We start from the raw sequence: 286,059 nt of genomic DNA, 5'->3' as shown, positions 1-286,059 counted from the left end.
AGAAAAGTCCTTCGTAGTCGCGTTCCCCTCACCCGTAGCTTGAGACCAATGCAGAGCACAGGACATCAGAATACCAATGACTATGATAAACTTGCCAGTGTACTTGATGAATTCCAGATGAAATTGGGTTCGAAGTTTACAGAGGTAAAGACATGGAGAAGAGCCTGTGAGGAGGGCTGTATCTGCCTGCGGTTGTTAATACACATGTGAATCCGTGTATAGGTACAGCAGATCCAATACTTTTAGGACATGTTTGTGCGTGAGAGCAGTGGGGGAAAGTGTGCCCTAAGGTTTCAAAGCAAACCATTAAAAACTTAGCATTATGCTGTTTTGTCTTAGTTTGTCTCAATAGCATGTGGTTTTAAAGACCAAGTACACAACTGAGGCTGCAGAGAGTTGAATTAGTAGAGAGTAATAAAGAAATTTGCAATAGGGTCCAGAGTAGCAACATCTGGCAGCAAATTATGCCAGAATAGTTGTCATTCTTCACACCTTCATGTGCCCATTGTGTGAGCAGAGACACCAAGAATCACCAGTACCAGAAACCAATTTTCTTTCTCCCACCACTGTCCTACCTGCTGAGACAGAACAATAGAAAAGCAGACTAGGGGACTAGGGACTATTGTTGTTGCCAATAGTAACTGTTGTAATTATTTATAACTGTTCTTTCCCCTCAACTCTGTGACAACCCCCCCCCCCCCCCATATGTCTTACCAGAATATTTGCACAGGGATGGTCTTCATTGTGCAAAAAAAAATTTTTTAAGATTTATTTATTTGAAAGGCAGAGATACAGACAGGGAGAGAATGAGAGACAGAGAAGAAGAGAGGTCTTCTATATTCTCCCCAAATGCCCACAACAGCCAGGACTGAGCCTGCCCCAAGCCAAGAGCCAGACTCCTCCGGGTCTCCCACGTGGGTGCAGGGGCCCAAGGACTTGGGCCATCCTCTGCTGTTTTCCCAGGCACATTTTTAGGGAGCTGGATATGGAGTGGAGCAGCCAGGGCTTGAACTAGCACCCACATGGATGCCAGCACCGCAGGCTGGGGCCACTGAGCCACAGCAAGGGCCTCACTATTCGATCTCCTTTAATGTTCCTGAAAACCAGGCTCCCAAGTCCAGATCACTGGGTTGCTAGAATAGTCTCTCTCAATCCTGTATCCTCTTATGTAAAACTACAATACATGTTTGACTTTGGTTTTTCTATACTTGTAATCAGTCTATTTGCTACATTTCCTCTGCTAGATCTCCTATCCCATGGTGTTCTTCAAGGAAGCCATACAGCATATTGTGAGAGCTAGCAGTGTCCTTCGACACTCAGGGAGCCACATGTTACTGGTAAGAATTTAAGTTCTCAAATGCCTTTAAGTTTGCAAATTCAAATTAAGGAACATCAATGCAATATACTTAATCTACAGATATTTTATTTATCCACACCTTATAAAAATAATAATGGAGTCATAGGACAGTATCTTCATTCTCTCTGCAGTTTGCATAAGAAGTTTGTTGTGGGGAGCAATCCGGACTGGACTGAGTTACTGGAATTAAGACTTATTCTATGCATCTGCTCTCCCACAATATGGCGCCGGGAGAGGAGTAAACAGCTTCCGCACAGCTGCCTCCAGTTCAACTAATAAACTGTAGGACTTGCTCCTGATTGGAGGAGAGCAGCGTACTCGGCGTGTGGGCAGCCGAGTTAGGATTGGCGGAGGAGGACTATAAAGGAGGAGAGAGACGGCATGCACCAGGAACATCTATGGGGAACATCTAAGGGAACCCGTGCAGCCCCCGAGAGAACCGGCCGGCGGTGTGCCGCTCCCCTGCGGAAGTGGGGAATGTGGCCGGGGGAACTGCCCTTCCACGGAGGTGGAAGGGATAGTAGCCAACCCGGGAAGAACCAGCAGCAAACCCGGGGAGGGCCGAGCAGACGAAAGAACAGCGCAGGGTCCTGTGTCGTTCCTCCACGAAGAGGGGGAGCGACATAATGGTGCCGTGACTCGGATATGAAGCCTAGGCAGGGTTCTGTGTCGTTCCCCCACGAAGACGGGGAGCGACAGTTTGTCAGTGCATAAAAATATTATTTGTTTTTGCAAGAATTTGGTGTGAAAAAAATTGGTAGATCTGGCAGCCTCTTTAATGTATCTTCAGAATTAATAGAGGATCTGTGCAAGCAGATCCTGACTTCAGACATAGTTTACTTCCTTTAGTACTGACCTAGAAATGTAAACCTTTGCACTAAGTTTTACTTCCCATGAGAACAAGTGGGAGTTAAGTTCTTGGAAAATTCCCAAACACTCTGAGTACAGAAAAGCTTCTGGAAAGCTAAATAAAATCTCACATATTTAGCCAATTACATAGGCATTATTTTTTTTGACTCTTTAAGTTTTTATGCCTACTTTTTAGTTATTTGTTATACTTTAATTATTTACAACTGCTTAGTTATCTAACATGTCTTTTTTTTCCAAAAAGAACATTTTTATATCCAGAATAGATAGAGTTTCATTCTTTTAATATTGTGGTTCACTCCCCAAATATCCACAGCAAGTGGGACTGGGCCAGGCCAAAGCTGGGAGCTAGAAACACATTCCAGGTCTCCCACATGGGTGGCAGGGACCCAACTACTTGAGCCATCACCTACTGTTTTCCAGGTGCACATTAGCAGGAAACTGGAATCAGGAATGGAGCCTTGGCTCCAACTCAGGCACTCCAGCAGGGGGCGTGGGCATCCTAACTGGCACTTTAACCACTAGGGTACATGCCCCTCCCTAGAGTTTCATTTAAATACTCCTTTATCTAAACAGACATATGTAACAAGACTAATTAGCAGTTAGAAAATATAATCAAGAAAAATGCACAGCAAATTTTCAACCACCAAAACCACTCCTTTGCTAACTTTCCCCATCTCATAAACAGCATCAACATACATCTACTGCTCTAACCAGAAACCTCAGAGTCACTAAATTTTGTGACTTCTCCATCATTCCTCACCTACTCTCCATCAGTAGGTCCTAGCCGTGCAACTTCCAGACTGCATCTCCACAGCCACCACTCTGTTAAGACCACCCTCATCTCCACATGGACTGCTCAGTAGTCTTCCCTCCCTCTGTGTAAAATAGCGAGTCCCTTCTCTCCCCTCAGTCCCCGTCACTCTGTCCCCTCGTTCGACTTCATTTTTCTTGCTTGTTCTCAGCAGTATCTGGCCCCACATATGTGCTTCCTTATTGTCTGTTGCCACAGTTAATAAAAAAGGTCACAGTTCAGTTGATATAGACAATCATAGCAACCATAGAGAAAAGACAATTACAAAGAGAAACATTTCTAGGGTTCAGTGTTACAGTGCAGCGGGATAAGCCACCTTGTCAGAATGTCTGGGATCAGGTCATGCCTCTGTTTCCAATCTAGCTTCCTACTGATGCACACTCTTGGAGGCAGCAAATGATGGCTCAAGTGCCTGAGTCCCTAATGCCCAAACTGCAGACCCAACCCCAGCTCTGTGGGCATTTAACGGGTAGATCAGTAGTTGGACAATTTGTCTCTTTCAGATGAATAGAAATGTACAAAAGTACAGCTATAAATCCTAAAGGCAGAGAGAGAGAGAGAGAGAGAGAGAGAGAGAAACATCAGCAGCTAACACACAGATGATGCCAGTTTCTTGGCATTTTTGCCAACATGCAAAAAACTGCTTCTCATTCTTCTCTGCCCACATTCCCTGAGTCCTGATTGGGCAAAAAGGTAGAACTTCTGGCAGCTAACAGTCTCTGAATCAGTTTACTGAGACTGTGCACTAACAACTACCCTGCTCAATATCTATGAAATCTACTCTCTTTATAGTTACAAAAATTTTAAAAAGACAGTTTTGGGCTCTGTTTGTCCAGATAATAGATGTTTAACTATTGTATACTCAAAGTGAGTCAGAGAAAAGGATACAAATCATAAAAACGTCTTAAGAAAATCCGTAACTTTCTGATATCACAGGGGCCAAAATCCCCCCTGAAAATACTAACAGCCCCTCTTTTCAGAACATTATCCCACGATAAAAAATGAAGAGTGCACTCAAGCCTGCACGGCTGCACCTCAAGAAGCAGGTTACGGGAATTCCTGCGCTGTCTATTGTCGCTCTCTGATGCTCTCCTAAACTCTGCTTCTCTGTCTAACTGCAGAGCACATCGTCATCTCTGATCTGTGTTCCCCAGTCTGTGAGAGCCTCCGCTTTGCAAATAAAGCTTTCCTTTTCAGTCTTTCAGTCTGATTCAGATTACTTTGGTCGATACCACTTATCTGAGGTTCTTAGAATAGTCACATTCATAAAGACAGAAAGTAGTTTGGTGGTTACCAGGGCATGGTGGGAAGCAGAAACGCAGAGTTATTTTTTTAATCAGCCTAGAATTTCCATTTGGGATGAAGAAAAAGTTCTTGAGATGGATAGGAGTGATGGTTACACAACAATGTGTACTTAATGTCCCTGAACTGTACTCTTTAAAATGGCACATTTTCTGTTATGCATATTCTACCATAATTTTTAAAGGAGACTGGAAAATAATCTATCAAACGTATGCTATACAAAAGAAAACTGTCATAACAATATAAAAAATAAAGTTTGATCCTTACACCTATACGCTTGACCTGATCTATACATATATAACCTTTTACGTAATAATTTACTTTTCAAATCACCTAAGACATCAGTCAAATTGACCACATCATAGGTAACAGAAGATAACCAATTTCACAGAATCAATAGTAAGCAGGCATTTCCTTATAGAATGCAAATAAAGTATCATGCATTTAAACTGTAAATGCAGCTTTGTTGGTTCTTAGAAGTACATTTAGAACACTAACTGTATTTCATATTTTAAGGATGACAAACAAATGCTATGGTTTGGATGTCAGATGTTGACTGTCTCCCAGAAGCCCATTGTTAAAGATTTGGTCCCCAAAGTCTTAGGTTAATGGTACAAAGAGTGTAAACAATCCAATTATGGTACCGGTGACAACAGGCAGAAGCCCCCAGGATTAAATCATGATGGCTTTGTAGACATAGAGGGACACCATTTCCTCGTCACACAATTCTCTACAGCACCTTGGGACCATGCCAGCAAGAAAACCAACTCCAGAGGCCCAACTGGTGGGGCCCACCTGACCACAGACTGTGAATCTCCGAAACAACTTGCCAGAGCAAACCTCATCTCTTCACAGCGACTCCTCCCAGTATCTCCTTATAGGAGTGATGAGTTGACACAATAAACAAACTACTCATCAAGAAGCTGGAAAAGGAGTATGCTCTGAGGGAGAGAAATTAGTACAATAGAAAACCTACCACAACAAAAGTCAGTATCAATAAAACCAAAAGTCAATAAAGGAAACAGTACTTCGCTCTCCCTGCCCTGCCCCACCCCACACAGCAAAGTAAAAAGACATTAGGCCAAAAGAGCTTCACAAGTCAGCATCATCAAATGTGCAATTAACAGTAAATCCTCACGGAAGTTACTGAATTCATTGCATTTCCCCCAAGATGGAATTCCATTTATTCACCGAGACAGGAGGCGGTGAGGCCTTGTTTATCCCTCTCCTCCAGCCTCTTAATAATCCTTCCCTTCAATTCTCCAAAATAGAACAGGAAACAAATTTGTGAATTCATTTCTTTCTTTCTTTCTTTCTTTCTTTCTTTCTTTCTTTCTTTCTTTCTTTCTTTCTTTCTCTCTCTCTCTCTCTCTCTCTCTCTCTCTCTCTCTTTCTTTCTTTGACATGCAGAGTGGACAGTAAGAGAGACAGAGAGAAAGGTCTTCCTTTGCTGGTGGTTCACCCTCCAATGGCCGCCGCGGCCGGTGTGCTGCGGCCAGCGCAGCGCGCTGATCCGAAGCCAGGAGCCAGGTGCTTCTCCTGGTCTCCCATGGGGTGCAGGGCCCAAGCACTTGGGCCATCCTCCACTGCACTCCCGGGCCACAGCAGAGAGCTGGCCTGGAAGAGGGGCAACCGGGACAGAATCCGGCGCCCTGACCGGGACTAGAACCCGGTGTGCTGGCGCCGCAAGGCAGAGGATTAGCCTATTGAGCCACGGTGCCAGCCTCATTTCTTGAAACTAAAATAGCAATGCTTCACACACGAGACTTGAAAAAACCACAAAACGGTAGACAATAAAACTCAAGTACATAAATGCCAAAACTAAATGTGTATGTTGTTTTTGCATGTGTGTGATGTGTATAGATTTACCTACACACATAGAGATATATACATGTATGCACACACAAAAGTATAATGTCTGTTAAGGTTATTAATGCAATTCAATACAGAATATTTTCTTTAAAAAGTTAAGTATCAACACAGAATCGTATATAGCCACCTATAGATACATTTGTGTTATGGGCTTGTTAGGGGAGAAATTGCAGGGTTCTTGTCTTCACGCAAGAAAGAATTCAGGTGTGAGACCGAGTAGTGGGAGGTAAAATAGCAAGGTTTATTAGGGATGGGACATCCGTAAGGATGGATGGGCACCTCTCCAGACAGAGCCTGAGAGACTGGGGGCGGGGGGTGGAAGTTACGTGGTTGAGTGGAGAGAGTACACCTGGCCAGACCAGGCCGGCGGCTCAGCAGAGAGGCAGAGGGCTGAGTGCAGTCTGGTTGAGGCCAGGGGTTTTTAAGGAGATGGGTCTTTGTCTTCACACATCTCCTCCTGAAACAGGATTTTATGGCTGTACTGGGCTGCATCTGGGAGATTGTGGAAGATTTGTCAGGCAGAAGGGCCGGGGATCTCCACCTGGCAGGTTATCAGGTAGAAAGGGGTAGGGAAGAATGTGAATACCGGGCTGCCCCTGAAACATTGTCATCAGATGCATATGCTGGACATAGATGTCTTCTCTTTAGACCTTTATGTCACACATACACATGAGCTCATAACTGACTTCCTACCTAACAGGCTTACCTATGTGTATGCATATAGTACACAACAAATGGTAGCAAAGTTTCTCAAAGAGCTCATTTCCTATTCATGATGGGGACACAGTTCAGCAATCTAGGGATAGCAAAGAGCTCCAGAGCACATAAGAAAACCTGCAGAGAGGTTTGCTGAAGGCGGCGGCGTCTGAGTTGCCCGGATGTAGTTGGTGGGATAGTGGTGGCGGCTCGGCTTTGGCCCCTGGCCAGGCAGGCAGGCAGGGGTGTTCTCATGTCGCCATGTCTCTTTCTGTGTTTCAGCTGTCATGACCAGAGGCAGGGCTCACAGCCTTAACAGGAGGTGAAAGTCCTAAACTCAGTACAAGAAAGAAGGACCATTGACTTCAGCTGGTGTACATGATGAAGATGATATTGCTGGCTTTCACAGTGCTCAAAAAGAGCAAACAGATTGTTATATATTAATGTTAGCCATCGCAAAGCACACTGGACACCAGGGAAGGGGAAAGGGTTTATTGGGGAACACCCTACAGACTGGAGCGAAGGGGCCGCGAAGGAAAAAGACCGTGTGTCTGGGATGGGGGTCTACTATAGTTTTCCAGGGGGTGGGCAGTGAGGTGGGAATAAGCCAATCCCATTAGGTTGGAGGTGGAGCTAGGCGCAGGTTAATTTGGGCCATGTGGCTACTTGGCTTTCAGTAATGGCGGCTGGTACTGGGGCATAGAATGTCAGTAATGGCGGCGGGTACCGGGGCATAGAATGTAGATTGTGCCACAGATAAGAGACTGCGCCTGCACCAGTTGACTAACACAGATAAATGCAGAATAAATTATGTTCATGGCTTGCACAAAAAGCATCCAGATGATATGATGTCTCCCATTGAATCTGATTATGAAGATGTATCTTGGGATTCTCAGAAAAGCTTCTCACCATCACCAAGTGAAAAAGTTATTACTATCATTCCATGTGCTGCAAGAGAACAAACAAATAAAAACTCATTAACTGATATTTCTGGAGTCCATAAAGAAAATACAAGTGGAGAAGAACATGAAGCTATAAAATCTGCTTTGGAACCTGAGCTGCAAAAAGCAGAAGCCCAACACCAAGGAGCTGTGCAGGCTGTTGCAAAGTTAACACAGCACCTGGAGGACTGCGACTAAAGTTTGAACACCAGAATGCTGTGTTCCAAAATACGATCCAAAGACAAGCCAAAAAAATCGAAGATCTTCAGAAAAACGTGATAACTTCAACTTCCTGATACAAAGACCATATTGAACTCTGCCTCATTGTAATTGGATCATCATGGTACATCAAGAGTGCTGCTTTTATGCTAATCACTCCAGCATCATCAAGGACAAGATCAAGACCCTCCAAGAAGACCTTAAAGCTCTAGTTACCTGTGGTCTGGCCTTGGGGCATGGCTTCCTTATCTCCTCCCCATTGTGGACCCTTGGTCTCCATTGTCCTTGTAAATTTGCCTAAGATTGCATCGCTGTGGTCCAGTTAATGGTGGTCTTTAAGAACAGGGTTATGTCGCTCTTTAAGCGACAGATTGGGAACTCTATACATCTGCCCATGGCCACTGCCAAGATGTAGAGGTATAATACATCATACCCTGAGTTGCTGAGGTGGTAGCCAATGACGGGTAAGATCCCCTGGGGAAGGCCCTAACAGCTGGAGTAGTAGTCAAAGATCCCCAGAGGGGGACAACCTAAGACAGACATGCTCCCTAAAGGGCTGATCCCAGTCAGAGGGGACAACCTAAGACAGGCACACTCTCCGCTCAGTTCCTCTTTTTCTCTCTTTAATATAAAACAAAAAAGGGGGAATCTATGGGGAAATTAGGCACAGGAGGCAATTCAAAGATGGTGCCCAAAAGAAGTAAGGTGGGTGGTACCCAAAGTCATTTACCACCAAAGCTGATTGGCCAAGCAGCATCAGGGGAGGTGACAACAACTGATGACAAGTGTTCAGACATATGGCTGGTCCTGTAAAAAGTCGCCCCATAAAATGACCTTTTAAGTAATTGGTTGGTCCTTATGCCCTGCCCCAGTAATCCTGTGGTCTTGTGCTTTAAAAGGCTTTGCTATACATGCAATAAATGAGTTTTTGCTTAAAAAAAAAGAAAAAGAAAACCTGCACAGAAGGGACGCTGGCCAGCAGAGGCAGGGGACGGCTGGTCCAGCCCTCCAGGTCCTGGCCAAGGCCGGCCGGCAGCAGGGGTGTGGAGGAGGGATGCCGCTCTCACCCGCAGCTCGGCGGCCCGCCAGCCGCCCAGGCCGCTCCTCGAAGCGGCTAAGGTCCGGCCTGTTCACGCCTTAGGGCGCCCAGTGAGGGCAAGGTACAGGGATGGCCCTGGGTCAGCCCCGCCACCTCCTGGCCGGTAACGGTCAGCGCCTCCTGGCCGGTAACGGTCGCCCAAGCCAGGCTCGCGCCCGCCGCCTCACGCTCTGGCGGCGCAGAGGGGCGTGGGTGGGCGGAATCCCCAAGACCCGCGTGTGCGTGCGCGCGCTGTGAACGCCCCGAGCGCTCTGGTCCCAAGCCCTGGCGGCCCCAGAGGGGCAGGGGTGGGTGGAGTCCCCAAGGCCTGCGCTCACGGTGAACGCTGCGGGCCGGGGCTGGGCAAGGCCGATCAGATACCTTGGCAAGGTATAGGACTCCCCAGTGGGACCAGCCACCATCTGTGTGTCCAGCCGGGTGTGGCCCAAGCGCGAGGGAAGCCAGTGATGGGGGAGACGGGCGACTCTGGGACCTGGGGTGGAGGGACTTACATTTAAGGTTTTTGCAACCTGTAGCCATAAACTATCATTCTAAAACCCTCGGTTTTAGCAAAGGGATTATATAGATGCAACAAAAGCGGTCTAGAAGCATAGGATTCTAAGATGAAATAAATACACAGGCAAGGTGCTCCCAAAAGTTCGTGGAGAACGGCATTCCACAATGCACAGGCTCCTTGAACTTCTTCAGATTCTTTTCTTTCTAAATGTTTCACAAACACGTAGTAAGTGCCTGTCCCACATTTCACTCCACCCAACAGTTTCTCCAGCCCTTATGGTGTGCCAGGCACCAAGGTGGGCAACACAACCCTAGAGTCCCTTTCTTCCCACCTCTGGGTGGCTGCAGCCGCTGCCCAGCTTTCTCCGCCTATTTCTGGTAAGAGTGCAGAGTGCTGCAGGGGACGGCAGCTGCTGGAACCTAGAATCAGAAACACCGCACCGTGTGGGCAGTGGGGTTGGTGAGGACGTAATGGACTCATCGCCTCTATATCCAACTAATGTTAATGAACTCTGCTAGTGGAGAATCTAAATGCAAAACAGAGACTACCCTTCCTCACTAACCAGGCCTTTCTTCGTGTAATAAAGTGCAAGTAACATTTCACAGCTCTTTTTTTTTTTTTTTTTTTAATTTTTGACAGGCAGAGTGGACAGTGAGAGAGAGAGAGACAGAGAGAAAGGTCTTCCTTTTCTGTTGGTTCACCCTCCAATGGCCGCCGCGGCCGGCGCATCGCGCTGATCTGAAGGCAGGAGCCAGGTGCTTCTCCTGGTCTCCCATGTGGGTACAGGGCCCAAGCACTTGGGCTATCCTCCACTGCACTCCCAGGCCATACCAGAGAGCTGGCCTGGAAGAGGGGCAACCGGGACAGAATCCGGCGCCCCGACCGGGACTAGAACCCGGTGTGCCGGCGCCGCAAGGCAGAGGATTAGCCTAGTGAGCCGCGGCGCCGGCCTCCATTTCTCAGCTCTTATATTCATTCCTATCAGATTTTATTTGCTAGAAATGAAAGCACCTTTAAACAGTGAAGCACTGCTGGTCAGTGACACTGATCTATTTAAGTCCAGCAAGAATACTTTCCACGATACCAGACTGCTCAAAACACATTGGCTAAAACCTGAGGAATAAAATATTGTATCTTTTAAAAATTTTTTAATTTATTTGACAGGTAGAGTTATAGACAGTGTGAGAGAGACAGAGAGAAAGGTCTTCCTTCCATTGGTTCACCTCCCAAATGACTGCTACAGCTGGAACTGCGCCGACCCAAAGCCAGGAGCCAGGTGCTTCTTCCTGGTCTCCCACGCGGGTGCAGGTCCCAAGCTCTTGGGTCATCCTCCACTGCCCTCCTGGGCCACAGCAGAGAGCTGGACTGGAAGAGGAGCAGCTGGGACTAGAACCAGCGTCCATATGGGATGCCAGCGCCACAGGCAGAGGATTAACCAAGTGAGCCACGGCACCAGCCCCTGTATCATTTTTAAAAATCCACTGTTATACAATAAATTAAAGCATATTTTATAAATTATATTATGGTTTATATATTTCAATTGCATTGACTTTTCATCTTATTTCATAAAATGTGTAATATTTTCTGTTATTAATAAATTTTTTTCTAGGTGCTAAACCAAATAGATTATTTCACTTGCTTTTCTCTGTCATTAGAAGCATATGGAGGGGCAGTAACTGCCCACAGCAGGTTAAGCCACTGCTTGGGATACTCACACCCGCCCATCAGGTACTCTGCCACCCAGCCAACTTCCTGCTATTGCAGCCTGGTGGCAGCAGGTGATGGCTCAAATGCTTGGATCCCTGCTGCCTATGTGGGGCTTCCAGATGGAGTTCCCGGCCCCTGGCTTCAGCCTGACCCAGCTGGCGGCTAAGGGCATCTGGGGAGTGACCCAGCACATGGAGGATCCCTCTCTCCCTCCCCTCTGCCACTATCATTCTCTTCAAGGAGATGAAAATAAACATTGTTTAAAAAGCATATGCCTATTTTGACCATGATGAATATGACATTTAATGGAGTTATTTCTGAGGTACTCACTGTGATTCTTATTTTAAAGCGAAGGCCAATGACCTTGTTCAACGCATACTTCCAGACACACTTACCAAAGAATGCCAAGCCTTTAGTCGTGCTTCTTTCTTCATATATAATTTATATTTCAGCTACATGCTTTCTTGCCTTATTTAAGTATGAGAAATGGTTTATAGGCTTATCCACATTTGTGTAACTTATAAAAACTAATAAATTATGTCCATATTATTTAATCTCAACTTGGTTTTAGTAATTTTCCAAAAACACATTTATAACTTCTTTCCCAGTATTTCTCTAATTTTTTTTTGCATTGTTCTTAATGAACTTATTTGAAGAATGAAGTCAGATTTTATTAATCAAGTCAGTCTAATTTGACTGCTCATCAGACAGCAAATATTTCCAAAACCTCAAATGAACTAAATTCACAGAGTCATGGTTTTCACAAATTTGGCACTTGGGAAATGGTAGCTGCTGTTGTTTATACTTTGAAGAAGTGGTAGGAGGATGCCCAACTTCGGGTTCGTGGTTTAATCAAATGGCATGCAAATAATCCCTAATACCCTTCTCTCAACTTCCCAGTAAAACATTTGGAATGATACATAAAATGGCGAACACCAGCTGCCACTCTGGAAACCCCAGAGTCTACCGGAATCTTCTACCAATAGTAGGATGGGGCCGGCGCCGCGGCTCACTAGGCTAATCCTCTGCTTTGCGGCGCTGGCACACCGGGTTCTAGTCCTGGTCGGGGCAACGGATTCTGTCCCGGTTGCCCCTCTTCCAGGCCAGCTCTCTGCTGTGGCCCGGGAGTACAGTGGAGGATGGCCCAAGTGCTTGGGCCCTGCACCCCATGGGAGACCAGGAGAAGCACCTGGCTCCTGCCATCGGATCAGCGCGGTGCGCCGGCCGCGGTGGCCATTGGAGGGTGAACCAACGGCAAAGGAAGACCTTTCTCTCTGTCTCTCTCTCTCATTGTCCACTCTGCCTGTCAAAAAAAAAAAAAAAAAAAAAAATAGTAGGATGGATGACAACAGGTACAGAAACACATTCCTGAGTTCTGTGTCCCTCGCAGTTTCCAACAGAGGAAACGTGATGCCGCACAGAAGACAGGGAAAGCCTGCTCTCTACCCCGGCCTCCGCCAGAGAGCCACATCCATCGTGGCTGCGCCTTTGGTGCCTCGCAGCAGCTTCCGGCTTCAGGCCGACCGCAGACCTCGTTCTTTGCCTCTACTTACCCACTCAGAGACTGCAACTCCTGTGGGCACAGAACCAGCAGTGTCCAGCACGGCAGAGGAGAATGGCCATGCCTCACATCTGGGAAGCAGCAGGGCGGGCCAAGTGAAGCCACGGGATCTTTGGTTTCATCTGCACAAAGCACAGACAGCACCGTCTCATAATCAGGACAGTTAACTCTCTGGGTGGTGAAGAGCCCATTAGATACAGGCTAATAAAGGCAACAGAGGGCTGCTTACGTCAACCCTAGTGCTGATTCTACACATGACAGAGAGAATCTCCTGGCTCCCAAGTTAATCCCGAGGAGACCTAAAGCCCCGTTGGGGCTGGCGCCATGGCTCAACAGGCTAATCCTCCGCCTTGCGGCGCCGGCACACCGGGTTCTAGTCCCGGTCGGGGCGCCGGATTCTGTCCCGGTTGCCCCTCTTCCAGGCCAGCTCTCTGCTGTGGCCCGGGAGTGCAGTGGAGGATGGCCCAAGTGCTTGGGCCCTGCACCCCATGGGAGACCAGGAAAAGCACCTGGCTCCTGGCTTTGGCTCAGCGCGATGCGCTGGCCTCAGTGTGCCGGCCGCGGCGGCCATTGGAGGGTGAACCAACGGCAAAAGGAAGACCTTTCTCTCTGTCTCTCTCTCTCACTGTCCACTCTGCCTGTCAAAAAAGCAAAAAACAAACAAACAAAAAAACCTGTTGGATAGCTGTCTTTTCATTCAAAGATTGTTAGACAAGAAAGAGAAGGGAGAAAAACAACAGTAACAGCAACGTGTCATCTTTAGCGATGGAACATTTACTGTGTGCCAGGCTCACAGGCACACTTACATTTTAAGTTCTTTGTCAGTTAATACAAGGGCTGTCAGCGCTGAAGGCACATTTCACTCCATGCAGCTCTGTGATTACAATGGGATGCCTTTTAGCCCCGGACTCAGTGTTGTGCTTTGTGCAGTAGAGGGCGCTAGAGGAACACTGCTGGAGGACAGGCTCTCCCACCTCTCTGGCAGGCCTTGGGAGTCAGACTGATCAGAAGGACTTAGAGCCTGCCCCGGTCTTTGGCTCCCAACAGGGTCCCCTCTGACCATGAAACCTTGACCTGGTAATAACCTTTCTGCAGCCTTCTTGACGTTGAACCGTAGACCTGCACAGCCTGTACACCCTGAAGGTCTCCTATGCCTGCAGACGCCCACACTCCCACTGCACACCTGCCCCCTGGCTGCTGATTGCTGGCCTGCAATCCAGGCCGTGGCTACTGCTTGCCCAGCAGCTTGTGCCCAGCTAAACCAGTGAAACACTCTGCTCCTCAGTGCACTGAACCCCATCTTCGCCATCCAGGTCTCAGCCCCTTCCAAGCTGCCCTACCTGCCTCCCTCAGCCCCAGGGTACGCGATGGAGCTTCCCGGCATCTTACAGTCACTCTCTTTCATCACCGGTGATAAACATTCACACCCCAGTTTAAACTCCCCAGTGTAGCCACCATGTACTTTCTCCTGCTTAGACTCAAGCTGCTGTAAGTACTTCACGTGTATTATTAACCCACTTAGCTCCCTCCCCAGCCCTGCAAGGTGAGCAGTTCCATTGACTTCATTTTTCAGATGAAGAATATGTGTGAGGTTTAGGTAACTCACACAATCTAGGCTCCATTTTCATTTTTTTAAAAATCTAATATCCTGAAGAAAATCATATTCCTCATATTCCAAACAAATAATTTTGTAGGACATGCAGAAAACATTATAAATAATTTGATTCTTCCAAAGAATTAGGATAATATAGGCTTTCTGTAATAGGAACAAAGCGTCATCAGAGAGAATAGACTAAGACGCAGGCAGAATTTTAAAAGAAGCTAGCAAAACAGAAGTGACGAGGAACCAAGCATGTCATGGAAGTATTTGAATCTGCAGTAGGAGCAAAAACAAAAAATTATTACTGCAGAAAACTGAGTAGGTGACTTGGCAGTCGAACCACAGCAGCTCTCCAAGGATGCCGGGGGAAAGAGGTGAAGATAATGAAAGCGTGGTGCAAGGACAGAGCCCAGACGTGGAGGGAAATCTAGAAAACACAGCTCCTCCTAGAGAAGGGACTATAGGAAGGGGTCGAGAGGACTCAGCAGAGAGTCCATTGATGGGAAGTCACGATCACACGGCGCTCCTGGGGGATGTGTAGAGTTCAGCATATGGTCTCCACCAGACTCCCATGCAGCTTTCCCTGTGCTGTGGCGCTGCCCCTATTCTGTCCTGAATTTGGCTTGCAGTGCCAGTCTTGCACCAAGAGGACTGTGTTTCAGATCCGGTCCTTCCACTTGCTATCTCTGACTTTAGTAAGTCGACTGCTGGCTGCAGTTTTATATCCACCGTGTACTTCCTATTTATGTAAAATATCTTATCTACCTCCAAAGATTGTTGAGTGACACAAACATATGTGTCCACACGAATCTCAATATTTAAGGACAAAAAGTCTACCTCTTTTCTTTGTGTCTCTTGTAGTACCTAGCAATTGTAGGCACTGTGTAAGTATTTATCAAGCATGTTGAGTTTAAAACAAAACCCAGCATGCTAACCTAGATCTATCCAATTATCACAAAAGGAACAATGGATTCCATATAGACTGGTAAGTACAGATGAATAGAGTTGATTGTGTATGTGAGCAAACACAATATTCATTTATTACTGCTACTTGTTTTCAGTGTTTAAAAGTGACAATGAATATTGAGTCATTTTTGTGTTGACAGTACATTTAAAAAATTTTCCTGATTCTGTGTTGCAACTGAAACATTTTACTTCAACATACTATAATTTACTACTAAACTGTGATGCAGGATGGTGACTTTTCACAAGGAAGAAACCGATTCATAATGACGGAAGAAAATGACAGCACTTAGCAGAACCATACAGAGCAGCGCTTTCTTAGCATACGTGACGACTACCGTAGTCAACAGGAATATGCAATCATTTGGATCCACAAGAATGTCAAGCTTAATCAAGAACCTATCCATCTGGGGAGAAGCCTGATGATCTCTCTCTGCTTGCTATGAAAATAACAGGTTTGAGCCATATTAAAAAAAAATCAATGTTACCCAAATAAAGAGTTTTCTCAGACTCTTGTCTGGGAACATGCTGCCGATGTTCGTAATAGAAGCCAAACCCAGAGCATTCACAGAAGTCCAGAATGTTCCCCACAGTTGCATTAGTCCCCAACTATGCAGAGATATCCTCTCTTTGAATTCACTGGACTGATTCTACCCTGTTATCGAAACTTGGAGACACACATGTGCCGTTCCTTTGGGGACTGCATTGGATTTTCCACTGACATCAAGGGTAGTTCCCAGATTAACCTGGAGACCTGGAGATTCAGTCTGGAGAAAGCCTTTTGTGCACGAAACCCTGGGCGCCATCCCGAGGCTTGCCTCTCACAGTTTACAAGAGGGCCGAGCTTTGCAGATCCAGTCTTGTGACATCTGCGTTGTTTTATCATTGGCTCAGTGTTTAAGAATCTTCCATACTCAGATCCATCTCTCTTAGTCTCTGTTTCCCTACAATCTATTTACACAGCTTCTCCCAGGCTTGCCTGGGATCAGCTTCGCAGCCTCCCTCCCCTCAGTGATGATCTCAGGAACAGCTCTGGGCCACAATGTAATCTCGACCAACCAATTCCAAAGCAACTCCAACAGTTACAAGAGGAGGTCACTAGGTCCATCGATACCTCAGCTGATGCCATCTGAGGTCTCCAAAGCCGTATCACAGCACTAACAGGTGTGGTGCTATGGAACAGACAGGCCCTAACAGTGTTGTTATGATGTTCACCAATCAGGCCAGGTAAAACCACACCCAAAGGAAATTAAATTGGCAAATAAAAGAGCTGTCTGTACCTCAATGTTTATTGCAGCTCAATTCACAATAGCTAAGACCTGGAATCAACCCAAATGCCCATCAACAGAAGACTGGATAAAGAAATTATGGGACATGTACTCTGTAGAATACTATATAGCAGTAAAAAACAATGAAATCTGGTCATTTGAAACAAAATGGAGGAATCTGGAAAACATCATGCTGAGTGAAATAAGCCAGTCCCAAAGGGACAAATATCATATGTTCTCCCTGATCAGTGGCAACTAACCGAGCACCAAAAAGGAAACCTGTTGAAGTGAGATGGACACTGTGGGAAACAGTGACTTGATCGGCCCTTGTCCTGACTGTTGATGAACAACTTAATACTTATCCATTTTAGTATTTTATTTTTGTTCTACTTAGTACTATTGGTTGAACTCTTTAATTAACACTCAAATATTCTTAGGTGTTTAAATTTAACTGAAAAGTGATCCCTGTTAAATATAAGAGTGGGAATAAGAGAGGGAAGAGATGTACAATTTGGGACAGGCTCAAGCTGACTTGCCCCAAATGGTAGAGTTAGAAACATGCCAGGGGATTCCAATTCAATCCCATCAAGGTGGCATGTACCAATGCCAGCTCACTAGTCAAAGTGATCAGTTTCAGTTCACAATTGATCATACTGATAGGTCTAAGAGTCAAAGGGATCACATAAACAAGACTAGTGTCTGCTAATACTAACTGAAAGAATTAAAAAGGAGAGAACGAGCCAACAAGGGAAATGGGATACACAGCAGACTCATAGAATGGCAGATGTCCTAAACAGCACTCTGGCCTCAGAATCATCCCTTAAGGCATTTGGATCTGGCTGAAGAGCCCATGAGAGTATTTTAAGCACGGAAAACCAAGACTCTCTGGCAAAAACAACAACAACAACAACAAATAACAAACAAACAAAACAAAACAAACCAAAAAAAAAAAAAAACCAAAACAAAAACCACCAACCTAAATGAAAGATCTCTACGAGTGAGATCCCAGTGGAAAGAATGGGCCATCAGAGAAAGAGGTACCTTTCTCTGAAGGGAGGAGAGAACTTCCACTTTGACTATGACCTTGTCCAAATAAGATCAGAGTTGGCAAACTCAAAAGGCTTCCATAGCCTTGGCAACCCATGACAAGAGCCTAGGGTGATTACTGATGCCATAAACAAGAGTGTCAATTGTTAACAGGAGTCACTGTGCACTTACTTCCCATGTAGGATCTCTGTCCTTAATGTGTTGTACAATGTGAATTAATGCTATAACTAGTACTCAAACAGAACTTTACACTTTGTGTTTCTGTGTGGGTGCAAACTATTGAAATCTTTACTTAGTATATACTAAATTGATCTTCTGTATATAAAGATAATTGAAAATGAATCTTGATGTGAATGGAATGAGAGAGTAAGCAGGAGATGGGAGGGTTGCGGGTGGGAGGGATGTTATGGGGGGAAAAGTCACTGTAATCCAAAAGCTGTACTTTGGAAATTTATATTTATTAAATAAAAGTTTTTTTTTTAAAAAAACCACATCCATCAGTCTTCACTAGGGTCTAGAGGACTCCCCACCTCGTTTCCTCTCCTCTATGAAATCCTCTCATCACTTGGTTAATGCCACTACTAGGACCATTGGCTGCTATTCTCGCCCTGGCTTTCATACTATCTTGTCTGTTTAAGTGTTTGCAGGAGGTGATAATGGAATGAGCCAAAGCCTTCATCAACCAGTGGGTCAACCAAATGCTGCAACAGGGATATACTCAGCTCCCACCCAGGAGATCACACACCCCAAGACAGTACCTTAGTAGATAGTGTATTCAAATTCAGAGGAAGAGAAAGCATAGAGCCCTTCTCACAGACTTGTTATGCCAACCTTGCCTTTCAGAACCACTGATGTAGGTGGGTTCTATCTCTGATCTATAACCAGTTTACCATCCCACTAGAAAAAGGTAGGCAACAGACAGGCGTTTGGCACAGCAGTTAACATGCACTCAGAGTGCCTGGATTTGAGCCCCAACTCTGCTTCCAGTTCCCACTTCCTGTCTGTGTGCACCCCGGGAGAAAGCAGGTAGTGGCTCAAGTATTTGGGCCCTTGCCACTCACATGGGAGACCAAGATTGGTTTCCTGACTCTTGCCTTTAGCCATGCCCAGCCACACCTCCTGGGCTCCTGGCTTAGGTCTGGCCCAGCCCAGGTTGTTGTAGGCATCTAGGAATGAATTCCAGATGAATGCTACTTTTTCCCCCCTCTCTCTCCTTCCCTTTCTCAGTCTCTCTATACCTTTCAAGTAAAACAAAAATAAAAATTTTTTAAAAAGTAGGCAGGGTTCTAGGTGACTGGAGTTTATGAAAGAGCCTATAGAAGTCTATTGATTTATTTATTTAGAGGAAAGGTTTATTGTTGGGTGGGAGAAGCCCAACAGGCCAGGGGAGAGGGCAAGAGATTGAGAGCAGGTGTACAAGAAGCAGATCCTGTCATACCTTGGCTGAGGGGCAGGAAAATAGGAGCAGTGAATCCCATTAGGGTAGGGGTAGAGCTGATGCGTGTGGTTGGGCCATCTGGTCACCTGGCTCCCAGCAAAGGTGGTGGGGGCTAGAGCCTAGGATGGTGTCTAGGATGTATATCATGCTACAGACAAGACCTTGTAACACCCCCCCCCCTTTTTTTTTAATATAAAGCAAGTGTTGTATGGATTACATCAATCCCAAAAGTCCAGGAGGGGTGGGGGGATGATGATCTGTCTTTAGAGCTACTTCCTGCTGACATGGGGCGATGTCTCAAGCCCTGGTCTCCTGGGTGGGAGCCCAGTGTTGACCACCTGGTTGAGGTCTTTGGTTCATTCCGTTATTAACTCCTGTAAACACTTAGACAAGATCATAAATAAGGCAGGGGGAGTAGACTTTGGACAAGAGCTGGTTCTGAGATAATGTTGGGATTTTTGGGCAAGAGGGGGAGGTACAGCAAGACAGTGAGAGCTGGAGCAGCAAATGTAGAAGAAAGGGGATTGGCTTTTTAGTGAGAGCTTTAGAAGTTAAGAGAACTTGAGCCAGAGAAGGTGTAGAGCTGAGCTAGGAGAAAGCTTACACACAGGAGATTTTCTTCCACTTTCCTGATCTTGAATAGTGTCAGGGTCAAACGTGGACTGGTTGTCGAGGTAGGAGACGACCAAGTGGGGGGGTTGGGTGGAACACAGGAGGGAGGAGTTCCCATGGCAACCCATTGAGTCAGACTGGTGGATATCAGGCATCCCCAAGATCACAGCCATCCGACAGGGAGGGTACGGGAACAGAGAGTGGGGGTTGTCACCCACGCATCCATTGGCGCCCGAGGCCTAGAGCTGTGGAAAGGTTTGGAGCCCGTGAAAGGCAGAAGGCCTGTGGGAGGTTGTGGTGCTTGGTACCAGGACTTTGAGACACAGCAGAGCTGAACCACAACCTTGGTAGAGGTTGCCATGAGAGAATTCCTTGTTCCCCGTCTTACCTCAGGAATTTGAGAGGTCAGTGTGTGGATGGAGACCACAGAGCGTTCGGTGGTGTGGAAGGAGGTCCAGGGGTATGTTTTGTGACTGGTGGAAATCCAGGACCCCAGAGCAACTCAGATCCCCGAGGGGAGAGCCTGGATCCGAGTCACGGCACCCACACAAGGCCATCACGAAACACACCAAACACTGGAGTTAGAGGAAAGGTTTACTGTCAGATGGGAGAGAGCGAGAGCAAGAGAGAGCGAGCGAGCGAGAGTGAGCGAGAAGTGGTCCATTCCTAATCAGAGATAACTTCCTCTCCGCCTGAGTCATCTATGCTGCTTAATTTTCTGTTCTTTAAACAAGTGTTGTCAATTTGCATTACCAAATTGCTTAAAATATAGCTAACTCTCCTGCTTTCAGCAACTTCTCCAGTCCCCGACTGTAATGTACTTTCCCTTTCTCACTTTCCCCATCGCTGTAACAGGCGTGGGTTCTCAAAGAGCATCCCTGATTTCACTCTGAGTACTGCACTCGTTTCTCAGATTCCAATCCTCCCTGGAAGCTAAGTGGTTGTGAATAAGAGTGTGAGTGTCTGAGCGGCAACAAATGTGACTGAATATAACCACTCGCTGTGAGTCTGTCTAGAGAATGAACCTGGCAGCAGTTTTTAGAAGCCTATAAACTTGGAGATGCAGTCAGAAGTCTTGGACTGGGGCTGGCTGGCATTGTGGCACAGTAGGTTAAGCCACTGCATGGGACACCAGGTGGCAGTATCAGAGTGCAGGCTCGAGTCCTGGCTACTCTGTTTCTAATCCAGCTTCCTGCTAATGCACCTGGGAAAGTAGTGGCTGATGACTACAGTACCTGAGTTCCAGCAGTTGCCTTTTTCTGACCATGAACTTGGACGTGCCCAGCCTTAGTGTTGCTGTCCTTTTGAATCTTCCCAGTGATTATTGTTTCTTCTCGACTGGCCCATTCTTGCTGCTTGCTCTTACCCTCCTAACCACAGCTGTCTGCATCAAGGGTCAGTGCTTGACCCAAACTGACCAACCATATTCTCCACCTACCCTCTGCTGAATCTGGAACTGGGATAGAGAGATAGCCCATCTCTGGGGGGTTGGGGCTTTCCCCCAATGTGACCAGAAATGAAAGGGAACTGTCTACAGATGAAGGAGCATAAGACAAGAGAGAAGCAGGGACAGGGATGGAGACTTCTGATGTCTCTCCACTCCTTGCTTTCCAGTTCCCTTCCCGAGTCCCTAGTGTTGCCTTATAGTTTGTGGGTTTCACTTATTGAGAAGTACCTCACAGTTGCCCTTCATTCTAGTCTCGATCTTGGGCCGACCTTCCCCTGACCTGGCATTCCCATCTGGGTGTGACAGCCACTATAAAATGGGCCTCGGAGAGCAGTAACATTTTAGACACAGATCAATTTTTATCACATAAAGTAATTGCTCTGGAGGGGCAGGAGTGTCTAAAGAGAAACCGCTTTCAGGTGTGGATACTTAATGGGATTAAGAACCGTGCAGCAGGGCGAGATAGGAGGAGGAAGGTTATTGAGAAGCAGAAATGAAGGGGACAGGGGAGCACACACACTCAGCACATGCACGTAAAAACTGTTTGTAAAGGAGGGAGCGCCCTCTTCACCTCAAGTGATCAGAAAGTAAGCCAACTATTTGATCTGGGATTCAGACAGTCATCTGTTCCACCTCCTGTGGCTGAATTTCCCAGCCGCCTTCCCCTTCGCATGCCCCAGGGTGGCATGAAATGTCATTCTTGAAAAGCAGATCGCTGGGCTTTCAGTGCAGAATCCGAGAGTGACTGAGCAATTCTGTGACTCCAGGCAGATCCATTGCCTCGTCGCGCTCCTCTCAGTCAGCTCCCTGTATTACGCGTGTGTATAGCCTGTATTAGGAAGGCACATGCAAAGTGTTCTGAAGTGCAAGAGACTTGTCCGTTTCAACCTTCTATCCTCTGGGTGGCACTGGGAGGATGTTTTATACTTAACATAATCATGTGAGCCAAGTTTTTGACAAATGCATGATTTTTCTGGCCAATATAAGAGGAGCCCACCCTTCTTTTAAGCTGAGAAGTGACATGTATCACTAGGTGCCTTGGTTCACATAGGCTGCAGTAACAGAATCCCTTAGGCTGAGTAATTTATGAACAATGGCAATTTATTACTCACGGTTCTGGAGGTTTGGAGTCCAAGATCAAGGCACCAGCAGAGTCAGCATGTGACGAGGGCTTACTCTCTGCTTCAGATTGCTTCCGATGGCTCCTTTGGTTGCATCCTCATGGGTGGAAGGGCTAGACAAACTCCTGGGACCCTTTTTATTAAGGGCACTAAACCCATTTGTAAGGGCTCTGCCCTCACACTCACATCCTGTTATGTGAGGCCCTATCTTCACAATACTATTGTGTTGGCAGTCAGCTTTCAATATTTTCAGTATTAATTTTAGGGGAATACAAACATTTGGACAATAGCACCAGCACTCCTACCTGATGAATCAGTGTCCTTCCCACACCGTTTTTTCTTAGGTAGAGCTGCATACTTCCAGGAGCTGAAGGCACTGTCTGTGGAAGAAACAGAGACCATGAAGTTTAGAAATGTGGCATGGCAGGCCAAATAATATACATGTCCAAATTCCTATCCATAGATGAATGTCATATTACATGGTAAGGGGGAATTAAGGTAGAAAGTGGAGGCCGGCGCCGCAGCTCAATAGGCTAATCCTCCGCCTGCGGCGCCAGCACCCTGGGTTCTAGTCCCGGTTGCTCCTCTTCCAGTCCAGCTCTCTTCTGTGGCCCAGGAGTGCAGTGGAGGATGGCCCAAGTCCTTGGGCCCTGCACCCGCATGGGAGACCAGGAGAAGCACCTGGCTCCTGGCTTCGGATCAGCGCGGTGCGCCGGCCGCAGCGGCCATTGAGGGGATGAACCAATGGAAAAGGAAGACCTTTCTCTCTGTCTCTCTCTCACTGTCCACTCTGCCTGTCAAAAAAAAAAAAAAGTAAAAAAAAAGGTAGAAAGTGGAATTATATTTGCTAATAAGCTGACCTAAATTTTGGTTATCCTGAACTGAGAAGGACCTGTATAATTACTGGAGTCCTTAAATGTGGAACAGGAAGGTAGAGAAGTAGGTGGCCAGGTAGAAAACTTGACTGCACACTGCTGGTCTCGAAGACAGAAGGGGCAATGAACCAGAGGACAAGGACAGCCTGTGACAGCAGGAGATGCTACAGGAATGCAGCCCCGTGAGCCCCTCAATTGTGGTCCAGGAAGATTCATCTTGGAATTCTCATCCCCAGAACTGTAAGATAAGGTAGAAGGTGGGGTTCCAGAGAGCAGAACACGGGGCTTTCCAACAAGAGCTCAATTTCTGGCATGAGCTTCCAGGTGGAAGCCGAGACCAGAGAAGGAAGAGCTGTCCTATGGGAGTAGGAATTACAGAGAAGATTCAGGAACTACTGGACACGACCCCCAAAGCAGGGAGAGATGGAGGAAGAAAAGCTCTGACATCTCTCTCCTCCTTCCCTTCAACCTTTGACAACGCCAAACCTCTCCAGAAAGTTGCAAGACTAAGGGACCTAGGAAAATTATTCCCTGGCACAGGGGACAGAGGGAATCTGAGACAGATACTTCGATGCCCAGCACACCTGCCAATGTCTCCTACCTAGGACTAAGTGACACCTTTCCTGGCTGTGGTAAAGGGAGACGTCCCTTTCCTGCTGAGCATATATCAACATCAGTCTACTCACAGGCTCACTTCTCCATATCAAGGCCTTTGAGCCCAAACACAGATAAAATCCAGTTGGGACTATCACAAAATGCAGGTTTTAAATATTGTCACAGATGGCCGGCGCCGCGGCTCACTAGGCTAATCCTTCGCCTAGCGGCGCCGGCACACCGGGTTCTAGTCCCGGTTGGGGCGCCGGATTCTGTCCCGGTTGCCCCTCTTCCAGGCCAGCTCTCTGCTGTGGCCAGGGAGTGCAGTGGAGGATGGCCCAGGTGCTTGGGCCCTGCACCCCATGGGAGACCAGGAAAAGCACCTGGCTCCTGGCTCCTGCCATTGGATCAGCGCGGTGCGCTGGCCGCGGTGCGCCGGCCGCAGTGCGCCGGCTAAGGCGGCCATTGGAGGGTGAACCAACGGCAAAGGAAGACCTTTCTCTCTCTCTCACTGTCCACTCTGCCTGTCAAAAAAAAATATTGTCACAGATGTTGGGGGCCCTGCCCCCACATTCCCCCAGTGGTCGTTGGCAGTTTCTGGGCACATGGACAGCTTCCAGGCTCAAGGACCCACACTTCTCTGCTCCAGCTTTCTGCTAGGAACTTTCCCAAGGATTGGCATCCCACGTCCTCAGGCCAGTCCTCCGTGAGCCTGGGATGGCTGCTGGCGGGTGGACACTTTCCGATCCTCTGCCAGGGAGCTCCTGAGGGCAGCCGCTGCACTCCTTAGGGGGAGCAGCTGAGGTTGTATGTGATGCATCTGTTTTCGGCTCTTCTCCCTCCCTCACTCACTTTCCCCCTCCCTCAGTTGCATCGAAGTTCTTGAAGTCCTAGGGTTTTAGGGGGAACTCAAGTTACAGATAAAGATATAAAATCAAACAAAATCTTGCAAAATATTTGCCATCCCCTTTACTAAGGAAAGATGTCGTTCTTTCCCGTTGTGCTCAGCTGCCTCTGCTACTTCCTGGCGCTGTCGTTAGTGGAAGGGGTAGTAAGAAAGGGGGATATGGGAAGACAGTTATACCTCAAAATGTCTTAGAGCAACAGGACACTTGCTGGGTGCAAGTGAGTCAAACTGTTACCGGAGAAATTGCAGGGTTCTTGTCTTCGCGCAAGAAAGAATTCAGGTGTGAGACAGAGAGTAGAGGGAGGTAAAATAGCAAGGTTTATTAGGGAAGGGACATCCGTAAGGATGGATGGGCATCTCTCCAGACAGAGCCTGAGAAACTGGGGGTGGTGGTGGAGGTTACATGGTTGAGTGGAGAGAGTACACCTGGCCAGACCAGGCGGGCGGCTCAGCAGAGAGGCAGAGGGCTGAGCGCACAGTCCGGTTGAGGCCGTGTGTGTGTGTGTGTGTGTGTGTGTGTGTGTGTGTTAAGGAGATGGGTCTTGCTTCCCCACCTCTGCTCCTCTTGGAATAAAGGGCTTTTTGGATGTAAATAGAAAAACTTCTATCTGAGTTTTCCCCTGAAGGTAGCAGTCAGGAGGAAGCCTAGCTGGCCATCCTGGGTTCAGAGGAAGGGCAAGCAGGACCCGCTAGAGAATGGGGATCGGAGCAGGGTGTTTGAAATGCAGATACTGGGCCGCACCTGGGAGATTGTGGAAGATTTGTCAGGCAGAAGGGGCGGGGACCTCCACCTGGCAGGTTATCGGGTAGAAGGGGGCAGGGCAGGATGCGAATACCGGGCTGCCCCTGAAACATTGTCAGGATGACTTTGAGATGCAGATACATATGCTGGACATAGATGTCTTTTCTTTAGGCCTTTATGTCACACACACATAAGCTCATAACTGACTTCCTACCTAACAAAATTGGTGGGAAAAGGACTGCCGTATTGTGTCAGGAGTTCTTGGATTTGGAGCTATGATTTCTGTATTACTGTTACAAACCCTTCCTGGGGTGCAGTTTCTGTCTAACTTACAACACTGTTAAATACGCCATTGTTTTCCTGATCCTTGCTTGTATCTACAGCACCTGGGAAGCTTTCTGGAACACACGTTGCTGGGCCCGGATGTGGAGTTACAGTCAGTCAGCATGTGTGCTTCTGTGTGTCTGTGCATGTGTGTGTGTGTGCATGTGTGTGCACATGTGTGTGTGTGCATGCAGACCCTTCAGGTAGTGGTCCTGATGCACAGCTCAGAGTGGGACTGCACAAATGTTTGATACAATTCTCCCACCCCTGGGCGCTTAACTGAGAGGGAGACTACAGAAGAGCAGAAAGACAGGAAGTGTGGGAGTAGGGCTGTGGAATGCACAGCAAGGCTCCGTATCGCAGATGCTTTCGTGACAGAGTCCCAAAGCCTGGATCAGGACCGCTGAGATGTCTCTCAGATGAGTCCCCCTCTGTTACAGCGTGTAATTTCAATGGTAAGGGCAGAAGCCACTGTGATGATAAAGTGGTACCCTTGAATATCTTCTATGTAAATGTAACCTTTAGGTGAGGAAAGAGGAGAGACAATATAATTAGCGAAGCAAATGTAGATAATCAGCACCTCATCGAGTAGTACTGGCCTGTAATTACAAGGCGGAGGTTCTCTTAACTTGATATTGCTGCAGAGAGATAAGAAAAACACGTGCACCTCAATCTGTAAGATTAAAATGGGGTTCTCTTGAGTCTGTGTTCAACACAACATTAGATGGCAGATACCAGGCCAACCAAAAAAATCTGGTGAAACTGTATTTGGAAAACAGATGCTAAAGAAAAATTGCTTCTCACTTGGCATCTATTTCATGAAATCGTTAAAAATGAGATTTTACTACCCAGCATCACACTTTGAAGAAGGTATTAGACTTTCTAATGCCATAAAATGCTTGCAGTTAAATCTGTCAGCCTACTCAACTTCCACTGGTTCCTCCACCCTCAGCAGTGTCTGTGCAAAATGCCACGGAGGGAGTAGTGTGGTTCTAGGAACCTTGCATCTTCTCCTTTGTGTAATGCCCTTAATGAACACAGATGCTAAGATTCTCAATAAAATACTGGCAAATCAGAGGCTGGCATTGTGGTACAGTGGGTAAAGCCACTGCCTGTAGCACAGGCATCCCATATGGGCTTCAGTTTGAGTCCTGGCTGCTCGACTTCCAATCTAGCTCCCTGCTAATACACTTGGGATAGCAACAGAGGATGGCCCAAGTTCTTGGGGTCCTTGATCTATGTGGGAGATGTAGAAGAAGCTCCTGGCTCCTGACTTCAGCCTGGTCCAGCCCTGGTCAACGAGGCCATTTGGAGAGTGAACCAGCAGACAGAAAGCCTCTCTAACTCAGCCTTAAAAATAAATAAATTTAAATAAAAATAAATAAATAAAAATAAATAAATTTAACCCGAAACCACTTCATAAAGATCATGTATCATGATCAAGTAGGGTTTAAAAGGTGGTTCAACATTCACAAATCAATAAGCATCATAAATCTCATCAGTGGAATGCAAAACAAAGCATATGCTTATCTCAATAGATGCAGAGAGAATCTGATAAGGTTCAACACCACTTCATGATAAAAATAAAAAACCCTCCACAAATCAAGTACAGAAGAAACATTCCTCAAAGTTATAAAGCCTAAATATCACAAACCAATAGCCAAGATCATACTGAATGGGGAAAATCTGAAAGCATTTCCTTTCACATCTGGAACAAGACAAGGATGTCCACTTTCACCACTCTTACTCGATATAGTACTGGAGGTTTTAGCAAGGACAATTAGGGAAGAGAAGGAAATAAAGGGCATCAAAATTGGAAAAGAGGAAGTCGAATTATCCCTGTTTGCAGATGACATGATGTTGTACATGGAAGAATCTAAACATTTCACCAGAAAGCAGTTAGAACTGATAAACCAATTCAGTAAAGTTGGGGGTTATAAAATAAACATACCCCCCAAAATAAGCTTTTTTTGTATGCTAATGATAAACTCACAAAAAGAAAAATCAAGGAATCCTATTCACAATAGTCACCAAAAAAAAAAAAAAAAAATTCAAACATTCAGTATAAATTTAGCCAAAGAAGTGAAAGATCTCTACAATGAAAATCAAACATTGATGAAAGAAATTATCAATGACACAGAAAAATGGAAAGATATTCCTTGCCCACAGATCAGAAGAATTAGTATCATTAAAATGTCTATATTACCTAAAGCTATTTACAGATTCAGCACAATCCCTATCAAAACATCAATGTTGGCTGGCACCATGGCTCAATAGGCTAATCCTCCGCCTGCAGCGCCAGCACCCTGGGTTCTAGTCCCAGTTGGGGCGCCGGATTCTGTCCCCGTTGCTCCTCTTCCAGTCCAGCTCTCTGCTGTGGCCCAGGAGGCAGTGGAGGATGGCCCAAGTGCTTGGGCTCTGCACCTGCATGGGAGACCAGGAGAAGCACCTGGCTCCTGGCTTCGGCCACAGCGGCCATTGGGGGGTGAACCAACGGTAAAGGAAGACCTTTCTCTCTCTCTCTCTGTCAAAAGACAGAGACAGACTTTTTTTTGACTCTGTCAAAAAAATAATAAGTAAAAACAAAACAAAACAAAACAAAAATCAATGGCAACCTTTATAGAATTAGAAAAAGCAATTCTAAAATTCATATGAAATCACAAAAGACCCCAAATAGCCAAAGCAGTCCTGAGTAAGAGAAACAAACTGAAGACATCACAATACCTGACTTCAAAGCATACTACAAAGCTATAGTAACTAAAACACCGTGGTACTGGCATGAAAACTGATACATAGATCAATGGAACAGCATAGACAGCCCAGAAATTAATCCATAGTACATATAGCCAACTGATGTTCTGACAAAAATTGCTCAGACCATACAGTGGAGTAAGGATATCTCTTCAACAAATGGTGCTAGGTAAGCTGGGTTTATATATGTAGAAGAATGAAATTAGATCCATACCTCTCACCACATATAAAAATAAACTCAAAAAATTTAATACCTGGGGCCAGTGCTGTGGCACGGTGGGCTAAGCCTCTGCCACCTCTGCCTGTGGCACAGGCATCCTATGTGGGTGCCAATTTGTAACCCTCCAGCTCCTCTTCTGATCCGGCTCTCTGCTATGGCCTGGGAAAGCAGTAGAAGATGGCGCAAGCACTTGGGCCCCTGCACCCACGTGGGAGATCTGGAAGAAACTCCTGGCTTTGGAGCGGCACAGTTCTGGCTGCTGCATTCATTTGGGGAGTGAACCAGCAGACAGAAGCTCTTTCTGCCTCTGGCTCTCTGCAACCCTGCCTTGCAAATAAGTAAATCTTTTAAAAATGTTGCTTTGGTTGTGACTTTGCCTTTTCTTTTCATGAATCTCACTCAGGGTGCTTCTGGTTATGGAAGGAGTTTGGAGTTAAAGGTGCAGAGGGAACAAAGAAAATAGACTAACTCTTCTTGTGTCTGGACTTGTGAACTCTGAGAAACCATCCATTTTCTTGTGGATAAACCAGCACAGGAGTGTAGGGAAACAGAAGTAGACACAGACACCCAGAACCCAGAGACGGACGGAACAGAACCGGCGTGGCCGGGGTGGTGGTGCAGGTTTTCTGGGGTCCGGTTCCCTTCCTTCCAGAGCCGGCTGCAGTCCTCCCTAAGAACAGCCCTTTTGCTGAGGCAGCTCAAGTTGATTTATGCAGCCTGCCGCCAACCCGCACTAATCCCTGCCGTTTGTGTTCCTCACAGGGGAAGATCTGGGGCAGCGGGCAGCACTTGCTTCTGCGTGCCCCACAGCATTAACTGTCGTCTCCAGGACTTGGCTCTTTCACTTTGTTTTCTTCCTTTTCTCATTTTTGATATATGAATTCTTTTTAATCTGCTTCTTTATTCTCTAACACCTATCGTGGTATCTTTTTTTTTACAATTTATTTATTTGAAAGGTAGAGTTGAGAGAGAGAGAGAGAGAGAGAGAGAGAGAGAAAGGGAAAGAGAAAGGGAGAGACAGAGAAAAAAGAAAGAGAAAAAGAGAAAGGTATTTCATATGCTGGTTCACTCCCCAAATGGCTGCATCAGCTGGAGCTGAGTTGATCTGAAGCCAGCAGTCTGGAGCTGCTTCTGGGTCTTCCCAGAAGGGACCCCAGGACCTGGGCCATCGTTCACTGCTTTCCCAGGTGTATTAGCAGGGAGCTAGATTGGAAGTGGAGCATCCAGGACTTAAACTGGCGCCCATATGGGATGCCAGTACTGCAGGCGGTGGCTTTACCCGCTATACAGCAGTGCCGGCCCCATCATGGTATCTTATAGAAAACAAATGATCCCCAAATCCTGAGTGAATAAAAAGACATATATACTACAACCTTATAGGAAATACGTATATAGTTCAACTAATTCATTGATATATACACATTTTACAGTTTTGACACATAAATGTACTTATTTATAGGGTATAGTGTGATCACACACACACACACACACACACATCTGATGATCAGGTCAGAGTAATTGGCAGATCCAGCATATCAAACACTTATCATTTCTTTGTGGTGGTAACATTCAAATCCTCATTACTAGTTATTCTAAAATACATTAATTATCAACCATAGTCATTCCATTGTGCAATCAATCCTCACTCCACGTGAATCTCCCTCATATAATTTGCTTTTACTAAGTCTGCTTATATTGAGCCCCTTTGAACACATACCAGGATAATTAGGAAATACAGTATGTGTTCCCCTTCTAGCCCAAGGTTCTGTGATGTTTGTTAGCAGAAGAACTGTTCACCAGCCACATGAGATGGCGCTCTAATGTTATTTTTTAAAACAGACTTACTGACATACAATTTACATAGCTTATACTCAAGTCAATTGCTGTGTAACCATCACCACAACCAATTTTAGGGGTTTTTCATTATGTCATAAAGAAACCCCACATTCTTGGTTTTTGGGTTTTTTTTCCATTCTTTAGCAGTCACTGTAGAATTGTCCACTCTGGGCATTCCGCATCAATGGACTCATACAATGGATGGCCCTTTGTAACTGATCACCATGCACGGTATTTTCCAGGTTCATCCATGTGGTAGCGTGTATCAGTACTTCATTCCTTCTCATGCCCGGAGTATATACCATCGTATGGCTATACCATTTTGTTCATATGCTGGATATTTGGGTTGCTCCTGGTGATTATGAATACTGCTGAACATCGATGTACAAGTCAAACCATGCATACAAGTATTCAGCTCTCTTGAGTAGATATCTAGGAGTGCAATTGCTGGTCACAGGGTAACTAACTCGATTCTTCCTCTTGTGAGGAACTGCCAAACTCTTTTCCAAAGAGTCTCATCATTTTATATTCCCATCAGTAGTATAGGAAGGCTGTAATTGCTTCAACATTTGCTACCATCTCTTTTTTTATTACAGCTGTCTGGACAAGCTTCAAGTGCCATCTCATTGTGGTTTTGATGGCATATTCCCTGGCCATCAGGGAGTGCATGTCTTTTGAGTGATAGGCTGTAGAAGGAGATAAGTTTTTAAACAAATAATTAACCATCTCTTGGTTGTGGGGATGTTTCTTTCAGAACATCTCTTCTTCAGTCGAGTAGCTTTCACACTTCCCATCTTATTTAAAAATTACAACAGTCATCATTTTTGTCCGGGTGTTTCACGTGTGTATGCCCTTCAGAGGACATACACATTTATAATCCCGCAGTGCCCTACTGAAGTAACTCTTTAGGTAGCTCAGGTATTTTATAAATGCAAAATGAATATAGTAGCAATAGTCCAGGAAAAAGCTGTATTATTCCACTGTTCTCACGAGAATAGCAAGCAACGGTTCTGAGTTCTCAGATTTTGTGATTAGATCTTTGCTTGATTGTTCTAAAAACCACCGAAACTGGTTGGACGGATTGCTACAGAGCTCCCAAAACTAAGCCTGCTCACCAGATGCGCAGCGACCCAATTACTGACACTGGGGTGGGGAAAGGAAGGAGGAAGGAAGCAGGTATTTATTGCAAGGTACAGAGAAAGGAACCCGGCAGTTACTGCTAAATTTAGGCGCCCTGAGTGGTTAGGGGTCAAGGTTCTGACAGACTGAAGTTGCCACTGAGTTGTGCACACTCAGCTCCCATCCAAGTTCTTGGTTGGTCTGCAGTGCTCACGGCCCTCCTTTGAGTGGTGGCCGACATTGTGTTCTCGAGAGAATTTTTACAGTGGCATAGTGGACTCCAGTCTAGGGGCTGTGTGCAGGTGGTGGTTACTTTTTGTTCAGGGTCTTGGGTTTCTGTGAAGAAACCCCTCCAGACAAGATTGAACATCAAGATGTTAACCTATAGGCAAAATGAATGACCTCCCTAGTCTGGTGGCTAGGGACCTTGTAGGGCTGATTGTACCACTCCTTCAATTCAGTGAGTAAATTTTAGTGAGGGTAGGGCCAAGGAAATTTTGAGCTAAGGGAGGCAGCTGGGAGACCATGAGAGACTGTGACCTGATGGCATCCAGCACCTGCCCAGGAGCCTGGTTTGTCTCCTCTGTTTTTTGTTACTCCTCAGTCCTGAAGGAGTGGCGACGACAGCTGTTCTGGCTACCTCCTACTAGTAAAGGATGAAGTAGGGTTCTGAAGGATTGGAGGAGAGGAAGATGAAACTCCCCCCACCCCCCAGAAAATTCTTAGTCCCCAGCTTAACTGAAGAGATTTTCTGCATCATTTTAGTTTGGTCCATCTAGTCTTCACTAACGTTATCTTGCAGGTACATCATAATTCCATAGCGACAATAAAAGAAACAACATACTAATATTACCACACTTGTTATTCAAACTGGAAAAATAAGTAGTTTCCTGCCACTAAGGACTTCCAGGCTGAAGCCAGGAGTAGAGCCATTGATTGAGACTTAATATGAGGTCAGACATAGCATCAATATGGGTACATAGCACTGTTATTTAAGGCACACTGAGTATACTTTTTCAGTACTCTCCTCTGCAGAATCACCCCCTCCAGCCTTATCTCTGGAACAAAGATGGATGGCAAGTGATTGTACTAGTGGAGAGCAGATCTGGTCCACGAAGCAGGTTTGGGAAAATGAGTTCAGTCTTCGGGACTGAGATCTGAGTGGTGGTAGGGCTTGTTTCCAAAGTTTTCTGGAAAGTCACTACTGCATATCCGACCTTTTGATTCTTCTGGTCCATGAAGCTGTTTCCATCTGTGAAGAGTTCTGGATCTGGAGGCTTGTAGGAGACATGAGTCAGGGACAGGGACACACCGCACAACAGGAAGTCATGTAAAGGTTTGTCCGGGTCTGGAGGCAAGGTGGCTGGGTTTTAAAATGATATGGTTTTTAGAGTAACATTTCATTTATCAAATAATATAGCTTGGTATCTCTTCATATGGCTGGATGTGAGCCACTAATTTCCTTTTTTTTTAAAAAAAATTATTTATTTATTTATTTGAAAATCAGAGTTACAGAGAGAGAGAGAGGTCTTCCATCCGATGGTTCACTCCTCAATTGGCTGCATCGGCTTGAGCTGTGCTAATCCAAAGTCAGGAGCTTCTTCTGGTCCCCCACACAGGTGCAGAGGCCCAAAGACTTGGGCCATCTTCTACTACTTTCCAAGGACATAGCAGAGAGCTGGATTGGAAGTGGAGCAGCTGGGTCTTGAACCGGTGCCCATATGGTATGCTGGCGATTCAGGCCTGCATGTTAACCCACTGTGCCTCAGCATTGGCCCCTAATTTCCCTTTTATTCCATAAGTGGCAGCACACAATGAGCCTTATGCACCTTGTAGGTTGCCTGAGAGTGAGCTACTCTGGCTCCTGCACTCTGTCACAGGTGACTGTCATTCTTAGACATAGTGGCCAGCCTTGGGTGACAAGTCCAGATTTTTGAAAAGCATGCCATTGGTCATTTCATTTTTTCTCAAATTTTGACTCAGTACTTCCTCTCCTAATTAGTCGCTGCTCATGTACAGACATCAAAGATATTCCTTAGCACCTCAGTGTTGGTACTGTTTTTAGATTCTAGCATTAGGTGTGAGACTTCCAAGCATCCCATCTACTTAGCACTTCTTTTTTGAAATGGGGTCCTTTCTCTAGAGGTTGTAGTCTGGAAGGGTCTTTTGTGACTGCTACTATCAGGAATAATCTGTAAGAACCCTTCCTTCATAAGCTCTCAGCTTTATCTAGTTTTGTTTAGATCTAACATCAGTGACATCACCTTGGTTTTTACTCCCTCCTAACATTCAATGTATTTTCTGAAAACACTGTAGATCATTCTGGAGTGAGGTTCTGTTTGTCCCTTGTTGCCAAGATGGGCCTGTCTTGGTTGCTGTTCTTGAAGAACCTTAAAAATCAAACCAAGATGGAGTGACCTAAGCCAATACCATTAAAAACAAGAAGTTACTTTGCCCCAAATAAAATTAAAGTTTAAAAATTATAGCCCTAAACTTTTTCCCCCAAAGCTAAAATTAGGTGTAACTATAAAAATAAGGGACCCTATGCTTAGCTGGCTGCGACACTTGTGCCTGGCTGTGCTAAGACCTAACCCAGTTTGTATGCCTCCTAATACTCAAATAATGGTGTGGGAAGTGGAACGCAGCTCTCCCACCAGGGGAACAAAGGGAGCGAGACGTCGTCCCCCTCAGGGTGAACAAGATGGCGCTGGCAGGGAAAGGAACTACTAAAGAAGTAAACAACAAAATGGCGACGAGGGGCATGTCTCCCATGTGATCCTGTAGCTGATTGGATAGAAGACGCATGCCCTTCACATGATCAGCTCGCAGATTGGACTGCTGTGTGCATGGATTCTATAGTGCTTTTGATTGGTCGCTGCGGGTATATAAACCGTGTAGCTTTGTGCTGAGGGCGCTCTCTGGACTCCCGAGTTCAGGAGGCCTGTCTGTGTAGACGCTGAATAAATCCTCTTGCTTTTGCATCAGCTGGTCTGGACTCTGAGTCTTTGGGGTGTGCCTCTCGATGTGTTAGCATCCTCACTCTGAGAGTCTAACATTCTGACCTGGTTCCAAACCACGAGGGATGTGATTGCCAGCCAGGAGTTAGTGTCAAAAACCCTCTTGGCCATATTTGAGGGAGGTTTTAGAAGGAGTGGTTCTTAGGCTAACTTTACCTGGAGCCCATTGTTAAACTTGACTTTATCTCTTCTGTAGGCGTGTGTCATCTACTCAGTGTGGCAAGCCAGCATTATTTTGGTAGGAGTTGCACCTCCCTGGACTGCTGATGGGCAATAGGCACAAAGTTCAAAATGCAAAACAAAACCCACAGGAATGGAACAAATCAAGTTTGCATCTTAAAAAGCAATGACCAGAGTTAGAATCAAAAAGAAAGTATATTATAGTTTAGTAGTTGACTGTTTGCATTAAGTATAGTAAGAAAAGTTGATTTACCAAATAGAAATGTCAGATTTGGAAAACTCTCAAAGTTAAGAAACCTATCCAAGGCAGACTGAATTTGTTTCAGACTGTAGAATCTAAACTTTTGATGTTTCAAAAAGAAGGAACAGAGTGTTAAGTAGAATGAACAACTGTATTTACTCACTGCAAGGCTGGGAACCCTTGAAGCAAGGCATTCTGTGCATAGTTCTTAGCTACGCCAATGTTTCCAACTGTATTCTAGTATTAGGACAATAGATGCTTACTGAACTCATGGAAACAGTCATACAGTCATGAAAACCACAAGACTAACAATTTTTTGAATTTTGGAGGAATTAAATGGGGGAAAGTTAAACACTTCCACCTTTGTTCATCTCATTACTTTTACCCAATTTTTAACAACTACACTTAGATTGCTTAAGAAACTATGACATTAGATAACTATGGCTACCATTTCTTGTCTTGTCAAAGAAAAATCCTAAAGGCTACATTATCGTACTTAATACACAGGACACAATGACTACTGTACTGCAAGCTCATCTGCATTATTTATTCTTAAGTCAAACTTACACTTTTATTATTTTAAATATCTAACAAACATAATTAACTTTTTCTGGCTAGCAAATCACCCAGCACAAATGTATGTTAACAATTCTGAAAATATTTTAACCCTTTTTTGAATAAACTTAAAGCAATTTACTAAGGACTTACTTTAACTTTTGTGAGCCAACATGTGTTTGGATTAATACAATTTTTTCTGAACTATTATTCTAGGGTACTCCATTTTCTCTGTATAGGCTCACTTTGATAATAATAGCATAAAAACTTGCAAATATGGAACTCATATCCATGTTTTTTCCCATAAATCAACTCTGGCTGGAAAACAGTGACATAACACAGAGATGTATTAAGTAGCCACTTCCCATTCAACCACAGAGAGAGCACTGTGACCGGGCAGTATTGCAGTATAACGCCATCCTTGCTCTTTTATAGGCTTATAACGAAAAGTGCTTAATTTTGTAAAACACACCCTGGAGAGATTTAAGAATAGAGCGCTGATGACCCATTGCTATTTATAGCTGCACCTGTCAAAGGACCTAGTTACAGGACAAATTTGGCAATTACAAAGCAGTGCCTCAAGGCAGTGATTTCTCTGACTCCAAAGAGGTTTAGACCATGTCTAGTCACAGCTGATCCAATTAGCCCATTGCTAGCAGCCTGGGATTGTCACGCCCAAGCTTGCTACTGGTCACTGACGTCTCCCCCATTCCGAGTTGAATTTAAGCCTAGTTTGTTCCACCCCTAACGTGCCTTAGGCCAACAATGCCTGTTCTATAGTCAGTGACTCCAGGCAGTCCCTGAGACTAACAAATATTCAAACAGCTGCAGGTGAGTTCCCAAGGATGGGAGAGCCGTGGGCCAGTGTACCACAGGTGAGGAGCCCACTTAAGACCGTAGTCTCCTTGTGATCACCAATTTATTATAGAATACCCCAAAACTGGCTGGAGACATGACTGTAGAACCCCCAAAACTGAGTCTGCTCACCCAGTGCACAACAAGCCAATTACTCCCCCGGGGGAGGTGGAAGAGACTAGGTATTAGTGCAAAGCAGGAGCAAGGAGCCAGGCAGCTATTGTTTAAGTCCAGAGCTCCCTGAGGGTTAGGGGTAAAGGTTCTTCTAGATTGAAGCTGGGGCTGCGAGGTGCGTATTCTGCTCATGTCCAAGTTCCTGGTTCATCTGCAGGCCTTGAGGCCCATCTCTAATTGGTCAACAACATTGGATTCTTTAGGGAATCTTGATGGCAAAGTGGGTTCCAGCAAGCCTAGGGGCTACATCCAGGGGTAGTTACCTTTTGCTCGGAGGTTTGGGGTTCCCGTAAAGAAACCCATCAGCATAAAACCAAACCTAAAGTTGTTATTTATGGGGAAGTGAATGACCGGAGCCCAGGCATTAGGGACTTTGTAGGACCAGTTGCACCACTTTCTCAGTTCAGAGGGTTAATATTAGTGAGAGCAGGGCAAAGGAAATTCTAAGTCAAGAGAGGCTGGAAGGTCAGACTTGTGCCCATGAAAGCACACACTGCATTATGAACAGCAAAACTCAAATAACTTGCTCCCCAACTTCCCAAGCCACAAGAACAGAAATCAAAGGTTGTAGCTCACGACAAAGCTTCTGGGTTATAAGGGAATGGGAGAAGTAGTTGGATTGAGACTGAATAGACAAGTGGCCAGTGGCCAGGACATAACATTAGAATCCTGATCTACCACCTGCAGCAACCAGCCCAGGGAATCAGCCTGTTATCCACATAACCAGCCCAGGATGCCAGCCCACTGTCTGCAAGGCAGGCTTGTTGGAATAGCCTGCAGACTCAAAGGAACAGCCCAGAAAGCTAAACAGTTACCCCTTCATTGGCCCTCAAAGGTCAGCACTTGGAGAAGTGACAGCTTCCTAATCTTTCTCTCCACCTCTAACTTGGGACCAACCAGAAAGGGTCAAATACACACCCCTGAGTAATCACATAGGATGCCCCCTGTTCTGCCCACACCTTCCCCATGCTAACAGCGTCCAGGCAGAGCCCACGTGCATTCTTTTTCCACAGTTAAGTGTCTCCACTCCCCTGCCTGCCTTTGAGTCTCGGCCAAGATGCACATGACGGCAGCTGACTCCCTTGCTATAGTAAGCTCTGAGCACAGATCTTTTGCCTGTTCTCGTTTGGTCTTCATTTCCACACTGGCTATTTGGACTCAATATTGTAGCCCAATTTAGAATCCACTTAGCTCTTCTCTGGACCCAATCCAAAGAAACAGTATTCTTCTGACAGTGAGTTATACTGAGCCGGTTCTGTGGTGTGGAAAGAGCCCCCACCTAGGAGATGGTGGGTGTGGTTCCAGCCTGCTGCTGAGCACGGGGACTCAGTCTGTGCTCCTCCCCCTCACTGGGGACCTCAGTTTCCCAGCAGAGGGCTGGGGGTGCACTATGTCTCCAAAATAGCTTCTGTTTCTTAACCCCAGGGTATTAGAAGAGATATCTAACAGTCTGTGACTGCCTCCCCCAGCCTTGTAAGCTCATTCCTATCTTTTATGGACTGGGTGTTTGTGCCCTCCCCAAATTCCTATGTTGCAATTCTACCCCCCTCCACTCCACTGTGGTAGCATCAGGACGTGGGCCCCTTAGGGAATGATCAGAGCATTGGGGTTGCTGTGGTTCTTTCATGCTGCTGGGTGTGTGACCCACAAACAGTAAGTTCTCTCTCATGGCTCTGGGGGCGGGAAATCCAAGGTCAAGGTCAAGGCACCAGCAGGCTGCGTGTCTGTCGAGGGCCCTCCTCTTGGTTCAGAGGTGGTGACCGCTCACACCGGGTTCTCACACGGTGGATGTTCTTTTCAAAGGCCTCGCAGAGAGTCTGAGCCAACAGGACCACGTCCTCCTGCAATAGCCTGTTGTCACACAGACTGAAAGCAGATGTTCTCCTCGGGATGGAAACAACGGCGCCCAGGCTCGAGCACTTGACCGTCATCACCAACCACACAAAAGGGTGGAAATCTCCAGGTCCACCGCCACATCCTGCCTCTTGCTCATCCGGGGACACCTCATGATTCGGAGCCCTTAGGGGAAGCCAGCATGATGTGGCCCTGACCGGAAGCGTGCCTGCTGAGGAGGTGTGTAGCTTCTGTTTAAAACCTGCCTCGCAGGCTGCCATGTCCTCACTCCTAGGTACGCTATGTGCGAGCCTCCAGCTGGGAGCCACCTGTGCTACGTTCCCACCCTGATGTGGTCGGGGAAGCTGCAGACAGCTGGCTGCCCACAAGCAGGTGGATGAGGGTCTCTCCAACCCGACTGGAGAGGCAGGGCAGGGCCCACCTCTGCGGCACAGTGTCCAGGCTGGGTCTGTTGCGCTACCTGCCACAACAAAGCATTGCCTCTGAGGAAGGCCCATCCCCACCAGTCCTTAGGCCCCACAGGGAGTGCCTGAAGGCCTCTCAAAGACTATGGTCATAGTTTGTCCAGTGTTCACGCAAAAAACCCAGCCCAACAAGTTCAGAGAGAGTCAGGACTGGTCCCAGCCTCTGAGACCTCCAGGGCCAGAACCCCCAGCCTTGGCTCCCCATTATCCCTCCCTCCCCGGCTGTTATCTGGAGCCACCCCCAGCGATTGTTGGGGAGTTTCTGAAACCCACCTGCGTTACACCAGCATTCACTGGCCTCACACCAGGTGGGATCATTTGGGGAGTGACCAAGATGGGTTGCCTGACCAAAATTTAGTCCTGAACTGTCTCTTGGGCCATCTGTGCACTTCAGCAGGAATTGTTAGGTCAGTTTAGCCAGAATCCCCCTTACTCCCCACATTTCCTATCAGTCATGTTCTGTCCACGGACACCTACTCTGTTCCTTTGTTGCAAATTCCCTCTTGGCCAGGCTGTATTTGGAGCTGTGCCAGATCTGTCTCCTAGTACAAACTCTCATTTCAGGGATCCCTATATCTCTCATGGTAGGGTCCTGAACAAAATCTTCCTTACTGTACATCAACAAATATCACCCAATCGGTTCCTCCTTAGCAGGTAGAAAATATCAGTGCTTGTCTCACCCCCAGAGCTTCTGATTTCATTGGTGCAACCTGGGCATCAGGATGTTTCAAAGTTTCCCAACCAAGTCCAATGTGTAGCTGAGTTCAAGTGCAGCTGACACAGCTGGTACGGTCGGTCTCTTAGTGAAGAGGAGAAGCAAGTGACGGCAAGCGGGGCTCTAGTGAAGGTCTCCCTCTGGCAGAGCTCCCACCAAGTGCAGTATTCTTCCTGGGGGTTTTCCTCCCCACAGCTGTGAAGTTGAGCTCAGATGAAGGCAGCGTGGAGCTCTCCCAGAAGCCTACCACTGCCGCTCTCCCGGCGTTTCACGTTGATGAACCGGAGGCCACATCACAGCCTTCCCCTGCTCCAGCTAAGAAAGTACTAACAATACTAATTATCCCCATAACTGTTTCTGTAAGATAAAATGATGCTCTCCGGAGAGCATGTCAGCTTAGTCAAAATGCCAGCAGCAGAGACAACACTGTGAAGGCGCAATACCCAGGGACAGCCAGGAGATTTATTTCCATAGCACTTGCAAAATCTGCAATGATTCCCAAGAATCATACACACTTAATTATTTGAAGTTAAATCTTGCTAGTGGCACCAATTACTTTTCAGGGAGGAAAAAAACGTAGTAGCGAGCATGTACGAAAAAGAAATGTGTGATAATTCAGTAGCTTAAAGGGCTTTCTATCAGAACAGAGTGCGCTTTAAAGGAAGGGCTAGTGCAAGTTTAAATTCTGGACTCATTCCTCCAACAACTCAGAAGAAGCTGCTGACATTTGGCTCAGCAGTTAAGACACTGCCTGCATCCCTTATTGGAGTGTCTGGAATTGAGTCCTCCTCCACTTCCCATTCCAGCTTCCTGCTAATGTATACCTCGGAGGCAGTGGGTGATGGCTCAAATATTTCAGTACCTGCCATCCAAGTGGGACACCTGAATTGAGCTCCAAGCTTCTGGCCTCTACCTGGGCCAGGCTCACATGTTGTGGGCTTTGGGGGCATGAAGCCTGCAGATAGAAGACCTCTTTCCATTTACCTCTATCTCTGTCTCCCTGTCCTCCAAATAAAATGCAACTAGATTACAAAATTTTAAACTTGGGAAAAAGAATGCATTCAGAAGGTACTTATTTTGTTGCACTCAAGGTACATGCCACTGTATTTCCCTCAGAAGGTGCATATGGATGTACTCCCCCCCCCCCCATATGCATAGCAATGAAAAAGAGGAGTTGGGCACGATTTCAATCTGTGTCATTGAAAGAACATAGAGCTTGGGCGTTCTGAGGCACTGGATTTCAATTCAGACTTTGTCACTGGTTAATGCCAGCAACTCAAAACTATTGTGACTCATTTCTTCTTCAAGGCTCTAGAACTACCAAAGCACCTTCTGTTCTCCAAAGCCGTTTATCAGGACTTCAGTTGCATTCCAAAGAGAGGGGCAGTGGCCAGGCACCCGGAATCGGACCAGAGCCTACTGCAAGGACAGCACCTGCACAGATGGGTCAGAAAGTGCCCAAGGGTCACCCTGCACTGCAGGAGGGGCTCAAGTCTTGCTACTCTAATACGCAATACACAGCCAGACGAGCTTCTGAACTGTGCCTGTGTGAGCCTACAGGTTACAGAATACCCCAAAACTGATTGTAGGAGTTATAGAACCCCCCAAACTGGGTCCACTCACCCAACACATGGTAAGCCAATCACTGAACCCAGGGTGCTGGTAGAAAGTAAGTGTTCATTTCAAAGTTCACAGCAAAGAGCCACGTAGCAATTTGCTTAATTCCCAGGCTGCCTGAGGGGTTCGGGGTCAACGTTCTTTTTTCTTTTTCTTTTCTTTTTTTTTTTTTTTTTGACAGGCAGAGTGGACAGTGAGAGACAGAGAGACAGGTCTTCCTTTGCCATTGGTTCACCCTCCAATGGCCGCCACGGCCGGCGCACTGCGCTGATCCAAAGCCAGGAGCCAGGTACTTCTCCTGGTCTTCCATGGGGTGCAGGGCCCAAGGACTTGGGCCATCCTCCACTGCACTCCCTGGCCATAGCAGAGAGCTGGCCTGGAAGAGGGGCAACCGGGACTAGAACCCTGTGTGCTGGCACCGCAAGGCGGAGGATTAGCCTAGTGAGCCGCGTTGCTGGCCGGTCAACGTTCTTACAGATTGATGTTCAACCCACGTCCAAGTTCCTGGTTGGGCTGCAGTGCTCGCCGCCCTTTGATTGGTTGCCAATACCACATTCTTGAAGGAATTTCGATGATGAGAAAGCGGGATCCAGTCAGTCTAGGGGCTACACACAGGTGGCAGTTTTTTCTTGGGCATGGGGTTTTCCTTAAGATAGAACATCAAGATCTTTTATCTATAGGAGAGACAAATGACCTCATGGCTCTGGAGTTCAGAGGCCTTGCAGGGCTGGTTGCATCACTCTGCCAATTCAGTGAGTTAATTTTAGTAAAAGTTGATTGGCAGTTATAAAAGCAGAGCATGGAAACTTAGAGGGAGGGAGACCAGGAGACGGTGGGAGGCTAGGACCCAAGGGTATCTCACCTCTGCAGCCAAGGCGCTGTGCAGGGGCTCAGTTTTAACCTGACAACAAGTACTTCCCCTCTCGCATGTTGCCTTTCTCCTTGCTTAGGGAGCCACCTCTTTGGAAATGCTTCCCCATGGTCTTCTTATTTGCTACAAATAAGTTACTTTATGTGACAATTCCTTCTGTTGGGTTTCTTGATTAAACTCGCCAGGAAGCAAGTCCACAATTTTGGGTGGATAACAACTTTACTACAATTTAATTGTGGTCTTGAACAATTCATTCAAACTCTAAATCTCCATTTCATGTACAATAAAAATACTCCCAGCTGTCTCACAGCATCACCCATGGCTGAGGGCAAGTGACAAGGGAAATCAAGGAGAGAAGTATCTGCCAACTAGGCCATGCTTGGCTCCCTTCCCTTCAATTCATTCAACTGAAAGCCAAAACTACCTATTTATCCACCTCCCACCTCATAGTGTTAGACCCTCTGAGTGAGGATGCTAACACATCAAGAGGCACACCCCAAAGACTCAGAGTCCAGACCGGCTGATGCAAAAGCAAGAGGATTTATTCAGCGTCTACGCAGACGGGCCTCCTGAACTCGGGAGTTCAGAGAGCGCCCTCAGCACAGAGCCACACAGTTTATATACCCGCAGCGACCAATCCGTGAGCTGATCATGTGAAAGGCATGCGCCTTCTGTCCATTCAGTGAGCTGATCATGTGAAAGGCATGCGTCCTCTATCCAATCAGTGAGCTGATCATGTGAAAGGCATGCGTCTTCTATCCAATCAGCTACGGGATCACATGGGAGGCATGCCCCTCGTCCCCATTTTGTTGTTTACTTCTTTAGTAGTTCCTTTCCCTGCCAGTGCCATCTTGTTCACCCTGAGGGGGACGACGTCTCGCTCCCTTTGTTCCCCTGGAGGGAGAGCAGCGTCCCGCTTCCCACACCGTTATCTGAGTATTAGGAGGCATACAAAATGGGTTAGGTCTTAGCACAACCAGGCACAAGTGTCGCAGCTAGCTAAGCATAGGGTCCCTTATTTTTATAGCTGCACCTAATTTTAGCTCTGGGGAAAAAGTTTAGGGCTATAATTTTTAAACTTTAATTTTATTTGGGGCAAAGGTGACTTCTTGTTTTTAATAGCGTTAGCTTAAGTCACTCCATCTTGGTTTGATTTTAAGGTTCTTCAATAGTGCTGCTCCAATCAACATCACTCTACTTTTCCATTATCTTCATTAGCATAACTTTACTACTGCAGGACACTCTTGAGCAGATAACTTTATTGCTCCTTATAGCAACTTTCCAAAAGATTCAACAATTGTTTCATAGGACACATCCACATATAGCTTATGTCTTAGGACTCCCTTGCCTCAAAATTGCTTTGCTATTTCTACCAATTCTAAACTATGAGAGACCAGATAGGCAAATGGACAATGGCCAGAGCACATACAAAGACAGAACTGTGACCCACAACCTTCAGAAACCAGTTGAGGAAACCAACCCCATAATCAGCTTAGGAAGCCAACTTACCATCTGCAAGCTAGATTTAAAACAAATCAGTCTCCTATCTCCAGCAAACAGTATAGGAAGCCAACCAATACTAAGTCACAGCTGGCCCCAGGTGACCAGGACTTGATCAGTTACTGCTGACTTGGGGCTGCCACCTGAGATGCCAGCATCCTATATGGGTGCCAGTTGCAGTCCCAGCTGCTCTACTTGCAATCCAGCTCTCTTCTAACACACCTGGGAAAGCAACAAAGCATGGCCCAAATACCTAGGTCCCTGCACCCACATGGAAGACCCAGAAGAAGCTCCTGGCTTCTGCCTGGCCCAACAAGAGCCATTGCAGCTGTTTGGGGAGTGAAACAACAGAGGCAAGTGCTCTCTCTCTTTTTCTAACTCTGCCTTGCAAATAAATAAATATTCAAATAAATCTCAATTAAACACTTTCCCAATTTTTGTCCTTGCTTTCAATTTTGGATCAATTAAAGCCAAATGTGCACACCTAACCAATTACATAGGATACACCACGTCTAATCAGCCTGATACAGGAAAACTGGGCAGGGAGTTAGGGAGGCGAGTTGGAGTTTTTGCCACCCCTGCATTGTAACCTTATGCCATCACCTGTCAGCCTAATATGCCCATCTTCCCAGGATGCACCTGTGTCTCACCCAGGACCAGAAGGAGGAGACACCATGGTGACCACAGGGAAGTTACATTCCATGTGGAGGTGTCATAGAAATCCCAGAATGCTTCACTCATGCTAAGACCTCACCACATTTATTCAATGAGGGCACTGCCCCTACCTCATGAAAGATTTAAAAGGGGGAGGTCCTCTTTTGCCCTTGATCATAATTGGAGACCCTGCTCTGCACCCCCTCCCCCATAGGTAATGCTCTGGCTCACTCATAATGGGCAGCCTGCACGCACACATGAATGCATGTTCACTCCTCACTTTTCCCAATAAACGCTGTTCTCACTTGTGTACTGTATCACCTCTCACTTTGAATTCTCATCACTGTGACCGGCAAAAACTTCGAATAAAGATTAAGATACCAGGGCCAGCATTGTGGCACAGTAGGTTAAGCCACCATCGAAACACTGGCATCTCATGTAAGTTCCAGTTCAAGTCCTGGTTGCTCCACTTCCGTTCCAGCTCCTTGTTAATGCATGTGGGAAAACATCAGACGATGTTCCAAGTTCTTGGGCCCCTGCCACCCACAAGGGAGACTTGGATGGAGTTCCAGGCTCCTGGCTTCATACTGGCACAACCCCTGCCATTATGGCCATTTGGGGAGTGAACCAGTGGATGCAAGCTCTCTCCCTGTTTGTAACTGCCTTCCAAATAAATTAATCTTTAAAAAGAAGGGAGGGAGGGAGGACTAAGCTACCCAGGCCTGTGTCAAGCCTGCCTATGACCTCTCCCTGCCAACAGCCTGCAGTCAGGGCACACATGAATTCCCTTTCCCCACTCCCCTGCCTCCCTTCGAGTCTGTGCCAAACACAAATGATGGTGACCGATTTCCTTGCTGTGGCTTTTGCCTGTTCTCGTTGGCTTGGTTCTCCGTTTATTTCTGTAACTGTTAGATCCTGATTCTTAGCTCACCCTGAGGTCAGTGAGCATCCTCGTGCCTCGGTGGAGTTGGGGCTTCGTGGGCACATTTTACTGGAATCAGGGTTACAAGCCAAGTGTTGCAAGTTAAAGGGCGACTGGATCACAGAGAACTCTGGAGAGATTTATTTCCCTGAAGGCATCTCCCTGGAGACGTGCTTTTCTTCCAAAGGAGACTGAAACCCAGACAAGGAGACCTTCCCAGGTAGGAGACTGTGCAGGCTCGTCCTGCCTTTCGCCCTGAGATACTTACACCCCTAAGGGACCTTCCCTTCTCTCCCCAGGAGGATTTACTTGCAGCCAGGATTGAGCTTTCCTCCCCGTCTCAGAAGGGCAGTGGGGCTGATGGGCAGGCGTCCTGACTTCAGGGTGCGCCAGGCCCCGCCATCTGGGCCTAACCACATTGCCCCAGAAGAGGGAAGGACTTGGGGAATGGGGAAACTAGGGCAAGTATTGCAGTAATAAGAAATCACCTTGGGGCTGGTGCTGTGGCACAGCAGGCTGAAGCCCCGGCCTGCAGTGTGGGCATCTCATATGGGCGCCGGTTTGAGACCCAGCTGCTCCTCTTCCCATCCAGCTCTCTGCTATGGCCTGGAAAAGCAGCAGAGATGGCCCAAGTGCTTGGGCCCCTGCACCCATGTGGGAGACCTGGAAGAAGCTCCTGGCTCCTAACCAGCTCAGGTCTGGCCATTGCTGTAATTTGGGGAGTGAACCTGCAGATGGAAGACCTCTCTCTAACTCTGCTTTTCAAATAAATAAAATAAATAAAAAGAAAGAAAGAAAGAAATCACCTGCCTTGATACCCAGTGTGGGAGATCAGAAACAACATACCCTGATATGAAATCATTGAGTTGAAGGCAGTTAACAAGCAGGTAGAGGAAAGCTCTCTGCTCTAGGACTTGGAAGTGTATCTGCTAAGATAGAAGGGATTCCGCCCTGCCTTCCACCAGAAAGAACAGACAGCAACCACAGAAGGCAGCTTCGGGCCCTGAGCAACCTACGGGTGCTACCAAGCTCACTATGGCTAGCCTTGATCTGCCATTCATTTGCCTTTCCCAGGTTGCTACCCCTAGAGACTCAAAGCCCTTGCCCACTGTCTTCTTACTTCTTTCAAAATTTACTGGTTGTTGCTGTCGTTGATGTGTTTGTTGAATATGCAACCGCAAATTCAAAACTGCCTTTTTAGTGCCACCAATACCCTGGGTGTCTCCCATGTATACATGAAGTATACATGTTAATAACCTTCTGCTTATTTTTCTCTATCACTGTCTCTTGTAACAGGAGTTTGCTCCTACTAATGAAACCGAGCCCCTGTACAACACCTTGGATGCAAATTTTAGACACCATCCTAGCCTCCCATAGTCTCCCAGTCTGCCTCCCTTAGCTTAAACATTCATTGCCCTGCTTTTATGATTGAAAATCAATCTCCTACTAAAATTAGCTCATTGAATTGAGTGGTGCAACTGACTTTACAGAGTCTCTGAACCCCAGATTTATGAGGTCACGTGTCTCCCCTATAGATAACGTCTTAGTGTTCTGTCTCATCTTGAGGGGTTTCTTTTCTAGGAATCTCAGGCTCCAAGCAAAAACTAGTAAGTTCCTACACACAGCCCCTACACTGAATGGATCCCACTTTGCTAGAATCAAAATTCTCTAAAGAAAATTATTTCACCAACCCATCACAGGGAGGCCATGGGCACTGTACACCAACCAGGAGCTTGGACTTGAGCTGAACGTGAACCCCTTGGCCCCAACCTCAGAGCATAAGAGCCTCTCCCCCTAATTCCTGGAGGAGCCCGGGCAATCAGGCAGTAGCTGCCTGGCTCCTTGCTCTGTGCTTTCAACAGAAACCTATTTTCTTCCACCACCCAGTGTCAGTAATTGGCTCACAAGCAGATCCAGATTTGAGAGTTCAATGACACTTCCTTCAGTGAGCTTTGAAAGTGTTCTGTAAAGTTCAGAACCTACAAGAGTTATTCCTGTAAATCAGAAACCTCATGTTTCTGTGCGGTATAATAGACACAAATAATCACATCAGCCTCCCCTCTTCTTTTCTTGAAAGATTTATTTATTTGAAGGTCAGAGTTACACAGAGATGAGGAGAGACAGAAAGAGAGAGAGAGAGAGAGAGATATTGATTGATTGATTGAGAGAGGTCTTCCATCTGCTGATTCACTCCCCAGATGACTGGGAGTGAATGGCCGGAACTGTGCTGATCTGAAGCCAGGGGCTTCTTCCTGGTCTCCCACGTGGGTGCAGGGGCCCAAGGACCTGGGCCATTTTCCGCTGCTTTCCCAGGCCATAGCAGTGAGCTAGATCAGAAGTGGAGCAGCTGGGACTCGAACTGGCACCCATATGGAATGTGGGACTGCAGGCAGCGGCTTTACCCGCTACACCACAACGCCGGCCCCATGCGCCCCTCTTTTCATGTGGAAAGCCTTGCATTACACCAAACCTCAAATTCTCAGTAATTTCCAGTCTTCCCCTCTCCCTGCAATACCCTAGCCAAGCTCTATCAAGATATTACGGCCGGCGCCGCAGCTCAATAGGCTAATCCTCCACCTAGTGGCGCCGGCACACAGGGTTCTAGTCCCGGTCAGGGCGCTGGATTCTGTCCCGGTTGCCCCTCTTCCAGGCCAGCTCTCTGCTGTGGACCGGGAGTGCAGTGGAGGATGGCCCAAGTACTTGGGCCCTGCACCCCATGGGAGACCAGGAGAAGCACCTTGCTCCTGCCATTGGATCAGCGCAGTGCGCCGGCCGCAGCGCGCCAGCCATGGCGGCCATTGGAGGGTGAACCAACGGCAAAAGGAAGACCTGTCTCTCTGTCTCTCTCTCTCACTGTCCATTCTGCCTGTCAAAAAAAAAAAAAAAAAAAAAAAGATATTGCCCTTTGCTGCAATAAGCAGTAAGTCCAGCTTTGCTTCTCCATGGATAGCATTGGTAATAGCTGGGAGCCAGAAGTTGATGCGATCAGTAAGCACATTTTGAACCTTCAGTTCAAAGAAACCAATATATCCAAATGACTTATTTTGGGGTAACAGTTTCTGAAATCCTCCATCTTTGTTTAATAAGCAGTTGAAACATAATTGTTAGGAACAAGTAAATTAAGTGAATATAAATGGATTAGCAGTTTATAAATGTATTTTTCAAAGTTTGAAAAATTTTTCTCAGGGCCAGCTTGAGGTGCACTGGGTTAAGCCTCTGCTTGAAATGCCAGCATTCCATATCAGAGTGCTCATTTCAAGTCCTTGCTGCTCCATGTCCAGTCCAGCTCCCTGTTAATACACCTGAGAAGGCAGTGAAAGATGGTCCAAGTGACTGGGCCCCTGAACCAAAATAAACTTATCCTTTTGTACAATTTTAAGTGATCTTTTGATGTCCTTCATATGCAACTAAAATGACAAATAATAATAAGAAATATTAAATAATAATAAGAAAATAAACTCTGTATGAGATGGAAGAGCAGCCTGTTTTGTGAAGGAACTTATAAAGCATATATTTTGGTGATGGAAAAAAAGAGTAACTTTGTCCTAAAGTAGATTGACTATTGCACAACGATAGAGGAATAACACAGGACAAACTTGTTGGGTGGAACAAAGCAATTGAAAGTCAGGGTGGGTATTGGGACTCCATGAGTTAAACCACCACTTGGGACATCCACATCCCATATCAGAGTGCCTGGGATCAAGTCCCATCTCCACTTCTAATCCAGCTTCCTGCTAATGTGCACCCTGAGGGGCAGCTGGTGATGGCTCAAGTACTTGAGTCCCTGCCACCCATGTGGGAGACCCAGATGGAGTCCCTGGCTCCTGACTTCAGCCTGGCCCAGGCCCCACAGCTGTGGTCATTGGAGAGTGAACCAGTAGAAGATCTCTATGTCGATCTCTCCCTTTCTCCTTTCCCCTTGCTCTGCTTTCTAAATAAAGTAAAACAACTTTTTAAAGAAGTAATTCAAGGGTTGTGACAAGAATTTCATGTATGGTTAAATGGGTTAAAATAAAACCAACTTATTAGAAAAGCTTCTTTTTAACGTGCTCATTACTGAAAGTATGTGGATCCAAACTAGGATTTGGCCTTCTTCAAAACCAGAGAAGCTTCTTGGCATAGTGGCTAAGATACTGCTTGGGATGCCCATATCCTATGCGAGAGTGCTTGGCTGGAACCCTGGTTCCTCTACTTCTAATCCAGCCTCCCACTGCTGTGCACGCTGAGAGGCAACAGAGTATGACTCAAGTACCTGGATCCTTGCCACCCACGTGACACACACAGATTGAGTTCCTGGCTCGTGGCTTTGACCTGGCCCAGCCCAGGCTAATGTGGGCATTTGAGGAGTGAATTAGCAGATGAAAGATCTGTGTGTGTCTCAGCCTTTCAAATAAAATGAAAGTATTTTTTTTTTTAATAAAATAAACCAGAATAGAGTTTCCTTGTTGAATGTTGATAAGAGACTATGAAAGGTTTCACAGTGTTGCACAAGATAATGTCTTGTGCCTTATGTTGTCTTCTATTAAGTCTTTGGATTATTTAAGAAAGCTGAATCCTCCTCATTTTAAAAGAGTTAATTTTTCACAACTATGTAACTTTTGACAGGCAGAGTGGACAGTGAGAGAGAGAGAGAGACAGAGAGAAAGGTCTTCCTTTGCCCTTGGTTCACCCTCCAATGGCCGCCGTGGCTGGTGTGCTGCGGCCGGCACACCACGTTGATCCGATGGCCGGAGCCAGGTACTTATCCTGGTCTCCCATGGGGTGCAGGGCCCAAGCACTTGGGCCATCCTCCACTGCCTTCCTGGGCCACAGCAGAGAGCTGGCTTGGAAGAGGGACAACCGGGACAGAATCCGGCGCCCCGACCGGGACTAGAACCTGGTGTGCTGGCACCGCAAGGTGGAAGATTAGCCTATTGAGCTGTGGCGCCGGCCTCTGTATTTGCTTTTAATTGTGCTTCGTAATGATTGATGATCCTGTTTAATCAAGTGTTTTTAAACTTTTCATTTTTGACAAGCTTTCAAAATCAAATGCTAAATTAAGTCTTTTTGATGAAATAATTTGGGACATTATAAAAGGTCCCTGAAATGTCTGAAGGAATCTGTCAAAGAGACAAATATTAAACTAATTAGACTTTTTGATATATTAAACCAGTCAAATAAATTATGCTGAACCTTGAGAAATATTTGTATATGAATCTATCTGCATATGATATTAATATATGCTCTAGAAGCTGTATTAAATTCCTAGAAATCTGATGTCAGTGATAATTTTCATTAGGTTAAAATGTCGTAGGCACAGAAATAATATTTCTTGTTAATTGCTAGTTATAATGAACTTTCTTAGCCATGGCCATTTCAAGACTGGTCCACAAATAGTTCACTGCTCTGTACTGATATTTTTCTGAAAGCTTTTGCAAGAGACTGTAATGCTAAAGTATTCATCTTCAAGGAAATTAATGGTAAGGTCTCTGACAAGTACAGGTTTCTGACAACTTTATTTCATATCATTGGACTGGATAAGATGTACCAAAATCTTGCAAAGCTCTCATGAATGAAGGTGAAATAAAAACCTTCTGTAACAAACAGAAATTGAAAGAATTTGTCACTACTACTTCAGCCTTATGAAAGATACTTAAGGATGTGCTACACACAGAAACACAGAAAGATGGCCATCATTAAAAGGTGAAGGCAGAAAATCCCCCAGTAAAAGTACAAAAGAAATGCAAAGTGAAAAATGGGAATATTTATGGAAAACTGGCAGGGCCAAGTCATTAGTTATCAATAGTCACCTTGAATGTAAATAGCCTCAACTCTCCAGTTAAAAGACCCAAACGGGCTGAATGGATTAAATAAGAAGACCCATCTATTTGCTGCCTACAAGAAACACATCTTACCAACAAAGATACATACAGACTGAAAGTGAAAGGATAGAAAAAGATATTCTATACTAATGGAAAGCAAAAAAGGGCAGGCCTTGCTATCCTTATATCAGACGAAACAGACTTCAATATATGAACTGTTAAAAAAGATGAAGAAGGGCACTATGCAATGATTAAGTGATCAATTCAACAGGAAGATGTGATTAATAAATGCATATTCACACAATTACAGGGCACCTGGATATTTAGAAGAAATGTTAATGGTTCTAAAGGGAGACATAGACTCTAATACAATAGTGTCAGAGGACTTCAACACCCCACTTTCAGCAATGGCTAGATTAACCAGACAAAAGGTAATCAAGTAAAAAACAGTTAATTGACACTATAGACCATATGAACCTAACAGATATCTACAGAACTTTTCATCCCACAGTTACAGAATATACATTGTTCTCATCAATGCATGGAACTTTATCTAGGACAGACCATAGGCTAGGCCATAAAGCAAGTCTTAGCAAATTCAAAAAAGTTGAAATCATACCATGCATCTTCTCTGACCATAATGGATTGAAACTGGAAATCAACAACTCAAGAATCTCTAGATCATATGCAAACACATGGAGACAGAACAATATGTTCCTGAATGAACAGCAGGTCATAGAAGAAGTCAAAAGAGAAATAAAAACATTTCTGGAAACCAATGAAGGTAAAATTATATCATATCCAAACTTATGGGATACAGCAAAAGCAGTGTTAAAAGAGAAGTTTATAGTAATCTTCATGCCCACATGAAGAAATTGGAAAGGTACCAAATAAATTAACTATCAATACATCTCAAGGACCTAGAAAAACAACAAACCAAACCCAAAATTAGGAGGAAAGAATTAAAATTAGAGAATAAACAAAATTGAAAAATACAAAAGATCAGTGAAATGAAGAGTTGTTTTTTTGTTTTTGTTTTTGTTTGTTTTCGTTTTGCTTTGTTTTTTAAAAAAAGGGCCGGCCCCAAGGCTCACTTGGCTAATCCTCTGCCTGCAGCGCTGGTACCCCGGGTTCTAGTCCCAGTTGGGGGGCTGGATTCTGTCCTGGTTGCTCTTCTTCCAGTCTAGCTCTCTGCTGTGGCCTGGGAAGGCAGTGGAGGATGGCCCAAGTGCTTGGGCCCTGCACCCGCATGGGAGACCAGGAAGAAGCACCTGGCTCCTGGCTTCAGATCGGCACAGCGTGCCAGCCGTAGCGGCCATTTTGGGGGTGAACCAACAGAAGAAAGACCTTTCTCTGTCTCTTTCTCACTGTCTAACTCTGCTTGTCAAAAAATAAACAAAAGCAGTACACCACTGGCCCAACTAACCAAAGAGGGAGAAGACCCAAATCAATAAAATCAGAGATGAAAAAAGAAATGTAACCACAGACACCACAGGGGAAAAAAAATCATCAGGAATTACTACAAGGAGCTATCTGCCAACCAACTGGGAAAAATTAGAAAAAATGGATAAATTCCTAGACACATACAATCTACCAAAATTGAGTCATGAATACATAGAAAACCTATAACCAAGATGGAGATCGAATCAGTAATCAAGATCTTCCCAACAATGAAAAGCCCAGGACCAAATGGCTTCACTGCTGAATTCTACCAGACATTTAAAGAATTAATTCCAGTTCTTCTAAATTATTCAAAGTAATTGAAAGGGAGGGAATCTGCCCAAACTCCTTCTATGAAGCCTGCATTACCTTAATTCCTAAGCCAGAAAAAGATATGACAGACAAAGGAACTACAGACCATGATGACCATATATATCCCTGATGAACATAGATTCAAAAATCCTCAACAAAATATTTGCTAATCGAATCTATGAACACATCAGAAAGATCATTTACCTGGACCTAGTGGGATTTATCCCTGATATGCAGGGCTGGTTCAACATTTGAAAATCAGTGTGATACATCACATTAACAAAAATGAGAATAAAAACCAGATGATTACCTCAATAGATGCTGAGAAAGCATTCAATAAAATACAACATCCTTTCATGATGAAAACCTTCAACAAATTGGTTATAGAAGGAACATTCCTCAACACAATCAAGGCAATTTATGACAATCCTACTGCCAGCATCCTATTGAATGGGGAACAGCTGAAAGCATTCCCCATAAGATCCAGAACCAGGCAAGGATGCCCAGTCTCACCATTGCTATTTAAATTAGTCCTGGAAGTTTTAACCAGAACAATTAGGCAAGAAAAAGAAATCAAAAGGTACAAATTGGAAAGGAGGAAATCAAACTATCTCTATTTGCAGATGACATGATTTTATATTTAGGGGATCCAAAAGACTCCACTGAGAGACTACTGGAACTCATAGAACAGTTTGATAAGTGGCAGGATGCAAAATTCAACACAGGAAAATCAATAGCCTTTGTATACACAGCAATGTCCTGCTGAGACAAAACTTTTAAGCTCAGTCCCATTCACAATAGCTCCAAAAACAAATACCCTGGGAAAAATTTAGCCAAGGGTGTCAAAGATCTCTATGATGAAAATTACAAAGACACTAAAGAAATAGAAGGCATTTAAAAATGGAAAAAATCTTCCATGTTCATGATCAAAAGAATCAACATCATCAAAATGTCCATACTACCAAAATCAATTTAAAGATTCAATGTGCTCGCCATCAAAATACCAATGGCATTCTTCTCAGATCTAGAAAAAAATGACTCTAAAATTCATATGGAAACACAAGAGACCCTGAATAGCTAAAGCAATCTTAATACAACAAAAATAAAACTGGAGACATCACAATATCTGATTTCAAGACATACTACATGACAGCTATAATCCAAACAACCTGGTACTGGCATAAAAACAGACTTGGAGATCAATAGAACATAACAGAAACTCCAGAAATCAATCCACACATCTACAACCTACTTAGCTTTGAGCTAAAAATCAATCCCCAGAGCAAGGACAGTCTCTTTAACAAACAGTGCTGGGCCGGCGCTGTGGCTCACTAGGCTAATCCTCCGCCTTGCAGTGCCGGCACACCGGGTTCTAGTCCCGGTCGGGGCGCCAGATTCTGTCCCGGTTGCCCCTCTTCCAGGCCAGCTCTCTGCTGTGGCCAGGGAGTGCAGTGGAGGATGGCCCAAGTGCTTGGGCCCTGCACCCCATGGGAGACCAGGATAAGTACCTGGCTCCTGCCATTGGATCAGCGTGGTGTGCCAGCCGCAGCACGCTGGCTGCAGCAGCCATTGGAGGGTGAACCAAGGGCAAAGGAAGACCTTTCTCTCTGTCTCTCTCTCTCACTGTCCACTCTGCCTGTCAAAAACAACAACAACAACAACAAAAACAAAAAACAAAACAAATAGTGCTGGAGAAACTGGATCTCCACATGCAGAAGCATGAAATTAGACCCACACTTTACACAAAAATCCACTCAAAAATGGATCAAAGACCTAAATCTACAACCTGCTACCATGAAATTATTAGAGAACATTTTGGAAACACTGCAAGACACTTCATAGGTAAAGACTTCTTGGAAAGCCGGCGCCGTGGCTCAATAGGCTAATCCTCCACCTTGCGGCGCCGGCACACCGGGTTCTAGTCCCGGTTGGGGCGCCGGATTCTGTCCCGGTTGCCCCTCTTCCAGGCCAGCTCTCTGCTATGGCCAGGGAGTGCAGTGGAGGATGGCCCAGGTGCTTGGGCCCTGCACCCCATGGGAGACCAGGAAAAGCACCTGTCTCCTGGCTCCTGCCAGGATCAGCGCGGTGCGCTGGCTGCAGCGGCGGCCATTGGAGGGTGAACCAACGGCAAAGGAAGACCTTTCTCTCTGTCTCTCTCTCTCACTGTCCACTCTGCCTGTCAAAAAAAAAAAAAAAAAAAAAAAAAAGACTTCTTGGAAAAGAAGCACAGGTAATCAAAGCTAAATTGACAAATGGGATTACATCAAGCTGAAAAGCTTCTGCACTGCAAACTAAGCACTCAGCAAAGTCAAGACACAACCGACAGAATGGGAGAAAATATTTGCAAACTACTCAACTCATAAAAGGTTGACATCCAGAGTCTATAAAGAGCTGAAGAAATTCAACAAAAACAAAACAATCCAGTTAAGAAATGAGCAAAGGACTTGAATGGGCATTTTTCAAGAGAGGAAATTCAAATGGCCAAGAGAATCCTGAAAAAATATTCAGGATCACCAGCCATCAGGGGAATGCAAATCAGAACCACTGTGAGGTGTTGCCTAACTTCATTTAGCATGTCTCTCAGAAATCAACAAACAACAAATACTAGCAAGGATGTAGGGGAAATGGTACCCTAATCCACTGTTGGTGGGAATGTAAACTGGTCTAGCCACTATGGAAGGCACTATGGAGATAAATCTGAATACAGACCTACCGTATGATCCAGCCACCCCACTCTTGGGAATTTATGCAAACGGAAAGAAATCAGCATTTGGAAGAGTTTTCTGTGCCCTTACGTTCCTTGCAGCACAATTCACAGTAGCTAAGATATGAAATAAACCCAGACGTCCATCAGCTATTAACTGGATCAAGTAATTATGGTGTACATACACTATGGAGTACTACTCACCTGTAAAGAAAAAATGAAAGCATGTCTTCTGCAACAAGATGGACACAATTGGAAACCATCATAGTTAGACCATGAGCAAGTAGACAGTATTCATCATAACCCAGAATGATAGCAGCTATGAATGAGACAAGTCCTACTTTCAGGAAATTCAGTCTAGAAAGAAGCATGTAAATAATCACAACACAAATCCACACAGTGGCTGCTTGGGCCACTGTGTCCTGTATCCGAGTGCTGAGGGTCAGTCCCGGCTCCACTTCCGATTCCAGTTTCCTGCTAATGTGCACCCTGGGGAGCCATGACACCATCTGTGTAGGAGGCCTGGATGGAGCTTCAGAAGGACCTTGGCATTGGCCTCATCTATTCCCAGCTGTTGTGGGCATTTGGGGAATGAACCAGCAGATGGAAGATCCCTATCCATCTATCTGCCTCTGTGCCTTTCAAATAAACAAATGGTTGAGAAATAAAACAGGGGAGCCATTCATCAGGGACTTGATGACCCTCACAGGAAGAGGAATTGGAGCCAGAAGTTGAAAAGTGACTGTAACAAATACACACCCCTGGCCGTGTGCCAGGTTTTGCTCTAAGTGCTCTCCAACTAGCAGCTCACTTTGTGTTAATCACACTGCTGTGATATTAAAGAAAATGAGTTTGTGATCACAGTTTTAGATGAGAAAACGGATGCTCTGAGAGTTTAAGGAACTCACCAAGGTGATTACGGCTAGTGAGAGATCTGGTGAGGGAGAGAACCCGAGCAGTCAGTGCTCAGACGTGGATGTGGGTCCTGCACGGCTAAGCTTCTCTAAGGAGCCCAGGCAGAGGAAGAAGGACCTTCCTGGCAGCAGGGCCAGCGCTGGGGCACGGCTGCCGGGAGGTGTGGAGACGGCCACCCCCATCAGTGCACTCAGCTCCAACCTCCACGCGGAGAAGGCTGCTGGAGCACCTGGAACGGCAGCCGAGCAGCGAGCCACCGGAATGGGGGCCGTTAGTAAAATCCTGGTGCTGCAGCAGGATGCTCTGGCTCCTCAAAACAGCATTCCAACCAAAAACTGTGCTATCACAAAACAACGTAAACAAAGCTACACATCAGGACCTTTTGGGTCATGGCCCTGTCTCCAAAACCACACCTCGCAAACCGGAGGCACAGCCCATCATTCCTCTGCGAACAGGAGAGGAGGGAACAGTCTGGAACAGAGGCTGCGGTGGGAGGAATTCCCCTGCGGGTGCTCCGTCCTCTCCACCTTTTGTGTGTCTTGACAAGGAAAGGACGGGCAGGGCTAGCTGAGGACAGCAACTCTTCACACGCGCGCAACTCTTCCACATCCATCCGGATGACCGCAACAGGGCCCCCTGCCTTCAGTTTGTACTCCCTTTGTAGAGCCAAATCGTCCCAGAATCCCCATCAGGAAACCTGCGGGATCATCCCTTTGCCTGCCTTAGACCACAGCGCTGTTTCTCCGTGCGCCTTCCTCTGTACCTCCCACTCGTCTGCCGAGCCTGAGCGAGTGCACCCTGCGCTTCAACCCCTGCACTGCACCACTGACTGCAACCTGCCTTTGCTCATGGCTTCCCCCTGTGAGGCTTCTCTCGAACTCCAGGTACATAGAGCAGAGTGGCAGGCACCTACTCGCCACTCCGCCTGCACCAGCAGTCCTCAGCCCAGAGCCCCGAGAGGGATCTTGCAGGAGATACGAGCTGGTCGTGGCTGAGGCCTGGGCAGGATTTGAATCCCTGGAGGGCTGGTACTCTGGTATTCACCCACAGCCCCTTCCCCAGAGCCTGGTACCAAGTGTGACTTCAACCACGAGTCATGCATTTGTTGAGTGAATAGACAAGCAGCATTCCCCACCACTCTGAGCAGGTGCTGCGTGATGCCAGCTTACAGCTGAGGATCTGAGGCGAGGGGAGGGGAGGGGAGGGGTCTGTGCAAGGCTACGGGGCGTGACCTCAGCAGAACTCCCGTGCTTCAAAGGGCCCTGGGGAAGGACAGCAAGGACGTAGAGCTGTGTGCCCATCACGTTGAAAGCATACATCCCCTGTTTTGTGGCCACGTTTGGGGAGGGATCTGTGCTGTCCTGGGTCCTCTATAACCTGTCTCGAGCTTCGAACACGAGCTTAAAACACGCACTTCCTTCAAACTTTCCTCAGCCTCTTGTTTTTAATGCATTATGAGCCAGCACTTATTTACAGCCCATCAAGAGCTGCCTTTCTGGGGCACAAAAGGAATTACTTGCCCAAGTGACAACCTTTGTTAAGGCGCAGAACAAATGCCCACAGCCGGGTCCTTTCTAAACAGCTGAGTGCTAGGGTTCTGCCGTCTTGTTTGACCCTGCTTGTTCAAGTTCTCTTTAGGATTATTTTCCTAATTCACTGCCTTCTGTTTGTGCTCCCTTTGTAGAGCCCAATCTTGCCGGAATCCCCATCAGGAAACCTGCAGAAACCAACCTAGAAGCAGATGGACTTGTCCACATGCTGGCTTCTTCCTGCCACAGAGGGGGAATTTTTTTTTAACTTTTATTTAATGAATATAAATTTCCAAAGTACGACTTATGGATTACAATGGCTTCCCCCCCATAACTTCCTTCCCACCCACAACCCTCCCACCTCCCACTCCCTCTCCCCTTCCATTCACATCAAGATCCATTTTCAATTATCGTAACATACAGAAGATCAGCCTAGCATACATTAAGTAAGGATTTCAACAGTTTGCTCCCACACAGAAACATAAAGTGAAAAATAGATGATTTTTTTAAATGATGATGAAATCAGATCAGACCTATTGTCATGTTTAATCCCAGTGAGAGTCAAGTTGGGAATTGATAATTTTTTTTTTTTTTTTACAGAAGATCAGTTTAGTATGTATTAAGTAAAGATTTCAACAGTCTGCACCCCCATAGAAACACAAGGTGAAATATATTGTTTGAGTACTCGTTATAGCATTAAATCCCAATGTACAGCACATTAAGGACAGAGATCCTACATGAGGAGTAAGTGCACAGTGATTCCTGTTGTTGACTTTACCAATTGACACTCCTGTCTATGGCATCAGTAATCTCCCTATGCTCCAGTCATGAGTTTCCAAGGCTATGGAAGCCCTCTGAGTTCTCCGACTCTTATCTTGTTTAGACAAGGTCATAGTCAAAGTGGAGGTTCTCTCCTCCCTTCAGAGGAAGGTACCTCCTTCTCAGAGGGGGAATTTTAAAGAAAGGACTGATCTCTCCCAACAGGGCAGCGGTACCTGGAGCCTAAGGCTGTCTCCTCTGAGTCCACATCACTGAGGTATGCCATCCAGTCGCTGTGCCAGCCAGAAAGAGGGGCACCTTGCTACTTTTTCAGCTTGTGGCAAGGAAACATGGGCGTATTTAGGCCACAAGAAAGTAACTACAAAGGGGGCCGGTGCTGTGATACAGTGAGTTAAAGCCTCTGTCTGCTGTGCTGGCATCCCATATGGGCACTGGTTCGAGACCCGGCTGCTCCACTTCCAATCCAGCTCTCTGCTCTGGCCTGGGAAAGCAGAAGATGGCCCAAGTCCTTGGGCCCCTACACCCACATGGGAGACCCCAAAGAAGCTCCTGGCTTTGGATCAGCACAGCTCTGGCCATCTCAGCCACTTGGAGAGTGAACTAGCAGATGGAAGACCTCTCTGTCTCTACCTCTCTGTAACTCTTTCAAATAAAATAAGTATTTTAAAAAACAAAACTACAAAGAAAACGTAGTGGCTTAGGTAATAATTTGTCTCCATGTTTATATTTAATATTAATACTTATAAATGTATGAGGGGACTTCAAAAACTCCATAGGCAAGTGGAATGCAAAGACAATGCTCATTTTCAATGCACTTCAATGACTCACTTGGATGAGAGGCAGACAGATGAGACAGAGCTGCCCATTGCTGGTTCATCCCCCAAATGCTTGAAGCGGCCAGGCCAGGACCAAAACCGGAAGACGGACGCTCACTCCAGGCTTCTACAGGGGTGGCAGGAACCCAGTTACTCAAGCTTTCAGCACTGCCTCCGGGTGAAGCTGGAGTTGGGAGCCGGAGGCAGAGCAGCAAACCCAGGTGCTCGGATGGGGGACGCAGGCATCGCAACTGCAAGGCTGAACACCCACTCCCAAGCACAATTTTTAAAAGGAGCACTAAATGAGTATGTACAAGAGCCAGGCTAAGAAATGCAGTAGATTTACAACTTTACTACACTTAGCATTTCAGGGGTGGTAGTTAAGAAAAAGGACTTTCAAATAAAATCTAGAGAATTGTGCCGTGTACACATAAAAATGTCCATAACCAACATGTGCCTACTATATATTGCTTGCTGACTACAAACCAGAAGTTAGCAAGTGTGGTGCTCATTTCTTCTTTCCTATGATCACAGTGAAGATTTTGAATCCAACCCTTTGTCCAGAGATTGGCTTGTGGGGCAGGCGTTTGCCCTGGGGTTTAAAATGTGGGCTGGGCCGGCCATAGTGGCCCTTTGGGGAGTGAACCAACGGAAGGAAGACCTTTCTCTCTGTGTCTCTCTGTAACTTTACCTGTCAAATAAAAAAAAATGTGGGCTGGGACACCTGCGTCCCATATTGGGGTGCCTGGATTAGAGTCCCAGCTCCTCCCACAATTCCAGCTTCCTGCTAATGGGAACCTGGAGGGAGGGCAGGCAGAGGGGGTGGCAGGGACAGCTTAAGCAATGTGTTCCTGCCACCTGTGTGGGTTCCCCGTTTCAGGCTGGCCCAGCCCCTGCCATTGTAGGTGTTTGGGGAGTGAACCAGTACATGGAAATGTGTGTGCTGTCAAGTAAATTCATAAACATTTTTTAAAATAAGCAAATGAAGATTAGCCTGTAAATGCACTGTAGGAATTCCTCAGATGCCTTTTGGCTGCTTTAGAAAAAGAATCAGTTAGGGGTTCACAGGCATGGTTGACTCTAGCACCTTAAGTTCCTGTGTCAGTGAACTGGAGTCCAGGGAAAACAGTAAAATGAAACCCAGCGTACCCGACCAGAAACAGCCAATGAATCTCTAACTAGGGACTTTCTACTTTAACCAATCAAATAGACTTTCTTTTTCCTGCTTCCATAAACACTTAACACAGTTTTCCTCCCTCCCCACCCCCCACTCCCCACAGGGGAGCACTTGCTGGCTGGTGCCACCCAACTGGGGAATGACTGTCTGCTCAAACTCTTTACAATTCTAATGTACCGAACTTTGTCTTTAACATCCCCTATGATGCGGGGAATTTTCAATTCTATTCAGGGATGTCTGACGGTGATGCCATCCTCAGCCATGAGATTTTAAGCGAGTCACTGAGCCTCTTCCTGGCTCAGATCTCCTTGTTGTGAGAGGAGACATCTGTGCATCTAAGCCAAGAGACAAGGACGGACGCAGTCATCTGTGGGCAGGAAAAGGGTCGCAGATCCGACATGGGACTCAGCAGTGGCGCCCATGGTTGCAGTAGAGAAAAGGCAGAGGGCACGTGTCCCTCCTCCCACACCTGGGCATCTGACCTTGCCTGCCTCCCCAGGGGAGGAGAGGGGCATGTTGGGGAAAGAAGAGCCAGGAAACGAGAGAAGGGAGGGACTGGGGGAGGAGAGGCAGGAGAATGAATGGGTGGATGAAGGATGCAGCAGGCGAGCGAGCGGAGGCAGTGGTTCATACACAGTCCCCACGCCTGTGACACGTGCACCCAGGCAGCAGCCATTGCCGGCAGACTGCCTCAATCCACTGGCTTTCCAAGTGTTCCAGCCACGTGCCCGGAGCAGATGGAGCGATCCTGCCTCACCTCACAGCCCCATGGCCCTTTGATGCTGGAGGAAATGGCCCAAATGGAAGAGGCCCAGCCAGGGTGTCCAGCGCTGCACCTGTTTCACATGCCGATTTTCTTGCAGGCTTTGCAGTAGTGGGTGTAACTCCAGAAAGGGGGTTTTTGAGTCATAGAATTTTAGACAGAAGGGAACCGAAAACTTACTTGTACGTGCCCTTGCACTTTACGGATAAAGGAAAGAAGCACCATAGTTTATGGCAGCATACTTAGAATAACGTGTAAAGAATCTGAAGACTTCATAAGCATGGACATTCCACAACAATGACACACCTCGGAGAAAACGTCCCATGGAAGGGGACTTACTGATGTGTGCTGTTTCGCAGCCACCTCTACACTGAATCTCCACAACTGGACTGTGACGCACCAAGGACAGAGTATAATGAGCTAATTAGTTTTACATCAAAGGCACATTCATGCTCAGTGCACCTGCCAACAAGCATGGAACACTCCAGTCATACAACACACACACATGTAATGAGCATACACATGTAATGAGGACACACATGAGTGATCATACACGTCAGACACACATGTGTGCATGTATTATGTGCACGTACATGCATGTGCACACTCCTGTATGTACTGTACACATGTGCACAGACAAAAACATACACAAGTACATCAGGCCTATAGTACACAAATCCTTGTTTGTACATGTGTACACATATACAGGACACATACATATAACTAGGCATACACACACACATTCACACATTCTCCAAGTCCAGTTTTCTGGGCCATGACAAGGCCATGAGTGATTTCAGTGGACACATTGATTGTTATCGAAAATCTGTACCAATAGCTCTTTGAGGGGAAAAATTCACATATTCTTCTCAACCAAGAACTAAAAAAATTATAGCGGGCTCTAAAGAAAAGTCAGTTTTGTGACAAAAATCACCCAAAATACTGCTCTTTCCCGTATTACAGTATCTCTGGGGGATATATTCACATTTTTAGGTCGGAACAGCAGGTGCTTATTCTGAAGGAGAGAGAAATACTTGCTTCTCCCGTGGAGGAGAGAGCCAAAAGAAAAATAATAAAAACAAAAACGAGGGGTGGGTGATTGGCACAGCAGGTAACTCGCCACTTCCTTCAAACAAGCTCCCTAGAGAATCAGGAATGAAATATTTACTGCTGGGAGCTGTGAGGGTCTATGCACCCCAAACTGCTGTGTTATATCGTAGTCTCCAGGAACCATGCTGTGGCATGGTGGTTAAAGCTGCACCTGCATCCCATATGGGCACTGGTTCGAGTCCTGGCTGCTCCACTTTAGACCCCACTCCCTGCTGTGGCCTGGGAAAGCAGAAGATGGCCCAAGTCCTGGGGTCTCCGTACGCATGTGGGAGACCCAGAAGCAACTCCAGGCTCCTGGCTTCGGATCTGTCCAGCTCCAGCCGTTGCAGTCATTTGAGGAGTAAATCAGGGGATGGAAGACTTCTCCCTCTGTCTCTCCATAGCTCTGCCTCTCAGATCTTTCAAAAAAACTTATCTCCAATTCCATAAGAAGAAGATGTGGAGCTGCTTTGAGCCGATGAAGCTGTAGGGGCAACAGAGTCCCAAGCGCGCCTGCTCGCCCCTTCTGCCCCATGAAGGCCCACGCAGAGCACGCCCAGCAGACACCATCCACTGGGGCTTTCACCGAGCCTTCCCAGCCTCCCGAACTGTGGGAAGTCAACACATAGTGCTTATAAATTACCCCGTCTACAGCATTTGCCAATAGCAGCCCACGTCAGGAAGCTTTTGTCTTGTTTCTTTTAAGAGTGTTACAGTTTTAGGTTATGGGCCCGTTATGAGCTCATCTTGGGGTGTGGTTTTCCTAGCACTATTTGTTGGGAAGATTTTTTTTTCTCCATGGAGTGGTCTTGGCCCCTTCATAAGAAATCATTTGACCATATATGCCAGGGTCTATTTCTGGTCCCTCTAGTCCATGGGTCTCTGTGTTCTATCTCAATACCAGTGCCATACTGCTTTGATTCTTGTCACTTTGTAGTAAACTTTGAAGTCAGGAAGTCTCAGTTCTCCAGCTTTGTCCCCTGCCTATTGAAAGTTGTTTCACCTCTTGAACTACTACCATCTCTATTAATGCAGGCTGGTAGCATTTTTGGCCAGACATTTCTCTTAAGAACTTTTTTGTTTAGCTATCTATTTGCTTCCTGTGCTTATCAGCCTACCCAAAGTTCTTTTCTGCACTTATCCCTCTCCCCCTCTCCCCATGAATTAAGTCTTTCCAACTTTAGCCGTTGCAATAGCTAACAATGCTGAGTGTGCTGAGAACAGAGCAATTCAAACTCCCATACGCCACTGGTGGGAAATGCAAAATGTACAGTCATTACACAGATAGCTTGGCTGTTGTTTGTAAGGCCAAATGTATACTTATCATACAACCCAGGCATCTCACTTCTAATCTTTACTCAAGGGAAATAAAAGCTTAAATTTACGCCAAAAACTGGCATGTTTCCAATAGCTTTATTTGTGACAGCCCCAAACCAGAAAGAATCCCCACGTCCTTCAATGGGGGAATGAGCGAACTGCGGCACGTCTGTCCAGTACAATACACCCAGAAATAAGATGAACAAAATGACTGGGACCTGCCGCCACACAGATGAATCCCAAAGGCATTCTAGCCGGGGAACAGAGCCAGGCTCTAAAGCTGCACACTGTGTGGTTCTATTTATAGGAAATCCAGGACGAGGCTAAACTATAGACACAGAAATCAGCAGTTCTATTGGCTGGGGCTGAGGTAACTCGAGGGATTTTTTAGGATGGTAGAGTGATTATCCATCTTGAGTTTGGTCGTAGCTACATGCTTATCTCCGTTTGTTAGGACACAGACCGTACACACAACACAGGCTTCTCTGAAGAAAGCTCTACCTTCAAACAGATGGGCTCACCTTGTCTCAGTATCCCTTTCTTTTAGGATCTAATAGAGCCAGTAATAATCAACTCATCCTGCGAGCATTCTGTCTTGAAAGCTCCTCAAAGCCCCAACCAAGTTCACGATCCACATTTTTGTTTTGCCAAACGCACAGCACAACATCAATGGCCACGTCACAAAGCTCCAGAGACCAAAGCCCCAGATAGCCTACGTTTCAGTGTGTAGCAGCACACTGTACAGGATCTATTTCTGTAATAGTCAGCCTCTTGCTATGGCAACTGCAGCCCTCAGGTTTCAATGGATTGCAACAAAAAACATTGCTCTCTCCCTCACGTAACCCAAGGGCTGGAGGTTGGCTGTGCCTCTGCTGGGCTTGGCCGAGCTGAGCTGGGTATGGCTGGGTTAGGCAGGGCTTGGTTGACTCCATGCATTTTCTCATCCTGTCTCTTGGCTAAAAGAGTAGCTACTATCTGGGGCTTAGTGTTCTCACAACAGAGCAAAGAAAGAAGGGCCAAACCACACAAGTATGTTGAAATAGTCTGCTCAGATGTGGCCCAAATTCCACTGGCTAAAGCAAGTCACACAGTTAAGTCCAAAGTCAATGCAAAAGGAAGAACACTCTGCCTGTATCGTAGCTTAGCAAGAGCTGAGGCAATAAGTCAACGTAAGAAAATAACGCAACCAGAGTCATACAACGAACCACCATATAGTAATAGAGACAGAGGGAGACTGAGTCCTCAATGTGTCTTAAAAGGATAGAACAATTTGGTTGACAAGCTGGATGTAACTTGTCCTGATGTCACTTCCCTAGGTCCCCAAAGACCTTCACAGATACTCAGTTATCTGTGATGTTGCTCCCCCTCTTCGTGGAGGAACGACACAGGACCCTGCGCTGTTCTTTTGTCTGCTCGGCCCTCCCCGGGTTTGCTGCTGGTTCTTCCCGGGTTGGCTACCGACCCTTCCACCTCCGTGGAAGGGCGGTTCCCCCTGCCACTTTCCCCACTTCCGCGGGGGAGCAGCACACCACCGGCCGGCTCTCTCGGGGGCTGCACAGGTGTTCCTCTTAGATGTTCCTGGTGCATGTTGTCTCTCTCCTCCTTTATAGTCCTCTTCCACCAATCCCAACTCTGCTACCCACACGCCGAGTACGCTGCTCTCCTCCAGTCAGGAGCAGGTCCTGCTGTTTATTGGTTGAACTGGAGGCAGCTGCGTAGAAGCTGTTTCCTCCTCTCCCAGCGCCATATTGTGGGAGAGCAGATGCATAGAATAAGTCTTAATTCCAGTAACTTAGTCTAGTCTGAGTTGCTCCCAGTTGCTCCCCACACTGTGATGCAGCCCATGCAAGGGAAATCCTACTGAACCAGAAAAGCCCAGTCTCCAGCTCTGTCATTTTTATTTCGGGGGGGGGGGGGCTTGAGGTTCATATCACTGGTTAAGAAGAACTTACGCAAATGAAGCACTTTAGGGTCCTCTTGGCTCTTGAGATAAACTCAGCGTCTGCCAGGCCACGTCTGCCTTCAGAGGTCAGCAGAGCCCGGCCAGGCATCCTCGAACCACACATCTGGTTTTCTGAAAGTCCATCTTTCCGGATGTGCTTTGCCTGTCAAGGTCTCCTGCTGTGTATAATGTATAATAAGATCAACTCAAGGAAAATCAAGATCTGTGTGAGCTGAACTAAAAGGGGAAAGTCATCAGCTGGATCTGCAAAGGTGACTAAGATTCTAAATGGCAAGAACAAAAAACTAAAAGTCTGGATCAAAGGGGACTGTTTGAGAGACACTGCCAATAAACCACCTACCCGACAAGTGATGTGGCCGGAGACGTCATGTCCAAGCTAAGGCTGACTTGCTGACACGGGAATGAGGGCACCTGTTCATGTGAGGATGACATCATAGTTGTCAATCAATCGGGACCTGCTCAATTCATCCACCTGTGCCTAGGTGTTCTTGAAGATGAGCAAATTGTACATTGAAAAGCAAACAGGCACCCGTTATAAATGAGCCACGTGCAGTGTCCTAAGAGCAAACATGATTTATTTGGCAAGTGGACTTGTGACCTCCTTAAAGGGAGAGGTCGGAGTGGGCATTTAGCTTGGTGCTTTAGCCTCTCAGATCCCACACCGGAGGATCCATGCTCAATGCCAGCCCTGGCTCCCGACTCTAGCTCCCTGCTAATGTGCAGCCTGGCAGGCGGCAGGTGATGGCTCAAGCAGCTGGGTCCTTGCCACCCACGTGCAGACCTGGGTTGAACTCCTGACTCCCAGCTTCAGCCTTGGCCTGAGCACTTGGGATGTAACCCAGTGGCTGGGAATGTGCTCCCCCCACCCCCATGAGTATTTGTTAAAAAGGGCCTAAGTGGCATTTCTGTCACCTGCAGTCTCTTTGCCCACCCAGTTCTGCAGCCCGGGGCCCTGGCCGGACCGGCAGGTGGCTCCCATGCTCCCGGCACGCTAACCAGTCACTGACTTTCTACGTCCCCTCCTCTAACAGACACTCTACCTCAGCTACGGAGCTCAGCCACCGCATTGCCTTTGTCCCTGCTGTTTTTGTTTCTGTCCCAATTGACTACTGAAGAAAGTAATGCCCTGCTGGCACTGGAGGAGCCGTGAATTCAGCTCCCATATCCTCTGTGCTGCGGCAGATCAGAGGAGGTTTTTTTTTGTTTGTTTGTTTGTTTTTTTTTTTTTTGACAGGCAGAGTGGACAGTGAGAGAGAGAAAGACAGAGAGAAAGGTCTTCCTTTGCCGTTGGTTCATCCAGAGGAGGGTTTTTAAGTGTTCTGCCATGCGGGGTAGGAGGAGGACTACTTTCTGGTCCGCGTGTGGCCTGAAGACCCTCCCCGTGACCAACACCCCCTTCCTCCCATGTCAGAATCATGATCCAGCAAAATGTGTTTGAACGCAGACAAAACCTAGATTTGAATCTGCCTCCCCTCCATTAGCAGTGTGGTTCTGTGCGTGTTAGTAACATAGCTGACACTCCCGTTCATGGTCCGTTCATGCACGTGGAAGGTCAGGTCTCTCTTGGAGCCACACGGATCAGATGGGGTCCTGCAGCAAAGCCTGGAGCACCTACCTTCCCAAAGGCCATGGCAGCTTTCCCCTTCCCTTGGGGCAGAGGAGCCCACCTCCCAGCCTGCCAGCCCCTCGATGGCTCGCATTCGAATCTCTCTACTCGTGCAACAGACTTACCCGGTACCCACCGGTTGAACTAAGCATTTCAGTAAGAACCAAACAAATGACTTCATTCTCAATTCGAGAGTACTGCCAACTCCCGGCTTGACCCATCTCCCCCCCTACTCAGACCCCAGCAAACTGGTCATGACCATGGCAAATGATCACAGCTTGAGAGAGAGGCCAGCACCAGGACCGGGGTTGATCTCACTGCCTGCGTCTACCACACACTCCCACTACACACTCACAAAGCGACAGCTCTTTCACAAGCCCCTAGGAATCAAGCCTGTATCTCCGTTCACAGTCACTCATTTATTGTCTCCTGGTCACGAGGCATGGTGTGGACACTGCCCTACCCCTCGTCCAACTCAGAACAACCACAGTCTTTGTCTCCCAAGAACTCTTCCGGGGCTCCAGCTCCTGCGTTTGTCAACAGCAATTATGCAAGTGCACCTGCTACTGCTTCAGTGCATAGGCTGGGCCTGCAGAGGTGAGCAGACAGACCGCAGGACAGAGGAAAAGAGAGGATGGGGTGCTCTGGTTTGCTTCTTCCGGAGCTCGTGTTGAAATGCAATGGCATTGGAGGGTGAACCAACGGCAAAAGGAAGACCTTTCTGTCTCTCTCTCTCACTATCCACTTTACCTGTCCAAAAAAAAAAAAAAAAAAAAAAAAAAAAAGCAATGGCATCGTCACCATGCTGGAAGGTGGGGCCTTTAAGAGGTAATGGGTCATGAAGAAGGCTTTTCCTAAAAGATTTATGTATTTATTTAAAAGGCAGTGTTATGGAGGGAGAGGTAGAAAGAGCCATCTTCCATCCGCTGGTTCACTCGCCAAATAGCTACAACAGTGGGGGCTGGGCTGAAGCCAGGAGTTTCATCCGGGTCTGCCATGTGGGTGCAGGGGCCCAAAGACTTGGGCCATCTTCTGCTGGTTTCCAGGCATGTTTGCAGGAAGCTGGATTGGAAGTGGAGTAGCCAGGGCTTGAACCAGTGCCCACAAGGGATGCCAGCACTGCGGGTAGCAGCGTAACACACTGCACCACGGTGCTGGCCCACGAAGAGGGTTGAACGTCTACTTCCTGACAGTGGCTGCTGCAGGCCAGTGGGCCGTCCGCTGCATCTTGTCCTGCTGTGTCTGCCTGTGCCCCTTACACTTGGTCATGAACTGAGGCAGCACGAGGCCTGGCTCTCGCACTGCCCAAACCCCAGAACCGTGAGCCAGGTGGGCCTCTATTCTCTGTACGCGACCCAGCTGCAGACATTTTGCTACGGCCAAAGAACACCGACTACCGTGATGGAGGCAGAGGACGGTCTCAGCTCGGGGCCTTCCTTGCCCGTCCTATTTCATCTTCAAACTCGGGCTGATCTAGGAACCAAAACTCAGCTTCTGTTGACAGCCCACCACAGTCCCTGGGCAATCAGAAGCAAAGCTTTCTCCTGAGCTCGGGTGACAAATTCAGAGGGGGAAACACTTAGAAACACACGCCCTCCCCTCCCCAAAGATCCAAATGAGAACGCGTACTTGTCAGAAGTGATCTTGACATTGTTCCTGCATGACTCAACAGCTGAGGAACAGGAAGCAAACGGCACCCAAACGCCTTTCAGGCCCATGGGTGTGGAGTCAAGAAGCTGTCGTGCAAAACACCTCCGTTCTATACTTAAACGTCTGAGAACACAGCTGCCACCTCTGTGCAACTCTTGGTGGCATTGGGTAGACTGACAACAGAAGAGATTGGTACTAGGTGTCCTGCTGACGTCATGGGAGTAACGATACCACCCAGCGGTTGCCGAAATCTATTTTTAATGTAAATCTCATAATAGACATAAAAAATGACAGATTTGTTAATGTGTTATGGGGAGGGAGGTTCAAGTTAGATATTAAGGTAAGCCCGGAAGCCTCTCTACTCAAACAGTCGTCCTGACGTCACTCACGGCTGCTCCCCAAACCCTGTCCCCCATTGCCCACCCTCGCCTTCCTCAGCCTCCTCCCCCTCGGCTCGAGGGCAGCTCTCCTCCTACCTGTTCCTCTGAGGACTTGGCAGTTGCCACCCCTGCCCTTGAACAAGCTGAGAGATGGTGAAGAAAGCAGGCCTGGAATGAGACACGCTTGGATTTGAACCCCAGCCCCAGCACTGCTGAGTGCTCCGGAAGACCGTCTCTGGTCTCAAGCTTCTCGCGTGTGGCATTCCGAGCGGGGCGGGCCTTTGGCAGAGTAGTTCACACGCTGCTTGGGACACCCATGTTCCCCATCAGAGATTCCGGGTGAGGCCCCAGCTCCACTTCCAGTTCCAGCTTCCGTTAGTGGGCACCCTGGGAGGCAGCGGGTGAGGGCTCAAGTCCGTGGGTCCCTGCCACCCACGTGGGCGACCTGAATTGAGCTCCAGGCTCCTGGCTTCAGCCCTGCTGAGATCTGGCTGTTGTGGGAAATTTGGGGAGTGAACCAACAGGTGGAAAAGTCACTCTGCCTGTCTCTGTCTCTCTCTCTCCCTCTCAAAAAACAATTTAAAACAGTGTGAGTAACCCTGAGAAATAACTATCTGTGACTCTCAGTGTCGGCTTCTATATGATCAGGAGCATGAGAGCACTACCATGATGGAAATTCCTCCCGCACCCACCCCCTTTCTATAGCCTCAGGAGACCCCATTTTATTCTGTGTAAATGTCCCCTATCCTGACCGGCACCACAGCTCACTAGGCTAATCCTCCGCCTTGCGGCGCCGGCACACCGGGTTCTAGTCCCGGTCGGGGCACCGGATTCTGTCCCGGTTGCCCCTCTTCCAGGCCAGCTCTCTGCTGTGGCCAGGGAGTGCAGTGGAGGATGGCCCAAGTCCTTGGGCCCTGCACCCCATGGGAGACCAGGAGAAGCACCTGGCTCCTGCCTTCAGATCAGTGCAGCGCGCCAGCCATGGCGGCCATTGGAGGGTGAACCAACAGCAAAGGAAGACCTTTCTCTCTGTCTCTCTCTCTCACTGTCCACTCTACCTGTCAAAAAAAAAAAAAAAAAAAAAAAAAGTCCCCTATCCTGAGAGCTTCTGCAACACAGCCAGCATCCCTGGCCTTCTTGCTGCTCTAACATCTGTGTGCCTTGTTTGCCAAATGATGGCAACACCACTGACTGGGGCCTAGAAAACACCCAATATGCATGTACTGAGGGCAGCTCTCCTGTCGTCACAGGTTTCTACCCTCAAGATCACAACAGGGTCTAGTATGGCTGCCAGAGTGCCAGCCATTGCATCCACACTTGCTGCAGCAGAAGAGAGGTAAAAACATGTACTTCTCAGCTCATCAATTCTTTTTCACGAGTCTTCCCTGAAGTCTCACAAAACCCTTCCACTCACAACTCTATTGTCCATTTAGATAGGCAGGCACATATCCGAGGCTGAGAAAGACAGGTTTTAACAGGGCACAGTGCTGCCCCACGCAAGACCAGGAATCTGTGTAGAACGAGAGAGGACGTACACTAGGTAGACGACCTGTGGTCTCGGCCACAGAAGTGGAGCCCTCGCAGGCGGTCTGTATGACACCTGACCATGGGCTCTGGCTCCGGGCCCTTGGCACAGTGAGTGTCAGAGTTCTGTGTCTGCTGACTTTTCCGGAGACCTTTACCCAATTTGTACCAGTCCTGCTCTGTGAAACCATGCTTATGACACCTTGTTACCTTGTTCTTCAAGAACTTTTTTTTTTTTTTTTTTTTTCTGGCTGGTTGGACAGTAGCCCTTTCAAAGTCTTAAGAAAGCCATTCTGGGGCTGGCGCTATGGCCTGAATCATCAGCATCCCATATGGGTGCCGGTTCGAGACCCGGATGCTCCTCTTCCAATCCAGATCTCTGCTTTGGCCTGGGAAAGCAGTAGAAGATGGCCCAAGTCCTTGGGCCCCTGCACCCACGTGGGAGACCCAGAAGAAGCTCCTGGCTTTGGATTGGTGCAGCTCCGGCCATTGCAGCCAGTTGGGGAGTGAACCAGTGGATGGAAGACCTGTCTCTCTCTCTGCCTCTCCTCTCTCTCTGTGTAACTCTGGCTTTCAAATAAATAAACAAATATTTAAAAAAAAAGTGTAAAAAAAGTTAAGTTGGTTTATTTATAAAAAATTTTTAAAAAAAAGCCATTCTGTGATAATGGTGCCTCGCCTTCTTCAAGCCAGAGTTCTCCAGGTCTTTAAAGCATCCTCTGTAAGATCCTAAGCTGGTCTCCTTGTTCTCACCGGAATGCACACCAGGCTGTCACGGAGGTGGAGTTAGCTTTCGTCAACTCATTATACTCATACTATTGGCTCAGATGGAGCGGGGGGCTACTTATCTTTCAGGTATTTTGCACAAAAAAATCCCTTAAGATAAATTCTCCTATTTTATGCTTTATAATATTTTTAACCTAATGAATTTTTTTAAAGATTTGAAAGAGTTAAAGAAACATATCTTCCATTTGATGTTCATTCCCCAGATGGCCACAAGCCAAGCAGAAGCCAGGAGCTTCATCCAGGTCTCCCACATGGGTAGCAGGGGCCCAAGCACTCGGGCCATCCTCTGCAGGTTTCCTCAGGCCACTCGTAGGGAGCTGGATCCAAAGTGGAGCAGCTGGGACCAGAACCGGTGCCCACAGGGGATGTCGGCATCAGCTTGGAGGCCCCAGTGCCAGCCCCAGTAAATCTGCATTTGACCTTGTGTTTTGTCTTTAACACAGAGGCCCACCACTTCTGTTTGTTGGGATCTTCTCCAATCCAACTCGCCTTCCAGCATATTCGCGAGCCACTCCCCCCCCCCCCCCCCCCTTCACAGCCCTGCAGGGCTCAGCGGCCGGCCTGCCTGCCAAACCCTCCTACACCGCTTCCCAGAGTGGCAGTTTGCAACTAAACCCCAGACTTCAGAAACCACCCCTCTGGTTAGGAGGAGCCTGTGGCTGTGCCAGTGCATTCCCCACAGGCACGCACCAGAGCCTGGGGCAATCTCGCAGCACAGAATCAGTCGGCGAAGGAAGGGACTTTATCAGAAATGGAGGACGAAGAGTCGCCAGCAGACCCGAGGGGCAGGTTTCCCTCTCTCGCGCCACCCTTGGGAAGCACAGCTGACCTCATGGTGCGGCCGTGAGTCCCAGGAGAGGGACCTGGCCCCCAGCGTGCTCCCTTCCTTCGGGTAAGCTGGAGGGCAACCGTATCAGGTACGTGGCGATCTGGACGTGGGCACTGCGAGTTCTCAGAGCTTTCTGGGAAGGCAAGACGCCGCTGCTGGGGTCCTCGGGGCCCCGCACGATGTTGGGGTCCCGCATTCGCAAGGGAGGACACCACACGCACCCCCTCATTGAGAAGGGGACACCCAAACCGCACGTGACTTCTTGTTCAGACAACACAGAGCAAGTACCCAGATCGTTTTTGCTCAGTTCTGCCGCTTCTCTCACACCCTTTCAAGATTCTTGCACCTCCTCGTTTTTCCGTTACCATTGCACCTAGGAATATCAACATCCAACCTGAATTACCCACCTGTGCCGGGCAAGCAGGCAGCCCTCCCCTCACGGCAAGCAGCACAATCCCACGGGCGCACGCTGCTCCTGCCTCCCGTTACAAAGCCAGCAAGGAGCCAGCTGGAGGGGCTGCTCCCGCGGCCCCCGGCTCTCACCAACGGGCCAGCTGGGTCTGAACAAGCCACGCCCACTTCAGAAACCCCTTCCCCACCGGCCCGGAAGGCCTAGTTGCACACTTAAGATGTGTGCCTCCCGAAATTGCCTTCCAGTTAGGATCTAGAAGTTCCTGTGTCGTTAAACTGGCTGACCTTGCACTTGTGGTTTGTTAATCCTTCGGGGCCCCATGAAACTGCCTCGGGACCACCTTGCTAACTTAGGGCAGAAAAGTAGCGGCAGACAGAGGGTCGTGACACGAGTCCCATCGAGGCGGAGCGCCCTCTGGTTTCTTTAGGTTTTTGCCCATGACACGCCTCCCCAGAACGAAAGCTCTTTGGATCGGATCGAGACTGAGCATTGTTCGGCTTCCACACCGTTTAACTCTCTGTCCTGTCCAGTAATCGGAGCCGTATTTATTAACTGTCCTAGGTTAGTGCCACACAGCTGGCAGGTAGCATCTCCGTTCTACAACCGCCATTGCATCCGATCCACACAGCTCTTCAAGATAACCCACGGCAAACCCACTCTACCGACACTTAGCCAAGTGCGGTGACCTTCCCGGAAGTACTCAAACAGGAAGTCAGTGGGCTGGCTTCCGCTTCCACGATCCTGAAAACCCTCCTCCTGTTCCATGAACCATCTTATTACAAGGCAGGCCTGCAAGAAGTCATCAAGTCTACCTCATCTTCCTATACGCAGGCAGGAGTCCGTGTCACACTCCCTGGGACCTGAAGACACATGTCATTGTCATAGGGTCAGGCCAATACAGTCCTTCCCAGAAGAGCCAAGCCCTCAACTGAGAGCAGAGCTGCCGGCGATGGGCTGAACTCATCTGCCAGCAGTTTATCAGAGACGCTGCACCAGCTCCCTCTAACTGCCTCCACAGCCCCACTCCATCCCTCCCACAAAACCTTGGAGCCCATCACAGCCTCTGTAAGTAAAAACAGCTCCTCTGACCGCACTCAGGTCATATGAATTCCATTCAGTCTAATGGCAAATGTCTGGCTTCCCGTCTGGTTCAACATTTCTCTCCTCCAGCGTGGGCTTCCTTCAGGAGTTAGAATTCTCTTCTCCTCAGCTGGAGGCAACCAAATTTAAAAGGAGAAAAAGGCTTTTTGGATCACAGTTTTGGAGGTTCAAGTCCAAGGTCAGGTGGCGGCACTGGCTCGGCGTCTGCTGCGGGCAGAGGATGGCAGAGGTGGAGCTCAGGCAGGGGAAGGGCCATCTGGTGAGCCAGGAAGCAGAGAGAGGCGGGGGTTGGAACCAACGCAGCTTTGGGAACCAAGCCTCTCTCAAGAGCCACCTTCCCAGAACACGTCCCTAGTGAACTCATCCCCTAAACCCCACTACGGGACCAAGTTTCCACCCTCTTAGTACCACCAGCTTTGGGTCTTGGTCCCGCATGAGCTCAGGAAACCAATTGCAGCCAGAGCAGCCCCCCCCTCCCCCCAGGCCTTTCCAGGGTGGTTGAGGAGCTGGATTGGGAGACAAGGGCCGAGCAAAAGCCGCCCGGGTCTGGCCGGGCCCTTTGACGGGTCTCTGAGAGCCTTGCTCCCCCCACTTACTGTGAACAAGCGTCTTGTTCTCCACCCACCCAGTATCTGCTTCCAGCAAGCTGTCCCCACAACAAACCTCCCTCCCGCAGGGCCTCACCCTGGCAGGGAGCAGTCTCGGCCCAGTCCGTTTGGGCGGACACCTGGCCGGCCCCTCGAACCCAAGAGTTCCCAGGTCCCAGTCAAGCTCCTCCGGGGAGCTTCTCTGGGGCTCCAGGTAAGGAGAAGCCCCCCCCCGCTCAGCCTCACGGGTAGGGCAGGGGCAGTGCGCGCCAGTACCTGCTGCTGGCTGACACGCTGAGGGCCTCAGCTCTGTCGCAAGTGCTGCATTTGTGCCATTGCACCTGTTGCTCTTGGTCTCTGGCGCTTCTAGAAAAGCTCTCAGACCACAGGAAAGGTTGTGTGGGACATCCTGCTCCATGAGTGTCACAGAAAAGGACCTTAGTCACAACAAGCAACACAGAGAGAGAGGAGAGAGAGAGAGAAAGCGATGTGTTGAAACCCAGCCCCTAGACAGCGCCTTTGATGAAGATACGGGATATGAGCAGGCCCTGGTCGCTCCATCTCCCTAATTAGCTAATTTCTTCAGAAGCCAACCTCCAACCAAGTTAATTATTCCCTAATTTAAGGGAGTTGGGGGGGGGGCAGCTGGCCCCAGGAGGTCCTGCCTGCTCTTGAGGGTTTCTCCAGGAACCCCAGCCCCTCTGCACCTGCCCAACTGGAGCCCACTTTTCCCTCATCGAAATTCCCAAAAGAATACCTTGGTGCTGGCCAATCAAAGGTGGGCCACGGGCACTGTGACGGGGGTGGGGCACTGCTCCAGAGGGGAACATGCGCCTTTGACCCCAGCTTCAATTTCAGTCTGTAGAAACCTCCAGCCCTGCCCCTCAAGGACTCTGGGAGTTGGGTGACCTCTGCCTGACGCCCTGCTCTAAACTTTGCAAATGAAAACCTGCTTTCTCTCAGCACGCGGTGTCCGTGATGAGCTTGCTGTGCACCTGCGGAGTGGACCAGGCTTGGAGGGTTTACAGCAGCCTGAAGGGAGAGAAGGCTTCGGTGGAAACACCCCTCACCTGCGAGTTTCTCCGTGCCAGGCTGCATCAGCCAATCCTACGTCAAGCTTTGGAGAGGAACTGCCCGCACTGCGCATGCTCCTGCATTTTACAGGCGGGGAGAAGGGCCTTGATACCTCCCTCAAGAACACACGGTGAATTCTGAGTCCAAACCCACACAGTTATCCCCTACCTGCGCAGCCTCCAAGGAAGCTGGAGGGAGGATGACAGCTCCATGAGTACCACTCGGAAGAGAGCGTCCCCGCACCTCGCAGCCCAGAGAGGAGGGCCCGGGGCCATGGTGCTATTGAGAATACAGCTGGGAACCCATGCTGCTTGCACAGCGGGGGTCAGCAACAGAGCTATTTGGTGTCTCAGGGAAGTACTGCATCAGAAGTCCACTTTTCAGCCCCCGTTCCACATCCCTACGAATGATGTCATTTGCCAACCTGAGCTGTTCCCCATGGACACTCTATGGTCATCAAATGGTGGCTTTTGGCACTGACAGTGCCAAACTCACTTCATTCGCAACACACAGCTTTGGTGCGAGACACACCTCCAACCTAAAGTGTTCATCCAAGTCTTCAGCAATCCGTGTTAGTCATTTAGCTTCAGGATCTGACTCAGAGCCCCAGTCTTGAGTTGGTTTTGCTGACTCATCCCGCCCTCAGCATTCATTACACCTGTCCCACTTCTCCTAAGGACCCAGAATGCAGGAAAGGGAGGGAGGGGGGATTCGGAGCCTTGCAATTGTCCTTTACTACCACTAGATGGAGCCCTTACGATGGTAAAGTGAAATGCTCACTGGGTTGCCTAAGAGAAATCGGGAAATAGATAAATGGGTAGTTTTGTTGGTCAGGTAAGGCAGCAGGCACGAAAGATCTGAATAGATGAGAGGCAAGTTCGCAAGAAGCTGAGCTGGCCTCTATTTGGTTTGTGTTCTGTGATCTCCTGAGTAGAACCGGAGCATATTAGGGCTGTGCTGTGCCCCGTCACCTTCCTCTCGAAGAAACCAAGGCTCAAGGGTGTGAGATGATTCGCCAGTGGGTAGAAACCAAATTATGTATGTTACTTTGAAATGATTTTATTCCATTCATGATACTTATAGTTTATTTATTGAGACAACAGGTCTATTGTATATGGCAACTATAGTTAATAACAATGTTTTGAACACTTGAAAATTCTTAAGACCACAGATTTTAAATGTTCTCACCAGGAAAAAAAATAAGTATATGAGGTAACTGATATCTTAATTAGCTTGATTTAACATTCCATAATATATGCAGATATCAAAACATCACATTGTACACAATAAACATACAATTACTTGTCAATTAAAAGTAATAAATGAAATGAAAGTGCTTTTTTTATAAAAAAGCTTTATTTATTTATTTGAAAGGTAGAAAGTTACAGAAAGGCAAAGGCAGAGAGAGAGGGAGAGAGAGAAGTCTTGCTTTCAGTTCCCAAATGGCCACAATGGCCAGAGCTGGGCCGATCCAAAGCCAGGACCTTCTTCCAGGTCTCCCACGTGGGTGCAGGGGCCCAAGGACTTGGGACATCTTCTACTGCTTTCCCAGGCCATAGCAGAGAGCTGGATGGGAAATGGAACATCCGGGGCTTGAACTGGTTCCCATATGGGATGCTGGCACCAAAGGCAGCGGCTTTACCCACTGCACCACAGTGCCGGCCCTGAAAGCACTTTTTATTTAAAAAGACTATATAGGGGGCTGGCACTGTGGCGTAACAGGTAAAGCCCCAGCCTGCAGCGCCGGCATCCCATATGGGCACTGGTTCAAATCCCAGCTGCTCCTCTTCTGATCCAGCTCTCTGCTATGGCCTGGGACAGCAACGGAAGATGGCCCAAGTCCTTGGGCCCCTGCACCGACATGGGAGACCCAGAAGAAGCTCTTAGCTCCTGGCTTTCGATCCGTGTAGCTCCGACTGTTGCGGCCAACTGGGGAGTGAACCCGTGGATGAAATACCTCTCTCTCTCTCTGCCTCTCCTTCTCTCTCTGTGTAATGCTGACTTTCAAATAAATAAATAAATCTTTTTTTTTTAAAAAAAGGACTATATAGGTCACTGTAGGCCAGAATGCAAATTTGCTGATTCGCTGGAACCTCCCACCTCCCTACAAAGGGTATCGGTAGAATCGCCGGCAACCATCTTTGAGCACCTCCAGTGTATTAAGGAGCACCTTAAGCGATGCTTTCCATCCCTGAACTCACAGAGCCCTCAGAGAAAGACTGTATTATCGTCATTCCCATATTTTGGTGAGAAAACAGGCTCGGCGGTGTGGTTGACAGGATCAGTGACACAGGAGCAATGCAAGGATTCAAGCCCAGATCTGACGGAGCCCAAGGTGCGCTGCCTGGCCACCCTGGGCAGCAATCAGAACTACTCCAGGGGTTCTGGGCTCCAAGAGGGATGGGGGCGAGGGATTCTGCTCTCTGGCACCCACTGAATTTAGGGCGGTCCAGGGCTGCACCCTTTGCCAATAAGACAGCAGAAGGCAGCAAGAGAAACCGTTCGCTGCAAACCCCACCAAGCTTCTTGAACTGTCTGGACTCAGTTGTTTGTCAAGAATATGGGTGGGATGGAGCAGGTGATGAGCCCTTCCATCACTATGTGTGCATCGAATGCAGCGCCCTCTGGGGGCAGGGATGAGTGAACGCAGGGCTCCCAGTCCAGACAGGCAGGACTGCGAGAGGGTGAGCTAAGCAGACGCAGGAGGAGCACAGGAGCCGAGGATCGCAGCAGGGAAGGACTGAGCTACTGGCCACCGCCATCGCCCTCACTGTTTCCTCTCCACGATTTCTCTCCGGTTCCCAGATGACGTCCAAAGGGCACCTCTGTTGATTAATAATAATAATCATGAAACAACGCATAGCGTGGTGGCCTGAGTCTCAACAGGCAGGCTGAGCAGGTGCCTGCCTCACCAGCAGAGGGCGCTGTGCCTGAGCTGGCATCTGCAGATGTCACCTGAGATTATGCCCATTAGAAAATACTGGACTTCAAGGCTCCTGTCAATCACTTGCTTTGGGGTGTTTAAACTAGGAGTGCTTTACAGAAATCAGCTGGCCTGTTTGCAGGGGGCACAGCCCCCCCTCAGTGACAGCTGCTGTCACTGACCAGCATCCGTCCGTATCAAGCACTCTGCATGAGGGATTTCTTCTAAGCCACTCAGCCACCCTGGGCACAGAAGCTAGGGCTGTGGACCATTCACGAGGAACCCAGTGCAAACCGGGGCTGGAGGAGTGCTGCTGGTGCAGAGCTTCCCTTTGGGCCAGCAGCCCTTGCTGGGCAGTCAGTGGACAGATGCTGCAGCCAACCCCAAGGAGTGGCATCAGGGGGCTGAGCTCCAAGAGGCGCTCCTGTCTCTCCTTCCAACAGTCCCCTTGGGACTCTGCGTCGTGGAGTTCAGCCTTGCTACCCAGCAGCCTCGGGGCCAGGGCCTCCACACTGACACTGCCCTCACACAGCACAGGCTCGGCCCATTGGCCAGCTTCCCAGCACTCTCTTCCCCAAGCGCGGGGGTGGACGCCGGGATGCCGGATGAAATGGGCCTGGGCCCCCACCCTGGAGCCCGCCGGATGGTGGACAGGGGTACCAAATCCATGGATTCAACGTGGCTCACCAAACGGAAGGCCACAAACATCCGGGCTCTGTTGCACTCCATTCAAGTTCACACAGTGCCTGCACCTGAGTATCTCTCCGTCCATGCTCCCCGAGCAATGAATGCCAAAACCGGGGAGCACGCACATCCCGCAGAAAACCTGCTTCTCTACCTTGAACGTGCTCTCAGGGTAGGGGGTGTCGTCTCCACTGGGAAAGCCCGCCACCCTGGTGGCCTGATCACTCTTTTCTTTTCTTTCTTTCTTTCTTTTTTTTTTTTTTTTGACAGGCAGAGTGGATAGTGAGAGACAGAGAGAAAGGTCTTCTTTTTGCTGTTGGTTCACCCTCCAGTGGCCGCCGTGGCCGGCACATCGCGCTGATTTGAAGCCAGGAGCCAGGTGCTTCTCCTGGTCTCCCATGGGGTGCAGGGCCCAAGCACTTGGGCCATCCTCCACTGCCCTCCCGGGCCACAGCAGAGAGCTGGCCTGGAAGAGGGGCAACCGGGACAGAATCCGGCGCCCGGACCGGGACTAGAACCCGGTGTGCTGGCGCAGCAAGGCGGAGGATTAGCCTAGTGAGCTGCGGCGCCGGCCGATCATTGTTTTCAATTCACCTAAGGGACCCAAAGGCAAACTAGAGATTCCATGTGTGATTCTGAGCTTCAGTGACCTGCTTGGCAAAGGCCTTTACCACCTGGGCCTCACCTCAGCCTAGTAGCACAAAAACCTCTCTGTTGACTTAGGATGGTTCGACTCCCCCTGTCTCAGGTTTATAATGATGCAAAAACAATATGCATTCAATACAAACCACCCTCAGAAAGTTGCATTTTGATACTTCTCTGGGCTAGTGATGTTAGTATGATCCTCCCTGGACAGTGGGAGTGATGCTCCCCCACCGTCCTCCACTCCCCACCACCCCACGCACACCTGCCAGCTCCCAGTTACCCATGCCACCACACAGGGAAGCAACTGGCACTCTCCAGAGGACCGAGTTGCTAAGCTGTGGAGTCTGGAAGGGTGGTTGTACTATATTCGTTTTTGACCAACAATATTTTCTACTCAAAATGGGTTTATTGGGCCACAACCCCATCCTAAGTCAAGGGCATCTGCGCCCCACGTTTTCTTTATCCATGCACCTGTTGCCGCGCACTCCAGTATACTCCGTCTCTTGGTCATTGTGAGGAAGGCTGCAGTGGACTTGAACGTGCGGCTGTCTCTGTGATACACGCATTTCCCGTCCCTTGCGTATATACCCAGCAGGGGGGCTGCCGAGTCACTAGTCCTAGTCTTAGGTTTCCAGGCAATGCCAGTTTCCATAAAGGCTGTACTGACTTCCTGGTTCTCTTCTTTCTGAGATCGCATTCGCAAGACCGTCAAGCAGGTTCTGCCAAAAGCTTGCAGGGCCAAGATCTCAGCAGAGGGGAAAGACTGCGTGTGACGGTTCTTTCTAACTAGCGTGGCTATGGAGCGGCCCGGCCCTCCGTAGGAACCACTCTTCAGAACGGAAGCATGAGGCTAAGCACTTACCACCTCTATGAAACCCAACAGGAATTCCATTTTGACAGAGAAACACTCCATCTAACCCATCATTGAGCATGCTGTGGGGGTTTTCATAACACTCAGTCCGGATGTAAAGGAAGAACCTACGCATGTTGCAAAGTGGCAGCCACTTTGGAGCATGGATGAGCCTGCGCCAGTGCTTCCTGCAGGGAACACTGGCTGCCAAGGCCCCCAGCTGCTCACCTTGCACCCTGCATGGAGATGGGGCCCTTCGACCTTGTCCAGGGGCGCCTCCAAGGACAAAAGCTGATTGCAATGCATGCTGAAAGACACCAAGGACTGCTACGGGTAGATCAGGGCTCCCGTCTTTAAAAACCTTGGTGCCTACCTGGGGATCCACAGAAGAAGTTGGGTTTCATAAAAACAAATGATGTCTGTCAAACAATGACATGTCTAACAGCAACGCTATAGATGAAACCCTGGGACTTCAGAACACAGAGCTGCCTTATATCACACTGGCATGGCGCGGCGCGGCGCGGCGCGGCCTCAGCCTGGAGATGGAGCCGCAGACAGCCCCTGGCCTGACCAGTTATCACTTCCCTTATCCTGACACTTAGTCACAAAAGCTGATTCTCTGATCCCTGGAGTCTGATTCTCCCTGACAGCTCTGGCACTGCTTAGTTTGTGACCAAGGCCAATTTCCAAGGAGAAGAGCCAAGCTCCACCTGCTAATTTATTTACTGGCTTCATTAGTGCCACCAGCAATCTCAACAGAGCTGCCCTGAACTGCAGCGTCACCTAGGGCAGAGGCTAGCTGAGCCCCCACATTGCTGCCCTCCCCTAAGGGGATCCTGGACAGTAGATGATGAAGACACGGCCTTTGAGCCGAGGGGCACGCAGTCTTTCCAGAAATTCAGCTTAATGCAGTGAGCACAATGGAAGTGGCCAGGCAAGAGAGCCAAGGAGCAGGGAGGCAGCGGAGAAGGCTTGCTGGATTCTGGAAGGAGCCGGCCAGGGAATGAGCCTAGAGGAGGTAACGGGGCCAAGGGAGAAAGCTGCTGGGAGGGGCATCATGAGAAGAGGGAACACGTGAACAAAGCCAGGCAATGAGAAACTTTGGGGCAGGGCAGTGGGGTGCCGGGGCTGCCTCTCTGCCAGAGCTGATTGCTACATAAGCAGGAATCTGTAGTTGTGAAACCTCTAACACTGTGAAATTGGCCATAGAGTATCCATATCACAGGAACTGGCAAATGCCATAAAGTAAGGACTTCTTTGTTGAGAGTAAGTTGACCAGCACAACACTGGACTCTGTATGCAAGCAACCAAAAGTCGTTTGTGAATTGCAGAAGCTGGGGGCTGGCATGGCAACACTGGCATCCCGTAAGAGCACTGGTTCGAGTCCCAGCTGCTCCACTTCCCATCCAGCTCCCTGCTAATGCCCCTGCTGATGTGTCAGAGAGCAGAAGGAATGCCTGGCTCCTGGATTTGGCCTGGTTCAGCCCCCGCCATTGCAGTCATTTGGGAGTGAACCAGTGAAAATTAGAACAGTGGAAGTAACCAAAGTTCATGCTAGGGACACTGGCTTCTCTTGCAGACTCTACAGAGGCCACTGGCCTTCAGGAATTTAGATGACCATGAATTTGAGCACTGCCAGACCTTCTGGCCTTCAGTTCTGCATTCTTCCAATCTCTTCCTGTCCCTGTGTCTCCTGCATTTCTCTGTCTCTCCTTTGTTCTTGAAAGTATAATGTAATAGCTTAAATTCTGAGAAAGACATTTCTCCTTCTCTGTGCCAGTCCCCAGATGTCCTGGAGAAGCATTGTAATTGGCTCACTTTGGCCAGGTGCTCAATTCTGGACCAACCAACTGCAGCAGGGCGGGGGTGATCCAGGGAAGGGACTGCAATTGGTCCCCATATGGTCAAGTGCCCATCCCAGAACCATCAACTGTGGCCAGAGGTTCCATGAACACCACAGCTCGCAGGTAGCCACGTGGCTCTGTGGGGGAAGCACTTCTTAAATGGAAGGAGGTTCTGGTCAGAAAGGCAATTCCAAGATGCGAGAGGCGACAGAAGGCGAGCCTGCGAGGTGGGGGATGTTGGTGTCCTGGATTGGCCAGTGGCTGGCTGACGGTACAGGGCAGGGGCCCCTGTGGACGGGGGTGTGGCCCGCTGTCCATTTTGAACAGATTGCCATGGCCCTTTGAGTGGAGGGTGAGAGTGGCCAGGCGGCACAGAGAACCAGTGGAAGGTGATTCCTCTCATCTGGGTGAGGCGTCTGATCTTGGGCGTACAGAGCTGTGTTGTGCTTCCTCTGTGCGTTCTGTGGGCTCCATCGTATTACTATTCACTCCTTTCTTCCCAGGCTCCTTTGTAAGTGCTCCCTACACCAGTGGTCACTGCTCTACACCCGGGGGTCATAGGCAAACTCATTCTGCTCTGCACTTTATGTCCAAGAAGATGCAAGGATATCCCACAGTAAGGCCTCCCAATCCCCCACTGTCGCTGCCTCCCTCGACAAGGTGAGATCTGTAAAAGGTCTTTCCTTGGGAACTTTTCCCCCTCAGCGTGGCTTAGTCCCTGATCTTATTTGCATAAGGAAGAAGCTTCCTGCAGTGTTAAGACTCTCAAATAAGAAGCAGAATAAATTGAAATGGACAGGACTGTAAAAGCAGGAGGGAGGCCAGGGAGTGGCCACACTGACCACATGGCTCAGAACTGAAGGATGAGCCTGAGTGGACAGCAGGCTCCAGAGGAGAGCCCAGGGACAGGGGAGAGAAGAGGCGGGGGGAAGGGCGGGCCAGAACTGCACCAACAGCACTTCCGGTGGTTTGCCTCTACTGCTTCGTTGGATGAAGACTGATTCAGCTAGAGTCCCAAATGTCCACAGGTTCTAATTTGCTAAGTGAAGGTTCCTGTTGAAAAGTGCATCCATGGGGCCGATGCTGTGGCACAGCGGGTTAATGCCCTGGCCTGAAGCGCCAGCATCCTATATGGATGCCAGTTCGAGACCCGGCTGCTCCACTTCTGATCCAGCTCTCTGCTATAGCCTGGGAAAGCAGTAGAAGATGGCCCAAGTCCTTGGGCCCCTGCACCCACGTGGGAGACCCGGAAGAAGCTCCTGGCTCCTGGCTTTATATTGGCGCGGTTCCAGCCAGTGCGGACAATTGGCGAGTGAACCATTGGATGGAAGACACCTCTCTCTCTCTTTCTCTCTCTCTCTCTCTCTCTTCCTTTCCTTCTCTGAGCAACTCTGACTTTCAAATAAATAAATTTTTATTTTAAAAAAGTGCATCCAGTGATTTTTAAAATTTTTAATTATAGTATAGATACAGAAAAGGACACCGACGTGAACAGCCCAGTGGGTTGTTATGTGCTAAATACAGCTGTGTAAAAAGCACCGAACTCCAGAATTCAAAAATTCCCCTGCATGCAGGAAGCCCCTCTTGTGCTCCTCTGTGTCACCATGAGCCCACAAGGAAAAGCACAACCCTCGCTTCTAACCAGGGACGCCCGGTCGGCCTGTTTTGCTGCTCCGTGTCTGTAAGCAGGCCCAGGTGCTGTCTCCTCTGGGCCCAGCTCCGGCGGCTCATTTGCTACTCCTCCACTCGGCAGCAAGGGTAGTGAGCCATTCATCCTCACTGGAGCGGTGAGTTCCGGAATTCTCGTGCTCTTCTGTTGACGGGCATTTGGGTAGCTTCCAGGTTGGGGTTGCTATGAGTAGCATGGCTATACGTAACCGATTAGCTACTTACAGGAAAATGGAGTCTAACTTCCTTATTCCCTACACTGGTAATGTATTGGGCATCAAGGAGAGATCAAGATTTTTCCCCAGGTCTGAATTCAGCCAAGCTACTCCTGCTTACAGAGAACTGTGAGGGCTGCTGTTGGAACGCTGGGCCCAGGCCCCCAGGCCTCACGGAACTGGGTGCAGATCACAGAAAGGCCAGTGCAACGTTTATGGCTCAGGACAGCCCCGCACCCGAGCCGTTCCAACCTCCAAGACGGCGCGCTGGGAACTTCAGCACAGAGCCATCCCACACGCCCCCCACCCACCTTCTCAGGGTCCATGTGGCACTCTGCACCTCCCCCAACAAACGGCTTAGGAATGGACTCTGCCGCTGCTGACACAGAGTGAGGCCTGGCTTCAGACCCCCGCCCTCTGTCCAGGCAGACTCACCCCTACTGTCTCTCTACCCCTCCCCCAACATGTCCCATCTAAAATAAAGTCTTCCCTACCATAACTAGCCGCCTCCTCTTCTCCGAACCCTGAAATCCTAACACCTAACAGATATGGAAAAAGAGACAGAGACAGAAGGAAAGAGAAAAAGCAATGACCATATAATTGGAATAGAGTTTTGCTTCAGGCCAATGGAACTCGGAGTGAAGACACAAGCCATGGGCCCTTTCATCTACTTGAGACCGTGAGTCCTCCCTCCCACGCCCAGCCTGGCACAGTCATCAGCGCACAAGGTGATGTTTCATTTCAGCCATCGTTAAGGTGCGGCGGCCACACTCCCCTCAGCATCTGCCCATTGGCATTTTTGTTAGAAAACAAATCTGAAACTGAATTATTCATTTTGCTGGCCGCGAGAGCGCAGTGTTTTAAATCGCTCTTCTTCCACCCCGTTTATCCTTTCCATCTTCATATGCATTCGTCTCCGAGATTGGAGCTGAGCCTATTGGACACAGGAAACAAAACAGAGGCTCTGTGACCAAGGCAGGGCACGGCGGGCCCCAGAGGGTGTGGTGCGGAACGCGTGGAGTTGTCCACTGTACGAAGTTTCTACCGTATTAGGGTTGACGTTTAGAAAATGACTCTCCGAAAGTAAACTGACAGAGTCCTGATGCCTTTTATTTTACCTTGGGAGTTTAATGAAAGATGCAGTAGCCAAAGCTGCACTCCCAGCTCACGACAACCTAATAACCCTACTCCCTGTTGCTGCAGTGGGGACACAGGGGGACGACTGCCCGGCCAGCAGTGGGCATTATGATGATCCTTAACTGAAACACACCAGGCGGGAGCATTTAGAGTTCGCAGCAAATACTCAGCCTGGCAATGGGCTCTGTCTCCACGAATACTGCATTTGAGAGGAGCCTTCTGCCAACGAGCCTAAGCAAGTTTGCTAAGTCGTGGATCAGTCCTTTGTTTTGAAAGGGGGGCGTTTGATCTGGACAGCTTTGGGTTGCAGAGAAACTTCAGCCCAGGAAAGGGCACTGGACGGACAGCCCGGAGCCCTCGGCGCCAGTCCCGTCTCTGCCCCATTCCCAGCCGTGTGGCTCTGCGCAGCTTACAGCCTCTCTGGGCCCCCAGTTCTTCACAGAGGAGTCTTATGTAAACAAGACAATCCACGTGGAAACGCTCCCCGCAAGGTAGAGCAAGACAGTTACTAAGAGTTCGCACTGCAGCTCTGCTCCCTGCATATGAGATAAGCTTATGACAAGACGCTTCCCTCGGGGAAACGAGGCTCACAGAAATCACGCAGCAGCTAATAATATCAGTGTTTGTCCTCCTTCTACTCTGCCTGTGCCTCTGGACCCACGTGGGATGGGCCACGTGCACGTGCTGGTGGATCCTCTGCACACCGTAGGCCGTGCTGGCTTTGTCCCTGCTGTGGCCAGGGTTTCACTGCTCCCTAAGTGGGGTGTGCAAGTGGGGGTGTTGGCTGGGGTGGGGTCAGGAGGAGGGTGAGAGACCTGGGCTTCCACAGGAGAGAAAGGTAAGTCAAGTTCACGGCTTTCCTCCCAGCAGGCCGATCGATGTGCCGCTGAGGGTGCGCCTTGCCTGCCCTGCCAAGGCTGCCTCTGTGGTGGCATTCAGAGGACGCTAGCAAGGCCTCTCAGCTCTCAAAGATCCTGCAGTCACTCAGCCCCGAAGCTCCATCCTGAGACATTTTTGGTCACATGGAACTCAGGTTGGGGGAGGACCTGTAACATTTAGATGAGACAGGGAGGGAGCTAGCAAATGACTTTCTCACTACATGGATGGCCTTGCCTGGGGCTGGGGACAGGGTCCAGTAAACAGAGATAGCAGAAAGGGTGTAGCCTCGTGGGAAGCCAGTCTGGCCTGAGTTCTAGGGACAGATGCTATGGTCTCTGTCCTCCAGAGGTTCCGTCCAGCGGAGACCAGAAGCTTAAGCAGGCCAAAATACAAGGTAGGAGCTGTGAGGACGCGCAAACTTGGAGGTCACAAGCCCAGCGTGTCACTGCATGGGGGGACAACAGATCTGGCTGGCGGCAGAGGAACGTGGAGGACCCAGGCTTCCTAGCTCGGATCGCTCCATTCACCCAGCCTCTTCCCACCTTGCCTCTGCACTCCCTAGAGGGGCTGCCACTGACTTAGCGCCGTGAATGTTCCAGACAGGGCGAAGCGTCTCTGTGACTATTCTGGGCTTTAAGTTTTTGAGATTTATTTGAAAGGCAAACATATTTGAAAGGCAGAGAGAGAGACAGAGAGACAGACAGACAGAGACCTCCCTTCTGGTTCACTCCCCAAAGGCCCACAACAGCTAGGGCTGGGCCAGGTCAAAGCCAGGAGCCCAGGACTCCATCGGACTCTCCCAGATGAGTGGTAGAGACCCAAGTCCTTAAGCCATCACCTGCCCTGGTATGCATCAGCCGGAAGCTAGAAACAGGAGCACAGCTGGGACTCAAACCCAGGCACTGATATGGGTTGTGGGCATCCCAATGGCGTCACCAAAGCCCACCCTGAATACTCTGCTTTTACTTCTCCAAATAAAGCTCATGGGTAACGAGTTATTAGTTGTCATTTCACAAAGGAGCAAAATGAGTGTAGCCAAGATCAAATCTGTTCTTCTTCCTTTCTTCCATGGCTGCAGGCCCCAGGCCACGCAGGACATTTCCTCGTGTCTCTTGAAAGTGGAGAGAGCCACTTCCAAGTTGTCTGCTGCGGAGTGGCAGTGATGGGCACCACTTCCCGGGCAGAGTTTCTAAGAGACTGGGGCTGCTTCCTCCACCTGCTGCTTTCTCATCCGCTGACTAAATGCAGGTGCTGTCCCTGGGGAAGAGTAGAGACTGAGGGAGAAGAAACCATTTGTGCGAGTCATTGCGTGGAAGAGAGCCTCTGGCCGACCTGAACACCTGCCTAGGCTGTTAAGCGAGACGGAAGTTCGTGTGGTGTTTCAGTCGTTATGTAATGCACTCTGCTGCTACAGCAGTCAACTGTGGTGACTACTACAGCGAGCAGTAACCGAGAATGGTTAAGTAAGACATGCAAGACCGCACAGCAGAGCAGTGCCCGGGCATGACTTTGGCCAGGACCTACGTCTAAACTCTTAAGCACTAGTGTTCACAGTGAGATAGTCCCGTGAGGAAGGGGATGAATCAAATAGGAGGAATTCTGGGACTTTTTGTATTTTTATTTTTGTATCTATTTTTCAATTCATGCACGTAATATAGAAGAGAATTCCTACCAAACGGATGCGCGCAGTGGTGGCATATGTTTGAAACTGTTCCACTGAAGGGGTAAACTGTCTCAGCACCTGTCCTGAGCTGTCCGGAGGACACAGGGCCGGCTCTGCCCCTGCAGCTGGCTGCCATCACAGTCCGATTTCCAGCCAGAGGGACCTGTGCCCACGTCACCCCTCTTCACTGACTGCTAGTGCACCCTTACCTTCAACCTTTCCTCCTCTGCAACAGAAAACAAAAATGTCTTTTACTTCTCCTACTTTGTTTACCCTCCCCAGAGCCCATAGGCAATGTCCATCTCAAGGATCTATGGCTGGGGTCTCTTTAAAAATGGGTGTTTGGGCTGGCGCCATGGCTCACTAGGCTAATCCTCCACCTTGAGGCGCCCGGCACACTGCGTTCTAGTCCCAGTTGGGGCACCGGATTCTGTCCCAGTTGCTCCTCTTCCAGTCCAGCTCTCTGCTGTGGCCCCGGAGGGCAGTGGAGGATGGCCCAAGTGCTTGGGCCCTGCACCTGCATGGGAGACCAGGAGAGGCACCTGGCTCCTGGCTTTGGATCAGCATGGTGTGCCAGCCCCAGTGGCCATTGCGGGGTGAACCAACGGAAAAGGAAGACCTTTCTCTGTCTCACTCTGCCTGTCAAAAAAAAAAAAAAAAAAAATGGGTGTTTGTCGCTGACTACCCCCTCCTCTCCAGCGTCATGAGTCTTGCTGCACTGCCTGCTCCTGCCTAGGCAGATGGACGTGAGGAGGTTCTGCTTCCGTTGCAGATGAATGACTTTCCAGCCACCTTGGAGGTTCCCTGTGGCCAAGACCACTACACAGAAGGGAACTTCAGAAAGATCGTCTTGAGGTCAGCGTTGTGGTGCAGTGGGTTAAACTGCTGCCTGTGATGCTGGGAGCCCAGCTCAAGCCCCAGCTGTGCCACTTCTGATCCAGCTTCCTGCTAATGCCTATGAGAGAGCAGCAGAAGGTGGCCCCTGCCACCCATGTGGGAGATGTTGGTGGAGTTCCTGGCCCCTGGCTTTGGCCTGGCCCAGCCCCAGCTATTGTGGCCATTTGGGGAGTAAGCCAGCAGGCCAGACATTTCTTTCTCTGTCTCTCTCCTTCTTTGTGTCACTCTGCCTTTCAAATAAATCAATAAGTCTTTTTTAAAAGTTCATGGAAGCCCGCACCGCAGCTCAATAGGCTAATTCTCCACCTGCGGCACTGGCACACTGGGTTCTAGTCCCCGTCGGGGCGCCAAATTCTGTCCCGGTTGCTCCTCTTCCTGTCCATCTCTCTGCGATGGCCCGGGAGGGCAGTGGAGGATGGCCCAGGTGCTTGGGCCCTGCACCCCATGGGAGACCAGGATAAGTACCTGGCTCCTGGCTTCGGGTCAGCGCAGTGCGCTGGCCGCAGCGTGCCAGCTGCAGTGGCCACTGGGGGGTGAACCAACGGCAAAGGAAGACCTTTCTCTCTGTCTCTCTCTCTCACTGTCCACTCTGCCTGTCCAAAAAAGAAAAAAAAAGTTCATGGAAAAGTACAATGAAATTGTGCATTTCTTTTTGGTGCATTTTTTCAATGCATGCGTAATTTTGTCATGATATATGTGTCCATGAACTGTGTGGAGCGCCCTCCTATCTCCTCTGTGACTCTTCCAAGTTTCTTAGGTGCTGTCCAGACTGTTTAAGGTCAAGACTTCCAGCACACCACGCAGCACTAGCCACTCCTATCTAGGCAGCAAGGGACTCTCCTAGTTCCTACTAAAATGGGAGGCGTTTTGGCCATGACTCTGCAGTTTGGGAAGTGCTGTGTGGGCATGGCTTGCCTCTGTTCTTGGCTTCAGCCGAGATGCCGGCAGGTGTGGAATCACCTGCAGCCCAACGTATATGATGGGTAGTTGAGGCTGGCTGCCAGCTTGTCCACTGCCGTTGGCTACAACATCTTCACCTGCCCCTGCCCCATGGCCTGGGCCTCCTTACAACACGGCGGCTCAGTCCCAAAGGTGCGCGTCATGAGAGGCAGTTACAAAATCCCCCTCCTGCCCAGATGGAGGAGGACATGGACTCCCTCTCATGGGGAGGGTGTGGCAGCGTCCTGGGAACACACAAGAAGCTGGACCGGTGCAGTGCCGATGGGAAATACGCTCGGCAGGAGGCATGCTTGTGATGGTGCCCTCGTGGGTTCTCCTGGACCCAGGACTTTCTTACGCTTCTAACTATCATAGGAATTCACGGCACCACCTCAAACTGCAAATTCAAAATCTCTTCAATGTTAAAAATTCAAACAAAAACTCTTGGTTTCGCAGGGAAAACAGGGCACACGTTCATATACCTTCATAAAGAAGGACTGCTTTTCGGGGATAAAATAAGATTCCCATTGTGTACGTCAGCACAGGGCCTGACCATAAATTGATGCTTGTTCTGACACTGGTAGGAGACGTGGTTTTTTCAAGAGCTCAAAATAAGTTCTCTTACCGTCTGCACACATAGCTCCATCTGCTCATGCTTAACAAGGGCAGCCGTCCAAGTCTCTTCAAGGTCATTTGAAGCAAACTTTCGTTGCACGGCAGTAAACACTTTCACTGGGTAAAATTACTTATAGAGTGATTGGACGAATGCATCTCAGGGCTCTTCAAGCAAGAGCTCCCTTGGATGTGCCTAAAGCTTCCCACTGAGAATGAGGCATCGCCATGTGAGAATGAAAGCTTCGGAAAGCAAGGCAACCTGAACGAATTAACCCACGAGACATGTTCAAGACTGGCCGGCTCTGCTGAATCTGCCTCGGAAAGTCAAGCCAAGCCTTGGCTCTACGCTTCAGAGGTGCACCGTGAAATTGGAAGAGTATGCTTATCTCATGAGGGTATCCTCTGGCTCACTAACTCATCTGACCGAACCCTCCTGCTCATTAGTCTTCCCGAAATAGATCCTGTGCCCCGCGTTCACGGGGTTCTGGTGGAGGCCTCATCATCTCCTGCCTCTCGTGATCACCTGCCTGGACTTCTGGTCCACCCCTCCTCCCCCGCAACCCTGACAGTGACGCTCCCAGGTGAGCAGCCTTCCACAGCTGTGAATGAAACTCACCTTCCGCGTCACCCAGCAGGGGAGGCTCTTTATATGGCCCCAGATTCTCCCAACTTCGCCTTCCACTGCTGCCCTGGGTGCACACTGTGCTGAAAGTGAGCCACCAGGGGGCTCCCAGCAAGCCCATACTTGTCTTTGTTATCCCCCTGCCCTTGACGTCCGCTCCGCTGAGCACTCTTCTCTCGACCTGTCCAAATCCTACCTATTTTGGGCTCTGACTAAAATCCTCCACACAGCCTTCCTTAATCCCTGCAGCTGAAAGGGATCCATCCCTCCTCGGAGCACTTCGGACACTTTATTATCTGAATCTCTCTGGTTACACTCCCTATTCCTCCTTGTGTTACCGTTACTTAAGAATGTGTCTTAATTTCTCAGTAGACAGAAGTTTCTTAGGAGTAGAGAACATGGGTATGATTCATCTTTGGACTCGCCAAAGCACCGAGCATAGCATTTGCCACACGGCACCCGCACTCAAGGTTTATTGCTCCAAACTCACCTGCTTCCCCTGCATGGCCGTCCCATCTCCTGACGCCTCTGTGTTGTCCACGATGCCATCCCTATTCTTGGCACTACCTCCCCCACCTAACCAACCCCCTTATCTGCTGATCTTTCTCTTGCCGCCTTTTGCACACCTATTAGTCCCTTGCATTCCCCCTGCCCCCACCCCCACCGCTCCCTCCCTTCTCCACTCTCTTATGACTTGAGCTTTCATAAGGTGTCCTGGCCGCCGACCTCTCTGTCCTCAGATTAATCTGATTTTAAAAGCTGCACCAGCTCAGTGCTCCAGTGGTACTGCTCCTCATCAATGCCCTCCCCTTCGCAGCAGCTTTACCCAGTTCCTGGTCGCCCTCGGTGCCTGAATCCGGCGTTGGAAGGCTCCCCCTAGACTCACACCGACCTCCATAGCTTCAGCATCCGGTTTGCCTACACTGGGCCCTGTCCTCTAACCAACCCAAAGGCTCCCCACTGGACCTTGCTCCTGGCTCTTAGACGGTGTTGCAGCCCAGATGCCACCTTTGCCAGCTGGAATCCTAACCAGCCTTGATCGTGGGCCAGACTCCGTGTCCTTGCTGGTGTCTTCCTTGATCCTCCCAGAATTCTCTCTGGATATGCCAGTTGGCCCTGTTCTGGTGCCTCTGATCCCGGTGTGACCCTCAGAGCCCAGCCTCTCCTGTGCTGAGGTCTTAGAGTTCTCAGAAAAGTTTGTGTAGGGACCGCCCTGCAAACCAGCCCCTTCCTACCCTTTTATCACTATACATGCCCAAGAAGTTAAACTTTCATGAGGGTTATTGCCTTATGCCATCTTAATATGCACTTCCAAATATGTAGCAGAGTTTCGCCGCCTAAACCTTAGATCACTCCCCTGGAAGACCTGCTGGCTCAGCCAGTCTGCGGCGGCCCCACCCCTCCACCCCTTTCTATGGGGCCCTCCTATTTTGCTGGGCTCCCAGCCACTTCCAAGGGCAAGCACAGCACGGGCATCGCTCTGCCTAGGGGCACTCTCTGTAGCCTTCAGGGGCTGGGGATGGAGCAGTGAATTAACACACCCCTGCAGCAGCCCTCCACCAGTGACTGGCAGGAGCTGGCATACGCAGACCCCTCACGCCTCAGGTGGAGGAATCTGAGGAACACGTTTTTACACAGCTATCCAGCGTTGCCTCTACGAAGTAAGCTCAGGCCCTCGCAGTGGCCATGGGCAGGACAATGCACTGCGGGAGGCCCTCCCTCCCCCTCTGCTGTTGCCTCCCCCTCTCCAGTAGACCACTTCCTTGGAATCCTTGTCTCTGAATTTACTTATTTAAAAAAATAGTTATTTTTAATTTATTTGAGAGGTAGAGAGACTTCCTGTCCCCTGGTTTACTGCTCAAATGCCCACAGTGGTCAAGACTGGGCCAAGACAAAGCCAGGAGCCAAAAACTCAATCCAAGTCTCTCCCATGATGTCAAGGCCCAAGCATTTCAGCTACCGCCTACTGCTTCCCAGGTACACATTAGTGGAAGCTGGCATTGAGCAGAGCTGAGATTCAAACCCAGGGACTGCAATGTGTGACATGAGAGTCTTTTTTTTAATTTATTTTTATTTTATTTATTTATTTATTTATTTTTTGACAGGCAGAGTGGACAGTGAGAGAGAGAGACAGAGAGAAAGGTCTTCCTTTTTGCCGTTGGTTCACCCTCCAATGGCCGCCGCGGCCGGCGCGCTGCGGCCGGCGCACCGCGCTGATCCGATGGCAGGAGCCAGGAGCCAGGTGCTTTTCCTGGTCTCCCATGGGGTGCAGGGCCCAAACACCTGGGCCATCCTCCACTGCACTCCCTGGCCACAGCAGAGAGCTGGCCTGGAAGAAGGGCAACCGGGACAGAATCCGGCGCCCCAACCGGGACTAGAACCCGGTGTGCCGGCGCCGCTAGGCGGAGGATTAGCCTAGTGAGCCGCGGCGCCGGCCTATTTTTATTTTTTTGACAGGCAGAGTGGACATTGAGGGAGAGAGAGACAGAGAGAAAGGTCTTCCTTTTGCCATTGGTTCACCCTCCAATGGCCGCCGCAGCCGGCGCACCGCGCTGATCCAATGTCAGGAGCCAGGTACTTCTCCTGGTCTCCCATGGCGTGCAGGGCCCAAGCACTTGGGCCATCCTCCACTGCACTCCCGGGCCACAGCAGAGAGCTGGCCTGGAAGAGGGGTAACCAGGACAGAATCCGGCGCCCCGACCAGGACTAGAACCCGGTGTGCTGGCGCCACAAGGCGGAGGATTAGCCCAGTGAGCTGCAGCACCGGCCGACATGAGAGTCTTAACCTGTGCCACTGGGACTTCTGTGGGAAGACGATCGAGGGACTTGGTGACAGCTCCCACCCACCTCCACAGAAAGCTGAACACTCGCCCTCAGCTCCCGGGGAGTCCCCCTTGGTCTTCCTCATCCTCCCCACAGACAGCTGCAGTGTGGTTCTGTTTCCCGCTCTGTCCTGGTCGGGATGATCGGCTGCTCCCGCCTGGGCATGTCACTCAGGCAGAGAGAATGTGTCTGCTCCACCTGCGACACTCCCCTGCTGCAGATCTCTCACCTGCAGGGTTGAGGCCAAGCTCTTGGTGTGACACGTGACACGCCAGGGTGCTGTCCATCCCCCACAGCTGCCTTCCGGTCCCCTCCCTAGCGCCTTCTGTCGCCAAGCTGGGGCAAACACAGACACTTTCTCTGCTGGGGGAGGGTCTTCTGCCATGGTCCTTAGCCCCTTAGGAGGCAAACACCTCACCTGAGGCTGAGTGGCCACCTGCCCTGGCAAGTGTTCCCTAGACCCCCTGGGCCAGAGGTATTTCCCCTCTGGGCAGAACTCCACTGGAGCACAGCTGGGACTGTCCCGCGCTGTATCTTGTCTGCTGGGCTGCCTCTGCAGGTTAAACATAGCAGTCATTCGCCAGGGGATAGAGAACACAGAGCTGAGCCCTTGATCTCAGCCAGACTGGTTGAGTTCAAGTCTTAGCTCCAGTACCTAGCAACTCCAGTGTAATCACAGACAAGTGAGTTAAGTGCTCCGTGCCCAATTTTTCCTTCTGAAGGAGCTGGGAAACAGGACCTAACTCAAAGGGCTTTTATGAGGATTACAAGGGTGGAAAATGCAACACAATTCAGGCACACAGAAAACAATAACTACTAATTAGTATTAGAAATAGCCATGTTATGAGTATTATTAGTAGTATCCTTCATCTTTACAAGCCCAAGTAGAGAATCCTATTGAGGGGCGCGTCTTTATGAAGCTTTCCAAAAAGAGACTCAGCCTCCCCAAACCTACTAAGTAAGAATCTCTTGGGATGAGGTTGACGGAAACTAATGGCAACTTCACAGTGATGCAGGATCCCGGGCCCTGAAAAAGGACATTTATAGCCCAGTGTGAAAGCCCTGTCAGATCTGGCTGCTGATTAATAGTAGCACGTCAGCAATGTGCAGCGGGGACTTATTTGGGAAAGAACACTTACCCTGCATGAAGGCTGTATGGAAACTGTATTTGCGATTTTTGCAACCTTTTCTTATAAATCCAAAATTTATTCAAAAGGAGTTTTAAGAATGCCCCCCCCCCCATGGGGCGTGTGTTACCAGAAGATTCATGGGTGTGAGGGGTTCTGATAGGAGCCCTGTTTAATGACTGCCAGAGCACAGCTCAGTGCCAGTGCCAGCGCCAGCTGGGTGAACTGAGTGACTCACCCGCCTGCCTGGGATGATCACTTACTGCTGTGTGTTCCCTTGGCAATGTCCCCAGTGAAACTCTTTGCACCCAATAGCCTGGGCCATGTCATTGTCTTTGTCACCACCAGGGCTCCAGCATATACGCTGTGATTCAACAGGAGACGGCCTTTGTGTAATTGAATTTAATTAGCGCTTCCAGCTCCACAGTCCCAAAGAATCTCTAGTAGATTTCCTAGGAAATTTTCTCAAAATACAATGATTTTGTTTAAAGTCCTTACTAAGCTTTATTTTTTTTATTTAATCTTACTATGCTTTAGAATACAGAAGGACACTTTCGAACTGATAACCCCTCTAAACTTGCGTGTCTTACCTAAAGAGAGTTCTAGAAGAAAACTGAAAAGCAGAGGGTTTAATGTAATAGTTTTTCATAAGCACTGCTAGTCGCCGTAATCAACAGCACTCAGCAATCGGGAAGGCACATGTGACACAGAGGCGTTCAGAGAAAGCGTCCCTAAGAAGTTATCTGCCCCCTAAAAGAAAGTCCTACGTGCTGAAGCAGAAATAGATGTCACCAACATCTTCCAAACTGTGTAAGATGGGGAGTAATGCTACAGGATTTTCCACCCCACCCCCTGCCAAAATGCAGAAATGGCCTGAGGTTATCATTTGGTTTGCAACTGTGGATCAGGGTTGAAACCACAGTGGTCCACTCCCGGCTCCTGCCTTGTTCAACCACATACCAGCGTTACCCGTATCAGGGCAGCTCTGCCTTGCAGACGAGTGGCCCTTCACGGCTCCTCCCTCCTGACCAACGCTTCAGCCTTCGCACAGGCTGCCAGTGAGTCCTCGCTTCTACGTACTCTCAGTAATAGGGTCCCCGGCCAGTTGTGTTCATGTGAGTTCCAGGAACCCCAATCATCCTCACTTTAGGGTTTTTGTGGCGTGAACTAGGGCCTATGATTTCTATCTGTGTGTCTTTCTATCTAACCTCTCTAATCTATCTATGTATCTAATCTATCTATCTAAAAGAGAGAGACAGGGGCCTGCGCTGTGGCACAGGTTAATCCTCCACCTGCAGCGCCAGCATCCCATATAGGCACTGGTTCTAGTCCCGGCTACTCTTCTTTTGATCAAGCTCTCTGCTGTGGCCTGGAAAGTGGAGGACAGCCCAAGTCCTTGGGCCCCTGCACCCATGTGGGAAACCTGGAGGAAGCTCCTAGCTCCTGGCTTTGGATCAGTGCAGCTCTGGCTGTTGGGGCTATTTGGGGAGTTGACCAGTAGATGGAAGACCTCTATCTCTCTGTCCCTTCTTCTCTCTGTCTGTGGCTCTGCCTCTCAAATAAAGAAATAAAATCTTTTAAAAAAAAAAGATAGAAAAACAGACAAAACTCTCACCTTCTGGTTCATTCCCCAAATGCCCACAATGGCCAAAGTTGGGTTGGGTGGAAGCTGGGAGCTGAGAACTCAGTCCAGGTCTCTCACATGGGTGGCAGGAACCCAGTCACCCGACCTTCACCCCTGCCTCCCAGGGTCTGCATCCACAGGGAGCTGGGCCCAGATTCTTTGATATGGGACATGGGTGTCTTAGTCACTAGGCCAAATGCCTGCCCTGGGTCTGTGGTTTCTGGCATAAGGGACCAGATAGAAGAATTCTTTGCTTACAGTTCTTTGGGGATTAGGATCTACAGAAGGGAAGTAAACTACATCCATTTGCATGAAAATCACTGGGCCTTTTGTATAGAACCTCAGACTTGGATTCTGAGAAGACAGATGGAAACCAAACCAAACCAAGCCCTAAAGTAATCTGGACCAAACCGCATGATGCTAGGCTACTGGAGATAATCAGCAGGAGCCCTCAGCCTCTAACCTCACGTCTAAGGATGCTGAGTCACCCCACAGTACCCCAGCTGCTTGGTTACTGAGAGCTGTCCAGGCCTGGAAGAAGGTATTTCAAAGAGATAGCGGAAGACCAACTGCCTTCACACAATACTGCAGGCTTCCTGAGTCACTACTGCAGCACCCCCGATAAAGGGGGCCCCCAAATCCGCTTCACCTCTCCCAGCTCCAGGAGCTCTTTGTCTCCCGAGGCAGCCAGCCCCTTGCCTGGACAATTCCAGTTATGGCATATTTCCTGGTTGTCATCAGTATCAACCAATCGCTCGCTGGGGGGTTCTGTCCTCTTGGGTGAAACCAGCTTTAAAGCACTCATCGAATCCTTGCTGTGAAATGGAAATACATACGACACCCCTCTGAGGGCCCTGAATGCTACCACCATAACATCTGCTCAACCCAGATGAAACTGGGACCCCAGAATGCCTTTCTGGAAATGGGTACTGGCCTTCCAGGTCTAGACTCTGCAGAGCCCAGCTTGACCTCCGAGTCTCCAGCCTCACCTCTGGCCTTCCCACTCCTGGCCAACCTGTTCCAGTGTCACAGCCCTCCCTACTGGGCCACTCTCCCATCCCAGCGCCTCGGGGTTTGCTGTCCCTGTGGCTAGAAGGCTTTTCCCCAAGGTTCTCACAGCCAGCTTCCTTCTAATTCTTCAAGTCTCAGCTCAGAAGCCCCCATTTCCAGATCCAGCAGTGTGGCATAATAGATAAAGCCACTGGGAACGCTGGCGTCCCACATGGGCACCAGTTCAAGTCCCAGCAGCTCTACCTCTGATCCAGCTCCCTGCTAACGTGCCTGGCAAAGGCAGTAGAAGATGGCCCAAGGGCTTGGGCCCCTACACTCCTATGGGAAATCCAGACGAAGCTCCTGATTTCTGGCTTTGGCCTGTCCTGTCCTTGGCCATTGTGGTCATTTAAGGAGTAAACTGGGGGCTGGCGCTGCAGCTCATTAGGCTAATCCTCCGCCTTGCGGTGCCGGCACACCAGGTTCTAGTCCCAGTCGGGGCGCCGGATTCTGTCCCGGTTGCCCCTCTTCCAGGCCAGCTCTCTGCTGTGGTCCGGGAGTGCAGTGGAGGATGGCCCAAGTCCTTGGGCCCTGCACCCGCATGGGAGACCAGGAGAAGCACCTGGCTCCTGCCATCAGATCAGCGCGGTGCTGCTGGCTGCAGCGGCCATTGGAGGGTGAACCAATGGCAAAAGGAAGACCTTTCTCTCTCTCTCTCTCAGTGTCCACTCTGCCTGTCAAAAAAAAAAAAAAAAAAAAAAAAAAAAAAAAAAAAAGGAGTAAACTGGGCAGCCTTTAATCCTGATCACTTTCTCCATCAAAGACTCACTTCACAACCTCCAGCACACAGACTAAGACCTGCACATGACAGAGGCTAGTGGAAACACTCCCAGAATAATGGACACACACCAAAGGCTTCACCATGTGGGGCCAGGGCTCAATGTCAGTCTCCTGACACACTTGCACACTCAGCGCACACGTACAGCAGCTGAGGGTTTCTTGGCATTAGTTGCCCCATCGTTGGTGCCGTGGCTCCCTGGCAGTGCCTTCCTTCTGTCCACCCCTGCCTGCCTACTCCCTGTGCCAGCACCTGCTGATTGAGCAAACCCTGGTAATGGCATCTCCATATGCAGCTCTGTTTGCAGCATTGCAAGCCAACATCTGAGTGTTCCCAAAACTCTCGCCAGCGCTGTGTTTACCAGTGTACTTATTTATGCAGTAGTTGTGAATGTTTGGAGACACTCCTCACTGAAGGAAAAAGGCAACAAAGAACAGCCCACCTGATATGATGGAAAATAGCATTCTCCCGGTTGCCAGAAAGTGCTGGAAGGAAACTATGGTTCTTCCTTGCAGCTAGGTAAACAGTTCCACCAACACCCAAATCTCACAGTGGAAGGCTTTGCCCATTTTAAAGCTGGTGATGGCTATGAATATTGGCTGGTGAAATTCTTTCTCACGAGGGCGTTAAAGACATAAATTCACATTTTGGTGCTTAACATATAAATTCATATTTTGATATTTAACTCAGAAGCACCATTGCAACCCCAAGAGGCCATGGGCCCCCTCTTCTGGCTTTTCCTTATTCTGCTAAAATGGTGGAGGTTTTAAACAGGTGCACAAGTTCTGTGACATTCCTATCATCAACCAGTGGAACCTGGGGTCTCTTTCCTTGAGTCTATCTGTGATTGGACCAACAGAAAACACAGGTTCACAAGGACACCAAGGTTTCTGGGACATTTATTTGGGAACCTTCAGTCCAACTGTCTTGTAAGAAGGTTCAGTCATGTGGCTTAGACGAGAGAGCGAGGGAGACAGAGAGAGAGAGAGAGGGAGAGAGAGGATGGGGGGATTCTTGGGGACCCCTGGACACAGGCATGAAGACATTGAGAGCAAGCTCCACGTAGCTGAGCCCATCAAGCCCCAGACTCATGAACCAAAGAAATGATGACTTTAAGCCATTGTGTTGAGCGGCACTAGAACACCAGCTCCCTGTAAAGGTCTTTGCTGACGCACAGTGTTGCAAGGCTTGGAGCCCAATGCTCCCCCAGCCCTGGCTGGTAGGGCATCCGCTGTGGAGCACTAGCGGTCATGGCTGCCTTTGTTACACAGCCTCCCCCGAGGCCAACTGCAGCCTAAGCACCTTCCAGACTTCACCCACCTGAGTCCTCCCAACACGCCTCCGTGGTAGATAATAGTGTTACAAGACCACCTCGCTGAAGTATCAGGGCAGCAGATGGCTCCTGCAGCTATGTCGCTCAGCAGATGCGTGTGGAGGGCCCCCCTGGCCTCTGCCTTGTGCAAGGGACTTGGCTGCCAGGAACTTGTCAGTGGGTGGTAGGCAAGCAGACTCGGATTGTAGAGTGAATGACTGCTGTGAAGAGAACAAGGACCTGGACGTGGCATGGTGAATGGTGAGGGCAGGTAACAGGCAGGCCGGGGGAGCCAGGGAGAAAGGCTTCCCCAGGGAGGCGCTGAGCAAAGAGGGTAAGGGTCATGTGGGAGGAGCCATGTGCGCTCCGGGGCTGCTGAAGGAGAGTATCGGCTTGGTGGGGCTCCAGGGTGGGATGACGTGGTGGAGGACCCAGGCTGAAAAGCCTGGTGAGAGATTGAGAGATAGAGATAGAGATAGAGATAGAGATAGAGATAGAGATAGAGATAGAGATAGAGATAGAGATAGAGAGAGAGAGAGAGAGAGAGAGAAAGGTCCAGACATGGAAGGCTTGGGAGCCCGCGTTAGGGATTCAAGCTTTCATTGTAAGCCCTCGCCTGGGAAGTGAGTAGAGCTGTAAGCCCAGGCAGGACACAATCCAAATTGTGGTTTTGCAAAGATCAGTTTGGTCTCAGTGGAGAGAAGGCCCTTGAGGGTACCCATGAGCTCAGGGAGGGTACGGAGAATTCAGCTCCCCACTACCATGGCCTCCAAACGACCTTGGCCTAAAGAGCCCACCAAGAGGAAGCTCCCGCTAGCTGCCACTTTCTCCCTCCCAGCTACAGCCAGCCCCTTCCACAGGGTGAGCAATGGAAAAGAGCAGCATCGGTTAGGCGTTTGCATACTTCCAGGTTGAGCTCCTCCTATTCCCACATGGAGCGCATCACAAAGAACTCGATGGGTGCCTTCTGCTCAGTTCCCATCTCCCCAGGCATAGATGGAGCAGCCTACACCCAACAGTGAACTGCTGGGCACCTGTACAAGCGCCCAGGACCGAGGGGAGGCTCAGTTCGCACGTGTATGCCACGACTCAGGTAAGTGAGCAGCCCACTCCCCTGTGCTGTGCCTGCCCTGGGGATCCTGACTCTCTGGGCTTGCGCCAGAAGTCTATTAGAATCTGTTTGCCTACGTGAACGTGCCAGCAAGGAAGATGGCTGGACAGTCCCGCTTATGCACAGGCCTTTGGAGGGAGGGAGGGAGGGGAGGAGGGAGGGAGCAGGATGTCTCTCACGGACTCCACGGGCATGGCCAGTAGAATGGCACAGCCACACTCCTGCTTGGGACTCAGGCCACTTCAACGCAGCCAAGGTGGCAGAATGAGCGTCACTTCTCAAGAGCCAGGCAGCTTGAGGTCCTCAGGGGACAGCATGTTCCTGCCATGGTGAGACCTGTCCGGAACCTCATGTATAGGCTAACCAGGGGCGACAGGAACCCGCTTTTGAAGATCTTCATGAGAGACTGCCTAGGATCCTCTGGGAGTAACTGGAGAGGTTTTAAATTAGAGTAGAGGGGCTTTCCTTGGGGATGCAAATCAGGGGACTCTGTCAGTGCTCTTCAAGGGGAGAGGGCGCCTGGGAAAAGTCGGACTACTTAGGGAACAGCCAAGAGCATAACTCATCACACCTAGCTTTACTGCCGACACACGCCACAGAGAAAACCCAAGGACTCTCCCGTTCCCCTGGTGTGGGGGAGACTGCGCGGTGGAAAGAGTCCTCTCCCTGACTGTAGTCAGAGTCCTCCTGGGAAACATGGACCAGCAGGCTGTGTGTCCCTAGCTGGGGAGGCAGCACAGGGATCGGCTCACGGGGTTGCAGAGGCTTGCAAGTTCACAATCTGATGGAGGAGGCTGGCAGGCTGGAGCCTCGGGGAAGAGTCACGGTTTGAGTCCAAAGGCAGTCTGCCTGCTGTAGGACCAGCGCCGCAGATGAAGTCCACGGCCACCCGCTGGTGACTGCTCTACCCTCCCTTCGAACCTTCAATTGATTGGCTGAGGCTCACTCACATTAGGAAGGGCAATCAGCCGTATTCACAGCCCACTGAGGTACGTGCTAATTTCATCTGAAAACACCCCCACATACAGAATAATGTTTGACCAAATATCCGGGCACTGTGACACAGCCAAATGGACACACAAAGTTAACGGTCCCCTCGTCTTAAGGAGCCCAAGTCATCCACGGCCCCATGCTGCTCAACTGATAGAGGCTTACCTGCTAAGGCGATGTCTGATGGGCACAGCAAGGGAAGGAAGTGCACGGGGTCCCAGGACTAATGGAATCGAGGGCAGACGTGCCATGGAAGGCTTCAGTATTCGGGGAGATTTCCAGGTGCACTGCTGGCTCTCTGTCTGTACACTGGTTCAAAGCAAGGGCATTTGGTCTCAGTGCTGAGTAAGTCACCATGACTCAGCCCAACCTCCCAGGGAGTCGTGTTGAAATAAAAATCGGGGACATGAAAATGAAGGTGGCCGTTCCTGACATCCATTTTAAGGGTTGAAAGGAAACCCATCTTGTGCTTTCTTCAAGTTCAGACCCTTGCTAGCTTCCAGGAACTCTCAGTGGCTGCTGAGCTGACTGCGGGAATGAGGCCATTCTACGGAAAGACCGCAAAAAAAAAAAAAAAAAAAAAAAAAAAAAGAAGCCTTTTTCTAGAGAAAAGCCAGGGTGTTACCCGAGAAGCAGGGGGAAGAGGGATGTCCCTGGGACAGGCTACTCAGGGCGCCTGTTCTGACAACCCTTGAGATACTGAAGATCCCAGTGGTCCGGCAGGGAGCGAGCAGGTCATGGGGAGCGAGGGTGCCCAAGGACCAGAGGCGCAGAGCTGTCCTGGAGGTTGTCTCAGTTGACCCTGGGCAGCTCTGCATGAAATTCTCCTGGTCAGTGAGCCTTGATTTTTGAAATGAGAGGACCGCAGATCTGAGTGCTGGTGTCGCCAGACACAGGCAGCGAGGGGCTGCATTTGGGGGTTTGGTGGGCGCCTCACTGCTGGCCTGAATGGCATCCACAGCTGCCCTCCCCACAACTCACCTCCCTCGTCCTTGTTAATGAGTTGACAGCGCCCCTGAAGCACAAAACACTGCGCTTGGCCCAGAGTCAGAGGTTAGGTGCAGAAACTTAGAGCAGAACCAGGGAACTGGTTTACAGTGCAGACTGAGATTCAGAGTGGGCGGGCCCTGGAATCTGCACTTTAACAAGCCCCTCCCCCTTAAAGACAATCTAATGCAGATGAGCCAGCAGGCAGTTGGGCAAAGAATAAGAACCACTGCTTTTCCAACTCTTCTAAGCGTGACTAAGAGACCAATTTTATATCAACGCAGTATGTGCACATGCTTTGGTGGGTTCATGGGAATGCTTATTATTCTGAAAAACTTTGCATGGATTTCAACTACTTTGCATCAAAATAAATTTATCAGTGTCGGTGTTTGGTCTAGTGGTTACGCCACGTGTGGGCACATCCATGTACCACATTGGAGTGCTTGGGTTGAAGTCTCGGCTCCACTGCTGATGCCAGCTTCCCACTAACACACACTCTGGAAGGTGATGGCTCACGTCCCTGGGTCCCTGCCACTCCACGTTGTGTCCCTGGATCAGGCTCCTGGCTTTCAGCCCTGGCCTGGCCCAACCCCAACCACGGAGGGGGCATCTGGGGTCTGAATCAGCAGATGGGAACTCTTTTTATCTCTCTCTAAATAAATAATTAAGTAATCAATTATTAGACTTATATTTTAATTTTCTTTTATAATTTTCTTTTATACTTTATGAAGTACCTCATAAACAATCAAAACAGATATCTGCAAATAAATCTATAAGGTATTCTGATGTGCTTTGTGCTTTGCATTTATATGGTAAAAATATATAACCTTATATTTAGCATCTTAACTGTTTGTAAGTGTAAGTTTCTAATGTTCAACATGAGTATATTCACATTGTTGGGCAACAGTGTTTTCTCACGCAACTGAAGCTCTGATCCATTAAACACTGACTCCCTGTTCCCCTCCCTGAGTCCTGGTAACTGCCTGCCTTGGTTGGAATGTGTTCCCTTCAAAATTCAGGTACTGTGGGCTAGTGTAGCAGTGCAGTGGGTTAAAATGCCACCTGGATGTCAGCATCCCATAGCAAAGTGCCAGTGTGAACACTGGCTGCTCTGCTTCTGATCCAGCTCCCTGCTGGTGCGCCTGGGAAAGCAGCAGGAGATGGCCCAAGTGCTTGGGTCCCTGACACTCACATGGGATGTTGTGACCTGATGGAGGTCTGGGCTCCTGGATTTGGCCTGGATTAGCTCTGGCCATTGCAGCCATTTGAAGAGTGAACCAGAGGTTAGATGATCTCTCTGTGTCTCTCCCTTTCCCTCTCTCTCTACTACTCTGCTTTATAAGTAAGTAAGTAAATAAGTAAATAAATAAATAAATAAATCATTTAAAAAAATAAATTCAGGTGTTGAAACTTAATGGCCAATGCGATCATATTGAGGTGAGACCTTTAAGAGATGATTGTGCCAGGAGGGTTTGGATAGGGATTGTGCCAAATCTGTGGATAGCTTTGAGTAGTATGGGCATTCAGACAAAATCTTCAGTCCCTGAGCACAATCTGTCTTTACACTTATTTGTACCTTTTTTTCTTTCTTTTAGCAATGTTTCCTAGTTTTCAGGGTAGCGCCATCCTTTGGGACTGATCCGATACACTGTGTGGCTTATGAACACGGAATTGGTTTCTCAGGCTCCTGAAAGAAGAGAAGTCCAAGACCAAAGCCGCGGCAGATCAGGCGCCTGGTGAGGTGTGGCCAGGATGACCTTGTCTGAGTGCCGGCTTGTAGTTGTACCACAGTGGCCGTTCTGCCTACGTTGGACTTCTCAGTTATATAAGTTAATACTCACATAATAAGCTAGAAATTCTCTTTTCCTTTCAAGTCCTTTGGAATTATATCTCTGTTTTTTGTTTGTCTTTGCAACTCAGAATCAGGACCACAGTCTGCAACCTGGGGTGATGTGCTGAGAAGGTTACGTGAGATGCAGGGAAAAGCCAGGCGAGCGTTCGTTCCTGTGGAGTTCCATCTCTCTCTGCACCCAGTGCAAAGTGGGAACGAAAGGGAGGTTAGGGTTCACACCCATCCTCAGAGGACAGTGTGGGCGTGTGGAAGTGCAGAGGCAGGAGCAAGTGATGCAACCGAACAGTCCGTGGAAATGCTGTTTGCTGGCGCCGCAGGTGGGCGCTGTGCCAGAGGGATGGATGGCGAAGGATTGTGAAGTAAAGGGAGACGCCTAGAATAAACTCTGGGAGTTTAGAAAAATAATTAGAATGACATCAGTATGTACTTGAAGTTATAATGTTATCTCTCTTTCTCTCTCTCTCTCCCTCTCTCCACACACACACACACACACACACACACACGGGTTGGGGGAGGAAGAGAGGGAGAGAGAGAGAAATGGCTATCCTTGTGCGCACACTGATAGATACAAACATAGCAAATACATTTTCTAGTTCTGTCTGCTGGGGGGCCTAGAATGACTGCAGGGAAAAGGAAAATCAAGGAGCACCCCTGACACCGAAGCCATCATCTCTAACTACCACTTTCCAAGGAGAAGACCCAGAGCTCCTGGGAGAAATGGCTAGGGGCAGGGATGGAGCGCTGCACAAACTTGGCCTGGAACCTCCTGTGGACTCAGGAATTGGGGAAATGCCTGGAGAAGCATGAGGGCTTGCTCACGGGACACAGAAACCAGCTGACAGGGGCTCCCATTGGTCAAATACAGAGCAATGTGAGAAAAAAAAAAAAAAAGAAAAAAGGAATATATGCGCAAACATAAAAGATTTCATGAATCCATGTTGAGATAAATAAGTAAATAGATGGGTAGAAGGAAGAGCTCTGCCAGCTAAAACATGTGGCAGAGATGGTAGAATTAGAAAGCCACCACTTGGAAGGCAGGCAGAGTAATTTTTTCAGGCCAGAAACATTAATAAATAAATGCAGTGGAAGAAAGCATGAGAAACAGGATACTTAATAGCTTCAAAGTATTTGCCCCCAAAACTATTTATTAATTAGGGAAAAACACTAACAGTACAATGGAAAAATCTGGCAGGAACCACTTTAATTACGTGGTCAAAGTCAACATCACTGGTTAAGAAGAGAAATCTGAAATCATACGTCTTGTAAGAGACTGTTAAGAACACAACACCCTAGGCTAATCCTCCGCCTAGCGGCGCCGGCACACCGGGTTCTAGTCCCGGTCGGGGCGCTGGATTCTGTCCCGGTTGCCCCTCTTCCAGGCCAGCCCTCTGCTGTGGCCAGGGAGTGCAGTGGAGGATGGTCCAAGTGCTTGGGCCCTGCACCCCATGGGAGACCAGGATAAGCACGTGGCTCCTGGCTCCTGCCATCGGATCAGCGCGGTGCCCGGCTGCAGCGCGCCGGCCGTGGCGGTCATTGGAGGGTGAACCAACGGCAAAAGGAAGACCTTTCTCTCTGTCTCTCTCTCTCACTGTCCACTCTGCCTGTCAAAACAAAACAAAACAAAACAAAACAAAACAACACAACACCATTTCTTTGATCTTCTGGCCAAAAATGCAAACCGAATCTAAGCATAAAGAAACATGAGACAAACCCACACTGAGGGATATTCTACAGAACAAATAATAAAACCTACTGTCGCGGAGTTCCAAGGTTGTGAAGGACAAAGGAAGATTGAGGAATTCTCCCATACTAAAAGGCGTAAGGAGACAAGACAAGGAAATGCAACATGTGGTCACCACCAGGGAAGTGCCATCAGTGGACAAATGATACACTGCAGAAGATATTCCAGTAAAATCGTAACAAGGCTAATTCCCGACTCTGATTACCGTGCTGCAGTTAAGAGAATGTCCATGCTTTTGGGAAGTACTGACTGCTATATACACTCCATACTTACTCCCAAATATCTCAGAAACAATTCCGTGTGTGTGTGTGTGTGTGTGTGTGTGAAGAGAACAAGTGATTAACAAAGTTGTGCCAAGTGTTACTTTGGGGAAAGTTTGAGTGAAGAGTACATACAAATTCTCTGTGCTATTTTCTTCAGCCTGCAATTATTTTGAAAGATACGGTTAAAAACATAGAACACCCATGTTAGTGGCTCACGTTAACTACAGAGGCACCATTTTTCCTTGAAACGGATTAGAACATCACTCTTCAATCGACAGCACAAAAAACAGCTCAAAATTGAGGTGTAACATAGTTTCTCAGGAACGCTTGCCATTTTGATTTCTGTGTAAGTTTGTTAATGATAAGCCACAGAATGTTCCTGTCAAGAAATCCAAGAATCGCACACTCTTGCTACTAAAAGGAACCCAGAAGAACAATTAGTCCAATCTCTCATTTTAACAGCGAGGAAACTGGAGTTCCCAAGGAACACAGTGCTTTGTCCAAGGTCCCCGCAGAGCTTGAAGGTCACCACCACCACCTTAACTTAACATTGAAAGAAGCAGAACCTTGGAGGTTGCCCCAAGGCCACGCAGGAGAAATCCACGTTAGAATCAAAGACCAGATCCCAGACACGGGACCACGCCATGACCTGTGCTTTACCATACCAATGTCAAATAATGTCAGTTCTAGAAACTTCTCTCCTGGAATTCTTCCTTGGGAGGCTCCAAGCTCTGAGGACTGGATGGCAGACCCTTGAGGGAAGCACTGATCATTGGGAGCTGGCGTGGTCCAGAGCTCCAGGCTGACACATGGCTCAGGAGAGAGTCTAACCCTGGGTGTCTGCTTGGACCTGTGACACCCTAACCCTGGGGAATCCTTGCCTGGTGCATTCTCTCATCAGAGCAATGGCCTTGAAAGCCCAAGAATCAAGATGACTCCAGTCTCTCCACCTACCATGCTGTGACCCTGAGCTATTGCAGGACAGAGTACAGACTGACAATACACACTGTGCATCACCCGAAACAAAGCTGCGCGTGGCACCGGCCTCACCCCTCCCCTTGCCTCTGTCACCCTCCGCGAGTTCCTGGAAGCGGTTGTTATCCTCTCTTCCCAGAGGACGACGCCGGGCCTCAACCAGGTTCTGGAGACTTGCCAAGAACGAGAGGACACGAGCAGGAGGAGTCGGAGCATCAACCCAGCCTCCCTGTTACGCTGTTTCCTTTCCGACATGGCTCATTTTCCCACTTTCTGTAAGAAGTGAAAGCTCCGTCAGGGGCACCCACCGTGAAAACGACTCCTGCCTCCTCCCATCCTATGTCTGCGAGGAGGGGCGGGCTGTGCAGCAGCACCTTCGGCGCCACGCCACCCATCATCTGACTTCTTGCCTTCAACCTCCTACTGCCAGGTGGCCCTCCCCCTGAAAAGGGGCAGGATGGTGGCTAGACACCAGCTAACTCTCTCCAGCATCGATCCTTGGCAACCACACACCTGACTTCACTGAACTTTCCAAAGGTACTGTGCAGGAGGACAGCCACCAGCCTCCCTGCAGATAGGGAGATCGGAGTCGGAGCCCACGGAGCCAGGGGTGGCAGGGTGGGGGGACAAGCCCACATCTAACTCCAAATTCCTTTGTCTTTGCGAGAAAATCCAATGTGTTCCTGAGGTTGTTAGGAGTCTTTGGATCCATCCGCCGTGGACAGAGTAAGAAACAGATGCACACGTGATAGAGGTGAAGAAGGGACAGATTCACTTGAAAGTCACCAATAAATCACTTGGAACTCTTTCATGGCATTTTCAGTCATCATATAGACAACTTGCATTCACCCAGAAAAGTGTTGGGGCTGCGTGTTGCACGGGCTTCACTGTGTGTCCTGTGCACCCAGCACTGACTTCTTTCACACCACCACTTATCTCTGAGAGTTTCAAAGCAGGTGAACTCCTGGTGAATGGGACTGCAAAAAATTGGGTTTTCTTTTGGGTCCTGCCTGGTCTCCCCTCAGGGTCTGACATTTGATGTGAGTCCTGTAGACATAGGTTTACCTGATTGGCAGGTTGCAATATTCCTGCTTATAGCGGCCCACAGAACGGCTAGTCTCAAGTCTCCTGCCCTGTGTCCTGCTGGGGGTGCCCTGATATCTGGACTGAAGCTTGTGACAGAACCTGGGCTGCAGTGAAAGTCACGTGCATGGATTGAGCACTCACAGAGACAGCCACAGCGAGTACACTTGAGCTCTCATTTCTAAATGACCACGACAAGCCATGTCTTCACAATCCTTCGCCATCCATCCCTCTGGCACAGCGCCCACCTGCGGCGCCAGCAAACAGCATTTCCACGGACTGTTCGGCTGCATCACTTGCTCCTGCCTCTGCACTTCCACACGCCCACACTGTCCTCTGAGGATGGGTGTGAACCCTAACCTCCCTTTCATTCCCACTTTGCACTGGGTGCAGAGAGAGATGGAACTCCACAGGAACAAACGCTCGCCTGGCTTTTCCCTGCATCTCACGTAACCTTCTCAGCACATCACCCCAGGTTGCAGACTGTGGTCCTGATTCTGAGTTGCAAAGACAAACCAAAAAACAGAGATATAATTCCAAAGGACTTGAAAGGAAAAGAGAATTTCTAGCTTATTATGCGAGTATTAACTCATATAACTGAGAAGTCCAACGTAGGCAGAACGGCCACTGTGGTACAACTACAAGCCGGCACTCAGACAAGGTCCTCCTGGCCACACCTCCCCCTGACCCCGATGATTGGGATAGAGCAGTGAGTGAACACAGCACAGGGCTCAGCTGTGCACACAGGTGCCACCTCATTAGCACAGCGCCCTGTAAAAGAGGTATCACCATCTCCTTTTCACTGGTGGAAAAGTCATAGAGGAGCAGAATTTGAACCAGAGTTTATCTCAATAAAGTTGTTTGTGAGTCACTACCTATTGTTGGGTTAGAGGGTAGTAAAATGTATTTAGTGGGTCATAACTAACATTGACTTCAGTGGATTGTTTTGAAATGGAATGATCAGAGTACATAATATATAATAAAAGTACTGCTTGATGAAATTTTGGTCCGGGGCCAGTGCTGTGGTATAGTAGGTTAAGCCACTGCCTACAGAGCTGGCATTCCATATTGGCACTGGTTTGAGTCCAGCCGCTCCACTTTCATCCCAGTTCCCTGTTAATGTGCCTGGAAAAGCAGCAGAAGCTGGCCCACATGCTTGGGCCCCTGCCACCACATAGGTGACCCAGAAGAAGCTCCACTGGAGCAGGCCCAGCTTTGGCTGTTGTGGTCATTTGGAGAGTGAACTGTTGGATGGAAGATTGCTCTCTCTCTCTGTCTCTCGCCTTTTCTCTAACTCTGCCTTTCAAATAAATAAATAAAATAAACCTTTTTTAAAAAAGAAATTTTTGTTTAACATACACATACAGAATGGTTTACCGTATTTTTCTTTCTGTGTGGATCATTTAGAAAACTCACGAAAGTCACTGGTTTTTCCAAATCTCAAACTCTTCTTCTATTCTCCATACTTTGATTTCAAAAGAAAGACATTTCTCAAATTGTTCTTGGGAACTCCCCTGGCCTGCTTGGACCTGATGCTTGGCCTTAGGCAGAGTTGCTACTCCCTATCCTCCCTCCCATCTTCCCCCTGTTGGCGTCTGCAGGCAGCTCTTCCTCACCCAATCACTGCCTCAGCTGGTTTTATCAGCCTCAAAAGAGGTGCAATTAAGTACCATGGCAACCACCAAGCTAGGATGGAGATCACTCAATTTCTTATCACTTAATAATAATGGGTGACAAATGACACAAGAAGGACAGAAAATGCCACCTACTGCTCCGGAGTGCTGGAACCAGGGAAGCAAATTAACCACACTGCCCTCAGCCTTTTAGCACAGAGCTGCCAGACTCGAGACTGGAGACTCAGGATGACAACTGAAGCTTCCCAGGCATCCGTGCACTGTGCATTTGGGATCCACCACCAAGGAGCAGTAGGCATTGGGCAGCCCTTCCCAAGCCTGCAGAACAGCACAACTTGGAGACAAGCAGTGGGTGGCTCTAGGCATCAGCATTCCATAGCCAGTGACAAGACAAGTGTAGTCCCAGATCTTCCTCTCGCTGTGTGTGGCCTTGAGCAAGTCATTTAGTTTTTGTGAGCCCAGGGTCTTGCTCTCAAATAGAAATTTAAAAAATGCTTCATCATATTTACAGAATTACGAAGGTGAGTTAAGAACAGCAGCAATAATAGGCAATGCTTCCTGCAGGCACAAAGCTCTATTGACATCAGAGACTGGTTCCATCACAAATATAATACAGTATGGCCTCAGTGACAAGAGATAAAATACAACTACACTAAATGATGCATAATAAGAATGTGTTGGAAGGAAATACATCTAAGTATTAGCAGTGGGATGGAGGGTTTTATGTATTTCCATTTTCCTATATTTTCAACTTTTTATATACATATATATTTCAATAAAGACAAAAGTAAGATGGCATTGGTTCATGCCACCTCGATGGGATTGAATTCGAATCCCCTGGTATGTTTCTAACTCTACCATTTGAGGTAAGTCAGCTTGAGCATGTCCCGAATTGCACATCTCTTCCCTCTCTTATTCCCACTCTTATATTTAACAGCGAGCACTTTTCAGTTAAGTTTCAGCACTTAAGAATAATTGTGTATTGATTACAGTATTCAACCAAAAGTATTCTGTTCACAATTGATCGTAATGATAGGACTAAGAACCAAAGGGATCACATAAACAAGAATAGTGTCTACAAATACTAGCTGATAGAATCAAAAAGGGAGAGAATGATCCAACATGGGAAGTGAGATACACAGCAGACCCATAGAATGGCAAATGTCCTAACCGCACTCTGGCCTCATAATCAGCCCTTAAGGCATATAGATCCGGCTGAAATGCCCATGAGAGTATTTCAGGCATGGAAAGCCAAGACACTCTGGGGAAAAAAAAAACACCTAAATGAAAGATCTCCGTGAGTGAGATCCCAGTGGAAAGAACGGGTCATCAAAGAAGGAGGTACCTTTCTCTGAAGGGAGGAGAGAACGTCCACTTTGCCCATGGCCTTGTCTAAATACGATCAGAGTCAGTGAACTCAGGGGGCTTCCATAGCCTTGGCAGCTCATGACAAGAGCCTAGGGTGATTACTGATGCCATAAACAAGAGTGTCAATTTGTTAAGTCAACACCAGGAGTCACTGTGCACTTACTCCTCATGTAGGATCTTTGTCCTTAGTGTGCTGTACACTGAGATTTAATGCTATAACTAGTACTCAAACAGTATTGTTCACTTTATGTTTCTGTGTGGGAGCAAACTGTTGAAATCTTTACTTAATGTATGCTAAACTGATCTTCTGTATATAAAGAGAATAGAAAATGAATCTTGATGTGAATGGAAGGGGAGAGGGAGTGGATAAGGGTAGGGTTGCGGGTTGGAGGGACGTTATGGGGGGGAAGCCATTGTAATCCATATTCTGTACTTTGGAAATTTATATTCATTAAATAAAAATTAAAAAAATAAAGACAAGGGCCGGCGCCGCGGCTCACTAGGCTAATCCTCCGCCTAGCGGCGCCGGCACACCGGGTTCTAGTCCCAGTCGGGGCACCGGATTCTGTCCCGGTTGCCCCTCTTCCAGGCCAGCCCTCTGCTGTGGCCAGGGAGTGCAGTGGAGGATGGCCCAGGTGCTTGGGCCCTGCACCCCATGGGAGACCAGGAGAAGCACCTGGCTCCTGGCTCCTGCCATCGGATCAGCGCGGTGCGCCGGCCGCAGCGCACCGGCCGCGGCGGCCATTGGAGGGTGAACCAACGGCAAAGGAAGACCTTTCTCTCTGTCTCTCTCTCTCACTGTCCACTCTGCCTATAAAAAAAAAAAAAAAGACAAAAGTAATACTTAAAATTAGCAGATAAAGCATTAGTTTTAAAATAAATAAGGGGATCGGCACTGTGGCATAGCGTGTAAAGCCGCTGCCTGCAGTGTTGCATCCCACATAGATGCCAGTTTGAGTCCTGCCTGCTCCACTTCCGATCCAGCTCCCTGCTAGTGTGCCTGGGAAAGCAGCAGAGAATGGTCCCAGTACTTGGACCCCTGCACCTAACGTGGGAGACCTGGATACAGCTTCTGGCTCCTGGCTTCAGTTTGGCCCAGCTCTGTCTGTTGTGGCCATTTGGGGAGTGAGCCAGTTGTTGGATGACCTCTCTCTCTGTCTGTCTCTCTGTCTCTCTCTCTCTCCCTCTCTGCCTCTGCCTCTCTGTAACTCTGCCTTTCAAATAAATAAATAAATATTTTTTAAAAAAGAAATAAAATAAAGATGAAAAATGATTCTTGATTGAGAGTTAAAGAGCCAAAGACTTCAGGAAAAAGAGATCCACAAAGTTGCCACTTGTCACTTCATATTCAAATTTCCCAGAAGGAAGGCAACATGAAAATAGCAGTCAGTAGAAAGTAAGTTATTACAATAAAAAAAAAAACCTGTCTTCATCGACTTTTACTATAATTAAAAACGTCTCCTCTTAGCTCCGTGACTTGGGAAAGGTGTCTAACCCTCCAGGACCCCATTTCCTCTGCCCTACAGTTTGGTGAGGATTCGGTGAGAGAATGTACACGGCCACCCCTGCTCGCTCACTTTCCTTTTCCACCAGCAAGGATCTTGTCGTGTCTTTTCACAGACTCTTGGTTTTATTCGGGACTCTTCTATCTGAAAATTACTAAAGCCAGTCACAACTAGCTAATCCAATATATGTGCGTGTGTGTGTGTGTGTGTGTGTGTGTGTGTGTGTGTATAAAGGCAAGTGTACTGGAAAGGCCCAGGGACTTGTCACAGATGGCAGGACAGGGGTGGCGTCAGACTTCGGGGCATCCTGGGGCACCCGAACAGAGCGGCAGTGGTCGTCACAACCCAGCAAGGAGCTCTGTCTCTGGGGTCACTCGTGTTAAGTGTCTGCACCGCTTTACCGCCCTGGGCCTGCTGGCTTCAGGACCCGCCTCTCTGAGAGACTAAGGGGAAGTTTCGCCCCCTCAGGAAGGAGCAGCGTGCGTCAGGTGTCCACCCCAAAGCCAATCAACTCTCTCTGTTCTCCTAGCTTGTGAAGAATGGCAGCCTCTGCTCAGAAAATAACGTGCACCTGTACCTTTTCTGCACACCATTTCGAGGGTTTGTAGAGCCCCTGGCGCGTGCACACAAGCCGTGAGCTCCAGGCGCTGAGTTCCTGGCCAGGAGAGCTTTATTGTTGCAGCTCACCTCCCCCTTACCACTCCATTCATTTGTGAGAGTCGGGAAATGAGTCACAAATGTAATTTGCACAGGATAAACGTTCATGTTCCAGAGGCACCTCTTAGAGCCTGATCATAACAAGATGCTCCTTGAACAGATACAGCAACAGCAATTCTATTTTACCTCTAATTTTGAAATGATTGTGACAACCACGTGCCTTTCCAAACCATGCCTATACATCTCTTTTAGCCCAGTGCCCACCTGTAGCGCAGGCAAATAATGTTTCCTTGTGATTGTTTGGCTGTGTCACTTGCTCTTGCCTCCGCACTTACACACACCCACGCTCTCCTCTTAAGATGTGTGTGCATTCTAATCCTCCTCCTCTTCTATTTTCCACCTGGATGCAGAGAGATATAGAACCCCATAGGAACAAACTCCTAGTCAAAGCCTTTCATCTGTTCCGTGTGACCTTGTCACCACACCACCCCAAGTTGCACGCTTTGGTCAGGATTCTGAGTCACAAAAACAACAAACAAAACCCAGAAATACTTCCCTGGAACTGATTTGAAAGAGAGAAAATTGCTGACTTCTTACATAACTATCAGCTTATACAACTGACAAATGCAATGCCTAGCAGAATTGACATTAGGTAAACTGCACCCTGGACCTCGGAAAGGTCTTCCAGACTAAGCCTGTCCCCCTGCTCTGGATCTCTCAGTCGACTTCATCTCAGGACATCTCCGGCTCCAGCTCCGGGTTCTATTCTGCTGTTAGCTGGCACCTCCGGTGGAAGGAGAACCTTCCCATTCTAGCCGTTTCAGCAAAGATTTAAAACTGAGTCTCATCAGGGGGACTCGAACCATGGGTTCATCCCTGACTTGGTTACAGTGACTGGGAGGTGGAAGATACCCACTCCCTGGCCAAGCCGAGGTCACGTGGCTTCCCTTGGAATTGATCCACACAGCTCCCTGCTCACCAGAATGGAAAGAGGTTCTTCAAAGGAAAATCAGAGCTATTGTCAGATGGAAGGAAGAAAATACACCAAAAAAGGCCTGCCTTATTTAATAGCCATTTACTTTTTCCTCCATTCCGTTACTGGAATCGTAGTTTTAAAGCAGTTTCTCATACCCCAGAGTAAAGTTCCTCACCCACACTCAGGCTCTCTCCACTCCGAGAGGAGCCTTGTTAGTATCGAAGATGACTTAAGATGTGGAGCCCCCAACTTCTGCACGTGCAGACAGAGGAGTGATGGAATGGGAGGACAGCCCAGGGCTTGCCACAGCTCACATCCTGGGTGTCGGAAGCCTTACACTGTTTCCTGGCTTTATAACCCTCGAGGTAACCCTTTATATGTGTGCCCAGGCTGCACACTCCATGTCTCCAGAAGGAGGGTCGGCCACTCTTAATTAAAGATAATTACAAGGAATATAGAAATATCCTAGATTTTTTCTAGAATCCCATAAAAGGGACTCTGATCAAGTATACCGTGTCCCCAGATTTTCCTTATTGTACAGCAGCCAGTAGAAGTTGGCCTGTATTACCTCTTCTCTAAAAGCTTAAGAAAAAGTGATTGAATTCAGTTTCCAAGCTATTTAATTCTAACACTTGACCTGCCTTCTTCACAGCAGGCACCAAGAAGCAAAGGAGACAATGTGTATAAACATTATGAAAATTATAAAGTACAATTCAAAAGCCAACTATCATTATTGTTATTAAGTAACAATTAAACAGCAGCAATCATTTATTAAATCTTCGACAATTATTTCTCCACTGTGTACTGTTTTTCAGGCATCGTGGAGTTTGCTGGGGCTCTAAAAATGAATCCTATGGTCTTTAGCAGGAAGCAGCCAGGTGAGCAGACAGCACACGGGGACCAGCGATGGGAACAGATACTGCAGCAGCATCTAAATCACCATGGGACGGTTCCCCAGAGGACGGGGCATTCGAAATGGGCATCCAAGAGTGGGGGTCTTTCTGCCAGTTAGAGGAGGGAAGAGAGATGTTCCTGACCAAGGACACGGTGAGCGCAAAGACAGAGAACAAGGGAAAGGTGACCTCAGGCAGGAATTTGCCCAGAACTTCCTGGTGATTTTCTGGCTTATCTCTCTATATACATATCCTCCATTTTCAGTCTACTGGTCTTCCTTGGATCTACTGCTATTTTTTTTTTAATTTTTTATTTAGTAAATATAAATTTTCAAAGTACAGCTAATGGATTACAATGGCTCCCCCCCCCCCATAATTTCCCTCCCACTCACACTCCTCCCATCTCCCGCTCCCTCTCCTATTCCATTCACATCAAGATTCATTTTCAATTATCTATATACAGAAGATCAGTTTAGTATATAGATTTCATCAGTTGGCACCAACACAGAAACACAAAGTGTAAAATACTGTTTCAGTACTAGTTATAGCATTACTTCACATTGGACAACACATTAAGGACAGATCCCACATGAGAAATAAGTACACAGTGACTCCTGTTGTTGACTTAACAATTGACACTCTTGTTTATGGCGTCAGCTGTTCTCTGGTGACTGTCGCCAGGGAGGGGACTCTGGACATGCGTTGGGGACACGGGGACAGAGTGGGCTTCCAGTGGGCTGGTGCTCGACCGTGCTCCTTTCTGAGAGCCACCTGCTTGGGCTCGCACGGTGGCTTGTGCGTGTTCGTTCCAGTTGTCCTGCGATGGTGATGCCACCTCTGGCCTATGCCCGAGGGTGGTGGGGTGAGGCGGGCGTGGGGTCCTCTACCCACGTGCGCTCCTTGCCGCTGGTGAGCCGATCGCTTGGTGGTTGTGACAACCCTCTGACTGAAAGGCCCTCGATGAGGGTTGGCTTCATGCCATGTGTGCGTGTCAGGCATTCTCTGCTGGGGTTGTCTACCGCCTGCAGTGAGAGGCGGGGGCCGGCGAGGCTGCAGCGGGCCCCTCTGGTGGCTGTCCTCGCCGGGTTGTGCCCCCCCCCACCCTCGCTCCACGTGTTAAAGCCTAGATCTGCTATTTTAGATAATACAATGCCCAAATATTTGCTATCACTCATATTTCATTCTTAATCTCCTTCCTTCCTTGGTTTTTAAAAAATGTGTCCTTCCTCTTTCCCAAAAAAGTATCTACGACCTTTAGGCCCAGTTGGCTTTGAGGGAAAGCCTCCACTTTTCAAATTGCCTGCAAAATTAGAGTACGTTCCCCAACAATCATTGCCTATACATTTGGGACTTTGTTGTTAACAACCGAAGGCAGGGGCTGGCGCTGTGGATCAGTGGGTTAACACCCTGGCCTGAAGCGCCGGCATCCCATATGGATGCCAGTTTGAGTCTTGGCTGCTCCTCTTCCGATCCAGCTCTCTGCTATGGCCTGGGAAAGCAGTAGAAGATGACCCAAGTGCTTGGGCCCCTGCACCCGTGTGGGAGACCCGGAAGAAGCTCCTGGCTCCTGGCTTCAGATGAGTGCAGCTCCAGTCGTTGCGGCCAATTGGCGAGTGAACCATCGGATGGAAGACCTCTCTCTCTCTGCCTCTCCTCTCTCTGTGTAACTCTGACTTTCAAATAAATAAATAAATCCTTAAAAAAAAAACTGAAGGCAGATCAAACTAATTTTGCTTTTTAAAATAAAACAAATTCATTTCATGCAGATACTTTCCTTCAAGTAGGACAGAATGATCTCCTACACAAGCAAGAATACTCAAAAACGATTTCCCCCGGAATCAGTGGGAATTTGCAGCTCATCATGTCTCATGTTCTAACTGACACATCCTCAGCCATCAGCTGGACTCCAGTTAATATAGAATAAATGAACTCCTTTGGATTCCTATTATCGTTCATGGCCAACGTGTCAATTCCAGGTAGGGAAGTCCCTCTGTTCTTGGGGGGGGGGGAGAGATCTGCTTAAACCATAAAGCATCTTCATTGGGGTGGGTGTGCAGCCTGACAGCTAAGATGCCCACCTTCTCCATGGAAGTATCTGACACCCACCACAGCTCCTGGCTTTAGCTTCCTGCTAATGCAGATCCTGGGATGCAGTGGAGTAGGCTCTGCCACCCACGTGGGAAACCTGGATTAAGTATACAGGCTGGGGGCCGGCACTGTGGCGCAGCCAGGGATGCCCTGGCCTGAAGAGCCGGCATCCCACATGGGCGCTGGTTCTAGTCCTGGCTGCTCCTCTTCTAATCCAGCTCTCTGCTATAGTCCGGAAAAGCAGTAGAAGATGACCCAAGTGCTTGGGCCCCTGCACCCTCGTGGGAGACCAGGAAGAAGCTCCTGGCTCCTGGCTTCGGATGGGTGCAGCTCCGGCCGTTGCAGCCATATGGGGAGTGAACCAGTGGATGGAAGACCTTTCTCTCTGTCTCTACCTCTCTCTGTAACTCTGTCGTTCAAATAAATAAGATAATTTTTTTTTTTAAAAAAAGTATGCAGGTTGGCTTCAAGCTCCCCAGCCCCAGGCCATGGGGGGAATTTAGGGAGATGGGAGTGTGGGTTCTTTTTCTATGCCTCTAAAGTAGATTGAAAAAAAAATTTTTTTTTTAATTTTCACTTCAGTGATGGAGCCAAGCTATGCTACTTTTATTAGCAATACAAATACAGTCAACACTTTTGGTGAGTCTGGGCGATGTCAGGGTCACGTCTCTGACACATTAAAAGAGGGAAGTACTCAAATTCTCATTTGGCACCATATTGATTCTATTGAGTGAAGAAAGTGAACAAGAGAGAAAATTAAGTGTTTAAATCAGAAGACAGCAACATTCTTAATGGAGCTACGATTTTGAGATAGAAAACAAGTCTCTCCCCTTTGCAACAGTCCACAATTAGGAGAGAGGCAGACCACTGAATCACTAGGCACTTTATTTAATCAATCACTAGCGAAGGAGAAGAAACAAATAGAAAAGCAAGTGTGCTCTGACCTCCGTGGCTCAGCACTCTCCGTGCAGCTTCATCGTTCTCAGCACCTAGAATCGGCTGCTTCTGATGACATGCTCAGACAGCTTTGCCTGGAGCAGCAGGAGGAAGTCGAAATGCGGACTCACTGGGGCCACTGCCTGCAGTGCTGGCATCCCATATGGGCGCCAGTTCGAGTCCAGGCTGCTCCATTTCCAGTCCAGTTCTCTGCTATGGCCCGGGAAAGCAGTAGAAGATGGCCCAAGTCCTCAGGCCCCTGCACCCACGTGGGAGACCTGGTTTCTGGCTTTGGATTGGCACAGCTCTGGCTGTTGCGACCATCTGGGGGAGTGAACCAGTGGATGGAAGACCTCTCTGCCTCTGTCTCTCTGTAACTCTGCCTTTCAAATAAATAAATAAATCTTAAAAAAGGAAAAGAAATTTGGACTTGCTGATTCAGCAACAAGGTGAAAGGCCATGGGACCCCGGAGGGGGCGAGGTGCTGGACATCCTCTTGTGGAGACGAGCCCAGCAGGCATTCAGGTGCCTTGCCTGTGGTGAGGGTCCTCCGTGTGTCTGGGGAGACAAGAAACATGAGGGAGTTGGTGATGGGAGTAGGAAGGCGGGGTCTAGAGCAAGTCTTGGATCTGACCACTCAGGCAAAGCATGGGAAGAGCTCCAGGGTCACCATCCACCTCACTCACTGCGGATTTTCATTAACTCATTGCTCTTCCTTCAACTAGGAGATACGGACGGCTTATCCAAAGTGCAGGACAGCAAGACGAGGGAGTGACTCAAGAGACAGGAGCCACTGCTTCGGGGTAAGGAATGCCCCAAATGGGGATGAAGGGCGATCCCAGGATAAAGCTGGGATCACCAGTCCAAACTAGAGGAGGTAAGGAGGGGGCGGGACTTCCTCAGGAAGATGAAGTTGATAGTCCAGCTAATGTGTTTTGGATCTGTGAAGAGATACACACAAAGGGGAGAGAGTTTGGGGGAAAGTAAGTGCTAGGGCCATAAGGAAACAAAGACAACGCCAAAAAGTATGTGACAAAGAAAATGTCAGTGGCCAGCTGTGAGTGGGAGGGCAGGATCCTAATCATGTAAACCTAGGGCAGGCGTTGGAACGCAGATTAAGCCTCTGTTTGGGACATCAGCACTCCAGTGTGAGTCCTGCTTCCATTCTGATTCCACTACCTGCTAACGCACCTGGTAAAGCAGCAGACCAGGTCCAAGTACTTGGGCCCCTGCACTCACATGGGAGACCCCGATGGAGTTCCTGGCTGCTTGGCTTTGGCCTGGCCCAGGAAACCAGTGGATGGAAGATTCTCTCTCTCTCTCTCTCCCTCTCTATTTCTATAACTACCTTTCAAATAAATAAAAACAAACTTTTTAAATTATGTAAACCCTGAGAATTGCATAAATCAAATTGACCATGTAAGTATCCTGGGAGGTTGTGGAGAAGCGAAGTCCTCAAACGATGTTTGAAGCAGAAGTCCCGATGGCCCCAGGCAAGCGTGGCATCTAACCAGACGCAGTAAACCTCCCAGCCAGAAACAAATCAGTGAGAGGGGAGGCAAATATTTGGTTTGGGGCTGTGAGGAGAGAGAAACAACAGGAAGGCATTGTACGTTGTTTTATTATGGGGGTGGTGGTGGTGGTGGTATTTCTTTAGCCACAGGGAACTATTTGATTCCCGTACTCTGTGCTTATCTAACATGGATAAGAATAAGATGTTAAAGGTGCAACATAAAAGCAGCCTTTTGAACCCCAGTGTGGTTTCTTTGTTAGTCAGCTAGACAAAAATATGGAAATCCCAGTTATATTTGAATTTCTGATAAACATCAAAAATTTTTAGCACAAATATTGTAAGAACCATTCTTACACTTTACCTAGCGCTGTTGCTTTGCTGGCCAGACCTGGCAGCCCTGACAGAGTGCCACATCACTACACATCTTGATCAGTATTCTATCAAGGCCACTTTATAAAGCACCATAGAGAAGGTTTCTTTAAAGTCTCAATTCTAGGAAGAGTTATATTCCCTCTTGAAAATGAGTTTGTTTTTTCCCCTCATGGATACTTTGAACTGTGGAGACAGGCTGATCTGGACTGGAAAATTCTTTTAAAAGAGTGGCTCTTCTTCTTCTTTTTTTTTTTTTTTGACAGGCAGAGTTAGGCAGTGAGAGAGAGACACAGAGAAAGGTCTTCCTTCTGTTGGTTCACCCCCCAAATGACTGCTACGGCCAGCGTGCTGTGCCGATCCGAAGCCAGCAGCCAGGTGCTTCCTCCTGTTCTCCCATGGCGTGCAGGGCCCAAGCACTTGGGCCATCGTCCACTGCACTCCTGGGCCACAGCAGAGAGCTGGACTGGAAGAGGAGCAACCGGGACTAGAACCCGGGGTGCCAGCGCCGCAGGCGGAGGATTAGCCTAGTGAGCTGCGGCGCCGGCCAAAGAGTGGCTTTTCGGACGATGGAAACCCGTGGATCTCTCAAGAATTTTGCTGTGCTGCTTGGCTGGAGCAAACGAGGAAAATGACTATGCAAATCAACCCCAATTGTCAAATATGAACAGAAAACAAGCAAACAAAAACTGTCTGGTTTTCTAAGCCAATCCCTTTTCCATGGTCTGGAGAACGATCCAGGGTGGCTGGGCCAGAGACTTCCTGGGTGCTGAGTGGCTGGGCAGGCAGGTCTGGCTCACGGCAGTCCCAGGAGCCAGCCCTCGGGCCTCCCAAGCCAACACATGCCAGGCAGTACAGAAACATACCTGGGAATCAAACCTCTGCCTTCCCCTCTCAACATGACAGGCACAAGGCGTAGAGCCCGGGCCAGCCATTCATCAGGATGCCAGCTTGGGCTCCTTGTCCCTGCAGTTAGAGAGGCTCCAGCCTCAGGGAGGTGAGACCCTCAGCCGTTGGAGAAGGGGAACAAATGATCCCGTTCTAGATGTTTCCTGGCCAGCTTGCTGGCGTCACTCACAACCGCTCAAAGGCAACGGAGTCAGAGCACAGGGAATCTGAGGCGGAAAAACAAAGAACACACGGGCACTTTGAAGCTGACCTGGGCAGGCTCTCCCTCAGGAGCATCAGCCAGCATCCGTGCCACCTGCCGCCGCTGTGGCGCTCACAGACTACGTCTGGGAAGCTTGCTCTCTGCCCCATGGGCATTTCTGAGAAGTGCCTTGGATGGCTAGCAAGTGCAGCATGAGGATGAAGGGCTTCTCTGGACCCAGAGGGTCTGGGGCTTCAAACCCGACCGTGTCACTGATCAGCAGCGTCAGGGGGCACCTTGGGCAACTGTAACCTCTTTAAGTCTTTGATTTTTCATCTGTAAAATGGGTGTAATGAGTTCATATTCCCCTCCCAAAAGTATGGTGAGTACTAAACAGAAAATGTGACAAATGGTGTCCAGGCTCATTGAACGTTCATACTCGTCCCTGTGAGCTGTGCCACCCCTCCCTCCAACCATCCCACCCAGTGGACTTTGCAGCCCCACTGAGGGAAGCTAACTGACCGATCCTTGTGTTCTGGGCCAGAGAAGACAGATGGGACCATGCTTGCCACAGAGCATGGGCAGCCCCAGGTCTCCAGCAGCTGCGTGTGGTGAGGAGTATCCGTGTGAGGGGAGCCCAAGAGTGGACTCCCCAGTGGGGCTGCTGCTCAGGCCGCAAGCTCCGCCCTGCTGTCTGGAATGCACCCGGCAGTGCCCAGGGGGCGCTTCCCTTCTGAATCAGGGACTTGCTCACACCATCCGGGTGAGACAGAGAGTACAGGCAGCCTCCCAGAGCTCACGCGAGAGTTTTCCTGGGGCTCCTGACTGGAGGCATTGTCGGGGGAGCAATGGTTGAGCGGGGTGGGGGAGGGGCATTTCCTCCTCAAGGTGCTGCAGCTGCGGCAGCGTGGACAGAAGAAGGGCTTCTCCCCAGGTCCCTGTGGTCACCTAACCCACCACTCCCACAGTCTCAGAGCCCGGGACCACTCGGACCACTTTCCTGGTGGCTAGGACCTGCGCTTTGTGGCAAAGACTGCAATGCCCTCTTCTACTATCCATTCTCCCCCTCTACCTCTGTGATAGGAACCTGAGCTCTGGCCACGCACTCGTGTGCCCGAACACCACCTTCACATTTGCGCCTGCCTTGAACCTAAGTGCTGGACAATTAAAAGGACTCGGAAGCACTGGGTGGCAGGCTCCAGGAAGCTTTCTTAAAGGGTAGCTGACACAGACCCGCTGGCACTTTCTCTTTCTTGTGGACCAGGATGTGGCTGTGATGGTGAGAGCTGAAGCAGCCTGCTTGGGATGAAGCCACGTGCTGATGGAGGAGCAGCTGCCCAGAAGAACTTGAGTCCCTGAGGCTGTGAGCAGGCACCCCGGCTCTGGACCAACCCCTGGACTTCTTTTATGACAGAGAGAATGAAATCATCTTGTTTAAGCCACATTTACGTAATGCTTAATTTTCATTGCCCACTTCCAAACTGAATTTCAACCGAGATGTCTTCTAACTCAGAATCATTCTATCTATCAAACATCAGTAGAAAAGATGAACCAGATGGTAGTTAGACAAAACATTTTCATGCTGGACGATAAACAAATGTTTTAATATTTTTTAAAAATGCATCTGAAAGGCAGAGAGAGAAAGACAGACAGAGGTCTCCCATCCTTGCTTCACTCCCTGAGGGTTAGGCCAGGCCCAAGACAGGAGACAGAACTCAATCTGGATCTCTCAGGTGGGTGACAAGAGCCCAGGTACCTGAGCCATCCCCTGCTGCCTCCCAGTGCTACCTAAGTAGGAAGCTGGAATCAGAAGCAAAACCAGGACTCAAACCCATGCACTCTGATATGGGATGCAAATATCGCAAGCAGCATCTTAACTGCTACACCAAATGCCTGCCCCAGAAAATTTTTTTTTGATTTTTTGCATGCCTGTTCAGAACAGGAAGTTATCCCTTGGCCCCACGTATCTTTTTTTTCCATTTTATTTCTGAAACACCTGTTATCTGCCTGGAGAGAAACAGCATTTTATGATTTTGTTTTAATCCTTACTACTGCCTGAAAGACTTCTCACGGTCTTTTCCTAAATTTCTCCAGTGATGCCAGGTCTCGAGCAGCCGGGGAAGGGCTCTGAGGGGAGTGGTCCTGAGTGCCTGGTGCACGCTCAGGCCGATGCTGTGGCTGTGTGGCGTGTGTGGCCTGGTGCCATCGCTGTGGCCTCAGCATCCAGAGGACCCACAGCATTCATCAAGCTCAAGATGGTCACAAAGGGGCCGGAGCTGTGGCACAGTAGGTTAAAGCCACCGCTGGCAAGAGCGGCATCCCAGATTGGACAGCCCACTGGAGTCCCAGCTGCTCTGTTTCCATCCAGCTCCCTGCTAATGCACGTGGGAAAGCAGCAGAGGATGGCCCAAGTGCTTGGGCCTCCTCCCCTCGTGTGGATGATCCAGACAGAGTTCTAGGCTCCCGGCTTCAGCCTGCCTGGCCCAGCCCCAGCCATTAAGGCCATTTGGGGAGTGAGCCAGAGAAGGAAGGTCTCTCTCTGTCTCTCCCTTCCTCTGTCATTCTGCCTTTTAAATAAATACATCTTTTTTTTTTTTTTTTTTTTTTGAAGTGTCTTACAGCCTGCAAATGCCCTGTCTCAGTCATTTGGAGACGCTGCTCCGGGAGCCCAGCTGTTCTTCACAGCTGGCAAGTGCTAAAGCCGGTCCACACCAGCTCACGCAAACAAACCTGTGTCTACACTGCAGCTTCAGGGTGAGGCACAGATTGGAGCTATGGGAGGAGGGGGCTCATGACAGCTGGAGTTCCCCAAACTCCTTGACAACGAGAATCGCCAAATTCTCTTATTCCACCCTAGATCCACCACTCAGGCTTCTCCGGGGCAGGGGCCCAGGAAGCTGCCCCTCCGTCACCCCCAGGCGGTTAAGGAATGGCTGATCTAGATCTCCACGAGCGGTGCTGACCCAGCTTTGGCGAGGGAGCTCGGGAAAGTGGCTTTGGAGTTAGACCTGAGCAGCGGCTGCTTGGCACAAGTGATCCCACCTCGTACAGCCTTGATTTCTCCATCTCTGAAATGGGATAACACATAAAGCCTTTCAGGCTCTTGTGACGGCTGGGAGTACGAGCTCTTCCCTGAGTGCCAGCACTGAGGGCAGCTATCAGCACTTTGCCAACAATGATGTTCATGAGCCCAAAGAGGTCTTGATGTGTCACTGGGATGAAGAGACGGCATTTCATGCAGGAGACCACATTTCCCTTAGATTCTGTGCCACCAGGAGCCGGCTGGGCTCTCCCTCCCACACAGAGGCAGCAGGGAGGATACGCAAGCTCTGCTGTGTCGCGGCCAGTGCGAGGGGCAGAGCCTTCAGCCACATTAGCATCCCAGGGATCGGCTGGCTTAGGCCTGAGCAGGCCTTCCGAGGCCCTGCACAGGTGATAACTGGGGGTAGTCCCTTGGCCACGCAGGTATCCTATACTCACAGAAACCAGTTCCCCTCACCCGGCTGGTATCTGAAGCCTGGCTCATACACCCCGAGGGAAGCTGTGTGTCCTCGGGCACCTTCAGACTTTGCTGGGCCTTAGGCCTGGCCTCAGACCTGCCTTGGCCACAGCCATCCCCTCTCCATACACACACTGAGGCCCAGACACAGGAGTTTGGGTTCTGTCAGCTGGGGAGACAGGCAAGGCGTATTTCTTTCTCCCCCTTAGGATAATGGGAAGATCCCAAATGGACTTCAAATTATTTCTTCAGCCCACCCTGACTTTCTGGCTGGCCCTGATCCAAACAACTGGCAGCCGGTTGGTAGCAAAAAGTGACCGTGGAGACACCAGCTGAGTACGAAGCCCTCCATTGTGTGCCCAAAATACAGCAAAGAATTTCTATAGGGTTGGGGAGGGGAGTGGGTTATATGGATTCACAGTCTTTAAAATTCAAGAGGGGGCCGGTGTTGTGGTGTAGTAGATTAAGCTTCCGCCTGCGGCATCAGCATCATACTATATGGGCTCTGGTTCGAGTCCCAGGTGTTCCACTTCCTATCCAGCTCTCTGCTACGGCCTGGGAAAGCAGTGGAAGATGCCCAGGTGCTTGGGCCCCTGCACCCATGTGGAAGACCAGGAAATAGCTCCTGGCTCCTGGCTTTGGATCAGCCCAGTTCCAGCCACTGCAGCCATTTGGGGAGTGAACCAGGAAGATCTCTCTCTCTCTCTCTCTGTGTCTATAACTCTGCCTCTCAAATAAATAATTTTTTTTTTGACAGGCAGAGTGGACAGTGAGAGAGAGAGACAGAGAGAAAGGTCTTCCTTTGCCGTTGGTTCACCCCCCCAGTGGCTGCTGTGGATGCCGCGCTGCGGCTGGCACACCGCGCTGATCCGAAGGCAGGAGCCAGGTGCTTCTCCTGGTCTCCCATGGGGTGCAGGGCCCAAGCACTTGGACCATCCTCCACTGCACTCCTGGGCCATTGCAGAGAGCTGGACTGGAAGAGGAGCAACCGGGACAGAATCCAGTGCCCTGACCAAGACTAGAACCCGGGGTGCTGACACCGCAGGTGGAGGATTAGCCTAGTGAGCTGCGGTGCCGGCCTCAAATAAATAAATCTTTAAAAAATAAATAAATAAAATTCCAGGCACACTAAGAGCATTATATTATTTAACCTTCATAATTGCCCTATAACATGTTTTTTATTCTATCTATTTTACAGGTAAGAAAACAAGTGTACCTCTCAACAGGGCAAATTGCTCAAGGTCATACAATCAGTATGCCAGAGAATCAAGGGGTTGATCTACAACCATTTATTGCCAAAGCATGCCCTTTTGTCTCTGCTTTGCTGCTTCTAACAGTGGGGAAGACGAGAATTAAGAAATCCACACAAAATTACAAAGTCAAAATATGTACCTGTTCTTAGTCTAGATTTTACCTGTTTTCTCTCAAGCAGTCTAACCTCAGCTCAGGGCTGTGCATCAAATATCTAGGGCTTCCCACCTTAAACCTCGGGTCAGAGGAACATTTGTGTCTGCTCTCCAACCTGCAGGACAAGGCTGACTTCTGCCTTGAGCGCAGACATGAGCCAACTTGTTCTGAAGGGCTGTGGAGTGACTATCAGGCTCTGTGGCTCACCTGGCCTCTGTGGCTCTTGGGCTCTGTGGCTCACATGGCCTCTCTGCCCTTCCAGGCCTGAAGCAGCCCCAGGAAACATGCACACGAGTGAGCAGGCTGTGTGTGGCAAGACCTTGGTCACCCAGGCAGCTGGAGTGAAATCTTTCCTTCTCGCTCTGCAGGTTGTTTCTGTGCCATCACAACACACATATGAACACACAACCCTGCAAACGAGTATGAGCTGAGCGCTCTACCGTGAGAGTAAAAGGAAACTGAGAAGAGAAGCCAGCGGTGCACCACCCAGCCTCAGGGAGAGAGGCGTCACCTGGTTCTGCTAACGTGGTGCGGTCTGTGGATCCTGCTGCCGTTCTGAATTCCCCACCCCAGTTCTACATCACACCTTGCAGACCTGGATCCTAGCCCCTGGTCCTTATAGTGCACACACATCACCACCACCAGTCATACAGAAACTGATGTGTACCAGGCTTGGTACACATCAATGGGAAATGGATGTTGGGTTTATGCAGAAACAATGCAACCCACTTGTCATTAAGTATGTTATCCTCAGTCTCACAATTCCTCTGGCCACACTCTTTTTTAAGCTCTGGGCTCCTGCCAGGTTTCTTGGAGTACTATCTTCCAGAAAGTTCTCGCACTTTGTTGGGTGGTGCAAACACTTTATCTCAACCCATTCCGATGCCTCCTTCACACAGCTCTGCCATGACACTCACCATCTCTTCCTTGTCACCTGCGACAGCTGAGAATGATGTTACCATTCTCCCCCCCAAAACCTCCCTCCCCCTGACATCCAAAAGCCACTTTACAGATTTAGTTTTAAATAACAACTTTTTCTCCATGGCATAAATTGAAAATCTATCTGCTGTGTTTGGTTTTGAGCAACAGAAGTAAATCCTAACGTAAAAAGGAAGATAGAGTTAAAAGAAGCTGGACGGGGCTTTGGTGCAGTGGTTAAGATATCACTGGGGATCCTTGCATCCCCTACCAGCATGTCCACTCAAGCTCTGGCTCCACTTCCAATTCCAGATTCCTGCTAGCATGCCCGCCTGGGGCTAGCAGGTGATGGCTCCAGTACTTGGGTTCCTATTGAACACATTGTTGGAAGACCTACAGTTGAGTTCCTGGCTTTGGCCTGGCAGTTGTAGGCATCTGGGGAGCAAACCAGCAGAAGGAAGGTCTCTTTCTGTCTTTCTACCCCTCAAACAAATAAATAAACTAAATAAAGGCAAAGCCAAACCAGTGGTTTCAGAAACACAGACACAATGGCAACAGCAGGGACCTTGGAGGCAGAGTTTGCGGTCTCGATTTTGCTAAGGCATTGGCAGGGCACGTGGTAGCAAGGAGCCCTCACCCTCCATGCAAGCTCCAGATTCTAGAGAGAGTGGCACACTCTGACTGGGCCACGTGCCAGCTCTTGTGGCCAGGGGGAGCCTGGAGTCCTCACATCAGGACCGCATGGAGTGGGTGCAGCAGTTTGCCTGAATAAGGCAGGCTGCACCCTTCTCAGAGTGACAGCTACAATTAAACAAAAACAAACCAGATGTCCACTCTGCTGTGTTTCCAAACAAAGACGTCTCAGCCAAAAAGGACAGAACTTCTGATCAGAATGCTCTGCATATGGGCTAGAGGCAAACACAAGGCGCTCAGATCTCTCCCGCTCGATGCCTCTTGCTTTCTGAGCACTGCTAAGCGCCAGCTGCTGCCTAGGGCATCAGTGCAACTATGTCCGGCCTCCGTGTTCCCTCACAAGGGTCTTGCCCTTTGATCTGGAGATTCTCATTTATCCACGATGCCCTGAAAACTGGTAAGTGTGCATGACTGTGACCACGTGGCAGACACAGCCCGTGGCCCCACTTCTGGAATGTGACACTGACACACCTTGCTCGTGTCGGGGGTGGGCTGGGAAATTCGCGTCCACAGCTTCAAGCCCCCGCTCTGACAGGATGGCTGAGATCTCTTCACTGCACAGCTCACCCGTCATCCCAGCCCCCGAGCACCCCTGAGTGCCCTTAGTGCACCTGCTAACACGGAACCCAGGCCTTTGAAATCTCCCCCGATCTTCTCTGGGGCAGCATCTCACACGTGGTCTCAAAGCTCCATGTGCCTCCCTGAGGCTCCTGGCGCCTCCACTGCAGATGCCCATCCCGGGCAGGACACAGAGCCACTCCCACAGAGCTCAGGCCTCTTTCCCCGCTGTGCCCAGGGTCCCCAGGGTACCACAGGCTGTACCCAAGCAGGGCGCGGGAGCAGCATGGAAGAGCAACCCCTTCTCCAACCACGATCCACAGCCCCACGGAGAGGCTTGGATCCCCAGACATTGGCAGAGTCTGCCAGAGACACCACTCATTCCACACCCAGCCCTGACCTCCTCCTGCTCCTCACAGGGGTCACCGGCTTGCCCAGCCCTCAGTAGTGTGCTACGTAAGGCTAGGGCAGCATTCATCTGAACTTCTCAGCTGTACCGACAAAGTCCCAACACACGAAGAGCATTCAGAAGGCGGTGCCTCCTCTCCACCAAAGTAAAAGTGAATGTGCACCTGGTGCCACGAGGCCCCCCAGCACCCCTGTCAGCCCTAGCTTTTTCACTGGATCCCCCTCAAACAAACCAATATTGAAATCCCCTTTGCAAACAAAATTATGCAATTCAATACTCGGATGGAGGCAGAACCCCACCGAGCAGAGAAGTCAAAGTACCAGCTGTCGATACACCAGGAAACCCTGTCATACAGGGGACACAAGAACCTTGGAGAGGATGTATTAGGAGCTATGGCAGCTGGAGGAGTCACAGGCGGAATGAAGGGAGAGGGGAATCGGGCGCCCAGGCCCAGAGGCTCAGAGCAGGCGGGGCCCACAGTCGGGCTTCTAAAGCCTGCAGGGGAGAGAGCTCACAGATTAAAGTCCTGGTAGTTCTGGCTCCAGACTGTGTGAGTTTGTAGGGGTTCCTCTCTAAGCCTCTGCTTCCTCATTTGCAATATAAGGACAGAGAAAGCTGCCGAAAGTTCTCCATAAGATGACATGTGTAAAGTGGCCGGCAGACTGTCGCTTAATAAATGTCCCCTTCCTCTCCCCTCTGGGCAATTAAGACAAATAATATTCCTATCTGTGCAATAAGCTGGTTTGTGTGTTTGTTTAATCTTACATACTTACAGCCATTTTAATTTTCTTTTATAAAATACAACCAGTATTTTAAATACTGCTATGAAAATAGCATCCATAATTACTTGTAATAAGAATTTTCAATAAAATTGCATTCAGAAAGATCTTTTATTTTAGATGGAAATTATAGATTAACAGTCACCAAAGAGTATCCTAGAGTGGCTTCTGAAATAAATTAAAATCTCTGATTTCTGAACATACAGGGAAGGAAGATAAATTAGCTTTTTTTTTAAGTTAGCTTTTGTAAGATGCAAAATTACTGTGTCCCTGCCATTATGCTGGGCACCTCTGTTTAATCTTTTTTTTTTTTTTTAATTTATTTGCTTGAAAGGCAGAGTTACAGAGAGAGGGAGAGACAACGAGAGGAGAATCTTCCATCTGCTTAACCTGCCGCACCACGATGCCAGCCCCATTATTTTCTTTCTTTTCTTTCTTTCTTTCTTCTTTCTTTCTTTCTTTCTTTCTTTCTTTCTTTCTTTCTTTCTTTCTTTCTTTCTTTCTTTCTTTCTTTCTTTCTTTCTTTCTTTCTTTCTTTCTTTCTTTCTTTCTTTCTTTCTTTCTTTCTTTCTTTCTTTCTTTCTTTCTTTCTTTCTTTCTTTCTTTCTTTCTTTCTTTTCAGGCAGAGTGGACAGTGAGAGAGAGAGACAGAGAGAAAGGTCTTCCTTTTGCCGTTGGTTCACCCTCCAATGGCCACCGCGGCCGGTGTGCTGCGGCCGGCACACCGCGCTGATCCGAAGGCAGGAGCCAGGTGCTTATCCTGGTCTCCCATGGGGTGCAGGGCCCAAGCACTTGGGCCATCCTCCACTGTACTCCCGGGCCACAGCAGAGAGCTGGCCTGGAAGAGGAGCAACCGGGACAGAATCCGGCGCTCCGACCGGGACTAGAACCCGGTGTGCCGGTGCCACAAGGCGGAGGATTAGCCTAGTGAGCCGCGGCGCTGACTAGCCCCATTATTTTCACAATGGGCCAGTTGGCATACATGGGAACCGAGACTTGGAGAGGGTAAGGAATTCACCTCACGCCACACAACAGAAGCTTGTCTGGGTGTGACGCTTCTCCCTCCAAGCCACTGTCGCGGTCCCTGAGCAGCAGCACGCTACAGCTGACAGCCTGGTCACCGTCCCCTCGCGTGACCTGTGGGGAGACGTGGAGCCCAGACCAATTCAGACGCTTACTCACAGCGCCACAGCCCCGCAGACAGCGACAGTGCCATGTTTGTATGAGCTCCCCTTACCTCTCAGAGGCCCCGGGCGTGACACCAAGGTGGCACAGGGGCATTCCAGGTACAGAGAGACCCTGAGAGGGGTAACCCCAGGGCTATGAAGGGGCCCCTGGAAAGCCTGCCTCCCCTTGTCCCAGCCACTGTTGTCCTCACTTTGAAAAGGTAAAGAAATCACCCCAGATGGAGCCGGCACCGTGGCTCACTTGGTTAATCCTCTGCCTTGTGGCACTGGCATCCCATATGAGCACCAGGTTCTAGTCCCAGTTGCTCCTCTTCCAGTCCAGCTCTCTACTGTGGCCTGGGAGTGCAGTGGAGGATGGCCCAAGTGCTTGAGCCCCGCACCCGCATGGGAGACCAGGAGGAAGCACCTGGCTCCTGGCTTCAGATCGGTGCAGCACCGGCCGTGGTGACCATTTTGGGAGTGAACCAACGGAAGGAAGACCTTTCTCTCTGTCTCTCTCTCTCTTCTGTCTAACTCTATGTGTCAAATAAATAAATAAAAAATCTCCCCAGAGTCCAGGAGGGGGGTCTTTCTCTCTACTCCCCCCCCGGACCACCTCCAGGGAGGGACAGGACGTCCAGGAACGTAAATAAATCTGGGTAGATTGCTGTCAATGCCCGCATGTGAAGAAACATGAGGGATCCATAGAGAATTGTCTCCCATTCCAAAAAAAGGAATGGTGTTATTATATACGCCTTTTTGAGAGCTTTTTTCTTCATCCATTAAACTAACATCAACTCGCTCATTCACTCATTCAGATGGACTTCACATGAATGAATCTACACAGATTATTGAGTCCCATGTCTGTTAAGTAGATGTGCTGGTTGCTGAGAGAAAAAAAAAAAAATAATTCGAGGCAAGCGCAGCCCGGCAGGGGCCGGGACCGTGATGGCCGCCCCACGTGCTCCATAACCATCTTTCTCAGCTGCAGCCCAGCGGGGCTCAGCCCAGGTAATCCACTTGTTTCTGTGTATCCTCTGAAAACAGTGATGGGGAACTGAAACCAGTCACAAAATCTTCCCGGGAAGGAAGCCATCTATGTATGAGAGGAACCAAGATTCTGAAAGTCAGCTCACCAGGAGGCGCCGAGAGAGTCCTCCTCTCTCCTGAGCGCAGACGGTGTGGATTCTGAGGACAGATAGGGGCAGGAAGGACTCAAGTGACCAGGAGACGAACCAAGCTTTCTCCTTGGGATATATGTGAGCGGAGAAACAAATTTGCTCCCATTCCCACGATAATAAGTACTTCCTTTGTTGGATTATATTTGGTTTTTGTCACATATGGAAAGAATAAATGCTTCTTGTAAAAACTTCGTTTAACGTGAAGGAGTTAATAATTGCCCAGTATGATATCGTCTCTTAAAAACAATTTTTTAAAGGTTTATTTATTCATTTGAAAGTCAGAGTTACCTGGCCGGTGCCGCAGTTCAATAGGCTAATTCTCCGCCTGTGGCACCAGCACCCTAGGTTCTAGTCCCGGTTGGGGCTTCGGATTCTGTCCCGGTTGCCCCTCTTCCAGTCCAGCTCTCTACTGTGGCCCGGGAAGGCAGTGGAGGATGGCCCAAGTCCTTGGGCCCTTCACCTACATGGGAGACCAGGAGAAGCACCTGGCTCCTGGCTTCGGATCAGCGTGGTGCGCCCGTTGCAGCGGCCATTGGAGGGTGAACCAACGGCAAAGGAAGACCTTTCTCTCTGTCTCTCTCTCTCACTGTCTAACTCTGCCTGGAAAAAAAAAAAAGTCAGAGTTATACAGAGAGAGGAAAGGCAGAGAGAGAGAGAGAGAGAGACAGAGAGACAGAGAGGTCTTCCATTGCTGGTTCACTCCCCAGTTGGTTGCAACGGCCAGAGCCGCCAGCCCCTCTTAAAAACTATTGTTGGGGTTAGTACCGTGGCATACTCAGTAAAGCCATTGCCTACAGTGCTGGCATCCCATATGGGCACCAATTCAAGACCCTGCTGCTCCTCTTCCAATCCATGGCCTGGGAAAGCACAAGATGGCCCAAGTCCTTGGGCCCCTGCACCCACATAGGAGACCCAGAAGAAGCTCCTGGCTTCATCTCGGCGCAACTCTGGTCATTGAGGCCATCTGGGGAGTAAACCAGTAGATGGAAGACATCTCTCTCTAAGTGTTTTGTTTGTTTGTTTGTTTGTTTGTTTTTGACAAGCAGAGTGGACAGTGTGAGAGAGAGACAGGGAGAAAGGTCTTCCTTTGCCGTTGGTTCACCCTCCAATGGCCGCCGCGGCCGCTGCACTACGCTGATCCGATAGCAAGAGCCAGGTACTTATCCTGGTCTCCCATGGGGTGTAGGGCCCAAGCACTTGGGCCATCCTTCACTGCACTTCTGAGCCACAGCTGAGAGCTGGCCTGGAAGAGGGGCAACTGGGACAGAATCCGGTGCCCCGACTGGGACTAGAACCTGGTGTGCCGGCGCCGCAAGGTGGAGGATTAGCCTAGTGAGCCACTGTGCTGGCCGGAAGACATATCTCTCTCGTGTGCGCGCTCTCTCTCTCTCTCTCTCTTCCCCCCTCTCTCCCCTCTTTCCCCCTCTCTTCCTCCCTCCCTGCCTCTACCTCTCTGTAACTATGCCTTTCAAATAAATAAATATTTTTTTAAAAAAAGAATCAGACTCATGTTAAAAAATATCCAATAAGCTAATGTCCCCTTCCTAACTCCTCGCTCTTCTCCCTTGTGCATCTGCCAGGTAAAATAGGAAGGAATTTTTTTCAACCCATGAAAATATTGCATTTGTACTATTGCATTAACTCGAGCAATGGAATTCTAAAGAGTCAAGATCTTTAACACAGTCTGTCCTTTTATCTAAGTCTTCTTTTATCATTCTCAATAACACATGGTAGTTTTGAACCAAAATTGCTGTTCGATTGTTGGAGCGGTTTGTAAGGACAGTTCACACTTTCCTGGCATTGTAATCAGGATTCCAGTTCTCATTATGTTTAGAATTTGTGTGTAACATTATATAAGCAGGCTGCTGATTTTTATGTACTTATTACATATTCAGCTACATTACCGAGCTCATTAATTTTCAGTTTTTCCTTGGAGTTTTTTAGAAACACTTTCCTCTCTGCAAATAATAACAGCAGTTTTCTCTTCTTTAACTATATTTAGGTTTCTGTCTTGTGTATTACATTGTTAGAAAATTGGCCAGAATTCCCAGAAAAAAATTAATAATGAAGGTGAATTATGGGCGTCCTTACTTTGATGTAAGCATTCTTCATTATTTCACTGGTTGGTATGAATCTGGTTAATGGCTAACTCTGATATTTTGTAATCAGGTTTAAAAATATACATCTACAAGTATTTCCAGTTTTTCAAAGAGCTTTTATTAGGAACAGATGTTGAGTTTTATAATTTCTGCAATCCCTTATGTCTTTTTGTAATGATCTCTTATGTAAGATAATGATTTCTTTAGGTTATTAGCTGCTGCACTGGTGACACTGGATTGTGCAATTTGGTATTTTTTTTCCTAAAGAGTGTTGCAACATTTGCAAATGTGATTGTAGCCCCCTGGGGCCTTGGTAAGAGGCCTGTAGTTGGCATCGTTGCACCAGAAAGCACAGAAACAGCTCTGTGAACTCTGGTGGGAGGTGCCCCAGGCTCCTGAAGAGGAGACCCTTTCCCTGCCAGGCTTCTGAGTGAGGACCACTGCCAATCAACTGGTAGGTTGTGGAGGCAGAGACTCACAAACTGGTTGCACAATGGAAAAGGCATCACAGTCTTTGATGATATGTCTTCCTCCCGTTACTTCCCAAGCTTTGAATAGATGCCCTGGTCAGCTTGGTTGGTGGACATGACCAAACATAACCAGAGATGTGAAATAAGCCTTGCCCATAATTTTTAGACCTGACATTTAATCGACCTGAAGTAGATCTTATTTCAAATAATTTCCTGATCAATCTCAGAATCTTCTTCTTCTTCTTCTTTTTTTTTTTTTTTTGACAGGCAGAGTGGACAGAGAGAGAGACAGAGAGAAAGGTCTTTCCTTTCCGTTGGTTCACCCCCCAATGGCCGCTGTGGCCAGCGCACCACGCTGATCTGAAGCCAGGAGCCAGGTGCTTCTCCTGGTCTCCCATGTGGGTGCAGGGCCCAAGCACTTGGGCTATCCTCCACTGCCTTCCCAGGCCACAGCAGAGAGCTGGACTGGAAGAGGCTGCAACGGGGACAGAATCCGGTGCCCTGACCAGGACTAGAACCCGGTGTGCTGGCGCCGCAGGCGGAGGATTAGCCTAGTGAGCTCCAGCGCTGGCCATCAGTCTCAGAATCTTCTAACAGCTACCTCCAAGAGTCTGGAGTTGGCATGTCACTCATTCTGTTGGCCAATAACTCAACAAATACTGATGAAGCACTTCATAAGTCCAACAATGTAGTGGCATAGGTATTCTTATTACTCACCTATGGTGAGGCTAACAGAGCAGGAGACGCCTGCCATTGGGAAGACAGACTCTTGTTCACAGTCCCCAAGAGGAGGGAGCATGGTTGGGAAGCACCAGTTGTCGCTCCCCCTCTTCGTGGAGGAACGACACTAAACCCTGCCTAGGCTTCATATCCGAGTCACGGCACCATTATGTCGCTCCCCCTCTTCATGGAGGAACGACACAGGACCCTGCGCTGTTCTTTCTGTCTGCTCGGCCCTCCCCGGGTTTGCTGCTGGTTCTTCCCGGGTTGGCTACTATCCCTTCCACCTCCGTGGAAGGGCAGTTCCCCCTGGCCACATTCCCCACTTCCGCAGGGGAGCGGCACACCGCCGGCCGGCTTTCTCGGGGGCTGCGCAGGTGTTCCCCTTAGATGTTCCCCTTAGATGTTCCTCGTGCATGCCGTCTCTCTCCTCCTTTATAGTCCTCCTCTGCCAATCCCAACTCTGCTACCCACACGCCGAGTACGCTGCTCTCCTCCAATCAGGAGCAGGTCCTACAGTTTATTGGTTGAACTGGAGGCAGCTGCGTAGAAGCTGTTTTCTCCTCTCCCAGCGCCATATTGTGGGAGAGCAGATGCATAGAATAAGTCTTAATTCCAGTAATTCAGTCCAGTCCGGGTTGCTCCCCACACCAGTCAGCAGGTGGAAGGAAAGGGAGAACCTGTGGACAAGGACCTTTATTTTGGTTCCAGTGGGAAGGCAAAGCAAGCAAGACAGGGCAAGCAGGCTTAAAGCTAGTTGGTTAGAACAACTTCAGTGGGATCTGGAGTATGGACGCTGTCTCTAGCTTTCTGGTATGGGGCCATCTACCGGAGGGGAAGAGGCCTCTGAGGGCCTGCTGAAGGTGGCTGGGGAGCAGGAGCTTTGCCTATCTCTAGGAATTCGTTAGCCCTAGAGGGACAGTCTCGCCAGGATCAGCAAGGCCCCAGCAGAAAATACAGAAAATGAAAAGGCATGACTAATACATAATGCTTCCAGTAAGAATAAGAGACAGGGCCAGCCATGAGAAGAGTTGGAGAAATTTCATGAAAATGCTGGGAAAACTCTCCTGCTATTACATAAATGTCTTTTAATCGGGACAGCAATAGGCCAGTCAGTTCAGTCCTTAGGTCAATAGAAAAGTTAACAAAATATGGATAAAAATGGACGACACCCTCTAACCTCTGGAGGAGAAACAGAGGTTGGCTCCCCTGATTCTGTTCTTCCCTGAAATGGTCAAAGTCAAAAATGGTGTCAAGGATGGAGCTGAGGGGCCTGGGCTGGAGGAGGCGCCGCTAATGAGAACACGTAGATGAGCAGATGGGACAGACACGCCTTTGATAGCTGGCCCTTCTCCCGATGGTCCCGGGGCCCCTCCAGCCCACCTCCCCATTTTGCTTCGAGTAGGAGTGGAGCTCTACTTGGGATGGTTTCGCAATCTCCCCTGGAGATGTAGGGCGGTCACCTTTTCCCCGTTCTCTTTCAGCATCTACAGAAAACTGTACACAGGCCAGCCAGGCTCACACCATCCTCCAGGACACAAGGTTCAGCAAACGGAATCACTTCTCAAAGACCAACGGACCCAGAAGCTCAAACTTCTTGCTCGAACTTGCAAGGCTATCAAAGTCTTATTTATCTTTCCATTCACCTATGCAGAGGAAGAAAGCAATCTTCTTCAGTCTTGTCAAGGAAAACTCACAACACTGACATCTTCCAGATAGCACAGGTATCAGTTAAACCTCATTCCATTGCCAGGAAGACAGCCACTGAGAAGGGCACGGTTTCTCTTTTGCAAGGCCCCTGTTTTTGTACGTACCTCCTGCTATGATAGTTTTATGATGCGGAAGAGTATCAAGGAAACAGGAGACTTTGTCTTGCTGAGACTGTTTTCATGAGCTATTGATAGTGTGCACAATTTCAAGGCTAAGCAATAAAATTTCTTTTTTCTTATGGCACCCAGGGAAACAGAATAGGCCGGGCAGCTGAGGACTTGCAATTTGGAAAAGATAAAGGTAGCACAGGAGGACTAACCCAGGAGTGACAGGGCATGCGATGCTTTTCTTCTGTGTACTTAAAAGCAATGCCAATTGTTACTGATGTTCTAACGAGTATCACTGAGGACACAGTTCTAACCATGGCAGTGAGACTTAAATTCCTCTTCCCTCTCTTCCCTCCTCAATCGCCCTCACACATCTTGTGATCCAAGCTTCTCTCTCCAACCCACTCAAGGAGCTCTCAACATCTTTGCCCCCTGCACCCCCACTCCCAGGTCTGTTTTGTTCTCTCACTAGATTCCCAGTTCCTCTCTGATGGAATTGTTCTGGCCTCTCTCCCACTAGATGTTCCACACCTGCCTTTGAGCTGAGGACGAGTTCAGTTTCCCGTGGAAAGGGATGGAGGAGAGGAGTTCAAAGACTCTCACGTCCCAGGAAGGGTGATGGAGAAGTTGCTGAAGAATCTCACCATTTAATATTTTTAACTTCATAATTCTTTTCAACAATGAGGCAATATCTTTTTTTTTTTTTTTGACAGGCAGAGTGGACAGTGAGAGAGAGACAGAGAGAAAGGTCTTCCTTTGCCGTTGGTTCACCCTCCAGTGGCCGCCGCGGCTGGCGCGCTGCGGCCGGCGCACCGCGCTGATCCGATGGCAGGAGCCAGGTACTTCTCCTGGTCTCCCATGGGGTGCAGGGCCCAAGCACCTGGGCCATCCTCCACTGCACTCCCGGGCCACAGCAGAGGGCTGGCCTGGAAGAGGGGCAACCGGGACAGAATCCGGCGCCCCGACCGGGACTAGTACCCGGTGTGCCGGCGCCGCAAGGCGGAGGATTAGCCTAGTGAGCCGCGGCGCCAGCCAATGAGGCAATATCTTAAGGGCTAAGATTAAGGGGTAGGTCTAGAAAATGTTCTTATAGGGCCGGCACTGAGATGTAGCAGGTTAAGCTACTATCTGCAAAGCCGACATCCCACATGGGTGCTGGTTCAAGTCCTGGCTGCTCCACTTCCGAACCACCTTCCTGCTAATGCAGCTGGGAAAACAGCAAAAGATGGCCCAATATTTGGGTCCCTACACCCACATGGGAGACCCAGATGAAGCTCCTAGCTCTTGACTTCAGCCTTGCCCAGCCTTGGCCATTGTTGCCATTAAGGGAGTGAACCAGTGGATGGAAGATATCGCTCTCTCTCTCTCTCTCTCTCTCTCTGCCCTTCAAATGAATAAATTTAAAAGGGGGCGGGGAGAGGGAGGCTGACACTGTGGTATAGCCGGTTAAGTGCTGCCTGTCAGCATCCCATATGGGTATCCCATACGCCAGCTGCTCCACTTCTGATCCAGCTCTCTGCTATGGTCTGGAAAAGCAGTAGAAGATGGCCCAAGTCCTTGGACCCCTGCACCCATGTGGGAGACCTGGAAGAAGCAGCTCCTGGCTCCTGGCTTTGGACTGGTACAGCTCCAGCCATTGTGGCCATTTGGGGAGTGAACCAGCGGATGGAAGATCCTTTTCTCTCTCTCTGCCTCTTCCTCTCTGTAATCCTGCCTTTCAAGTAAAATAAATAAATCTTTTTAAAAAAGAAAAAGAAAACACCCTTATGATGTGAGCAGGTAGGTAATCAGCAGAGAGGAACTGAGGTTTGACCGCATGGCCCCACTGTAGCTGTGGCAGCACGGCCCTCCGTGTGACAACTCTGGCTGACCCACCACAGGACAGTTCCAGCCTGTGCAGCAACCATGACCGAAATGCCACACGACAGCTGCAGCTGACCCGCTGTGTAATAGGTCCTGCCAGCTCAGGCTGAAGCCCACTCTGCCCCATCTAAACCCCCTCAATGTGAGCTGATTGCACTTCTGTGTAGTGGAAACCATAAGTGCCACAATGTTGCAATCAGAGAATCAGTGCGAGCTGGAAACATTCAGTGTGGCTACTGACTGTTTTCCCTTGATTGTGGCAGGGGTCTTTGTCTTTTAATTAAAGTTGTTTCTAACTGACATGATTAAAGTTGTGGTAGAGACCTCTCCAAGGTCAAAAGAAGAAATAGAGAAGATGCTGTCTAGGAATGAAATGTGGTTGTTATCTGCTTGCCTATAGATGCTCCAACTGCAGTCTACCTGCTTCTTTTGAACCATTTCAGGTTCTGCTTGTTAGTGCATAGCAATGATGTCAACCCTTGCCAGACAACCGAGGGCCCAGTATGTGTATGGAAAAAACATCAGCAGTAACTAAGTTCCCATGCCCAGTCCTATGGCTGCCAAGTAACATTAGACTATCCAATCAAAATTATGCGTAGTCAAATAAAGGAGACAAAGAGGCTAAAACCATATTTAAGCAAATACCTTGCTTTGTTCGGGGCTTTTGGATAAGAAATTCCACCTGGGCCTTATGCCGGCATAAATAATAAAAGACTAATTTCCTGCTAAAAGGCCTTGGTGTCTTGTCTCTGTACACGAATCCTGCTACAAGGTAACCTTTAGGTCATCATAATAAAATGATCATGACCAGCATCCCCTTTCCTATCATGCATCTGACATCATGGCACTGCCAGGACTTCCAAATAAGGGCACAGAATGAGTGGTACTCTAGTCCAGCCCCCAAACTCCACCACCTCTGAATATTCAGTCAAGCCCCATCCCAGACACCACGCCCTCTGCCTCTCATTGGGGGTTTTGGTTCGTATTCTCTCTCTCTCTCTCTTTCTCTCTCTCTCTCTCTCTCATTTGCCCACTCTTATCTCTTGAGTATGCACTTTCCCTTGACTTTGAGTAAATCCGGCTTTCCTGTACACTTTCACGTCTCCTCCTTGAATTCCTGCTTGCAACAGACAAGAGCCTGGACCAAGTCTAGCCGGAGGTCATACCCACAGCCCTAAGGGGTGACGAGGGGTGCTGAGTGGGGATAGCCCAAAGCCCCCCATCTGATCAGGGTCTTTTTCACATCTCCAAGCCTCTTCCTGGAAAGTCTGAGTCTCCCCTTCACCTGGGAGTCACCCTCACTCCAGATGCTCAGCTTTTTGATGAGTCTTATTGAATTTACTTCCAAATATGTCTCGCCACCACCCCCGCTGCCGCTGCCCCCGGCCATGCCACAGCCGAGGCCTGCGTGGCTTCCTACACAGCAGCCCTGGGTTCATTTCCTGTCACCCCTGTGCTGCATCACCACAAGCTGAGTGGCTTAAAGCAACACAGAGGTATTTCCTTACATGCTGGAGGTCAGAGTTCAAAATGGATCTCACTGGGCTACAACCCAGGTGTTCAGGGGACTGCTTCTCCCTGGGGCTCCGGGGAGAATCCATGTCCCTGCCTCTTCCAGTCTCTCTCTCTCGGCTACTTGCAGTGCCCAGAACACGGCCCCTTCCACCCCAAAGCCGGCAGCAGGTGTAAAGCCTCCCGGGTTGTGAGTCCCTGCTGCCCCTTATACTTACAAGGACCCTGTGTCCGTACTTCTCCCTGTGGCCCCACCTGGATCACCCAGGATCGTGGCCTTATCTCACTGACATCTGCTCAGCAGCCATAATTCTATCTGCGGCTCTAATTCCTTCTCCCATCAAAGGCTCTCCCTTGTTCTGAGGACTGATCTCTCCGCTCACCACACCTCTAACCCACTCTGGGCCTCCACTCTTGCCCCACCCCCGTGCCTCCTCCACAGAGAGCCAGAGGGGCCCTGCTCCCCCACTAAGCACGTCACCGTACTCTGCTCCAAACCTTCTGGCACCCAGCGCCTCTCAACACCACCACAGGTCTTATCAGCTGGCTTATTTTTATTATGTATTTGCTAATATCAAATATTCCTATCCCTGCTGGCATCGACCCCTCATTCTGGGGACCATGATTGCGTTCTGTGTGCCAGACTTTCTTTAGAAAGTTGTAAAAAGTCTACAGCAGCGCAGTGGGTCTTCTGCTCTTTGTGTGACCTTGGCTCAGCTGGGCTTTGCAGAGCAGACTGGGGGTTTTGCATCTTTGATAGCTCAGAGATATTTAAATGCATGGAAATCATTAATTCCTTAAAAGCTTACCAAAAAATCCATGTCTTTTAAATTCTTTTTTAATTTAACTGAGCCCCAAATTGATTAAGCAAAGCAAAGATCAAGCAGAATGAAGAGGTCTCGAAGAGCAAGCTTGTTCTCTAGAGTCATTTCCATTCTGTTTATCCACTTATTCTAACCCCAATTAAATACAAAAAAAGTTTATTTTCATGGAGGTGATCCTTTCTAACCTGTGCTGAGCCCCATGGGACAGAGGTTAGACTCTAACCTCCAAGGTGCTCAACTGCGAGGGTTTCAAGTTATTTTAGCATGCAAATGCCCCTCCTCCCATTAACCAGATGGCTGGCCCAGTGCACAGTAGGATGGTCACCCCGGTGAAAAAGAGTACACCGACTGAGAGAAGGCCTGGGCTCTCCCTCCAGGACCCTGCCTTAGCCCAGAGACAGGAGTGCAGCCTTCCCATTCCAGGACTCCCCTATCAGAATGAATTGAAAATGGAATCTGCCATGATCACACCTACACATGTTAAGACTAGTATTCTCTAGCTAAATACTTTTTACGCACACATACTACCTTTTTTGTTTTAATTAAGTCTATTAATGGATACTTATGCAGTGTTACTCTCCTTAACGTCATCTCAATTTAACTACAGCTACAGGAAAGCCCTTTAGAACTTACTCTCAAAAGGAGCCTGAATCCATTTCAAGAGGGGGTCTCGGCTGGCGCCGTGGCTCACTTGGTTAATCCTCCGCCTGTGGCACCGACACCCCAGGTTCTAGTCCCGGTTGGGGCACCAGATTTTTTCCCGGTCACTCCTCTTCCAGTCCAGCTCTCTGGGAGGGAGCGGAGGATGGCCCAAGTGCTTGGGCCCCTGCATCCACATGGGAGACCAGGAGGAAGCACCTGGCTCCTGGCCCAGTCCAGCTCTCTGGGAGGGAGCGGAGGATGGCCCAAGTGCTTGGGCCCCTGCATCCACATGGGAGACCAGGAGGAAGCACCTGGCTCCTGGCTTTGGATCGGCGCGGCGCGTCAGCTATAGCAGCCATTTGAGGAGTGAACCAACGGAAGGAAGACCTTTCTCTCTTTCTCTCACTAATTCTGCCTGTCAAAAATAAAAATAAAAAAAATTAAAAAATTAAAAATAAAAAAAGAGGGAGTCTCACATCAGATATGTAAATGTGACTTTAGAATAGACTGGGGCAGGGGTGGCTCTATGGTGTAGTGGGTAAAGCCACCGCCTCAGTGCCAACATCCCATATGGGCACCGGTTCAGGTCCTGGCTGCTCCACTTCCAATCCAGCTCTCTGCTGTGGCCTGGGAAAGCAGTAGAAGATGGCCCAAGTCTGTGGACCCCTGCACACACATGGGAGACCCAGAAGAGGCTCCTGGCTCCTGGCTTCTGATCAGCACAGCTCTGGCCGTTGCGGACAATTGGGGAGTGAACCAGTGGATGGAAGACGTCTCTGTCTGTCTCTCTCTCTGCCTCTCCTCTCTGTGTAACTCTGACTTTCAAATAAATAAATAATTTTTTTTAAAAAAAGAACAGACTGGGGCATCGTGGCATAGTGGTTAAGATGCCATTTGGGGCCGGCGCCGCGGCTCACTAGGCTAATCCTCCGCCTAGCGGCGCCGGCACACCGGGTTCTAGTCCCGGTCGGGGCGCCGGATTCTGTCCCGGTTGCCCCTCTTCCAGGCCAGCCCTCTGCTGTGGCCAGGGAGTGCAGTGGAGGATGGCCCAGGTGCTTGGGCCCTGCACCCCATGGGAGACCAGGAAAAGCACCTGGCTCCTGGCTCCTGCCATCGGATCAGCGCGCTGCGCCGGCCGCAGCGCGCCGGCCGCGGCGGCCATTGGAGGGTGAACCAACGGCAAAGGAAGACCTTTCTCTCTGTCTCTCTCTCTCTCACTGTCCACTCTGCCTGTCAAAATAAAATAAAAAAAAAAAAAAAAAAAAAAAAAAAAAAAAAAAAGATGCCATTTGGGACAGCCGCGTCCCATATCTGAGTGTCTATGATTGAGTTCCGCCACTATCTCCCACCCCCGTTCCTGCTAATGGGCCTGAGAAGCCACAGATAGTAGCTCAAGTGCTTGAGTCCCTGCCACCCACATGAAAGCCCCAGATGGAGTTGCAGGCTCCTGGCTTCAGCCTGGTCCACGCCTGACTATTGCAGGCGTTATCCAGCAGATGGGTGGTTTCTCTCTTTTGCTTTGCCTTTCAAATAAATAAACTAATGTTTTTCAAAAGATGGAGATTTGAAGTTCAATCTATATCTTAAAACAAGACCTAGCTGTCCCCTGGGTTGATGGAAGTGATTCTGGAACCCTTGACTGACATAAAACCTGGGGTTCTTTGCTGCTCAGCTAATCCACACAACTGTTATCAACACTGGGTTTTCCCTGGGTCTCAGAGATTCCAAGGTTAAGACAGATGCAACTTTAGCTGTTGGTTCCATGCATCTCCCCAGTGTTTGCTCCTGAGGGTGGAGTAGAAAGAACACACGTATTCCAGTCCACCCTGCAGCTACCCTGCATCCAGACAATTGCCTCTGACAATAGAAAGAAGGTAGACAAGTTGTCCCCAGCTGGCCAGGCTAGCGTGGGTATTCACATCAACACCCACTGGCATATGACCGCCCTGTTGTGTAGCTCAATATTGTTCCCCTGATTTGAGGGGCTGTCTCGAATCAATCAGAGAAATACTACCTATTATACAGCAATGAGCCTCACTAAAAGCCACAGGACCATTTGTCCCTTGGATTACAGAGAAAACCTGTGTACAATATGACTCTTGGCCCCAGAGGGGTTGGGCGACTGAGAAAACACAGCAGGACATGATTTATAGAAGTATTTCACACACCACATGCCTGGCACAAGGTGTGGATTCAAAGAGTATAAGTTGTCAGTATTATTATGGTCATTGTTGTTAATATGCGGTTACCGTTAAAAACATGAGAACCACGGTGGCGAACACACTGAGATCTTACCCCCGCCCTCCTCCTAGCCCTTGAAGGGTCCCTGGAGCATGGTGTCCAGGGACAGACGCCCAGGATAGGCGCCCCCTCTTAGCTGTCCAGGATCACGAAGAGTCAGAAGGGAGAGACTAAGCCAAGACCCGAAGAGTTAGGGACACCAAGGCCGAAAGCCAAATCCAAACCCTGCTGGTGGGCCAGGAGCCAGGTAGAGCTCTGAGTAGAAAGGAAGCCAATTTGGAGCAAATCAAGGAGGATCCTGGGAAGCCATCCAACAAGGTACTAGAACAGCAGCCAGGGTTCACCTCTACAGGCCACTGGGCATGGCCACGCTTAAGCATGGAAAGCTGGAGGACTAGGGCCCACAGACAAACTGGGGGACAGTGGTTCTCAGAGTGGGGTCCTTTGTCCAACAGCATCAGCATCACCTGGGAAACGCATTCTGCAAATGCAGTCTCAGGCCCCGCCCACATCTACAGAACAGCCCAGCACCTGCAATAAGGAACAGCAGAAAGGCGAACTCCACAAATCATCTCCCCGAGACTGCACTTGGATACCAGTCCCCAGGGCCGATTAAGAAGTACCTGGTGGCTGGGACCCACCCTAGCTCAGTGCAACCAAAATCTCTGAGGGAGGGAGCCATGGGGTGTCTGGCCTTTTAAAAAACTCCCTGGTGGTTTTAATGGAAAATCACTCACTCTAAAAACTTCCCCAGGAGAGATCCTTTAATAATGTAGGGGCATTAACAGGTCCCCGTCGTGCTGGGAACAGTGGAGAGTCAGATGTTCCAATTCCATCAGCCGTTTTCCTCGGGTTCCGTGGAGCCTTAAATGAGACAGCTTATCCGAAGGGCCTTTAACACCACCATCTGACTGTAGCTGGTGCGGCTGCCTCTTCAGCCTGCTGAACAGATTATTCGTCGAGTGTCAGCACAGAAACCATAATCCTTTGAAGTGAGCAAAGGGTGACCTTTCTAGAAAACCGGGATCAACACAACCCAAATGAAGGCCGCTCGGCGCACCACCTCCGGTGACCTGGGACAGACCTGGCGCGCTTTCAACGGAGATGGAAATTAATTCTGAAGTCAGTGCAGGTTGATTGTGCTCATTGTGCTGAGAGATCTGCTTACTAATTTCATCGGGGGCTTCAATCTTATCGTCTGCTCAGCATTTCAATCTGAGCGGACACACTTTCAGTGTTTTTCTGCTTCTCCACTGAATTTCAATCAGCAGAGGACGGGAGGTTGCTGTGCCTTTCTTGTTTCCTCCTCTTTTTTCTCTTGCAACCTTCCCGGATTCTCCTGACCCCCCCCCCCTTCACCCTCGGTGGGATCTGAGGAAGCCATGTTGTACGTTTCATGTCCATTACACAACCTCAGACCGGGCTTGCTAGTGTTAAGACCACTTGGAGCTACCTCCAGCCATAATTGCCATTCTAATTAGATGCAATTATTTGCTAAGGGCGCTTACAAATTTGCCAGAGAGGCTAGATTAATTGCCATTCATCACATCTCAAAGCTTCCTATCATGTGAAGGCACCCCCTAATTCCTTCCTGCTTCCAAACTAATCTTGCCACAGCAACGTGTGCTTCCTGGTCTCTCAATAATTACCAGGCTGGTCCAGTCTTTGCTAAGTCATGTGTGGAGTCCCCGGGGCAGCAGTGTCCCACCCAGGCCCCTCCCTGTGCAGCTGCCTCCCCTGCCATCTCCCACCTGCTGCCTTCTTGTCAGCATGTCAGCAGGTGACCCAAGTGCCCTCTCCTTGCCGCGACACTGGCTGGGAGTTTATCTGCTCTCTTTTCGAAGGATAAGAGACATGGAAGCGGAAATAACCTCCCGCTCCTGCAAAGCCAGCCTTTCTGTGCCCAACCTCCACTCCTCAGTCAGCCGCAGGGGAGCAGCGGGCCGATGGCAGGGAACTGGCCTTTCGTGCTGGCTGCATTAACTCCTGTGCCGTGTGAGGGTTGGTGGGAAGGTTGCTGGCCTCTTCCCTCCACCGGCAGCTTTAGCTCTGCAGCCCCACCTGCACCTGCAGCCTCCCTCCCCTAGGCCTTGCACTTCAAAGCCAGGGCCAGCAGCCCCCAGACAGGTCCAGAAGGCAGGCACTGGGGTTCACAAAGCTCTTCCCCGTCTCCTTTGACTTGGGAACAATTCTGCCCTTTGACTCGGGAGGTGTCCTCTCCGTGATGGACAGCAGACACGAGGTCCCAGGCGTTTTAGTGACTCTCCCCAGACAGAACCCAGACTAAAGCTTCCTGACAACTGCACCTGGTCGGCAACTTGGAAGAACCACAGAGGCTTCTCTGGGAGCTTCTGGGAAAAATAAAAAAACAAACAAATCAAGACCTGAAAATTCCAAGCTTGAACAACTTCATTTGGTGGGGACATGGGGTATGAGGTAAGAGGCGCTGCCCTCACTAGAGGAGCTGGGGTGAGGGCGTGAAAGTGGGCAATGGTGGGAGGAAGGGAAGGTGGGTGGCACAATTCCAAACCTGGCCAGGGAGCTGGAGGGCAGCCTCACTCATCCCCTAGAACCAGTGGGTTCCAACTGCCTTGAAACTTCTCTGCTGCTTAGGTCCACGAGGCCTGACACAGCTACAAACACAGCCCACCTCCAAAGAGGGAGCAGGACAGTCAAGTAGGAGCCCAGATTTGTGCTGCCTTCAGACTCTGCCCTCCCTTTTGTCCAGCTGCAAAGTGGGGAAGCAGACCCCTTTCTCGGGCATTGCCCTAACTTTGAATCCTCATGGTCAGTGAGGAGCTAAGTCTCAGGCATTTTATAGTCATTGGGGTCACCTGGGAAATCTTGGAACTCTAGAGAGTTGGGATCCAATCGTCTTAGTCTGTCTTCTGCTGCTATTAATAGAATATCACAGACTGGGTAATTCGTATTATAAAAAGAGGAAGAGATTCATGTCTCCAAGCTCTGGAAGCTGGACTGTGCAATACCGAGGTGCCAGCATCAGGGGGGGCCTTCTTGCTGGGAATCAGCTTGGCGCAGGGCACCACACAGGGAAGGAGCGGGAGCAGCAGGAAGCTGAGGACGCCATCTCACTTCCGTAGCAACCCATGCCTGCAAGAGCAAATCCACTCCCATGATGCCAGCCTTAGCCCGTTCATGACCATGGCGGTGGTGACCTGACCCGACCTCTGAAAGACCCTCCCCCCCAAAACTGTCGTGGGGCAATCAAATTCCAAAGTGAGCTTTGGAGAAGACGTCTGAAGCACAGAGCCAGTCTGAGCTTCTATGTGACCACGTTCTGTCTTATCTCTCTCCCCTCACCAATGAAGCATGAACTCCTTAGAGAAAAGACGGCTTATCTTTGCATCTCTTACATCTCTCAACCTGGCAGATTTCCACTCCCAAAGCTCATAAAGTCCACCTTATGTGCTTTACAAAAGAAAAATCGCGTTCAATATATGAAAGAAATGGACACGTTCGAACTCTCGCGTAACACCTTAGATGCTGGTGAGGCCCCAGGGAGGGCGGGACTGGGTTTTAGTCCTCTCTGCACTCTGCATCCAAGGTTCTGGCACGATGCCCGACATGCAGTAAATGCTTTAGAACGCCCATTTGATGCTGCCCATTCCCTGTCCCCTGTGTGATCAGCACGGTTTCTCAGGTGCTGTGTGAGCACGTGTTGGGGGGCTGGAGACACGTGCCGTCCAATGGGAGGCAGCTGACAGCTCGCTGGCGGCCGTGCTCCTCTGCCTCCCCTTCTTCCCTGACAATGTCTTTCCTTACCACTTCCAAGGTCTAAACCCCGCCCCTTAGATCTTTCTCCAAGTAGCTCCTTTTTTTTTTTTTTTTTTTAATTTTTGACAGGCAGAGTGGACAGTGAGAGAGAGAGACAGAGAGAAAGGTCTTCCTTTGCCCTTGGTTCACCCTCCAATGGCCGCCGCTGCAGCCGGCGCACCGCGCTGATCCAATGGCAGGAGCCAGGAGCCAGGTGCTTTTCCTGGTCTCCCATGGGGTGCAGGGCCCAAGCACCTGGGCCATCCTCCACTGCACTCCCTGGCCACAGCAGAGAGCTGGCCTGGAAGAGGGGCAACCGGGACAGAATCCGGCGCCCCCACCGGGACTAGAACCCGGTGTGCCGGCGCCGCAAGGTGGAGGATTAGCCTATTGAGCCACGGCGCCGGCTACTCCAAGTAGCTCCTTAACACCCCATCCCGTCCCACTGTGTGTGGTCTCTCCTTCACTGCTCCGGCTGGTCTAAATCCTTTACTAAGCACTCAGGCCCACAAGTAGAGACTTCATTTCTAAATTCTTACAGCTTCTGCGATCTGAGCCATGTGGCTTAGCCCCTGAGTACGTGGTTTGATGTACTAACCGCAGTCACCTGTGTTGCATCACAGCAAGGTGAACCTGCCCACCACAGTGTGCTTCTCAACCCTGCTGCCCCCTCCAGCAATAGGGAGAGAAAAGACCCTCAGCTAAGAGTCACCATTCACTTACTTTTGTGTATCGGGCTTACAGATGAGAAGCCTAGCACCACAGAGTATTTCTCAAAATGTTATTATCGGGGCTGGTGCTGTGGTGCAGCAGATAAACTCGCCACCTGCAGCACCAGCATCCCATATGGGATTTCCGGCTATTCCACTTCCGATCCAGCTCCCTGCTAATGTGCCTGGGAAATCAGTGGAAAATGGCTCAAGTATTTGGGGCCCTGCACCCACATGGGAGATCTGGAAGAAGCTCCTGGCTCCTGGTTTCAGATTGGCCCAGCCCCGTCCATTGTGGCCATCTGGGGAGTGGACCAGCAGGTGCAAGACTGGGTCTGTACTCACTGAACGAGGACTTTTGAAAAGGAAAGAACTACTCATAACCTGGATGCTTCCTTGTAGGTGGAGAGACCACAGTCACAGAACCCTGCCTGCATCCCTCTGCCTCTCACTGACCTCACTGATGCACTGGGGAGGAGTGAGTTGGGGGTGCCTCGCCCAGCTGCTTTTCTTTCCTCTTAGGAATCACGTTCCCAGAAGAGTATGAATCCTCCCCTGTGCCTGAGCGGCCAAACTCTGTCCTCCTAGGAGAATGGGGCTGGAGGAAGGGGAGGAGGAGAAAGCCCCCCCGCCTCCGCCCCTTGGCAGCTCTGCTCCACCCCGACTCCTCCTCCCCGGGCCCAGGGGACTGTGACGGTGAGCGACCCACCCAATCCCAGAGCTCAGTAGTAGGAGCTGTCGTTTCCAGTGACTCACGGCGGCCATTGTACTACCCCAGCCCTTCGTTTCTGGACTTTTCCGGTTTAGAGATTCAGCTTCCAGAGAGGGAACATTCCCACCAGAGGATGTGGTGGGGGAGGAATCATTGAACTATAAGTGAGGGCAGCTGCTGGGGCAGTGGGGACGTGGGCCAAGGGACTCGGCAAGAAGTGGAGTGAAGTGGAGTTGCAATCTCACCAGGGGACTTGGCTCAGCCTGGGCCGGAATGAACAGCAGGGAATGCTGACCACAGTGGGGGCACAGAGAAATCTGGTGTTCGCGGGATCCACTTTGCACCTCTTGGTACTGCCCAGGAATCATGTTGATGGTAAATGGACAAGTTCAGCCACCATGATCTGACAAGGGGCTGGCGTCCAAGGGCTGAGAGTCCACGTCACACCAGCTGGCAGTAATCCACCTAGGCCAGCAGAGGTCTTTGCTGAGGGTGAGGGTGATGATGAATATCAGTTGTGGCCTCAAGACCAGCTACTGTGAGGAGCTGGTTAGAAGAGAGCTCCAAGGACCGAGGGACTTGTTCTCCACCTTCTGAGAGTGCTGCTGGCTGCTGGGCCCCAGCCTACAGCCCTCACTGGGAAATGCCCTTGGCTGCTACTGCCCAAAGTCGTGCCCGCATATCAGGAGTAGCCTGAACCCAGTGAGTGACCCCCCTAGAAGTATAAAGGCCCACCATGTTCTGTGGAGTCGCCTGAGGCCGTTGATACTTGCTAAGTTTGGACAATATGATGGGTGTTCCCCAAAGGCCCACGAGATAAGCTCCTGATCCCCCAGAGTCTTCTAAGAATGGATTAAGTAGACTTTAATCCAATTACAGTGTATGAAGATGGGGCCTTGGGAAGTGATTGGGTTGGATTAGATTGCTAGGGCGGAGCCTGTGATCACATCTGACGGCTTTGTAAGGAGAGGCGACAACACAGGCGAGCCTGAACTCCCAGACTGGCTGTTTCCCCACTCACCATGCGATCATGCACACTCTTGCCCATTGCCAACCTCCGCCCTCATCAGAGGCCACGCTAGTGGGCCAAAGGGTGAACCTCTGAAACTGTCAGTCAAATAAACCTTCCTTCTTCTCAAGTACAGCTGACTAATAAAGAAGACTGGTGCCACTTCTGACTTTTTCCCTCTGCCAACTCAGCTTCCATCGTTTCCTGTAGGTGTAGACGCACAAGAACGCCCTAGTAACTTTCTGCAGGCTTTCTCCGTCTCAAGTTCTGTTCCCCATCACACTGCCACAGAAGCCCACCTTGCTCTCACACTGTAGCAACATCCTCCAACCTAGCTCTTCTCTGTAACGGAGACTCTATTTGCCTACGTCTTCCTTATTCTCTGCCTTATCGCTGACTCAATCTAGACAGGGAGTAAGGGCACAATCTGTTGCCCTGCTTCAAAATCCCCATGGCCACTATCATTAGGAAATCAGAGACGGGCAGCTGCATACAGGCACCATTTAGAGTGCAGGAACCCAGCCAAGAATCTGGGGTCCAGGGAAGCCAGAGGTGGACTCCACCATAGCAGGGCTGTGGGGGGGTCATTTCCGGTTTTCTCCTTCACAAGCAGCTCAATGCAGAGCCCCTTCAACCAAGGACCAGATCAAGAATCACTTGACAGTGACGAGAGCCAAGGTTCCACACGCACCTGGTAACCTCATCACCCCCGTCAGTCCTTAGCAGTGGGGCCTGGTGACAGAACGTGGGCCCTGGGAGAACACCAGCCAGTGTTTGATTCCCAGTGTCCCTGTCACCATCTGCGTGACCCCCAGCAACCCACTTAATGTTGCTGAGCTCCCTTTCTTCATCTGTAAAATAGAACACGAAGAACCTTGCGGAGTCGGTGGGAGGATTAAATAAGATAATGTATGTAAAGCCCCTAGCACAGAGCCTGGCTTTCAACAACTCGTAGGCATTAGCATTTTTCACATAAAAAGGCTTTAAGCTTCTCAATGTGATGAGTTGTGACTGGTCCCTCCTGGACGAATCACTTACCTCCCACTGTGCCATTTATAAATAGGGACACTATTTACGCTTGGGCAGAACAAGTGGGTTTTTGGGCAGCTATATAGGGCAAGGAATCATCTAATGAGCATGCCTTATTTTTAGCCACAACTTTTGCATTTTAGACACTGCTATTTTGATACAGGTCAGCCCTTCTGGTACAGAGTCATTCATAGGTGCTCACCGGCAAGGGCCGAGTTATGTAACTCCGCTTGGCCTCCAAGTTCAGAGAGCGATCAGCTCCGAACGGAGAGAGGTGTTAGAGCGCAGCCTAAGGCGGTGTGAGCGTGGGGGTGCAGAAGGCCAGGCCTGGGACTTGGTAGAGATGGTGGTCAGGAGCGAGATCCCTGCTGGGACAGCGCCACCTTAGAAATGACGTCTCCTCTAACCAGCTGCAACTGTTGAGTCACCGGCCACTTCCCCAGAGTCCACTGCAGGATAGCAATGTCAGTAGTTTAGGGAGCTGCTTTAACCCAAGAGGAGGAAATGCGAGAAGAAAACAGTAAAGGGACTGGGCAAACCAAGGATCAAGGCTTCCATCGGGGAAACCCACACCCCCGCCCGGCACTCCGGCGCCACCATCAATCAGGCTTCTCTTGCTGGCAGAATCGCTGGCTGCAGGGTCTCTGCCTGACCCTGCGTGTCCCCACACTTCTGGTCTCCAGCTCTGGGTAAAGTAGGAAATGGGCCTGGCCAAGGGCTGGAGCAAGACAAGGAAGTGAGGAGCTCCAGGCGCCCACATCTGCTGCCTCCCCTGAGCCAGCCGCATGCGGAGTCTGCAGCAGCCCAGGAGCAGGCCCGCCTGGTGTCTGTGAGCACAGGCCCGCCTAGTGTCTGAGCACAGGCCCACCCAGGGAGTGGCCTGCCAGCTGCTCTGGCCTATTCACCTCCCAAACATGCTACCACACCCGAACAAATCCAGGAAGCAGAGGAGTCTTCATTCTGTGTCCCCTCACTTCCTTTCTCATCCTTTTACTACTTTTCCACCTTGTGCCACAGAAGCTGCTTTGAGAAAAGAAGTCGGGAGGGGATTTTCTTCCAGGGAATCACCTTCTCCTGCTTGACTCACTGATCAGTGCTCATCTGCTTGGAAGCGGGTCCTGGCTGTGCCAGCATCAGCAGAGAATGGGGGCGGGGACAGGTGCTCCAGAGGGCTCCGTGGACCTTGTCCCTGCTCAATCACAGCCGGGCCACAGCACACAGATGACCCCACCACCACCTACCCAGCTGCTGTTTCCCTTCCAATCACATCAGCCGATGCATCAGAGGGCACCCTTGGCAAAGCCAGCTGGGACAATAGTGACACCACAGAGCGCGGGGAAGCTAGGAGCTTCACCTACACTAAGTTAGTCCTCGCGACACCCCTACGAAACTTGGTTTTCAGGTTTCCTGTTTTGCAGATAAAGAAACCAAGACTTGGAGAGGCCAAGCCACTTGCCGAAGTCACATAGCTCCTCAATGGCAGAGTCAAGACTAAACCTCAGTTCTGGCTGACCACAGGCCTGGACACTCATAACTGCCCTTATCTTTGGGTAGCTGCAGATGTCGACAAGGTACATGTTTCAGCTCAGGTGCCCCATCCCCAAAAAAGCACCCCTCACTCCTGCCCCTTCACCCCTGCCCCAGTTTTGGAGGCCCACCTCTCCCCCCACCCTCCCAGGCCCAGCCTGGGTCACAGCTCCAGTGCTCCCTGTGTGTGGGTGTTTCCCCCAGAGGGGCCAAGTTCTCATATGGCTCTCGAAAGCAGGCCAGTGTTGCATTTGCTTTTACGTCCTGTCCCCTGGACGGGATCTGGCACACACAGGTGCTGAAGGTCAAGGCTTCTAGGCTTTCCCAGGGACTGAGGCCACCATGCATAGCCTTGAGTAATGCATACTAGAAGCAGTGGGTAGCAGCTGAAATGGAACCTTCCCTCAGCTCCCCTGAACCCACAGCCTCCACAGACAGCTCATTCTTCTTTTAACTTATCTTGAATTCCATTTTCCATGAACTTCTACATTTTTATTTATTTATATTTTATTTACTGAAAAGACACAAAGACAGAAACACAGAGAGATGGAGATAGACAGAGATCTCCCATTCACTGGTTCACTCTCCAGATGCCCACAACAGCTGGAGATGGGTCAGGCCAAGCCAAGAAACCCTAGCTCAGTCCAGGTCTCCCACAAGGGTGCTAGGCACCAAGCACTCGAGCTGTCACCTGCTCTCCCGGGGGCACATTACGAGGGAGCTGGAAGTGGAGTCGAACCTAGGCATTGTATATGGTACAGGGTATCCCTTATAGCATCTTAACCACTGCACCTGATGCCTGCTCTGGTTGCACCTTTTGCTAACGCCCACAGAGGCACCCATGGAATAACCCGGCCACTCTGAATCAGGCATTAATGGTTTAACAGCTTGAATCACTTTGTACAACCCCAAATGCCTCAAGTCCAGTCTGCTTTAGGCAATCCAGGTAAGATTTATCAATAAAGTTACACCTGGGGTGCTTAGTTTTTTTTTTTTTTAATTTTGTTTTGGTTTGTTCTTTTACAGATTTCAGAATAAATTCCTGAACATGGCAAACTCATTCTCCCTGTCCTGTCTGGGAACTTCAAGTCTCAGCTCAGATGCTGTAGCCCCGAGTCTCCTGGAGCAAGCAGTCCCACTGCGAGTTGCTCTCTCATCTCCTCTGGCAGACTAAGCTTGACCCCCTTCAATTATCTGCATAAAAAATAGGAGCAAACTCTTGTCCCCAGTGCAGTCTTAAGTTATGCAAAACCAGAGTAGTGATATTTTAAATAAAATAGCAGAATTGCCTCTCTTTGCCACCATGTCCTTTCCTTTAAAAATGCAAATCAAAATCACCTCTGGAGAGGACATCTGGCACAGTGGTTAAGATGCCACTTCCGATGCCCGTGTCCCATGTTGGAGTGCCTGGGTTCAAGTCCCAGCTCTGCTTCCAACTCTAGCTTCCTGCTAATGCACACCCTGGGAGGCAGCCGGTGATGGCGGAAGTGCTTGGGTCCCTGCCACCCACATGGGAGACCTGGATGGAGTTTTTGGTTCCCAGCCACAGTATGGCCCAGCTCCTGCTGCTGTGGGCACTGGGGAGTAAGCCAGCAGATGGAAGACTGCCCCCCCCACCACTGCCTTTCAAATCACCCCCAACAGAGGCTATTTTTAAGAATTTCAATAGCTTCTAATGAAATGAGCTGGATGTAAGTGCTATTGGTAATTAATTTAATTACACATGCCAAGTAGGACTTGAGGGTACCTTCTGGACACCGAGATAAAACTCGAGATCTCAGGGGTCCAGTGAGCCCAGGCCCACAGAGCAGCTCAGAACGTAGGAGCTGCAGCCAGATTCTGCCCGTGCCATGGCACATCTCTGAGCCATTTCCCCAGATGCAAACGCAGGGAGTGCACTGGCACCCCACCCACAGAATTACAAGGAGGGTTTATAAAATAATCCAGGTGCCACACTGAGCACTGAGCCGGGCATAGAGAAGTGCTTCAGTAGAATTAAAACCATCCTGTTGTTTAAACATCGTTTCTGAATGCGACAGACTTGACTGTTTCCCCAGGAGAGTGAGCCGATACAAAGCAAGCATGTCAGTGGGAAGTCCGCCTGGGGAACCGTCACGAGCCGGCTGGTGAGTCTGACAAAGGTCAGAGACTGGTGAACAAGCTCACGTGTGTGAGGATGACAGGGGCCGGTCTGTGGCTCCGACCGTCTCCCCCCGCACCAGTCTCCCTCTCTGCAATAACCAGGCCTAAGAGCTGACTCCTACGTGGCCCCAGCATCTTTCCTGCACCCATGCTCTAGACTTTACACCTCGCCCAGCTCCCCTGCTTTCCGCCCCCCACAGTGCCCTGCAGGCTTGGTGCATGGCACGGGGGTCCTGGCTGTGCCCGAGACTGTCTTCTGGTCAACCAGCCCACGTGGTCTTGGCTGAACTTGATCTCAGCCCAACGCCTCTCTCAGACTGGCCACCCTCACTGAGGTCCTGGCATAAGGGCCACGTTGAAAGCAGCACACTTGAGCCTGGACCAAGGCGAGCAACAGAACCAAGATGGCGAGCACCCGGCCAGGGCCTCTCGGTCCCTGGTTGGCACGGGACCAGCTCAGTTTTAGCACTGGACATCCTGGGCAAGCTGGGCTGATCGGTTTTCCGAGGCAAATCCTGGAGGTCCTCTCAGAGGCGGTGCTGGTCATGTCGGGGACAGGGAGTAGCCAACAGTGCTTATCTCCAAGCTTTGACCGTGTTGCAGTAGCTGTTTGGATTTCCTCAAATACCCTCAGAGCACTCAGCACTAGTGGCCAGCCTCTGTGCACCTGAGAATAGTTCGATTTCATCCTTCCGTTTCCTCCAGATTTGCTAACATCAGCCCCTTCCACCCATGCTGTGATGCCACTGTCCCTTTCTCAGTCCCCTGGAACTCCCCCATGATGGCACCGGCCTTTCTGTATAAAACTGAGAAGGACTGAAGGCCCCAGGGCCCCTCTTCTGTAGGGAAAGCTCACCCTCAGAATCCAGCAGGAAGCTGTGCTGCAGGGTCAAAGCCCACACGACTCTAACGTGGCTGAACTTGAGTGTTCATCACAAACCTCCGCGTTAGCTCCGGGCTTTCCCAGGAGAAAGGGAAAGTGAGCCCATGCAGGGCAGCACCCGGTTGGGGTGAAGCGAGGCAGAGAGGTGGGGCCTTGTGCAGGGCACCACTCCTACGCACTCACCACACCTCACCCTCCTGCCCACTCGCCCCAAATGCCTACAACACCAAGGGTGGCATCAGGCTGAAGCCAGGAGCCTGGAACTCAATCCTGGTCTCCCAGAGGAACCCAAGAACTTGAACCATCACCTGCTGCCTCCCAGGGTGCACATTATTTGGAAGCTGGAATCGAGAGCAAAACTGGGACTCGAATCCAGGCACTTCTGGGCTGCAGGCCTCCCAGGCAGCATCTTAACAGCCATGCCAAATGGCCCTGACCGCACAGTCCCTGCCGTGAGGACAGCAGTTTGGTCTGTTTGTTATCAGAGCTCTGCGCAGAGTCACCTCCCTCAGGAAGCCTCCCTAGGTCTCCCAGCCTCCTCATCCATCCCTTCTAAAACTTCTTGGAGCTCCCAGAGCTTATATCACAGAATTTTCTCTTAATGACCGGCTTGTTTTGTTCCTGCATTGTTTTACATTCGTTCTCTTTTCCTGATGGTATTTCACGATCTTTTAGGCACAAAACGCTCATCTCACTTATTGCACTTTAAAAAAAAAACAAAAAACCTCCAAGCCTCTGAGAGGGTGGCAGGGGGCTCAAAAGCTCTCAGGAAGTCTCAGAGGCTGGTGAGTGAACTCCGAACACACCAGCGCCCAGCACAACACCTGGCGTGCCACAGCGCAACACGCTTCTATTCTATGAATGAATGAATGAATGAACACTCCTCCGTCTCCTCCTTACCCACATTCTGCTAATTCACCAGGCTGCTTTTCTGAGAAACGGAATAAAAATATAAAACGATGGGATGAGACAAAAATATAACAGGTGGGATGGAGCGCAGGGAATTCATAGGATTTCTCCACTTTTTACGGGGCCGGGGGGGCGGGGATCCTTATTCTCTCACTTCCTAGCAGGGGAGCTGAGGGTATTTGAAGCCTGCATCCACCACAGACCCAGCCTCGAGGATTTTCACTCATGTCACTTCACAAAAAACCCCTGCTGCTAGCTATAAGGCAAGCCACGGGGTGGTAACATTTTATATGAAGAAAATGGCTGATAATCAGAGAAAATCTTTCCTAGTCCTTTGAAGGCTCTTAGCTGCTATCAGTTCACTGCATACTTAGATTTCTACTCACCACAGTGGTAATGAAGGCAACGTTGTAACACTTAACAAAGCCAGATCGCTTACTCGTGCAGATATGCAAATCAATTTTCCTGCCATGCTTAGTTTTTCCACCTAGCTTAGTCTGGTGTACCCACAGCCTGGAATGAGCAGCCGCTTTGCTGGGACATCTGTCTGCCTGATCATATGTGAAAACCTGGTTGGCAGAGACCAGTGGGATTCTGCTTAAAGAAATTTGCAATGAATGGCATAGAAACTCTAGCTATGTAACCTTGGACACAGCACTTACCCTCTGTTTCTGCATCTGTAAGACAGGCATGTGATTTTGGAATTCAATGTAACTGTGCAATGCATTTAACAAATTGCCTAGACCAACAAATCAAAAAATCTCATGGCAAAAATAATTGCACAGGCCAGCGCCGCAGCCCAATAGGCTAATCCTCCGCCTAGCGGTGCCGGCACACCGGGTTCTAGTCCCGGTCTGGGCGCCGGATTCTGTCCCGGTTGCCCCTCTTCCAGGCCAGCTCTCTGCTGTGGCCAGGGAGTGCAGTGGAGGATGGCCCAGGTGCTTGGGCCCTGCACCCCATGGGAGACCAGGAGAAGCACCTGGCTCCTGGCTTTGGATCAGCACGGTGCACCGACCGCAGCACGCTGGCCGCAGTGGCCATTGGAGGGTGAACCAATGGAAAAAAGGAAGACCTTTCTCTCTGTCTCTTTCTCTCACTGTCCACTCTGCCTGTCAAAAAAAAAAATAATTGCACAGGGGCAAGAGTTGTGGCATAGTGCACAAAGCTACTGCCTGCAACGCCAGCATCCCATATGGGCTTTGGTTGAAATCCCAGCTGCTCCACTTCTGATCCAGCTCCCTGTTAACACACCTGGGAAAGCAGCCATTTGGGGAATAAACCAGCAGATGGAAGACCTCTCTCTCTCTCTCTCTCTCTCTCTCTCTCTCTCTCTATGCCTTTCAAATAAACAAAAGAAATAAAAGAAAAAATCATACAGTATGTTATTGTATTAATACATTGTTTTTTTAAAATGCTTTTATTTGACAGATAGACAGTGAGAGAGGAAGACAGAGAGAAAGGTCTTCCTTCCGTTGGTTCACTCCCCAAATGGCTGCTACGGCTGGAGCTACACCCATCCAAAGCCAGGAGCCAGGCACTTCCTCCTGGTCTCCCATGCAGGTGCAGGTGCCCAAGCACTTGGGCCATCCTCCACTGCCCTCCTGGGCCACAGCAGAGAGCTAAACTGGGAGAGGAGCAACCGGGACTAGAACCCGGTGCCCATATGGGATCCGGTGCCACAGGCAGAGGATTAACCAAGTGAGCCACAGCGCCGGCCCCAGTAATGATACATTGTTATTGTTGCTGATGCTGAACTGAAAATATGTGAAATTGGAAGCTATGGCTGTGTTAGGCCATGAGCCCCAGAACAGGAGAAAAACAGGAATCCCAAGGTTTTATCTTCCCAGGCCTGGCTACACCAGCTTTCTGCTCTCAGATGTTCATGAAATTGATCCTGGTACCCAGAAGTGCCATGGTGGGCAGCCTCCACGCTGACCCCCAGTGACCCCCATCACCTAGACTCATGCTCGTTCACCTTTGAGGCTAGGGCCCAACACACTGTGGTTTCTCTCCAGTCTCTGTAGTGGGAGCCGTGTATCACAATGTAGAAAGAGGCCAACATTTTGCAAATCTTAAGCCTCATGCAAACATCCATGTGAGGGGGTCATCGCGGAAGGAAATTCTCCACCCCGGTCAAGCCTTTGGATGGCTGCAGCCCCAGCCAACGATGGAACTGCAACCTCAAGAGAGATCCTGAGCCAGAACCACCCAGCCAATGGCTCCCAGGTTCCTGGTCTGTGGGCACTGTGTGTGCTGCTTCATACATCTAAGTGCTGGGGTAATTTACTACACAGCAATAGAGAACTCATCCACGTCCCTGGGTTTAACCTTCATTGGATGCACTCTTTACCTCATAGTTCATGATCTCAGGTCAAGATGCTTACTCTAAAAATATCAGCTTAAGGAAAAAACTACAGGTGCTGGGGTTGTGGCACAGTGGGTCTGTAATGCCAGCATCTCTCATGGGCACCGATTTGTGTCCTGGCTGCTCCACTTCCAATCCAGCTCCCTGCTAATGTGCCTGGGAAAAAGCAACAGAAGGTGGCTCAAGTGTTTGTGCCCCTGACACCAATGTGGGAGACCTAGATGAACCTCCTTGGTTCAGTCTGGCCCAGCACTGGTCATTGCAGCCACTTGGGGGAGTGAACCAGCAGATGGAAGATCTCTCTGTGTCTCTTTCAATCTCTGTATCTCTGACCGAATAAATAAATAAATCTTAAGAAAAAGAAATAGAACTATAATTGCTCAAGATGTTAATATTCTTTTGCTGAGAGTTCAGAAGCTGACCTCAGTTTTAAGGTATACTGCTTTTCTGCCAATCACCTATCTTCCATCATCCCTCCCTAATATACCCTAAGACTTGGGTTTTAAGATAGAGGATACATATATAAATAATACAAAGTATAAGGATAAAGAAAAAGAATCCTCTTTCTCTCTAGTACTCCATCTGGGGAGGTTTTTTCAAAAAATTGCTTTCTGACCAACTGATTTGGGATAAAAGTTGGACCTCTAGGGCATTATTTGAGACCAGAAGGTATGGGTGTGTGTATTGGGTGGGGGGTGGGAGATGTTGAAAATCACATTTGTGGATCTAAAGAAGTGAAAGAAAGGGAAAGAAAAGGGGTAAGGTTCAAGGCTCCCTGAAATGACTTTTTGGTTTGCTCCTGCCCTCTCAACCGTCTTACATAAGAGGGGCTGGTGTCGTGGCAAAGTGAGGTAAGCCTCTACCTGCAATGCTGGAATCCCATATGGGCACTGCTTTGAGTCCTGGATGCTCCACTTCTGATCCAGCTCCCTGAAAATGCACTTAGGAAAGCAGTGAAAGATAGCTCAAGTGCTTAGGCCCCTGTACCTACATGGGAGACCCAGATGGAGTTCCAGGCTCTTGGCTACAGCCATTTGGGGAGTGAACTAGCAATGGAAGATCTCAATCTCAATCTCTCTCTCTGTCTCTCTCCTCCCTCCCCCAACTCTGAATTTCAAATAAGTAAATCTTTTTTTTTTTAAAAAGTAAAGTTATTAAATTCATACAGTTGTTGGGGTACATGAGTTGGAGAGGCAGAAAGCAGTAAAGGGGCAACCTTTTGTCCATAGTGATGCATTAGAACAAGGATGTCCAGGCAGCCCCAAAGCACAGAGATAGAGAGAAGGAGGAGGAGAAGCAAACCTCAGGCTCACAGGGAAAACATCAGGAATACTTTGGGGTTCTACAGAACTACAATGCTGGGGGGCTTGGAGGTTCAGTTGAATCCCTGATGGCTACTTAAGGTCCCGTGAGCATCTTGAATGGATCGATGGAGTCAAAGGGAGAGAAACACACGGGCTTGAGCTTCCTGAAGGCTGAGATAGCCTCTTCTGAATCATCTTTGTTTATTCAATGTTGTTTATGGAAATAAACAAAAATAAATGAAAAATGAGTGAAAATTAATATTTTAATGAATAGATGAATTAACTTGCAAGTACTGATCTTCCAATGTATGCCATCTCTCTACACTTTTACTGTTATGGTCATCCTGGAACTCCCTGGTTTATTTCATACTTACACATATTTCATGGGAGATATTCTACCAGCTTAAGTATCCTGTTCATAAAGCAATGCTTTCCTGCCTATAGTAGACTTGATCTTTCCTTCTGGTGCTGCCAGACAAACATTTATCCATCCGGGGATGGTGGGGTTGGGGAGAGAAGAGATGGTAGAAAAGATCCAATTAGCGCATTTATCAGCACATCTCCAGCCCGAGCAAAGCAGGGGCTACTATAACGAGCCTACATGTGTGGTTAGTGCATTTTGATTGCGTGGGTACCCAGGAGTCTGGAACGGAACACACCACTCTTCTCTGCATCTGAACTGCTCCTGTCATTGGTGAGATGCGAGAGTTCTCAACCCCCCACCAAGGCTCTGCCATCTCCACACACACCCCGGCTGCATGGGTCTGCACTGGCGCAGTGTGGGTCTGCAGACCGCTGAGGATTAACTCAGTTTGACTGTCTTTTTTCCTGATCACACGGGTAATCTCCATAAAAAGGACCTCATTCTGAAGCCAGCTGTCAGCTCCAGCGCAGTCCTGCTAATTATAACCTCATGAGACCTGAAAACCCTCCCTACGTTCTATGTCATAGTTCCGAGTTCATGTACCTTTATGACTTATTTGCAGGGTTAATGAAACCCATCATAATACTTTTCAACATCATTTGAAGTGAAATTAACTGGCAAGAAGACCTAAATGGATTATGGGAAACTTCTATAACCTTAAACTAGGCAACCGGTTTCTGGGTCCTTTACCCACTCTGCCACTCCTGCTCTGTTCGCTATATTACCCAGCTACTTCCTTTTGATTTTCATTTGGGGGCTGAAAAGGGCAGGAAACTAGAGGGGCCAGATCACTGTACAAAGTGTGTGTGTCTGTGTGTGTGTGTGCGCTCGTGTGCACACACATGCTCATTCAGATCCAAGAGGAATGGTATCCACCATCTTTCTAATCTATTCTTACTCCACCCAACACCCTCTGCTAGTGAGGTTCTAGAAATCAATCCTTGAATCTGAAAATTAAACAAAAAGAGCGACAGGAATAGAATTTGGTTGTTCTCCTTTCCTTGCCTAGACAGTGACTCACAAAGGCCTGGCTCTCTCTCCTCAGACTCCTCCATTACCTCCTGGACGTCTTATCTCAACAGCTGACATTCAAAGTCAACCTACCTGGTAAGGACTGCCACAGGCTCACCCAAACCCACCCACACAACACTTCGCAACCTGCCGTGTGGGTAGGTGTGGCCATGCAACTGAGATCTAAGCAAAGCAAAGAGAAGGGGTGTGTACTATTTCTAAGCCTGGTCAATAACCTCTCCCCTGATCCTTTCTGCTCCTTTCCTACCTGTTGACTGAAGAGAGAGCATTGTGGGACTTGAGGAGGAGGAGCTACAAGGCAGAAGGAGCCTGGGTCTCAGAACAAGCTCAGGGGCAGCTCCCTACCTGGGAATGCCTGGCTGAGTACAAGATCACCTGACATGGACCAGAGCTCCTACTGTGTTCACAGACTATCTGCTACCATGTCTGGAGGTCAGACCAACCTCTGACCCAAAATTGGGCTTGGATGCTGAGGCTGCTGATGCCACAGATGAACCAAGAAGAAATGAAGAGATTCATTACTCACAGAACAGGGCTTCAGGGAGAGCAGGACTGGCTCCCGAGCAGGCAGGGGCAACTGGCCTGGCTTACTGTGCTTAGGGGTTGCGGCGAGGGTGAGGTTCCCACCTCAGGACAGGTTTTAAAGCTCAAGTTGATGTCAAGGGAGGGAGCCTGCAGCCCTTCTTACTGGCTTCCCCAGGAGTGGGGCTGGAGGGGAAGGAGAGCGAGGGACTGGAGCGACGCCCGAGGTCAAGCATCAGAAGTGGAGTCCGGCTCTTCGTCACACCACTCTTAGAACGCCCTTCACCCATTCAGCATCCAGACTGAACATTACCTATCACTCCTCCACCCCCCCCCCCCAAAATTACCCTTTCTTAAGCCCTGCCTATTCATAAAAGCCAGAAATATACCATTTTCACCGTCCCGTCACTTACTTATTCCCATCATACTTTTCAAAAACTTCTTCCTGCCCCCTTCCTCCTGGGGTCAGAAAATCACCAGAAGCCCCCTCCCTGCATATTTCCTTCCTACTTTGTCATCTGGGGCAATATATGGAATCTTTATTTTCATGTCCTCATTTTTTTTTTTGACAGGCAGAGTGGACAGTGAGAGAGAGAGACAGAGAGAAAGGTCTTCCTTTTGCCGTTGGTTCACCCTCCAATGGCCGCCGCGGCCGGCGCGCTGCGCTGATCCGATGGCAGGAGCCAGGTGCTTCTCCTGGTCTCCCATGGGGTGCAGGGCCCAAGCACTTGGGACATCCTCCGCTGCACTCCCTGGCCACAGCAAAGAGCTGGCTGGAAGAGGGGCAACCGGGACAGAATCCGGCGCCCTGACCGGGACTAGAACCCGGTGTGCCAGCACCGTAAGGCGGAGGATTAGCCTAGTGAGCCGCGGTGCTGGCCACCATGTCCTCATTTGTAAGATGGGAATTTCTAAGGACCCTACACACCTGTTGTGGGGTAAATGAGATGGGATTTTTATAATGCTTAGAACCACGCTTGCAGGGTTGGCAATCTCTCCCACCTGGGTTTCTGCAACACAGCTAATCAGCTCCAACCACTGCTGTTTTCACTCTGAAGCCAGACGGGACTTTCAGAAGCCTACATCTGACCATGCTTCTCCTTTTAATGCTGTAATCAAACTGGGACATCTGGCCCCTCCCTCTCTGATTCTGACCTCTTCACTTTGCTCCCCCAGAAAGGGCAGAGTTGAATCAGATTAGCCAAAGACATGGTCAAGGCCAAAGAAACCACTAAGAAACATCCAAGGACAACTGGTAACATATGTCAGTTAACAAGAAAAAAATAAATAAATAGCGTTCCTACTGGCGCTGTGGCACCATGGATGAAACCACTGCCTGCAGAGCCAGCATCCCGTATGGGCACTGGTTCAAGTCCTGGCTGCTCCACTTCCAATCCAGCTTCCTGCTAATGTACCTGGAAAAGCAGGGGAAGACGACCCAAATGCTTGAGCCTCTGCACCCACGTGGGAGACCTAGATGAATCTCCTGGCTTCCAATCAGCCCAGCCCCAGCAGTTGCAACCATTTGGGGAGTAAACCAGCAGATGGAAGATCTCTCTGACTTTCTCTCTCTGCCTTTAAATAAATAATTTAAAACAAATAAAATAGCATTCCTGAATCCAATGATAATATTTCTGATAGAAGAAAATCTAAATAAAATAAAACTGACTGTCTCTAAAGCAGCTCATCATAAACCATGTGACAGATGAATGTATTAATAGCAGAACGACCTCACACTGCTAACAGTGGCAACTGCAGAATTTGACACAGAGGAAATAACAGAATCGGCAAAACACTGGTCACCAAGTCAACGTTCCATCAGCTGAAACATCCCAAGAAAAAACTCTCTGATGACTACACATTGATGGAGGACTTTTGTGGTACAAATTTTGACTTGGAAAATTTGAACTTGGCAAAGTCAGTGGTTCCACAGGAAACACACAGTGGCAGAGGCTGTGATTTTAACTGACCATTGCATTTCATGTTTGTCATAAAATTTTATCACTAATCTCAGGGAGAACATTCTGGGAAAGTGAACATGGAAACATTTGGAAATGCTTCAGTGATGCTATTTTGAAAATTATCCAGGGAATTAAAAGGGTCTAATAGAGGTCACTCTAGAAATAGCTCAGTGAAAAGTTATCCAAATTGATAAAGTTCTCATTTTAAGTCTCTATATTTTTAGAGACAAAGTAAAAAATTAAACTAGGGGTTCCAAACTGCTGTGTCGGAATGTCCTGTACGTCCTCATGGAGGCCGGGACACTCTACCAAGCCAAGTACAGTGTCCTAAAGGGGAGAAGCCCAGCACTGTCTCCCCTTCTGTCCTCACAGCTGATTTTTCCAGCCCTTCCGTGCAATAGACTCATACCCAGCTTTGCTGGAAACACGCTCTTGAAGCAGAAGGTGAAAGTCTTGTGTGATCATGATAGCAATCCCCCACACCTGCCCTGGATTTCCATATTACACCTGCTTTCATGTAAATAATCTTATTTAAGATTACACATTAGTGTGCCTGTCTCACAGCCGGGAAAACAGAGACTGAGCAAGGTGAAGAAATGGGGCCAGCTTCACACAGCAACGAGAGGGGGAGTAGAATTCCCACTGTCACTCCAAGGCCGACGATGCCAGCGCTCCCCCCTGGCCTGGGTAACATCACAGCCACAGCGGGAAACTGAGCCCCACGAATACAGCTGGTCACGAAGCCCTGAGTGCTCACACAGGCTTGACCCTGGGGTCCGCTCCAAACCCCTCAGAACACCCACACTCCGTCCCCCGGTGCCCACCCAGGCCTCTGGTCTCTCTGGGGAGTGGGTGGGTGGAGGAGCGTATGGTGTCTCCACTGAGCCCAGGCCAGGTACGGCCACCAGCTCAAGGCTGTCAGCTCTCCTCCATCCCTCGGGACCAGGCAACTCCCCAAAAAGCTGGACGCGAACAGGGGAAACCTCGTCTCTCCCTGCCCCTCCTACAGCCCTACTCAGAGACTTCCCCGGGGTTTGTGGGCAGAGCAGTGGCCACTGAGGCCCTGCACAAAAGCCGAGCCCGTGATGGACTTCAGGCCGCCTCTAAGCCTCCTGGCCAAGCCGCGCGTGGGTCTCCTGTGTGTGACTCCCCACTGGAGGCTTCCCCAGCCAGGGGCCAGGCTCTCTCAAGCCAATAAACAGAGCCGAAGGCCTGGCTTTCTATTTGTCAAGATTTCCTTCACTGTCGTACATGCAAAAGATGTTTTCTGCCAGTCGGTCACTCTGTGACCCTGGAGAGCAGTCGTCTTTGCGCCCCTGGGTCTTAGAGCCCTCGGCTTTCTTGCTTCTTTGGAGAATGATTCCAGGGTGGTTCTTGCAGTGGTAACCAAGGAGCTGCCTGCACCCTGGGCACGCCTTTGCCTGGCTCACTGCGGCCGGCTGCAAGAGGCCTCCATGTGGCCAAACCTCCTTCTCTTGGCCTCCCACGGCCCTCCCTGGTACACTGCCTCCTGCAGATGCTGAAACCTCTCCAAAATCCAATTCATGTATTTAGTGGGGGCCTTAAAAGGACAAAGCCTAGCATTTGAGCTTAAATACCTGTCCCCAAAGGGCCTGTGGATTTGGCCGTGTTTGTTCCCTGCTACTGCCGGTGTGGCCATTTTGGGGGTGAACCAACGGAAAGGAAGACCTTTCTCTCTCTCACTGACCCTTTTTAGTCCATGGGGAGCTCTTGCATTTCCCCCTCTCTTACTCCTCCCACTAAGTCGAGGCTTCTGATTTCTTTTTTTAAATCTCCCCGTCCTGTCCTCATTTAATCCTTTCCAGCTCTGTGGCCTTGCAGAATTGATGGCTGCCTCCATAAGGAAGTTGTTGACAAGAAGTGAACAGGACGGGGCCAAGGGCAGAGCCAGGGCACCCGCTCAGGGCAACGTCCAGCTTCCAGACTGACACCACCCATGACCCAGCACCCTTGAGCTACCCCACGCAGCTCCCGACCAAGGCAAATCACTCCATTGGATGCCTGACTGGGTCTGCCTTGGGCTGAGCCTCCCTGAACTGTGAGGCTGGAAACCCATGTTGGGGTGTCCCGTAACCCGGACACAGGCAGCACGTGTCCCAAAGGCACGGCCTCAGATTCTTCTTTCTACCTAGACGTCGATGCTGCCAGAGCCGCTGCTGTGTTCTTGCAACCATTTGTCCCACAGCAGCCCATAACTCAGGTGGCTGCTTTCATCACAAAGTACAGCTTCAGAACAAAGCCATTGATTCGAAAGGCGGGGCCCTTAGGGTGCAGGGTCCCAGGCTACCCTCTGGGGATCCAGCTCATGTGCTGGGTGGGCACCTCCATTTCACTGGGAGGGGCTCTCTGGTCCTCGAAGGGTCTGGAAAATCACCACACCATCCAGCTTGTTCTCCATTTAGCTGTGGCAAAAATCAGAATGGCAGCCAAGACCCGCCCTGTGATGCCACGCACGGGCACATCTGCCCCTGAGCCTGTGGTACCGCCCCTGCTGTTTTCATTGCTGCAGCCAAAACAGACCTCCAGGCCCCGGGCCTGGCTGAGATGCGTCACTGCAATTGAACATGGAGCCTGGTAGCTGACAAGGACTCTCTCCCCTGCTCCCCCTACCGTAGAATATCAGAGGCATGTTCCTGCCAGCAAGTTGATGATTTCCTTCTCGCCTGTCAAGTGTTTCTGAAAAGGCCAGCGTTTACTGCTCAGCCCCCCGAATGTCACTGGAACAGAAACACTGCAGTGGTATTTAAGTCTCTCTCCTCCAGCTGCCAGGGAGTCGAGCCTTCTCGGGCTGCTGTGTCTCTAAACCAGAAGGCATGTGTCTGCCCTGGAGGGGCCAGCAGGTGCAGGGAGGAGGCCGGCCCATCTGCAGGAGACAGTGCATGAAGAAGAGTGGCTACCAGACCAGCTAGAGAGGAGGGGGTGCCTACCTTGGACAGCCCAGAGAGCTGAGCAGGGAAAGACAAAGAAGCAATGGCGACAGGGCTTACTTTCTGTGCAAGCATGGGCCCGGGCCCTTCACAAGCATGGGACTGCTTCTGAGGTGGGTAACGTGGCAGAGTGCAGCCTGTACTCACCCAGGACTCACACGAGAGGCACAGACCCTGTCTATGAGGACATTAGGAGCCTCCTGGAAAGGGACCTATCCCAAAGGAAGAACAGAGGCCCCGCGCTAGTTCAAGGACAGTAGGGCTCGGGTGCAAGTATAAAGCATTTTCACCTTGGAAGAAGATGCGTCACATAACCTTCCTGCAGGCCAAGCTGCCGTATCCTACAGTGCAGAAAGACCTAACAGGTGGCTTTCATGAGTGGCAGCACCACTGGTGTCACCGCGATGGGGTGAAGGCAGCAGCCCCTGGTGCCCAGGCCCTCAGACACAGCAGCCACAGTACCACCCACGGCTGTGGCATCAGGGGTCATGACGCTGCCCTTGGGGGCCCCGGCTCCCACAGTGTGTCATGGGTGTGCAGCGTGCACTGGGAAATGCCTAACTAGCACTCAGGAAGGGCTGGTGGGAGGGACAGAGGGGAAGGGGCTAATGTGCTGCATCTGCCAGCTACTGCGGGGTAGATACTCCCACCTTGGCCACTGTCAAGCCACTTGGGGACACCTCGGAACAGGAAGGGCCAGGAGCTCCGTGGGATGCTTGTCCAGCACCTCCACCATTGATGCTAGGGACAGAGCCCCAAGAGCACAGGTAATGGTGAAACGTAGTAAACTCGGAAGTGATGCGTTTTGACTATCACCCTTATTTTAATGACACTTATTTAAGTTTATATAATTCAGTTTTTAGCCATGGCTGTGTTCAACAGCTGTTTGGCAAAATCGCTCACAACTGAACAACAGGCTGTCATGAGCCTGTACAAGCCAGCGCACTGCTAGCTGGGAGGGGAGAAAATGCAGCAGTGGTAGCCAAGAGGTCAAGTTCACAGCACAGGAAGCCGCTCTTGGGGCCTTGAGACCTACCCGAGAGGAATTCAGTGGGGGCAGAAATGAGCACAGCGTGGCCGGAGTCGAAGCCTGGAAGACGTGACTTTGCTGCAGCTGTTTTAACCGTGTTTCCGCTTCTGGATCACAGGCAGCAGTTGGAACCCCATGCAAGGGGCCAGCGCGGGCAATTCCCCTCTAGAAACGCAGCTCCCACAAGGAAAGGCTACTCCCCACTCCACAAAGCTGTAAGTTACCGCCAGCTTTCCCTAGAAAAGCCTGGTTGCGCCCTGAGGAGTCGCTCCCCTGGTGGGCTCCTGCTCCCCTCTGCCTGGGATGGAGCACACTCCATCCCCCACAGCGATTCCAGCCTTCCGCCCGGCACTGGGAACAGAGGCAGCCCTCAGATGTCCCCCTTAGACCGACAACTCCAAGATCTGCAGAAGGTTCTGCCGCAGAGCCGTTTACCATAGCACGGCTTGGAATGGAGCAGCCCAAGTCCACACAAAGAAAGGGTTACCAGAAGGATCTGTGCGATGACACAGCAGGAAGGCAACTAATTGTTGTCAAAGCACTTTGCTGGCTGCATTCATCTCTCGTGCAGGAGGACAAAACTGTCATATCAGTGACAACTTTATTCAACAGCAGTGCAACCAACAAGCCTAAAAATAGTAAACAGAGGGGGAGAGTTCCCGTCACCCACGTTGCGTGTCTGGGTCAGCCCAGCCCCAGAAGCTAAGACTCAATGATGTCACCACGTGCTCCTGTGAGAGGTGTTTCATTCATTTCCAGCCACATAATCCTGCCTTCACTCTGTGAAGGGAGGGGAGCACAGGGGCACACTGAGGACCAAGACATCACGTGACAGGTTCATGCTACAAGCTCTCTATACACAATTTATCACAACACCACTCACAAAGAGGTGCTGTGACCCCCTTTCCAGAGATGAGGCTGTCCAGTCTCAGGTCAAGCAGCTTGCCTAAGCCCCCACAGCCCTCTTCCTTCTGATGACAAAGTCATCCACGGCGTGCTGCCTTGGTGGGAAACCCGGTACACCAGCAGAGCCACACTCCTGGGGCAGCGCCCTCTCCTGCTGCATCTCTGTCCCCTTTCTCGCATCCCACTGCCCTCTCTTAACTCCATCACCCTTTCAGGAATGCAAAAATGATCAAGGCCCCCGAACCTGGATTGCAATCCTCGACTTGGCAGCAGGTGTGACCTTGGCTCCTCTCCTGAGCTTGACTCCGGAGGCCTCCCTACCTTCAATCTGAAGACAGGAAGGGTTCCAACCTTATCACATTGTCAAGGAGACCGCAGATGCCCGGCGCCTTGCAGAGCAGCCACCATGGTTTCTGGCAGTAGCCGTCGGCACCACTGGCCAGAGAACACGGCACTGAAAAGAGGAGTCAGGTCCCAGCCCCGCCTCCGCTCGGGTAGTATAGATGGTAACAGGCCTCGGGAGCCAGCTGGGTCCCGGGATCCTCACTGCCCTCCCCCACGGCCAGCCGGCTTCGGCAGCCCCTCCAAAGCAAGGGCCCCTGCCCTGAGTGTGGGTGTAGCGCAGAGCAGGGGTCATGAGGAAGACTCAACAAGCAGTGCTCACCACGTGCTAAGTTATCTGCAGAGACAGAGTCGTTTGAGTTTTTAAAATTTATTTAAAAGGCAGCGAGACCGAGACAGACAGATGACCGACAGACCAGAATTTCCCATTCTCTCTTATACTCCCCAAATGCCAGCCCACAGGGCCAGGCCAGCTTGAAGCCAGTCACCCAGAACCCAAGCTGGGTCTCCCGCGAGGGTGGCAGGGATCCACCTACTCCAGCCGGCCCCTGCTGCCTTCAAGGGTGCACACTGGCAGGAGGCTGGAACTGGGGCCGGAGCTGGGACTTGAACCCAGGCACTGTGATACGGGATCCGGGCAACCCAAGCAGCGTCTTCACCACTGGGCCACACGCCTGCCCCTCCCTTAATCTTCACAGCAAGCCCGTGTGGCCGGCTTATCGTTTCCCCACCTAAGTGAACAGGGAACTTACAGTGACTGCACAGGGCCCCCTCCGCCCTCTCCAAGGGGATGGGAACCTACTCCCCCCCAGCACCTTCAGGTACCACCCGTCCCCTGAGTTGTGCTCAGTGAGCCACTACACAGCTCCAGGGCACTCCGCTGTGATGAGCGGAGCTCTGGGAAAGTCGAAGGACTCCCTGCAGCTTTGCCGCCCTCCCTCTCTTTGGCCATCTCTGCGGGATAAGCAGTGAGCGGCCAAGATGTCCGAGCCAGCGAAATCGTGGGAGGAGAGGCAGCCCTGGCGCAGCCGCAGCCGCAGCCGCAGCCGCAGCCACTGCGCACCCCTCTCGCCGTGGAACTCTGCAAGCTCTCTCCTCGCAGCTGCCTCCTCTATAAAACAGAATCCACTTCGTGCTTTTGTTGTGGGGCTCAGCAAAAAAGCACGGAGAAGAACACCCGACACCCCTGTTGGAGACCAGCGTTACTGTTCGGCTGCCTCTGGTAGCATGGAGCTCTCGTTCTGGGCTGGTCCTCCCTCCCCTGCCCTGAGCCTCCCCGGCATCCTCACTTGGGAGAGTGGGGAGAATTGCCAACTTGCTCTGCAGGCGGCTCGTGAGCATGGGTGGGATCGCTCTCAAAGCTCGTTAACACGGCCCCCGGCGCCCGGCACCTGCTGCAGCACCCGTGTCCGTGCCTCATACGTTTATCTTTGTGATCAGCTCCTCCAAGGGACCAACAATCCACCAGAACTCCCACAGATTACAGAACTGTTTCCCATCACAACCCGTGGAAGGGGAACATCTGGACGTGTCTGTTTCATAAATACCAGAGCTGCCTAAGAGAGACCTGCACCTGTAAAGCTCTTAAAGGGCCACTCTGGAGAAAAGCCTGCCACAGTAAAGCCAGTCGGAGGCCGGCACACGAGGGGAAACAGGCAAGCAACCCAAACAGGACCCTCTGCTACCCAGCAGCCTTCAACAGTGATGGAAAGGACCTGAAGTCAGACTGCGTGGGTTCAAAGACGGGCTTGCAGCTGCTGTGTGACTGTGGGCCAGCCGCCTACCCTCTCTGAACCTCAGCTTCTGCACAAACAGGGGAAGAGCAGTGTGGACTACACAGGCTTGTGGGGCGCGAGAGCAGCACTGGGTAAATCGGAATTATTATTACTTGCTACTAAGAGAAATGACTTCAGGTTTAATGCTCAACCCCAAATCGAGAGCTTTAGGAAGCTGGTGTCTCTGCACGCTCACCCCTTTGAAGTTCGAATTTCCTGCTTCAATAATCTCTGTGACCTTGCGTCTCCTATCAGAAGTCACTTCAAACCCTTCTGGAGGGAGGCAGAGATAAAACCCACTGCCCGCTCCGTCCAGGGTATCTGCAGGGTGGCTGTGAGGGTACAGCAGCTGCCTGCAGCCTGGAAGCCAGGGCTGCTCCTGGGCCTGAGCGCTAACTCGGCTGCTCAGGGCTGCAGCCTAGGGCAGGGCCACGCCGCCCAGGCACTGACTCTCTCCTCTCACCCACAGGTCGCCAGCAGGAGGCTTGGCCAACCGGAAGCCTCCTCCCGAAACATCACCGTGAATCCTGCTTTACAGTCAGCCACGGAGCCAAAGGCAGTGTTTTGTTGGCTGCAGAATTCTTAGACGCACAATTCCTTTCTGGAAAAAAAAAAAAATCTGCTTTTTCTCCCTCCTGCTTTGCCAACCCGAGGGAGGTGAATGCAGCCCGGGACGGGGTGGAAATGAGAGAGAGAGTCGGTTAGCCGAGCACTAGGGTTGTCACTGCGTTTTCCACGGAGCACAGGGTGTGTGACACAAATCATTCAGAACCCTGGGTCACGGGCTTTGATGGGAGCCGGCGCTGGTATAAATAGCTCGTGTGCGCCAAAGAGCAGGGGAGCTGGGGAGGCAGGGGAGTGAGGTCAAAATCATTGTGCCCAATCTCGGCCTTGACACGACTTACACCTTTTCCACGCCTCTCCCCGGAACGTGGCGGAGAGAAAGCCACGTGGCAAATCGGGATCAGATCACAGCCTCGCGTGGAACCCCACGGCGTGGACGAGGCACCAGAGAACCTCAGCTGTCATTATGTTGTCTCACTACCTGGCTGCCCAGTGCCCACAGGACACAGCAGCCACTCGGCAGGATCTGCTGGCACTGGAACTGCTTTGCCATCTTCAGAATCGCCGGAGCTCTTACTGTTGACGACCCACTGATTCCCTTCCAGGACTGTGCTGTGTTCTGGGTGGCAACTTGCAATGGGGAAGAAGGAACACCTTGAACGGGTTGCAAATGTTTAAAAATTCCCTTTTTCCCACACACCTCCCTCCCCGGCTGACACCCTTGACTTTGGATGTAGCTCATCACCAGGGTACAGCCCCCAACCCAGCTCACGAAGTCAGCACAGCTCATGAAGTCGCCACGTGGCGGTGCCCCTACATCACAGGGCGCGGGAGCGGACTTCTCAGCTGAAGGCAAAACTCGGGTTTGGAAGGAACACAACCAGAGGCTCCAGCATCCTTGAGGCCTTCAGTGGGTCCTGCAGATTTGGCCTTGACCCTGGGATGTTCCGTTCCTTAGCAAGCACCATCTAGCCTCCTATGGCCCTCACTCCCACAGTCCAGGAACTTGGTGTGGACTCGCAAGGGGGTTTGCAGGAAGTGGATTCAGGAAGCAGAGGAGAGGTCTGATGTTCTTTCACCTCCTCCCCCGCTCCGTGACCCGCGTGTGGGATTTGAACGCCAAAGACTGGGACGCACGGGCTGACACTGGGCACACCAGAGAGCTCCGTTCCCGGCTGCTGTGTGATTCCAGCGCCACATCCGGCCCGGTCTGCCCGGCCTCTGGCCCACACACACCCACTGTGGTCCCTGCTCCGTCGTCTCCTGCGGAAGTGGACTCTCCAGCCTCGCCCATGCCCGTCTCCGATGAGCCAGGTCTGTGGTCTTGAATTAGGAGCTCACTAACGTGTAGATCATGCTGCGTGAAAGAAGCAGAGGGAAAGAAGGCGTCAGTGGGAGTGGGGAAGGACTCAGGGTGGCTCTCGGGAGAGGAGCCTCCCCAAGGCTGGCCTTCCGGACTTCTCCTCACCCCACTAGAGTGCTGCAGGCACTCCCTGGGGCCCTTGTTGCTTCCCACCACACTGCAAGAAACATCTGTAGCAGAGCATAAAAGATGATTGCTAAGTACCTATTACCATTCTCGGCAGGCTGGATGTTACGGTTACCATTCCTTTCCCTGCCGTTGCAGGACAGGTCTCAGGGAGGAGGTGGGTGCATGGGACCCGATGCCACCAGCTGGCATGTGCTCACCTGACAGCCATGTCCAGCAGCCTCCCAGAGGATGCTGGGTAGCACTCTAGTGCCAGGAAAAAGATCCTGAGGTATGGCCACCCGCCCTTGGAGGCAGACCAACTAAATGAATTCTTAATCGGGGAAGTCTCTGGCCCTACCTGTTTTTAGCAGGCTCCAGGTCTGATGGTGGTGCCTCAACACCACCAGGGAGGGGGCCAACCATCCCTGTGCTCTTAGAAGGGGCTTCGTGCTCATTCTGCAAGGCCGAGGAAGGGTTCATTCTGCAAGGGCCACTTCGTTAGCCAGAAAGGAAAACCACCGCCTTCTCACGTTATAGAGGGGAGAAGGTTAGCATAAGGAACAGAGCCAGGAGACGGAAATGAAAATGCCTTACTGTCCACCCTTTCTCTGGGAGGCCCCGAGAGCTCTACTAAGCAGCAGGTGTTCCGCCTTCCAGCCCCTGCTCCACTCGTGTCTCACAGCATCACCGCTCAGGTCTGGAGCTGCAGGGACCCAGTCCCCACGGGGAAGGTGACGACCAGAGTGCGTCCCTCAGGATCACACGACTACTGAGCCCAAGGCGAGGGGCCACTCTCCACCTGCAAAGCCAGTGCTTTTTCCAGTCCAACACAGAGCCTCACAGTGGCTGCCCTCCTCTGCTCACGCGCATCCTTGCTTTATTATTTCTTGAGAGCCTGCTACTTGCCAGGCACCGCACTCAGTGCTGGGAAACACTGAGGGGCAGGCGAGAATGAGCCCCAGTCCGCACCTTGAAGAAGCATACAGCCACACTGGAACAGCGGGCAAGGATTCAGTGAGCACTTGCTACGCGACGGGCACGGGCCGGGGGCCGCAGACACGGAAGTTGGTGAAACAGACAAGTTCTCAGGCACCAGGGGACAAATAACCCACAGCTACGGCAAGCGCAGGGAGTGAGAACTAAGCCTGAGGCAGGCCCCAGAAGCGCTGGGCGGGAGGGTGGTGCTGCTGCAGGGAGGACTGGCCTACTTGGAGAAGACCAGTGTGTTGAGCAAGCAGTGTTCGCACCAGCGCCCCCAGCTGGCAGTGGTGTTTTGTACAAGTCCAATCCTAGGACGGTGCAACTGGACAATTTTTCAACTTTATGAGGGTGCAAAAGCCTACCTGTACACATTGCCTTTCACTTTCAGTACCACACTTGTGTTAGATGATTTTGTGCAGCTGGAGGCAAAATGCTGAGAATGTCTAAGGTAGGCCGGGCTCAGCTATGACACTGAGTAGGCTTGGTGTAGTAAATGCATTTTAGACTTTATTTTCAACTTCTGAGAGGTGCAGCACAATCACAGGTGAGGGGCTTATTATTATTAGGTGGTCCCTATCCCAGGGGACCCAGAGACATTACCTGGTCCACAAGGCAAACTGAGAAGGGGGTGGAAGCAGTGGGAGCCACAGGATTAGCGCAAGATGGGGGAATGAGCTAAGATTCAGGAAAGGCTGAGAAAGTGCCAAGTATTAGTTGGAACGTTGGGCACATTTCTTAACCTCTGTGAGGTCCTTGGGAACCCCTCAGAACCTCAGACTGTACAGTGCCAACCCCGCCTTCTCAGCCTGGCCTCAGCTCAGAGGTAGCTCTGCATACAGGCAGGTCCCCTCCCTCCCACAATGCCTGGGAACACAGCCCTGGGCTCTCCCCCGGCTCCAGACCTCGGGTTGGTAGGAGGAGAAAACAGCATTTTTGAGCATCCAGAGTTCAAGTTCAACAAAGAATGAGGGTGCACCTGGACCACCTCCCAGGGTCCCAGTGAAGTGGGAGGGGCAGTTGTTTCCAATCCTGTTTTGGAAACAAAGTCGTAAATGAATTAACAGGAAGGCAGCAGCAAACTGAAGCAATGGCCCAGAGGACAGTTGATGGATCAGAACGTCTGGATCACGCACGGTGAGGGAGGGGTCAGATCACACCCATCTATTGGCCAGGAGCTGCTGACGGCCCCACGCCGCCCCTTCACCCTCAGCCGAGCAGGCACCGAGCTGCTCTGCTCTCTGTGTGGAATCCATCTGCTTTCCTCCCCTCGCCGCCTTGGGCTGCAGGATTCTGCAGCAAAACTGAACCGAGGGAGCTTGTCCTGGCTCAGCCTCCAGATGGCCTGAGGTAGAGCCCAGGCTAACAGCGCAGGAGCCAGGGAAGGCGCTGACCCTGTGCTTCTGGCTTGGAGGAGGAACCATGCTGTCTCTGGGGACAGATACTCGGTCCACAGCTCTGCAGAGGGGCGCTCCGCGGACCCACAACCCCTCCCCCAGCTTGATCCCAGCCCAATCCCACCCCAAGGTGGCCGTGGAAACTCCTCCTCTTCACCTGCCTACTGTCAGCCTTGCCCTCTGGAGACAGCACTGGCAATGGCTGCAGACGAGCATGGCTCTGCCACAGGTAGTGATGGGACAGCAGGGTGACAGGTGAGGGGCCCCAGGGACCAGCCCAAACAAGGAAGAGGAAGGAGGAGAGGCGCTCAGAACAAGCACTTTCTAGCGGATCCAGCCACAAGGCGGTCTGTTTATAGCTACCTGCTTAGCCAGGACGTTCTGAGTGAGCAGGTGAAAAGAGGGGCCATTCCTGAAATGGAATTGCAAAGTGGGCAGGTTTCGTGTAGAGTGGTCTTACGTAATGCTGGGAGAATTGGAAGTGTCAGCACTTAATGCTGACTGCACGCCACACTGAAGCCTGACTCCTGCTGTGGGATCCTTGACAGGGTCCCCAAGAACCCCGACAATCAGGTGAGGGGGCCAGAGGCCACAAGGCTGTGGACTGAAGCCACGGCAGCCTGGTGGCTGCCCTGGGAGCCCCAGGAGGCAGGCAGCTCCCCAGGGAGGAAGACAGTCACTCAGCTGTGCCTCCCGCACGCCACCAGCTGTCTCCCAGAGGTGGATGCTAGCAGCACGCAATCTCCCTGCCTGGCCCTGCGGACGTGCCCATCAGCAGCAAGGCCTCCTGCCCTTTCCTCTCTTATGCAGAAGCTCTCACTCCCAAACCAGAGCCGGACAGGGGGGCCACACCCAGCTGGCCATGCAGATTCCCCGCCACCTTCCCAGGACCAGCCTGCAATTCCTCTCACCCGCCAGGCGGGGCAGCGACTCACCAGTAAAGGTAGTAGAAGAAGGAGAGGAGGTAGAAGGCCAGCTTGCACCAGGCCTCCTTCTGACAGTAGCTCAGGGTGTCCGCGTTCATGACCACCGGCGGGTCGTAGGCGAGCTCGGAGCTGTCGGCTGGACAATGGAAATACCTGCGGGGGAGCAGGACAAAGCATCAAGGGCTCCGAGGTGAGGGCACGCCCACCCTCTGGGCCACGCCCTCCCGTGGCAGGACTGTGCTGGCAAGCCGCTAGCTGCCTTCTGCCAGAAGCAGAGTTGCGGCTCAGGCACTGTGCTCCAGCGGGTAGAACCCAGGGCCACACACAGCTGCTCCGACACAGGGGGAAAATAAGCATCACTTGGTGTCGCCAGGAAAGGCCTCCTTACAGAGCTACAGCAGCGCTGCCTCCATGCCTCTGTGCTTCCCCTAAAGCCCCGATGGCCCCAGGAGGGTCACAGGTTCCCACTGGAGGGTGCGGGGAGAGCACAGGTACTTCTCTTTCTGAGAGAAGCAAACTGCTTCCAAATACCGCATCCACGGGGCCGGCGCTGCGGCTCACTAGGCTAATCCTCCGCCTAGCGGCGCCGGCACACCGGGTTCTAGTCCCGGTCGGGGCGCCAGATTCTGTCCCGGTTGCCCCTCTTCCAGGCCAGCTCTCTGCTGTGGCCCGGGAGTGCAGTGGAGGATGGCCCAGGTGCTTGGGCCCTGCACCCCATGGGAGACCAGGAAAAGCACCTGGCTCCTGGCTCCTGCCATCGGATCAGCGCGGTGCACTGGCCGCAGTGCGCCGGCCGCGGCGGCCATTGGAGGGTGAACCAACAGCAAAAGGAAGACCTTTCTCTCTGTCTCTCTCTCTCACTGTCCACTCTGCCTGTCAAAAAAAAAAAAAAATCAAATACCGCATCCACAGCTGCTCCACCTGGAACCGGCCGAGGCCTCGGAGGAGGTGGGCAGACCTGGGCGGAAGTCACCACCTTCGGGACCTGAGCCCTGGCCCACTGTGTGTGTGTGGGGGGGGGCACTCAGCCACAGCCTCCTGCAGAAATCAAGAACAAAGTACCTGCTTGTGGGCTGCCTGCTGGTCACCTGGCAAGGGAGTGCGGGAAGGCACGCGGGCACACTGGGGCTCCCACAGGCTCTGGCACAGGTAGCCGCCCCCCTCCCGAGCAGGAACCAGGAGTGAGGCTCTTGACAGCAGACTGCACACGCAGGGTCTGAAGAACATCCCCCTGCCATGGAGCGGCCCGCACCCCTGGTGTCCCGGGCCCCTCTTCCGTCCCTGTCAGAGGACTGCCCTGACATTACTGTCACCAGCACCACAAGCCAGAGCTCCAGGCTGCTCCCCGCCTCCTCCCGGGAGCACACACTTAAAGACTCTGGCTGTGGCTTTGTCCCCAGGTGACTTCATTTAGTGGAAGCAGACAGGTAGGGTGGCCAAGTGGTTTGGAGGAAAGAACTCACCCGTCACCAGAGTGACCTTCCTTAGGTCAATCATTGCCTGTCTGAGCCTCAACTTTCTCGTCTGTAAAATGGGGGTGAAATTGCCCACTTCAAAGGATTGCTGTGATGACTACGTGAGGTGATGTATGCAAAAAGCAGGCAGTGGGAGAATGGCAGGCAGTTCTACTTTATGTAAGCGAACAGAGTCAGAGCAGAGGGGGCTCATTTGCATGACAAGAAGTCTAGACTGGACCTGTTGGAAAGGAAGGAGAATGAGGAAAGGGAGAAAGGAGGGGTTCCAGGACTCGTTTACTAAAGGACGCCTCCTTCCTCATTCTTTTCTCTGTTTTATTTATTTATTTGAGAGAGAGATCTCCCATCTGTTGGTTCACTCCCCAAAATGCCTGCAACAGGCCGGGCAGAGCCCCAGAGCCAGGATCCTGGAACTCAATCCAGGCCTCCCACGTGGGTGACAGGGAAGGACTCGATTACTTGAGCCATCACTGCTGCCTCCCGGGTGTGCATTAGCAGGAAACTGGAACTGGGAGCAGAGCCAGGACTTGAACCCAGGCTCTCCGATGTGGGATGCATGGGTCTTAACTGCTAGCCCACGTGCCTGCCCCCTCCTTACTATTTTCTTTCAGGACCCAAATAGCTACTAATTGCCAGGAGCTGGATCCTCTCAGAGGCTGTAAAAAAGCAAGAGCAGGTTCCTATGGGCAAGCAGACGATGGCGCTCCCTCCTGCAGGGCTGCAGCCCTTCCAAGTACAAGGGCACCTGCTGGCTTCCCCCTCCTCCCCTTCCTCCTCTTTAAGCACCAGCACTGAGAGGCTGCCCACCAACCAAAGTCCTGCAGAGTAGCCACATTTCTGAGAACCTCGCTTGACAACCACCAGAAGGGATCTGGGGAGAGAAGAGCCAGCCCCCATGACCACATGTGAAGGGGCAAGGACGTGGCCACGGCCTGGGATTCACCCGGAAGGGGGGCGAGCGACGGCCCCGCCACACGCAAGCTGAGGGACTCTGGGTGCTCACTCAACTCCTGGGAGTCTCTGGGTCCCTGCTGCGGATCCTGGAGGTGGACAGGCAGGGCAAGCCCCGCGTGGGGCCTCCATACTCTTCGCTGCCATGATTCTTGCTGTATTTCTTTCTAAATTCGGACTGCGGCAGGCTGGCCTTGGTTAAGGAAAGGCTTCCCTATGCGACCGGATCCGTTTCCTTCTTCCCTAAAATGGTGACTTCCTCACCACCCCTGCGCTTGGTCAATGGCACCGGCACCCACCCAGCCACCCAGTTTAGCAGCTCCCTCTCCCTCACCCTGCACCCGACGATGGGCCAAGGCCCGTCCAGTTTACCTCCGCGGGTTCTCTCGTCCTCTCCCCATTGCAGCTTCCACTGCCTGGGCCAGGTCTGCCTCACTCTTCCCCACGACTCCCTCACTGGAATCTGTCCTCACGATTTCACCCGCCAGCCTTTCCTTCTCGCTGTCCCTGGGGTCACCTCCCAGTGCATGTCCGCTTCCAGAGCCCCGATGGCTTTCTGTGCCCTCCAGAGTAAATTCCAGCTTCCCCCCTCAGATCGTTTCAGGCCTCCAAACCAGACCCCCAGCTGTCTGTCAACCCCATCTCTTCCTCCTTGCCCCCATGAACCTGACCCTGGACCACACTGAACAGTTACTGCTCCTCAGCCACACCCTGGGCTCTCTTACCTCCGGGCCTCTGCACATGCCGGTCCCTCGGGCTGGAATGTGCTCTTCCAGGTTTTCCAGTGATGTCAGTGTCAGACTAACTGAAGTGTGTCTCTGCTGCTGCTCCTACACATACTCCTCATGTGTCTCTGCCACTAGCATGCACAGTCCCTGAGGTCAAGGATTCTACTGGACATTCTCCTTGGAACCCCTCCTGCCGCCTGGTGCGTGGCAGGTGTCCTGCACACTTGTAAAATGAAGGGGTGAATGCTCCAGACACGACTAGATATAGGCTCTGTTTTAACGGTAAAATGGCATCGATAAATCATCAGGGCGGGGGGAAGCCAAGCTTGGAGAGCAGGGGTTCAGGCTGAGCAATTTAGCTTCACAGTTGCCTCTCGGCTGCTTCGGTGGCCCTGCCCCCACTCCTAGACCCGCACGGTGACCGCATCTTACAAAATCCCCATAGCACGTGCTCCGACGCACGGTCTTGGCAGGGAACAGGATATTTGAACTCGGAACTGTCCCAGAAAATCCAGCAGCCAGGCTTCTGGGTGCTCTTTTTGATTTTATAAGGAGATCACTCCCATGCCATAAACTTGACTCTTTTACAATATTCATAGAACCGTGCAACCATCAGCACCACCTAGTATCAGAACCGTTCCGTCACTGGTGCAGGAAAGCCCTGAACCCGCTGGACTCTCCCACCCCTCCCAGCCCTGCCAGTCACTAACTTTCTTCCTGTCCCTACAGATTTGCCTCCTCTGGATTTTTTCGTGTAAATGGAATCCTACAATATGTGGCCTGTGTGCCTGGCTCCCTGCATTTACACTTTCTTCAAGGTTCATCCACCCGGTAGCCTGCATCCGTGCTCATTCCTTGTCCAGGGACATTCCAGCCCATGGATGTAGCACTCTTTGCCCACCCCTCTGCGGGTGGGCCATTACCTCTACTTGTGGGCCATTACCAATAACTCTATAGCTTCCTCTAACTCTGACCTCCAGGGTGGGGGTGTGGCTAACGGAATCCAGGGGTGGGGCCTGCCCTTCTTGCTGCCTAGAGGCAGCCCAGGAAGGGGACCTTTGCAAGGAGAGCCCCAAAGCTCTGGGCACGAGGACAAGCCACAGTGGCCGATCTGGCTGGAGGCTGTCGCCACGGGTGAGCAGGTGCCCTGGCAGGGAGGAAGGAGGAGGGCCAGGCCAGGCAGACTCACCTCCAGAAGTGGTAGAAGAGCAGAGGGACGTTGAGCCCCAGGGTGAGCCACTCCTGCGCACACAGGAACATGATGCAGAAGAGGCTGTGGATGGAGTATTCCGGCAGCACCAGCTGCAGAGGGGGCAGAGACACTGGGTTAGAGGGAGGAAAACCAGCCCCGCTTCAACGGCAGCCAACCCCTGCCTGGACGCTGTCTGCCCACGCTGGGGACATAAGATGGCCTTGTGCAGTCACACAGAGTCCCTGCCTCAGCACGGGATCCACTTCTGCCAAGCTCTCCTCTGGATGGTACAGGAGCCGTGGTTTATGCCCAGGCCCGACCGGGGACAGCCCTTCTGTACTTGCTCTTGGAGGTCCCCCGTGGATGACCACCGAGAAGAATGGGAGTGGCGATCCGGCCCCAGTCTCTCTCCCTCCCACAGCAGGACCGCTAGGGGCAGTGCCCACAGGGTTTCCAGCGGTTCCACAGCTGCCTTGCTCTTATTCTAGCCCTGCCAGTCCTCCTGTGGGAACCCACAAACCTGAAGGGAGTCTGTGTGCTTGCTCCAACTCCAGGGGCAGCAGGGAGAACTGAGGAGCTGCATTGTGCATGACGGCGGGGAAGGCCAGAGGAAACCAAGACAAAGACCAAGCAGAGGTTTTTCCCCTCTCTCGGGGAGGGAAAGAAACCAGCCCAGGCCACAAAGGAGCGGGCTTGGGGAGGTGCCCAGTAGGAAGACAAACTGCCCAACCCTTGGTCCAGGCACACAGGTACAGGTGGAGAGAAGAACTTAACATGATTGAGAACCCCTTCCCAAGCGGGCTTAGGACTTGAACAAAACGAGGGTTATTCTATGGGAGAGATGTGGTCCTAGTCAGCAACACCATCCGGCGCAGTCGCAGGTGGGTTTAATGTTCTATCAAGTGTGTATGGGAGGGTGCCTTTAAAAGTTCGTGGGAAAATGGAATTAAGAGATAAGTTTACATCGTGCAAAAAACTGAAATTCATGCTCATTTTTTTCACTATGTACATTTTGTAAGAGACTTTTGAGGTGCTCTTGCATATGTTATTTATATTATATAATATATATTGTTACATGTCTCTCTCACACATGCACACGCGCACACACACACACAGCATTTGTGTGCTGCTTAAATGCTTTGGCCTTCCTGTGAAAATTCTTCTACCCAGACTTCAAAGCCCATCCCAAGCCCCACTTTCTGATGGATGCCCTGCCCACCCTCCCCTGCACCTCTGGCCTCTCGCAGGGGGAACTTCCACAGTCTGTGCATCACGGGGTGACTACTCTCCCTCCAACCTCCATCACCTGATATCTTGTAGGCTGACGTGGCTTCTGTCCATTCCTTCCCATCTCCACTTGCAAAGTGCTCAGCACAGTTCCTGACACTCACTAGAGACTTAACAATGGATTGAGTGAACCCAGCTGACCAAGTGCATCTGCGTGCAGCAGGGTTAGCCAGTGTCTGGGATGCAAGCTCAGACCAAGATTTCTCTGGGTGCTGAGCAAACTGCCTCAAACCATCTCATCTGGGGAAGGAGATGACTTTGGGGCTCCCACTTGGGTCAGATGAGCTAGCTGCCTCAGATGGCAGAGACCAAGGGCAAAAACATGCAAGCATATAGTAAAAATGAACACATGAACAGGTACACATGTAAGATATACACCACAGTGGGCCCGCAATGTGGTATAGTGGGTAAAGCTGCCACCTGTGACATCAGCATCCCATACAGGCTCTGGTTCATGTCCCAGCTGCTCCGGTTCCTATCCAGCTCCCTACTAATGGCCTGGGAAAGCAGCTGAGGATGGTCTAAGTGCTTGGGCCCTTGCACCTACGTGGGAGACCTAAATGAAGCTTCTGGTTCCTGGCTTCAGCCTGGCCCAGCCCTGGCTGTTGCAGCCATTTGGGGAATGAACCAGTGGATGGAAGATCTCTCTCTCTCTCTGTCTCTCCCAGACTCTCTGTAACTCTAATCTTCAAATAAATAAATAAATCTTTAATAATAAAAAGGAATAGGCTATGGAATAAAAGGGCATCTTCCTTATTGTCAAAGGCCAGCATAGAACATACAGCATTAACTTACACCTGAGACTTCTCAGACAGCAACCCTGCCATCAGAGCTCAAGAGCTGCCATCCCAGAGCGGGGACCCCAGGTGGGGGAGCCTCCACCACCTGGCAGGAGATCCAGGTCCCCATCATTTCTCCTCAGGGCCCCAGCATGCACTGACCAACGCCATCCCACCCGGCCCAGGCACCACCCACCTCCTCCTCTTCACAGAGAAAGCTCATGTGCTGGGAACTCGGGGGCCAGCCCTGGGAGGCGGTGGCTGTGAGCTCTGCAATGCACATGTCCACGCTGTCTAACCTTCACTGTCAGCCTCTTATGCCAAGGTGACTGACAGCCATCCTGAGCCCGAATCATCCATTACAGCTCCATCCCCGCCTCCGACCCCAGTGATAACTCTTTGCTCACAGTTTGCAGTCCAGGTCTCCCGACTTATCACCACTGCTCCTCTCTCTCTCTGTGGCCTGATATATGGCAGGATCAGGGAGGATTCGTCACTGTCCCCATGCCGAGGAAAACTGCTTATGGGAGGCCAGCTGGTCCCAGGGCTCTCCAGGTTTTCAGGGGTAGGGGGAAGCAGGGAAGCTCACCCTGCTGTCCTGGGCACCCTCTCCCGATCGCCCCTTCCCATGCGGAGCCCTGGACAGGGTCCTTTCAGGGCAAGGGGCACCTGGCATTGCTGCCCAGAGACCTTCGGGAGCAATGGTACCCCCCCCTCCACACACACACACGGAGCCTCTCCCACTTCCCCAGGCCTCCCTCGTCACAAGGAAGTGGACAACGTCGGGGACACACTCCTTCCAGACCAAACAGAAACCTGCCCGCGCCACGGCCGTGACCGCTGCCCTCCACACTCTGCCAGCACGCGGCCTTTGGCACCCGGTAAGATGACATTTCCGGAGCCCCAGTGGTCGGCTGGGGCCAGGACGCTGTGAGCAGAGATGATGTGAAAAGGAGGAAGCAGCACCCGATGGCTCAGACCAAATGCTCCAGAGTGCCTACCTTTCCTCTCCAACACAGCAGACGCTTTGAGGGTGGTGGGCACCACACTGCTCAGAAGCACAGAGGGGCCCCCGCCTCAGTGATGGACTTAGGGCACCAACAAGAGAGAACCTTCCCCTGTTACAAGCTACTGAGGGCCACTGGGTGCCGTTTCTCACCATAGTGTGATTGAACCCACCTCACCCGATACAGTCAGCAAGCCCAGGACGAGAGATCAGTGGGAAAAGCCCACTTGTGTCCTTGCCTCTTTCTCCGCCCTTGGACCACCCACTCAGCCCTTTGATTAACAGGCCATGGAAGCTGGCCTGGCATGCCTCCCTGTGACTGGGCGTGTGGGGGCAGGGGCTGGCCACCAAGCAGGCATGGCACTTGCTCAGCTGCATGGGCAATTGGGCTTAGATGTTCCCGACCACTTTTTTTTTTTTTTTTTTTTTTTTTTGGGACAGAGAGAGAGACAGAGAGAAAGGTCTTCCTTCCGTTGGCTCACCCCCCAAATGGCCGCAGGCAGAGGATTAACCAAATGAGCCACAGTGCTTCCTCCCGCGCCCCCCCCCCCCAAGAGTATCTAACGGTTCTACAAAGACCACTCCTGAATCTACCAGGCAACACGGATTGAAGCACCAACCATGGCCCATGGCCCTTGAGTCATCCCTTAGCAATGGAAAACCTGGTCTGCTCATGAGAGAGGCTGTTGAATGGTGCCAATCTCACTCTTTCATTCAATGAATGAAGAAACTATTTCAGGCAGGCCACAGTCTATTGAATTCCCATGTCTATCTATGCTTTTTTTTTTTTTTTTTTTTTTTGACAGGCAGAGTGGACAGTGAGAGAGAGAGACAGAGAGAAAGGTCTTCCTTTGCCGTTGGTTCACCCTCCAATGGCCACCGCGGCCGGCGCACCGTGCTGATCCGATGGCAGGAGCCAGGTACTTATCCTGGTCTCCCATGGGGTGCAGGGCCCAAGGACTTGGGCCATCCTCCACTGCACTCCCGGGCCACAGCAGAGAGCTGGCCTGGAAGAGGGGCAACCGGGACAGAATCCGGCGCCCCAACGTGGAGGATTAGCCTAGTGAGCCGCGGCACCAGCCTATGCCTTGCTTTCAACAGTTGCAAGTACTAAATAAGTGGTCTCAATACAGGTATGGTGGGATTGCTGAACAGGCTGCAAGGCAGTGTAACGGGGGATCCCAGGAGGCTTCCTGGCAGAGATGGCGTCAGGGCAGTTGGAAGTGCTGAGTGATCACGTGTGGAAGGTGGAGGTTGGCATTCCAGAAGTGAACCAACGAGAACAACCACACAGAGAAGGATGGAAACCACGGCTGGGGCAGCTCCTCCGCAGGGCTCACGGGCTGCACGACGAGTGAAGGCCAAGCCCCAGGCTGGCTGAAGCAAGGACTGGGGTTCTACCTGTCCTGACTTCCTGCCCAGACTCCAGCAGGCAGTTTCCGTTTGCTGGCAAACATTTCCACTGCCGCTCTCTGCTGAAAACTCAGGCCCTCCCAAGTGCCTGCACACCTCATCTCCTGAGTCTCCAACGGCCGCCCTGACCTCTCCGTCCCATCAGCCCCCACGGGAGCCTGTTTCCAAATCTGGCCGTGGCCTTTTCTCAGCCACTTGCATCTGTTCCTCCCTCTTTTACTTCTACTTCCTCTATGGGTCCAGGCCCCTGCCCCTCCTGCAAGGCTGACGCAGGGAACTTCTAGTTAGTGTCAGTCCCTGTGCACCTGCTCCGTCTGTCCTTTAGGCAGCCATCTCGTCTCTTCTCTGTGCCTTCCTCAGCTCAGCTCTAAGCCTTCTCCACAAGCTTGCTTCCCCAGGGACTTTTATTTATCTGTGTCTGAAATGTTTTATGTCTACTTATGCATCCTGTCAATCATTCACATATCCATCATTGTTGCTTTATCTCACTGGTAACTATTATATGTTAGGGGAGAATAATGTGGTGACGGCCCCGACTTCTGTCTGATTTTCACTGCTGTGGTGGAGAGGGGCGTAGGGCTGGGGAGAGACTTTTCCTACTCCCGGAGGAAGAGGAAACAGAGGGGATACTTAGAGTGGAAGAGAAAGAATGATGTGCCACAGGGCAAAGGGGGATTCCCAAAGATCAGGAGCGGAGAAAGGCGGAGCAGTGGCAAGTGGCCCTCTGGCTGGGGCTACGCATTCCCCACTCAGCCCAGGGGACAGGGCTTCTAAGGGGCTGGTGTAAGCAGGCCTGGATCCAAACACACTAAGAGCCAAGGCCAAGGAAACCACAGGGACGACCCCAGGCTGAGTTTATCTTGGAGAGGGGAGAAACCAAGACGGAGTCTCCACCTATCGGCCAATGGACCCTGTCATCTTGGACAAGAAGCTTCTCCGCTGTCATCACCCCGGGCTGAGGACATTAGCCAGTCTCTCCAAGGATCTACAGACCTCTCCCAGTTACAGAACGATCAGCTGCGCGAGATTGGGTGAGGCGCCTAACCATGCTGAGCCACAGCCCCAGCAAGGGCCACGGCACAGGTGAGGCACGACGGTGCTCCCACGGGTGAAGAGACACCCAGCAAAGGGAGAGACTGCTGTAGGGAAGAATGCAGTCATTTATTACGGATGAGAATCACACAGCAGTGGCTGACAATTCTCGGGTAGCTACCGCGTGCACTGTTACCCAGGAAGTCAGTGGGATGCCCAGAATCAGATGTGCTTCCTGATTCTCAAGTCACTCCCCTGACCCCTTCTACACCCAAGCTTCAGCTTCCCCACGTGGGAGGAACAACCAGAGACTGTTAGACAGCCTGCCTCTCCAATCAGAAAACCCCCCCATCCTTGCCCCTTGTCAACAACAATAACCAGTTCCCTGGGCATCTGCCCTAAGAGCTACCTGCCACTGAGTGGGAAGAAGAAGCCAAAGCTAACCGCGGGTCTTTCATGGGACTCCCCAGCACCACTGAACGGGCCCTTCTGGGATGAGCAGGGTGAAGGCAATGTTCTCTTACATGTGGACATGGAAGTCCGCTCGCCACCTGTCCTCAATGAATAGCCACGCACAGGAGAAATGGGCAGGCCCTCTCTGTGTGCACTGGGGTGAGGGGACAGCAGCAAGGAGGCAGAAGGCCCCGCATGCTTGGGAAATTAGGGTTTGCTGAGAGACTGTGAGAAAGACATCTGTAAGCACTGTCAGGAGACTTCCTGCTGAGTCCCTGTGTCCTAAGGAAGCCACTCCCTCTGTACTCCCTGGGTGGAGGTCCCCTTGAGACAGCCTGCACCAGCCTGGCCCTCCAGCCCTCACGGAGGGCAGCCCAGCCATGTCAGCGGCCCACCTCCCAACCTCAGAGAGCACAGCAGAGTGGGAACACCCCAACAGCGAGATCCGGAGGGGCTGACTTGAAGGTTGCCTATTTGGTGCTGCTGACGTGTCAAATATTTGGACCTCCTGGAATTTGCACCTAGGTTTATCAGATTTTTTTAATTCTTTATTTATTAATTAAGAGAGCGAGAGACAGAGTTCCCATCTGCTGGTTCATTCCCCCAAATACCTGCAACAGGTAGAGCTGGGCAGGAGCCGGGAATGCAATTTAGGTCTTTCCCGTGGCTGGCAGGAATCCAGTCACCTGAACCATCACTGCTGCCTCCCAGGCCAGAGCCGGGCATCGAACCCAGACACGTTGACAAGGCAGGCAGAGCATACTCCATGGACACTGAACGTCAGCCTTCCACCAAGGCACTTTGGAGAGCCACAGCTCCTGTTTTGTTTTATTTTATCTATGTGAGAGAGAGAGAGATGGATCCCTTCTGCTGGTTCCCTCCTACAGCCTTGGGTGGGGCCAAAGCAAGAAGCCAGGAGCTCACTCCAGGTCTCCCATGTGGGAGGCAGGAATCCAGTCACTCAAGCCATCCCTGCTGCCTCCCACTGTCGGCGTGAGCAGAAAGCTGGAACCAGGAACAGAGCCAGGCACGGCGCCAAAGCCCAAGATGCAGGAGGCAGCTGTCTACCAACGCCTTAAGCATTAGGCCAAATGCCCAACCCCTCTTTCCTGCAGGTCCTGGAAAGATCTCCAGTCTCTGTGTGGGCCATCGCCTACAAGCCTGCCACGGAAATGGCCTGCAGACCGGAACTCCCCTAGGCCAGCCCCTGAGTGCTTCCAGGAAACAGTCATGATGATTCTACTTGACGACAGAAAAGGGGCTGAGGGCAGATAAGACTCGCCTGGTTGCTTTAGCTACTTAGCATTCAGTGGCTGCCCGTGAACTCACCTGCCTAAGCTCGCTCATGAACTTGGGCACAGCTGTTAGCCCTGCCCTCCCTTCCCCAGCCTGTCCTGTCCACAGTGCCCTCCCAGCCCAGGGCAAAAGGAAGGAACCCCAAATCTTGTTGAGGGAAGAGCGTTCCAAACCCCCAAGGCTGCTCGAATTCACTGCCCTTGCACAGTGGTGTTTTCCACGTGAGGCTTCTGCTGCCAGATGCCCTGTGTAAGGGGAACTCGGTGTCGCCGGAGAGGGAGTTTTGCTCACTGCACCACTCAGCTGCTCAACAGAGAAAGCCCAAGGCCAGCCTTGGAGTTCTTCCAGGCTTAGAACCAGGTGATGAGCCCACTGGGCAGGGCAGGGAGGGAGGGGGGTTAACCACCTGTTGCCTTGATCAGGTTTGGGAAATTTTGCCCAAAACAAACAAAAGAGGCTGAAGGTAAAAAGAATTGAGACAAAAGGCAACTTGGCATTGGGAAAGAAGTGCCCATGGTCATCGCACGCATTATCAATATTTACTGGGTGCCCGCTGGTACCTGCCCAGGGTAGTGGGCAATCCATTGAGTGGTCTGACAGCCCCAAGTGCAAAGACAGCACAAATGAGCCCAGCCTCCTGGGCACCAGGGAGAGTGACTGCGTGCACCTTGCACGTGCCTGGGTGTAAGGGCAAAGGGTGGCCAAGGTTCACACAAGCTGGATTGTGCCAAGATTCACAAGGAGTTTCACCTCCAAGTTAACATTGTAATGAAAAGACCAGTCAGTATCACCTCTTTTCTCCCCAACAAGGGCTTGCATGAAGGCAATGTTAGACGAAGGAACAAGAGACTTGGGCTCCAGCCCTGGCTACTAAGAAGCTACGGGGGCGAGCATCTGGTGCAGCAACTGAGACACCACTCCAACGCTCGCATCACATATCAGGGCCCCTGGGTGTGAGTCTAAGCTCTACTCTCAATTCCAGCTTCCTGGAAATGGAAACCCTGGGAGGCAGCAGGTGACGTCTCGAGGGGTTGGGTGCCTGCCACCCACGTGGGAGACAGAGTCTGAGTCCCCAGCTCCCAGCTTCAGTCTGGACCATCTGCGGCTGTTGTGGGCATTTGGGGAGAAAATGAGCAGATGAGAGACTCTCTGTGCCTGTCTGTCTCTCTCTGAATCTTGTGTGTGTCTGTACTTCTCAAATAAATACAAAACTTTTAAAAAGATTTATTTACTTATTTGAAAGGCAGAGTTAGAAAGAGAGAGAGAGAGAGAGAGAGAGAGAGAGAGAGAGAGAAGTAGAGATAGAGAGATCTGCTGGTTCTCTCCCTAAATGGCTGCAATGACCAGGGTTGAGCCAGCCCAAAGCCAGGACCCAGGAGTTTCTTGCAGGTCTCGCATGTGGGTGCAGGGGCCCAAACACTTGAGCCATCTTCCGCTGCTTTCCCAGGCACATCAGCAAGGAGCTGGACCAGAAGTGGAGCAGCCAGGACTAGAATCAGCACCCAAATGGGATGCCGGCACTGCAGACTGTGGCTGTAACCCACTGTGCCACAGCTCCAGCCCCAGGAAATAATTTTTTAAAAGCAAACTATAGAACCTTTGGGTAAACTAATCTCAGTGGACTCCATCTCTTCACCTATAAAAATGGGAACAATAATATCATCTGATTCATGGGACCATTACAAGTATTAAATGAGTTAGGGTGAAGCTCTTATAATATCTGGTACACGGTAACACTTCATAACCATTATCTACAAGAAGAGGCTTTTGGCTTGCACAATCTCTGATTCTCTTCTGCCCAGCTGTTCCAGATACGTACTTCACAGGAGGCAGCAATTAAACCCTCTGGAAAATGAAGCCACTCTACCTTCCATTTCCTTTTGCAATCTACTTTCAATACTTAGATATTTTCAAAACCCTCCTCCTATCCCCAGAAAGGCCACGAGCTGTGGGAAACGTGGTCATCTTGGGCGTCAACAGCAGCTACTCCTAAGTAATAAAGCTCACCCAGCTCCTGACCAGTGATGGCCACATCTCCCTGAGCCACTGGTGTGCACGTGTCTGCACCTGTGCCCTCGTGGGTCTCACACCACAAATCTGTCCACAACACAGGGACTGGCACCACAGTAAGTACTCGACAAACTCACACTGATTCACCCAGCAAGCCGAACGCTGCAGCAGGCCCATGGTGCCAGGACGAATAGGGTGAGCCCTGGGATGAGGCTCCAGGCAGCCCCAGGGGTGGGAGCAGCTGGCAGCTGCAGACTTCACTGACACGGCTGCAGGCAGAGGGGTGAAAGGCGACAGCCAACAGCCGGAGCTCTAGGCGGCGGGGAAACCAGAGGGGCCACACAGCGGAGCCCCTGCGGAATCATGGAAACTTCTTGCTTGAGCTCTCTCTGAGTCTTGAGAATCGCTGTGAGCAGCTGCCAGGGATTCAGGGAAAATCCTCTGCCCCCAGATTAAAGAGCCTCCCTGGGAGTGAACTGCCACTGCATCACCAAGTGTCACCTCGTCCCCACCTCCTGCCCTCCCCAGCCCCAGCCTCCACCACCTCTCACTGGAACCACAAGGCTCCCCCTAACTGATCTCCCCAGTTCAAGTCACCTCCAATCTGTTTTTCACCCAAAGTGACTTTTTAAAGTATAAGTGAATCATGCGACTTCTCTGCCCAACCCTTCCATGTCTTCTAGAATAAAACCCACACTCCTCAGCATGACCTCGAAGGCTCCGTGTCACCTGCTCTCTGTGCCCCTCCGACCCCACCATCCACCTGGCTCTCTGGCTCACTCCACTCCAGCCACCCGTGTCCCTCCATTGCTCCTCAAACCCAGCACGTGTGTTCCCAGCTCAGGGTCTTGGCAACGCTGCTGCCTCCGGCTGGACATTCCCAGATCTGGCTGCTCGTCATCTGAGAGTCAACTCGATGCCATCTCCGCATAGGCATCCCCCCTGCCTCTCCTTATTTGCTCTCACCTTTAATGGCGCTGATTTCATTATCTATTAATTTATTGTCTATTTCCCACATAGAACCCTCTAAAAGGACAGTGTGTCTTATTCACAACTTAATTCCAAAGCCCAGAACAGGGGCTGGCATACTGGTGCAGTTTTTTTGGTTGGATGAATGACTCCTGGTCTTCTGGTCACTCCCTAAACAATCATAGCTATCACCAATATCAAGTTCATTTCCAAGTATGAAAGCCATAACGGCCATCTTGGTAGACAAAAAATGGCACTGATTCAGCACGAGTCTCAGCAAAGCTTGTGTTCAGTGGGTCAGGCTCCAGGTTAGTATCTGCATCTCCCACCTCCAGGGCCTGCAGCCCCAGCCCTGGCCGGTCTCTTACAGGTACATGTCTCTTACAGGTCATGAAGGGCTTGGGCAGGGAAGAATCAGTACAAATTCAGTCAAATTTGGCTCAAGTCTCCAAGCGCTGAGCATCCAAGGATTAAATATGACAGAAGGCTCAGCAACGAATAAGACCTGAAGAGCATGCAGGACCGAGAAGCTGAACCCCTGCTAACTGCACAACCCAAGGCAGCACCAGGGAGAAGCGAAACAGAAGTATAAGCATATAGGTTCAAAGGGGAAAGGGGGTGGATTTGTAACACGGATCCTTGCCAGGACACACACTGCTAGAGACCACATGGTTGCATCCCCCACCCACCACCACCACCAGCAAATTCACAGGTTGCAGTCCTAACCCGCGATGTGAGTGCTTTAGCAGGTGGGGCTGTTGAGGGACAACTAGATCATGAGAGTGGAATGGGTCTCACCCCAGGAAGCACTGCAAGAAGACACAGAGGGTTGGCTTCCTGTCCCTGTCCACCATGGGAAGACCCAGTGAGAAGGCTGCTGTCAGCACACCAGAAAGAGCCCTCACCAGAACCCAACCATGCTGGCACCCTGGTCTTGCACGTGCAGCCTCCAGAAACATGAGAAAGGAATCCATGTTGTTTAGGCCAGTCAGGGTGCAAAGAGAGGGCTGGAAGGGTGGGGATTGGGTCCCTAAGAAGGCTTTCCAACATAAAAGGCATCAACACTAAAGGAGAAGTGGATGCCCCTGGCCTCACCCTCTCCTTGCAGTGCTCAGGACAGGTGCTTAGGGACAGAACGGACAGAGCCACATTGCTGGGCTTGAAAACTGCTTAAGAGGCAACGTCTCCAGAACGTAGCAGCTGGTTAGACGAGCAGGTGAGTGTAAGGATTACGCTCAGAAATCCTGAACCTCTCCATGGATGAGCATGTCTCCAAGGGGAGGGAGCACGTGTCTACAGCCCTCCCCGCGCAGGCTGCCGGGAATGCTGGCATCCTCGGATCACTGGGGTTTATTTCAAAGCATCAACTTGGAGGCGAACCCCATTTCTAAGGTGAGGGCAGTCCGTGCTTCTCCTCAGCCCCGCTGCACTCGGGGACAGCACTGTCGTGTTCAGTAATAACAACTGATGGCTGATGACTGGACAGCCCCGAGGTCCCACCAATCACTTCTCCCTGGACGTTCAGCCACGGCCAGCGCATTCACACAATCAACACATATCATTCAGGGCCCAACCAGCTTCGGGGCCCCGGGCTGGCAGAATTTATCCCACCTCAAACCACACACAACGGATACGTGCAAGGGACAAGCAACACCTTCAGAACCTGTCCCTACACCATCAAAGCAAGCAGCTCCCCACCGGCCTTGTAGGTGAGGCTCCGCATGCGCACTCACTCCCTGAAGGGCGCAGAGGAAATGGGCCTGCCCCCTTGTCTTTCACATTGTACCCCACCCCGCCCCGCCCCGCTCCTGTGCCAAATGTGTGCTAATCAGTTGAGTCTCCAGGCGGGCGAGGGCTATGGCACAGCAGTTAAGACGCTGCTTGGGACACCCACATCCCATATCACAGAGCCTGGGTTCCAGTCCTGGTCCCACCCAAATTCCAGCTTCCTGCTAATGTGGACCCTGGAGGCAGCGGCTGATAGCTCACGTGGGTGGGTCCCTGCCACCCATCTGGGAGACCCAGACTGAGTTCCCAGCTCCTGGTTTCAGCCTGATCCAGCCCCTGCTGTTGAAGGCATTTGGGGTGTGAACCAGTGGACAGAAAGTCTCCACTTCTCTGTCTCTCTACCTTTCAAATAAATAAATAAAAATAAATAGTGCAGTGCAGTGCGTGAAGCCGTCACCTGTGATGCCGGCATCACATACGAGCACCAGTTCAAATCACTGCTGCTCCACCTCCGATCCCGCTCCCTGCTAACAGCCTGGGAAAGCAGCAGAGGATGGTCCAAGTGCCCAGGCCCCTGTCACCCTTGTGGGAGACCTAGAAGAAGCTCCTGGCTCCTGACTGGCCCAGTACCAGTGGCTGTGGCCATCTGAGGAGTGATCCAGCAGATGGAAGACCTCTCTCTTCTTTGACTTTCAAAATAAAAACAATTTTTTTAAAAAAGTAAACTTTTAAAAATAAGCTGAATGTTAAGGAGTAGAGAGTCTTTCATGACATTGTTTTTTTAAGATTTATTTATTTGAAAGGTAGAGTTACAGAGAGAGAAGGAGAGACACTGAGAGAGGTATCTCACATCCTCTGGTTCTCTCCCCAAATGGGCCCAATGGCCAGGGCTGGGCCAGGCCAAAGCCAGAAGCCAAGAGCTTCACCGGGGTACCTCACATGGGTGGCAGTGGAGCAGCCGGGACTGGAACTGACACCCATGTGGGATGCTGGGTGCAGGCCACGCTCAGTCCACTACGCCACAATGCTCCCTGTGATACTGTTCTCACAGAAAAGTCTAGAAACACTCGACTGAAAGATGGGGCTACCATCTTGTCTGTTGCCATCCTGTGCCTCCTGCTGGTTGCTGGAGGCTGCTTTAATTACAGGGTGCGTAGGCCCTGTGCAGGCTGCTTAGGAGACGCACATGAGTGCGCTGTGGTATCGGGCAAGCTGAAATTGCCTGGAGGGGCACAGCAGGCTAAGCCACCCCTTGGGCTGCTGACATCCCACGCTGTGGGGTTAGTTCACGTCCCGGCTACTCCACTTCCCATCCAGCTTCTTGCTAACACACTAGGAAGCTGCAGAGTGATTGCTTGAGCACTTGAGTCCCTGCCAACCATGTGGGAGACCCAGACAGAGTTCCTGGCTCCTGGCTTAACCTGACCCAGACCAGGCTGTTGTATGTATCTAGGGAGTGAACCAGCAGATCAAAGATGCTCTGTCTCTCCCTCTCTATCATTTGCCTTTCAAAAATAAATAAATCTTTTTAAAAAAATTGCATTGAAACCAGAGGAGAAAAACTCAGTGAGGCTGAAGTACTAGATGATACAGACTAGACTACACAGTGGGGAGAAAACTGCTTATACTCTTCTCCTTTCTTCTAACAAAGCTGGGCTGGACGCACATGTGATGATAACAGTAACCATGGCTGATGTTTGGCCCCAACCACTGTGGTAAGCACCCGACTGCATTAACTCATTTATTCCTTGCAACAACCTATGAACTAGGTGCTTTCCTAACCCCGATTTGACAGAGTAGCACACTGGAGCTCAGAGAAGTCCAAGCAAGCTTCTCACAGTCCAACAGCCCCTAAGGGACTCAAGCAGGCCTGCAGCCCCGACCTCTGGTACCAAGAGCATCTATGTGGATGCAGGGAAACCCCTGGATCTGCACACATCTCAGACAGGTGGACAAGCTCTGTGCAATCAGAAGGGGCAGGAGCTGTGGGGTCAGCGGTGATGATCAAAATCACACACAGACGAACGTTCTTTTCTCAATCAATAAAACCAGAGGGACCTTCTGGAAGTCACGGGTGCAGTGACTACAGTTTAGGTACTGCTAATCAGACCCCCGTGGGAGATCTCCCATGCCTGCCTAGCCTCCAGCTGCAGCTCACAAGCCCTGGAAACCCCGGAAGCAGAAACACAAGAAGCATCAATAACAAAGATGCTACCCTTGGGCTGGGGAGAGTCACCTAAGTCAGTCAGGGTCCCTAATGTTAACCCTTCCATCGGAGCCCTGCCAGAAAATCTGAGAAGTTGGGAAACTTGGAGAAAGCTCTAGAGTTTTCAAGGTGGTTGCCAGGGCAACCTCAGGGACCAGATTCTGGAAGTACTGAAGCATTCTATTTTAAAAACACCCAGTTGATCATCAGAGAGCCAGGATGAAACAACCAATAATAAGGTACCCACTGAAAACTCACAAATACAAGCATTTCTCCAAACTGGCAATCATTTCGTCTACGAGGAATAATTTGAGTCCCGAAGCAAAAGACTTCAGAGTGACACCCCTCCCCCAGAGTCTGATTATCACCTGCACCTTGTATAAAATATTGAACTTAAAAGCTCTCCTCTTTCCACCTGGATTTCCTCTAAACTCCTGGACACATAGCAAGCTCCTGCTACCCCTAAAGTTTCACTTCTTCAAAGAAGTCTCTCATGCATGCATTCATTCAACAAACATCTGTTGAGTAATTTATCATATTTCAATAAGCAAGGTGATCCAGAAGGGGGATGCCTTAATGATACGGTCCTGCCCCTAGGAAGAGTGCCAGCCAAAGGGAGATTAGAACGAGACCACAAATACCCACACAGCAGAGCAGAGCAGAGCAGAGAACACACTGGCTCCAAAACTGTTGCCCAACAAAAGTCTCTGATTTTTACTAAAATGCAGATTTTTATTAAATGCAGGTTTCAGGCTCCACTAAGGGGTTTCCAGATGGAGGAACTCAGAGGACTGTATTTTTAAAAATAAATGTGAGATATTAATTAATGAATTAATTTTTATTTGGAAGAGAGAAAGAGAGATCTCCCATCTCATCCACTGGTTCACTGCCCAAATGCCTGCAACAAACAGGGCTGGGCCAGGTAAAAGGCAGGAGCTAGGAACTCCCACATGGCAGTCTCCCACATGGGCTACAGGGACCCAAGTACCTGGGCCATCACCTAGTGCCTCCCAGGGTACACAATAGCAGGGAGCTGGAATTGAAAGAGCAGCCAGGGGCCAGCACTGTGGCGCACTGGGTTAACGCCCTGGCCTGAAGCACCGGCATCCCATATGGGCGCTGGTTCGAGATCCAGCTGCTCCACTTCCGATCCAGCTCTCTACTATGGCCTGGGAAAGCAGGAGAAGATGGCCCAAGTCCTTGGGCCCCTGCACCCATGTGGGAGACCCAGAAGAAGTTCCTGGCTCCTGGCTTTGGATGGGCGCAGCTCCGCCCATTGCAGCCAATTGGTGAGTGAACCATTGGATGGAAGACCCTCTCTTTCTCTACCTCTCTCTCTCCTCTCCTTCTCTCTCTGTGTAACTCTGACTTTCAAATAAATAAATTAAAAAAAAAAAAAAAGAAAGAGCAGCCACGACTCAAACCCAGCCTCTCCCATATGGGATGTTGGTGCCCCAAACAGCATCTTAACCATTGTGCCAAATGCCCATCCCTGGGATCCGTATTTTTAAATGCTGTGTATGTTGCAACCAGGTTTGGGTACCATTGACAAAGGTAAGAGGAAGAACCCATTCTCAGCTGAAAGGGGTTGTTTGAGACTTTGTGGAAGTGGATAGACATTAGGCAAGCCTTCACCATCTAGCGAAAGTCTGACATCCAAATGGAAGCATGGTGCCTGGCTGGCCCAGATTCAAGCAGGGGAGACGCAGGGACAACAGCCTGAGAGAGGCACTGGGAGGGCCACGAAGGGCAGGCAGAGGAGCTGGGACTTGATGCACCAGGCAACAAAGAGCACCCAAGGCCTCGAGGCACAGGTGCGGCCGTGCACAGCCGCGTTCAGCAGAAATGGTCCAGCGCCGCTGCGGTGGCTGGATGGGCAGAAGAGCGCGTCTGATTTTAGAGACACCCGTGAGTGAACCTCTGGCTCTCAGGAGTGAACATCTAAGTTGGCTGTAACAGGAGTGAAAAGGAAGGGGTGAAGAAACATTATTTTAAAATTCTAAATCCTGCTCTGGTCCAAAAGATTGCAGGTGGCTTGCTAATGTGTTGTTCATGAATCATGACATATTTGTCTCTGCACAGCTATATTTGGTAATACCTAGGATCAGGCTTAATTTATTTGGGTTTTGAAACATTTTTTCTGGTTTATTCCATTTTCTACTTCAGAGAAGATGCCATTTTATAGACATTCATCTACAGAGTGCCTCTCACGTGCCAGGACTGGACCATGGGGAGCTGCAGGTAAGAAATGTAGCCTTGGGCCTCAAGATTACAGTGAGGTCGGGGAGGTCACACCTGCAGATGACACATTGCTATGCAGAATGATGGTTAAAATGGAGAGAGCAGGAGCCAGCGCTATGGCACAGTGGGTTAATGCCCTGGCCTGAAGCACCGGCATCCCATATGGGCACCAGTTCAAGACCCGGCTGCTCCACTTCTGATCCAGCTCTCTGCTATGTCCTGGGAAAGCAGAAGATGGCCCAAGTCCTTGGGCCCCTGTACCCACGTGGGAGATCTAGAGGAGACTCCTGGCTTGGGATCAGCACAGCTCCGGCCATTACACCAACTGGGGAGTGAACCATCAGATGGAAGACCTCTCTCTCTGCCTCTCCTCTCTCTCTGTAACTCTGACTTTTAAATAAATAAATCTTTAAAAAGAATAGAGAGAGCATGGATTACCTCTCTTCTGGTCGAAGAGAAGCCTTCACAGAAGGGGAGACGCTTGAGTCGAAATGCAAATGTAGGATTTTAGTCCCCAGAGAACATTCCAGGGGGCATCACATAAGAAATGGCACAAAGACTGGAAACCACAGAGCAGACTGTGTCTTATGTACCTCTTTACACGCTGGGCACAATCCTTCACACACAGTAGGTACACGACAAACACTGGATGAGCTGATGGGTACCCGAAAGGAAGCAAATTTCAATGAGTTTAAAGGATTGACAGGGACGGGGCATGTGATACAGTGGTTAAGCCACCAGGTGGGATGCCCACATCCCATACTGGAGTGGCTAGTTTGTCTCCTGGCTACGCTGCTTCCCATCCAGCTTCCTGCTAATGCACATCCTTGGAGCCAGCAGATGATGGTCCAAGTACTTGGGTCCCTGCCACCCACATGGGAGACCTGGAAGAAGTTCCGGACCCCTGGCTTCAGTCTCAGTTCCAGCTGTTGTGAGCATCTGAGGAGTAAACCAGCAGATGCAGGCTCGCTCTCTCCCTCTCCCCAAATAAAATGGAAATCATTTTTTAAAATGTTGCTTAGGGGAAATTGTAGAGGATTAACTGCAATGCTAAGTGGTCATTTGTTCTCCAACACCAGGATCCAAAGAAGGCTTCTGGGTGAGGAATCCACAGATAATCAAGTTGGCTTAGGTCATTCCTGCAACAGTGTGCAGGTGAACAGGAGAGGAGGACTGGGGAGCAGACCAAAGACCAAGAAAAACCAAACGAACCAGGAAGCTACTGCAATCGTCCGGGCGAGGCTAGGAGAGGCTGGGCTGGGCTGTGCCAGCTGTGGCACGCAGGATGAGGGAGTGATGCAGGAAGCCTTCACAAATGGAAGCCACAGAAGGCCAGCGGGTGTGCTGCCCACCCTGAGGAACTGGAAAACAGTGAAAGGGCATGGCCGCAAAGAGCTGACGCCAAGCGGCAAGGGACCCATGTGCCCTTCCCTTCCTCTCTTTGCAATCTCGCTTCAACCCATAAAACAGGAACGTCCACCAACCCTTCCACACCGTGGGGAGGTATCTGGGAGGAAGCCTGTGGGCTGGCTTCTCGTTCCGGGTCCTGCCTGCCCTTATACAGCACGAGTTCTCTTTCTCTACTCCAGCAAGCCTGGGTCCCATGGGGTAGGGTTGTGTGCTCTGGGTCCATGGCCTGCCTCTTGCAACACAAGCCTGGGGTCCAGTCCTTTTCAACAGAAACTCTCTCTGCTGCCCTTAAAGGTGCTGGAGTGCTACCATGCCCTTCCATGTAGCCGGCTGGGCATGTGTCAACCCTCACTAGAATCTTGTGTCCATTCCCAATTGGCTACAGAACTAAAGCGGTGAACAGTGATTCATTGTCACTCCTTTCCCCAGTCCTGAGCTGGAGGCATAAGCAGTGGGACCAGGTACACATGCCCAAAAGTGACTGCAAACGCTTGGCATTGGAGAGAGCGAGCAGAAACGGACACAGACCTGGGGACCACAGGAAGACGAAGGATGCTAGGCACTGCAGCCCTAGAGGAGGCGAGCTCTGGAGAGAGGAGGCTTATGCTCAAACACCCGGACAGACAGTGAGTGGGGTGGGGGCCCGTAGAGAACAAACACCCAGGGTCGGCGCGGCCCTGCAGCTTGTGAAGCAGCCACCTGTGACACCAGCACCCCACATGAGTGCTGGTTCACTTCCTGGATGCTCCACTTCCACTCCAGCTCCCTGCTAATCTCCCTGACACCCACATGGGAGACCCAGTTGGAATTCGAAGCTCACTGACCCAGCCCTGGCCGTTGCAGCCATTTGAGGAGTGAACAGCAGATGGAAGATCTCCTGATCTCTCTATCTCCACCCCCCACCCCTGTAACTCTGCCTATCAAATAAATAAAGAAAAAAAAAAAAAAGAAAATGAGCACCCCATCAAAAGGGCTCATCCTCCAGATGGCTGGTTGTGCCTCCACTATTGGCAGGCCCTATGCATCTTTTAAAGGAAGCTTGAAATCCATATTTTCAGAATCTTAAAATATTAAAAGGGTCAAACAAAACAAATCTGCAGGCCAACATCTGACCCCCAGGCTTCCAATTACAAGTTGGTACAAAACAAGAAGAAAACAAGGTTAAGGGCAGAACAAGCAATAACCACCAGGACTGGGGGGTATGAGAACGGGAAGGGAAGGAATATCATTATGCTCTTAGAATTGTATCTGCAAATCACGTTGGATCTGCTAGAAACTAATTAAAACTTGAAGTTAAAATTAAAAAGGGGCGGGGGGGAGAAGAAGACAAAGGAGAGTTTGCACGAGACAGAGGAGAACTAAGAAGCAAAAAGGGAGAGGAGGCCAGGTACGTTCTGCTCCAGGGAGCCCAAGGGGACCGGGGCAAGAAGGCAGCCCCACTGGATTTGGTTACTGGGATGCGATCGGTGACCTTCAAAACATGGGGTTCAACAGAATGAAAGGCACATGTGCCAGACCACAAGGGATTCTGAGATGAGGAGGAGTGAGGATCTGCAGGCAGAGCGGGATCGACTCCTTCCAGAATTTGGCCATGTTTGAAAGAAGAAATGCGTGGGCTAGAAGCACAAAGGGTTACTTAGGTCAGGGCTTTCTTTAGAACAAGGAAGATGAGATGCGTTTGCAGATGGGGGTGGGGGTGGACAGAGCTGGACATCAGTGAGACAAAGATGGTCCTTGGGAAGGGAGCTGGTGTGGGTACACTCCAGACTTAGAAAGGCACCGAGTCCGGGGTTAGCCTTCATGTGGGGCTGAGGGGACCTGAGTCAGGAGGTGAGGCTGTCGAGTGGAGGCGGAGGGCAGGCGTGTGCACAGAGGTTAAGACGCCACTTGGGAAGCGTCACGTTCCAGCACCACTCCTGATTCCAGCTCCCTCTCACACACGTTCTGGGAGGCAGCAGGCGATGGCTCCAAATCTGGGTCCTGGCCAGCCACACAGGAGATTCTGCTCCTGACTATGTCCTGGCCCAGCCCCAACTGTTGCTGGCTGGCATCTGGGAGGCAGCAAATAGTGGCTCAAATAGTTGGATCCCTGCCACCCAAGTAGGAAACTGGGTGGAGTTCCCAACTTCTCCCTTGGCCTGGCCCAGCCCAAGCTGCTGTTGGCATCTGGGAAGTGAACCAGCACCTGACAAGTCTCTGCCTCTGTGTCTGTGTCTCTCTCCCCACGACATCAGACTTGCAAATAAATCTTAGTTTTTTTAAAAGGTGAAGTTGTCTCTTTTTGTGTATATTGTAATTATACTCAGTCATTTAATTGTTCACTTTAAATAGATAAATTATATGGCATGCAAATTTATATACAATAAAGCTGTTTTTGCAAGATATTTAAAAAAAGGCTGGCGCCACAGCTCAATAGGCTAATCCTCCGCCTTGTGGCGCCGGCACACCGGGTTCTAGTCCCAGTCGGGGCGCCGGATTCTGTCCCGGTTGCTCCTCTTCCAGACCAGCTCTCTGCTGTGGCCCGGGAGTGCAGTGGAGGATGGCCCAAGTGCTTGGACCCTGCACCCCATGGGAGACCAGGAGAAGCACCTGGCTCCTGGCTTTGGATCAGCACAGCGCACCGGCCACAGTGGCCGTTGGAGGGTAAACCAACAGTAAAGGAAGACCTTTCTCTCTGTCTCTCTCTCTCACTGTCCACTGTCAAAAAAAAAAAAAATATATTAAAAAAAAAAGGGTAGGTTCAGCTTCCAAAAGAGTAGAGGAGGAAGGCGTGAGAAGGGGAGGAGGAGCTGAGTGCAGCGTGGCCAGCGCAGGGCACGGAGGCTGCCTGGGGAAGCCCACTCTGCACAGAAGATGCCCAACACCCACTGCTGCCATGGTGGGAGAGAGAACACACCCCTCCCTGCCTCACCCTGCACACCATCCGCAGGCAGGCTCCGTGCCTTCAGTGTCCAGCACAAGGAACACCGGGAGGACGAGGGACCAGGAAGGCAGGGACCAGCCAAGACTCAGCCCCTGAAATACAAAAACAGGAAGAGGGCCCAGGGCTGCGTAGATGGGGTTCTTCCAGGGAGCGGCCAGGGCCAGGGGAGCTGCTGCCGGAGCCTCCTCCTTGTTCATTTCCCCACAGGAATAATACACGAGGGGGGAGGGGGGAAACACTGTTGCTCGCTCCTTAGACAACACAGGGAGCTTTAGGAACTACTTCTAAGGCTGCTGTGGTGCAGCGGGATAGGCTGCTGCCCCTGTTGCTAGCATCCCATAGCAGAGCAGAGTACTGGTTCAAGTCCTGGCTGCTCTGCTTCTGTTCCAGTTCCTTGCTAAAGCGCCTGGGAAAGAAGCTGAGGATGGTCCGAGTGCCTGGGCCCCTGCACCCTGTGGGAGACCTGATGATGCTCCTGGTTCCTGGCTTCGGCCTGGCTCAGGCTGGACAGTTGCAGCCACTTGGGGTATGATCCAGCAGATGGAAGATTCTCTCTCTCTCTCCACCTCCACCTTCCTCCCTCCCTGCCTTTCAAATAAGTAAGCCTTTAAAAAACAGGCTACTAGCATCCAAAGGCTGTTCATAAAGGTCGATCTCACCAAAAAACAGTGGATTGTTCTAGATTAGAGGAGAAGCCACAGATACATGCAATGGGTGACCCTGGACTGGACATGGACTAAAAAAAAAATTGTAAAGAACTTTTTTGGGGGGGAAAACAGAGGAAGTGTGAATATGGGCCACCACTGCGGCCATTATCGTCACCGAGTTCTTGGTGTGACGGTGAAATACGGGGTTATGCCGGGGACACGTCCAGGGATGAAGAGCCACGGTGTGCACAATTAAAAGGGCCCACAAGAAACATGAGTGCCAAACACATGCCAGAGCTTCAAAACTGGAAAACACACATTTTCCTTTAACTCCATTTGTCCACAAACTTATTTTTTAAAGTCCTCTGCTCCTACGGGGCAGGTTGGCAATCAGGCAACGGTGGCACACATGGTCAGCAAGGGGTGGGTCTGCCTGCAGGCCATTTAGTGCTCCTTACGCTCTGCTTTCAACGTTCCGTCACAGTGGACGTGTAAAAATAAGACACATAAACGTCAGACTCTAGGGATCAGACCCTGCACCTGGGTCCTGGGGACTGAAAATCCCCTGGGGGTGGAGAGGAACGGGGGAATAGGCACTTGGCCTGACGGTTAAGCTGCTGGCTAAGGCACCCTCAGCTAAATGCCAATCCACAGCTCCAGCTCCTGACTCCAGCTTCCTGCTAACGTGGACCCTGGGAGGCTGTGGCAATGGGTCAGTAGTTGGGTTGAGTTCCTCACTCCCATCTTCGGACCCTCAGCCGCTGTGGGCATCTGGGGATTGGAACCAGCAGATGAGAGCACGTGCGCTCTTTCTCGCTGGCTCACATGCGCTCTCTCTCTCTCTCTCTCGTGTGTATGTGTGTGTGTGTGTGTGTGTGTGTGTGTGTGTGTGTTTCTAGCTCTCACATAAATAACCCTATCCCAAACCCTAAAACATAGTAAAATCCCCAGCATGGGACCTGAGTGTGAGCAAGCCCGCATGGTGTTATCCACGCTGACTTCAGACCCTGCAAGAAAGTCCCCAGCAGGCTCTCAGAACTTCTAGGGGCTTCAGGGCTTGGGGCCCTGGACAGAGCCCTCTCATCCATACTGCAGTGTCCAGTTCTTGATGAGCAGGGGCTCATGGATGTCCCAGGGGGGTGGGCATTGCCAACTTACTCACTGCAGGCAGGACGCCCACCACCCATCCTTTCACCTGCCACCCTGCCTGTTACCCAGGGTGCACTGGTGTGACCCCCCCACGGCTGCCTCCTGAACCGCCCAAGCCCTCACTCCCCGGGAGGTGCACCCTGACAGGTGCAGGAGCCAGTGCATCGAGACGCTGTCCTCATTCAGTCACGGCATGATGGGTACACTGTTGTCCCCTGCCCTGTGACGCTCACTCTGAGAATGCACCCCAGGCTCACGTGGGAGGCCTGTGGGGCAGCAGCAACGTGGGTGTGATGCGGGAGGGACATGCAAGTGCTCGCCCGTTTCCATAAACACCTGGTGATGGCCCTAACAGAGTCCTTGCAGGACCAGGAAATAACTCACATAGATGAACATCTATCTTCCAGGAAACCACTGAGTCAGAAACTATTCTTGGCTCTGGAACTGGGTAGGGATACTAGCAAGAGACCACCAGGCAGGTCAAGGCACTGAGGCTAACAGAGAATCAGCAGCTGGTCGTCGGCACTGCCAGGCCCCCGACACTGGTAGCTGTGACAAGTGATGCCCGCAAACTGCTCCTTGGGGCACTGTTTTCAAGCCTGGTTGCATGCTGGCAGGCCGCACCTGGGGAGTATTTTTTAAGATACTGATGCTGGGTCCGCTCCCTCAGGTTCCTGGCTTCACTGGTTTGGGATAAATTCCGGCTTCAGGATGTTCTAAACCTCTCCCAGATGATGCTAACGTGAGCACAGTCTGGAACCGTCTCTGCTAAGCAGGCTACATCACTCACATCCATCAACACATGCAGGCTGCCCTGGTGGCTGACCTGCTCCCCTCCCGAGGGGAGAGCCATGGGGGGGGCCCGGGTGCCAGCTCTGGCGCCCCGAGATCTCCTGTATCTCCAACAGCAGAAACAAGGCTTTGAGCAGCTGTCAGGGGTGGGTCTTAAGGGTCAGAAGAGGCTCCACTTCTGGAAAGCATCAGGATGGCGGTCTTCCCCTGCCCGCATACCACAGCCATCCTGGCAGCGTTCACAACCTGCTGAGGCGCCGGCCCCACCGCCTGCATTTCCAATGCAGCAGTGAGGTTTGGACATGGAAGTCAGAAGTCAGCCGCTACAGCCAGGGTGTTTCTGCAGCCCAGTGGGGTGGGAGGCTGCTGCTGGCTGGAGGGGACAGGAGGAGAGGGGAGGAGAGGGAAGAGGAAGGAAGAGGAGGGAAGAGGAGGGGAGAGGAGGAGAGGGGAGAGAAGGAGAGGGGAGGGGAGGAAAGAAGAGGGGAGGGGAGGGGAGGGGAGGGGAGGGAAGGACTGGGGAGGGGAGGGAAGGACTGGGGAGGGGAGGGGAGGGGAGGGGAGGACAGGGGCAGGAAGGTAGGTGAGAGGAGGGGAGAGAAAGAGCAAGAGGAAAGGGAAGGGGAGGGAGAAGCAAGTCAGGATCTTGGTGTCTGCGTGGTCTCTAGCAGAACCACTGAACCTTTGCAAGCCATTAGAATCCCCTGGGGAGCTCTTGAAAACATCCTGCCCATACCCCTTGACCACGATGTGGCTCTCTTAGCGCTGTCACAGGCCACCAGCGGGTGCAACACAGAGTAAGCACTTGCACATCCCTCCCACATCACACTCATGTTGCTGCTGCCCCACAGGCCTCCCACGTGAGCCCGGGGTGCGTTCTCAGAGCATCACAGGGCAGGGGACAACAGTGTGCCCATTGTGCCGTGACTGAATGAGGACAGCGTCTCGATGCACTGGCTCCTGCACCTGTCAGGGTGCACCTCCCGGGGAGTAGGGGTTTGGACCACTGTTCAGGAGGCAGCCGTGGGGGGGGTCACACCAGTGCACCCTGGGTAACAGGCAGGGTGGCAGGTGAAACAATGGTGTGTGTCCTGCCTGATGTGAAAAAGTTGGCACCACTGTTTGGGGAAGAGGCCCTGCATCTGGACCCTAGAGTTCTGCAAAGTTCCCAGGGGGCCTGAATGTGCTGAGGTTGGGAAATGAGAATGAGTTCTCGACTGCTACCCCTGGGGAACTGGGGAGGGGCCAATCTGGGGGCTCCCGGGAGCACCCCACCAGAGTGACAGTGTTGGAGGGAAACAGACTCCCGCTTACACTGCTGATGGGAGCACAGACTGCTTGATCCTCTTTGGGAACATCGCTGGGCCGCTTTTAGAAAAGTTCAAGTTCATGTACTCTGGTGTGACATTCTCACTCCTGGACGCAGCATACAACGCTGCTTATTGCACCAAGCAAAACTAAAACCACACAGAAGGTCCATAAATACAGAAGGGACTGAGTACATTAGGTGTACTGTGCAATTATTTTTAGGATAGACCTAAAGCTATTAACTTGGAGGAGTTCCACGTTATAATGGCATCTGGAGAAAAAAATCATCACAATAGCTAACCCACCCCCAGCCATGCATGTGAGGGGTCTTCAAAACAGTCATGAGAATGCAGACTATGAAAAAATCATGCATCGATTTCCAGATGTTTTATATCAAAAGAAACATTTTCTTTTTTTCATTTCCGAGGCAGAGACAGACATACCTCCCACCCACTGGTTCACTCCCCAGATGCCCACAATGGCTGGGGCTGGGCCAGGCCAAAGCCCGGAGCTGGGAACTTAGTCCCCATCTCTCATGTGGGTGGGAGGGACTCAATTACTTGAGCCATCACTGCCACCTCCCAAGAACTGTATCAGCAGGAAGTGGAATCTGGAGCTGAAACTGGGAAATACAAGGTGCAAGCATCTCAAACAGTGTTTTAACCACTAGACCAAACGTCTGCCCAAAAACTTACCTTTTAATTCTGTTTTCCCACGAACTTTCTGAAGTTCCTTCACATATTATGTTCACATGGATTTGACTGTTTGGATGTACACAGATATTAGTACAAAAACCAAGCTCTTTTTTTAAAGACTTATTTATTCAGGGCCCAGTGTTGTGGCATAGCAGGTAAAACCACCACCTGCAATGCGGGCATCCCATATGGGTGCCAGTTTGAGACCCGGCTACTCCACTTCCAATCCAGCTCCCTGCTAATGGCCTGAGAAAAGTAGCAGAAGATGGTCCAAATGCTTGGGCCCCTTGCTACCCACATGGGAAACCCAGAAGCAGCTCCTGGCTCCTGGCTTCAGCCTGGCCCAGCCCTGGCTCTTGCAGCCCTCTGGGGAGTGAAGCATTGGATGGAAGATGGCTCTCTCTCTCTCTCTCACTCTCTCTCTACCCCCTGCCCTGTAACTTTTTAAAAAAAATATTTATTTATTTGAAATGCAAAACAACAGAGAAAGAAGAAGAGGGTGACAGAGGGAGAGGGAGAGGGAGAGGGAGAGGGAGAGGGAGAGGGAGAGGGAGAGGGAGAGGGAGAGGGAGAGGGAGCTTCTGTCTACAGGCTCATGCCCCAAATGCCTGCAACAACCAGGGCTGCATGAGGCCAAAGCAGGAGCAAGGAACTCCACCTGGATCTCCTCCTGGGTGACAGGGATTCTCATACTTGAGTCATCACCTGCCGCCTTCCCAGGCACATTAGCAGGCAGCTGGATGGGCACGTGAGAGCAGGACTCGATCCCAGGTGCTCCAAAAAGGACGCAGGCATCCCAGGCAATGGCTTAGCCTGCTGTCCACAGTGAACACCCTAGACCAGGCTCTTAACCCCAGTATGTTGTAGTTAGTAATGAGGAAGGAGGGAGAGCTCATTAGTATTTTCTTCATCTTATCTTCATGTTATTTTACTAGTCAAAATGAGGACACACTGCTTTTATAATTAAAAGAACACAGGCACCATCCAACCAGCGGGCGGCCGGGATGAAACAAGAGGGCAGAGGAGGGGTGAACTCCCACTGTCTGTCTTTGGACATCAGAAGCCCAGCTCTAGCCTTTGCACTCTGGGACTTAGCAGCAGCTTCTTGGACTCTTGGATCAACAGCCTTGGACCAAGAGACACCATTAGCTTTCCTGGTTCTGTGACCAGGACTTGGACTGAGCCACGCTATCTGGTTCTCTGGCCTGCAGGTGATCTATTGTGGGATTTCTCAGCCTCCATAACTGAGTGAACCAATTCCTATAATAAAACCTTTCCCAGGGCTGGCATCATGGGTAGCGGGGTTAAGCGATGCCTCCATCCCATATGGATGCTGGTTTGTTTCCTGGCTGCTCCACTTCCAGTCCAGCTCCCGCTAATGGCCTGGGGAAGCAGCAAAAGTTGGCCCAAGTGGTTGGGCCCCTGCCTCCTACATGGGAAACCTGGAAGAAGTTCCTGGCTTTGGCCTGACCAGTAGATGGAAGATTTCTCTGTCTCTCCCTCTCTCTCCATAACTTTGCCTTTCAAATAAATAAATAAATCTTTAAAGAAAAAAAAAACTTTTCCATTAAAAGAAATACAACAGAGGGCCAGCACTGTGGAACAGCAGATTAGGCTGCCATCTGCAGTGCTGGCATCCCACATAGGCAGTGGTTTGAGTCCCAGCAGCTCCACTTCTGACTCAGCTCCCTGCTAATGTACCTGGGAAAGCAGCTGAAGATGGCCCAAGTGCTTGGGCTCCCGCACCCACACAGGAGACCCAGAGGAAGCTCCTGGCTTCCTCCTGGCTGAGCCCCAGCTGTTGCAGCCAATTTGGGAGTAAGCCAGCAGGTGGAAGATTTCTCTGTCTCTCTGTCTCTCTCTGTAACTCTGCCTTTTAAATAAATAAATAAATAAATAACAACTAATAAGGAGAAAACAAAGAGCCAGCTCTAGGGCAAGACTACCTGGATTCAAATCCTTGCTTTGCACATATTAGAGCCCAAGTTACATAGCCTCTCTGCCCCACTGGTACAAGGGGGACCACAATGACACCCACATCGGAGGGCTGAACTTTTCCATGAGATCAGCCAAGCAAGCACTTTGTACAATGTCTGCTATATTTTACGCCACGTATAACAACGTCATAAGCTGTTGTGGTGGTGAAAAAACATTACTGAAGGCAGTGCTATGAGCTGAAGGTTTGTGTCCCCCTGACTTCCTAGGTCAAAACCTCACCCCTCTGTGACAGCATCAGGAGGTGGGGGCTTTGGAAGCCCTGGGATTCGACGAGGTCTCGGGGTGGAGCCCTCGTGGGCAGGGCTCGTGTGATTATGAGAGTGCAGAGAGCTCGCTTCCTCTGGTCCACGCGAGGGAGGACACAGCCTGGCATCCACCTATGAACCAGGAGGAGGGTCCTCCCCAGCCACTCAACAGACCAAGGTCTTGACCACAGACTTCTGAGCCTCCAGACCTGTGTGAAATAAAACTCTGTTCCTTGAGCACCCAGGCCAGGACATTATGTTTCAGTAGCACAAATGGACCGAGGAACTGCCAAGGAGCTATTTCCCATGACCAGGGAAATGTACTTCCTCCAGCCAAGAACCTAGACCCCTCTGCTCTGCCCGCCCAGCAGAGTGAGCCGCAGGCTGGCATCTTCCGGGCAGCCTGCGCAGCACCACGGGTGGCAGGGCTCATCATTAGTTCCTTCAGCCCCAGCGCGGGTCATGCTGTCCCGCTAAGTGACAACTTCTGGGCAGCTGAGTGCCTGAGATCTCCCGGGAAGGGCTGTCCTACAAACAAAAATAGTTACAATAATTACCTAACGCCAGCTCCACTCAGCAGCTGGCACTGGTACTGGAGCTAGCACAGCCCACACGAGTGTGGTCCTGACCCTGTGCCTGCAGGGGAGACAGGCACTGGAGCTAATTAGAACAGTGCACGACCCACTCTTGGCCAACATGCACTAAGACAACCACCCAGGCTCGGGCGCTGCCTCTGTGTGCTGCCCCCTGCAGGGGATGCGGTAGCACAAAGGAGCGGGCCCCAGGGACTTGTCACTGGCGATGATGGGGGAGAGGCCTCCCAGGCTTGCTCAGAAAATGCCTGCTTTTCACTCTGACAAACCCAAGAAAATCCAACTGAAAGAGGATCCTACGTTGCTGTCTGTTTCTCTGGGTTAGATCTGTGGTGATGTGAAAATGTTAGTAAAATCCAAACTCAGGGGCCCACTCTCCTAGGAGCAGAATTCAAGGGCAGGCCAATCATTTCTTCTAACCAAGGGACGCTGCTTCTGTGTAAGCTCTTCTCCGGCACTGGGATCCTGTCATGGGCTGCATCGTGTGCCACCCCCCCCCGCACCCCACTGAATTCACACACTGAAGTCCTAATGCCCAATGGCTCAGAATGTGATAGTATTGGGAAGGAGTCATTTTAAATTTTTTTTATTGTAAGATAATAATTGTACGTATTTATATACGTGCACTGTGACACTTTAATACATGTATATAACATAAAAGAATCAGATTATGGTAATGGCATATCCATCACCTCAAACATTTCTCATTTTTTTTGTGCTGGAAACATTCAAAATCTACTCTATTAGCAACAACTTATCATCAGCCACAGTGAGCCTTGCTATAGCGCTTTAGTGAGTATTTCTCCCACACACCTTCTACACCCAGAGGGTGCAGGCAAGGGCAACTAGGAAGGGCGGGAGTCTGGGGGTCACAGGCTGACCAGCACCTTGCAAAGCACCCTGGAGCAGGGAGGGGCCCGCCCTGCCGAGTCCCAGCTTTCCAGCCCCCTGGCGGGGGTTGCAAGAATAACAGGTGAAATGTGCCCAGTGCCCAGCGCAGCCTCCACAGGGTCCGCGCCCCTGAGGCACCCGTTCACTGCAGCAGCAAAGCATGACTGGCTGACTGGCGTTTTCTCCGCAAGCGCTAAGCGGCTGCTACGGTTTGCATGTGGTTTGTCTCCGAGGGTTCCTGTGCCGGAGGCTTTGTCCTCAGTGTGAGGGAACTGTGCTGGGACTTCCAGAGCTGGTGCCTGGGGGAGTGTCCTCCAGCTCTAGGGGAAAGTTGTCCTCAGAAGGAACAGGGGTGGCTCTTGTGGGACCCCTGAGTTCTCAACAGAGTGAGCTGCTCCAGAGCCAGTGCACCCCTCAACCTCCCCTGGCTTCCTGTCTCGTGACGTGCCCTCCCTCCCTCCCACACACGCTCCTCCCACACTGCCCTCTGCCACTGGGCCCTCGCCAGAGGCCAAAGCAGTGAGGTCATCCGATCTTGGCCCTTCAGCCTCCAAATGGTGAGTTTTCTTTATGAAACAGCTTGCTCGGGTATTGCATTACAGATGTGCTGTGATATCAAGCAGTAGAATATAATACAGCAGTGACCATATTATATAGTGCCCTTACTAACTCTATAGTCTGTTGAGGAAAGCAAGCACTTTTTTTTAAAGATTTTTTAAGAGATTTATGTATTTATTTGAGAGTCAGAGTTACACAGAGAGAGAAGGAGAAGAAGAAGAGAGAGAGGTCTTCCATCCTCTGGTTCACTCCCTAATTGGCCGCAACAGCCGGAGCTGCACCGACCCGAAGCCAGGAGTCAGGAGCTTCTTCCGGGTCTCCCATGCGGGTGCAGGGGCTGAAGGACTGGGGCCTTCTTCAACTGCTTTCCCAGGCCTTAGCAGCGAGCTGGATCAGAAGAGGAGCAGCTGGGACTCGAACCAGTGCCCATATGGGATGCTGGCAGGTGTTAACCTGCTGCGCCACAGCACCAGCCCCTTAAGATGTGTTTTGAAAGGTGTAATTACAGAGAGAAAGGGAGAGACACAGAGATAAAGATCTTCCATTCACTGGCTCACTCTCCAAATGGCCGCAACAGCCAGGGCTGGACCAGGCCAAAGTCAGGAGCCACGAGCTTCTTCTAGGTCTCCTGCATGGATGGCAGGGGCCCAAGCCCTTGGGCCATCATCTGCTACTTTCCCAGCTACATTAGCAGGGAGCTGGATTGGAAGTGGAGCAGCTGGGACATGAACCAGCATCCATATCAGATGCTGGGATCGCAAGCAGCAGCTTAACTCACTCGCTATGCCACAGTGCCATCCCCCAGAGCAAACATTGTATAAAGTATTACACCTTAAGTTTCCTCTCCCACACCTGTCTTCCTTTTAAGGACAAGAATATTTGCACTTAAAATACTTCATCAATAATTCAAAGTGACCCAATGCCCATCACTCTGGGTTTCTATTAGCATTGCCATCATCACTATTAGAACACTGTGAGAGACAGTCGTGGGCCTAGTCATTATGACACCAGTTGGGGTGCTTCATCCATACTGGGGCTTCTGGGCTCGAGTGCTTGGGTTCCTGCCCACCCATGTAGGAGACCCAGATAGAATTCCCGGCTCCTGGCTTTGGCCAGGCCTTGCCCTGGCCATTGTGGTTATCTGGGGACTAACCTTACGCATGGGAAACTTCTGTCCATCTATCTGTCTGCCTGTCTTTCCGTGTGTCTCTCTGCTGCTCTGATTGATTAAAAACCTGAGGTGCCACAGTGGCAGGGGCGAAGTCCACCTCACACAGTAAGTCGTGTGGACCCTCAGAGGGTGAGCTTTCATCTCACCTGTGTGTCCTGATGATGTGATCTGAACCACGCCTCCTTCCCCGGGGGGAGGGACCAGCCTGAGGGGCTCCACCTGGACACCAGCGGCGCTGACACTACCTCTGCTGGTGTGCTGAGCGGGAGCAGTGGTGACGTCACCACTAGAAGACGAAAACAGTGGAACGGCTCTGCCTGTGTGCTCCCCGCCCACCTCCCTGTGCTATAATCGGCGATCATTGTCCCCCAGAATTTCATCATTGCTTTGACCATGTGGCAGACGGAGAGAGGGAACTGTATGGCTTCTCTGTCCCTTTATAATAATGGCACTTTGCATCTGTATAGTGCTTTTAACGTATTCAGTGCAAATTCTTGTCTATTGCTGAGTCTTATCCTAATGAGACCAAACTCCATGTGTTGTGTAATTGTCTGTGCCACAGAGACAGCTTAGGAATCAGAGCCAGTGAAACTCTGAGCTGGAGGCGGACCAATGCCCCAAATGGCTCAAAGAATAACAAGTCCCATATAAGTCGCAAATGGAGCCAGCAGGATAACTTGGCAATGCAGCTTTTCCGTGGGGAGAAGTTACATCTGGAGCATGAGAAGCAGTTCGGCACACGCTGGGCCCCGCAAGAATCCTCATCCATGTCCAAGGGCTCCCTCCGCTACCCCTGCCTGGCGACAGGCTGGTGCCCACTTTTAACCGTCGGAGGGGCAGTAAAAGTGGAGAGTGAGAGGCAGAGCCTGGAGAATGCCACAGAGAACCGGAGGCTACTGAGAGTCGGCAATATTGTTCCATCATGTGGCCTAAAAACACAACCCAGAAAACGCTTCCTGCCTCTCCAGCGATTTGGAAAAGGGCAAGAATGAGTATTTGGAAGGATGAGCGTTTGGGGGGTTGACAAACGGAATCTTTCTTTCTCATCATGCTTTTGCAAAAACCAAGCATGTGGAAGCGAAGTTGGCACCCAGAAAAAACAAGCTGCCCGTGCATCACGTGCCCTGAGTCCCTGACTGCACTGGCCACCGTCCTGGAAGTGAGGACTGACTCCCTCGGCCCACTTGGGCTCCTGCTGGCAAATGACTGCTTTTACTCGGACACCATTTAGAAAATTATGGCCCCTGAATCAGACCCTGGCAAACAGAGAGTGCAAATGCCTCCCTCTTTACTGACCAAAGACCGTGCACCCTCCAACTCAGCGACTCACAGCCCAGGGCCCCGGCTGCACTCAGAGTAAATTGCAGACGCTGGTGGCAGCACCCAGGCAACAGCATTTTTCAGTCTCCCCAGATGACACTGACGTCCAGCCACGGTGGAAAACCAGTGCCCTGACTGCATCCATTACGACGCCCACCCACCGGGACTGAGGATGCTCTGTTCCGGGCAGCCTGTCACACCCGCCGCCGGCCTGTCTTTGGTCTCCTCCCCGTGCCCTGATCTCAGCCCAGCCAGGAGAGTTCCACCTGGTGCAGTAGTCCATGGCGTTAGGTGGTTGCCCGTCCTACATTCACTAATCCACTTAGCTAATTAATATGAAGCAGCAGACACCACGGTAGGCAATGCAGCAGGTACAGAAATCAGGGGGACGTGATCCCTGCCTTGAGCACATAACTGTAAGGTACAAGTATTGGCAAATATAATATGAAATTTTGTATGACTGGGGCTTTGCAGAACTCTTGGGAATGGTGAGAAAAAGCAAGAGGTCTTTAAGCTGAACTGAGTGTGTCCCTACAACTGACACACATTCTCTCTCACATACACACACACACACATACACACACACTCCTTGATGCATAATACGGACTATAAACATAGCAGTTGCTAATAAATTCCACTGAATGAATGCAAATTGGTGCCCACCGGGTTCCATCTAGGCCAACACCAGGACTCTTGCCACGCCCGGCCTCTTCCAGGCACTGTCTCATGGCACTGGGGACAGCCAGTCTCATCCCTCCCCCACTGCACAGACTGCCCTGAGGGGCATTGGCAGCTCTGTGCCCTGCCCTGGCCATGCTGCACTGTCCACCAAGGCCCACAAAAATCCCTGCTCGGCAGCTGAGCACAGAGTCCCTCATCGGGAGGGCAGATATGGCCATCTGCCTAAGAGCTGCTCACCAAGTCCACTGCAAGTGGCACGAGCAACTTCAGGGCCTGTTCCTCTCCCCTCCTCCATCCTGCTTTTTGAAAGGCCACAGAGTTCCACAGGCGGAAGGAGCCTGTGTCTCCGCGTGACTGTGGGGCAGTCCCTCCTCTGCTCCCCACCTCCTCCCCGAGTGAGCTCTGCCACGTGCAGCCACAGGTGCACTGGGCTTCTTCCACTCACAGCTGAGCCCACAGCCCAGCGCACTTTGCTGCCTCCCACGCATCCTACAACACCCGGCATTCCTTTTTACAGTCATGAAAGGAGAAAGATAGCAGGAAAACCCAGACTATTTCTACCAGAACAGTCAATGATTTGATGACTTCTCAGAGCAAAAAGGCCAGGCTGTGAGACGCAGCTTTGCCAAAGCATGCAGCGAGCTGGCTAGCCTACTCCTTCTGGTCCATGCAGTCGCGGAGACTACAGGGGGCAGTGAGACCCCTGTAGTGAGTGAGTTTGGTCTCTTGACTGGGCCTACGGAGGGCAGCTCTGTGAAGGTCTGGAAACAACCCACTCCTGCCAATGCAAACAGAAGCGGAAAGGGATGAGGAGAATGACGCGGACTCGAGCCAGTGGTTTTGAACAACACGTCTCCCCTCTGGGGAGCAGACGTGTTCACCCCTGGCACAGGGTTGCGTGAAGATTCACTTCCATAGCAGTTCCAGAGCCCGCCCACAAACTTACTGAACTTGAACTTGCCAGGACTAAGGGTGCTGTCACAGCCGGAGTTCTCTAGAGAAACAGAGCCAACCGGGTGTGTATGTAGAGATCTGCAACAGGTCCCCTGGATCAGCAGTTTCACTTTCTGTGGTTTTAGCGACCCATGATCAACCATGTTCCAAAACTACTAAAGGGAAAATTCAAGAAATAACTCCCAAGTTGTAAATTGCATGCCATTCTGCATAGTGTGTAGTGTGATGACGCTCACACTGTCCCACCTGGGACATGAATGGTCCCTTTTGTCCAGTGTACCCATGCTCTGTATGCTACCCACCCGCTACTCACTAAGTAAGCATCTTGGTCACCAGGCCAACTCCTACAGTATCACAGTGCTTGTGTTCAAGTAACCTTGATTTTATTTAATAACGGCCCCAAAGTGCAAGGATAGTGCTGCTGCTCCCAGCTTAGAGATGCCAAAGAGATGCTGTAAAGTGATACACTCAGGGGCTGGTGCTGTGGCGCAGCAGGTTAATGCCCTGACCTGAAGCAATGGCATCCCATAAAGGCACCAGTTCGAGCCCTGGCTGTTCCACTTCCAATCCAGCTCTCTGCTATGGCCTTGGAAAGCAGTAGAAGACGGCCCAAGTCCTTGGGCCCCTGCAACTGTGTAGGAGACCCAGAGGAAGCTCCTGGCTCCTGGCTTCGGATCGGCACAGCTCCAACCGTTGTGGCCAATTGGAGAGTGAACCATCGGATGGAAGGCCTCTCTCTCTCTTTCCCTCTGCTTCTCCTCTGTGTAACTCTTTCAAATAAATAATTTTTTTAAAAAAAGTGGTACATTCCAATGAAAAGGTGGATGTACAATGAGATATTTTGAGAGATCAAGAGACACTATTAATATAACTTGTACAACACGTATGGTTATAGTTGTTCTGCTTTATTATTAGTTATGCTGTTAACGTCTTACTAACTGTGCCTAATTTATAAACTAGACTCTATCGCTGATATTGACGTACAGGAAAAGGACATGGAGCGTACAGGGTTTGGTACTCTCAGGGATTTCAGGGCTCCAGTGAAGGCCTTGGAACAACAGTGTCCTACACGGAGAAGCAGGACCAGAGGATTGTAAAGAATTGGTTCATGTGATCCTAGTGACTTGGTAAACCCAAAATCTGCAATGTGGGCTAGCAGGCTAGAGCCTCATGAAGGAGTGGAGTTTGCAGTGAGGGCCACAGGCCAGCTGCTGGCAGAACCCATCCTAGCTCAGGGGAGGTCAATGCCTTCAGTGCCTGGATGGGGACCCCACATTGCAGAGGGTAATCTGCTTTACTCAAAGTCCACTGGTTCCAGTGGGGTTCTCATTCAGAAGACACTCTCACAGAAATAACCAGAATAATGCTGAACACGCATCAGGGCACCTTGGCCTAACCAAGTTGACCCATAAAACTAATCCATGGGTGGCAAGGATTCTGTGTTTATTTCCGGAGTCCTTATGTAATGACCCATCAGGATGTGATGTGAGGCACAGCCAGGCTCGGGGGCCACTCTCAATGATGCATCCAAAGGCGCTAACAGTTTCCGAGTTTGTCTTCCCAAGGCCATGTGGGCTGCAAAACCCCTTCCCTTTGTGAGCTGCTTGTGCCTGCACCACATTGACCAAAAAAACCAAGCTTCTGCCAAGTCTTGGGCCAAGGAAGACAGTCTCTCCCTCCATGGCCAGGACAGACAGGGTGTGCAGGGCCCTGTCAGCCTGGGCTCACTACACAAGGGTTGGCAGCTGGCCACGTCTGCTCACTGACTATGTCAACTTCTCTGAACTGAAGCTCTTCTCCTTTCCCCTCCCCCTCAACAAATCCAACCCTCCAGGCCCTGAGGAGCTGCTTAGCAGTCACCTGCGCATGCACAGCCGCTCAGTGCTCCCCACCCTGGCCACCCATGGGACAGCTCCAGGGTGCAAGTGACTGCAATGGCCAGGAGCCACTGGAGCAGAATTTCTGGATGTGGTTCCTAAGCAGATACAAGCTGGGAAATCTCCATAGGTGACTTAGATAGGCAAAAAGATCAGAAACTAGCAACAGATACAAAAAAAAAAAAAAAAAAAACAAAAAACAAAATCAAACCAAACCAAAACCAGGGCTCTTCATATGTTCTATTATGCTAGAAAATCATCTTTCACAACAAAGGCAGCAAAACATCACTGAAGATCAGCCGCACCCACTGCCCTGGAACTCCGTGGTCCCTCCCACTCTGACCTTGAGTGTGGCCACGTGACTCACTTCAATCGATAGGGTGCTAGTAGAGTTGAACCTGGTGGAAGCTTGAAGAAGTGCTGTGTGTTTCCACCTCTCTTGCTTCTGTATGGCCAGGAGAACAAGATGGAATAGTTATGGGCAGACGTTAAGTGCAGCCCAGCCGGCACTCCCAGCTGGGGCCAACCTAGATTGGCTACTGGCCTGCTGACTGCCAGACACAGGCATGAGCCCAGCCAGGCCCAGAAGGATGCTCCCTTGGTCCCAAGCCCAGCCAACCTAGATGACCCACGGGATCCTGAGAAACAGCAATAAATGGTGGTGGCTGGGCCTTATTATCGTGCCAATAGAGGACTTACAAGGACAGCCATGCGGCTTTGAGTGAAAAGCCGGCACCCGTTAGTTAGGAACTTGCTTGGCAAGCCTTTCTTTTGCCTGCCGCAGCCCCAGGAGAGCAGTGAAGTGAGGACAGGCACTGTCTCCGGCCCCCTCCAGCTTCCGGTTCAGCAACCCCATGACAGCACCACTATTTACGCAGCGAGGGAAATGTCCCAGCTTTCCCTCTGACTAACAGGGAGCCTGCCACAGAGAGTGTCTGAAAATAAATTATACATGAGACACAGTTTCTGAACCGGTTGCAAGTTTGGTTCCAGAATATTTTTACTCTTCTTCAAACACTCCCTTCAGGGGTGCACTCCTCCGACTAGAAGGTAAAGGGGATGAGAGAAGAGCCTCGAAGGCCCTGGCGGCGCAGAGCCAGGCTTTAACACAGGGTCCCTGAGGCCCTGCCTGGCTGCGGGATTCGCGTCTCCCCTTCCCATCAGCCGAGCCACGTGACAGCAGTGGTGGCCCTGAAGGAGTGTGTTTCGAGTTCAGCCAGCACCTTGTCCCACAATGTGGTGATTCCAGACATGGACTCCGGGCAGACACAGAGGAGCCCCAGCTCTGAGGGACCCTGGGAGCCAGGCTGAAGTTCTCCAAGCCTCAGTTTTCTTTTCCTGTGAAGTGGGGCCATTAACAGCGCCTACTTTGTGTCGCTGTGGTGGGGATTTAGAGAGTTAATGCTTTTAAAGGCAAGGAGCAATCACTCGAGAACTGGAAGTAGCCACTGCTCCCATCAAACTGCAGGAATCCCCCAGCCACAGAGACGCCTGGCCTGGAAACTCGGCAGCAGGGACGGTCTCTCTCGGGCATTCCACACCGCCGCCGCTGAGTTTACGCCTCTCACTTACAACCTGCCATTCCCTCCATAGCCCCGCGGGCAGGACTGTGTTAACAGCCACCAAGACTCGAAGCCAAGGGACTCCCTCGTGGCAGGAGATGCCGGTAATTAGAGAAAGGCACCATCTTCCCCAACGACTCCTCCCAAGAGGTGGATGCCTGACAGACACAGTGCACCAAAGCAGCGTGCATCTTCCTGGAGGTGCTGGTGCAGAAAGGCACTTCGTAGCTCCCTCTGAGCCCCCAAGAAACTGGGACAGAGCTTGAACCCGTCGGTCTGCTCCTTTGTGGAGTCAGCAAGTGGCTGGACTGGCACAGAAGAAAGATGTCCCTTTATAAAAGTGCCACATGCGCCTGCTAACACATAGCCACTGTCATAATAACGTTATATAACAAATAACAGACAAATCACAGAGCAGTCATTTATCCTTGCTCACCCAGCTAAAGGGTGGCTGGGGGCCACCGGAGCTAGGGGGCTTGGTTCTCAGCTACAGGTAGACTCAGGTCTGTGCCCCATGCCTCTCATCTTCCTCTCACCAGTGGGCTGACGTCAGAATTTCTGGACAGAGAGCAGAAACACTCAATGGCTCATAGGTCCCCGGTCACTCACTCTGTCTCTCACACACACATCTGCCCACATTCCACGTGACAGACAAACTCATCACACAGCAGAGCCCAACGGTATCAGTGGAGAGAGGCTTCCAGCAGGAGGAACTGCTGGATCGCACAGCAAAGGTCACGGACACAGGCAGCGCTGGCTTCGGGGATGTGTGATCAGTGCAGTGAGCTCAGAGGGGCCTCGCCATTGGTTGCACGCTCAGCTGTAAGAATGCAACTTGTTGACATGGAACCCCACGTTGGCATTTTGCACGGGGCCCTGCAAATTATACAGCTGGTCCTGGGCCCAGAGGAAGATGAAGAATTAGGAATAAGAGCTGGCGTTGTGGCACAGTGGGTTAAAATCCTATCCTGAAGCGCCAGCATCCCATATGGGCGCCGGTTCTAGTCCAGGCTGCTCCTCTTCCAATCCATCTCTTTGCTATGGCCTTGGAAAGCAGTTCAAAATGGCCCAAGTCCTTGGGCCCCTGCACCCACGTGGGAGACCTGGAAGAAGCTCCTGGCTTCGGATCGGCGCAGCTCCAGCAATTGCGACCATCTGGGGAGTGAACCAGCATATGGAAGGCCTCTCTTTGCATCTCTCTGTAACTCTTTCAAATAAATAAAAATAAATCTTTAAAAAAAGGAATTGGGAATAATGCAATGTTTTCATTGAATGCCACCAACTCCTCGCTGTGAAAGTGTCACATCCATGCCCCCACCTCCTCCAGCGTCTGCTTTCAGAACCACAGTATGGAATTTCTGCAGCTGATTCCAGCCCTACTTACCTCTCACATCACGACTCCTCCCTAGGTCAGAGGGGTGGCTCTCGGAGTGGGAGGCCCAGGTAGGTGGCTATTCATGGGAACAGCAGTGGTTTTACCACTTCCGTGTTCTTCCCAGAATTCCACCTGGGCACCTGGTCCCTCCCGTCAACCTCCCCACCCATCCCAAGTGCCACTCATTCATCCTCCTCCTCCTCCACTACACCTTAGTGAGAGCTGCTCAGTGGGAGAAGGAAACATCATCCCCTAGAGCTTCTGACATCAAACCTGCAGCAGGACTGCACACACTCTTGGGGAAATCAGAACATGAACTGGAGACTCTCCAGATTGTCAGGCCAGAGGGTCATTCCATACTCTGTACCCAAGCAGCTCCCCTCTTGAACAGGCTCAGTCTGGCTTCAAATCACCTCTCACGCAAGCTGGACTAACTTGGTCTAAGAGACATGAATATTGCAATAGCCCTCCCACCCCCACTCCAGGGCAGCCAGTGCCAAGGTTTGATGGCCACTGCTCATGGGGCAGGCTTCTCTTTATTCTCACATCAACTGTTAGAGCTGACACACGTGTTCACGTCCTCCAAGCACTCCTTGAACTTGCAGTTGCAACAGGAGGCCCCAGTCTCCTCCCCACAAGAACTTTAGATGTGCCTCAAAGCAGCCCATAAACTACCCTCTGCCTTCTGTGATGCGTCCTGCTCCAAACCTGCTCTGCTCAGAGGCCCCACGAGCCTGCAGCAAGCTCTGGTGGGGAGAACCACACGAGAAGCAAGTGGCTGTTGCCACGAAAAATGAATCACAAGCACAAGTCGACACAAGCATCCTGCAGCTCAGACAATTACCCAAAGAACGCACTTGCTGATAATTATAGAGCTAAAAATGGATCCACTTTGAAAATCCCTTCCTCTCTCCTACGAAAGCTGAGGAGGTGGTTTAGCGGTTTAACAACAATCAGCAGCTGAGATGCATCACATCCTGGGGTGTTTAGGAGACGAGTTCCAAGAAATTTCTTGGAAGGGATGAACGTTCCCAGGAAGGGTGATGTTAACAAAGAGCCATCAGCCCTCCCCACCGACCCCAGTATATACATACAAAGCTTGGGAATCTGAAGTCAGAAGCCCATCAACCAGAGTGGGGGGGAATGTGGCCCAGGCGGCCCCACCTTGCGATGCTGCTCAGACATCAAAAGAGAGGGACACACCCACGGCCACAGAGTACCTCGGCCTGACTCAGCACCAGTGTGTGCTCAGGGCTGTCACAGAGCTTTCAGGTAGCAGCTAAAGGTCAGGATGCTAACAACCTCTCGTATGCACTGAGCACTTAAGAGCTGGATACACGAGTCTCATCTCCCTTCATCCTCGCAACAACGCTGTGACAGTGATGTCTTCATCATGACCTCCTGTGCAGTCGCTCTCAGGCACACCCTGTGGGCCACGTGGACAGCCAGGGCAGAGGCAGGACCTGGAAGCAGCAGTTCACGCATGCCCTTCGGTTCTGAAGGACCCCGTGTGCGGGGAGAAGACGGTGGAAGGCTTCAGTTCAAACTGCGGAAAGGCGAGGCAGGCATCAGCAGCCAGGAAAGGGTGGGGACAGGGGCTGCCGTCAGCCAGACAGCTCCTGGGTCAGACGGCAATGCAACACCGAGTTAAATGCGATTGTACAATGTAAGCTGTACATGGAGCAACATCTGTACCTTGAACACCCTTGAAATGAAGAAATGAACAGATGACTGGCTAATCCCATTGCTCCCAATGAGGATTTAGATTATAGAAGTTAGCACTCATTTATTCTCTTAATTAATATGTTTTAAATATTTATTTATTTGAGAGAGAGAGAGAGAGAGAGAGAGTGTGTGTGTGTGTGTGTGTGTATAAGAGAGAGGTCTTCCATCCACTGGTTCACTCCCCAAATCCAAATACCCACAACAGCCAGGGCTGGGCCAAGCTAAAGGCAGGAGCCAGGAATTCCATCTGGGGCTCCCACATAGCTGGCAGGGGCCCAGGTATTTGGGCAACCCTCCACTGCCTCCACAGGCACGGCAGCAGAAAGCTGGATGAAATGGAACAGCTAGGACTTGAACCGGCACTCTGCTATGGGACGCAGATGTCACCAGCGGCGGCTTAACCCACTATGCCACATCTCCTACCTAACACTTACTGAGCACCGTCAGCAGGGTCAGTGCTGGTGTACACCTGTGTCATTGGATAAGGCAATGAACCACCCTGCCCCTCCAGACATTCCAATGGGAGCAGAGAGACCTACCAAACAGTACCTACAGGAACCTTGGAAAGTAAAGGGAGTTCCCAAGTTAAGCAAAAGAACACATGAGCTACAGCAAGACCTCAACAGCCAGCCCGCGAGAAGTACCAACAATCTGAAACTACATTCAGAAAGAAGTCAGGCTGACGTCATTGAAAACGATATCCAGCGTTCAGGGCACACACACGGTGTTAAAGGGATGATGTGCCTGCAGCAAGCGGGCTGAGAAGGAGCAAGTTCCCCACGGAAAGCAAGCTGTGGGCGTGCGGCTTGTCTCTGCCTCAAGAGTGCCAAGGGGCGCTGCCCCCAGCCTCCGGGGCAGCTTCTCCTGGGAGCCAGGAAGCCATGAGGCTGCAGAATGTGTGATCACCCAGTCACGATGCCTAAAGCCTTCAAGGCCACCTGTGGTGTCCTCTGATGTCTGTGTGGAACTTTTCTCCCCGCTCTTTTGCACCATGGTGAGCAGCAACTGTGTTTAACTTTAAGCACCAGCCCAGGTGGCAGGACAGGAGGAGCAAGAGTGAGTGAAAAGGGCAAAATCCAGGAAGAGGGACTTGCCATACGATGTTCCCTGCAGTGAAACGTCTCAGGCTACTGTTCCTAGAAATGTATGCAAACTATATGCAAATTTCCAAGTGGCAATGCTAATGCTTGCAAAGTCTGCTTACTTACATATCCCGGGCTCTGACCTTTGAAAGATCTGGGGGCTTTAAGGCTGTAAGCAGCAGGCCCTTGGCAGAGGCAGCCACAGGCCACTGCCTGCTGTGCAGCCAGAGTCCAGGAGCCAGCAATACAGAAGGACGATCAGGGCTAAAATGACGTGGACAGGGATTGCTGCTCCGCCCAGAACACAGATGAGACAGTCAGGGGAAAAAAGGGCAATCTGGAGTCTGAGCAAAAATGCTCTGATTTGGTCTTGCTCCATTCTATGCTACTTCATCCACAGACTGTGGAAGTGATAGCTGCAGCAGCCGGTGGGTGTCCAAGGTACGATCGGGGAAAGTGATTTACATATTCATGAAGTCATGTTATCCATTACTCTTTATTCCTTGGAGCACCAGTATTTTCACATGCATGTCTCATCTAATCACACTTCCCTGCCGTGCCACAGGAGATGTGGAATTCTAACGGAGTTTCTTACGAAACATTCAAGGACAAGTGATTAGCTGGAAAACTAATTGGCTTCTTGATTAAGCACTCTCTCCCAGTGAAAGGTATCATTATTGAAATGCAGACAAAATTTCAAAAGCCTGCAACATGTTTTCCTTTCTGTCAGCCTGGGCATAGCATTTGGTTTCCCTCCTATTCAGATAGGCTCAGAAATGCCCTTTAGGTTGACAGGTCCTGTGGCCTGCTGTCCATCCTCTCCGTACATAAGTCAGGGATGTCCTTTGGCTCAAGACTTCGGATGCTACTTAGTTTACCTGCAAGTTGTTGCTCTATGCATTTTGCTGCAAGAACTGCCCTGCAAATCCGTTTCCTGATAGAGGGAGGCAGCCCCACCAGATGGAGCTGCGCTGAGCAGCAATCCCGAGCTGCAGGTGCACAGGCGTGCCTCCTGAATGAGTTTAGGGCAGCTGCAGCCTACAGCCCCCTCCACCCATTCAGAGAGACTCCCTGCATAGCACGTCCCCCCCTTTAATAACCACCCCCACCCTTCCCCTCTGACACTCCCAATAATGCTGCCAATCAACCTGCCACATTGAGTGACGCCCAGAATCCTCAAAGGAAACCCAATACCCAGTTAAAAACTTCCCGAAGTCAGGAGGGCATGTTCCTGAGCCAGCACTCGGCAGGAACAAAGGCTGTGCAGCGACAGCAGCTGGAAATGCCATCCATCATCACGCAAGGACGAAGAGCCTGGAGATCCAGCCAGAGGGCACCTGCAACCACCCACTGCCGACCTGACGCTTTGATGGATGGCCACCCCCTTTCCTGAGCTCCTCTGGTCTCCAGCAGTTTCCAATGACCTGACCGCTCGCTCCCAGCTCCCCACCCCTGTTGCCATTCAGTGCAGGCATCAGGCCTCCCCCGCCCCCTTCCCCGTGAGCCCGCCCTCCCCAGGCACTGACCTTCCGCAGCAGGAAGCAGATGCGCTCGATGTTCCTCAGCCGTTCCCTCTGTCGGGGGTGGGAGGCACCAGAAAGGAAGCAGAGGGAAGGTGAGGGGGCCTCCTGAAAGACGGGGAGCAGCCCACACCACGAGCCCAGGACCCTAACCCAGAGCCCTCCTGGGCACCAGGCTTTCCCCTGCTCTCCTTGTCAGGCTCCTTTGCTCCCACCAGAACTCCCCCATCAAACAGCCGGGGCTCAGGCTGCCTCTCACCCAGCACAGCTTTAAATGCCCTTCTGCCTGCAGACAAGGTCTCAGCCTCCACATCCACACAAGACAGTCGCGCTACAGAACGGGTACCACGGGATCACAGAGGGCCCTGCGGCCTGCAGCCGGCCCTCCTCAGAGGTCCCTCCACTCAGGTCTCCAACGGCATGTGCCTTCTCATGCGTGGACCAGTTCTCTGTCCACTGGCCAAAGTGAGTATACCTGGGGGAAGTGATCTCCCCACTAAATTCGGCACCAACCGTGCCCCCAGGCTAAGACCTTCTAAGAAGTCCAAGTGCATCTCTGAGGTCTGGCTTGCTGCCCAGGGAGGACGCCCCAAGGCCGGGCAGCTAATGATAACCGCACGGTGCACTCAAAGCTGCCGCCTCCCTTTTTCTTGATTTCCATAGCCACACGGGACACAGCTGGGGCGGGCAGCACCCCATGCTTCATTACCGAGGCAATTTGGCTGCCGCAGACATAATGGTAATGAGACGCCTCGTGGATGGGGAGAGGACAGGTGGCTGGCCCACTTCCACTCCCCTAAATGAATCCCATGTGAAGTGACTCCTGTGCACCCTGGAGCCCAGAGGCAGGAGCACACATCAGAACAAATTAGAGTCCGTGTGGCCGGGAGGACAGATGGCATCCCGCTTCACACGTGTGTGTCTGCGTGTGTGCGCACACAGGTGCACATATACCCGACACACCACAGCCCTCTCTCCGGCAACCACAGCAGCTGTTGAGACTCCATAGCTCTGCGAATGCCCAGCCGGTCAACGGAGGCAAAGCCTGAGGAGTGAGCAGTGACACACAGCACCCAGCTCCTCTCCACGGCCACCCCGGGGCTCGCCACGGAGCCCAGCAACACTTGGCCATTTGGGAGCATCTTAAATGCAAATAGCCTCATGCCCTCATGGAGAAATGCATCACACGGGCCAGCAGTTACGTGGGACACAAGGCCTTCCAGGGCCAGAGCCGCCAGCCGGCCATGTCGGGGGGTTGTATGCCACTGAGAGCCTCTAGTGCTGCTTCAGGGGCTCCGCAGAGGCTGAGAGAGCTTGCAGATGAGCTAAATGAGGCATCCAAACCATTCAACTTCCTGCCAGGTATAAAGAACCTAGTGTCTAATGCTGCTCCATTTATGGTTTTTATGGCGGCGGGGGGTAGGGTTGTTTTTGTTTTTAATCTCAGATAAGCATCTTTCCCAGGGGCACCTAGGGGCTCTGAGCTGTCGGGGAAATGTCTGAGCTTCATGCACAGGCTCTGTAATTAATTTGTTAACTAATTAGAAGGTGGCGTCAGTGACTGGAGTAGGATCCAGCTGCAGTGCTGCACAGCTGTGCCACTCATTCTCCATCAGACAGTCGGGGGACACCTACGATGTGCAAGTTCCATTCCTGCACTGGCTTCTCCCAGAAGCTCCAGGGAACTTATCCTAGCCTAGTTCTGTTTGTTCTGTCCAAATAAGGCAGTCGCCATGGCAAGGTGGATATGGACTCCACATGGATGACTCCTGGTTCTGTCAATCACCTATAACCCAGCGTGGGATTTGGGGGATTCGCCGAGCGATAGGAAAAATGTCTTCAGCAACATTTACTCTGGGATGATACAAGAAAGCTCAGGGCACTCTCTATGTGATGCTTTGCTGTTTTTTTGTTTGTTTGTTTTTTCCTAATTTGACCTAGAACATTTGGGAGGAAGGAACGCAGGCCCCCGTCTTCCCCGGCATCTGAAATGGAAGTGCTCTCACTGTTGCTCTCAGGTTTGAGCAGCTCGGTGCCCCTGGGAGGCGTCAGTGAGCCAGGTGTGCAATGCCGGTGCAAACCCAAACACATGGGAAAGACAGGAGACCTCGGGTGCAACTGTTTCAGATCTGACAGCCCCAACTGATCGCAGGTGGAGGGTGAGGCTGGTGGATGCAAACAAAATGGGCTTGTAATCATTTTAAGTTTCACGAAATACAGGACATTTCTGAAGTGATGTTTACACAGCTGACTGTCAAGGGTTTGGCTCTATCTCATGGGATCAAAGCACGTGGTGCCAAAGGCAGCCTCACACTGCATACACTCAGGTCTCTTTAGAGAGACAACAGAGCAGGTGGAAAGAACGTGTGCCTCAGAGCCACACAGACCCAGGTTCAAGTTCCGAGTCCCTGGATGAGTCCGCTAGGAGGATACAAGCTGGGTCAATGACCCTCATCTGGCAGAGTTTTTGTGAGGATTACAGGTTATTTACGTAAAGTTCCTAACTCACGGTAAAAACTCCAGAAACAAATGACAGTTCCAATAAGGCCTGTCTACTTTGCAGAGGAAGGCGCTGAAGCCTGCTCTTCCAAATGAGTGTGTGGGGCCTCCTGGGGTCCCGCAGCTAATAAGGACAAGGGCCCCCTCTGTCTCAGTGGCCAAGGACAATGCCGGGTGACACCCAGTTTCAGGTGGTCCCACCCAGAACAGCCTCGTGATCTCTCTACAGCTTCTGGCCTCAAATAGCAACAAAGCTCTTCAAATAGGCAGGAACTTGCTTTGGTACTAGAAACCGTGGCCCAGGGGGGGACCTCAACCAAACACAGAACCAGCAAGCTGGGGTTGAGAAGTGCCCTGGGATAGCCTTTGACCTCAGCAGTGCTGGCCTGGAAGAAGTTTGGAGGAGGCGCTGCCTGCACACACACTTGGCCCTGGTTCTGGGGTGTGCTAACCAGAGAAGCAAACTGCCCACACCCACCCTCCCCCCACCCCCAAGAGAAATGGCACCCCCTCTGCTCCCTGAATCGAGGCCTCTCTTTCCACATCCATGCAGAGGCTCCCAATCAGAGGTACAACCAGGCAGACAGAAGGGCAGCATGTGGGCCCTGACCACCGAGACGAGCAGGGAGACCCCAGGAGCCACGTGTGCTGAGGCAGGTGGGCTCCCCCGCACTTAACCTGAACCGGAACAACTAGACTGTGTCGGATGTCCCCAGGAGGTGAGCTGGCCTCAGATCGCAGAACTCTCCGAGATGAACACATGCTAGTTGTGGATAAGGTGCCAGGAGCCTTGTGTGCCCCCCTACCCACCAAATCCCCACCTGAGAAACCTGGCACGCAAGTAGAGAGGGCAGAGCAACCAACAGGCCAGCCAGTGTGGAGCCTCTCTCTCTGCTCAACGAGGAGGAACCAAAGCCATTAACACGGGGCCTTGAGGACTCAACAGCCAGGGCACGGCAAGCCCGTCCCCTGGGCTACTGGGGCCCTCAGGCTTGCCCTGCAGGATAGCTCAAGACCTCAAGAATGAGCAGGCGCCTCCACAACCTCGAGCCAGCAACAGAGGCTCAGTCAGCAGACAGGTGTTCTTACTCATCCTACTCATCAAAATCCTCGCCCGCCTGGCCAGGCCCTGGGCAGCCGCCGACTCGTCGCTGTCACCATGACTTACCGCGTGCACAGGATTGCACTGGTCTATGGGGCTCTTAAAGTCCGTCCTTAACTCATCAAAGGCAATTATCTGAAAAAGAATACAGGACACTCGTGTTAGTGCACAGGTGGGTCGGCCCACCGTGTCTAAAGCTCCCTGAAGGTTAGCCCCAAAGTGCTATGGGAGGGCAGAGGGACCTGCGGGGGCCATCAGATCAGTCAGGAGCTGGTCACCGCTCGAGCTGATGATGGGCACATTGATTACGCTCTTCAGCCTACTTCTGGGTGTGCTTCAGATGGCCCCAGAGAAAGCTAGCTAAGCCTCCTGTGCCTCACCAAAATGTCGAGAAACTACTGTGGCGAGGGCAGGCTGGGCTGTAGATAGAGGCATGGACTGGGAGTGAAATGCTCAAGAGGCAGGCAAAAGGGCAAAAGAAAATAACAAGGAAGCAGCATCGACAGGAACAGAAATGACCGCACGTCTAACGGTCCACAGACTGGACAACCGGCACCCGGGCAGCGGGTCCACTGGACGCGGCCCTAGAGATCAGTCTGAAGAAAGCCTGCCCGGACAGCAGCGGTTCCCCCCCTTGTCCAGGGGCAGAATGGTACAGGGGAGCTTCTCCAGTCGCGGGAGGCACGACCCACCCACGGAAAGAATTAACTCAGGGGTAAGGGCTCTCAAGTTTGCATCCTAACCCCAACCAGGCTGTCTGCAGCAGGTGGGCTACACGGTGGAATGAGGCGGTATGTGGCCAGGGGCATGTCCCCTCTGAGGGTGGGAAGCCTCAGGTTCTCTCAACCTTGTCTCTTCCACTGCACATAAATGGCCAATACCAACTCCCCAGTAAGGCACAGCCCAGGGGTCCCCAGACGCTTGGCAGAACTGCCGAAGCAAGAACGCCCGCTCAGCAGCGCGGACCGTCCCCGACCCAGTGACGTGGGGCTGACAGTAAGGACAAAGCAAGAGGAAACAACTTCCTTCTACAGAGCGGCTATGAGGATCATTGTGAAGCAGTCACAGAGGCGGGCCTCTGGCCAAGCAGCTAAGACGACGTGTAGGACATCTGCATCCCACATCCGAGAACCTGGTTCATGTCCCAGCTCTGCTTCTGACTCCAGCTCCCTGCCAGTACTCACCCCAGGAGGCAGCAGCGGGCAGCTCAAGTACTTGGGGCCCTGCCACCCACATGGGAGACCTGGACGGAGTTCTAGGCTCCTGGGTTTGGCCTGGCTCTGCCCAGCTGTTGCACACATTTGGGGAGTGAATCTACTAAGAGAAGATTCTTCTCTCTCTCTTTCCCTTCCCTCCCTCCCTCTCTCCTTCTTTCTTTAAAATAAATACAAATAAACATTTTTTCAAAGGACTCAGGAGAAATAGCAATGGTCAACATGAGAAAAGGACAAAGTAGAACAAGGTTACTACATGTGAGGCAGACTTGAGTTTCATATTACTTTCTTAAATTAAGTAAATAGTCAAACGTCATCTTCACTTCGATACTCCTACCAAAGTAAAAGAAAACCCTAGAATCGCCTGTACTAAATGGACCCACTTCTACAGCATCCCTCCCCAGACAGTTCATCATCCAGTTTATACTTAAACTGTTCCGCAACAGAGGTTCACCACTTCCTGAGGCTGCATGTCCCCTCTCTGGCTACCTCTAGCTAATCATCACCATGCTTTTCTGAACTGACACGTGGCTCGCTGAAGTGTCCACCCGCAGTCTACCCATGGCAGCAAACTACAGCCCACAGGCCACGTCCAGCCGCTCACCAGTTTTTGTACAACCTGTGAGCTAACAATGGCTTTCGCACTTTTTTAAATAGTTGAAAAAAAAAAAGAATAATATTTTGTGACGTGTGGCCATTATAGTAAATTCAAATTTGGGGTCCATAGAGTTTTACTGGAACACAGTGACACACTTCTGGGCACACTGCGTCCACATGACAGAGGCACAGCCAAGCAGAGGCAACAGAGTCAACGTCCTGTAAAGCCCCAGATGTGTACTCTCCTGCCTTTGGTGGAAAAAAATCACCAGCCTCTGGCCCATGCTCTTATTTGCCCTCTAGACTTGCACTGTCCAATACGGTAGCCCCTAGACACAAGCAATTACTTATCAATTAAAATGTCCTTTGTAGCCACAGTTGAAAGCTCAGAAAGCACTAATCTAATAGGTTCTGCACAGCAGAAACACAAAACATCTCCATCATTACAGAAAGTTCCATCGGACAGCTCTAATTCCAGGCAAAGACAGCCTCGGGTCAAATCACTCCTCCGCAAGGAGTTCCCTTACGTACTCTCGGCTGTATGACCCCAGGAAATCCTTCTTCTTCCAGCTCAATCTCTCCAACTGTTATTTACACAAACCGATTCTCGGTCACCTGTCATTTGACTGTCCTGTCCTGGCATCAAAGGCTGTAAACATCCATGGTACAGTGGAACATCCGGGACAGAGCCCCCGGCCCAAGGTGAGGTGGGCTGGCGCAGAGATTAAGAGCATCACTCACCCCTCTGTTCTGTAGCCTGTGCTTCTTTTAAGGAGCCTGACTGGACTGGTCCTTTTGTGGCCACCACACATCCCTGGCTTTCCACCGAACCTGTGTTACCTAAAAGCCCTGAGTCTCCCTCATGGGCGTCAGTTCCACTCAGTCCATGTCATTCTGCATGAGCGCTGCTGGATTTGGGAGCCCGAGAAGAGGAACTGATCTTTATCCCAATTAATTCCTCCCTATTGGGTCCAATCCATGGGTCCAATCTCTGGAGACACAATCTATCTCCCAGCTACAAATCCTAATACACATTCCCATTTTAGAAATGAAAAAGCTGATGCCAAAAATATTTAAATGACTTAGCCAAGATCACTGGTCTGGTGCCTGACACTAAAACCTAAGCAGGTGCCCTTAACATTCTCCTGCCTCCCGAAACACCCAAAGAGAAGCAAACATAAACCCCAACGATGTAGAGAAAAAGGAGCAAATTCCCCCTTAGAATGGAACAGAGACTCGCAGAGGAAGGAAACCCCGGGTACCCTGTGTGTAGCCCGAGTTCATACAGGCCCAGGCCCAGGTTCCTGCCCCATGTCCTGGAGCAGAAGCCACAGGCACTGCAGTGCAGAGGATGCAGTGGCACTGCACAGTTCTATCTGCAGCCAAGTCATTAACATCAGGGCGGTCTGGGAGTGTCTTCTGCACAACAATGCCACGGTCCAGGGATGGGCACTCGAGTGGCTGGCACAGTTTAATTCCACTGTATGCACAGACCAGCTTCTTGGGGTACCTCTGAGGCTCCACCGCACCTGACAGTACCAGCAGCACCTTCACTGCTGACCCAATGACAAGAGTACTCCAATTCTCACTCTCATTTCTTTACTTCAAAATGTAACACAGGGGCTGGCGCACGGCTCACTAGGCTAATCCTCTGCCTGTGGTGCCGGCACCCTGGGTTCTAGTCCCAGTTGGGGCGCCGGTTCTGTCCTGGTTGCTCCTCTTCCAGTCCCGCTCTCTGCTGTGGCCCGGGAAGGCAGTGGAACCCACATGGGAGACCAGGAGGAAGCACCTGGCTCCTGGCTTAGGTCAGTGCAGTGCACCAGCCATAGCGGCCATTTGGAGGGTGAACCAACGGAAGTAAGACCTTTCTCTCTCTCTCTCTCTCTAACTCTGCCTGTCCAAAAAAAAAAAAAAGGTAACACAGGAAAATCCACTCTTTTGGGCGAATGTTTCTCTCTCAACAAATGCAGTCACAGGAACTCCTCCTCAATCAAGACACAGAATGGCAAGGGCAGGTATTTTGGCACAAGGACTAAGCTGCTACTCAGAACAGACCCAGCCCTTAACAGAGCGCCTGAGCTCAAGTCCTGGCTCCGCTCCAGATCCCAGCTTCCTCTTAACACACACCCTGGGAGGCAGCAGGTGATGGTTCAAGTGGTCCGGTCCCTGCCACCCACGTGGAAGACCCAGATGGAGTTCCTGGCTCCTGGCTTCAGAGAGACTGACCCAGCTCCGGCTGTCACAGATATTTGGGGGAGTGAACCAGCTAATGGAAACATTCATTCTCTCACTCTCTTGCTCTCAAATAAATAAAATTTAAAACAATACAGAATGGTTCTACCACTCTATCACCCCCCAAAACAATTCCCCCATCGCCCCTTTGGAATCAACTCCCATTCCTAATCCCTAACCCCTTGCTCCCTGGCTGGCAATCACTAATCTGTTCTCCAAACCTAACTCTGCCTTTTCCAGAAAGTCACAGAAGTGGAATCATGCAGTAGGAGACACAGGAGTCGTTCTTTCTAACATAATGCATTTAAGCTTAGGCCGCACTGGTGCCTCTACGAATAGTTGCTCCTTTGTACGGCTGAGTAGGACGCCATGTGCAGCCAAGCTACAGTTCACTCACTCATTCACCTGCTAAAGGACATCTGGGCTGCTTCCAGACTTGGGCAATCCTGAATAAAGCTGTCATAAACATTTGCATAAAGGCTTTTGTCTAAAAGTGAGTTTTTCACTTCCTTGGGTAAACAAGAAGGGGTTGCTGATCTGTGGGGTCAGCACATGTGTAACCTTAGAAGAAACGGATGCAACGCTTTCCCAAGAGGCTGCATTCCCACAAGCAGCATAGGAGAGCTCCAGTCACTTTGTATCCTAGCCAAAACGTGGTCCTGTCAGTTTCATGTTTTTACGTTGGCCAGACCAGTGGGAACGCAGGTTATCTCGCTGCAGCTGTAACTGCACCTCTCCAGTGACTAACGGTGGGGAGTGTCTTCTCGTGGACTTTGCTGTCGTCTGCACCTCTTCCTTGGTGGAATCTACATTCGGGCTGGCACAGTGGATTAGGCCGCTGCCTCTAATGCAGGCACCTTGTATCAGACCATCTCCTGCACTTCCAGTCCAGCTTCCTTCTCATGTGCCTGGGAAGACAGCCCAAGTGCTTGAGTCTTTGTCACCCACGTGGGGAACCCAAACAGAGGTTCAGGCTCCTGGTTTTGTCCTGGCCCAAGCATGGCTGTTGTGGCCATTTGGGGAGTGAACAAGTAAATAAAAGATCTCTTTCTCTCTCTCTCCCTCTTTCTTGTTCTGCCTTTCAAATAAATTAAAAAATCTTTTTTAAAAATCTTGTTTGTTCTCCATCTATTTTAATTTAGCAGGTTTATTTAGATTTATTTAATTGCAAGGCAGAGTTGCAGGGGGAGGGGAGGAGAAGGGAGAGGGAGATCTATCTGCTGGTTCACTCTCCAAATGGCTGCAATGACCAAGGTTGGGCCAGACCACAGCCAGGAGCCAGGAGTTTTAAAGATTTATTTTATTTATTTGAAAGACAGAGTTACAGAGAGAGGTAGAACCAGAGAGAGAGAGAGAGAGAAAGACAGAGAGACAGACAGAGAGGGGGTGGTCTTCTATTTGTTGGTTTACTCCCCAAATGACAGCAACAGCCAGAGCTGAGCTGATCTGAAGCCAGGAGCCAGGAGCTTCTTCTGATTCTCCCACATGAGTGCAGAGGCCAAAGTTCTTGGGCCATCTTCTGTTGCTTTCCCAGGCACATTAGAAGTGGAGCAGCCAGGGGCTGGCACCGCGGCTCACTAGGCTAATCCTCCGCCTTGCGGCGCCGGCACACCAGGTTCTAGACCCGGTCGGGGCGCCGGATTCTGTCCTAGTTGCCCCTCTTCCAGGCCAGCTCTCTGCTGTGGCCCGGGAGTGCAGTGGAGGATGCCCCAAGTACTTGGGCCCTGCACCCATGGGAGACCAGGAGAAGTACCTGGCTTCTGCTATTGGATCAGCGTGGTGTGCCGGCTGCAGCACGCCAGCCGCCACACGCCAGCCGCAGTGGCCATTGGAGGGTGAACCAACGGCAAAAGGAAGACCTTTCTCTGTCTCTCTCTCTCTGTCCACTCTGCCTGTCAAAAAAAAAAAAAAAAAAGAAGAAGAAGAAGAAGTGGAGCAGCCAGAACTCAAAGCAGTACCGCAGTACCCATATGGGATGCTGGCGTTACACGTGGTGGCTTAACCTGTTACGCACAATGCCAGTCCCAGCAGATGTTTTCTTATTGGTGATTTTAGAGAGCTATTTACGCGTATTGGATACAAGCCCCCTGTAGGTCACGTCATTAGCAATCTTCCGTTCTCCTGCCTGTCTTCTCGTGCTTAGCACACTTGTAAGAGTGCCAGCTTTGCATTCTGACACACATCAGCTTACGCCATTCACATTTCCTTTTACGACTCACACTTTTGGTATCACACCAAGAACCTCTTTGGTTCTAAGAATTTGTAAGACCACAAAGATTTTCTCCATTTTCCCCTAACGCCTAGAGTTTTCTCTGTGGGAAGGTTTAAACTGCAAATTTAATTTCCTTACATATGCAGCATTATTCCTATTTCCTGCTGTGATGTCAAGGATCTGGCTCATTTCATCAAAGTTGTCAAATGTACGGATTTATATTCAAAGCTACTCTCATTTCTTATTGCTCCTCTCCCGCCCCAGGGCATCTCTCCTGCTTTTTCTCTAACCAGATTTTTTCTGATAGAGACTTGGTATGTTTATAGCATAGACTGTGGTGATAGGTTCACAGGTATGCAGGTGTCTCGAAACTCATGAAGTTTTGTGCATTAAATAAATAAATATAGCTTTTGAGGGGAGGCTCCAGTGAGCACAGACAAGGCTAGAAGAGTGCAGAGCAGAGCCACGGGGCCAAAGCAAGGGAAGCTGCTCTTCAGGGGCTGCACCACCGAGACCCTGGGGAGCTACCAAATTGAGGCTTCACTGTGGTGTGGGCCCTGCCTGAAAAAGTAGGGCCACGGTGGAGCTCCAGGGTGGGATCCGAGCTCCCACAGGAGATGCTGCTAAGAGGAGGGGGATGCTAGGACCTGCAGGAAGCCCACTCTGGTGGCTCCAGGAGAGGAGAGATCCAGAAAGGAAAGGAGCCATCAAAGGTGGACCCTGCTCCTGCCACCACCAGGCCTAGGCCAGTCCATCCCCAGAGGCCCTGCAGCCACCCTGCATCTTCTCCTCTCACTTACCCAGGCCCGTAAATGAGCTGCTGCCAGGTGAAGCCCAGCATGAAAGGCCTGGGCACTGGCAGCACCGCCTGGGTCCGCCCAATGTCCAACGTCTGGACTGTCTCCATCCCCCGCAGCCTGAACCCAAGTGAAGATGAAAGGAAACGTACAAACCCTAAGAAGCCGCTCACGGGATGCTTCCTTCGTCAGTCAGGTCCACAGCATTTAGAATCAAAGATAAAAGTTGGTGCCAGGGGCCGGCGCTGTGGCATAGCAGGTACAGCTGCCACTTGCAGTGCCGGCATCCCATATGGGCACTGGTGCGAAACCTGGCTGCTCCACGTCTGATCCAGCTCTCTGCTATGGCCTTGGAAGGCAGTAGAGGATGGTCCAAGTCCTTGGGCCCCTGCACCTGCATGGGAGACCCAGAAGAAGCTCCTGGCTCCTGGCTTGGATTGGTGCAGCACCAGCCGTTGCGGCCAATTGGAGAGTGAACCATCGGATGGAAGACCCCTCTCTCTCTCTGCCTCTCCTCTCTCTGTGTAACTCTGACTTTCAAATAAATAAATAAATCTTTAAAAAAGAAAAAAAAGTTGGTGCCAACATTGTGGTGTAATAGATAAAACCGCCTCCTGCAGGGCCGACAACCCATATAGGTGCTAGTTTGAGTCCTGGCTGCTCCACTTCCGATCCAACTCTCTGCTAACAGGCCTGGGAAAGCAGCAGAGGATGGCCTGAGGGCTTGGGTCCCTCCATCCGTGCAGGAGACTCAGAAGAAGCTCATAGCTCCTGGCTTCAGCCTGGCGCAGCCCTGGCATTGCTGCTATTTGAGTAGTGAACCAGTGGATAGAAGACCTCTTTCTCTGTAATTCTTTCAAATAAATAAATACATCTTAAAACAAAAAACCAGCAGGCTGTACCATGGCAAAAACCTTCCAGGAAGAGGAAGAAGTGACTGAGATCTCAACATACATGAGTTCATGACTCCCGCGAGCTGCCCCACTGAGGGGCTAGCATTAGAACCTGGGATCTTCCTTACCCTGCACCTGCTCCACAACAGCCTCTGATTTCTCCAAGATGTTAAATGTCTGAGCCACCCCCCCACCTTGCCTTTGTGCTGCATTACCCTGCTGAAACGACTTGATCTGCATGAGAACTCTGTAAAATGAATAGGATTTCCTCCTCCTGCCTAGGAAACAGGAGACCAGTCAGGCCTGCTTTGTTGTTGGGGAGGGTTAAATGAGGTAATATTCATGAAGCACCAGGCACACGGTAAATAAGTAACAATAAATGCTGCTACTTGCATTTCTGTGCTTACTATCACTATGCAGCTGTTTGGGCCAGTGCCTCTGGTCCATGACTCTCCTCCCCAACCTGGCCCCAACCGTCATTAGCATCACTCAGTCTGAATCCAGGAGAGCCCATCGCTGTAGTGGGGCAAAGGGCTGTAGGTAGGAGCCAAGGGCAGAGCCACTCTGAGGATGTGGGTGGGTAAGGACATCAGCCCACCTTGTTGGGTGGACCGAGCTCTGGGATGCAGGGAAGGAATTGAGCAGCAGGTGAGCAGGGAAAAGAAGCATCGGGGGGCCCCCAGTCAAGCCCCTTCACCTGCAGGACGAGTACAAACTGGGGAGCATGGGGCAGGCTGGCGTACAGCCCTCGTCTGTGCCAGCACCTGCAGGCACAGCCAGTTCTGACATTGGTCCCCATCTCATTAACTGAAAACAAAGACGCCCTGGACCCATGCCCTTCTGGGACTGAAGGCAAGGGAGCAGACAACAGGACAGAGCCACTGATCCCAGCTGGCAGCGGTCCAGGCCAGAGAGGAATCCACACAGAGGATCCTGGGGAGAGCTGCATTCAGTGGACTTGCTGCCAGCCACAGCCACAGGCAGGGCAGCCTCTGCACGGACAAGCGGTGAGGGAGGTGCTGGGAGGAGGGCAGCAGCCTGCAGAGTCAGGTGTTTCGGAGCCTTCTGGAACCTTCCGGAGCCCCTGCTGCCCCCAACCAGGCCCCTCAAGGAGGAGGCCTAGGGAACTGTCCCCAGCGCCAGGGGCCCCTTCCTCCCTCCAAACCTGGGCTTGCTCTAGCATCCTAGACTCAAATGTGAACCTGCAGGAGCGACTTCCAGCTCCACGGGCACATGACCTTCCACACACCCTTGCAAGCCTCTCCTTCTCTGCTTCCAATATTTTCTGCTCCTTTGGGTAAGCAAGTAGCTCCGCCAGCCTGCTCCAGCCCTGGAGGAACAGGCACCCGAGTGTGGAGGGGCATCAGGAAAGCTCCCGCACTCCTAAGTATCTTCCACGAAGACCCGATGTTGCCGTTCTACAAGCCTGACTCAGATCTGCCACGGGCAGCACTGGAGTGGGAGCTACACAGCCCACAGGAAGTGAGGCCTTTACTGGCTTCCATCATCCTGCATCAACTCAAGACACAGCAGCAGGGGCTGGCATTGCAGTGCAGCCGGTTAAGCCTCCACCTGTAACACCAAAATCCCATATGAGTCCAGGGTTTGAGTCCTGGCCACCCCACTTCTGAGCCAGCTCCCTGCTAAGGAGCCTGGAAAAGCTGCAGAAGATGGCTCAAGTGCTTAGGCCCCTGCCACCCATGAGGGAGACCAGAATGGAGCTCCTGGCTCCTGGTTTCAGCCCAGCTCAGCCATTCGGGGAATGAACTATTGCAGCCATTTGGGGAATGAACTAGTGGCTAGAACATCTCTCTCTCTCCCTCTCTTTCTCTGTAACTCTTTCAAATATTGACCAAAACACGGAAGCTTCTAGGAGCACTGGCCTATTCAGCAGGGCATCAATTGTTCATCAGCATATGGGATCTTTTAATCAAACCAAGCAAGAATGTGTAATGATGTTAGCTCTGGTCCAGGGATGGAGGGGTTTTTTTTGGTTGTTTGTTTTCTTTTTCTTTTTTTTTAAATTGTTTTTTTTTCCCAAAGAAACCTTTTATTTAAGGCATACAATTTTATGCATTTCATAAGTACAACTTTAGGAATACAGTGATTCTTCCCACTATATCCACTCTCCCACCCACACTCCTACCCCTCCTTCTCCTCCCACTCCCATTCCCAGTCCCATTCTCCACTAAGATCAATTTTCAATTAACTTTATACACAGAAGACCAACTATATACTAAGTAAAGAGCTCAACAATTTGCATGAAAAAAAAAATAGTTCCTCAACAGTTAAGACAAAGGCTCAAAGTCATTGCATCTCAAAGTTAATTTCACTTTTTTTTTAGAAACTTAATTTTAAAGAAGCACCCAAGAATAATACATGTTTTGTGAGCACTTCGACATAACTATAACTTGTGAGACATAAGAATATCCTCCACTTAATACATTAAAAGAAAGTAAGTCCTTGAGAATGAGTTCTATCATTAATTAAGGAAGCACCTAAGAAAACAAGCAATGGAGTTACATACTTAGGCATAACTAAAACTTATGAGACATAAGAATATCCTCCACTTAATACACTAAAACAAAATAAATCTTTGAGAACAAGTTTTACTGTTAACTCTCATAATACAACTCTTTGAGGACAGTGGTCCTGCATGGGGAGCAAGTGCACAGTGACTTCTGATGTTGATTTAACAATTAATACTCTTATATATGATGTCAGTGATAATGTGAGGCTCTTGCCATAAGCTGCCTAGGCTGTGGAAGCCTTTTGAATACACAATCTCCCTTAGTATTTAGACAAGGCCATAATCAAAGTGGAAGTTCTCTCCTCCCTTCAGAGAAAAGCACCTCCTTCTTTGATGACCACTTCTTTCCACTGGGGTCTCACTCACAGAGATCCTTCATGTAGGACACTGTTTGCCACAGTGTCTTGGCTTTCCATGCCTGAAATATTCTCATGGCTTTTCACCCAGGAGCGGGCCCACTGAGTCATGAGTTTACCATGTGTCCAGCGGGACTCCTTCACCCAGCTGCCCCTCTAAGTGTGTCCCAGCACAGCTGAGGACCCCCATGCACTTCTGCACAGATACCTGCAGCCTCCAGCTCTCTAGTTTCTTCAGTCCCCCAGGCACAACAGGCTCTCTCTGTGGTTGGGATCCCCATTTCTCCAGGGATGAGTTACAGCATCTTTTCCCATGAGGCTCAGCCCTTGGGGTTCCCTTTTCTGTCAACCACCCTGTCTACATGCTCTGCCCATCTTGCAACGGGACTGCTGCCACTGATCCATTTGAACCTGGCATTGGTATAAGCATAGGTCGAGATACTTTCTGTTTCAGACGTCCTGAACGCCTTCTCTCACTGGTCACCTTGCCACGGGTTACCTGTCCATGCCCCTGCTGCGCTTCACTGAACGAAAATCAATCTCATCCATTGTTGCCTCACGTTCCACACATTTTGAAGTTCATTGAAGAGGTTCTTCCTTGCTCCTAAGACTCGAAAGATAGAATTTGATAGTATTTTCTACTTTCTTTATGAAATTGTAGGGCTCTCCTTAGTCATCTTCTGTCTTTGGATGCCACGCTGGGTTACCTCATGAGATCAGAGTTCACTGCATTCGCTGAATGTTTAACGAGCAATGACTGCATGCCAAGCACCGTGCTTGGAGCTGGAAAGAGAAGACAAGCCTCGACGGACTCACCCACAGGCGCAGAGTGAGACCTCCCTGTGACAGGAGGTGCTAGGACTCAGGAAGAGCTATTTCAAGAGGAAGAGTGACATTTCAACTGCAAACTACCCTGAAGGAGACCGTGGTCTCGGCAATCCCTGTAAACCAGGGGTGCAGAAACTTCTCCCTGCCAAGGGCCACCGGGTGTTTATGGCATCATTTGTATGCCAACAAAACTGTCAACTTAAAAATTAGCCTGCCACGGATGCCCTGAACATCCCATTCCTCCTGCGGCTGGTTGCCTGGGCAGGGCCAGCCCACACCCACAACTTTGCCTTCCTCATGCACTCCACAGGCCGGACGCTTCTGTTGTAAACCCGACTCAAGGGAGGTAAAGCCATGTAATCATCTGGGTAAGACATGAATAGCCCAGAAAAGACTGTTCTGGTGGATCTAGAACTCATTCCTAGAAGAATTTGTACCAGGACTTAAATTTTAGGCTTTAACATTCAAGTCCTCAAAACCAAATGGAGAATCAGCTATGAAGAAAAAGTGCATAACATGCAGTCGGTTTAGCCCCATGGTGCATCCAACTGGCAGAGCCTTCCTGGCAGAGCCTTCATTGGGGCAGCCGTTTCCTACAAACTGGCATGAACCTGTGCATTGGCAGCTGAAGGCTGAGCTGTAGCTCTCTGTGGAAACACCCAGGGCTTCTAAGACAAGCATCCCCTTCACCAATCTCCTGCAGAGATACTCCCTCCCCCAGCGGGTGCTCAACGTTTTATTTAGATTTTTCTAAGTAGCACCATCTGCTTTGAGAAGTTTTAAAAGCCAGGCATTAGAAATTCACTAGTCTACTTCAGTGAAAGAGTAGTGACCACAATACAAAGGAAACCAGAAGTGTACACACAGGCTGTGACCCCCACTGGGACCCTTACCAGCCCTGGGTTGAGGCCAATCAGCAAGTCCAGGAGGTCACTGCAGAGCAGTCAACGCCGCACCTCTCTGCTGGAGCCGTCTACATGCTCAGGTGCACAGCCTAGGCTCATGGAAAGGGCACTGTGTGAGTTAGGAACCAGTGAGCAGCTCCAGGCTTTGCTCCTGACTGTGTGATTCTGAGCATCACCCTGCTCACCCTGTCCCTCAGTTTCCTTGTGGAAAAAATTAGGACAGTGCATTAAATGGGCATTTCTGAACATGGACAGGGATGGTAAACTTTTCAGATTTCTCATGGAAGTCATCAAAATACAAGGGGGTGGAGGCCTTGCACTGGATCTACTAAATCAAAACTGGACAACAATCCACACAGCAGACTCATAGAATGATAAATGTCCTAACCAGCACTCTGACCTCAGAATCAGCCCTTAAGGCATTCAGATCTGGCTGAAAAGCCCATGAGAGCATTTCAGACATGGAAAGCCAAGGTATATTTGCAAAAAATGACCTAAATGAAAGATCTCTGTGAGATTCTGGTGGAAAGAAGTGGTCATCAAAGAAGGATGTACCTTTCTCTGAAGGGAGGAGAGAACTTCCACTTTGATTATGGCCTTGTCTAAATACTGAGGGAGACTGTGGATTCAAAAGGCTTCCATAGCCTTGGCAGCTCATTGCAAGAGCCTTGGGTGATCACTGACACCATAAATAAGAGTGTCAATTGTTAAATCAACAGCAGGAGTCACTGTGCATTTGCTCCCCATGTAGGACCTCTGTCCTTAATGAGTTGTACTATGAGAACTAACTGTAAAACTTGTTTTCAAATAGTACTTCATACTTTGTGTGTTTGTGTGTTGAAATCTTTACTTAGTATAGAATTGGTCTTCTGTACATAAAGTTAATTAAAAATGAATCTTAATGAAGAATGGGATGGAAGAGGGAGTAGGAGTTGGGATGAGAGTGGGGGTGGGAAGTGAGAGGGTGGATATGGGGGGAAGAACCACTATTTTCCTAAAGCTGTATCTATGAAAATTGTATTCATTAAACAAAAGCTTTCTTAAAAAATAAAAATAAAAAAATTTAAAATAACTGGACGGTGTCACACTCAGGACCAGCTGAGAGCATCCCCCGGCCCCGACTATTCACTCCAGCTCCTGTGAGCTATATGTGATGTGGGGAAGGTCAAGCCCTCACCTGAAGCATCCTCAGACAACAAAAACCCAGCACACCAGCGTCCTTGGGAACCTACAGGCAGAATCCTTGGCTTCATCACTAAAGCTACTGACTCATTTCACAGTGCTGCGAACATGGGCAGCTGCGAATCTATTTGCAGATACGAACTTTATCTTTCACATAATGACACACATCCCTAAACCCTAAATCAAAAAGACAGCTTTGACCTCAAAAATGAGTCCCATCACATACATGTATATGCAAAAAATGAAAAGCACATGTATGTAGAATCCCACGAGATTATGAGCATCTCAAGGACTCCAGGAGGAACCGCACCCTGAAAGAAGACACTTTGCTTTGTCTGTTGCTTTACCCCTGACACCTGGATGAGGGCCAAGCACACCACAGTTAAAGAAAGAATGAATGAGTTTACTGAATAATACAGAAGAAAATTAGACCCAGAAAAAAGTACATATGCAAGCATGCATCCATACACACACATGTGTGCGCACACACACACACAAAGATCACAGGTCCCCAAAGAGCCAAACTCATTGGCTTGAAAATTTCAGGTCACCCAGAAGCTCAAGTGAGATGAGAAAGTGCTCAGTAACACAGATGCCAAGGGTCAGCAAAGAAGAGAGGTGCCTGTTCCTTGGGGGAAACAAACTCTGCCCAACACTCTTTATATCCAAAAAGGATTGACTACCCACATATCTTAACTCCAGTAGAGAACAGTGCATCCCCGCAGCAAAGATGGCCACGGACATCAGCCTGTTTACTGTGGCATCCCTCCATAGCGGCTGAGAACTCAACACAGTGATCAGACTCAATAAAACATGTTTGGAGGAGGCAAGACGAGACCACAGGGTCTGAATTCTGAATGTGCTTCAAATCACCTCCATCCATCGATGGGAGAGCAGGGCGCTCAGAGAGTCGGAGAAATAAGGAGAGGTGAGGCTCTGCAGCAAAGGCTTCCCCGGGCAGGTGCTCCATGCGGCTCATCGGGAGGGGCACTGCACTTTGAAGGCCCAGCATGCCCACGCTGACACTGACCATGACTGGTGAAGCCTGAAGAGCCCAACTAGGATTCTCTGGGTTACCTGGCTGTGCCTTCTTCTTCAGCAAAGATCAGATGTGCTGAAAAGTCACCATTTCCCCCTCCAGGTCCCTCTTAAAAAATTATTTATTTATTTATTTATTTGAAAGGCAGAGTTATAGAGAGGCAGAGGCAGAGGCAGAGGCAGAGGGAGAGAGAGGTTTTCCATCTGCTGGTTCACTCCCCCATTGGCCACAACAACTAGAGCTGCACCAATCTGAAGCCAGGAGCCAGGAGCTTCTTCTGGGTCTCCCATTCAGGTGCAGGAGCCTAAGGACTTAGGCCATCTTGTACTGCTTTCCCAGGCCATAGCAGAGAGCTGGATCAGAAGAGGAGCAGCCGGGACTCAAACATGCACCCATTTGGAATGTTGACACTGCCAGCAGTGGCTTTACCTGCTACATCACAGCACCACCCCTCCGAGTCCCTCTTCACCCTTTTCCACATGACCTTGGTGCTGGGAGCAGACCCCCAAAGACAACACTCTCTGACCCCCCTTCCTCTTGCCAACATGAGGCACCAGCAGATGATGGGGGGGCCTGTTGGGGGTACTTACTCTCAGGTCCTCTCCTGGCTGTCCTGTGGCTTGGCAGTGTCTCTGCTCTTCCATGTAAGGCCCCCCATGAAGCTCCGAGCACAGCTGGTCCTCCAGCCTCCTCCCACCTGGGAGTGGCAACAACTTCCCCACCCTGCTGGTTTCTTAACCCTGGGCCACCTCTGCCAACAGTCCTTTTGCTACACTCACCTCAGTGAGCCCCAGGGATGTGTCTTCCATTTTCCACTGAGGCAATGACTGGCACCTGCACCAAAAAGAGCCCCTGCGGTTAGGCCAGGCTGCAGTCCCCAGGTGCTCTGGCTATGTGTCAGCACGCACAGCAGGGAGGAACCAGGTCCTGAGCACTCCACATCACAGAGAATGGAACTACCCCACCAGTGCCACCAGCTACCACACCCTTAAACAAAAAAAAAAATCAAACTCAGCACTGCTCCTGTGGGGAACCTGGCCTTGAGCGATGCAGCTTCCTAAGGAAGCCTACAGAATCAAGGATTCGCAAAGTGTGGCCCTATGGGACCACAGGAAGTGACCCACCGGATGGAGTTGCTGGAGAGAAACAAATTTTGCCAGACGTCTGCTGATTCTTGTTTGAGAACTGTGCCTCGGCCGATGGCTAAAACCAGTGTCACCTGGGGCCACTCCCAGTTCATGACCAAAGAAAAACAGAATAAATACTGCAGCATCAACATATAGAAGACCCTCCCTACTCAAACACAAAAAGAAACCCTCGAACAAGGACGCAGTATCTGAACAACTGGGAAGCAGCTTAAAAATCTTTACCCGTGAGTCAAAAAAAAAAAAAAAAAAAAAAAAAAAAAAAAAAAGGAGCATCGCCTTTTTCCCTGTGTTCACAGTGGATCTCTGGCCTCCCAGGAAGCCATGTTATGAAGCAACAGAGGGTCGGCGCCGTGGCTCACTAGGCTAATCCTCCGCCTGTGGCGCCGGCACACCAGGTTCTAGTCCCGGTCGGGGCGCCGGATTCTGTCCCGGTTGCCGCCCTTCTAGGTCAGCTCTTTGCTGTGGCCTGGGAGTGCAGTGGAGGATGGCCCAAGTGCTTGGGCCCTGCACCCCATGGGAGACCAGGAGAAGCACCTGGCTCCTGCCATCGGGTCTGCAGCATGCAGGCCGCGGTGGCCATTGGAGGGTGAACCAACGGGAAAGGAAGACCTTTCTCTCTGTCTCTCTCTCTCACTGTCCACTCTGCCTGTCAAAAAAAAAAAAAAAAAAAAGAAAGAAAGAAAAGAAGCAACAGAAGCTGGGAATTCGTGCAGCACCCCCACTTCAGAGAGACCGCTTACAAGGGGCTGCAGAGTTACGTAGCTGGCTTAACAGATTTGTTCTCGCAGGAAGCGTGTCAGAGTGATCAATGAAAATACAGAAATGCCTAAAATCCAGGGGCTCCTCTCAATTTAAGAAAGAGAAACACAAAATTCACACGCAATACCCCACATGTTGCCGTCACCTTTGAAATATAATTCGCCAGAAAAATGATTGAGGAGGAAAATGTAACCTAGTCGATCATTTGCTTCAGCTATCAAAACTTGGCTGGTCGCTGGAGTGGGCCAGCACCAAGTGTTCCTCTTTCCTGCCCTTCACCACTACAGGGAATACAGAACATTCCAGAGGGCTCTGCTTATGCCTCCTTTGCACTACCTTCTCCCTCATACGACCAAGAGTGGAGGACTTGGACAGAGTGGGACCCAGGAACACAGGCAGGGAATATGAAGAGTGTGCGGCTCCAGCTTGGCTTGCAGACAATGTTCCAGGAAAGCTTAGCTTGCAACGCGGGAGTCGGAAGGAGCCAGACCACCAACCCGAGCGCAAGTTCACAATGCAAGAGGCCGCACAGTGCCTGCATGAAGAGCCCTCCGGGATGTCCCCCAACCCGTCCTGTAGAAGCCCTGACAAACTCCATCCCCAAGGGGCAGTGTCTCCAGGGGCTCCACCTAGGCCCCTCCCCCAACCCCGCACTGACGAATCCCTTACTTGTCCCAAATAAGACTTGGCTCTGAGCAACTCCCACTCGAGGCGGCTTATCTGGTGACACCCTGAGTGAACAGACTCCTGGTGTCTGCTGAAACTCTCAAGTCCCAGTCCACAGCTCGAGCTGCAGAGGCCTTGTACACGGGTGTAGGAAGAGAAAGGGGTCCCAGCATGCAGTGGCACCCCTGCCCTGGCACAGGAGGTGCACAAGCGGCCCAGGCCCCACCACTCGGTGCAACCAACTCGGGTTGCGTTTTCTCTTCCCGGGGGCTTGGCTTCTGGGAAGTGGAGCCCCTCTGCTGTTGTCCCTGCTCCCTGGGGTCTGGACTATCAAGCGTCTTCCTCCGCCACCCAGCCTGGCACTGGAGCTGCTAGCCAGGACTGGGACCCGCCTACCAGGGCCACAGCTCTGCTTAGCTCCCACTTACTCCTCCCCTAGGGCCCTTATGCCCCTGACCCCAGCCTGTTTCTTCCCACACAAAGTCACTGGCTGGAGTCTGGCTGACCGCAGAACGAGTGGATACCCACACGGGACACTGCTGCTAACCACACCTTTGGTAACGCCTCCCTCCTGCTGGAACCTGCTGCTAAACTCGCTAAACTCTGCAGCTCTTTGGTAGCAGAGACCACCCAGCTGCCCCTCAAGGGCTGCAGCCAGAATATTCCCTCCCCCCACCTCATGGGCAGTGCCAGCCTAGGCCTGTCATCGTTACCCAACTCTCCCTAGTGATCTGCTTCCAAAACAGACACCATCTGCACTCGTCACTCTGCAAGGTGTTTCTTGGCCCAGGTGGCACACAGGGAACACGGGGCTGAGGTCGCAGGCCAGGTACCTGCTACCCCCCAGTACCCAGGAAGTGCAGGTTAAACGCCCCGCCAATACTCCTGATTGCCAAGCGTACCCAACGGGTCAGTAACGTTAAAGAGAGTTTCTCAACCTCACTGATAGGCTAGGGCGTGCAAATGAAGGTAACCATGAGACACAATTTTACACCAAAGCAGGGGGAAAAAAAAGTATTGACTTGAAATAAGTGAATTGCTATCATAGAACCAGAGAAAAAAAGGAAACCCTGCCCAGTGCTGGTGATGCTGTGGACTGGAATGGCCTCTGGGAAGCAATCTGGTAATATCTACTGCTAATGAAAGTGTACACTGTGTACTTCATGGAAAACTGAATTGAAAGGTGGCCCGCGTTCCCCACAATACCCTCACACGTTCTCCACCCAGCGGAGCCCTTTCTACCCCTGAAATGAAGGCACGGCCGGCGGCGATGATGGCCCTGCGGTGCAGGGCATTAAGCTTGTGACGCCCGCAACCCCTATCGGAGTGCTGGTCCGAGTCTCAGTTATGCTGCTTCTGACCCACTTCCTGCTTGCATGTGTCCTGGGAGACAGATGACGTGCCTAGGCCCCTGCCACCCACGTAGGAGACCCAGATGGAGTTTCTGGACCCCAGCTTTGGTCTGGCCCAGCCCTGGAAATTGTCGCAATTCAAAGATCTCTGTCTCTGTCTCCCTCCACCTCCCTCCACCTCCCTCCACCTCCCTCCACCTCCCTCCACCTCCCTCCCTCCCTCTCTCTCTCTCTCTGCTGTTCTGCCTTTCAAGTAGATGGAAACAGATAAAAACTAAGCATCTTTAGAAAGATTACAAAGGTGAAACATATATTCATACACATACTCATTACAAAGGTAAAACATATACATATATATGCACTGGTTCAGATGGCAAGAAATTGATGCCACATCAACGCCCACTGGCGAGAGCATGAGTGGGATGTGTCCAAACTGTGGACTATGAGGCAGACCTGGCCAGACGTGTACCAGTTAGCTTAGGGGGCTCCTGAGCTGCCATTCAGTGAGAAAGAAAGCAAGAGGCAGAGACGTGGAAAAAGAACATCAAGACTCGCCCTAAGACAGTAGGCAGGTTTACCTACAGCTGCACGGACATGAAGAGACACACGCAGGATGAACACCAGGCATCCAGCCCCGCCAGCCCTGAGGGTGGGACGGGGCGAGGGAAAGGAAGCCACCCTGGCCGTGAGGAACAGTGAGGCAGCAGCACCGGCAGAAGCCATAGTTTTTTTTTTTTTTTGGACCGTGAGAGAGAGACAGGTCTTCCTTTACCATTGGTTCACCCTCCAATGGCCACTGCAGCTGGCACACCGCGCTGATCCGAAGTCAGGAACCAGGTGCTTCTCCTGGTCTCCCATGCAGGTGCAGGGCCCAAGCACTTGGGCCATCCTCCACTGCACTCCCTGGCCACAGCAGAGAGCTGGACTGGAAGAGGGGCAACCAGGACAGAATCCGGTGCCCCAACTGGGACTAGAACCCGGGGTGCTGGCGCCACAGGTGGAGGATTAGCCTATTGAGCTGCAGCACCAGCCAAGCCATAGCCTTTTAAAAGGATTTTAAAAACAAAACCAAAAACTGGAATGTATGATGTAACCCCACACAGTTCCACTGATGTAAAATTAGGCATGGGTGTGTCCATGAGGAGACACACACAGTCCCAGAGCACCTGTATGGCACCGCATTGCTTCCTTACCCCATCCCTGTACTGTCTGCGTGTTTACCAGTGTGGAGTAGTCACGGAATCAGCAAAATGTTCCCCAAAGCTGTTTCACTGTTGTCTTTTTATTCCTCTGCTTTTCAAACTCCTTTGTCATTCCAAATGTGCTGCTCCCCACCAAACTCCCCACATCACAGAGGCCGTGGCCCACTGCCACTGGGCTCCTTTGCTTGCTCTGAATGGGGTGTGTGTGTGTGTGTGTGTGTATTGCCCCCTTTCTCTCTCTCTCAGCCCTGCCCACCTGAACCACCACACAGAATATTGCCCTCGGGCTCCAAAAGGCTCTATCACACCACTAGACGTCTACACTGATCTTGTGTGCTCCAAACCTACCCCTGCCCTCTGGCCCAGGAGCCCAGCTCTTAACCTACACCGGCATTCCAGGACAGCCCTGGGGCGCTGCCTGAGCACCTGGAGCCTTTTCCTTAATCGCCCTCTCCCCGGTTGGGCTCTGGCAAATCATCCCCAGCGTCCGACTTCCCCAGGGGAAGAGCGTTGGAATGTGCCTGTGAGAACGCTGTTCGGGAACAGCACGCCAGCTTGCCCGAAGAGCTCTGGCTGCAGGGGCTCTTCCTTCCACTGCCCACCCAGCCAACTGCTGTCAATGTCACCCATTCAACAGCCCCAGGGTCCCAGAGCCAAAAACATAAGTCCACCCCAGGGCAGCCAGGTCTGGGGCTGCCACCCCATGCAAGGGAATGTAGCCAGGCTGTCTGGCTCTGGAGCTTATTTACATATTCCGCTACATAAATTTACATGCTGACCTCCAGAGGCCTAACTCCAAATACTTAACATCAGATTGCTTAGTCTGTGTAACGTGCGGGGAGTACACACCCAGTGGGCCTCCCTGTTTGGTCAGCGTCCCGGGAAGCTTCTGTCCCACTGGAAGGTGTTATCTCGGAGTGTCCTGAGCCTCTGTCTCCTAGAACAGCCCAGTCTCCCACTCCTCACCCCGGAAGCTCGTGGAGGCTACGGCTTCTGTGGCCCCAGGCTTGGTGCTGGGGAATGACTCACTTAGGGCACTTCGGTTGTGTGTCCAGGGGAGCCCCCGGCACACAACACTTTGTACCCCGGAAGAGCACTTGGCAGATGGCTGCACCCAATTCCCAGCAGCCCGCTGGAGAGCACAGCCACGTGGTGCTGACCCAGAACCTCCGCTGCTTCGAAGCCCTCTGAGACTCTGCAGAGCCACCCCCTTGTCATCCCCGGCTCCTAAAACCTGCAAGGACTGACCTCCATGTTGATATTCAAGAGCATAAAGGCAGCCAAGAGCAAGCCAGAGAAGTGGTGGCACGGGTCCTCACAGGTCCTGCCTTGGACGGAGCGGGCTGCATGAGTCGTCGTCTTGCAATCCACAGGAAAGGAACCCCTGGGAATGTCTGCTGGGATAAAGTTTCCCCCACATTCCCAGCTCTCCAAAAGAAGCCAAGTGGCTTTCCAAGAATGCTATAGAGAACCCTATCATGGGCGTTAGCGTTCAATGTGGCATTCATAATTTATCCAATAAATTCAGCTGAGCACCCACTGTGTAAGAGGCGCTGAGCTGGGAATTAGGTCTCTGTTGTAGCATGCGCTTCTTATTGCAGCTGCAATAAATTATCACAAATTTAGTGACTTTAACACGAATGGGTGTGCAACAAATATGAATACAATTAAACACAACCGGTTTCCCCAAAGCACCACAGAGCACAGGGCCGAAAATATCCTGAACGCTGCCAAGGGCAAGAGATTATCTGAGTTATGAATTAAACATGGCCCATGCTTCTCTTTTGCTTCTCCCCATCGCTTTCTGCCCTCTGGCCATTTCAGTCCTTGTTAACTCCTTCAGGGAAGGATGGCCGGAGAAAGAGTGCACCACACATAGATGCCCCCACGCAGGGGCTTGGGGGTAGACATGTCTAGATGCGGGGTGTGCCTTTTGCTGGATTTCTGGGCTAAAAGAGATGTAAGCATCCACCAGCCCCAATTACACAGCCTTGCAGACCGCACCTGCTTCACATATTACAGCCCAAACTGGACCAGGGCCTTAACTTCCTCACCTACCACCCTTTGAAAATAGGTCCCAGAGAGACCTGGAGGTCTTGTCACCCACAGGACAGGGGAGCCGTGCAGCCCCACCTGCAGAGCAGTGGAAAATCTCCCCACTGCTGGCCTTGCCTCCTCCACAGGATGTTTGTGACAGATGACCCAGTAGTGGCTGGAAACAGCACACAGGCAAGGGAGGCCGAGACAGGTCCTGGAGTCACTTCTCTTTGGATTGCCCTTCAGGAGCTGGGTTCACCACCTGGTGGGGCCCCTCAGCAGCCACAAAAGGTGAGCAGACATTAAACAATGCAAGATCAAGAAAGTAACTGGGGGCGGGGCGGGGCTCAGAAGCAAGGGCAGGAAGGGCAGAGGGGTGGCAATGAGAAGGACACATCACACGTGGTGGGAGAAGCAGAAAGTAAACAAGGGGGGCCGTGGGTTCGGCCTCATCAATGGGATGCCTGCGTCCTGTGTCGGAGGCCTAGGGCTGGAAGCTCCACTAACTGGATCAGGAGCTCCACTCCCAATCTAGCTTCCTCCTAATGCACACCCTGGGAGGCACCAGTGATGGCTCGAGCACATGGGTCCCTGCCACCCCCAACAGAGACCCAAACCAAGTTCCCAGCTCCCGGCTTTGGCCTGGTCCAGCTCCAGCTGTTGCAGAAATTTGGGGAATGAACCAGTGGATGGAAGAACTTTCTCTTTCTCTGCCTTTCAAATATATAAAATACATAAAAAAATTTTAAGTGGATGTGCAACTTTTCCTTAGTAAAGAAAAAACGTGTATTTTCTCCTAGGTATTTCTGCATCTTGAAAGCTAACCTAAAAGCTGCCCAGCCCTCAAAGAGAAAGCAGGCAGAGTTTCGTTCTGTTCCCTGCTCCAAGTGGTGATGCAGTCTTGGCTGCTTCCCATGAGCCACCCTCCCCCAGGATCCAAAATGCTCCTTTGTGCTCGTCGGCCACTGTTGGCACAGGATCTGTTAAAAGTTCAGATGCCATCATCCATCTCTGCACCCCCAGCTTAGATGCACCTGCACTTGGCTGCTGACGTATCTATTATTTAGGCAAGTTTTCCTGCCGGCCTTTGCCTGGGCTTCTATCTCAGGAGTCCTTTGAACTTGCAAGTGTCTTCTTGTTGAGCAAAACCCAGCCCTCTAGTGGCAACGGATGAGCATTACAAGTTGGTAGAGGAAAACATCCTGGAAGAGAGTTTCCAGCAGTCAGGAGTCTGCCAGACAGATCACAAACCTACGCGGGACAGCAGGGGAGGACAAAGTGGGTAAGTGTCACTGGCATGGCTTTTTCCTAGAATGTGTTTCCATTCAGCAGATACACCCTGCCGTGTGCCAAGCCGACCACTGGAGCCAAAAGGTGCCTGTGACGTCATCTGGTCCTCCCCACTCTCTCTGCTACTCTGTGCTCTACCTCCCTCGCTCCCACCCTGAAAGTGGAGACGCTGACAGTCTCCTCCACACCCTCAGTGGCCAAGCCTGTGTGGAGTGCGCAGGCCCCACGAGGAGCTGTAGCAATGGCCAAGGACGAGGTAGACTCAGTCTCACAGGTCCCCAAGGTCACCTGGCCTTGGCCACAATTCAAACACCCTGACAAATTCACTGCAGCCCAATTCTGGAGACACCAGGGTTGCTCTGCCTGGTCTGAGCTCTGCTCCCAGGTTCCCAGGTCTTGGCCACAGTGGGGAGGCTGCATGGTCTCCTCACTCACAAACCAACCCCACCCGGGCCTTGCTTCCTTGGCTCACTTGGCATCCTGCCTGGATCGCTCCAGCCAAGCCGGCTCCAGCCAACGTGGACCCGGTGTGGTGATATTTCACATCTCCCTGCATTTCCCTCAGTGTGGATGAGCCTCCATGTAGACGTGGCTAAAGCCAGCATCCTAAAGACACTGAAAGCAAAACATAGCGTGGATACAGAAACCACTCACACGGCGTTTGTCTTCCCTGTGCAGCCCGATTCATCCCTGGCAGGCCTCATTTTGCTCCTTTCTCCACTCCCAAGGCCCAGGAATCTTGGTTAGGTAGGTATCTGATCATTATGGAGCAAGTGGAGTATAGGAATATGCAAGCTAAACCAAACTGTAGACTCCCGCACCCATGCCTCAGCCACCCACAAGGCCACAGAAGGCCTGCAGATGCGGTGTCCAAGCTGCCAGACCTTAGCGGGCCAGCACAGGTAGAGTGTGAGACCCTCTGGGGCCCCGCGGGGAGGGCCACACTCGGCCTGCACGTTCAGCCCCAGGACGCTTCCCTGCAGAGCTGTCACAGGGGTGCTCACAGCCTGGAACGCCACCAGCTCACCAGGGCCCCGGGCTTTCCTTCTGCCTGTCTCATCAGCTTCTTAGCCTGCAGGTCAGGCTCTGTGCAGAGGCGGGGACCAGTCCTCTTTGGGTTTGCTTCTATTAGAGCTGCTCTGATTTACCTGCAGTTCTAAAGCTATGGGAAGTCATAAACGCCGACATTCTCTTACAAACACAGAACACAGGGAGTTTGAAACTGACCCTGCAGGGCGGGCCCGGGGCAGAGCGGTGTGGTGACAAGGAGCCCTGCTCGGGAGCAGACCATCTGGAATCACCTACAGTTTGTGCCTCCACCCCTCATCCGAAAAATGGACGTAGTACCAGTATCCACGTAACAGGATGCTGCCGAGATTAAATGAGCTGGAACGGGGCGGGCAGAGGCAGAGTCCCGGCAGCACCAGCTGGTGTTACGGTGGCACCTAAACTTCACACTTGGGACAAGACAGCACTGCAGCCATGCGGCGCTTTACAAGGAGTCTATGTCCTGAGAAGTGTGTCATCAAGGTGATTTGATGGCCGTGCAAACGCCAGAGTACGCTTACACAGCCCTATGTGGTAGAACCCACTGCGCACCCAGGCTCGGAGGATACAAACCTGCACAGCTTGTCACTGTCCTGAATACTGAAAGCAATTTTGACACAGTACTATTTGTGCATTGAAACATAATCTAAACATAGAAAAGGGAGCTGGCGCTGTGGCACAGCAGGTAAAATCTCTGCCTGCAGCGCCAGCATCCCAGGTTGGCACTGGTTGGTATCCTGGCTGCTCCTCTTCTGATCCAGCTCCCTGCCAATGTGCCTGGGAAAGCAGTGGAAGATGCTCTCTGCACCCACATGGGAGACTCAGAAGAAGCTCCTGGCTTCAGATTGGCTCAGCTCCAGCCATTGTAGCCATTTGGGGAGTGAACCAGCAGACGGAAGACCCCTCCCTCCCTCCCTCCCTCCCTCTCTCTTTCCCTCTCTGTGTCTGTAATTCTACATCTCAAATAGATAAATAAAATCTCTAAAAAAAAAAAAAAAAAAAGAAAAGAAAAGAAAAGTGAGGGATCCAGAGAGGCCAGCAGATGGTAGGACACAGGGCAGGAGTCCGGGCTCCATCACACACGGTCAGGTTTGGGCACCACTCCTGGAAATGACCTCTGTGCCAGGAGGCGTCTTTTTTCAGAAGGGAAGCTTCTCTTCTCCTCTCTCTTCTGCCTCCTGCAGGTTCTGTGCATCTGCCCTGAAGGTGGGGCTAAACCCCTTACCGTGCAGCAGGTGCCCACCCAGTTCGGGAGGTGGCGTCTGTCCAGGAGCCTCAGCCCAAGCCTGCCCTGGGTGGCTGGGTCACCGCTGAGAACAACCCTCAGAGGCCCTGGGGAATGGCCCAGGCATGAAGAGGGAAGCAGCAGAGCTTAGGCCAAGGAAAAGAACCCCATGCCGTCTTTGCCGTTCATCAACTCCCCAGAGACGTCTGCCCTCCACTGCGCTCACCATGGAGGGCTCCTGCTTCCCTTGCCGTCAGGCCTGCTGCTTAGGAAACAACAAGCGGTCGGCTAGAAGCCCACCAGGAACGGCCCGTGTCCCCTAACAGACAGCCACACACACAAAAGGACTCCTGGTAGACGGCAGAACCTCCCCGCCCTGCCCTGCCCTGCCAATCACCCAAACCACTCATCCCAGGGACCAGCAGGGCCTGCTGGCGCCCACCCACCACCAACCACCGAGTCACAGCACAGGGCCTGGGAGCCCGTGGGCACCGACCTGCAGAGAGTGGCTAGCAAGGCAGGGGTGCTGAGGGGTCAAGGGGTGACTCAGCCAGCACAGGGAGCCTGGGGAGCCCTGAACCACATGAGCCGCCACAGGGCTCCTGCACACACACCCGACTGTGACATTGTGTGCACAGAGGGGGCTCCCTCGGCCACCTGCTGCAAATCGCCTCTGTGCTGTCGCTGGGGGGCTCAGAGCAGCTTCTCTGCAGCACAAGAGCTGGAAGTGGCTTCCGTCGTCACCGTGCCTGGCGCCTCACTTCACAGATGAGGCAAGTATGGCTCGAGGAGGCGGGGGCGGCTGGCGCAGGAGCCCACAGGCAGTGTCACAGAGGAGGGGCGTCCCAGCATGCGGGCACGCAAGACACGAGACAGGCACCGGAAATCCCTCCTTTCCAGCCACAATCCCCCTGGAGCCAGCAGGGCTTGGGGGGAGGAGGGGGCGGAGACCCTGTCCACATCCTAACTACCTCCTCCTCAGATCACGGGGCTACTTGTGCTAGAAGATTCCCTGGAAGCGCAGCGCTAGGCAGAGGCCATGGACTCCTCACGAAGACAGAGCTCAGAGGACAACAGGGTTCCCAGCTCCTCACCTCCGCTTCGGAGCAGGAGAAGGGAAATCACAGACCAGACAAGCAGGGACACACTTCCTGCAGGGAGAGAGGTACTCACCTCCGGGCAGATGGGAACCCCAAGTCCAGAGGGGAGCAAATCATGAGAAAGGAAGGGAACTGGAAACACAAATGAGTAGAAAATAAAACTTCAAATAAAAGAAATGATGGGGGCAGGCATTTGGCTCAGTCGTTGAGACACTGCTTGGAATGGCACACCCCGTGTCAGAGTGCCTGGGTTCGAGCCTTGGCTCTGCTTCTAAGTCTGCCTTTCTGCTCATGTGCACCGTGGGAGGCAGCAGGTGATGGCGCAGGTATTCACGTCCCTAACTGCTTCCACAGGAGACCTGGATTGCATTCTGCACTCCTGGCTGTAGCCCGGCCCAGCCCCAGCTATTTCAGGCATTTCAGGAGTGAACCATTAAGATGGATGATCTGTGTCTCTATCCATCTGCCTTTCAAATAATAAATAATATTTCTTTAAGAGAAATGACATGCTAGCCATTTCGGTGTGGACCAATGTCAAGGCAAGAAACTCTACACTGGAGTCCTGGAGAGCGTGAATGAGGGAGGAGGACTCGGCGGCACGGACCGTCAGAGGCCCCGGCCAGCGCCTCCTGCAGCTTCCAAACGCTGTTGCATGTCCCAGTCGCCTAGGAGTGAAAAGTTCCCAGTCCTGAGCCCATCCCAGACCTGGAAAGTCCAGCACTGAGCCAGCTAGGGCCCGGCCAGCCCTCCTTTCACAAAGCAAGAAACCAATGCCCAGGACGTTGGAAGAAGGCTGCTAACATCAGGAAAGGGACATGGGCAGAGCGTTCTAAGTCCAGACCACGAAGGGCAAACCTGATGTGACATGGGAAAGACTGGGCCTGGAGAGAAGCCGCCTGCCGGGATGCGCGTCCTGCTGGGTGGTGCTCAGAGGCCCAGGAATGGCTGCCTCCTTCTAGCCTGGAGGCAGGGATGCAGCCAGAGCCCTGTCCATCTCTCTGGCCCCTTGAGAATCTCCCTGTGGCCTCCAACTCCTGGGCAGCACCCTCTGCCCACACCAGCAGAGCCCACCTGGGCAGGTGGCCCAGCACCCCAGGGACACGCTGCGAAGCCTTCCTGAGGCTCTGTCAGGTGGGCCAGGCACAGTCCCCAGCACGTGGGCCCCTTCTCACAGGCTCCCTGCAAAATGTGCCTGGATGCCGCACCACTCTGCACTGTCAGAGCAGGAAACCGAGTACTTCACTTATGGAGCCACTACCCACAGGAGTGCCCCTGGCTTCATTTTTGGCTCCTTCTTTTCAATTTTAAAAGCATGGAGGCCACAAGCACTGCAGGTGCCATGGCCGAGGGGGAGCCAGAGGGAGGCAGGCGGCGTGGACTGGCCACGGGCATCCCAGAGAGGCTAGAAGGGCCTCTGCGGACAGCAGCACAGGGCTGACAACCTGAGCGACGAGACCCCCGCTGGCCACCTGGTGACATGCAGGCCTCGCCTGGCTCATGCTGGCCTTGGAGGCTATACTGAGTCCTTCACCATGACAAAGCACAGCCGCTGCTTGCCTGATGCTTTACCAGGACCTTCTAAAGGCAAGCCAGGGGCCTAGAAAGCTCTTGCAAATCCTGCACGAAAGCTGTGTCCAGGTCCTCATTGGGCAGTGAAAGGGACAGGCACGAGGATGCGTGAGGGCTGGCACCCAGGGGTGTTCTGGGCCCACAACTCTGAACAAGGGCTGCACATGTGGGGGCCTCCCTGCTCCCAGGTGGGGAACGTTTCTCTCAACAACAGTGTGAAGGCTGGAAGGGTACTGTCCCCTGCACAACACACCCTGAAACTTAGCCCCCACTGCACTGCTAAGACGGGGTGGGGCCTGCAGGTGAGTGCCTGGGGCATAAGGGTGGTGCCTCCCTGAGGGACTGCAGCCAGCCAGCCGGGTCTCTTTTGTGTCCTTTGGTCCTTTACGCCACACAAGGACACTTGGACGATGCCAGCTTTGAGGAACAGGTCCTCCCTACGTGGAACCCAGCAGCACCTTGATCTTGGGCCTTGAGCCTCCAAAACTGAATACACTTCTGTTGGTGATAAACTACTCAATATCAGGGATTTCGTTAAAGTAGCACAAATGGATGCAGACAGGCAAAGACAGATGAAGCAACAGATGAGAGCATTAACACAGCCCCTGGTTCACATCGCCTTTAGGGCTAGCAATAGCCTTTTTGGTAAAGTTTTATTCATTTTATTTGAAAGGCAGTGTTATGGGGGGGGGGCCTTCCATCCTTTGGCTCACTCCCCCAATGGCCTCAACAGCCAGGGCTGAAGCCAGGAGCTTCTTCCAGGTCTCCCACATGGGTACGGGGCCTAAGCACTTGGGCCATCTTCTACGGCTTTCCCAGGCCATTAGCAGGGAACTGGATCAGAGTGGACTACCCCCAGGATGCATACTGCTGCTATGTCACAACACCAAGAGCTAATAATATCTTAACTATGGGAAATGCTTGAATACTAATGTAGCTCTTTCTTTAATTCAGTCAACATCTTTCTCTGCAGCCCATCCAGAAAACCACCAAATGTTATACAGTCTGATTCCCAGGCATGGAGGAAGTATGCATACTTAATGCACACAGCTATAAAGATCAAGTACACACATTTCTGTTTATGAGGTTATAAAACACAACAGGTTACCTGAGGAAAATGCCTAGAACTGGATAAAGAACGTAAGTCTGGAAATTAGAGAACTTATGCCTCTGGGCTCTGCCCTAAATGGGCCGTGTGGTCTTAGCTAAGCCACCTTACTTCTCTGGGTTAAAGTATACCCTCATATTTTTTTCTCAAAGATCTATTCATTTATTTTGAAAGTCAGAGTTAGAGAGAGAGAGATAGATCTTCTATCCACTGGTTCACTCCCCAGATGGCTGCAACGACTGGGGCTGGGCCAGGCCAAAGCGAGTAGGAGTTTCTTCCAGGTCACCCACATAGGTGCAGGGGCCTAAGCACATGGGGCATCTTCTGCTGCTTTTCCCAGGCCATTAGCAGGGAGCTGGATTGGAAGAGGAGCAACCAGGACTTGAACCGGTGCCCAAATAGGACGCCTGAGCCACTGGTGGTGGCTTTACTGGCTGTGCCACAATGCCGGCCCCAAAGTATCCTCATTTTTAAATAAGACAGAACCTGAGATCTCGGGTCCCTTTCTGTGTTGGTATTCTAGGTCTATGTGATGATCTGACTCTACCCCCTTTCAGCTGTGTAAGCTGAATCAACAGAAAGCCAATCAGCAAACAGCAAATTAAGCTCTCCCGACCCTGCCCCCTTAGCAGACAGGTGCTGTGCCAATGTACAGCAACACAATATACAGCAATGTATTACCAGCACAGCGGCCACAGCTGCTTCTGGCTGAACCCTTGGTCCAAACCTGCTATTATCTTGGTTTACTGCTTTGTTATTCCTGAACAAAATGTTCCACTTGGTGTTTTGAAATAAGAAAGGAAGAACCAAAGGAGTAGATGGATTAAGAAGTAGTTCCTGGGAACTGGCACTGGTGCAGCAGCTAAGCTGGCATCCCACATGAGCGCGGGATCAAGTCCCAGCCGCTCCACTTCTGATCCTGCTTCCTGCAGGAGTCCAGTGGATAGCCCTGTGTGTGAAATAATCTGGACACAGAAAGGAGGACACTGGGAAACCTCACTGACACGTGGGAACTCAACCAGCAAAATTCATCCACACATAGAACAGAATGGTGTTCCAGGCTCCAGGCTCCAGGCTTCGCCCAGGATTAGCCCTGGCCTTTCCAGCCATTTTGGAGAATGAACCAAATGGCTAAAATGAACCAGCGGATGGAAGATCTCTCCCTGTCACTATGAAAATAAATTGAGTAAATATTCTTGTGAATTTTTAAATAGTGTTTTTCTGCATGGTTTTCCTTGTGCACCTTTGTCCAAAGTCAATCTGTGTGTCAGGCATCGCCACACAGCACAGTAAGCTGCGACTTGGAAGACCCACATCCGATAGAAAGCTTGGACAAACAGCAGAAGATGACCCAAGTACGTGGCCCCTGCCACCCACATGGGAGACCCAGATGGAGTTCTAGGTGCCAGGCTTTGGCCTGGCCCAGCCCCAGCCCAGCCCCAGCCCTTGCAGCCATTTGGGGAGTTGATAGAAAATCAATATCTCTTTCTCTTTCTCTTTCTCTCTCTCTCCCTCTTCTGCCTCTGTAACTCTGCCTTTCAAATGAATAAATAAATCTTTTTTTAAAAAAAGTAGTAGGGCAGTTGCTGTGGCGAAGCCAGTTAAGCTGCTGCCTGTGACAACAGCATCCTAAATGGGTGTCAGTTCAAGTCCCGGCTGCTCCACTTCTGATCCTACTCCCTGCCAATGGCCTGGGAAAGCAGTGGAAGATGGTCCAAGTTCTGGGGCCCTGCATCTGCATGGGAGACCCAGATGAAGCTCCTGGTTCCTGGCTTCAGCCTGGCCCAGCTCTGCCTGTTGTGGCCATTTGGAGCGTGAACCAGGAGATGGACGACTTCTCTGCCTCTCCCTCTCTGTAACTCTTTCAAATAAAAAATAATAATAAATCTTAAAAAAAAAAATACTAATAGTAGTTCCTGAGGGGGTACTTGGCCTGGTGATTAAAACACTGCCTAGGACGCCCACGCTGGATCAGCTGACTCTGAGTCCCAGCTCTGGCTCTGATTCCAGCGTCCTCTACCGCAGACTCTGGTAGGCAATGGTGATGGCTCAAATGGTTGAGTCCCTGCCACCCACATGGAGACCTGGGCTGGGTTCTTGACTCCTGACTGTGGTCTGGCTCATCCCCAACCATTCCATTGTGGACATGTGGGGAGTAAACCAGTAGATGGGCTGAGGCTCCCTCTTGCTCTCGCTCTCCCTCTCTCCTCCCCCACTTCTCTCCCTCTCAAATTCAAAAAGTAGCTTCTGGCACAACCAGTTGCTTGCTGTGGCACAGGCTGGGCACTGAGGGGAGGGACGGCCAGGCTGGCTGTGTTACACAGAGCCAACACCCCCAGCCCAGCCCCCCATGCCTCATCCTCCTCCCTACAGCTCAGCAGGGCGTACTTCTTGAAAGGGCCACGCTGTTGCGAGGGCCATTCCTCTCTTGCCTTTAATAATCTCGCCACACCAACCTTTATTTGGCTTTGTGGGAGTGACCGAAGCCATATGGAGGAGCTCATCTTCACAGAGGAGCCAGGCAGCATGCAGCTCGGCTCTGGGCCGCGACATCACCTCTCCCCTGGGGAGGCAACAGTCGCTGCATCCCATTTACAGGACGAAACAACTCACTCCGCACGGTGGCGGAAGTTGCCAACTTTGCTAATTGTATGAGAGCCTCCCGTGGGAACACAGCAGGGAGCGTATGAAGTGGGACAGACAGGGCTTCCAAGGAAACCCCCCGTCCCTGGCTCTGGGGCCAGCAGGGAATGGAAACTGAGCACACCGGCTGGGCTCAGGCTGGACGTGGGGCCGTGGAGGGGCGGCCACAGCTGTGGGGGTGGGGGAGGCAGGAAGAAGAGGGAAAGGAAGCCTGGGTGTCGCATTATTCTTTACCCTCAAGATTTCAGAGCTGCACTGTGAGGACACCAAACAACGAGACACCTCTTTTGCTTATGCTGGCTTCACCACCGCTATTTGTTTGTTTGTTAAAGATTTATTGACTTATTTGAAAGTCAGAGTTACACAAAGAGAGAAGAAGAGGCAGAGAGAGAGAGAGAGAGAGAGAGGTCTTCCATCTGCTGGTTCACTCTCCAGATGGCTGCATCGGCCGAAGCTACACCGATCTGAAGCCAGGAGCCCAGAGCTTCCTCCAGGTCTCCTATATGGGTGCAGGGGCCCAAGGACTTGGGCCATCCACTACTGCTTTCCCAGGCCATAGCAGAGAGCTGGATCAGAAGTGGAGCAGGCCGGCACCGCGGCTCACTAGGCTAATCCTCCGCCTTGCGGCGCCGGCACACCAGGTTCTAGTCCCGGTCGGGGCGCTGGATTCTGTCCCGGTTGCCCCTCTTCCAGGCCAGCTCTCTGCTGTGGCCCGAGAAGGCAGTGGAGGATGGCCCAAGTGCTTGGGCCCTGCACCCCATGGGAGACCAGGAGAAGCACCTGGCTCCTGCCATCGGATCAGCGCGGTGCGCCAGCCACAGTGCGCCGGCCGCAGCGGCCATTGGAGGGTGAACCAACGGCAAAGGAAGACCTTTCTCTCTGTCTCTCTCTCTCACTGTCCACTCTGCCTGTCAAAAAAAAAAAAAAAAAAAAAAGTGGAGCAGCCAGGACTCAAACCAGCACCCATATGGGATGCTGGCACTGCAGGCCATGGCTTTACCTGCTATACCACAGCGCTAGCCCCCCCCCCCCACCACCACTATTCTAAGTGAGCGTGTGCTTTGCTAAAGCATCTCCCAGCAGACTCTGCGAAGGCTGCAGGCTAAGTAGGAATGAGGCACGTGGTGGAGGCACGCCCACTGGTGCCATGGCAGGTGCTCCTGGCGAGAAGGTGGAGACAGTTCTCAGGGCAGCGGGCATGATCGCCTCGTGAGGAATCCCATTCAGGGCCACGTGTCCAGTACATCTGTCCTCCCAGCCAGACCCCCGCTGCTCAGCAAGCCGGGAATGACAAGAAATAGGACCTTTCCCTGTGGCCCACGTAGGCTGGCGTATCCAGGGTCTGTGGCAGCAGGAAGCGCACCCGGACTTGGGAGAAAATCCTGCCTTCCCCAAACACAGGTGAGGCGACAGGCTAGAAACACAAGCCACCCTGCTGCTGCAGACACCGGGAGGCAATGGCGATGACACAAGAACTGGGTCCCCACCGTCCACGGAGGAGACCCTGACTGAGTTCCCAGCTCCTGGCTTCAGCCTGGCCCAGCCCCAGCTGTTGCAGGCGTTTGGGGAGTGAATCACTGGATGGGAGGTCTCGCTCTATCTCGCTCCCCTGCCTTTGCCCCTCAAGTGAATGAGTAAACAAACCTATTTATAGAGTTAGGCCACAGAGCCCAGGCGGTGAGTACTGGCAACTTTTGGTCATCCACATGCACGCCCAGTGTCCACTGGCAGGCCTTTGAGTGCGAGTGCAATGGACGGTCATCCGGGGGCCTGCCCTTACACCAGAAAAGCCAAGGGCAGGCCTGGAGCACCTGCCATGCCTAGCCTGCAAGAGTCACCATCCTAAGGAGGAATGGTTCGCAGACAGAGGGCTAAACGCAGCGATTCTGTTGCTTGCAGACTTCGTAACCACTCTCCGAGTGCCCCAACTCCTCTTCTATGAATCTCTTTTGCGCTTCCAGTGGCCAGAACTAGCTTCTAAGCACCTTAACTGGCACATTCTCTATACAGAAAGCTGACGCGGAATACCCAGGGAAGACATCAGACAGGAGGAGAAATGAGAGAGAGGCGGGGGTGCGCGGCAGGGCAGGGGCCAGGAGCCCAGAGCTCCCGCCCTTCAAGGCCCCGAATGCAGCCGGTTCACGGGGAGCCGGGGCTGTCCACGGCGGCAGCGACCACGGCCAGAGAGCGCCCCTCAGCAGCGGCACCAGGCCCATTCGCTGTCAGCCCCCTTCCGGGCGTGAACACTGAACGCATTTTCCTCCAGTCAGCACAGACACGCTGCGACGGCCTCCGCTCCACTCCTTGTCACTTCCAGAACCTCCCAGAGAAATCACTCCTGCGTAAGTCACAGCCCAGCCACGATGGAGGGGCTGTAAGCTCCCCAACTCCGGTTCAAGTCCCAGCTCCAGAGGACGCCGCCACCTGCCCCGAGAGCCCATCTCGCCGCTGGCAAGCACCACACCCTGCACCTCAGCGGCCCCTTACAGCTCCATCCCCAGCCTCACCGGCCGCCCCATCCTCATGGGTGCACCAACACCAGCTTGATGCCCCCCCACTCTGACCCCAACTTCCCCACCCCCACAACGGCCTGCTGGTGACACAGGACAATGAGAAAGATCAGATTCTGCGCCGATCTCAGGCAAGGCCCCGAGGCTCCCTGCGCCATCTCCCAGTGGCCACAGAGCAGAGACGGAAAGGGGAAACGGGTGAGTCACGGAACTTGTGCAGTGCGGAACTTGGAAACCCGAGGCACACATCTGTTCTCTTTGACCTTGGTCCGCCCACAGCCACGAGGGGTCTCATGTGTGCAGTCCGCGGGGTAGACAAGGAGCCTGGACATGCATCTCCATGTCCACACGCACCTGTCCCTGCAGCACAGCCAGGCGTGGGTTCTCTTGGGCAGCGCCCTCATGAGCCAACCCCCTCATCTGAGCCCCCCATGCTGGCCCCACAATGCCCACGTCCTGTTGCCTAATCCCTGCATTGCAGGGGTCTGGCTAACCCTTTGGGTATTTCCATACCTACAACCCGTGAATGCAGTTGCTAACTCCTGTCTTAATAATGTTCACTGAGCACATTTAAGTTTTTTTTAAATCCAAGAAACAAATGTCTCTATTATATAGGGGACCATCTGGGCTGCCACAGCTAGCTGGCTATGTTGCTATCAACTCTTTTTTTAGAGTTCATGAATCAGTTGCCAACAAGGAAAAAAAGAAATGAGTGCCAAGACTCTGTTTTCCTCCCCTGCATTTTCTCCCCAGCAGCAGAACTGCACCCCATAGTCAGAACGGACCATTTGAAACCAAAACAGAAAAGACACCTGAGACCAGTGTTCTGGAACCTCCAGCCCACCGCGCCAGACGCCGCCTGCAGGTGGGAGGTGGTGTGAGCTTCCTTCCCAGCACTGGGGCCACCAGCTGGGCCACGTGATACTGGGCAGCTTCGGACGGATGGATCTACGCAGAGGAGAAGGAATCAGAGGAGGTCAAGTGCAATGGAGAAAGCAGCAAGTAGGGGAGGAGAGTGAGAAAGAAGAAAGAAAGGGTGGCCAAGGCTGGGTGTTCCTAGTGCCAGGGACTCACCAACAAGCACAGAGAGCCAGCCCCGGGCTCCTGCGAGGCAACGGCAGGGAGTTGACTCCTAGGGCTCTGTGACTAGCCAGAGAAAGGAAACAACACAAATGAGAAGCCACGGCCAAAAAAGGGTCTGAATGGACGAGACGATGAATGGAGACAGGTGCACTTCTACGTGGAGCTTGGCAGACGTCTGTGGTCCTTCCCCAGCTGGGAGGAGAGGGTTGCAGAGAAAGGAATTGGGGGGTCTAAGCGCCTGTGTCGTGAGCACGCACCCAAGGTTCTGATAGGCCGTGCAAAGGCTCGGAGGCTGCAGCTGCATTCTGACCAGACGGCCGTCTCAGAAGCCACCTTCAAGTCTGGTCAGACTCAGTGCAGACCACACAACCAGGAGGGAGCCCTCAGCCACAGCCTGAGGGCGGTGAGGAGCCAGCAACAGCAGTCATGAGTGGGCTTAGCTGCTCCCACTGAAGCATTCATCCCAACCTGTATTGACTGTAAAACAGCACACCAGCATCTCCCACCTGCCTGCAAACCCCACGAGCAGGGAGAACAGCAAACCTACCTATAACACTGACTGCCCGAGGCTGGGATTTGCATCGCTGTGGAATCCTTGGTGGTGGTGGTGATAGTTGCATGGGTCAGAGATGATCTTTTTACAAGTCTGGTTTTCTTTAAAAAAAAAAAAAAAAAAAAAAAAAAAAAAAAAAAAAAAGCCTTTTATGACTCAAGGCAGCCTAAAGAAATGAGATGGGCCGGTGTTGCGGTGCAGTGGACTGAGCCGCCCCTGAGGCACCCCCACCACTTATCAGAGTGCCACTTTGAGTCTTAGTTACTCCACTTCTAATCCAGCATCCTGCTAGGGAGCACCTTGGGAGGCAGGTGATGGTTCAAGTACTTGGGGCCCTGCCACCCCTGCGGGAGACCCAAATTGAGTTCTGGGCTCCTTGCTTCAGTCTGGCCCCACCCTGGCTGCTGTGGACATTTGGGGGATGAACCAGCAGAGGGAAGATTCTATTTCTGTGTGTGTGTGTGTGTGTGTCACTCTGCCTTTCAAGCAGATGAAAAAATCAAAATCAAAAAGAAAGAAAATTAAGTCATTCTCTAAACTGTCCCCCAGCAAGCTGATAACCCACCTCATTTTCGCACCCCCAGCAATTCCCAGCTTAGGGGCAAAAATGGAAGCGTGAGTCTTCCTGCCTCTGCAGCCCAGGTAGGACTGCCTGGCTCATCCCCTACCCCCACCTCCACCCCAGCTGCCACCAAAGAAACGCAAGGTCTTTGCACTGAGAGCAGAAATGCAAACAAGATTTTCATGAACAACCAAAAAAAAAAAAAAACAACACTTTTTTAAAATCAAGATTCCATTTTGCTGTGAGTGGCAGGTACATTTCTCAGTTCTCACACACCCAAAACATTCTTGGCCCTAAAATCCCAGGAAACACTGCTCGTCACTGTGGTGACAAGGCAAACTCTCTGGCAAAGCCCCAGAGTTGTCTGTAGGAAGGTGGACCACTTACAGCCTCTGACAACTACAGCCTCATGCCAAGACCTGGACAAAGACTTTGTAACCTGGATGGGCATTTAGCACAGTAGTTAAGACACCACTTGGGACACCCGAATCCCATATGAGAGTTCCTGGGTTCAAGTCTCAGCTCTGCCCCGGATCCCAGCTCCCTATACGGTACAACCAAGAAGGCGGCAGAGGATGGCTCAAGTGATTGTGTCCTAGCCACTCCCATAGGGGACATGGACTGAGTTCTAAGTTCCTGGCCCAACCCAGCTGTTGAGGGCATTTTGGGAGTGAACCAGTAGATAGGAGAGATCTCTCTCCTTTTAACATTAAAAAATAATTTTTAAAAAATTTTAGGGTTTATAACTATTTTATCACTTAAAATACTTCAGAATATCAGGGCTGGCGCTGTGGCATAGCAGGTTAATCCTCCACCTGCAAAGCCAGCATCCCACATGGGTACCGTTTCAAGTCCTGCCTGCTCCACCTCCGATCCAGCTCTCTGCTGCGGCCTGGGAAAGCAGTAGAAGATGGCCCAAGTGTGTGGGCCTCTGTACCCACGTGGGACACCTGGAAGAAGCTCCTGGCTCCTGGCTCCTGGCTTCAGCCTGGCCCAGCTCTAGTCATTGCAGACATCTGGGAGCGAACCAGTGGATGGAAGATCTCTGCTTCTCCTAACTCTGCCTTTCAAATGAATAAAAAATAAATCAAGTAACAGAGTAGAACGCACCAGTCACTCAAGCAAATGAGTAAACCTGGATGTTGTGGGCACTGCTACTGCTCATCCCGGAGAGGAAGCCAAGAGGCAGCACCTGCCAGGGCACCAGGTCTAGACAGCACAGGGAGTGGCCACAGACTGAGCACTAGGACAGTGCCTGCCAGGACGGTTAGAGCAGCTACAGAAACTAAGCAGAGTCACCATTCACTCCCGCAACACTCCTTCTGGGTGTCTACACAAAGGAACTGGTAGCAGGACCCAAAAGAGGTATTTTTCACACTCCCATTCCTAGTGTTACTCATAACAGGCAGAAAATGGAAGCAACCCAAGTGCCCATGGGTGGATGAATGGATAAACAGACTGTGGGACGTAAACACCTCCACTGGAGTATTAGTCAACCTTAAAGAGGAAATTCTAATACCATATGGATGGGCCGGCGCCACGGCTCATTAGGCTAATTCTCCACCTAGCGGCGCCAGCACACCAGGTTCTAGTCCCGGTCGGGGCGCCGGATTCTGTCCAGGTTGCCCCTCTTCCAGGCCAGCTCTCTGCTGTGGCCCGGGAGTGCAGTGGAGGATGGCCCAAGTGCTTGGGCCCTGCACCCCATGGGAGACCAGAAGCACCTGGCTCCTGCCTTTGGATCAGCGCAGTGCGCCGGCCACAGCGCGCCAGCCGTGGCGGCCATTGGAGTTTGAACCAACGGCAAAAGGGAAGACCTTTCTCTCTCACTATCCACTCTGCCTGTCAAAAAAAAAAAAAAAAAAATATGGATGAACCTTGGGAGCAGTATGCTAAGCAAAATCACCCAGACATAGGACAAATACTATAAGATTCCACTTACACGAGGTCTAGGATCAAATTCACACAGACAGAAATGGACCGGCGGCTGCCAGGGGCCGGGGTGGGGTGGGGTGGGGGGTGGGAGTTACTGGTTAATGGGTACGGAGCCTTCGCTTGGGAAGATGAAAACGCTCTAGAGGCAGACAGTGGTGGTTGCTCAAGAGCGTGATTAAGCTTACAGCCACTGAACTGCACCTAAAAATGGTCAACAGTGCTGGATATCACGTTCTGCATATTTCACAAGGGAAAAATATTTTAAGTGTACTGGGGCTATTGTTGCGGCACAGCAAGTAAAGTCTCTGTCTGTGATGCTGGCAGGTGCACGTACCGGCTGCTCCACTTTCAATCCAGCTCCCTGCTAATGCACCTGGGAAAGAAGTGGAGGATAGCCCAAGTGCATGGGCCCTTGCAGCCACGTGGGAGACCCAGAGAAGCTCCTGGCTCCTGGCTTTGTTCTGACCCAGCCCTAGCTGTCACAACTATCTGGGTAGTGAACCAAGCAGATGGAAGACCTCTAATGCTTTCAAATAAATAAATCTTTAAAAAATAAAGAAGTAAAAAGAGACAGGCAAAAGTGGGAACTGCAGGGCTAGGGGAGAGCCCTCTGTGTCCGGGGAATTAGAGAAACAGAGTGGAGCCCTGGGTGGCAGCAGGACAGCCGATCTGGACCCGGGCTACACTAACCCACTGATGGAGGCGGGACAGAGGCGCTCCGGTAATGCAGGACATGCTGAGCGTGCACTCGAGGTCCCAGCGGGGTAGAACACACAGCCCCTGGCCTCCCTGCACCCACGTGCAGCACAAGCCCCTAGCAACCCTTCCGCCCGAGTCATTTCACTGCTCTTTCAAGACCCTGGCCTCCAAGAGCCAGGTGGTGCTGGAAGGTTCTGTTCCCAAAGCCCCCACCAGAGGCCAGGCAGCCCTGCAGAGGGAAGCCATTCCCTCCGACCATGGCCTTGTTATCAGACGGAGTCACTGCCTTTCACTGCCCCTCGTTCTTGTCCCCAGGGGCCAGCACACCATCAGCCAGCCAGCCCAACCAGCGGGGCGGATTTCCAGGCACTCTGCCTGCAGCCGGCCATGAGTGTCTCCAAGGCCACAGGCTCCTTGTCTTCTTCAAAGGGATCAGACCTGCAAGCTTCCCGACTCTCCAGTCTAAGCAGACTGCTGAAGGGGTGACTTTCATTCCTCCCATGCTCAGAGCGACAGCCGCCAACCACAGGCCTTGTGCTCAGCACAGTCCATGGTGTCCTTCTCTTTGAATGGGTAAACTGGACCACAAGGGCCCTGGCCTCCATCAGCTTCTGCCTGGGCTTCCATGTGAGCATGCCCAGGCACACGCACGTGGACATCAGAACTCAGGGTCGTGTATGCAGAAGGACAAGAAACGTATCCCAGGGAGGGTGGCACAGGCAGCTGCCAATGGCAGGCCTTGAGCAGGCCCTGAGAAAGCTTGGAGAACTGAGGTCCACCAGGGGAGAAGTCTTTCCTGCATGGCCTGGGGCAGCGGCAGGGGCAGCAGTGGGAGGCTAACAGGGAAGCGAGGCAGGTGCACTATGGGGAGTGGCAGTGGACACCACACAGTGCCTCCAAGCTTAGTCCTCAACCCCCTGCCCTGTGTCAGGGACTGTCCTAACAAGTCTCAAGTCTCCCCATGCCAGCGACACATTGGTCCCGTCACAGCAGATCAACCGTGTCTCCATTTAGGGACCGTGTTTGGTGTTCTGTGTTTTGCTTTATTTTAGCATATCTAAGAATGTCTCATGTTTGCCTCTTTCTATGCCAAATTAAAAATATTTGCCCGTTTCATCATTAAGTTCTGGATTGCTATTCAGAGGCCAAGTCAGTGCTTCATTGTGCACTTGGCAATTTCGGGACCTGTATGGGCGTTCACCAGATTCTGAATGCCAGAAAGAAGTGCAGAGAAGGGGTGGGTATCACTGTGCAGAGGGTGAAGCTGCCACTTGCAAGGCCGGCATCCCAAGTGAGTACAGATTCAAGTGCCGGCATCCCAGGTGAGTACAGATTCAAGTCCTGGCTATGCCATGTCCAACCCACCTTCCTGCCAATGCACCTGAGAAAGCAGCAGCAGATGGCTCAGGTACTTGGGTTCCTACCGTCCATATGGGAGACCTGGATGGAGTTCCTGGATACTGGCTTCCGTCTGATCCAGCCCCGGCGGTTTCAAGTATTTGGGGAATGACCCAGTAGATGACAGATCCCTTTGTCTCTCTGCCTTTGGAATAAATAAATCATTTTTAAAGACTTATTTACTTTATTTGAAAGGCAGACTGATAGAGACAAAGACAGAACCAGGGCTGGGCCGGGCCAAAGCCAGGAGCTTCATCTGGGTCTCCCACCTGGGTAGCAGGGGTTCAAGCACCTCGGCCGGCCATCTTGTGCTGCTTTCTCAGGTACATTAGCAGGGAGCTGGATGAGACGTGAAGCCGCCAGGACTTGAACTGACACTCACATGGGATGCCAGCGTCACAGGTGGCGAGTTAACCCACTACACTATAACACCGGCCGTGATAAATCATTTTTTTTTTTAAAGAAGTGCAGCGAAGGTTTAGTCCATCGTAAGATACAGACCCTCTGGCCATGAACGATTCCAAGCGGCCACCACTCCCAGCCCACAGGCCTGAGTGTGTAACTCACTGCAGCAGGACTAACTCCATGCCTCCCCTCTGGACAGACACCACTTCCGTCTCTTTCTCTACACCCATTCCTGCCTCAACTAAGCCACGGAGGGACCACCGCTACCTGGTCACCGACAGACAGGAGAAAGGTGCGCTCCACCATCACCCATCATCAAAAACGGGCGGCACCAGAAGACAGCGTGGCCATGATCTCGTGACAACACCTGTGATGCTGCAAGGGCAGAGCACTGCCCGTGCCAGCCCCGACGCCGCCCTCTGCTCTCGGGCAGGCACGTGCGTCGCGGGCACAGCCGGCCAGCTGTTCCCGACATGGCTCTTCCCCTTCGCCGTCTGTTGTTCAGAGCCTCCGCCCTGGCAAGGCCCTCCCAACCTCAACCAGATGGGTCTGCCCCACCTCGCGTCTCCCCTGTGCCCAGTGACTCTGGACAGAAGCTCAGTTCCCCTGCCCCACATAGAGAACAGGGCCCGGGGCGCCGAGAGCCTCCAGCAGAGAGCCCAGGAAGGTGTGTGGTTGACAAGCGCCCTGGTGACTCCTGGTGACGGACCAGGTCAGTCTGTGCAGCATGGCTCGGCCAGGTCCTGAGTTGATGTTTCCTGTGGTCACCGAGCTCCCATCGTCGTGCCAGCCCTGTGCTGGGCCCAAAGCACGGTGGCAGCTGTTGCCTCCAGAATCCAACAGCCCAAGCACAGCACCATGTAGCAGGGCAACCGTGGGACCCCGATGGGTGGGAGGCAGTGGGCGGGGCTTCCCAGAGGGCACAGGCTAGCAGCCAGGTGACGGGCAGAGGGCCTGGGCGCACCCAGGGGCAACAGAACAGCCTGGCTGGAGCTGGACAGAGACCTGCCATGCCCATGAGCAAGAGCCTATGGTCGAGCCCAGCACTGGGCCAGCTGTGGGGCACATGGCAGGCAGCACCATCCATGGACAGGTCTACATCCGGGGACAGGTGTGGGGGACATGGGAACGAAGGTGGACGAAGAACCCAGAGAGGAGGTGCAGGGGAGAGGCTCAGGGAGGGGTGGGGAACACAGGGCAGGGTCCCAGGAGCAGCGTGTAAAGAGTGACAGAGAGGACAGGAGCAACAGGGCCGAAGCCACACAGAGGACAAGGTGGGCACAAGCGGGGACCAGAGACGGTCCAGGAGGGGGCACACGGCAGGGCCCCACAGGAAATGATCGCCTTGTTCACCTACGGGAGAGCAAGGGTAAAATGCCAACACTGGCACGCCTCAGAGACGGCTGCGGGCGCTTGGATTTCTGTGTGACTGGTGTCACGTGGGGGAGGGAGCGAGACGTGCGGAGGCAAAACTCGGAGGGAAGGGAGGGGAGGCCGCGCGGTATCTCTCTGCTCAGAGGCTCCTCTGGAGGGGTGGCGGGGGGGGGGGGGGTGCCTGGAGGAGCTTCAGGGCTCTGAGAAATGGGCAAAGGTCTACAGCAGGGCTGCGGAAGCTGAGGGACGTGACCCTGATCCCACTGCTGAGCTAGGAGGCAGTAACAGCACCCAGCTGGGGCCAAACCGCATGCTCACCCGGGCCCCAGCAGCGCCCAGGCGCCCCGGCGCCCGAGTGAGAGCACAGGGGAAATGAGTGGGTTCTTGGGAGACCAAAGGCTTGCACAGAGGAAGGCACAAGAGTGCTGACGGCAGTGGTCACTGCTTGGTGATGCCCAGTGAGGTCTGAAGGCACAGGGAAGGCACTGAATCCTGGAGGGAGCCACGCCAGGAGGAAACAGGGCAGCGGCTATGGGGTGTAGCAGGCAAGCCATCACCGGGGGTCTGGTTCGAGTCCCGACTCCTCTGCTTCTGATCGAGCTTTCTACTCATGCATCCTGGGAGGCAGCAGGTAACGGCTCAAGTACCTGGGTCCCTGCCACCCACGTGCGAGACCTGCATTGAGTTCTGGGCTCCTGGCTTTGGCCTGGCCCAGCCCTGGCTGTTATGAGCACTTGGGGAGTGAGCCAGTGGGTGGAAGAACTGTCTCTCTTGTACTCTCTTTCAAATGAAGTGAAAATAAATATATAAAAGTTTTAAAATAAAAAAAGCATCGAGGACCAGGAGCAAGGGCAGCAGAGGGAAGGAGGGGAGGCAGGTCCGTGGCACGGTCGCGAGGCTGAGGGACTGCAGGGTGGGAGAGATCCCTGGAGCACAAGTCAGGTAACCAGCAGCAGCTAGAACTATGCAGACCGCAGATGGGCCAGTGCCCGGGTGCCAGGTCCTCGGAGGATCCCTGGAGGAGCAGCCCACAGGAGGCAGAGGACAATGACAAGGAAGGGTGGCAAGGACAACACACAGACAGGAAGATGAGGCGACACGGGCATCTGTTTGCAGAGAGGGGAAGTGTGGCAGGAACCACGGCCAGAGGAGACGGCCCAGAGCCACGTGGAAGAGAAAGGGGCCAGCAGCCGGAGGGCCTGGAAACGGGCAGAGCGACGCCATCCAGAAAGGAACTCAGCCCAGCAGGACTTCAGGGCCAGCACCGCAGACGCTGATTACCTGGCACAGCCTCACAACCCTCACTGCCTGGGATGTTTATTCAGCAACTCCAAGTCCAAGAAAAGTCTCTTTAGTGTCCCTGCAACAGCCAACACTCAGGATGCCGCCCAGTCCCGACCTGCTTCGGGCAATCTCTGAATTCTGCACCCTTCTCTCCTCTCTCCACGCGACTGTGCTAGGAACACAAGAATGACAGAAGCCTTCCTGTCAGCAGCCGCTATGGAGAGGGGCCAGGCAACATCTCAATGCGAGCCAGGGCCCGGTGGCTGCAGATGACATGGGTGTTACCCCTGAAAGACATCCTCCCCAAACTGCAGGGGCATCTGCACCACCATCACCAAGAAGGGCCTGTAGCCCATGGCAATGGCAAGTCCTTGCAGCAACTAGTTTCCAAGGTGGCAAAGTACCAGGATACAAAAAATGCCCAAAGTGTCTAAGGAGCAGCCTCTGAGAAGTAGGCAGAAGCCAAATCAGAAAGGAGTTGGGGGCTTGCACTGTGGCACAGAGAGTTAAGCAGTCGACTTCAATGCCAGCATCCCATATGGATGCTGGTTTGAGTCCCAGCTGCTCCACTTCTGATCAAGCTCCCTCACTAACGCACCGGGGAAAAGCAGCATTAGATGGCGCAAGTGCTCGGGCCCCTGCCACCCATGTAGGAGACATAGATGAAGCTCCTGGATTCTGCCTGGCCCAGCTGTAGCCATTACAGCCATTCGGGGAAGTGAACCAGCAGACAGAAGATCTCTCCAACTCTGCCTCTCAAATAAATAAATAAAAAATTTTAAAAAGAAAGGAGTTTGCTCGTCAGCCAGAAACACATCGATGCAGAAGGGCCTGAGAATTTGAGCTACATGTATTCAGCAAGCACCTCCATGTGCCAGGTGCCTGTTCTAGACTCTGGAGCAACCACAGTGAAGCAGAAAGAGCCCTGCTCTGCCGGCGCCTTCTTCCCCCTGAGCTGGGCGGCCGTGGAGCATGACGGGGTTCAGCGTGAACAGGGCAGATGGCAGCTGCACACATCACACCTGCACAACAGTGTCACAAACAGAAGCAAAAGAGGAGGCCAGGTGAGGCCTGGCAGGGAGCTCACAGCCTCATCTTCGTGGGTCAAAGGCGGATCTTCACCAATCCGGCTGTCCTCAGCCCTCTAAGTGTTGCTGTGGCCTTGACTCCATCCCCAGGCACAGAGTCTGTGACCGGCCGGATGTGGCCGGGAGTCTCAGCCGCACAGACTGTCCGCCCAGCACAGCTGCCTCTCAGTAGCCAGGACCCTGTGATCACCTGCTGGGGGCCTTTCAGAGCCTTGAACCCAAAGACGTTTCAAGATGAGATAAGGCATTGACTCTTCCTAGGGCATAGTACTGCGAATTTTATTTGCTAATTGTAAAAACCCAGAGTGACTCAAGATACAAAAAACTTGAAAAGCTAATAGCCTGAAATAACAAATCTGACTTTTTTCCCCCCAAGAATGGCTTCATCTGCATTTGTAGAAACAAGATGGCCTGTGAACCAGCTCAGCAGTGCTGGGGCTGGGCCGCTCCCCTGGGTGCACACTGGTCATCTTCCCTCAGCCGCAGACAGCACTTCTCACCCGAAATCCTGCGAGACCCTTTTATCTCCTTCTGAACATCCAAGACGCCCAATCCTTTCTCGATGGCAACAGTAATAGTGATTTTTTTCATTATATATCATTGTATTTTCTTTTCTTTTTTTTAACTTTTATTTAATTAATATAAATTTCCAAAGTACAGCTTTTGGATTACAGTGGCTTCCCCCGCCCATAACCTCCTTCCCACCCGCAACCCTCCCATCTCCCGCTCCCTCTCCCATCAGTATCATTGTATTTTCAAAAATCTTTTGGTAATAAATCTCCATCACTTTATAAGCAAAAATCAGATTTACAAAAACAAATTGTCTTTTTTAAAAAGGATGCATAGTGTCTTGTTATTATAACTGCAACTCTGAATATTTTACTTACACAAGCAAAGGAAAGAAACGACTACTGAACAATGCAGAGTCAGTGAGGGCAGCTGGAAGAAAAAGGGCTTAGGCAGAAGAGTTGCACAGACCCGGCTCAAATCCCAGCTCCAACACGCACCAGCTGTGCAACCTCAAGCAAGTTTCACAGCCTCTCTAATCCACCACTGTGAAGACTATGGGACTTCCTGGGCAGTGGTAAGAAGCCAGGTGCCTGAAGGTATACAACGCCATGGGAGGGAAAAAAAATAATAACCTCCCAAATGTGACAAAGGTACTCCAAGATGATGGCTGATGTAAAAGAAACGGGTGATTTAAAAAGAAATGCAGTAAACAAAAACAAGACTTAAAAGCAGTGTGCTTATGGCTGGCCATACCCAGACATGAGGTGGCAACCAGGCAAACCCCTGCAGGGGCACCTGAGAGGCCCGCTACGAAGTGCCTAGGGCAGAGCTGGCCCCACCATTTGCTGCTCTTCTCCTCCTACACAGGAATGCAAAGGAGTAGGAGCAGCAGGCCAGCAGGGCAGCTGTCTCCACTGATGTTAACGGCCTGCTTCATTTTGGGGTGTCAACAGGCAATCAATCAAGAAAAACATCAGGGATCGGGAAATACACAAGGGATAGACAGAGCTGGAGACAGGGCAAATGCACACTCTAACCCGGAACCAACTCGCCTGTACTGCTGTTGAAATAATCGCCGCAGTGTACCAGACACCCACAATGTATGCCCTGATGTCCCCCGTCACAGCTGGGGAACCAGTCAACACGGTGGGGTCTGCAGAGCGAGACAGCGGGAAAGGAGGGTCAGAGACGTGGGCGCCGTGTCTCGGGCTGGCATTCAGAGGGTGCGCATTCCTTATTACCAGCAACAGGAAACTTGCACTCCCACTAAAACCTGGACAGGCACCTGAGACCTGACCACACTCAGCTACCCCTGGCCAGCAAGCAGAGCCCCCGAGCCAGCGAGCCAGCGCAGGATGCCTGGAGCACCTGATTGTCATTCAAATGTCTCCCGGTCAACCCGCTGCACAAACCGCCTGCTTCTTTAACCTGTTCTTGAATTATTTACTTCCGTCCCCTGAGCGAGAGCAAATCCTTCTTGCTGGTCACCTGCTCTGTTTCGGGGGCTGGTTCGGAGAACTCCAACCCTGACGGACTTGGAAGGAGCTCTCCAGTACCCGCCATCCTCTGGACCGCACAGAAAGAAACAGCCAAAGGAGCCTTCCAAAGAAGCCAAAGTCCCTCTAAAACGGACTGCACTGTTCAGGTCTGATCTCTTCCGTGTCCCTTTTCATTCTAAAATCGGTAGCTTCATTCTCCCTTAACATCTGCTAACAACTCCAAGGCTCAATTCCTGCCACAGATCAGATGCCACACGGGGGACAGGGGAGAGGGTCCCATCACCTGTAACCAGTCAGGGGTGGCTCCTGCATTTGTGTTCCTTTTCAGCCCTCGTGGATGTGCAGTCTTAGAAACAGGAGGAAGCTCAGAGAGCCTGCAGGTCAGCAGCCTTCCTCCTCCAGGGGTTTCCTTCTCCTCCCTATCAGAGAACCTGGGGCAGAGCTGCCTGGTCCTATTTTAAGATAAACCCTCTCACTCTATAGAAACCAATTTAACTCGCGATGTTATGTGGGCCTTCACGGTGGGACATCTCCCCAGACGTGAGTGCGAGAGCTCCCCGGGGCTGGTGGGAACTGTCTCTGGGTCCTTCTCTGACCCTGCACTTGTAGTGCCGGGTAAGGATGCTAACGATGGGAGACCAAGAAGTGATGCGCTTTCTGAAACCCCTGACTTTGGCCATTCTCCCCAGCAAGCCCCCCCCCCAGCCCTCCCCCCCCACCCCGAGAATCAGGATAGGAGAAGGCAGTCCCCAGAATGCAATGGTCTCGCTGGACATTGCTCAGCCCTGACACAAGGCCCCACCACCTCCGTGCTGCTGCTGCTCCTCCTCCTCCTTGAAGCTCCCGGTCCTCTATTCCCAACCACATTCGAACTGCGGCCCAGGACTGCCCACAACTTGGTGTGGCCCCTGGGTGGGTGGCAGGCAGCTTGTGCGGCCAAGGGGCTGCCGCTGCCGCGGTGCACAGAGTCTTCAGCAGCTGGGTGGCCCTGACCCTGGGGGCTTTCCCCCATGCTCTGTGAATCCCTGCCCCACCGCATTTTCCACTGCGCCCAGGCCCCTGGTTTCCCTCCCCTCTTACAGGGCGCTCCCGCCGTGTTTCCACCGTGCGTCCAATTATGTCTAAATGCAACCCAGCACAGATGCTGACATTTTCCAGGTTGAGTTGTTATAGTTACTTGACTAATTGCCGGCCCGACGGCGGCGCTGCCTCCCCTCCCGCCGGCAGGAGCGGAGCGGGCGGGGGACTCAGGAGGGGAGACGGGGTTGTCGTCGCCGCCACTGCCTGGGGTTGGGACGCTGGGCCAGCCACCGGGCGCCAGAGGCTCCCCCGCCTGCACCTGGGACACCGCAGGCGAGCCTGGGACCGCGGGGCTCGGGACGCGACCAAAGTCTCCTGCCCCGGCACGAGGGTCTGCGCCGCAGGTGCGCGCAGCCGGCTGCCCGGTGTGCCCACGCGCGCAAGGGGCACAAAGTGAGCCGGCAACGGGAAGCAGGTGGAGAGGGGCGCGCTTGGGGCCCGAGGAAAGAGTCGGACACCGCCGCGAGTTACTCACGTGCCAGATAGCGAAGAAGATGAGCGCGGCGCACAGTACCAGGGACAGCATGTAACAAAACGCAGCGAAAGTGAAGGCCATGGCCGGCAGACTCCAGTCCCACCGCACACGAGAAAGCGCTTGGGAGACCACCGGCTTCTCGAGGGCCGCGCTCCCTCAGCACCGGGGCAGCAAGAAAGCACGTCTGCGCGCGCCCCTCCAGGCCGGCGGCTAGGAGGCCCCGCCAGCCGAGAGACGCCCTCGGGGCAGCGGCGAACCGGAGCAGGATTCTCACAGGCTCTGGCGACCTGGGACGCGGCCCGCCCGTCAACAGGGGCAAAGGTGCGTTGATTGTCGTTGGCATGCACTGTCCCCAGATCAGCAGCGAACACCTTCGAGTTGGTGCCAGCCAGCGAGCCCCCCGGAAAGCACCACGGCTAGGGATGCGAGGACCCCACCGAGGCCCGAGTGAGACGGTCCCGGCCGCCCGGAATCCCCGGGAAGAGCCCGCTGCGGTCTGCGTCCAAGTCGGAGAGGAGAGGCGAGCGCGTCCCCCGGGTGCAGACCCAGGGACTCCGAGCGCCTCCTGAAACCCAGAGCCGGCAGCGGCTCCGTCCTGGGAGCACAGTTCGTGAGGTAGCCGAGAGCAGCCAGGTGCCGCTGGTTCTGCGCGCCGGACGCGGCTCGCCACGCAGCTGTGCGCTCAGCTGCGCGCCCGGCCCCGGCTCCAACCGCGGCCGCGAACCCGCCGGCCTCGGTACCCAAGTGCCAGGAAATTGGGGGTTCGGACCAGGGCTGGCAGGGGCTTCGGCCCCGCGGGTCAGCAACTGCCCCCAGGGCGTCTGCAACGGCGGGTTTCAGGCCGAACGGAGCTCGCTCCACCTGCTGCTGCTGCTGCTGCTGCCACCACCGCCGCCGCCGCCGCCTCTGCTGCTGCGAGAACCTTGGCGGCGCAGCCGGGATCCCCTCCCTCCCGGCGCCCCACCCTCGGCTCCGGCTCGCCGAGCTCGCCCCCCCTCCCCACGGCGGGCGGGGCCCGAGCCTGCTCGGGGGCTAAGCGCCGCAGGGCGCTCGGTGGCCCGTGCGGTCGCGCGCGCCCGGCTCTCGCAGCAAACTTGAGGCCCGGCGGGGCTGGCGGCTGAGCGCAGGTGGGGCGCGCCGGGGCGGAGAGGGGACTCTTTAAACACGTGCGTCTGGAGGCGGCGGGAAGCTGCGGAAGGGTATGACGCGGGCCTCGAGACCCGGCGCGGCCGCCGCTGCAGCGGGTTTTAGCGCTTTCGCCCACCCGGGCGGGACGTGGGGGCGCTTGGGCCTTCGGGTGTCTTGCGTTCAACAGTCCTGGTACCCTGGAGCCGCTCGGGTGCATTTCCCTTGATTGCCAGGCACCCAGCGCCCTGGGTTGTGTTTGCAGCTCTGCTCCCAACCTCTGCAAAAGTCTCCTTCCCTCGCACCCTCCAGCCTCCTCTGCCATCCGACCTCGGGCTTGCGGGGGCCCCTCTGGGGTCCCTGTCACTGGTGTTGGTTGGTCCCGTGGAGCCAGCAAGAGGATGTAGTTTGGGGGGCAGAGCCCTCTCCCGCCGCAAGTCTCTTAACGGTTTTAAACCTGGGCTTCCCTGAGCTGAGAAATAAGAATAAAAGTGCATCATTTAAAAGGACTAAATGGGAACACAGAAAACCCAGGCCACAGCCCGACACTTGGTGCACACTCGGTAAATGGCAGGGCTTCGTGTTACTCAGCGGCCCAGCAGCTTGAAATCCCCCCTGCTTGCTCCTCCCAGGACAGCGGGAGCGGGTCCAGCCATTGAAGATAGAAATTGAATTCCAGATAAATCCGTCCAGAGAGTGTGGAGAGAGACCCCGGAAGATGACCGGCAAATCTGGGTAGCAGACTGGAACCACATCGTTGTTTGCAGTGGATCTCGGAGTACCTGGTCCCCTGCACAGGTGGGCACAGATGAGCCGGTGTTGCCTGGTTCTGGTGCTGGTGTGCTAACTGCCCTGACCGGAAAGGCGCTGCCCATGGCTTTAGAGCCGGAAGGGATGCACTGCTGAGAGCTGGCGGCACAGCCCGCTCCTGACAGACGCCCACATCCCTGCAGCTGGCTCACTGCACCTGCAACCTAGAAACCGGAGCCCTTCAGTGGGAAGTGGGGAGCCTGGAGCACGTGCAGTACGCGCTGCAGTGGGCACAGATCAACGCTGAACTGCCTCGTGGCTGACTAGCTCTAGACTTTGGAGAGCCAAGCACGAAATGAAACGTGAGGCTTCTCTTTAAAAATGAAGAATTTCAAGAAAGAAAGAGCAGAGCACGAGGCCAAGTTGGAGGCCCTTCTGAGCAGGAGACCCTGGCAGCTGTAGAGTGCACACCTGGGAGCCCGCCCTCCTCTTGGTTCCTCCCACTCCCTCCCTCCCCCTCTCTGCCTCCTCTCCCCCACTTCTCCCTCTGCTTAAACCTGTCAGGTGGATAAATCAAGGGGGGGGGGGCAGAGAACTATTTTAAAAAGAAGGAACTATAGAAAACACAGAAAAGATGCAGCAAACATTACCCCACTCTCAGATACTGCAGCACAGCACAAGCAGTGGTCTATTTCTTTCTAGTGCTGGGTTGGGTTTTTGTTTGTGTTTTATATTTTTACACAGATGATTTATTTAAGATTTTATTTTTATTTATCTGAAAGAGTTACAGAAAGGGAGGAGGGAAGGAGAAAGATCATCCATCCACTGGCTCGCTCCCCGGATGACTGCAAGGAGCCAGGAGCTTCTTCCGGGTCTCCCACTCGGGTGCAGGGGCCCAAGGACTTGGGCCATCTTCTGCTGCTTTCCCAGGCCAGAGCAGAGAAGCTGGATCGGAAGTGGAGCAGCTGGGACTTGAACCGGTGCCCACATGGGATGCCAGCACTGCTGGCAGCGGCTTTACCCACTATGCCTCTGCACTGGCCCCAACACAGATGAATTATTTCAATTGTTGTAATTATATTACAAAAAAGGTTGTGACAAAAACAATGAAGAAAAATTTGACCCACTCACTGCAGCCACCTCCGCCCCTCGAACTTCAGCAGCTTTGTCGCCAGAGTCCCGGAATTCTCGCTTTCTCCTGAGTCCGCTGCATCAGATGACCGGCAGACACGGCGGTGGACACCGGCTCCGAGATCCCCACCAACGACTTAAAGGAGGAGGAGGAGGTTGTGGAGGAGGCGGAGAATGGAAGAGACGCCCCTGCCACGGGGAATGTGAAGGAGATGGGGGGCAGGGGCGGACAGTGAGGCAGAGGGAGAGGAGGAGGAAGAGGATGAAGATGAGGTGGCCTAGGCAGCTACAGGCAAAGGGGCAGCCGAAGATGACGAGCGCAACAGTGTTGACACCAAGAAGCAGAAGACTGATGAGGATGACTAGAGAGCAAAAAAGGAAATGGTAAACTTAATAAATAAAAGGCCGCCGGGACCTACTCGCCCTCCACTTCCCGTCTCAGATCTAAACCTGGTCACCTTGGAGGAGAGAGGCCGCCCACCGCGGCAGCGCCACCTGCAGGCGACTGCGCGCTCTCCACTGCCCAACCGGGAGGAAAAAAGAATCAAAACTCCCAGGCCCTGCTTTTTTTCTTAAAAGTATTGTAAAAAGGAAAATTTTTTGGTATTTTTTATTTACATTTTATATTTATATACACACTGCTAGGGGTCAGCCATTTTTAATGATCCCGGGATGACCAAACCTGCCTTCAAAGGTGTGACCATGTTCATTATCATCTCAAAGGAGAAAGAAAGCCTTGTAAAAATAAATAAATAAATAAATAAATAAATAAATAAATATCTTCTGGTCGGCGCTAATCCTCCACCTGCGGCGCTGGCACACCGGGTTCTAGTCCTGGTTAGGGTGCCAGTCCTGTCCCGGTTGCCCCTCTTCCAGGCCAGCTCTCTGCTGTGGCCAGGGAGTGCAGTGGAGGGTGGCCCAAGTGCTTGGGCCCTGCACCCCATGGGAGACCAGGAGGAAGCACCTGGCTCCTGGCTTCAGATCAGCGCGGTGTGCCGGCTGTGGCGGCCATTTGGGAGGTGAACAAGGAAGACCTTTCTCTCTGTCTCTCTCTCTCACTGTCTGTAACTCTCTCTCTGTCTCTCTCTCTTACTAACTCTGCCTGGCCAAAAATAAATCTTCTCCCAAGCATTCCAGTAACTTTTTGTGTATGTACTTAGTTGTATTATAAATAGTTGCTTTTCTTTTTTTTTGTCTGTGAAGTTGCTGGGTTTTTTTTTTTTTTTTTTGGCATGTTTGATGTATGTGTGAAACAAAGTTGTGCAACAATAAACCTGAATTTTATTTTGCTGAGTTGTTCTAAAACAAAAAAGAAAAACTTGATAATGATAATTTGAGTATTTTGAGTCCCTTTAAGCTGATCTGGTCTTTTGTTCCTGCTGTTCTTCCTTATGGTGCCTTAGCTCTTCATGTGTCTAGTAATTTTTTATTGTATGCAAACATTGTTTTAAAAAGTTCTTTGCAAGGGCCAGAGCTGCGGCATAGAAGGTTAAACCTCCTCCAGTGGTGCCAGCATCTCATGTGGAGCACCCAGCTGCTCCACTTCTGACCCAGCTCCCTGCTGATGCACCTGGGAAAGCTGCAGAGGATGGCCCAAGTTCTTGGGCCCCTGCACCCACATAGGAGACTTGGATGAAACTCCTGTCTCCTGGCTATGACCTGGCCCCCAGCCCCAGCTACTGTGGCCATTTGGACAGTTAACCAGCAGATGGAAGATCAATCAATCTCTCTCTCTCTCTCTTTCTCTCTGCCTTTCAAACAAATAAACAGATCTTGAAAATAGAAAATATGTCCTGGGACACAATTACTGAAAGCCATGAGACAAGGTGAAGCTAAATTAATCGTTAAAAAAAAATTCCTTGCAGACATTTGAGGCCCTAAGATGATGTTATGTTTTGGAGAAGTATCTATTTCTTTTGCTAGTGTCTAAAGGAACATCACACTCCAGAATTAGTTTAATCTAAATTCAGAGTTTGAGATTTTCTGGGTTGCAGCAGACTTGATGTCCAGAGGTGCAGCAGCCATCTTGTGACTGGGGGGGTGGTGGAGGGTGGAGAGAATCGTTATATTAAGAATGGAGGGGCCGGCACTGTGGCATGGCTGGTAGAGCCGTTGCCTGCAGTGCCAGCATCCCTTATGGGTGCCAGTTCAAGTCCTGGCTGCTCCACTTCTGACCCAGCTTTCTGCTATGGCCTGGGAAAGCAGTAGAAGACGACCCAAGTCCTTGGGCCCCTGCACCCACGTGGGAGACCCAGAAGAAGCTCCTGGTTCCTGGCTTCAGATCAGCGCAGCTCTGACCATTGCGGCCATCTGGGGAGTGGATGGAAGCAGATGGAAGACTTTCTCTCTCTGCCTCTCCTCTCTCTGTGTAAATAAATAAATAAATAAATAAATAAATAAATCTATCTTTAAAATCTTTTAAAAAATAGAAAAATTAGAAAAGCTAAGAATACAGGAGTCAGGACACTGACAACAGAATTAAGCCACCTTAGCAGCCCTTAACTTCCTATTCCTTTACTTCTTTTGACTGAAACACTTTTGTAACCCATGGATATAAGGTATTCTGTTAAAGGTAAACACAATTCTTGGCTGAGACCACGGTTTCACTGGGGGTGGGGGGAGATTTCCTGTTACTACAGGAAATCAGCTTATGGCTGGCAGGGCAGTTCCATGATGCCATTAACATGCTAGGTTCCTCTGACCTTGACTCACCATTGTTAGCTTGTGCATTTGGTGCCCGTGGTCACAAGAAAGCTGCCGCACTTCCAGCCATCACGCCCATCTTGCAGGCAGAAAGAAAATAGTCAAAAGTTTTCATCTCATGGAGGCAGGTGTTTGGGGGAGAGTGAAGGAAGCCCTCCCTGGCAATCCTACATCTCAAGGGATAGGACTCTAACAGTTGGCCACTCCCACCAGTGGCAGGTGAGTCTGAGAAGATGCCCCTGTTCTCATTCTTGCCTTTATAAACAGGAAGGTGAAGGAGAGGGTTCTGGGTGACTTTTGGGCCCCCAGGCCTTTCCTGCCCCCCTGCTGTGGACTCTAGCAGCCTGGGGCCCCTTCCAGCCACGGAAGATCTCTGTGTCTGCTCCCTCTGTAACTCTGCCTTGCAAGCAAACCTTAAAAAAAAAAAAGAAGGTACAGAACAGCAGAACAGAGAGTTTAGGGGCTATCACCCACCCGCCACCCCGACTGAACATGGTTAGCATTTCACTGTCCTCCCAGCAGCCCTCACAGGTCTGCCTTGGTGCTGTCTGGCTTCTGTCTGGGTTCACTGCATACGTTCAAGGCTGTGGGGCAGCCAGCAGCTGCAGACGTTCACAGGTTGGATATTTGCCTTAAAATAACTGCTACCTAACTTCTGAGCCCCTTGTTGTGTGACTGGCAGGAGACGCACCGCACCGTCAGCCAGCCCTGGGGCTCCCCAGGGGCTTACACAGCAGAGGTGCGGGCAGCCCCTCCTCTGTGGGCCTGGTCCTCCGTTGTCTCACCGCTGGCCCGCTGCTCTCCGCCCTGCTGGGCTCCAGCCTCCCTGGCAGCACCCCCCACCCCCACCCCCTTCTCTGAGGGACTTGCGGGCGCCCATCCGGGCATGGGAGCCTCGACCTCAGCCTCTTTCCTGTCTGTAGGAAATGCTTCCTTGCTTTCCTCTGGCTCTTGGCAAAAAAGCCTTTCCAGTCCTCGCCCAGCCAACCCCTCAGGGACATTCCCTAGGGTCTCTTCTAACAGCGCCACCTCTCCCCACTCCGGACAGAACCTTGGTCTTCCGAGATCTTCCACTTCTCACCTTAGAATGTATTCCCCTGACATTCACAAGTGCCGCAATTCTTCTTCTTCTTCTTTTTTTTTTTTTTTTTTTTTTTTTTTTTTTGACAGGCAGAATGGACAGTGAGAGAGACAGAGAGAAAGGTCTTCCTTTTTTCCGTTGGTTCACCCCCCAATGGCTGCTGCGGCCAGCACGCTGCAGCCCGCGCACCACGCTGATCCAAAGCCAGGAGCCAGGTGCTTCCCCTGGTCTTCCAGGTGGGTGCAGGGCCCAAGCACTTGGGCCACCCTCCACTGCACTCCCTGGCCACAGCAGAGAGCTGGCCTGGAAGAGGGGCAACCGGGACAGAATCCGGCGCCCCGACCGGGACTAGAACCCGGGGTGCTGGCGCCGCAGGCGGATTAGCCTAGTGAGCCGCAGCGCCGGCCAGCAATTCTTATACTATTAAAAGACTTCGATTCCGATCAGTAAATAATGTAATGGCTACTGCAGTCCACAGTGAAATTAATTATTAAATTCTAAATTAAACTCATTCATTCAGGCTGATTGTCACGGGAAAGACCACTGACACACGGGCCTCGGGTATGCTTGTTTCGCACAGGCGCACCCTGCCGCGCGTGCGCATCAGGTTTGTCACTGCCCTGAAATCACGTGGCTGCCGCTGATTCTGCGTGGTCAGAATCCGGGCGGTACTGGACTGTGTGTTGCACAGTTGTATACTGTAATTTCTTTTGTGTACCTTCTAAACGCAGTGTTTCGATATCTATACATTTAAGAGTTTATAAATAAAGTGCAGTCAGAATAAAGCAACTCTAGAGCTCCCGTCAGGTGGCTCACTCTCCAAATGCCCACAATGGCCAGCAGGGGGTGCCCACGCCAGAAGCCAGCAACTCCATCCAGGTCTCCCACATGGGTGGCAGGGACCCAACTTCTCACCAGGGTTGCCATCAGCAGGAAGCAGGAGTCGGGAACCAGAGCTGGGCATCAACCCCGGGCAACTGCAGTGTAGGGTATGGGCTTCTCGACTGGGGGCTTCGCCAAGCTCGGCCAAACACCCAGCCCTGCAGCTGCGTTTGTCAGAGCTCCGTTGGCGATTGCACACCTGCAGAACACAAGCAGCGATACTGAGAACGCACTGCAGCCCAGTGCAGCTTCCTAATGGCTCACATACTGGTGCAAGAATCAGTGCGAAACAACATTGCATTTCTTCAACACCAAACACTTCTATTGTTTTAACAAAAACATGAGTGTCTCTCCAGTGCCACTGACGGAGGCACTGGATGCAACCAGTGCTCAAAATTAACGGTTGGAAGACGTGGCAGGCAACCATAATACGTCACCCCGAATCACGAAGGGCTGCCGAGCTAAAGGCAGTGAGGACGCAGACGAGGAAAGTTCTCTGGCCTCTGTTTGCCTGAGAGCAGAGTTAGCATGACATTGAGGGTCCTGCCCCACCTCCTACCAAGAAGAGCAAAAGTCACCCACCGCAGACAGCTCGAACCCGTATTGGTCTAGAGATGGGAGCAGAGGAATCCGCATGGGGCTAGCTTTAACAACCAACCTTTATCTGCCCTCAACCCCGACTCGCTGCCCCTGCAGGCTGCAAGCCCTTCTCCTCTGTCTTGCTCTACAAATAGATGTTTTGGTTTTTCGGTGCCACATAAACTGGAATTCAAAGCCAGCTCTTAAAGAGCCATCGTTCTCTGGGTGTCTGCTAGGCACACTTGAAGCACGCAAGTCCACAAACCTCTGTCTGTTCTTCTCTCATAAATCTGTCTTTGGTTAGTGGGGTCCCTCCCAGCTACCAACTTACAAAGGCTGGAGAAAAAAAACATTATTTTCCCCTTCAATATCCATATTCATCAGAATGGCAATCTCACTCTTTAAAAGCTCATGGCTTAATTAACGAATTTAAATTATTGAGGCAAGACATTCAAAAGATGCATTTCAGGGCCCAGTGCTGTGGCACAGCAGGTTAAGCCAGCCACTGGTGGAGCCACCAGTCCGTACTGGTTTGAGTCCTAGCTGCTCCACTGCTGATCCAGCTCCCTGCTAATGCTCCTGGGAAGGCGGCGGAAGATGGCCAAATACTCAAGCCCGTGCCACCCGCATGGGAGACCCAGATGGAGTTCCTGGCTCCTGGCTTTGGCCTGACCCAACCTTGGCTGCTGCAGCCATCTGGGGAGTGAACAGCAGATGGAAGCTCCAGCAGATGGAAGCTCCCTCTCACTCTCCCTCTCTGCCACTCTGCCTTTCAAATAAAAATAAATAAATCTACAAAAGTCAGTTCCATACATTTGAAAAGAAATCTAACAAAATGTTAACAAAACAA

General features: G+C 51.1%; 2 protein-coding genes, 1 long non-coding RNA gene and 1 pseudogene across 15 annotated transcripts in view; 1 reads left to right on the top strand and 3 right to left on the bottom strand.

The window, feature by feature from the left end:
• Window positions 1–80, top strand: part of LOC149122550 (F-actin-capping protein subunit alpha-2 pseudogene) — a 1,664-nt pseudogene extending 1,584 nt beyond the window's left edge. Inside the window, exon 3 of the transcript XR_016218790.1 lies at window positions 39–80. The product of XR_016218790.1 is annotated as an F-actin-capping protein subunit alpha-2 pseudogene (transcript). The remainder of the gene's footprint in view (window positions 1–38) is intronic.
• A 6,349-nt stretch (window positions 81–6,429) lies between these two features.
• LOC149122549 (uncharacterized) lies at window positions 6,430–76,902 on the bottom strand. 10 transcript variants are annotated; one of them, XM_089311443.1, is made up of 5 exons: window positions 76,464–76,888; window positions 75,171–75,331; window positions 22,733–22,807; window positions 12,924–13,053; window positions 6,430–7,856 (listed from the first exon to the last, which is right to left on the bottom strand). In XM_089311443.1, the coding sequence occupies exons 1-5, from the start codon at window positions 76,517–76,519 to the stop codon at window positions 7,820–7,822; spliced, it is 459 nt and encodes a 152-aa protein (XP_089167569.1). In that variant the 5' UTR covers window positions 76,520–76,888; the 3' UTR covers window positions 6,430–7,819. The 10 variants fall into 10 exon arrangements, 6 of the variants coding, with proteins under 6 accessions (XP_089167569.1, XP_089167570.1, XP_089167568.1 ...); XM_089311444.1 differs by having other exon boundaries at window positions 76,500–76,876; XM_089311442.1 differs by lacking the exon at window positions 76,464–76,888 and adding an exon at window positions 75,965–76,082.
• A 17,084-nt stretch (window positions 76,903–93,986) lies between these two features.
• On the bottom strand, window positions 93,987–102,945 carry LOC127483437 (uncharacterized). Its single transcript, XR_016218891.1, has 2 exons — window positions 102,530–102,945; window positions 93,987–94,601 (listed from the first exon to the last, which is right to left on the bottom strand). It is a non-coding gene; the product is annotated as an uncharacterized LOC127483437 (long non-coding RNA).
• Window positions 102,946–170,975: 68,030 nt separating this feature from the next.
• Window positions 170,976–284,820, bottom strand: CNIH3 (cornichon family AMPA receptor auxiliary protein 3). Of its 3 annotated transcripts, none has more exons than XM_051820600.3 (6): window positions 284,664–284,820; window positions 228,642–228,710; window positions 224,981–225,028; window positions 182,076–182,188; window positions 177,742–177,885; window positions 170,976–174,317 (listed from the first exon to the last, which is right to left on the bottom strand). In XM_051820600.3, exons 1-6 carry the CDS (start codon window positions 284,673–284,675, stop codon window positions 174,290–174,292), a joined length of 414 nt encoding a protein of 137 aa, XP_051676560.1. In that variant the 5' UTR covers window positions 284,676–284,820; the 3' UTR covers window positions 170,976–174,289. The 3 variants fall into 3 exon arrangements, with proteins under 3 accessions (XP_051676560.1, XP_002717529.1, XP_089167566.1); XM_002717483.6 differs by lacking the exon at window positions 284,664–284,820 and adding an exon at window positions 276,959–277,854; XM_089311440.1 differs by lacking the exons at window positions 170,976–174,317; window positions 177,742–177,885; window positions 182,076–182,188; window positions 284,664–284,820 and adding exons at window positions 222,013–222,193; window positions 276,959–277,173.
• Between the last annotated feature and the right edge of the window lie 1,239 nt (window positions 284,821–286,059).

The sequence above is a fragment of the Oryctolagus cuniculus genome, chromosome 13, assembly GCF_051225735.1.
Source record: "Oryctolagus cuniculus isolate XC-2025 breed Fujian yellow rabbit chromosome 13, ASM5122573v1, whole genome shotgun sequence".
NCBI lineage: Eukaryota > Metazoa > Chordata > Mammalia > Lagomorpha > Leporidae > Oryctolagus > Oryctolagus cuniculus.
Note: the sequence above shows the minus strand (reverse complement) of the source record. Positions and strands in the feature narration are given on the sequence as shown.

Bases quoted from the DNA above. Each gene is read 5' to 3' on its own strand.
- LOC149122549 (XM_089311442.1), bottom strand. From the start codon at position 76,041: ATGCGCAGTGCGGGCAGTTCCTCTCCAAAGCTTGACGTAGGATTGGCT. The intron at 75,332-75,964 runs GTGAGGGGTGTT...GTTGTGACTAAG, and splicing joins TGGCACGGAGAAACTCGCAG to GTCCTTTTCTGTGACACTCA. The intron at 22,808-75,170 runs GTACTGGCGCGC...TTTCTTCCACAG, and splicing joins AGCGTGTCAGCCAGCAGCAG to ACAGTGCCTTCAGCTCCTGG.
- CNIH3 (XM_002717483.6), bottom strand. From the start codon at position 277,039: ATGGCCTTCACTTTCGCTGCGTTTTGTTACATGCTGTCCCTGGTACTG. The intron at 225,029-228,641 runs GTAAGTCATGGT...CACCCCCGACAG, and splicing joins AGTGCAATCCTGTGCACGCG to AGGGAACGGCTGAGGAACAT. The intron at 182,189-224,980 runs GTCAGTGCCTGG...CCCCCTCTGCAG, and splicing joins TCTGCTTCCTGCTGCGGAAG to CTGGTGCTGCCGGAATACTC.